The sequence below is a fragment of the Drosophila miranda genome, chromosome 2 (assembly GCF_003369915.1).
Source record: "Drosophila miranda strain MSH22 chromosome 2, D.miranda_PacBio2.1, whole genome shotgun sequence".
NCBI classification, from domain to species: Eukaryota; Metazoa; Arthropoda; class Insecta; order Diptera; family Drosophilidae; genus Drosophila; species Drosophila miranda.
The window spans coordinates 18,710,782-18,952,128 of record NC_046675.1 but is presented as its reverse complement, the minus strand read 5'-3'; the positions used below and the strand labels follow the sequence as shown (position 1 = coordinate 18,952,128).

The 241,347-nt window shown below is 39.1% G+C and overlaps 39 protein-coding genes and 4 long non-coding RNA genes across 69 annotated transcripts; 18 read left to right on the top strand and 25 right to left on the bottom strand.

The window, feature by feature from the left end:
• The first annotated feature begins 2,851 nt into the window (after positions 1-2,851).
• LOC108156667 (synaptic vesicle glycoprotein 2B-like) lies at positions 2,852-11,287 on the top strand. Its single transcript, XM_017288289.2, has 9 exons — positions 2,852-2,998; positions 3,076-3,237; positions 3,296-3,458; positions 6,452-6,573; positions 6,856-7,267; positions 7,398-7,521; positions 7,596-7,879; positions 7,973-8,100; positions 8,155-11,287. The coding sequence occupies exons 1-9, from the start codon at positions 2,926-2,928 to the stop codon at positions 8,199-8,201; spliced, it is 1,515 nt and encodes a 504-aa protein (XP_017143778.1). The 5' UTR covers positions 2,852-2,925; the 3' UTR covers positions 8,202-11,287.
• LOC108156666 (protein anoxia up-regulated) lies at positions 9,134-18,952 on the bottom strand. 4 transcript variants are annotated; one of them, XM_017288283.2, is made up of 7 exons: positions 18,749-18,952; positions 15,342-15,368; positions 13,397-13,858; positions 13,176-13,288; positions 12,634-12,764; positions 10,089-10,275; positions 9,134-10,029 (listed from the first exon to the last, which is right to left on the bottom strand). In XM_017288283.2, exons 1-7 carry the CDS (start codon positions 18,821-18,823, stop codon positions 9,204-9,206), a joined length of 1,821 nt encoding a protein of 606 aa, XP_017143772.2. In that variant the 5' UTR covers positions 18,824-18,952; the 3' UTR covers positions 9,134-9,203. The 4 variants fall into 4 exon arrangements, with proteins under 4 accessions (XP_017143772.2, XP_017143774.1, XP_017143777.1 ...); XM_017288285.2 differs by lacking the exons at positions 9,134-10,029; positions 10,089-10,275 and adding exons at positions 11,339-11,565; positions 12,358-12,525 and having other exon boundaries at positions 18,749-18,949; XM_017288288.2 differs by lacking the exons at positions 9,134-10,029; positions 10,089-10,275; positions 12,634-12,764; ... (1 more) ...; positions 13,397-13,858; positions 15,342-15,368 and adding an exon at positions 15,575-16,184 and having other exon boundaries at positions 18,749-18,932.
• A 1,086-nt stretch (positions 18,953-20,038) lies between these two features.
• On the bottom strand, positions 20,039-23,939 carry LOC108157430 (myb-like protein X). Of its 2 annotated transcripts, none has more exons than XM_017289480.2 (4): positions 23,828-23,939; positions 23,543-23,769; positions 21,931-23,479; positions 20,039-21,875 (listed from the first exon to the last, which is right to left on the bottom strand). In XM_017289480.2, exons 1-4 carry the CDS (start codon positions 23,866-23,868, stop codon positions 21,794-21,796), a joined length of 1,899 nt encoding a protein of 632 aa, XP_017144969.1. In that variant the 5' UTR covers positions 23,869-23,939; the 3' UTR covers positions 20,039-21,793. The 2 variants fall into 2 exon arrangements, with proteins under 2 accessions (XP_017144969.1, XP_017144970.1); XM_017289481.2 differs by having other exon boundaries at positions 23,543-23,721; positions 23,828-23,936.
• A 568-nt stretch (positions 23,940-24,507) lies between these two features.
• LOC108157431 lies at positions 24,508-26,795 on the top strand. The gene is made up of 5 exons (XM_017289482.2): positions 24,508-25,074; positions 25,170-25,305; positions 25,577-25,730; positions 25,793-25,979; positions 26,500-26,795. The coding sequence occupies exons 1-5, from the start codon at positions 24,980-24,982 to the stop codon at positions 26,711-26,713; spliced, it is 786 nt and encodes a 261-aa protein (XP_017144971.1). The 5' UTR covers positions 24,508-24,979; the 3' UTR covers positions 26,714-26,795.
• Positions 26,796-26,886: 91 nt separating this feature from the next.
• LOC108154313 lies at positions 26,887-29,274 on the bottom strand. The gene is made up of 4 exons (XM_017284571.2): positions 28,863-29,274; positions 28,623-28,778; positions 28,382-28,548; positions 26,887-28,311 (listed from the first exon to the last, which is right to left on the bottom strand). Exons 1-4 carry the CDS (start codon positions 28,988-28,990, stop codon positions 27,629-27,631), a joined length of 1,134 nt encoding a protein of 377 aa, XP_017140060.1. The 5' UTR covers positions 28,991-29,274; the 3' UTR covers positions 26,887-27,628.
• Positions 29,275-37,392: 8,118 nt separating this feature from the next.
• Positions 37,393-38,949, bottom strand: LOC108157131 (39S ribosomal protein L37, mitochondrial). Its single transcript, XM_017289031.2, has 4 exons — positions 38,661-38,949; positions 38,250-38,597; positions 37,913-38,193; positions 37,393-37,857 (listed from the first exon to the last, which is right to left on the bottom strand). Exons 1-4 carry the CDS (start codon positions 38,834-38,836, stop codon positions 37,436-37,438), a joined length of 1,227 nt encoding a protein of 408 aa, XP_017144520.1. The 5' UTR covers positions 38,837-38,949; the 3' UTR covers positions 37,393-37,435.
• A 7,382-nt stretch (positions 38,950-46,331) lies between these two features.
• On the bottom strand, positions 46,332-48,162 carry LOC108155884 (protein arginine N-methyltransferase 1-B). The gene is made up of 4 exons (XM_017287020.2): positions 48,051-48,162; positions 47,713-47,988; positions 47,416-47,645; positions 46,332-47,356 (listed from the first exon to the last, which is right to left on the bottom strand). Exons 1-4 carry the CDS (start codon positions 48,051-48,053, stop codon positions 46,735-46,737), a joined length of 1,131 nt encoding a protein of 376 aa, XP_017142509.1. The 5' UTR covers positions 48,054-48,162; the 3' UTR covers positions 46,332-46,734.
• Positions 48,163-49,037: 875 nt separating this feature from the next.
• On the top strand, positions 49,038-51,674 carry LOC108155883 (DNA replication licensing factor Mcm5). The gene is made up of 4 exons (XM_017287019.2): positions 49,038-49,320; positions 49,376-50,486; positions 50,551-51,372; positions 51,433-51,674. Exons 1-4 carry the CDS (start codon positions 49,166-49,168, stop codon positions 51,547-51,549), a joined length of 2,205 nt encoding a protein of 734 aa, XP_017142508.1. The 5' UTR covers positions 49,038-49,165; the 3' UTR covers positions 51,550-51,674.
• A 3,336-nt stretch (positions 51,675-55,010) lies between these two features.
• Positions 55,011-55,771, top strand: LOC108155885 (abnormal spindle-like microcephaly-associated protein homolog). Its single transcript, XM_017287021.2, has one exon. It carries the CDS (start codon positions 55,137-55,139, stop codon positions 55,572-55,574), a length of 438 nt encoding a protein of 145 aa, XP_017142510.1. The 5' UTR covers positions 55,011-55,136; the 3' UTR covers positions 55,575-55,771.
• Positions 55,772-57,612: 1,841 nt separating this feature from the next.
• Positions 57,613-59,933, bottom strand: LOC117187359. Of its 2 annotated transcripts, XM_033389876.1 has the most exons (4): positions 59,505-59,932; positions 58,825-59,427; positions 58,213-58,767; positions 57,614-57,831 (listed from the first exon to the last, which is right to left on the bottom strand). In XM_033389876.1, exons 2-4 carry the CDS (start codon positions 59,378-59,380, stop codon positions 57,668-57,670), a joined length of 1,275 nt encoding a protein of 424 aa, XP_033245767.1. In that variant the 5' UTR covers positions 59,381-59,427; positions 59,505-59,932; the 3' UTR covers positions 57,614-57,667. The 2 variants fall into 2 exon arrangements, with proteins under 2 accessions (XP_033245766.1, XP_033245767.1); XM_033389875.1 differs by having other exon boundaries at positions 57,613-57,831; positions 58,213-59,427; positions 59,505-59,933.
• A 320-nt stretch (positions 59,934-60,253) lies between these two features.
• Positions 60,254-68,254, bottom strand: LOC108153914. The gene is made up of 15 exons (XM_033388319.1): positions 68,152-68,254; positions 67,637-67,690; positions 67,445-67,570; positions 66,573-66,626; positions 66,391-66,510; positions 66,159-66,329; positions 65,181-65,234; positions 64,989-65,114; positions 64,757-64,927; positions 63,460-63,513; positions 63,274-63,393; positions 63,097-63,213; positions 62,900-62,935; positions 62,719-62,844; positions 60,254-61,222 (listed from the first exon to the last, which is right to left on the bottom strand). The coding sequence occupies exons 1-15, from the start codon at positions 68,252-68,254 to the stop codon at positions 61,179-61,181; spliced, it is 1,476 nt and encodes a 491-aa protein (XP_033244210.1). The 3' UTR covers positions 60,254-61,178.
• Positions 68,255-69,756: 1,502 nt separating this feature from the next.
• LOC117187360 lies at positions 69,757-71,116 on the bottom strand. The gene is made up of 4 exons (XR_004472063.1): positions 71,003-71,116; positions 70,771-70,941; positions 69,943-69,996; positions 69,757-69,876 (listed from the first exon to the last, which is right to left on the bottom strand). It is a non-coding gene; the product is annotated as an uncharacterized LOC117187360 (long non-coding RNA).
• Positions 71,117-72,267: 1,151 nt separating this feature from the next.
• Positions 72,268-73,244, bottom strand: LOC117187361. The gene is made up of 3 exons (XR_004472064.1): positions 73,125-73,244; positions 72,893-73,063; positions 72,268-72,306 (listed from the first exon to the last, which is right to left on the bottom strand). It is a non-coding gene; the product is annotated as an uncharacterized LOC117187361 (long non-coding RNA).
• Positions 73,245-73,275: 31 nt separating this feature from the next.
• On the bottom strand, positions 73,276-77,642 carry LOC117186936. Its single transcript, XM_033388318.1, has 2 exons — positions 76,383-77,642; positions 73,276-73,370 (listed from the first exon to the last, which is right to left on the bottom strand). The coding sequence occupies exons 1-2, from the start codon at positions 77,611-77,613 to the stop codon at positions 73,276-73,278; spliced, it is 1,326 nt and encodes a 441-aa protein (XP_033244209.1). The 5' UTR covers positions 77,614-77,642.
• Positions 77,643-80,006: 2,364 nt separating this feature from the next.
• Positions 80,007-81,935, bottom strand: LOC117186935. Its single transcript, XM_033388314.1, has 4 exons — positions 81,736-81,935; positions 81,533-81,673; positions 81,272-81,472; positions 80,007-80,798 (listed from the first exon to the last, which is right to left on the bottom strand). The coding sequence occupies exons 1-4, from the start codon at positions 81,805-81,807 to the stop codon at positions 80,406-80,408; spliced, it is 807 nt and encodes a 268-aa protein (XP_033244205.1). The 5' UTR covers positions 81,808-81,935; the 3' UTR covers positions 80,007-80,405.
• A 5,086-nt stretch (positions 81,936-87,021) lies between these two features.
• Positions 87,022-89,275, top strand: LOC108157660 (probable tubulin polyglutamylase ttll-15). Of its 2 annotated transcripts, none has more exons than XM_017289818.2 (4): positions 87,022-87,154; positions 87,216-88,432; positions 88,517-88,715; positions 88,775-89,275. In XM_017289818.2, the coding sequence occupies exons 1-4, from the start codon at positions 87,110-87,112 to the stop codon at positions 88,889-88,891; spliced, it is 1,578 nt and encodes a 525-aa protein (XP_017145307.1). In that variant the 5' UTR covers positions 87,022-87,109; the 3' UTR covers positions 88,892-89,275. The 2 variants fall into 2 exon arrangements, with proteins under 2 accessions (XP_017145307.1, XP_017145306.1); XM_017289817.2 differs by having other exon boundaries at positions 87,023-87,154; positions 88,502-88,715.
• A 5,023-nt stretch (positions 89,276-94,298) lies between these two features.
• Positions 94,299-102,642, bottom strand: LOC117187207. The gene is made up of 3 exons (XR_004471961.1): positions 102,519-102,642; positions 94,511-94,592; positions 94,299-94,454 (listed from the first exon to the last, which is right to left on the bottom strand). It is a non-coding gene; the product is annotated as an uncharacterized LOC117187207 (long non-coding RNA).
• LOC108157053 (cadherin-86C) lies at positions 96,002-114,338 on the top strand. Of its 4 annotated transcripts, none has more exons than XM_017288874.2 (12): positions 96,007-96,495; positions 103,507-104,171; positions 104,685-104,768; positions 104,827-104,952; positions 105,006-105,155; positions 105,246-105,360; positions 106,365-106,557; positions 106,642-107,971; positions 108,024-108,172; positions 110,090-110,180; positions 110,442-110,626; positions 110,693-114,338. In XM_017288874.2, exons 1-12 carry the CDS (start codon positions 96,447-96,449, stop codon positions 113,343-113,345), a joined length of 5,790 nt encoding a protein of 1,929 aa, XP_017144363.1. In that variant the 5' UTR covers positions 96,007-96,446; the 3' UTR covers positions 113,346-114,338. The 4 variants fall into 4 exon arrangements, with proteins under 4 accessions (XP_017144365.1, XP_017144366.1, XP_017144363.1 ...); XM_017288875.2 differs by having other exon boundaries at positions 96,008-96,495; positions 108,042-108,172; positions 110,693-114,337; XM_017288876.2 differs by lacking the exons at positions 110,090-110,180; positions 110,693-114,338 and having other exon boundaries at positions 96,002-96,495.
• Positions 114,339-116,158: 1,820 nt separating this feature from the next.
• LOC108156813 (protein midgut expression 1) lies at positions 116,159-121,769 on the top strand. Its single transcript, XM_017288507.2, has 3 exons — positions 116,159-116,268; positions 121,262-121,497; positions 121,564-121,769. Exons 1-2 carry the CDS (start codon positions 116,234-116,236, stop codon positions 121,455-121,457), a joined length of 231 nt encoding a protein of 76 aa, XP_017143996.1. The 5' UTR covers positions 116,159-116,233; the 3' UTR covers positions 121,458-121,497; positions 121,564-121,769.
• A 112-nt stretch (positions 121,770-121,881) lies between these two features.
• Positions 121,882-129,302, top strand: LOC117187156 (collagen alpha-5(IV) chain-like). The gene is made up of 3 exons (XM_033389221.1): positions 121,882-123,676; positions 123,749-124,327; positions 125,687-129,302. Exons 1-3 carry the CDS (start codon positions 123,646-123,648, stop codon positions 126,847-126,849), a joined length of 1,773 nt encoding a protein of 590 aa, XP_033245112.1. The 5' UTR covers positions 121,882-123,645; the 3' UTR covers positions 126,850-129,302.
• A 1,005-nt stretch (positions 129,303-130,307) lies between these two features.
• Positions 130,308-131,558, top strand: LOC108153915 (probable histone-lysine N-methyltransferase set-23). Of its 2 annotated transcripts, XM_017284010.2 has the most exons (3): positions 130,308-130,765; positions 130,862-131,158; positions 131,239-131,558. In XM_017284010.2, the coding sequence occupies exons 1-3, from the start codon at positions 130,441-130,443 to the stop codon at positions 131,394-131,396; spliced, it is 780 nt and encodes a 259-aa protein (XP_017139499.1). In that variant the 5' UTR covers positions 130,308-130,440; the 3' UTR covers positions 131,397-131,558. The 2 variants fall into 2 exon arrangements, with proteins under 2 accessions (XP_017139499.1, XP_033245114.1); XM_033389223.1 differs by having other exon boundaries at positions 130,308-131,158.
• On the bottom strand, positions 131,147-132,193 carry LOC108155253 (lysophospholipase-like protein 1). The gene is made up of 2 exons (XM_017285948.2): positions 131,437-132,193; positions 131,147-131,382 (listed from the first exon to the last, which is right to left on the bottom strand). Exon 1 carries the CDS (start codon positions 132,145-132,147, stop codon positions 131,440-131,442), a length of 708 nt encoding a protein of 235 aa, XP_017141437.1. The 5' UTR covers positions 132,148-132,193; the 3' UTR covers positions 131,147-131,382; positions 131,437-131,439.
• Positions 132,194-132,942: 749 nt separating this feature from the next.
• LOC108155250 (kelch-like ECH-associated protein 1B) lies at positions 132,943-138,317 on the top strand. Of its 3 annotated transcripts, none has more exons than XM_017285944.2 (6): positions 132,943-133,001; positions 135,325-135,641; positions 135,716-135,973; positions 136,062-136,744; positions 136,809-137,014; positions 137,076-138,317. In XM_017285944.2, exons 2-6 carry the CDS (start codon positions 135,327-135,329, stop codon positions 137,855-137,857), a joined length of 2,244 nt encoding a protein of 747 aa, XP_017141433.1. In that variant the 5' UTR covers positions 132,943-133,001; positions 135,325-135,326; the 3' UTR covers positions 137,858-138,317. The 3 variants fall into 3 exon arrangements, with proteins under 3 accessions (XP_017141433.1, XP_017141432.1, XP_017141431.1); XM_017285943.2 differs by having other exon boundaries at positions 132,956-133,045; XM_017285942.2 differs by lacking the exon at positions 132,943-133,001 and adding an exon at positions 134,176-134,544.
• On the bottom strand, positions 138,265-139,379 carry LOC108155254 (28S ribosomal protein S11, mitochondrial). The gene is made up of 5 exons (XM_017285949.2): positions 139,116-139,379; positions 138,926-139,056; positions 138,774-138,874; positions 138,581-138,646; positions 138,265-138,519 (listed from the first exon to the last, which is right to left on the bottom strand). The coding sequence occupies exons 1-5, from the start codon at positions 139,319-139,321 to the stop codon at positions 138,412-138,414; spliced, it is 612 nt and encodes a 203-aa protein (XP_017141438.1). The 5' UTR covers positions 139,322-139,379; the 3' UTR covers positions 138,265-138,411.
• Positions 139,380-139,438: 59 nt separating this feature from the next.
• Positions 139,439-141,597, top strand: LOC108155252 (guanine nucleotide-binding protein-like 3 homolog). The gene is made up of 5 exons (XM_017285947.2): positions 139,439-139,542; positions 139,601-140,486; positions 140,552-140,802; positions 140,854-141,264; positions 141,333-141,597. The coding sequence occupies exons 1-5, from the start codon at positions 139,521-139,523 to the stop codon at positions 141,512-141,514; spliced, it is 1,752 nt and encodes a 583-aa protein (XP_017141436.1). The 5' UTR covers positions 139,439-139,520; the 3' UTR covers positions 141,515-141,597.
• Positions 141,598-141,687: 90 nt separating this feature from the next.
• LOC108155251 (mothers against decapentaplegic homolog 6) lies at positions 141,688-157,583 on the bottom strand. Its single transcript, XM_033389222.1, has 7 exons — positions 156,450-157,583; positions 152,769-154,098; positions 145,478-145,531; positions 145,263-145,412; positions 143,828-144,046; positions 143,606-143,756; positions 141,688-143,544 (listed from the first exon to the last, which is right to left on the bottom strand). The coding sequence occupies exons 2-7, from the start codon at positions 153,784-153,786 to the stop codon at positions 143,379-143,381; spliced, it is 1,758 nt and encodes a 585-aa protein (XP_033245113.1). The 5' UTR covers positions 153,787-154,098; positions 156,450-157,583; the 3' UTR covers positions 141,688-143,378.
• Positions 157,584-165,043: 7,460 nt separating this feature from the next.
• LOC108156397 (protein PAT1 homolog 1) lies at positions 165,044-169,782 on the bottom strand. Of its 2 annotated transcripts, XM_017287833.2 has the most exons (5): positions 169,667-169,781; positions 168,624-169,380; positions 166,957-168,563; positions 166,643-166,888; positions 165,044-166,577 (listed from the first exon to the last, which is right to left on the bottom strand). In XM_017287833.2, the coding sequence occupies exons 1-5, from the start codon at positions 169,703-169,705 to the stop codon at positions 166,299-166,301; spliced, it is 2,928 nt and encodes a 975-aa protein (XP_017143322.1). In that variant the 5' UTR covers positions 169,706-169,781; the 3' UTR covers positions 165,044-166,298. The 2 variants fall into 2 exon arrangements, with proteins under 2 accessions (XP_017143322.1, XP_017143321.1); XM_017287832.2 differs by having other exon boundaries at positions 166,957-169,380; positions 169,667-169,782.
• An 858-nt stretch (positions 169,783-170,640) lies between these two features.
• LOC108156928 lies at positions 170,641-171,834 on the top strand. Its single transcript, XM_017288683.1, has 2 exons — positions 170,641-171,126; positions 171,181-171,834. The coding sequence occupies exons 1-2, from the start codon at positions 170,731-170,733 to the stop codon at positions 171,742-171,744; spliced, it is 960 nt and encodes a 319-aa protein (XP_017144172.1). The 5' UTR covers positions 170,641-170,730; the 3' UTR covers positions 171,745-171,834.
• Positions 171,835-172,013: 179 nt separating this feature from the next.
• On the bottom strand, positions 172,014-173,371 carry LOC108156929 (putative tRNA (cytidine(32)/guanosine(34)-2'-O)-methyltransferase 1). The gene is made up of 3 exons (XM_017288684.2): positions 172,974-173,371; positions 172,219-172,907; positions 172,014-172,164 (listed from the first exon to the last, which is right to left on the bottom strand). Exons 1-3 carry the CDS (start codon positions 173,092-173,094, stop codon positions 172,060-172,062), a joined length of 915 nt encoding a protein of 304 aa, XP_017144173.1. The 5' UTR covers positions 173,095-173,371; the 3' UTR covers positions 172,014-172,059.
• A 1,953-nt stretch (positions 173,372-175,324) lies between these two features.
• Positions 175,325-181,961, top strand: LOC108156966. Of its 7 annotated transcripts, none has more exons than XM_017288750.2 (13): positions 175,325-175,515; positions 176,801-176,936; positions 177,196-177,297; positions 177,939-178,098; positions 178,451-178,480; positions 179,035-179,200; positions 179,261-179,599; positions 179,663-180,499; positions 180,555-180,744; positions 180,803-180,935; positions 181,012-181,143; positions 181,410-181,551; positions 181,607-181,961. In XM_017288750.2, the coding sequence occupies exons 1-13, from the start codon at positions 175,421-175,423 to the stop codon at positions 181,836-181,838; spliced, it is 2,694 nt and encodes an 897-aa protein (XP_017144239.1). In that variant the 5' UTR covers positions 175,325-175,420; the 3' UTR covers positions 181,839-181,961. The 7 variants fall into 7 exon arrangements, with proteins under 7 accessions (XP_017144239.1, XP_017144241.1, XP_017144240.1 ...); XM_017288752.2 differs by having other exon boundaries at positions 177,187-177,297; positions 179,261-179,595; positions 179,704-180,499; XM_017288751.2 differs by having other exon boundaries at positions 177,187-177,297; positions 180,818-180,935.
• Positions 175,392-176,159, bottom strand: LOC108156968. Its single transcript, XR_004471827.1, has 2 exons — positions 175,989-176,159; positions 175,392-175,771 (listed from the first exon to the last, which is right to left on the bottom strand). It is a non-coding gene; the product is annotated as an uncharacterized LOC108156968 (long non-coding RNA).
• Positions 181,962-182,412: 451 nt separating the features above from the next.
• Positions 182,413-184,952, top strand: LOC108157553 (peroxidase). The gene is made up of 5 exons (XM_017289657.2): positions 182,413-183,731; positions 183,799-184,138; positions 184,198-184,393; positions 184,454-184,559; positions 184,630-184,952. Exons 1-5 carry the CDS (start codon positions 182,437-182,439, stop codon positions 184,694-184,696), a joined length of 2,004 nt encoding a protein of 667 aa, XP_017145146.1. The 5' UTR covers positions 182,413-182,436; the 3' UTR covers positions 184,697-184,952.
• LOC108153916 lies at positions 184,952-186,874 on the bottom strand. Its single transcript, XM_033388642.1, has 3 exons — positions 186,811-186,874; positions 185,993-186,738; positions 184,952-185,917 (listed from the first exon to the last, which is right to left on the bottom strand). The coding sequence occupies exons 1-3, from the start codon at positions 186,839-186,841 to the stop codon at positions 184,976-184,978; spliced, it is 1,719 nt and encodes a 572-aa protein (XP_033244533.1). The 5' UTR covers positions 186,842-186,874; the 3' UTR covers positions 184,952-184,975.
• Positions 186,875-189,873: 2,999 nt separating this feature from the next.
• On the bottom strand, positions 189,874-193,157 carry LOC117187020 (basic proline-rich protein). The gene is made up of 3 exons (XM_033388641.1): positions 193,078-193,157; positions 192,421-193,005; positions 189,874-191,063 (listed from the first exon to the last, which is right to left on the bottom strand). The coding sequence occupies exons 1-3, from the start codon at positions 193,106-193,108 to the stop codon at positions 189,919-189,921; spliced, it is 1,761 nt and encodes a 586-aa protein (XP_033244532.1). The 5' UTR covers positions 193,109-193,157; the 3' UTR covers positions 189,874-189,918.
• A 1,996-nt stretch (positions 193,158-195,153) lies between these two features.
• LOC108156344 (peroxidase) lies at positions 195,154-209,296 on the bottom strand. 2 transcript variants are annotated; one of them, XM_033388640.1, is made up of 10 exons: positions 209,163-209,296; positions 208,843-209,093; positions 197,708-197,862; positions 197,411-197,632; positions 197,148-197,359; positions 196,340-197,084; positions 196,057-196,213; positions 195,629-195,998; positions 195,457-195,562; positions 195,290-195,398 (listed from the first exon to the last, which is right to left on the bottom strand). In XM_033388640.1, the coding sequence occupies exons 2-10, from the start codon at positions 208,843-208,845 to the stop codon at positions 195,290-195,292; spliced, it is 2,079 nt and encodes a 692-aa protein (XP_033244531.1). In that variant the 5' UTR covers positions 208,846-209,093; positions 209,163-209,296. The 2 variants fall into 2 exon arrangements, with proteins under 2 accessions (XP_017143231.1, XP_033244531.1); XM_017287742.2 differs by having other exon boundaries at positions 195,154-195,398; positions 208,843-209,296.
• On the top strand, positions 202,082-203,832 carry LOC108156345 (adenylosuccinate lyase). Its single transcript, XM_033388643.1, has one exon. The coding sequence runs from the start codon at positions 202,316-202,318 to the stop codon at positions 203,759-203,761; it is 1,446 nt and encodes a 481-aa protein (XP_033244534.1). The 5' UTR covers positions 202,082-202,315; the 3' UTR covers positions 203,762-203,832.
• Positions 209,297-211,539: 2,243 nt separating the features above from the next.
• LOC108156341 (epidermal growth factor receptor kinase substrate 8) lies at positions 211,540-216,418 on the bottom strand. Its single transcript, XM_017287740.2, has 7 exons — positions 216,291-216,418; positions 215,165-215,558; positions 215,050-215,094; positions 213,304-214,185; positions 212,849-213,230; positions 212,426-212,766; positions 211,540-212,351 (listed from the first exon to the last, which is right to left on the bottom strand). Exons 2-7 carry the CDS (start codon positions 215,555-215,557, stop codon positions 212,244-212,246), a joined length of 2,151 nt encoding a protein of 716 aa, XP_017143229.1. The 5' UTR covers position 215,558; positions 216,291-216,418; the 3' UTR covers positions 211,540-212,243.
• Positions 216,419-216,881: 463 nt separating this feature from the next.
• On the bottom strand, positions 216,882-221,630 carry LOC108156342 (chorion peroxidase). Of its 2 annotated transcripts, XM_017287741.2 has the most exons (11): positions 221,293-221,628; positions 220,190-220,298; positions 219,606-219,936; positions 219,369-219,549; positions 219,056-219,240; positions 218,405-218,988; positions 218,206-218,353; positions 217,985-218,152; positions 217,801-217,918; positions 217,574-217,742; positions 216,882-217,398 (listed from the first exon to the last, which is right to left on the bottom strand). In XM_017287741.2, exons 1-11 carry the CDS (start codon positions 221,378-221,380, stop codon positions 217,365-217,367), a joined length of 2,115 nt encoding a protein of 704 aa, XP_017143230.1. In that variant the 5' UTR covers positions 221,381-221,628; the 3' UTR covers positions 216,882-217,364. The 2 variants fall into 2 exon arrangements, with proteins under 2 accessions (XP_017143230.1, XP_033245257.1); XM_033389366.1 differs by lacking the exons at positions 216,882-217,398; positions 217,574-217,742; positions 217,801-217,918 and adding an exon at positions 217,930-217,947 and having other exon boundaries at positions 221,293-221,630.
• A 1,235-nt stretch (positions 221,631-222,865) lies between these two features.
• On the top strand, positions 222,866-226,085 carry LOC108156433 (splicing factor 3A subunit 1). Of its 2 annotated transcripts, XM_017287888.2 has the most exons (7): positions 222,867-223,077; positions 223,197-223,361; positions 223,419-223,584; positions 223,644-225,118; positions 225,177-225,355; positions 225,623-225,793; positions 225,852-226,085. In XM_017287888.2, exons 1-7 carry the CDS (start codon positions 222,969-222,971, stop codon positions 225,951-225,953), a joined length of 2,367 nt encoding a protein of 788 aa, XP_017143377.1. In that variant the 5' UTR covers positions 222,867-222,968; the 3' UTR covers positions 225,954-226,085. The 2 variants fall into 2 exon arrangements, with proteins under 2 accessions (XP_033244206.1, XP_017143377.1); XM_033388315.1 differs by having other exon boundaries at positions 222,866-223,077; positions 223,197-223,584.
• On the bottom strand, positions 226,043-228,719 carry LOC108156434 (xylulose kinase). 2 transcript variants are annotated; one of them, XM_017287890.2, is made up of 6 exons: positions 228,490-228,719; positions 228,003-228,124; positions 227,109-227,936; positions 226,836-227,057; positions 226,488-226,677; positions 226,043-226,435 (listed from the first exon to the last, which is right to left on the bottom strand). In XM_017287890.2, the coding sequence occupies exons 1-6, from the start codon at positions 228,544-228,546 to the stop codon at positions 226,202-226,204; spliced, it is 1,653 nt and encodes a 550-aa protein (XP_017143379.1). In that variant the 5' UTR covers positions 228,547-228,719; the 3' UTR covers positions 226,043-226,201. The 2 variants fall into 2 exon arrangements, with proteins under 2 accessions (XP_017143379.1, XP_017143380.1); XM_017287891.2 differs by lacking the exon at positions 228,490-228,719 and having other exon boundaries at positions 227,109-227,923; positions 228,003-228,095.
• A 726-nt stretch (positions 228,720-229,445) lies between these two features.
• Positions 229,446-231,015, top strand: LOC108156496 (ER membrane protein complex subunit 2). The gene is made up of 4 exons (XM_017287989.2): positions 229,446-229,579; positions 229,770-230,178; positions 230,238-230,394; positions 230,454-231,015. The coding sequence occupies exons 1-4, from the start codon at positions 229,546-229,548 to the stop codon at positions 230,733-230,735; spliced, it is 882 nt and encodes a 293-aa protein (XP_017143478.1). The 5' UTR covers positions 229,446-229,545; the 3' UTR covers positions 230,736-231,015.
• A 620-nt stretch (positions 231,016-231,635) lies between these two features.
• On the bottom strand, positions 231,636-233,281 carry LOC108156495. 2 transcript variants are annotated; one of them, XM_017287987.2, is made up of 3 exons: positions 232,988-233,281; positions 232,495-232,923; positions 231,636-232,436 (listed from the first exon to the last, which is right to left on the bottom strand). In XM_017287987.2, exons 1-3 carry the CDS (start codon positions 233,029-233,031, stop codon positions 232,019-232,021), a joined length of 891 nt encoding a protein of 296 aa, XP_017143476.1. In that variant the 5' UTR covers positions 233,032-233,281; the 3' UTR covers positions 231,636-232,018. The 2 variants fall into 2 exon arrangements, with proteins under 2 accessions (XP_017143476.1, XP_017143477.1); XM_017287988.2 differs by having other exon boundaries at positions 232,495-232,920; positions 232,988-233,280.
• A 1,706-nt stretch (positions 233,282-234,987) lies between these two features.
• On the top strand, positions 234,988-240,600 carry LOC108156497. Of its 3 annotated transcripts, XM_017287992.2 has the most exons (4): positions 234,988-235,193; positions 238,722-238,922; positions 239,002-239,048; positions 239,994-240,600. In XM_017287992.2, the coding sequence occupies exons 3-4, from the start codon at positions 239,036-239,038 to the stop codon at positions 240,263-240,265; spliced, it is 285 nt and encodes a 94-aa protein (XP_017143481.1). In that variant the 5' UTR covers positions 234,988-235,193; positions 238,722-238,922; positions 239,002-239,035; the 3' UTR covers positions 240,266-240,600. The 3 variants fall into 3 exon arrangements, with proteins under 3 accessions (XP_017143481.1, XP_017143480.1, XP_017143482.1); XM_017287991.2 differs by lacking the exon at positions 238,722-238,922; XM_017287993.2 differs by lacking the exon at positions 238,722-238,922 and having other exon boundaries at positions 238,984-239,048.
• Positions 240,601-241,347: the final 747 nt, after the last annotated feature.

Below are 241,347 nucleotides of genomic sequence, written 5' to 3'. Positions count from 1 at the left end.
GGGAGGATGAGTCAAACTCAGCGAACTCACCCCCTTAAACTTCTTGCGAGAATGCTTCTCACCAGTGGGCATGTTTGGCTGATCGATTTGCGATAAGCGTAGTAGAGTCGCAAAGCAGGTGAGCGGAAATAGAGCAGTGAAAGTTCTAAACGACGAACCGTGGATATGTGGTCTTTGTGGAATTTATTGCGAGTATCAATATTATAGAAATCGTACACCGTGGACGGAATATATAAATATAAAATATATATCAAAAAATGTCCAAAGGCAGGGTAGCGCGAAAAATATTCTCCCACCAACACTAACGCAAGCCAGCGGTGGAGAAGCGAAAGCGAAAAGAAAAACGAAAAGAATGACGAAATTTAAACAACGGATAAAAACGGAGTATAGATGTACATATATGTATATCTATACATAGATATGCAAGAATATGCTACTTTAAAAACAAAATGCGTACGTAAATAAAGATGTTCCGTACGTATGGAATCGTGTTAGTATATATATTTACATATAAAACAAAAAAACTATGGATTAGTGGGCATGCACGGAATAAACAACAAGGTGACTGCAAGAATCTGTGCAGAATATGAATGTGTGTACGCAATGTTTGTATGCAAGTGCATATGTGTTTCGGCCACGACAGAGATGTTGGAATATTAGTTACAGACAGGTAAATGTAAGCACTGGATCGGAGGCGGAATGCAGGAGCTATGTAGCTCGGATCAAATTAAATATTTTCGAAAAATATGAGGCCACAAGCGTTGGCAGAACGAAGTAAGGTTTAATTTTGGAGGGAGAGCGGTAAATACATATGTACATGTACATATGACGATGTGTCTGTGTACATGGGGGCTGGCGTATGATTCGGCGGATAAAATTCGGCTCGCTGCGGGTGAATTATTTTAATTTCAATGCGGCACAACTGGTTGCACAGACAACGGAGCTATAAGCACTTTTATCCGGCATGTGGGTATTTAGGAGCACTTGAAGAAACGGAGAAAGTCCGGCATTGCCGATTATATGGCGCCGTCGATAGAAAGTTGAAAGGAAAGAAGCGGCACGTATATATGTACATATGTATATGTACATATGTCCAGCCGACTGGGACCAGGAGGAAAGGATCCACTGGAGATGGGCAGATGGGGAATCCGTACTTAACTTGGAAATTGGGAATTATCCGCCGGCGCTAGCTGGGGTTGACTTCTCCTTTTGTTCAGGCGAAGATCCGGCTTAAAGGACCTGTAGGGGGGCGCATCAACGGAGCTGCTGGGTCCAGCGACGAGTGAGCAAACGAATCCAAGGCGAAGACGTGTAGTTCCAATAGAGGTGTTTCAATGTATTTTTGTATATTTCTATGTATAGGGTGCGAATATGTAAACGACGCGGCAGCTTGTAGCGGGGGTGGAAATGTAACTAAGACTTAGCTTAAGCGTTTAGCTGCGGTGAGCGCCGTGTGGATCGTGGACTTTGGATCGTAGATCGTGGATCTTCCAAAAGCATTCTATGTGCACTGACTCCCTCTCCTCTATTACTGAAATTACCAATCCCAATAACCACTCCTCCTACGCCTCCTCAATCAGAAATCTTATTACCAAACACGTCCTCAATCCAAGTCACATAGGTATATAACAAAATGAAATCATACACCCCAAATCACAACACAAACGAAAATTCCCAGTTCCTAAAACAAATCCTCCAATCCAAACAAACCGACCTCCACACAAAAGCCCTCTACCTGGTACCAACAAATGAGCAAACTCTCTTTAACTAATCCTCCCCCAAAAACACTAGCCTAAATAAAATACACCAAGTCAACATAAATAGACTGAGACTTGGCCCCACCAAGCTCTCCAGTGCCCACTAGTGCAGAGTGAAGTTTAAAAAAAGCTTCAGCAGGGTAACTAACTGCAATAAAAGACAGTCTTAGAGTAATTCTTGGTTTTGCATAATTTTTGAACGTTTAACTGTATTTAATTCGTAAGTTCGATTTCTTTAATCTATTATACTGAGATAGGGGCTTGACTTTTTCATTATATTTTTTAGTTTTTTCGTACGAATGTCACGTCATGCCAAATTGGAGATGGCCATATACAAGATAGACATTTGTACAATATGTACATACATACATATGTACTAAGTATACTAGAGGTCTGCATGAATGGCACAAAACGGGATTTGAATTAACAATGCGCATAATGAATTGAGTGAATTCGAATGCTACGGCGCAAGAGTTTGAGTGAGTGTATGCTCTAATATATGCACATATGTATGTATGTATGTATAGATAGCTCAAACACACAACACAAACGAAGCTGTGCGAATTTATTGAATTGAGTGAATTCATTCGAATGCATTTTATTTTTCTCCTGTTGATTTAGGCAGCAATAGATTAAAGTATTGGTATAACATGATTTAAAACTTTTTGCAAAAATTCGGTTAATTTGAATGTCTTCGGCTATTCCGTGTAATTTATTTCGTTTTGCTTAACCTTTTCTTCTAAGTCATACATCTGTATAAACTTAATTCATTGTGTGCGTCACACTTCCGTAACTATATTCAATTTGAAGGCATTCTATTGAAATTTACAGATGTCTAAATCCTATTGCCTAAGCTCTTCATTATGGGATGGGAAACATCTACATATGTATATCTACACAAATTAAACGGATGATCCCAGAGCGAATGGTTGTTGTGGCTAACACCAAACTTCGTAATCTTAATTGAACAAATTTGAGAAAAACTTGATCTTGGTTTTTTTTGCTTTCTTCTGTATAACAATTGAATGTGTTTATATTAAAATATTTTACTTTGATCTCAAAACGGGTTTGCCCCACTCAAGTTGCTCTTGACTTCAGACTACAATGCATAAAAGATGGTGTTGCAATTGCGCAATGACCAGTCAACAAGATTGCTTGGTATGCCACGATGCAAAACTCGTTAGAGAATAATTCCCAGGCTGTAAATTTGTGGGACTATGACGTGATATTAGAGAAAATCGGTAAAGTATTCAGTTACGATTTGGCCCGACTTGTCACTTGGTTTGTAACTAGACTAAAATTTCGATTCCGTTCCCAGGTTATGGTAAAACTCAATGGATACTTTTAATCATTAGTGGGTTACTGACGATTACGTCTGTGGCTGCTCAACAATCCATGAGTATTATAGTAATCGCATCGCAATGTGAATTTAAATCAACTCAAGCTGAAAAAGGTCTGATAATGGCTGCGTGTGTTGCTGGTGAGTCGAAATAAAGTAGAATTTGCACACGTAAAGGAACATTTTTCTAAACATACAGGATTGTTTTTCTCGACCTATATATGGGGATACATCAGCGACGACGTTGGGCGTCGGAAAGTGTTACTATGTGGTGTGTTCGCCAGCAATATATTACAATTCGTTCTTATGTTCGTTACAAACATTTGGATGTTTAATTTAATTAACTTACTTGTTGGTATAAGGTAAGTGCGAATTTAAACAAGGAAAAAATTTAGTCGATACACCAACGAAAACATACCGATAAGCGTTATAAAGGAATGCTCTTAAACTCAGGGTCTCAGGGTAACAAATGTAAATTCTGTGTTAATCGTTACAGTTTCCGTTTTACCACTAACCATACAACTATATTCATACAACGAACATGTCGCACAGCGAACACAAAAAACTAAATCCTAGGGTCTTCGGCTCTGGCGTTCGGCTACCCCACAGTGTCATCATCATGAGCCAGACCGCAAATGATCTGCTTTCATGTTTTTTCAAAAAAAGATTGTATGCTCCTTTCTTTTTTTAATGTTCTGTTGTTTTCTGTTTTGCCTATTTGCGTATTTTAATGTGTGGGTGCACATGTAGTATGTAATGTGATATTGCGGCCGCTAGAACCAAAATTTGAGAAAGGTTTTTGTTTGAGTTTTGAGCTTATTGATGAACATACCTGACCTCCAAAAGTTGGGGTGTGGGACTCTTTGGGAAATAAAATAAAAGCTGTTATTTTTTTTTATTTTTACTAATTATAATTGCATATTTATATCCTTATTTTAGACAGGTTGATTTTAAATTATACACATATTATGTAAACACCATCGATTCTCGACTTCTGCTAAAATAATGATATATTTAGATATACGATCTAAGAAAAAAAATATACATACATATATGTATACTAAAATAAATATGTATACATACATATATATGGAATTAGTTTGACATATTTTTCAAGTCAATTGTCAATCGCGCGATTTCCGATTCCGCGCTTAAGCTCTGAATTAGAATAATTATAAGTATTTTCCATGAGAGTACTCAAGGTGCGACACGCATATAAATAATTTGTTTGCATATTCTCATCGATTAACAATTGATTTGAAATATATGTAAAAAGTCTATATATACATACATATATGTATGCATATTTATTTAATTGTATCTAATACATAAAATTGTTAATGCATCAATAAGTCATATATTTTTTTTCTTTTGCAATTAAGGTTCGTTTCGTTGTGTAAAATGAGAAAATGTTTTCGTTTTGAAAACGAATAAATCTTGCGGAATGTGAAAACGGGAGCCCGAATTTATGTGTATTCAAAAGTAAACTAAGAGTATACGTACGTATGAAAAACTATAAGTGGTATAGGTTAGGTTAGGTTAAGGCGGTAGCCGGAGAGGGGGGATAAAATCCCCGCCCCCAAGCTCACTTGGACCTATAAGAGGTCCATTTTGTTGCCGCAAGGGAGTGTGCCCCTTCTCGTTGCCTGAACAGTGAGAGCAGACTACTGCAGGTTAAGGGCAGTCCTATCCGGAGGATTGGATAAATTTGGACAATGTCCCTGGTTTGACCCTCGGCATATAACAGTGTCAACTTTGATTGGGGTAATTCCACTGAGAGTTTTATTTTCTCAGCCCGACTACCAGCATCCTGGCAGAGACATGACCGCACCAGGACCTGTTTCCAGCCGCCCTCACGGGGAGAGTATAGTCGCACTTCCACCGGTGTGTACAGTTACCACGGGTGACGTTTCGTTCGCAACCCTCTCTATCCTAGGGATATGGCACACAGACCGCCCCGGGTACAGGGGAAACCCTAAGCCGGAATGGCCGAGCCGCCAACTAGCCCCGTCTAACTGGTATAACTAGCTATATTTGGCAATGTAAGTGCTGCAAGTACTGAATCCTGTCTCAGCCTATTACATAAGGTTCTTATACCAAAGCCTCTGTGGCTGAGCACAGCGGCAGCGCGATAGTATGTAGTATGTATAAATGATTTAATTGCACAAAAACACACATATGATGTAATTAAGTATATTTATTAATTATTTTTAATTAAGAAATTCCTCAGAAGCGTTAACTAGCTAAGTGATATAGAAACGTTCGGGCTCGTTATCGAACTCGGTAACGGTGGCTGGCCGAATATTATGAATAAGAATTAGTGATCAACGGCGAGCGATACGCTGCGCTTTATTCAGATTCAAACTTAAGACTGATCATTTATAAAATTAAAAGCTATGATTACAGTCGTTGGTGGTTAACTTATATATGTATATGCAGTATATATATATCCAGTAAGTGCAGACACAGCAGTTCTCACGTGTCTTCTAATGGTCGGTCCACTTATAAGTGAGTTGCGACCATTATGTTCTTGCACTTAATTTATCTAACCTCTATTTGATTGATCTAGCTCTTATAATCTCTGAGGAATATGCGTCAAACAATATCGACAAACAGAAAGACGCACGGAAAGACAGACATATATTAACTCGGCTATTGATTGATCATAAGTTTATATACTTTATGGGGTCGGAAACGCTTTATTTTGGGTATTACCAATACTCTTTGAGTATCGGGTATAAAATATGATTTTTAATTTTAAATTATCTCTTTAAATTAGCACTTTAATTGGTGCTAACGTTGATTTTGGGCAATTTTTCATGTTTAAAGTATTTGGGCCGGTCAAAAACAGCACCCGGGAGGTAACGGAAAATTGCTCATTTAAAACCAAGCCTCTCAATGTATTTTTTACTTAGTTTTAACATGTTTTAGAAAAAAAGAGGTAAGGTAAGCTTAACCTGGAAGGCCCTCAGAGGTGCCACGCATAGGCCAGTATGAATCTCAGTTATCTAGCATTCCATCGGAGACAGGCACGTTCGCAATTGTTCCATTCGCCAGCCCGACGCCTTCCTTAGCCAAAATGTCCGTCCAAAACAATAATATTTTTTTTTTTTAAATTTAAAACAAAAATCTTGCTACTGTACGAAAACTATATTTATATTTATAAAAGAAATGTTAAATTCCCAAATCTATGAGAAAAAGTCGGTTCAGCTGGAAGCGTAAAAATGCTGTTAAATAATCCATCAAATTCTCATAGAGTCTGTCTCCATTTACATTATACAATTCACATTTATTGGTCACATTTAATTAACATGGTTTAAAGCTATTTTTTGTTTGTTTAATGTCTTGCATATAGCATTGGTGGTGTGTCAGCTGCACTGTATGCCTATTTAAGTGAATTCAATACACCCAAACATCGAGCAGTTGCTATTAATTATTCCACAATGTTCGTCAGTGTGACTGCAATATATGTTCCAGGTAAGAATTACGAGAAAAAATGGATAGCTGATACTTTTTCAGATATTGCTAATTAGTTTATCTAAAAATATCTGTTTATATGTATGCTCTATGCTATATTATGTTCTCTTAGCAATTTCGCTGTGAAATCTTCAGCTAAGAGATGGGTCTGGTCTGTGAAAAGCTTCAGACAGATAGCTTAAAAAACTGTCAACTAGACTAGTTTGAGTTTATATGATACTTTTACCTACAGCAACAATTTTTATATTTTATTATTTTGTCTAATTTGTCTTGGAACTTTAGTGACTGCTTGGATGGTACTGTCGTCTAACTGGTCGATCAGCATAGGCGATTTTGTTTTTCGGCCATGGCGTTTAATTATGTTGATAAGTCTCCTTCCCGGATTAATTGGCGGCTTGATACTATTACGCTTTCCAGAAAGCCCGAAGCTTTTATTATCACAAAATAAAATCAACGAGGCTATACAAGCTGTTGCTTGGATTTGTAAGTTTAATCGAGGCAAACCTATCCAGGACTTACTAAATTGTGACGAGTTTATGCTCAAGTCGGAAGTTAACTCTGAGGAGAATTCGATGGATAATATCCCCAGATGTATATTATCAAAAATTGCACGTGCAACCGTCCCTCTTTTTCATAAGCCACACGGATTCTACTTTATAATTAGCAATTTAGCAGTATTTGGGATGTTTTTCAGGTAAAGCGAAAATCGAAAATAACATTTGTAACATTTTCGTCAAGTAAAATATTAATAAGACATCTACTTGAATTATTAAAACATAAATAGTGCATGACCGTTCATTATTACGTACAATATTTCTTTGCAGCTCAAATGGTATGCAATTTTGGTTTCCAGAAATCGTAAACCGGTCATCTGAGGCCTTCAATGATTCATCTACCGTTTGCGAAATATTAAGCGAGTATGACACAAAAGCAGAAAATTCCACACTGGTACATATCCTTATTTTTCTCATTAAATTATGGGAATTACATTTTTTAAATTACATATTATCTTATTAATTTAGGCCTGCTCTGATCATATATCAAGCAAAACTTATATAGACAACATAATTGTTGGAGTCGCCTTTTTAATTGGATTTTCGATTCAAGGCACTCTGATTAACCCTTTGGGTCGTAAAAACGTACTACTAGCTGCGCTCATAATTGCAACGTTTTCTGGTATTTGTCTGCACTTTTTTGGAAATCGTACGGCAGTACTAGTTTTGTTTTGCCTCTATATACTTCTGCCGGGACTTTCGATTTCCATCATGCTCGGTGCAATAGTTGATCTGGTCCCAACGCATCTACGGTAAACACCTCATTCGAATATACATTTACCTTTAAAAATACAACAAATCCAAAAGAATTTATGCATATTTTTAATGTATTTTACAAATTGTAGGGGAAAAGCTGTTAGCTTTTGCATGTCCTTAGGACGACTTGGAATCATCGCAGCTACAAACTTAATGGGACTTACATTACAGCCATACTGTAATATAACTTTTGCTATTTGTACTTTTGTTCTCTTTGGTAATTTATTTAATAATGAATAGTATACAAATATTAACAATGTTTTTATTTCAGTGTGTGTCGTACTCGTTTATATCATACCAATACGGAGATCTACTTAGTAAGGGACAGTACCGGAAAATGTACAATCTACATATATCTACCACTAGTTCCATTTCACTTCTTTAAGTACTAATACTAACATACGTTTCCCTTTTCCTTAGCTTTTGTAGCTATAATTTTAATCGATCATTCCCTTACCTCAACATAACTTCAAATCAATTTTCCTCTATGAAGCAGTCGAGGTACATATTTAGAGTTACATATTGCCGATTCTTTTAAATTCGATTCGGCTTTAAGAAGAAGATGATGTTTTTCAGAGCTGAGTTTAAATTCTTAGTAATAGCTTGAGAGTGATATACCAACATTGAAAATTCCCGAATTCTTCTGAATCCTGACAATCCAATGAATGCAGCTATCAATCGGTACAAAGAAATATGTGGCTTAATCTTACTTTCTGGAAAATATGAAGCTTTCAAATGTATATTATCATTTGCTTCAGTTTTGCACGTTTAGCTTTGCAAGTTTAGCTTTACAAGTTTGTTTTGAGGCCTGGATTCATCGCAGTCTCCTCAACAGTAGAAGATGTTACCCGATGAGTTCCGCAATTTCATTTAGTTTTCGACCGAAAATGTAAAGAAGAAACGATAACCTTTCTGATTGGTAAAGATTTTCCAGGTTTTCCAGTTGACGCATTATTTGAGAATTTTACTGGAATTGGCACTGAACTTGCCAAGGTTTTCGATTTCACCCATTCGGATGACCATACCATAATAAACCAAGCAATGTATCTTATGTATTTGTCCTTAGCTAAAACGAATGCTTATTAAAATAAGAAGCCTGGTTCAGCAGTATCGATAGATCTTCACTAATCACTTTTCAGCAGTAAGCTAAAGTGTAAAGACTGTGGTGTAAAGAACATCCATTTAGTCCGGAACAATTACTTGCTGACAGAAAAGGGAGGAAAAAAGGAGAAATTTAAAACATCCACAAATTAAAATTTGTATCATATTTATTTTAATAGTTTTTGAAATTAAAATAACAGAAATTTTATTACTCAAAAACTATTCGTCTTCGTCATATTCGTCATCATAGCTATCCCCGCCTGCCGGACCAACAGTGTCATCAAACGTAGCGCTCAATTCTATGGTTGCGTCGTTTGGTGTGGTTGGTTCTTCAATAAGTGGTTCGTTGGTTTCCCCCTCAACTTTTTGAATGGCTTGAAGCTCCAGAGCTGCAATTTCAGCTTCTTGGCGACCTATCTCTGCCAGCTCCGCGGCCTGCCGTGCGAGATCACCCTCGCTCTCTTCTTCAGCTTGCTTTTCAATTTCCGCTAAGCGGTTAAGTTCATGCTCTCGTGAACGTTGTTCTTCTTCCAAAAGTGCTTCTTTAGCTAACCGCTCATCCTCTGCAATACGTGCTTCTTCTTCTTCGGCAGCCCTTTGGGCGGCTTCATCCGCAGCCTTTTGGGCTGCTTCTTCTTCAGCTTTTTGGGCTGCTTCTTCCGCAGCCTTTTGGGCTGCTTCTTCCGCAGCCTTTTGGGCTGCTTCTTCCGCAGCCCTTTGGGCTGCTTCTTCCTCAGCTTTTTGGGCTGCTTCTTCCGCAGCCTTTTGGGCTGCTTCTTCCTCAGCTTTTTGGGCTGCTTCTTCCGCAGCCTTTTGGGCTGCTTCTTCCGCAGCTTTTTGGGCTGCTTCTTCCGCAGCCTTTTGGGCGGCTGCTTCCGCAGCCTTTTGGGCTGCTTCTTCCGCAGCTTTTTGGGCTGCTTCTTCCGCAGCCTTTTGGGCTGCTTCTTCAGCTTCTCTGACTAAGCGAGCATCTGCCTCCATCTTGGCTTTGATATTTCGTTTCTCGGCTTCGGCAGCTAAACGTTTCTTTTCCTCCCTAAGAATTCTAAGGCGTAAAATATAATAAATTTATGGATGCAAATAATTCAGATTGTCACTTCTCACTTCTCTTCGCTTGCATTTTGAGCGCGCTTTTTCTCAACTTCCACTTCATCCAAGGCTTCTTCGTTTACTGTTAGGAGTCGTTCTTGGCGCAGACGCTGCTTCTCTTTCGACTCTAGATCGACAGGATCCTCCAAAGGCCTAGGAGCAGAAAATTTTCTAGATGGACGATTGGGATCTAAATCGGCATCTGCAAATAAACCTTGTCGTTAATATTTTGAAACAATTAAATGGATCATTTATATTTAAATGTATATAATAATTAAATATTAGTTTGCCCAAATTTTTGTTTTACTCAGTAATTTACATAATAATGTATCACTAATACTTACTAATCCAAATGAATTGTATTGTTGACCTTAGGCGAGGCACGGTAAAATTGCAGATAGAGTAGACGCCAATGATTTTTAGGGTAATTTTATGGCATTAATGAGAATACAAAAAAAAAATATAGGATGTGTACAATTTAGACAAAATGGTATTAATGTGTTAAGCAAAAATGTATATGGATGTATGTATATACATTTAAAAGTACAGATTATTATAGACTTCAAGGCGGGTTCTACATTTGCCATTTATTCAGGCCTTACACATGTACATATGTATGTATGCATTCAAATATAATATAAAGTTAAGGGTACCGAAAACAGCGGCAGGAAACACAAATTCGATCAATTGATATATTCAATCGAATCTATATAGTTTTTCAATTAATTGTTTTGCTGATCTAATTCGATTGTTTGGAGGAAAATGGTACTTCCTCCGCCCAGCAAATTGACACTCAGTCGTACACTTCAAATCCGAATATATTTTGTTTGGAAAAGCGTGGTAACGACCTTACCACTCATATGTTAACCAACACCAATCCAATTGTAAGCTACAATTACGTAATTGACAATAACACTGATAAATTTATTGCTTTTTATAATAATTCCAGGGCTTCAAGTTAAAGTCCTTTTATCTCAATTATTTGGCACCTGCAGCTATCATTCAACATTTTTATATAGTTTAAAGTTTAGCCTTTTGGAGAAATTAAGTTCTGAGAATAATTTTTTGTTGGAATTAAATTAAAATTTGCGTTAAAAAACATATGTATGTATTTAGATTTGTGTCTGTTTGTATGTTTGTAGGTATGTAAGTTTTTATCTTTATTTTGTTTTGACAAATCAAATGAAAAATAAAAATAGGTCAACTTTAAAATAGTACGCATGAAAAATGTTAGTATCACAAATGATGCTATGACGTTGTTTATAATGTTTGAATATTTATTAATCTTCTCTAATCTGGCTTGTATAAATTAGTATGAGTAGTGAAAGCGCCAGAGTTTGCCAAGATCATTTGTTCATCTTGTACGATATTGGCTGATTTTCTACCACGCAAAAGAAAGTCTTTTACATATTTTTATTTAAATAATAGAAGTGTTTGTCCATACAAAAAATCAGGCATGTTATCATTTAGGCCTCAACTTCAACAGCTTCAACTGGAAAGAATCAATCAATCATAAAACATATAAAGTTAGTGAAGTACAATGAACGTAACAAATCAAAATGCAGCAATCAAATGTGTGTGTTAGTTACAAGTGAACAAAAAAGGTCTCCTAGGAATTTGATATTGATATTGAACGTACAGAAAGAAGTACCTAGAACCCTATAAAGCACATTATGTATTAAAAAACAACTGAACAGCTGAGTCCATAGAGCAATGTCCCGCCTAACCGCACATATGTCTGTAGATATCATATACAGCCAAAGGAAGGAAAAAAAGTTTGGTAAGATAAACGACTTTGTTTCGGACGATAACCAACCGTTAAGAAATACAGTTTCATATTTAGATGAAGATAGCTAAGATACAAATGTAGATTGATCTTTGGCAAAATAAGAATCAAGAACATGTTATTAATGCTGATTAACATATGCTCTAGTAGCTCCAACCTTTTTTTCGGAATTTTTAATTTATCAAACCGAATATAATATAGTACACCCTTTGTACTTATTATACATATGTACATATATGGGAAAATTCAGTCCGACCTGACAAATTCTGACATTAGATGGGAATTAGATTCGGTCTAATGCTTACAAATACAAAACAGTGTACTAAATTATTACTTTTGCTAAATTGATTTTTGCGGAGCTAAATATCTTTTTAGGCGTATGTACTTAATTAAGTGAACAATGATAATTTGCAGTAACATAGTATACATATAAGCAAGGTTGCTATATATACAGGTGTCATATTCAAGCGGCATGTTATTGGATATAACACTACTTACCTTCTTTCTGAGAAGCAAGGGATTGCTTATCATTCTTCCAAGTCGGATGTCTAAGGTACCAGGACAAGAGGTTAATATCATTTCGAACTTTGTCTGAATCGTACATTGGCCTTCTAACATTATAGGCCTTGTCACCACAAATCCTTACTGATGCAAGATGACTTTTACCTTTTTTTTTAATTATTTAAATAATAAATAATAATACAATATCTAACCAACATTTTTAAAGTTTATAAAGTATAAAGTACATATGTATCATAGACAAAAAAAACTTACCAACGTATTTTACCGCTGGCCTTGGATAGTGCGATATATTGTGCACTTCTTTTGCAATATGGCGGACAGGGTTTGTTACACGGGCTACATACGCATCTAGGGCCATTTGGGAAGTCGGTTCATACGTGTAGCTACATAAAAAATAAATTATATATATATAAAACTTGTTTTTACAATGATAATCTAACCAAACATTCAGATATGTGTAACTACTTATTTTGTATACTATATGTATGTATAATCGTCAAAATGTTGTCGAAATTTCTCTTCTTCTCGCCGCTGTCCTTGCTCTTCTCATTAAGAATCGTTGTCTATCTCTTCTAACCTGTAGTACTCGAATTGGTGAAGCTACCACGACCGATACTACATGATGAAAACGACTTTACCCAACAAATCAACTGTTGTATTTAAATTGAATGGCAAGTTGACCATCGCCTGACGAAATGTCGGTTCCAAGTGGGTTAGTATGAGCCTCGAATACAATATCTTTTTATACTTTAAAAGTGCCGGGGAAACAATATTGGCTTTTTTGTAAGGCTTACCCAGTTACTGGAAATGGTGTACAACTACGTGCTCGGCGCACCACAGGAGTATGCAAGTCCCGAATCAGAGATTGTGCCCGATTACGAATCCGGCTTGTCTCCTCAGAAAATGTCTGGAAGTTGGATTGATTATTTTCAATTATTTAAACTAAAAAAGGACCAGCAAAGCACAGAACTAAACACAATCACTTCAATTGGGGATACACTGTGTAAAAACTTACGGTAAAGGGTTCAGTATTGAGGTAGTTAGTTAGGGCCCGTGCACCATATCCAGGAGGTAGCCTCTTCAAATACGAAGGTACTGGTCGAACGGAAGATGAAGTTATCCTCACCGGCGAAACCGACCGAGCGTACACACGAGTAATTGTTGTAGGATTGTAATGATAAGATGGTGTGTACGTTGTGTACGTTGTTGGGATATATTTCGAAGTGTAAGATGATAGAAGGGCTGGGCTGTAGTAGGTCGTTGGCGTAGTATATGAATACGTTGTTCTCTCCGGAGATGAAATTACACGAGTTGTTGTACGGACAACACGAACAGGCGATGGAGAGTGTATAATCCGTGACACCACCCTTGAAGGGGAGGTGACAACTCGGATTGGCGATGTAACAAGACGAGTTCCAGTAACGATACGCCTAGGTATTGAGTAACTCGAGTAAATGGGATAACTCGATTTGTAGACCTATTTTGTGACGGTTAAAAATTAAGGTAACATAAATCTGAATATATGTACTTAGTTTGAAGCTAAGATTAGATTAATGATAAAGAATGTGTAGCTAAATAGATTTAGAGGCGGATTGGTATATGATGAACTGTTGAAAATAAATTCTAACATTGAGAACAATCGTGGTATCGCAAAGCTTTTCGCCATCCTGAAGCTTGTGGAGTTCCTGGTCACCCGGTAACTGCAACATGTTATCTACAGTTTGATATCTCCGTCGCAGCACGGCTTTTCAAACATCGATCAACATCGAATAACCTTCCTGAGTGCTCTAATTTAATCAACCGCGGCTTTCAAAGTTTTTTGCAGACGGACGTAGTTTTTACGGATTTTAGCACGGAAAAAAATCTTCAAAATTGTATTTGATCCTTTATCTCTAACCGCATTCAATGTGTTTTGTTTTCTAATGTGTTGTCAAATATTATTAATGTTACATCAGGAGTGCAACAGGGAGTCATTTGGGTCCGCTTCATTTCTTTTGATTTGTGAATGACATTCCTGACGTTACTCTACCACACTAATGTATGCTGATGCTGTTAAAATCAGTCTGCCCCACTCTGATTGGTATTTGGTTCACACGCTTTCATCTAGACCTAAATTAACTAATATTGTGGTGTTCAAATAATCTTCTTTTTCTTAACTTTTCTAAATGCTAACTTATGACATTCTACCGCCGTGCTCCACATGTCCCGAAGCGAATTTCGAGTTCAAATGACCTCGGAGTCCTATTTGATAGCGTTCATCAAGCGTTGGTCCCAGGAGTGTGACGACCCGTAAGTCTGATATTGGAGTATAGTTCTTGTGTGTGGAGCCCACACATGGAACCATCCCTTAAGATTATATCACTTAATATTTATAATCATATGAACCTTGCAAACTTGTTAATTGTTTTCTTTCCTCCTTTCCTTTATTTATCGTATCTATGCCCATTATTATTAGATAATTTTTAATTAAATAGATAAATAAATACTTTTTACGCATGTATCACGACTGTATCATTCAATAATATAATCTAAAATTCCTTGCAACTTTACAGCGACATAGAGACAGTGAATGTTTTGGTTACTTCAGTATCAAATTTCGGGTCCCACTTTCATCAATTCAATACTCAATCTTATGTAATACAAGTTTAAAATTACGACCGATTGAAATCTGCTGGGTTTAATTCGATATTCAGCTCTCTTACTGCGTCATATGTGTACTAAATAAAAAGAATCGAGCTCTTCTGTTGGAGTTGTAAGTAGCAAGTTAAAACTAGTGAAGTATTCATATATACGCATATTTTAGTAACTAAGGTCTCAATTAACCGAGTCGGCGTCCAGTGACGATGAGGTTATAGAGGTGATTAAGCAGTGTGATAAATGTCAAATTAAAAGAAAAGTAATACTATAGACACATGAATAAGAAGAGGTATATGCAAACATTTTTTAAATCACGTACTTACACGAGTTACTTTCTGAACGGACGGATACTGCAAAAAATATACAACACCATTGAAGAAATTAAATGTCGTCTAGTTATTGAACTTAACTGTACAGTCTTGCAGGTAATACACCTAAAACTTTTGTCACTTTTGTTCTAACCTTACACATTGAGAAACATTTTTTTTTCACCACAACAAAAGCCTACAACTGTATGAATATCGTATCTAACTCTTTTTAAAGTAAAAAGATGCTGTTTTTTAACGAAGAGCATGTTTTTTTATTGTATCACAAATATTTTTTAGTTATAAGTGTTTGAGATGGGGAACATAAACAAATTGTTGAACATTAGTAATGATTAGTCCGAGTCAATAAGTGTACATCAAATTGAAAACAAGCACCAAAATATCATTAACAGAGGTACATACATACATACGTAGTTAGATGGTTATGCTGATTATTTAAAGATATACATTTTAAATAATGCTGTATTAGATTAATATGTTTGCAGCTTTGAAGAACTTTTCCATAATTTGAATGTCAACAGTTTAGACATGATAAGAGAAGTGGCGGTATTTGGTGCCACCTGGTAAGTTTCCAGAAGTGGTAGAAGAATAGCTGTAACCGCCAGGTCCAGCTCCAGTCGTACTAGTCCGCTCTGTGCTATAGTTGTATGAACCACCTGGCCCACTACGCGATGTTTTCTCCACGGTAGACGAATAAGTTGAGCGCTCCGGCCTAGAATATGGGTTGCTAGAGTCGTAACTGCTATTTTGGACAGTTGATTTCGCATTGTACGAGTAGTCCGATGAGGCGCGGCTGCGGTGCGAACCAGGTCTGTCCGTGCACAGGTCTAAGCGTGGAGTCTATAAATTCCGATTTGTATATTTTTAAGTAAAAAAATATTGTCAACACAAGCAATCATTATAAAAATGTTAAATTCAATTTTGTTTCACAAACAACTAATGTTAACTATATCCATATGTATGATATCAGATCAGAGATTATACTATAAATTTATAGCTGTTAACATGGGCAGAAGGCCTGAGTAAATGTTGCCCCACTATGCTTAGTTAGTTAAGTTGTGTTGTACCATTTAAGATACACTTTTAAGATATGTCCACTTAAACGAAATTGAAACATGTTCGAGCTAAATATTTTTAATAGAATTCTCTAGTTACAGTAGAGTATTTCTAACTCATCATTAAATAAGTGCTTGTGATGTACAATAGTAAAATTATAAAACGTTGGATACATGTAAATGTACATTTCGAAACAAAATAATCTTTTAAAAATTTTTAGTTGGTTAATACAAGGACAAGTTTACATTAGACTATTCTACACGTCCTATCGTTATTTGATGAAAATGGTTTATTTTAGTAGTAGTCTTCGATGTGGATCGGAACATTTAATCTGTTCTGTTCATTAGAAATAGTACTTTGTGCACATTGCGCCCGACTTCTCATTTCGATACGTTTCCCTTCGCACCGGAAGACTTTCCGAGGCAGCTCGGTGCAAACGTGGCAGTTGACTGTCCAGACTATCGCGGGACGTTCGGGCAGCCGTATTTCCACCGGCTTCAACGGTGTCGATATGTTGTCGTACCAAACTTAAAATCCGAGTACGATTCTTATCGCGGGCAGAAACATATGGCTCAATGGGCTCATAGGCAATTTTATAATTTGGCTTTATTGCCGCCTTATTGATTGGATCAAGTATGAATCTCTTTCGCTGCTCATGTTCTGCTCTTCGAGCTCCGAAAGCAGTCACTGGATCGGAGATGAGTGAAGGCCGAGGCACAAATGGAACTTTCTCCCAGTCAATTGGTGTTCTGTTTGTTCTCTGTAATGCCCAAAATTCCACAAATCGTTTATAATTTCTAAGACAGCCAAGTCAAGGTTAGAGTGTGCATAGTATATTTTACAGTATTCCGCAGGTAATTACAAAACATCTTATCAGTAAGGCTCATACATACATGCATACATAAATATATACATTTGTGCAAGTTACATGCCTGCTGTGGGTGATATTAATATACAAATAGTATGTATGAGTATTAAGTAAATTTGTATTCAAGATTACATTCACATACATATGTACAAGTTTTTCTTAATATTGTAAAGAATGGTAGTTAGTATTCGGCGCATCATTCAAATGGATAAGATAAAAAACATGTACATACATTTACGAGTATATTTGAACATAGGATATAAGTATGTACCTACAAATTGTTCCATTACGTCTATGTCTATATCTACTATGTGCATTTATTAATTTATGTGTGTATATCAATAATTTGTTAATTTTTTAATACGCATCGGCCTGTACTGTACAATAACACTAATGAGTAATGTAATTTAGCAACATTGTACGTAAATGTATACATACTTGAATGACTAATATGTAGTTTTATGCAGACATGTAAATTATGAAAAGTTTATTGCTACTGTTTGATCTCTAGCTCCTCCAACGATTTTGGCTTATATATTGTGGAAATCAGAAAGATATTTTTAGGTCTAACGAAACGCGAAATGCGCGCGCATCTAGTATTACACATGCATAGAGCAAAAAAATAAGCCGCAGCGTTCAAAAAAAAATCGAGAGAATTTTGTTTGTATATGTATATTTATCAAATATTTGAGTGTGTTTGGAATTTCACTCGTCTATTTTCTGCACATTTTCAGGCACAATAATAAAATATTGGCCTCCAAATTCTTAAAATGTGTTTGCTTGTTATATTTAAAACATGAGTAAACGACGGATCACGAACAAAATGCATAGCTACATACCTACAAAAGTAGGTTCATATTTTCACTTACATTGATTTTTGATTAATGATTAGTGTACACGAGTTTTCTTAATTCATTATAGAAATGTTTTAGAATTTACCTAGGAAAATATTTGATTACCCCTAGAAAACAGCTTTTAATTTCTATAAGTTTTCATATAGTATGTACATATTTACAAGTCACCTTGTCGTTATATAGTAGTAGTATATACATTATTTCAGAAACTAGGACAAGGTAAAAATATTAGTAGTACTGGAATAGAATTGTACCGTCAGTAAATTTGTAGATACGATATTCATAATTGTGCGACACTTTGAAGTGGCAACTGAGTTTAAATTCAAACGTGTTTCAATTTCTTAAGTAAAAAAGCTTCTAAACATGAAAACAGAGACTACAATAAGTGGGACACAAGCGTTTAAAAAATAGTTTTTTCAGATACATATTCGGGTGTGTTGTGTAGCTGAATATATTAAAACTTGTCAAACTTATCCGCAGCGTATTGTAAACACTTGTTAGCAAATCTAACAAATGAGATAATACAAGTAAAATTTAAGATCTTACGCACAGATTAATTTTACAGATTTTATTAAATAGAAACTTCACAACCGAATTTTATCTTTTTTCTACATTGAATGGCTTACCGAAACGGCGTAAGAAGTTGTCACCGGTCTGGAGGAGTAAGTTCTGCGAGTTGTAAATCCACTTTCGTAAACCATTTTGTTTTTTTTTTATGAAATTGTCTTGTTAGAAATTATTCGGTGATTTTAGTTCGAATGTATAGTCGTTTCGTTTTGTTCACTTGACGCCCGCTCGAGTTGTTCTGACCGAAAATTTCATGAATCAGTTGCTTATAATTTTTCGATTTCAAAAATTTGTGTAGCCTTCAATGTTTTCTCACTCTCTATCTCTTCTTCTATTTATCTCACGAAAATGTATTTTTGGCATTTAAAAAATCTCTGGCCAAAAAGAGCGCGCAGTCTAAACTGTATACTGTATTAGTGTTCAATAATGTACATGTACTCGAACACATACTCATACTTGAATGTGTTCTATGTATCTTCAAGCGATTACAATCCAGTGCGAAATAGTCTTAACAACATACTATTCATTAATTAAACAAACTTTTATGACTCTTTTATCAGTTATCTTAGCTTCTTATTCTAAAAGGGTATACCTCAAAAACTGTATATGTATTTGTTTCTAGCGGTAAACGGTTCCTACGAATAGAAAATATCACACATACATATGTACATATGTACGTACTTACAAGAGCTTACATATGTCCAGTATATTCAATGATTTGCTATCATTATACAGTATTACAATCTGGGCTGTTAAATACTACAGTATACTTCTACTTTTAACTAAACCACATTTATGGGTAGATTCTAAGTAAAATAAAATTGATCTAGTCTCAAACAAATATAGATAGCCCATTGTCAACAAAAATATATTTAAAAACTAAATTATTTTGGTATATCGCTAATCTTTTTCTGCTAGCTGAACTTTCCGCTATAGCTTCTAGCTTCTAGCTAAATATTAAAACTCTTTAAAACCTCCCACTAAATTAATCACTAAAAAATCTTGACATAATTTGAATGCAGCTTGCAATACTATATATACCAGATTAATAAATTAAATACGAAAAAAAATAAGGGAAATTCTTAAATTCATATTTAATAAAGAGAAAAGTTGTATCTGTTAGATTTTGGGATTAGAATTAGAATTATTATATTCGTTGTCTTACTTTTCGTAGTGTCATACAATTCATTAAATTACTGTTTTGAAAATTCTCAAATTTTTTTTAAAGTAACAAATATATCCTAAAATATGACCTTTAGTATACAGCTAATAGTAATCTTGATCTCCAATACCAACAGTATCATCAACAACAAGGACTGTATTCTTGTATTTCATGGACTGTATTTCACTAGCCACTATACGAGTACATTCTTGATAAGCATCGGTCGAATCTGTATAGGCCATTTTATTTTCTGTCTGTCTGCAGAAACACCTGGATCTCATAGCCAATACTCCTAAGTGCCAGAGCAATCAAATTGTGAACACGACGTAAAAAAATACACAGATGTTTTTGAATCTCTCTAAAACTATTATCCTCCCAATGGAAAGCCGCCATATCTTTTATAGCTTATACAGTCGAATGCATGTACTTATGTACATATGTATGTACATATGTTTACGATTTTTTACATTATTTTTTTTGATAGATGTACTAAGTACATATCCTCGAATAAGCTTGACCTCTTTGCGGTTATTCGTCAATGGTAGTATTATTTATATCTCTTATCCCAAATAAAAGGAGTGTTAAGACCATATAAACACCAAATATATTTTAATCGGAAGATTGTTTAAATGATACTCAATTAAATACTTTTTGGAAGCCGAGTTTATATTTACTATGGGCCTTGATCTTGTTTCGAACATTTCAAATTAATTCGCTTTAAAATAAGGGACTGGACTGGAAAAGGACTAATGGAAGACAGTCATTGCTATTTCCACTCGATTACAAATACTGATAAAGTACAAAATGGCATTTGGGGGGATGTTTCAAACTTCAGAATAATATCATGGTACTCCACCTCAGAGTACACATTGAAAATCTGCTACCAATATATGTATCTGGTAACTAATTATTCAAAAAATACTCATATGTATGTATGTATGTGCATATGTACATACATATGTACATGCCTGAAAATGGGATAAAAATAAATTTTGTTTTCCAACAAAATTGAGTAAAGATTTACTCACCCATACTAATAATAAAATTAAATGTATTTGTGAATATACAATATGAAAAGTCTTGTATACTCACAAAATTCAATGGCATGTGTGGGTGTTTCAGGCATATTTATACAAAAATCCACGGGAAAACTCAAAAACAGAAAATTTTGTGTGACATTAACCTTAAAAAGAGCCAATGAATGACTCGTAAAGCAAGGTTACAGAAAAATTGCTTATTTGGCCACTGAAAGCAAAATAGAAGATTTTATGAGACTCTCACACGGTGTGCTTATGGTAAATTCATATGTACATACATATATGATATTTTGGTAATATTTATTTGTAAACGATTTATAAAAACACATTAGTTCTAGCGGTTTTTTGAAACAATAAAAAAAACTTTAAAAACAATAAAACCTTCTGATGAAGTTTTGTTTTGAAGCGATAGTTTTTATGGACTTACATACATATATTTACATATTTATTGCGTAAAATAGTATGGAAACCACCTTTTTAATAGTTTCATTGAAATACAGAAAACCAAACGAAACTTACATACATATATATGTATGTTTGTACCAAAATAAAAGGTTAGTGCAATATAAGTGAATTAATTTTCCTCGAAACAGACAGTAGGACATATTTATAACGAATTTGATGCTGATCAAAAGTGTATGTACAAACGAGACATGATTCTCGACGTTGAAACATCTTCTAAAAATATGAATACCCTCTGCAAGGAAATAAAAGCTCATGGTCAAACATCCGAAAATGAGAAAGTACATATGTAGATGTAAACTAGTAAATTATGAACACGCCTAGTATACGTATATATACGTTTTAAATTCTTCTTTATGGTAATTAAATAATTTGTATCCTCATAATAATTTTAACTCATAGTTTTTAAAGTATGCATCAACGTATTACGTTCTCAAAAGTCATCAACAAGATGTGCCAGTCACACCATTGAGACAACATGGTGTGCACATCCTACAGTTATTGGTTCGTGGACAGCTATGAAAGCTAAAAAGAAAAGCGTATAAATTAAAATTGTTTTCACAATGAGCTGTATATATACCCTCTTGAAAGATCTCGTTGCTCCAAATGGGTACGCAGGATATCACACGGCCGAACTTCATCGCACCGACTAGGCCTGAGGAATCTCTGCCTGTATAACTCAGATCTACTTGTGGGCCTGTCAACCTTAATGTTTTTCGACCCTTTGATACCATACCGTACACCGGATTTACTTTCGACCTTTAATTTAGAGGCACTTTGACCGGAAGAGCGCAGTTTATTCTTTTTATTTATATTGCTGTCATTACTTACACCCTTCTTTTTATTAAATGACTTTCTTCCTGCGCCTGATTCATGTAGTCCATGTGATTTACTTTTATCTTCGACACTAATTGTATTTAATTTTCTTGCATTATCACCATATTTTTTTCTAGAACCGCCTATGTCAACTCTGCCATTAATTGCATTGTCATCGATAGACTTATCTCCGATTTCCCCAGTAGTGCCTTTTTTAGATTTCGAAAATCTACCACCTTGGTCTTTTTTGCTCTGAGATTGATTATTATCATCGTAGTCAATATGAGATTTTCGCTTTTTTGAATTTCCTGAACCTTTAATAGGATTTTTAGATTCGTTCCGATCGTTAGCACCTTTTTCCAGTTCCAGTTCTTTTCCACTTCGGTTTTTATCTTTCATAGACTTTCCCGATCCATCAACTTGGTCTTTCTTTGAATTGCTCTGAGATCGATTATTATCATCGTCGTCAATAAGAGATTTTCGCTTTTTTGACTTTCCTGAACCTTTAATAGGATTTTTAGATTCGTTCTGATCGTTTTCACCTTTTTCCCTTTCCAGTTCTTTTCCACTTCGGTTTTTATCTTTTATAGACTTTCCCGATTCAGTTTTATCTTTTTTACTGTTACCATTGTCATCGTTATCTTTATTCCCTCGCCTGTTGTCTTTATCGGATTTCCTAGATACATTTTTACCCGCTTCTTTGTTGCGGTCGCCATCTATTTCTTTTTCATTTTTTCCTTTCCGAGATTTTTTGGATTCTTCTCTATCTGTGTTACCACTTTCCTTATCGTCGTCTTTATCGCCTCGGCGCTTATTTTTTCGCGACTTTCTAGATGCAGTTACATCTGTATCTTTTTTATCAATGTCGCCGCTATCTTTTTCAACATGGCTCTTATTGCTTTGGGATTTAGTACTTTCAATTTTACGTTTATCTTTGCTGTCCTTATTGTGTTCCCCATTTTCCTTATCGTCTCCTTTTCCACCCCGGCCTTTCTCTTTTCGTGACTTTTTGGATATAACACTTGTATCTGCATCTTGGCTGGGCTTGGCACTATTTTTGTTTCGATCTTCACTTTTTCCTTCTGCGGATAGCTGATTTTTTCCGTTTGATCCTTTCTTTAATCTCTTCGAAGCCCTAATTTCCTCGTCATTACTACCCTTATCTTTAAGTGACTTCTTTAATGGGCCCAAATCGATTCTGGGGTTTAATTTACCTTCATCAGTTTCTTCCCGCCGACGATCATTGCTAATTTGTCCTCTTTTATTGTATTCCTCGCTACGTCTCTTTTGCCAGCCCAAATCCTTCAACGAACCTGAATTACATATTACAAAAATGAAATAGTAAATTATAATCAAAAAGCATGTTTGAAGCTAACCTCGCTGATCGATAGGCGTTCGTAGATTGGTACTATTACCTCCTTCGAAGACTGAATAATTTTCCCGACACTGTTGACGGCTATGGCTTTTTATTATCTTATGGCAGATCCTTTTCAGCAAAGAATAGGTATGATCATTCAAAAATGAACTCGTACAACAGCGATGACATCGGCAAGAGCTACAAATATTATTTGTATTGCAGAATATTTTGGTTGAACTTGATGAACTATGCCAGAAATAAAATTGTATCAGGTTTAACACAAAAAATATTCCTTCTTGCTTACCTAGATGCGGGATCACAGCAGTGATCTAAGTCCAGAACCATTTTATTACGAGCATGTGCATTTTACATAAATCTTAAATTTTGAATCTAAAAATATTGCTAACATTTTTAAATCAGACATTTAATTCAAAGGTTTTTGAATATCAAATCTTGAGTTTCTTTACTCTGAAGAGGCACAGGAGGTAAGGGGAGAGACGATCTATCGATTTTCGTCTGTCCAATGGATCAGACCATAATATTATACGAGTATAGCAGCCATATGAACGACACGTTAAAAGACATATTGTCGTAAAAAACACTTTTTAGCTTATTAATATAATCAAACCAACAAAAACAGCACGTAACGAATCGAACCATTTATTTGTATATACCTCTGAAAGATTTCGGATCCCTTCATCCTAAGTAGTATAGCTGCTTTAGAAACTATCGATCGAAAAGCAAGGCTATCACTGGGAATAACGGGTAAAGGCTGTATGACTATTTGGGAAAAGACGAGCAATCATGTCAGTGACTTAATACCAGAAATCATTTGGTCGGGTACCTCTAATAATGGTTACCGAGCATTTCAGGTGCAAACACTTCCATGTGTCTCTGACTCCAAACCCCGATTGCGACACAAAGCACAATTTTGTTTGAAATGCATGGGTGCCCAACTTATCCGCCCACATAGCATGGCTGTTAGTAAGTGTTTTTGTCGTGTCTGTGGCTGTGATAATTTTGTTAAATAATTGAGTATGCAATATAAAGTCGCATTAAACGTAAAGATATTTAATACATACTACATACAGTGATGTGCCTGCCGCAAGATATATGTACATATGTTTGGCCATACATATGTATGTGCCTCTTTACATATTTAACAATACCTATGAAAGTGACTATATGGGGACAGGTACGTGCTCAGTCGTTGTGCTAGAATGATTTTCTTTCCTCACTTTTCATAAATACGTAAATAATATGCACATCATAGTGCTTGCTTGACAAATTGTAAAATGAACAAATTGCATGATTTCTTGAGCAAAGTATATAAATAGTAGAGATGGTCTCTCTGAAAACACCAGTTTGGAGCGGGGCTTACAACAGATTGTAGCCACAGACACAACGACACAACAAATTGGAACCGCTAAAGGATACTATACCATTCAAGAGCATTATGAATGTAAATTGCGTCGTAATTCTGCAGATCCTTTGCATGACGGTTATACTAAGTAATACGAGCGCCATACCCAAATATGACGAAAGTCAAAAGTAAGTTAAGTTCTTTTTGCAAATTGATTTAGCATAATGGTAAATTTTACTTCTAATTTTGTTACACTTTGATAAACTATTTCATTCTCTTCTAGATTCCATTCTGAAAAAATGCAGCGTAATCGATCATACTACAACGATAATAAGACACAGCTGAATGAGCCGCAGACAGCCTCAACTAAAGATAGACTTGAACGGCTGGGATACACGACAGGCTACGGCTCTTTAAATGTACGTAGTCACATGTTCATGACACTTAATTAAATAATAGCTTCAAAGCATCTCCTAATGGATATTTTCAAAAAATATTAACCTTACTAAACCACAGTTGGCTATTATGGTTATTATTTAATAATAGTCAGATGGATATAACAAAATCAAATTTATCTTTTGGTGGTAGTGAGAGAAAGTAGTCAGAAAAGCTTGTGTTTAAAAGTAAAATACTACTACGATATAACACTTTAAATTGTGCATAAATAATTGTTATCATCATTATATAAAGGGATATCCTGGTGGTACAGGACTATCAGCGTATAATCCCATAAAACTGGATCTCGGTGGCGTAGTGTTGGGCACGCTGGTCGGCATTGGTGCCATTATACTAATACCCAAAATTCTGTCGGCTTTTCATGGTGGTTACGGAGGATATGGACGAAGTAAGTGGACAATTGTTTGTTTTTAAAGCCAGATACAGTGTTTAATTCTCGTTTTCGTACAGGTGAGGATAATGATCTTACGTCTCTCAGCACAATGATAAGCAAAATTGACGATGTACTGAGTCAGAATAATATTGATTCTACCAGCTGCATGCAGCGCACAGTTTGCGGGTATGTTCGATCAACTGAATATAACATGAAGGGTGGATCCTCGGACCAAATGGACGAATTTATTCATATGCTTTCAGAGTAAGTAACAGCTAAAATATTTAGTGTCGTATTTTAACTTTCCTTCCACTATAAATGGTTAATGTATTTTTGTTGCTAAATTATACTTTATGGCCTCAACCGTCTTACGGCGTGTTGGAATCAGGGAAAAGTCACAAAGAGCCAAATCATGTATACAGTTGCATGTAGATGCACATAGATGCCTTTTAAAGGCCAATTGGTATGCATTTTTGATGGTTTGACTATCGTGGTTTGAAACATCACGGTAACTGTAGAAATGAGAAAATGATTTTCGAAAAATGTTGGTTTTTTTGTCGGCTCATTTTTTTTTCATTCTAAGCTAATTGTTGCCAAACACTGTAATAATTTACACAAAGATAAAAGAAAGTGTTACAAACAACCGACAACAAAAATTGTATCGATTCGGTGGATTAAGTTTTATAAGTAATAAGATTAATTTAGATGTAATATTTTCCTTACGTGCATGTATATGATTAAAGGCATTTTTACGTATAACATATCGAAAATATGCTATTTTCAGAAATGTATTGGTGGACTACCTTTTGGATGGGACGGCTATAAAAGAGGCATTGGAAATTGGAAAGCGCGAAAACGATAAACCATGCGAAGAAGTGTACTCCAATTGCCCTTTGGACAGTAAATCCGCGTCAAATATTCTTCTAAAGCTTCTTCCTAAGAAAAACTCACACGGAAAGCGGACACCTGCTGTGATTTTCGGAGAAAAGAAAGCATAGCCAATATGATTGGATTTTTAATAAGTTTTTTATTTTTAGCATATTACAGGAACCATTACAAAAAATTATTCCATTAACAAAATAAACATTTAATTTTTGTTTTTAATTTAGTTTTTTTCATTAATTGCAATGCGTGTAAATAATTATCGTACACGCCCGATTAAAAAAAAAAACGACGGGGAACGTTGTGAGTTGCTGCGGAGACCGCAGCTCTACATTTATACCCGATACTTAGTCAGTATGGCTCTCTCCGGCAGACGCAACTAATATTGATATTAAACCGAACATTTTAAGATTGTCAGCATATATGAGGAACCCAGAATATTTAACACTGAAATATATTCTTGAACAGCACCAATAATCGGGTCGATACAACCATGCCTGTCGTCCGTCCATTTTATCACACCCTGCTATGTAAACTGTGCCGGAAAGACGTGCCTCTAAGAACGAATTTGAATGGTTAACAACGAAGTGCTACCTTAAAATAAAAAAGGACTAATTTTTAATACAAGTAAGAAATAAAAAACTTAATTATTTATGATGATGATGAAAATACAAGCAAAAATATAAAACAAAAACTCAACGCAGCTCGAGTTCTCTTTCAATTTTGCTCGCATTTGCTATGAGTGATTTGAAAACATAGAGAGAAAGAGAGGAACCACGATTACCTACACAGAAGTTCTGTAGCTACATATTTAGTTCGTTCTGAACGGATGAGGAGCATCTAAAATCAAGCTTACATATTAAACGCATGATTTGTATGCTTTGTCATATCTCTATTATGCATATACAATTTTCCCGATATTTTACTTACATCGGCGTGATCGAGCAAAGCGCGTGCATAGGGATCTTACCCCTAATATATATATATACTCCGACTGAGTTTTTATTTCGTAAACATTAAGAACATATTCTTTATTCGGGAGTAACATAACTGGATTCAGGCGTGCTTAAAATAGCTTTTAATTGCTTCTCTTGTTGTTCAATGATTGGCAACCAATGCTCAGATGGGGGCTTAATGTTGCTAGACTTGAATTTTGTAATTTGATCTACATTAGTCAAAAAAGTTTTTTGATGCAAACTATTACCCAGCATAATCTGTTCAAGCTTGTCTACTAAATGGTTTGACTCCTTTATTAATTCATCGATAGACTGCAGCAGTGCATACCAATCAATTTTCATAGTTCCAATAACTGAATTGCCCCTCAACTGAAAAGGAATAGGTGCGAAACTGCGCCACGGGCTGTACGAGTCTATGGTATAAGGTATAAAATGTCGATCAGATTCCATTTCAACTGGATCATCATCAAAATTCCACGAGGCTAGGGTAGGTGTTAAGTTTAGACCGACACGATTTGCGCCTACCGCATGTCTTTGTAATTGAGACTCCTCGTCAAAATACAACTTTCGTATTCTAGTAATTGCATCATCGAAACCCGTCTCCAAATTTGAATCAATACCATTTTCATCTTCGTTACATTGTATTAAGTAACTATTAATGACGTCCTTATTATAAGCTTTGGGCAGAAGCGTTTGTGTATAACGAGAAACTGTAGCAATGCTTTCGGTCATTTGTGACATGGAATAGGTCAAAATATCTGAAATGGTCATCCGATTAAATGATTCAAGTGATTCATTGATTCAATATTTCAAAGAAATTTTAATTACACTGCTGAAAGCCATCCTTCTTCCTACAATATTGTCCATCGGTAAGAATCCCAATATCTTTGTGCAAAATTAAATCATATTGTGCATCCACGCTTGCTTCTTTCATAAGCTTAGTCGGCACAAAGTCCGTTTGGAGACCTACATTTGCTTTTCCAGCTCTTAATCGTCTAAAGCGGCAAAAACAGTTTTGTCTATTATTATTATCAATTACTATATAAAGTATATGATTTATATTGATTACCTTGATGCATCAAGTAATTTAGCACGAAGCAATGCACTCTTGTCAGGTTTGGTAAGCGTTGACACGCTAACTGCGCGCCATGGTGGGCGTTTAGATTCATTTTCCTTTTCCTTTTCTGAAGCCAGTTCCTTCATACGTTTCCAGCTATTTTTGGCCCTATTTTATGAGAAGCTTTAAGTTTGTATTACGCACATATTGAAAATTATATTTAAACGAACAAACAACCAACGTGAACCTTACCTACTCAATGATAAACTACGATTGTTAGATAGTAAAACTGTTTGATGGTCTTCAACACTTTGAGTCTCACTAGTCTCCGAAGATGTTCCACTGTTATTGGAATTATTATTTGACTTCAGCTTGTTCATGATACCGAATTTTTCCCCTTTTTTCAATTTTAAATGTGTAGTGGTGTAAGAACTTGCCCAAGTGCTTTTATTAGCAGTCAATACATCGATGCATAAACAAATTAGTGCATCACTGTTGCTATGGTATCACATAAAGTAGTTAGAAATGCATGCATACATACATATGTGTGTACTTAATTACACTGAAAAAAAGTCGACATTATTTGTTGCTAGAAACATTCCATATTTTCCACCGGCTTCTGTTGGTTGTCCGAATTTTACTTTTTTGTATTAGCACCTGATAAACAGTTTGAATGTATGTTATCTTATGATTTATGTAACTTATATTATACATATATTCCTGCACTCCGTCTATTATAGCTGATTTCATACCTCAGGCACAGGAAATTTATATCTTCAAAATCTTAAAAATTGTCGCTGCCACAGATTTTCGGAATTTGCACAAATTTGATATAATTTGTTTCTGTCACAAAAAAGAGTGTCGAACGGTGAATTCGAATAAGGTGGAGGAGATGATGGCCGCCAAGAAGCAACGCACGACTGAGAGTGCCAGCGAGCAAGCGGCAACGCGGGCCCAAGAGTGCGGCCCCTCCACCGAAAGCGGCCAAAACGCCAATAACTAAGCTTATTGCACTGTTTGCGCAGATGGATGACGACCCCACCTTCGATGCTGCTGGGTGGCTCAATGGGGTAAAAATACTGAAGTGCAACGCCAACCCAATCATAAGGTAGGCTGACGTGCACGGTCTGCCAACTGGCAGGAGACCAAGCTGGAGGTCGTGGACAGCAGGCTAATCCAGATTTGGGAAGATGGCGTGGGGCATGTGCGGCGTTTACCTGCGCCCCAAAAAACGCCACCCCGAGGACAAGGAAGCGCACACCCTACAGGTAGGCGAGGTGGAAAAGGACCTAGGTCTTGAATCCATCGTGGAGACCGCCCAGGGTCTTGCGCTCGAAGACTTCGGGGAAGAAGAGGAGGACGGTGACCTGACACTGGTAGTCAACGCGTCAGGCGCAACTGAGCCAGCCAACAATGATGTTGATTGCGCTGCAGCTCAACTTGTGTAAAAGCAAGGTAGCGTCGGCGGAGCTCCTCAATGCCATGGAGCAAGGGCTCGCCGACATAGTTCTAGTCCAGGAACACTTGATTGCGTCAGGCCATTTAGTGGCCGGACTAAAGTCCTCAAATCACAATTTGTTTTATTAAACATCGGTATGCAGGAACAGAACTGCAGTACTCGGCGCTGGTGACAGAAGCCAGCAAAAGCCACCAGCTCATTATTGGTACGAACGCCAACGCCCACCACAACGTGTGGGGAAGCCCCCATATCAATGACAGAGGTGAGTCACTCTTAGACTTTATATTATCAACTAATTTAGACATACATAGCAAACGATGGGGTGGAACACAACTTCGTAGGTCCCACCTCATCCAACGTGCTAGACCTAACACTTGGTATCCGGCTGGAGGGTCCTTCTCAGATCATAAGTAAATTCAGTTTAAGTGTCAATTCAAACACTCTTCAAATATAGCACTCTGCATAGAAACCCCCGTAATACAAACTGGGAAAAGTTTAAAAAGACAGTTACTTCGTTACTTCGGGCTCAGTAAAATCCGCGGAGGATATAGAGAAGTCCGTAGGGACCCTATTCAAAGAATTATTTAATGAGGAATACAAACTCCTACTTAGGAGCTACAAGAAGGAAATACGCAAGGCACAACGGAACTCGTGGAGGACCTTCTGCTCCAACATCGAGAAAGTACCCGAAACGGTACGGTTCCGAAAGCTGCTCTCAAAGCAGCCCAGCATACAGAGACAATTAAAACTAGATAACGGACAGAGGGCAGTAAAGAAGCCCTAACAGCACTACTGAAGGCGCACTTCCCAGAATGCACAGAGGTCACCGACGCCAAAGAGGAACTGAGGAACAACACCCCCACCACTAGGCTATAGACTCCTTAGCGGGCATAAAAGCACCAGGACTGGACGCGATATTCCCAGCCATGATGCAGAGGACCAAAGAGGTTATCACTCCATGGCTCTCAGCAATATACTCAGCAGGTCTAAGTACCCGTACTTAGTATATATGTACTTGCTATATGTACTATATGTACCGTACTTACTATATCCCTATCCAATGGAGAACCTCGAGAGTTGTCTTCCTCCCAAAGGCAGGAAAGTGCAGCCACGTGAGTCCCAAGGATTACAGACCGATAAGCCTTACCTTCTTTCTACTAAAAACACTGGAAAAGCTGTTGGATTTACACATCAGGAATGAGGTAATGGACCTGTTGTCAACTAATTAATATGCCCACACCAAAGGGAAATCGGAGGAGACAGCACTACACTCGTTAGTAGCCACCATCGAGAACACCCTTCACAATAAAAAGTATGCACTGGACTAACAAACACCTAGCAATCAACCTTTTTATCAAGAAGCTCCCAAGTTGGAGACGGGTGCTATCGGAGTGGGGCACCGCTTGCATGGTAAAAAGGGCTGCTTCGACCTCCTCGACGAAGACCCAGGACCACCGCCAGTTTGCAAGGACATGGGGTGGTTCCAGGGCAACGTCAAGATAATTGCCTGCGAAGACGAGTGCTCCGTAAAGCTTTATAAAGCGGCGGTAGCGCAGGTCGGCGAGGTCTATGCTGGGGCGAAACTCGTCGCAGTCGACTGGAGCGAGGTGCCCAGCAGACCGAGGGCCAGAATTTGGGTGCCGGCTACCTTCAAGGAGCCAGAACGCATCCTCAAGATGTTGCAAAGATGCAACCCAGGACTACCGACCTCGGATTGGAAGGTAGCCAAGGTTGAGACGACACAAGGGCCGACTAACCAGGCAGTGCTCGTTCTCAATAAAGAGTCGCTGGCCCCGATAGCGGCAGCAAAAGGAGAGCTTAACTTCGGCTTCAGCTCGGTCACCATCAAGGTGTACAAAGCGGCCGCGGCGGCCGCGGCGCTTCCTGTCGTCAACCCAGACGTGCAGGATGTCGCTGCGGAGCTCGAAGAGCCTGACGACGAGCTGGAGCCAGTCCAGGAAGGCTTCTCTTCGGAGACGGAGCTGATGCTCGACTTTGAGTCAATGTGCCGAGAAAAAGTCTCAGACGACTCGGACGCAGACATTACGGTGGTGGAGAATCTTGAAGATGGTCCTAAGGATCCTTCAAATAAATCTTCACCACTGTAAAGCAGCATTAGCTGCTCTCATACTCCGCTTAGACGCAAGCGGAGCCGACGTAGTCCTGATCCAGGAGCCTTGGGTGGTAGGAAGCAAGGTCTGTAGATTGGGGACAATACAATACAAGATCATTGTATCCCAAAATGAAGGTAAAATCCGTACCTGCATACTTGCGAGAAAGCATTTAAATATCTTTCTGCTCCATAACACGGCGATAACACGGCGGCAAGCCTAGAGCTAAACGGGAATCATCTCAGGCTGGTGGCATCCTATATGGCCCACGAGGAGAATGATCCTCCCAACGACCTTGTTCGCAAAATAGCCAGCAACAGCGAAAGGACGGGCAAAGACCTACTTATAGGTTGTGATTCCAACGCCCACCACACCCAATGGGGGAGCAAGGACACGAATGTAAGGGGTGAGTCACTGTTCAGCTTCATCCTGAACTCAAATTTATTCATTTTCAATCGGGGCAACGACCCCACGTTTATAATTAAATATCGGCAGGAGGTCATTGACCTCACGCTAGTGTCAAACAAACTGCTAGACACAATCACAAGAGCTGGAAAGTCCTAGGAGACCACTCCTTCTCAGACCACAGGTATATCGAGACGATATTATCCTTCGAGATTAACCCACCGACTATATCAACCCCAGAAAAGCCAACTGGGAAAAATATAGCACAACCCTGGAGAAACTACTCCCTCCTAACGCCCCTAATTGCCCGAACACGTAAGACAACCTAAACCGTCTTGTGAACAGGTTTACGGATGCGTGCAACAAAGCCTACAAGGCAGCATTCCCTTCTACCAGACCAAGGGGGAAAAAGAAACCACCCTGGTGGTCTAAGCAACTAGACACCCTTCACCCTTGGACAGACTATAAAACCAGTCTAGCACTATACAAAAAGGAAACGAGGAAGGCTAAAAGCGCCTCCTGGCAAACATTTTGCTCCGAAATCGAGGAAACTTCGGAGGCCGCAAGACTCCGGAAAGTTCTCTCAAAAACTACCCCTTCGGTAGGTTACCTCAAAAAGAATGATGGTACGTGGACCAACTCCAGTGAGGAGTCCCTACACATTCTGCTCGACACGCATTTCCCCGGATGCACAACCACCGAGCCGACACACCTCCAAGGAGAGAGATCGGTAGAATCGATGGACCATATCCTTACAAAACGGAACATAAGTTGGGCAGTAAACAGCTTCAACCCGTGTAAATCGCCAGGCCCGGACCAGGTAATCCCGGCCCAACTTCAGAAGGCCGGGGATACGGCCATCAACTGGCTACATAGTATTTTCCGGAAGATACTGGCGGTATACACAATACCGCAAGCATGGCTTAAGGCTAGTTTATCGTCTTTCCTACTCAAAACCTTTGAGAGACTTATCGGGTTACAATTACGGACAACCATAAGCCCCCAGCTGTACTCAAGTGTGCAGCATGCCTACCGGAAAGAAAAATCCACGGAAACGGCATTTCATGAAGTGATCTCGATTGTAGAAAAATCTCTGAATCTCAAAGAATACTCACTAATAGCTTTTCTCGATATCGAGCGAGCCTTCAACAACGTCACACCGGGCGCCATTACAGAAGCCCTGACTGACCTGGGGGTGGACCGTCACTTGGTGATGCTCAGTAATCAATTGCTTATACGCAGCACGGTGACATCATCGATGGGATCGTCCACCCAGTCAAGGTATGTCAACAGAGGAACCCCGCAAGGGGGAGTTCTGTCTCCTCTTCTGTGGAACATGGCAGTCAATAAGATTCTATGCGACCTGGAAGAGGGGGGCTGTAAAGTAGTGGCATACGCGGACGACGCTGCAATTGTCTTCGCGGGGAAATACCCCCAAACACTATGCGACCCAATGAGCGCAAGCTTGCTCGATTGTCCGGATGGACAGAATCGCGCGGATTGGGACTAAATCCCTCGAAAACGGAACTCGTGTTATTCACAAAAAAATACAAGGTCCCGCCCCTCAACCCCCCAATACTAAATGGATACAGGCTCTCCTTCAGCGACAGTGCCAGTTACTTAGGGTTGGTAATTGACAAAAAGCTTAACTGGAACTTGAATGTCAAGGATAGGGTGAAGAAGGCAACGACAGCACTCTACACTTGCAAAAAAGCTATCGGCCTAAAGTGGGGCATGAACCCAAGCAGAGTCCTATGGATATATCTGGCAATAGTCAGACCTATAATACTCTACGGAGTTACTGTCTGGTGGCCTGCCCTAACAGAAAGGACGATCACCAATCAGCTGGGCAAGGTTCAGCCGCCCTCTGCATCAGTGGAGCTCTTCGAACTACACCAAAAGATGCGCTAAACGCCATGTTATGCCTTCAGAGCCTTGACCTTGCAGGAAAGGAGCGGGCAGAAATGGCAGCAATACGTCTTAGGGACTCTGAACAATGGGTACCTCAACACATAGGTCACTCATCTATACTAAATAAAAACAACATGGTCCCAGCAAGAACGGACTATCAAGTTCCAAGGGAGCACACGGAGACTCCATTCGGCACAATTATCCCTCATAGAGACGAATGGCTCGAGGGACTCCCCGGCCCAGAGGGGCCATAAGCATCTTCACGGATGGCTCAAAGCTGGACGGCAGGGTTGGAGGAGGAATCTACTCTGAACAGCTAAACATAAGGCAATCTTTCAGGCTCCCGGATCACTGTAGCGTCCTCCAAGCGGAAGTTACAGCAATCAGGGAGGCTCTGTACTGCCTTCACACGGTTACCACCACGGCAACCAATCTAAACATCTACAGCGATAGCCAAGCTGCGATGAGATCACTTAACGCGATCTCCTCGAACTCGGCTACTGTGGCGAAGTGCCGCAGATCTCTTCACGAGATGGCTCAGCAATTTGCTATCAGCCTTATATGGGTCCCGGGCCACCGGGACATCGAGGGCAACTGCATAGCGGACGAGCTGGCCAGATCTGGTACCACGACCCCCCTTCTCCAAGATAAGGAGGATATTTGTATGCCTATGGCCACCTGCAAGATCATCATAAAAGAGCAGTACATGCGACTAACAGACAACAAGTGGCAAATAGGGCCACGTTGTCGCACAGCTCGGCAAACATGGCCGACCATAGATAAGAAGCGCACCGCTGAGCTCTGCAAACTAGGCAGGGAAAGGTGCAGCGCGGTCATACGTTCCCTCACAGGACACTGGCTAGTAGGCACCCACGCAAGTAGGCTGGGTGCCCCATACAATGATTTCTGCCGCAGCTGCAGAGACGAGGACGAGGAGGAGACAGTGGAACACCTGTTCTGTTCCTGTCCAGCTCTCAGCAGAAGGAGGCTGCATCACTTGGGCTCCGCCTTTCTGAACGACATCTCGGAGATGTCCACGCTGTGTCCCAGAAAGATCGCAAACTTTATAAGAGCATCTGGATGGGACAACTTGATATGAAATCTCACTGCAGGGAGGGAATGATCCCAAGCGGTATCACAACGGGCCGAAACCGGCCTAGCCTGGCAGCCACCTCTACCTAACCTAACCTACACACCTTCCTAGTCATTAGTAAATGTAGTGGTATTTGTATTTTGAATGCATGCCCAGTTCTCTTGGTAAGTTTAGTGCTAATTTTCCTCGAATATTAGTCTAACAGCTATCTTTCCTGCATGCTCGCGTAACAGCCTTCTGCTGGTTCCAGACGGGCCACTTGACGGTGCAGTAATTGCATCGCCTCTTGCAAGATGCAGTCATGTCAACGTCAAAGATATATCTCAGGAGTCTTGCTGTAGCTCTTAAAGGCTCTGAAATATACCCGCTCATCAAAACGGATGGACAGACTTACGGACTGACAGACAGACTATATGACCTCGGCTATAGATCAAGAATAAACATAGTTATGAGGTCGGAACCGCTTTCTACTTGCTTTTCCATGCATCTATGTATTTTATATACCCATCACTTTGAGTACTCTTACTCTTTGAGTAACGGGTATAACCATCCAAATCGATCGAGCCGTTCTTGAACCTTTTCCAGACTAATGCACGGCATTGTACATAAAAATCTACAATACGTATATGTATATTGATGTTAAGCTATTAACCTAGTTAAGATTTTTACTAGCTGTCGCGAAATTATTGAATTAATAAGGCGATTTTTGTCTATTTAAATGTACATACATATGTATATAATTTGTTATATAAACATAGTTTAAGACTAATTATCGAATGCAACTGCCAAAAAAGCAAACCATGATTAGCAGCGAGAGCGAAATATGATTTTAGTGCAGTAGTCAGTACAATTAGCGAGCAATAATAGAGCATTAGTTTAGTATGCTATGATTTATAGAACTAGTTAATACTACGACCAAGGTAGTCACGAACTGACTCAGAGAACATATCCCAATCATTTTGATATTCTCTGTGTAGAAGGTTGAAATAAATTTACCAATTTATGAGGATGAGCATCCCATCCAGTTGCTTAGTGATGTGATCTAAAGCCGAACACGGAAAGTTTCGACGATGGTGCGACGAAGCAGTACCTTTATAATCCACAGCGGAAAAGGTTTGTTTTCCCGGTAACTGCAGAGTAATTGGTAAGGAACATTCATGCACAATCATTAAACAAATCAATGATAACTGCAGAGCGAAATTAAAAGTAATGCATCTCGAGTGACTTTTTTTTCGCTTAAAATAAAACAACAGGAATTTACGGCTTCTGTGTTAAAATGCTCGCCAATGTTGGTGCATATCCTTAAGGGACCACAAAGCTACGCCCTCCGTTAAAATGTTCTTTTTAAAAATACTTTAAAAAAATTTAAATATAACCAAGTAACTTTTATTAAATAACTTATAATGATTACGGTCCCTGCTTAAAAGTCATAACAGATCTACTAGAATAATAGAAACAGTCGTCGCTCATAGCTCCATACAAAAATTCTCAAATATTTGAAAACTAATTCTCAAATTTCTATTCCTAAATCCGGTAATGTGTCTGTAAAAACACATTCAATTAAAGGCTTTAAAATATATAAACAAAAGAAAGTTGAGTGGACTACTCGTAAATATCAAAACTAAAGCCAGTAGTAGACCGTATTCTATCAAAAATATATAATAATCTGCCTCATACAGAAAATTTCATTTTTTTAAAGCTTTACAATATAATCGGTTAGCTAACTCTGTCTTATATACCGCCTGTATAAAAAATACTGACAACATATAAGCGCATGGTCCTCTTGAAAGGGAAATGTAGGTGTTTGTGTTTTAATTTTGTTGTTTAAAACTTTATTTTGTATATTTTAGGAGCTACAATAAAAGGCATTAAGTATGCGAAAGATGTCGCTATTGTAATTATCTAAATACGGACTCCCTGTTTCGTAACCGCACTTGGAAAATAATTCGTAACTCTCCCTGTGGAACCAAAAGTTCTTTAAAGAGTTCTTAGAACTAATATCAAGGGTATTCAGCTGGAATACACCAAAGTGAAATGTCCTACCGTCGGTCTGAACACTTTGTACAACGATGGGTTTCGCAAGATCTCCTTCTCTGGAGGCGCCATGCAAATGCTTGGCCCGTGCTACAGCAACTACAAACCCTTTTAATAATGTTCGTGCTTGAAATTGAGAAGTTGTGACCTCGGATCCATGAGTGTTTACCAAATTTGTATCAAAGAAAGAAAAAACGGTGTGTGGATGAGAGCAGGTAGCATCTGTCCGAAACGCTGAAAAGACGATTTTTTTTACATTGAATAATTCGCTTTCATTCCTATTACTTACGATAGAAGTTGTCATTTTTATCAATAGGCTTTTTTGGTATTGAAATTGTACATTTCATTGGGTACAGATCAGGCAAATTGCCGTTAAACTTCAATTTCACACCTTCAATCGCACGATTAGAGCAAACTAATTTATTTGCATTGATCGCAAATCCAATCTTATCACTGTCTTTATTCAACGACGCTTTAAATGCAGCATTATCAAACAGCTTTCGGCGTACTGTGAGGGAACGACCAGCCAATTTTTCAATTTCATGTAATATTCTGTTTACTAGCAGTCGACTAAAAATAAATTCATATTATTGTATGCCATAAATTGAGAGGTAGGTGCCTGTTACTTGATTCTTTCGTGGGAAATTCCATAGTTGCGAGGCAAGTTAAAGGCAGGTCGCTCAATCAACTTAATCTTAGGCAATTTAACCTGCTCAGCATCAAGCACATGTGCAGACAAAATAGCGTTTCGAATATTTCTATCAATACCGTTTGGCAACTTCTGGTTAGCAACAGCTTCTTCGATTTTTGGAGGAAACGTTTTAACCTCTATAGTATTTGTCAATACTTGGGCTTGGGGTAATCCACCAATTAGCAGACTGTTATCATCATAGGAATGGCAAGCAGTAGAATCCGATTTTGGATGCGCATTGTTCTCGGAAATCGCTCTTGGACTTGTTCCAATGAAGTCTAACCTAATTTTGAATTAATCACGAAAATATATTTACATATATGTATTTATATACGTTCCTACTCACATAAGCCTCTCTCCTTTCGGAGCTAATAAGTCAATAGGTGTCCTGACTTGAGCTGAAAGTCTTAGTAACTCAGCGGCAGCGCCAGTTTCACGCGGCACACGCTTGCCCTGAATTAGCCAATGCTTCTTAAAATGCCACCCAATATGTTGAGCGCATAGCTGATTAGTAAGACGCATTAAAATAAGTTATAACTCTCCCTTTTTGTAAAGAAAATTTAAAAAGTTAAAATCTACTAGGTAGATTGGTTATGAAATATATATTGGTGATGCGTTGTTATGCAAAACTATCTAGTCAAGAGTTGTGTCCTATATCAATACTGTTCGATATTTTGTATAAAATTATATTCACCAAACTATCGTCTATTTGGAACAACGAAAAATGGAACATGAGATTAAATTTTTGTTGTTTTCCGCATAATAATAAGTTTAAGAAAATTGGTTATCAAACAGTGTCGTTTAAGCTTTCGTTAATCTGTTCAGACTTGGAATGTTTTTGTAGGTATATATTAGTTGTGCTCTGGAGGAGGACGGTGAAACGGTGAACAAATACTTTGAAATATAATAAAAAGTTGTTTCATTGCCATAGAAATTAATATATAACAATTCCTAAATAATCGTTCCTCATCTAGACGACTCTGCACAGTTAAAGTACAGCAAAAATTGTATAAATCCTTTCTGAGGAATATATATGCAATAAACGTGTTTTTCCCCTTTTATCCCTCTTCTCGAACCTTTAATAATTTCACAATGTTATCGTCGCAAAATTCTCCAAATCAATTGTTTGGTTTGTGTTTTCATGCTGTATATTATGCGTTGTAGTCAGAATACTCACACATACAACATTTATATATTCCGCTAGGTCCTAACAAGATATACAAAAAACAAGATTTTAAAAGTTGAGACCACAATAAGTCAAGGATACGCTTTTCTAATCCAGCCGATTCACGGACTGCCTCTATTTGCTCTTGTGTTTAAGAAGCATTAAGTAGTAACACACTAACGCGTCGCTCTTTTCGTGCAATATAGCATTTAGTATCTGGTCTGGCTGGTGAGGTGGCTCAAGGGCGCCTAGCTGAAGCCACCAGATGGGGTTATGGATAGCGAACGGCCTACCTCAATAGGTAGGACAGTGGCGAATAAGCTGGATTCCCTAGGGAGAATACCGAAAAAAGCTGTCCTGGACAGCCAGCGGGTTCACGAAGCAGCAACACTGACGATGCGCTTGTGGCGTCTAGTATAAGTTAACAAATGTTAAACAAATGGGCCGATGGCCGCTATAGTGCAAATCGGCAAAAGTATTGAGTGTGGAGACAACGCCCGCTCAAAAAGATATGGAAAATATTCGGTCAACAAATAAAACCTGTAAGAAATGAAGTTAGAACGAAAGACCTGAAAACTCAAGCAAATGAGTGCGGAGATAACGCACGCTCAAAGAAGTTGTTCGTAGTGGGGCGGATCGCTGCTCAATTCTCCAACGACGATGTTGATGATCCAGTGAAACTCATAGTAGCCGTCGCAAGAAATAAAAAGCCGCTGTGTTTCGTGATATAAATACGTATGCAGGTGTGTATTTGGTTCGGGTGTCCGTGGTAGATCGGCCGTTTGAATCAGGGGTGGAAACGTAACTAACCCAAGCCTTATGATCTATGCTCTGTGATGGCTTAAGCGCCGGATGGATCGTGGATCGTAAAATCTCCCGAGCGCCCCTCCGAGCGCGCGGGAGGCAGTTGGGACCACGCGCACGGAGTTGGCACAGTGCTTGGCAATTATTTGCTGATGGCTTGATGGACTCCTCGGCAGACCCGGCAACGGTACGAAATGATCCCTCGATCACGACGGCTCTCCGTGGCGCGGTTGGCGCGGGGACGTGGGGCCATATCTGGATGTGGAGAACTAAGATGAAATAAAGGAGCCGAAGACACATTAGTACCGATCTTGGAACGGGTGTGAGAAAGATTTCGAACATTGGAAATTGCCGCCCGGTTACATTGTCTGGTGAGGCTGTGTTGATCTAAGGAAGGATTCACATTCAACTTCAGGCTTGAATTCGGAACGGAGCGTTGAGCTTTCATACTCCGAGAACTTCTGCGGAGGAAGCTGAAATGAAATTGCTTTCGTAAAGAGACCCCGAGTCTTCTACCAGTTTGATAGGTCGTCTGGAAATTTGACTCAAAAACGATGAGATTTTATTCATCACCTGAGGCACTGGACCTGTAAGTGCCCAGCCGAAAATGGTTTCCTGCCCGAGGAGAGAGCCACAGATGTTGGGCAGTGAGCCACTTTACTGGTTGGGCGGAAGGATATCCGCTCCAATCAGGACATCTATTTGTGAACTCGCATAAAACGTCGGATCCGCCCATGAGAGGTTCGGCAGGTCTTTCAAGAACCTTTGCGAGATCGGATGCGATGGAATATTCGCGGCCAATTCCGGAATAACGCAGGCTGTGGCATTTAGTTGTAAGCCCGGCTTAGTCGGAGAGCGAATGGAAAAACTGCAGAGCTTCTTTGACTGAGCGGATACGGCATTGTTTAGGCCGGAGACCTGTGCCTGTGTACGTTGGAGTGGCAATTTGATCATAGCAACAAGACGTTCCGTAATGAACGTCGCCTCGGAGCCAGAGTCGATCAGAGCGCGGGCGTGGAAATTTTTCCCCAGGTGGCAAATATTAACGATGGCCGTGCCTAGAAGGACAGCACTCGTGCCGGAGGCGAAATACGACTGAACGTTTGGCTGAGCTTCGGAAGAACTTGTATTTTGTACGATGAGGAATTTGGTGCCGTTGTGGAAATCGCTTCGCTGGAGTTTGCTGGATTGCTACGGTGTAGAAGCGTGAGGTTCCGGTCTGCACAAGTGATACAATTGTGGGCGCTTTGGCATGCTCGTATCTGGTGGCCTCTTGCAAAGCAGTTCAAACAAAGCTGCTTTTGCTTAATGTAGTCGGAGCGAGCGTCAGCGGGCGTTTGAAGGAAATGAGGGCATAAACGGATTGGATGATACTCTTTGGAGCAGAGAGGACACGTGCTCCTCATTTGATTCACTGTTGTCACGAACGAGTGGACACTCCTAGGATAAGGACTTCCTTGAGACCGAAACGGATTGCTTCTGGAATTGTCTGAAGTGGGTATGCTCGCCCTGGAGTGGGCCTGAGTCTCCATGCCTGGATGGCCGTCCTCGGTCACTTCGAGAGACAGGTACCGCTCCGCCAGGAACTTGTCTATGGCGTGCCAGGTGGGGATTGCTCCCAAAGCTTTAAGGTCGTCTTTGGCAGCATAGCGGAAATGAGGTACACTAACACTTCTTCAGCGAAAACGCTGTTTGTGGAGATCTCGGAGTGGGTGAGTGTCGTGAGGCACTTGTGGACGGCCCTCTGGAGTTTTTTTTTAGCGCTGCTGCTGACTCGGTACGGATTTGGGGCAGACTGAAAAGGATCTTCAGCTGGGTTTTAAGTATCAGTGTCTTGTTTTGGAAACGGTCACGGAGGGCGTTCCATGCGGACGCGAAACCCTCGTTCGTAAGTGGAGCCTGTGCCACTATGTCGTGGGCCTCACGGCGTGTAGAAATATCCACACATATGTACATACAAGCAGCAGCACCGGTGATTTTTTCGTTTTCGCTTCTCCACTGCTGCTTGCGTTTTATTTTTTGGGAGAATTTTCGTTTTCGCTCTTGAGCTTAACGGTGCGCCAAGTGACGCACTACCCAAGTCATGGTGTTGTGCAAACTTGTTACACCTAAGTGCCTCGAAATGCAAAGTTATGACATTTCATCGTTCTAGCCCCTTGTTGGCTCTATATACCCTTTGTGGTGGTTCTCTTGAGAGAATTACACTGGTGGATGATCTGGGTGTTATGTTAGACCCCAAGTTAAAGTTTTCCGAACACATTTCTACCATGGTAAATAAGGCCATGGGCGTGCTTGGGTTTATAAAGAGGTGGTCAAAGTAATTTGACGACCCCTATATAACAAAGACTCTCTATACCCCGCTAGTTCGTTCGATTTTAGAATACGGCTCCTGCGTATGGTGCCCTCTGTACAAAGTACACCAGGGCCGTATGGAATCAGAACAGAAAAACTGTTTACTCTTTGCAATGCGGGGCCTTCACTAGGCTGCGAGTGTGAGACTCCCATCTTACTCTAGTAGACTGCTATTAGTAAACCTCCCATCCTTAGTTAACCGTAGGAAAATGCCTGGTGTAATTTTTGTGCACAACTTGATCAGGGGTGACATAGACAGCCCAGATCTGTTGGGCCGCATAAACTTCACGATTCCTATTAGACTCACTAGAAATTTTATACCGTTGTTCCTTCCACTTTGTAGACCGAATTATTCCTTGCATGAACCGTTTAGGGTCTTATGCTCGGAACATAATTCCCTCTACCATATTATATCCACCACTAATTATCTTCCTCTTATTAAATTACTAATCCTCACTCACCTTTCTAGTAATTAGTAATTGTAGTGGTATTCGTAAATGTATTTTGAACGCATTTTTAGTTTCTTAGTAGTGTAGTGCTAATTTTCCTCGAATATTAGTCTTATAACTATCTTTCCTGCATGTAAATTAAATAACTGCGGTAGCGGATTGTGTTTTTAAAAAGTTTTTATTTTACTTCTAACTTCACTGATATAGATTTAAGTAGAGGGTCACAAAGGATTCCGGACAAAGGGTTTGCGCGATCTTAACTTTTAGCTCGACTTTGCGGTGTCGCTTCTGGATCAAGACTGACTTGAACTTTCTGATCTTTGCATCGTTGATCCCTTTCGGGAATAGTTTTTCTATAAACATTTCAATTGATTTCGCCATCCCGAGTATTGGATTTCGTCATCCAAAGAGAGAACTGTAAAATACCTAAAGTGCAGGATCTGCAGAAAGCCGGGAGTGAGATTGTTTATGAGAAGCCGGGTGTGGGCAAACATTGGTTTTCCATTTAGGCGAGTGTCAAAGATTGGGATTGCGGCGGGAGCCCTTGAGATTGTACATCTTAGAAAGCAATTAGGCGGAGGCCCAAGATTGAAATTGTTTTCGTTTTGGAAAGCCAAAGATTGTTTACAACTCGTATAAGAGCTCAATAGAATTGGGTACGTTAACTTGTACGCGTTTGGTTCGGCTACGCACCGCGCGTCAAATGGCAGCGCCCCTCGGTCGGTTGGGCGGGAGGAGGGCTGCGATTTGCTTGGGATCCGCGCGTAACAGCCTTCTTCTGGTGTCACACGGGCCACTTGACGTTGCAGTAATTGCATCGCCTCTTGAAAGATGCAGTCATTGCATGTAAACGTCCATACACAAAGCACATAGGTTACTCATCCATATTAAATAGGGAGTAAACAGATACTCCTTTCAATACAAATATCCCTCACAGAGACGAATTTCTCGATGGATCTCCGGATAAGGCCATAAACCTCTTTATAGATGGACTTAAGCTGGATGACAAGGTCGGAGGCTCTCCTCCAGGGTCCTAGATCACTGTAGCGTCTTCCAAGAGGGAGTAATTGCAATCAGGGAAGCTCTGAGCTGCCTTCCATTAGTTACCGTCATGGCAACTCGGTTAAACATTTATACAGCTAAGCTGCTATCAAATCGCGGCTTGCTATTAATGCTATCCAGCAAATCTCTTCACGAGATGGTTCATCAAATTTGCTATCAGCCTTATATGGGTCCCGGGCCACCTGGATATTGAGGGCAATTGTATTGCAGACGAGTTGGCCAGATCTGGTACTACAATCCTCCCTCTCCAAGACAAGGAGGATATTCGTATGGCAATGGAAACCTGTAGGCTTATCATAAATGAGCAATACTAATAGACGATTTGTGGCAATTAGTGCCACGATGTCGCATAACTCGGCAAACATGGCAGATCATAGATGAAAAAAGCATCTGCTTCTGTCCAGCTCTCAGCAGAAGAAGGCTACAACACTTGGGCTCGACCTTCATAGCTGACATTTCAGAAATGTCAACATGTCTGGGACATATTCCCAGAAAGACAGCCATCTTTGTAAAGTAATCCAGATGGGTTAACTGTTGACCACAGCGGTACCACAACGAGCCGAAACCGTCCTATTTGTGACTTACTAACCTAGTTGGTTCGCAATGTTCCGTAACCTAATTGCATTACGGCTAGGTTGTGAAGGATTTGATCTTCTTGGTCAGGGTATCTATATCACAAATTTATTTAACATTTTCAACACAATTTTCTGACTTCTTGAAATAACTTTATGTTTGAAACTTTTTTTATATTTTTAATCCAAAAATTTTTTATAATCTATAAGCACTCTAACCCGACTGGTTTTATTTTTCTATGTGTGGGGTGGAATAGCCAAAACGCATCCCACTCCCGATACAGGAAACAGGGGATCTGGGCGAGGGTTATGTGCCGAGAGGAGAGTGGGAAAGGGACGGAACTATGGGATCCGATGTGAGAGGAAAGGAGAGAGAGGTATTTTGTATGTTAGTTTATTTGGATCATTTATGTATCTATCTGGTTAGTTTTTACCGCACTCCTTACCGCACACTTTCTTGGCCATCGGCCAACTCACCCTTGGGTCCGGCATCGTTGATTCATGATTCCTTTGTTCTCGTCTCTACTCTTACATAGCGGTTGTTGGTTACCTCGAGCTGTCTCCGTTCCGGACACGTGGCTGATCTTTTGATTCTTCTGTTCAAAACTTTGCTCCTCCCACTTCCGCCCCACAAAGAGCGAAAATCTGTGGCATCCACAATTTCAAAGATGCGAGAAAACAGAAAACGCCGAATCGTAGAGGATGACTATATCTTATAGTATGCAAAATCTGAACCAGATCGTATAATTATTATAGCCAGAATCTAGAAAACAATTTCATTCTCACTCGCTCTGTCTCTTTCTAACACACAGGTTTCATGGTCTGTTTTGCCTATTGGAAAATGTGAGTTCCTAGATCTCAGAGACTTTAAGAGCTAGAACAACCAAATTTGATATCCACACTCCTGTGATATCGGACCTTGACAAGATAGTTTTAAATTTCGTCCCACCCCGTTCCGCCCAAACAAAGAACGAAAATCTGTGGCATCCACAATATTGAAGATTCGAGAAAACTAAAAACGAACAATCATAGAGAATGACCATATCTATCAGATTCTTGACTCTGGATCAGATCGGATCATTTTTATATCCAAATGGAACAAATCAATTTGCAGTGGCTACGCAGCTTCCGACGACACGCTCAGACTGATTTTCTGTCTCTCTAGCATGCACTCTTGGTCGTGTCGTTTAATATTAGCGGCGTCTGCCGGAGGAGAGTCATACTGACTAAGTATCGGATATAAATTTAGAGTTGCGGTCTCTTTGGTTGAGCCAACACACGACCGTGTCTTACAATAAAAACTTAAAGACAGTGGCTCAAGCGCTCACAGAAAAAGTGTCCGTAGATGAGCAGAACCAAAAAAGTGTCTGCGTAAAGGCTCTTTATTTTTCTGCATATTTTTGTTTATACAATACATATTTTTATAGATTTAAATTTTTTTTTTAATATTTTTGCATATTTAATGCGAAAACCTAGTTTGATCTCATCTGAATCAAATTTTACTGAGAAATTTGTTAGGTTTTAACTGTTTGTATTTCCGGAAGACGAATACAAAAATAGCTAGTTTTAGAATTGCTTAGACTTCATTTGGAAGTAATTTAGGTGTGGTATTAATTAACTTGAAGCCAGGATTAACTGTGTACTGTAGATCCGGAATGTTACTCCAATCCTGGGCATGCCTATTCGTTACACCATTATCTGAGATAAGAGTATACCTTTAAAGTATAAAAAAATTTGTTTTTCCAGCCAATGGTGTGCTCGATGCACTATTTATTATGTTATGTGAGGATTGAGGTGCTACTGTACAACTTTTCTTAGAAGTATTTTTGAATAATAATTTAAAAGGCGCACAAGTAAAAATATTATGTAAACTAACAAAAGGTACTCTCTAAACTTAGAAGACAGCGCAACACAAGTTCGTTGCACATTTCGCACTGGAATACATCTTATGTCTAGTCAATGTTTCATATTTGAAAGAAGTTTAGCATATAGACTACGTTTTCATTATGATGGAAATTAACGCATACGGTACGTGTTAGATTCTTGAATTTCGGATAGCTCGCCCTTGAAATGTATATCAATAACAAAGTCCAAATCCCGATTGTTTCGATCGTTGGGTTTCATTTGGAACGTGCCTGTTATTTCTTCATTTTTTTTAGCTGTCATATGATCATCTAGATAAAACACAGTTTGCTTCCAATGAGTGTACGTAGAGTCTGGCGATGTGCTAAAGCCTAGACGCCTATGGCACTTGGTAAATTCGATATTAAAATATGTGACTAACGCTTGCACAAAGTCATTTCGTTTGATTGTTAGATTAAACTTGGACGAAAAGTTCAGATCTGCCTTTTGCACCGTATATAGGTCCACTTCTTTAACCAAGCAGGCTGTGGAGACCACTTGCTTAGGGTCAACCACATCCACGAGGGGCTCAGTGACAGCAACTTTGCGTATACAACTCATATCAAAGCCGTAAACATCGTCCCACCAGTTTATCTTCTCGTCCTTGTACTGGCGATCTTCGATAGCTGTAATATAAAGGGTGCCTCTGTCTGGGAACATCATCCCATTGGGTTTCAGCCACTTGTCTCGTGCATACAATACTGTGTCAAGCATAGACTCATAAAAAAGGCAGTATCTGAAAAAAAAATTGCGCACATCATTATCAGCCGATGAAAAGAGAAGTTTGGAGCATACCCCATCCATTCAGAGATTATAATGTCAACGCCTTGGATACCATTTGGCAGCTCGATCTCTTCGATTTTTCCCTTAACGACCTTTATAATGCCCTGCAAATTATTGTCTATGACAACTTGTCGTGCGAACTCGATGATATTCGAGCAGTCTACGGCTATAACCTGGGCCGCTCCGGCTTTTGCAGCAAACATAGAAAGTATGCCGGTGCCACATCCAACATCTAAAACAATCTGTAATAAATTCCATTTAAAACATGTGAAAAAAAGCATTTAACTCAATGTCTTCAACAAATCGTACTTTGCCTTGGAACAGATGCTTATTGTGATACATAGCGTTGCGGTATGTGACGGTGCGCACTTCGTCCTTAAGCATTTCTTCGTGAATACCAAAGTGGGCGTACGAATCAAAATAATAGTCTCTCGACGTCATTTCATCAGCATGGGCACTGGATTCATCGGGAGATGCTCCGGCCCCGGCTCCGCTCTGGGAAAACTTTTTAAGCACATTGTTTGACTTAGGTGTGAGGCCGGTCGCACTTTCGATAGCTGATTCCATGGGTATATCTGTAGTGGACTGGGGAATAGCGTTGATTGCCTTTATTTGTAATGGTCCCAATCTACACATATACAACATACCATTTTCGTTATATTTATTACTTCCTTGCTTTTTTTCGACGAAAAAATTAAAATTCTAAGCGAATGTAAGTACAAAGTGAACGTCGAAAACTATTCACTACACACGCTGCTTTATAAAATTCCTTTACAGCACTTTTCCTAGAGATGGGTTTTTTTTGGGGCAATTTTGAGCATAATTATTAGTGGTACTCCCAAAAGTGCCTATATATATATAACGCGCTAAAAAATGTTTACGCGGTATATTAACAGTGAGATTTGCCGTTATGTTTTACAATTTGTATATATATAAATGTATATATATGCATATATATGCACCTAATTCTGTTTTTACACGAAATGTATTAGTATATTGTGATATATCAATGCAATCAGACGTGTTTGGTAAAGACATTGTTTGCATGCAAATTTTTATCTTCAAAGTGTTCTAATTTTTCCCTTATTCTAATTTTTCGGCTTTAGTGATAGGGAAGCAAACACCTTTTTTGCATACGATCAACGTATTTTTTTACACGGTTTTTCAAGAACCAATCTACCGTGTAAAAACAGAAATATATACACATTGTAAAACATAACGGCAAATCTCACTGTTAATATATAGTTGGAACGATCTATTGCCATCCTACACAGCTATCAGGGGGAAGGTGTCTGTTAAGCCACCATACAACCATACATTATGGTTAGTGGTTAAGCTAAGAAACATATATAAAACTGATTTCTTGAAAAATGGAGAAACTAACTTAATGAACTAGTATTAGAGGCTGTTAAAACTAGGTTGAGTTTTTGGGTTGTTGTGATTAGGCGAAAACGTAATTTAAATGTCTAGTAATGCCAAAAGGTTGTGGTGTTTTGAGAAAATTTCACTCCTCTTCTTCGGAAATTAACAATCAGCCGCCTTTTAAAAAATACTAGAAAATATAAAAATATTTCATAAAAATACTAAGACAAAAAAAAAAGAGAATACAAATATCGCATACCCGATACTATCTAAGAATGTTGCATGTTGTGTGACGGAGTTAATTTTGGCGGCAAAAATTTATTTCATCGAGGCGTCTAGGTGAAGTTAAGATTTGTCAATAAAAAACCTAATTTTTAAGTTTCTAGAACAAACTAAGAAAATGGAGGGATTTGATGATGCTGGTGTATTTTTTTCTGATAATTTCGGAAACGATCAGCAGTCGGACTGTGCGCAAATAAATTTGCAAGCGGTCAAGAAAAGATACAAGGAGTTTATTCGGACATTCAACGAAGACAACTTTTTTTATAAATACCGGTAAGCTATAAAGAAATCCCACTTACAAATGGAAGGTTTAAGTACTCTTTTGTAGTGACACCTTGAAACGCAACTACCTCAATGGACGCTATTTTCTGGAAATCGAAATGGAAGATTTGGTGGGATTTGATGAGGCCCTTGCCGATAAAATGAACAAACAGCCAACTGAACATCTGCAAATTTTTGAAGAGGCTGCTCTGGAAGTGGCTGACGAAATTACAGCTCCACGTCCCGAGCATGAAGAGCACATGCACGATATCCAAATACTATTGAGCTCCAATGCCAACCCCACCAATATACGTGAACTAAAATCAGAGTGCGTGTCGCGCTTGGTTAAAATTGCAGGAATAATTGTGGCCGCATCCGGCATTAGTGCAAAGGCAACAAAAATGTCCATTATGTGCTTGTCGTGCAGCACTGTTATACCAAATCTCAGAGTAAATCCCGGACTAGAAGGCTACGCCCTGCCACGAAAATGCACAACGGAACAGGCGGGACGACCAAAGTGTCCCCTAGATCCTTTCTTCGTAATGCCGGACAAGTGCAAATGCGTGGATTTTCAAACGCTAAAATTGCAAGAGCTACCAGACTTTGTCCCTCAAGGAGAGATTCCTCGACATTTGCAGTTATTCTGTGACCGTTCCCTGTGCGAACGTGTTGTGCCAGGAAATCGTGTTCTCATACAAGGTATTTATTCAATTCGAAAAGTGGGTAAACCCTCTCGTCAGGATGGTCGAGAGAAGGCCGTTGTGGGTGTTCGCGCGCCCTATATGCGGGTGGTGGGCATAACAGTGGATGCAGAGGGGGCCGGTGCCATTTCTCGCTATAGCAATATAACCACTGATGAGGAGGACAACTTCCGACGTATGGCTGCCTCAGGAGATATATACGAACGCCTTTCTCAATCATTGGCTCCAAGTATATTCGGCTCTCGAGACATTAAAATGGCTATAACTTGTATGCTTTTTGGTGGGTCCCGCAAGCGGCTGCCAGATGGACTGTGTCGACGTGGGGACATCAACGTACTGCTGTTGGGGGATCCAGGTACGGCAAAGTCGCAGCTACTAAAGTTTGTCGAGAAGGTAGCCCCCATTGGCGTGTATACATCAGGAAAGGGATCTAGCGCGGCTGGTCTTACAGCGTCGGTTATGAAGGATCCCCAAACGGTAAGCAGGCTTGCAAACTAGTTTGAAAAACTTTTTCTTTTAGCTTATAATCTTATTCGCTCAGCGCAATTTCGTCATGGAAGGAGGTGCCATGGTATTGGCTGACGGTGGTGTCGTTTGCATCGACGAATTTGATAAAATGCGTGAAGATGACCGGGTGGCCATACACGAGGCAATGGAACAGCAAACCATCTCCATTGCAAAAGCCGGCATTACAACCACATTAAATTCTCGATGTTCGGTTTTAGCAGCTGCTAATTCTATATTTGGCCGGTGGGACGATACAAAGGGCGAGGAAAATATTGATTTCATGCCCACAATATTATCTCGTTTTGACATGATTTTTATTGTTAAGGACGTACACGATGAGGAACGTGATATTACTCTCGCAAAGCACATCATAAACGTCCATCTTAGTTCAAATAAATCTGCACCAACCGAGCCCGCCGAAGGTGAAATATCTTTGTCCACATTTAAAAAGTACATACACTACTGTCGCACCCATTGTGGGCCACGATTAAGTGAAGCTGCTGGCGAGAAGCTTAAGAGCCGCTATGTGCTGATGCGAAGTGGTGCCGGTCAGCAGGAAAAAAATTCAGACAAACGGCTGACTATTCCGATTACAGTGCGCCAGCTAGAGGCTGTTATTCGAATTTCAGAGTCCTTAGCAAAAATAAGCTTGCTTCCTTTTGTCGCCGATGATCATGTCAATGAGGCCCTTCGACTTTTCCAAGTATCGACTCTTGATGCAGCTATGACTGGAAGCCTGGCCGGGGCTGAGGGGTTCACCACAGAGGAAGACCAGGAAACACTTAACCGTATTGAAAAACAATTAAAGCGTCGCTTTGCTATCGGATCTCAAGTTTCTGAACAGAATATCTTACAGGTAACAATTCATTCGTATAGAAAAATGAATTTGATTAAAACTTTTCGTTACGTTCTGCAGGACTTTTTACATCAAAAGTACGAGGAGCGTACTGTAGTCAAAGTCATTCACACGATGATTCGACGTGGTGAACTTCAGCACAGAATGCAACGCAAGATGCTATACCGCATATGCTAGTTACCTTTACTAACACTTACTATTATTGTCATTATTTTAGCATCATAAATGAATAAGCTAACTTTTGTCACTGTACTTTTATTATATGAAAATAATTTAATAAAGAAAATGCTTTTATGCGTATGGGTATTACATACTCGGATGGTTATGGCTTTTTAAATCGCCATACTAAAGGGGATGTTTTCCATTTATAAATATAAATTGTGTGCTGTGTGCTTGTACTGCAAAGAATTTCTCGTATATTGTCCTAATATGACAACTTCGATAAAGTTGTAAGTAGTATGTTATGAAGCTTAGTTGTACGTTGTATGTATTAACATATGTACATATGTATGTATGTATTCTGGTGTTCATATCCATCACGAAAAAGGTAGCCTTTAGTATTTGGCAAAATACTCGTGGTACATTATTGGAATGATTTGATTCGATTTGAAAAAAATGCATAATTCAAACCTATTATAAGTATCAGTTTGAATGGTATATTCAAAATCGAAATTGCTGGTTACATAGTATTCCTTACGTCATTCGAGCAATCCACAAAACCAATATTTTCTATTGGCTGCGAGCCAATTTAAAAAATGTTTTTTCTTCTGTTTAAGAACGTTTATTACTTCCTCTTATACAAAACTCAATTAGTACATTTGCGTATGAACAGCTTCGTATGGATGTACATACACGTACATACATACATACATATATACATAAAATAAATATATAGTATGCATACAGGAACATGTATAAATGTATATACTCGCATATATATTTTCAAAAATAGTGTTATGTATGGGCGTGTATTTTCATTTTAAGGCATTCGTATAGAGATGGGCATGGGCATTGCCCAGGTTTTTCTTCGTTCCATAACGTATCGGCTACGAACACATTCCGTATAACTCTATTTAGTGAGTGCTGAGCAATCTCCACTGAGACTGAAAGAAGGGTGAACAAAATCTACTAAATGCATAGAATTCACATTGCCGCGTCAAAGTCTCTCTATCCTTGCAGCTCGACGGCCAGTAAAAGCCTGTTATATTTGTACATATTGTACATATGCATATGTATGATATAGTAGATCGATCGAGGTTGCATCTTACAATATAGCTTTAAAGTTGACGACCTAGTTTGTCTAGAAATAGGAAGATTTAGGACCATGGCTATCGATTCGGATCGTATTGAATATACCCTTAAAGCTAGAACAGGCAGTATTAACATTGTTGATCTTATTATCTTAAGCTCTCGTTGTCTTTATGATCTTTTTATACCCGATACTAAAGTATAGGAGTATATTAGATTTGTGCGGAAAATGGAAGTATTTATATTCTTGATCAACATCAATAGCCGAGTCGGTTGAGCCATGTCTTTCTGTCCGTCTAAGTTGACGCCTAGTTCTCAGAGATTATAAGATTATAAGATAAATTTATTATCCAGACTCCTGTGATATAAAACTGAATCAAGTTTGTTTCAAAATGTTGCCTCATCGCACAAAGGACGAAAATCTGTGACATCCACAATTTTGAATATACGAAAAACAAACAAACAAACATACAGAATCATAGAGAATGTCCATATCTTCCAGACGGTAGAATCTAAATCAGGTCGAATCATAATTATAGCCAGAAGGGAACAAATGAAATTTCGGGGCTACGCAGCGTGGTCACGCAGCTTACTCATATTCTGGCTCTTTGTCGTGCATTATGTGGGTCCTCTGGCTGAGTATAGGTTGTATAGGTTACCTAAAGTTCATCGGAAGGAATAAGATATCTGGAAGCTAGATCTTAAAAGCTATACATGTATGTCAGAAGACAGAGAGAGTGCGGTTTCTCTATATTGAGTGCTTATACAATCATATTAACATATGTGCATGTTTGTATGTTTGTGTATTAATGGCTTATTAATAAATTGATACTTTGCCCTTTGCATCGAATCCAGGGTCGAGTTGATTTAATTTAAATTCATATTTCAATATGCATGTTCATGTACGACTGTATAGATACATACGTATGTAGCAACAATCATTCATATTTTTGTACGTACTTTTCAATTACCGCTGACCTGACTGTTGATTGATGATAGGGATGATGCGCATGCTGTCGTCCACTTCTATTTTTACATAAACAAGTGCATACATACGACAAGCAAAACAAGCGGACTTGCAGGGAGTTATGTAGCTGTGTTTTCAATTGAACCATCCCCAACCACGAATTTTTCAAATATGAATGTAAGGAAACAAAAACATTAACCGTACATAAGGGAACGTTTTAGTCGTGTGACTCGACTATGATGTACCCCGTGTTCAGTTGGGGATATCAGGGGGAATTCGACTAATGAGTACCTTAAGGAATGCATTCCACAAATAAAAAAAACAAATTTTATTTATTAGATATTTAGTAGATATGGTCGAGTAACTCGACAATAAGATACTCGGTAGTGAGTTCCTTTGCCTTTGCGGATATTCTTGAGCTTCTAGAATTAGTTATACAAATCTCTGTTGGGAAGCGAATAAACAAAATTCTACTGTTTGACTGGGAAATTATTAATTTGTTTTTTGTATCATTATGTTGGGTTTTTGAAGAATAATAGGAATATTTATAGGCTTCCAGCCAGAATCGTAGATCTTTGGAATGTTGGCTTTGAAGAAAGGGGGAGGAAAAGAATTTTGATTCATTTAGTTCTTATATTCTCCGTGATCTGCATTGTTCATACATACGGACATGACTTGATCGACTATGCCGTTGATGCTGATCAAGAATTTATACTTATGTAAACTTTTTGAAATACTGCTCTGACAGTTAGAAAAAATGCAGGAATAGAATATTTCTTCTACTGGGTGTCATATATCTAAAAAAAACTCCTGTATATGCCAGCGCAGGGTTGTTAAAATCTATCTGCTTTTTATTAATAAAAATAAACGCTCTGACGGTAACCAAAAAATTACTCTAACCTTAACAATGAAATTAATCAGATCACAAATCAAGTACAAAAATGATCACTATATCAGATAAAAGGCCGAAAATTATAAACAGATAACTTAATAAAAACTACGAATATCTTCGATAGCAATGGTGGTTATAAACTTTCGTATATCGAGTTATCTGTGAATGCTGACCAGAAACCAGGACCATAATACATATATAAACTCTTCAGAGACTTTTCGTTCGCATTTCACACTTTTTATCGAAATTAGACTACTCTCTGCAAGGGTATAAAGTCGATCTATGAGCTGTAGATATGTACATATGACTACATACATATATGTATCTATAGATACCATTTTACAAATAAACAAAAACGGGTATGTGTGCATATTTATACATATATGTATATAGATTCATATGTATGCATAAATGAATATCGACCATATGGGAGAACGCAAGTAGGTGTGTGCAAAGGCAGAAGCGCTGAGTGGGGCCTTTGTTTTGTGAATGAAAATGAAAAATTTCATTGTACATTCGGTGAACCCGCGTCTTTTGCATGTCAGTACAATTTTAGATTTCGACCGAGCACGTTCGGGCCTCGAACCAATTTGTGTATTGGTGGCATTAAAACGCGTCTAAAATCACCCGCATACTGGCGCAGTGCTGCTGAAGATCATGTACATTTACCCAAGCTCCCCGGAAACATCATCGTCCTTGCAGTCTGAAGAAATTGCAGCCATAAAGATACAAGCAGGATTCCGTGGCTATCGTGTTCGCAAACAGGCTCACCAGTCAACAAAACCCGCTAATAGCAACAGATTCGGAAACCGGTTTTTAAATTTGCAAAGCAAACGGAACCAAAACCAGCGCCATCGTCCCAATAATAGCGCCCATATAGAACACCAAATGAATTCCACCCGTTATGATGACTCGATTTCAGCAAAAGAGGAAAACGCTGCGAAATCAGTTGAAGATCGTTGTGCTACGAAAATTCAAGCCGGATTTCGAGGATTTCTTGTTAGAAAGAAACAAAAAATGGCCACAGAAGCAGCTGTGAAAATTCAGGCTGGTTTTCGCGGTTTTAGGGCTCGCAAGGAATTAAAGCAGATATAAGGAAACACCACAACGAGTCAACTACGAGTAGACTTGTGTTATTTAATAGATTTCATGTACAGTAGTATGTATGTACTACTACAAAATTTGTAGTTTCGAGTTTTTTTTATGTAAATTCGTTTAAGTTATAGTTTATGCATTGTAAATAGTTATATATTAACATATACTTAGTATAAAATAAAAAAAAATCACTATTAGACGACTAGTCTTCAAGGCTATAAATGCACTTGTTTATTTTCGGCTAAAATACTACAATCATTCTATAAAGGTATATGTACCCAGGATATATGAATATATGTACATAAATAAATGTACGAGATGTACACAGTCACATTCCTACCCATACTACTGTAGCAAAATTGGTTGGAAGTCGATGAAATTATAAAAAAGAAAGGAATGCTAGTTTCGGGGTCCGATGTTTTTTGCCCGTTTCTATATGAGCTTTATGATTGATTATGCGGAGACCGTAACTCTTCATTTATACCCGATACTTAGTCAGTATGGCTCTCCTCCGGCAGACGCCGCTAATATTAAAAGACACGACAAAGAGTGCGTGCGAGAGAGACATTTCAGTCTGAGCGTGACGTCGGGCGCTGCGTAGCCACTGCAAATAGATTTGTTCCTTTTGGCCATAAAAATGATCCGATCTGATCCAGATTCAGCAATCTGATAGATATGGTCAGTATCTATGACTCTGCGTTTTTGGTTTTTTCCTATTTTTAAAATTGTGGATGCCACAGATTTTCGTTCTTTGTGGGCGCGGAACAGTGACAACAGTGCAACAGTGACATATCTCAGAAGTCTGGATCCAAAACATCGTTGCTCTAGCTCTTATAGTCTTTGAGCACTTGGCGCTAATAGGGACGGACAGACGGACGGACGGACGGACGGACTCAATCGACTCGGCTGATCAAGAATATATATACTTGATGGGGTCGGAAACGATTCCTTCTGGACGTTACACACATCTATTTTCACCACAAATCTAATATACCCCAAAACTCATTTTGAGTATCGGGTATAAAAAAATAAAACTGCAGTGTTTGATGGAATATATTAGCTCCCTAAGCGGAACTTTCCCGGCAATGACTTGCGCTGCTTCGTCCGAGATGATCCGGAACGAGCACGCGATCCTAATGGCGCACAATCTGTACGTTGCCTCCACTCCTCGCATTTAGCTCATCACTTTCGCGGCTTATGCCCACACTGGTGCGGCGTAGAGCATCTGCGACGCTCGTCAATACCTTCCTCGTTGCTTGTTTTGGTCCTCTGGTGTTGAGCAGCATCCTGGATAGTGCTCCTGCGGTCCCACCGGTCTTCGTGTGGACGTATTCCAGGTGCTCCTTGAAGGACAGGCTAGGGGTCGATGGGGACCCCTAGGTACTTGATGGACCTCTGCGAATTGATCGCGGCAGGGCAGATCCTGACGAAGTTATTATGGTATACAGATAGGGCTCAATACCTAAAATACGATAAAGCAGAGCTTGGCATCTAGTATGCACCCGATTCATTCGGTTAGTACCGATTTAACGTTATTTGTAACTATTTAAAAATATCCTTGTTGGGAGCAGCAGCTGGCAACGAGATCTTTGCGCTCTTCAATAGAATTCAGGTCGTTGCGCTTCTATCATAGCTCGCTCTTAGTTATCTAACGCTTGCTCGCTAATCAAAGATTATGCTTTTATGTCCAGCACCACATTTAGGCGTCAAATCCGTAAATTATAGCCAGTGGTCCAGCTTAACGTAAATAACCATTATTTTCCGCTATTTGCACTGCCCACTGTACACAATCATTGTTTTACTGCATATGCCTCACCTCTCTCTCTGCCCTCTTCGTTCCCATCTATCGTTCATTCTCGGCTTAGCTGCAAATTAAGCTGCTCTAGCGGTCTTCTTCTATAGCTCTTTTTCGATCTCTCACCAAGAACCTGCTAGATTTTTTATTTAAAACTCAACAGCTATTAAAAACACTTACAAGCTTAACAGAAGCCTATAAAAATACTTCCGAATAATACAATATACTAAAATCATATATACGTACATATATACTTGATCATTTATTTGAACAAAGTTTAGCATAAATATGGGTCGAGCTATTTGGATGCCATTTTCTTATATTCTGCGCTTTTTATACGTTTTTTTTTGTGCTTAGGAATAACTCTTAAAATATTGCAATCAATTTGTACTGGCATTGAGTTCTGCCTTAATGTCAACCATTTTAGTTCCATGCTAGATTTCAATTTTACACCATCACCTGCTAAAAATATGAAACAGAAATATAACATAGAAAAGGCAATAGTTATTCAAATTTCAAAAGAATTAAAGCAAGGTTTTTTGTATTAAACTTTAAGTCGTAAACTGCATATAGTATGTAGTATGTATGCAAATTTATGGAAAACGAGGGGGAATATTTTTTCCAACTATTTTTCTACTATTCAAGTACTGTATGTATGTACATATATGTATGTATGTATGTACATATGTATATAGTACTTATTGGGAAAGAAATTATCAGCTTCAAACAGATGGACTATCTTATATGTACAAAGAAAAAAACAGAAGTATACAGATCCCTAAAAAACTCTTTTAGATACCAATTTAATATGAAATATATTTCTTTAACATATGTGCACCTTACCCTTTTCTTTGTTTCGAAGTGACTTTGGGAGTTTTTGTGTATGTCCACCATTTTTAAGAGGAATGTTATCTTCATCAGGCGTCGAGTCATTTCGAAGCGCGTCCCCGCGCTGCAATTTTTGACGCCTGGCGGCTAAATTGCTTTCTAAGCTGATACCTTGCATTTTTCGATTATGTCCTTTAAGTTTTCTTGTGTGCATACGATATGCGGCTTGTATTTTTTTCGCAGCTTCTTCCTCAATGAGTCGCTCAAAAGATTCGCTAATTGCAGCGTTTCCAAAGGATGCCTTTGTCTCTTGCGTTGAGGATTTAGTACCGGCACTAGCGCGTCGCATTCGTCGCCTGGTAAGAAACCCACGAGCTCCCGCTTGTATTTTCGTGGCCGCCGATACAATTGTAGATTCAGTTTCAGTAGATGTGCCCAAAATATCTGCCATAGCCGTGTTTATTTCAAAGTTCTCTTGGTTAATATTTCTTGGGTCAATGCAATCTGAATCCGTTTCAGATAGCGAAAAGGCCAACATTTTCTTGCGAATGTTTTCCGAAATTTCGTCGTCTAAAAATAAACTGTTAGTGCTGTTGATGCTAGAAGCAGTCATAAGATCTTTGCTACCAATTTCTATATCATTTCTAGCATCTTCAAGGGTGACAGACCTAAACATGCTTCTGGGATCGTCTCCAGCGATTGTGTAATGACGTATCAGCGGTGCCCTTGCAGATTCTTCTTCGCTGTTACTATCTTTAATTTTGAATTTTTCTGACTCAACATCACCGAAAACCACAGAGTCACTTTGGGCAGAACTTTCTCTGGTTTCATTAAGTGGCATTTGGTTGTATACAATAATTTCACCTTCTTCAATGCTGGCTTGTTCTTTCAAAGAATCTATAGTCCTTATTAATGGTTCATCGTAAGAGTTCAAAAAAGCTAGATGATTTGAAATTTGTTTAACAGCTTCCTCGGATCCGGATGACTTAGGTGAGACATTTTCTTGTTTTATCTCAGAGAATGGCTCTGAAATTTCCTTATTATTGCAGTCATCTGATAATATTTGATTTTTCGTTTTGCATTCATAATTATAAACAACTGAAGAATTTTTTTGTATACAAAGTTCTTCTATTGCTTCTTTTTGCGTGTTAGAAACTAGTTCTTTCTCGGTAATAGATGTCATCTCTTTTAGAGGGAAGCTATTTAGTTGCTCTTGGGATGATACGACTTCTACAAGAACATATATTAAAATAAAAGAGAACATCTTTTTTGTCATCTACTTTACAGTACGAACAATATTTACTTACCATGATTTGAGGCGCCAGCATCTGATAATAAAAATATTCCTGGATCCCCAGCTGAGCCAACCACAGCACTAGATTCGTGTAGTATTAAACCTGACAAACCATTAGAGACTTCAGTATCAATATCAGATTCATTAATTCAAATCTCGTCAATGTAAGAATTTCAGAACTTAAACTGTATTTAAAGGGGCCATGCATTTTAGCTAAATTTTATGTGCAATTACAGATTGATTAGAATAATTGACTTGGTATTATCCGCATTGATCCTACAAATTTTGGATCTAAAATTTGACTTTTTTGCGTAGGTCCCCGAGAGATCCGTTTTTCCCAATAAAGCTTCTACACCCGTTTCTTAGCTTGAATTTGTATTTGTTAGTAATTTCTAGTAATTTGTAATATTTATTTTTTAAAGGTTTTACAAGCGGTTTTTCGTTTCTTCTGTGCTGTTTCTGTTTCTTTTAAAGACTATGTTTTTAAAATTGTGTTATAATGTTCTAGATTAGTCCGTGAATATTAAAGCCTAAGGAACAACGTGCATTTAAATTGTAGTAACGTGTCCTTTTTTTTAGTTAAGATTAAAACTATTTGCTTTCCGTAGACTTCTGGAGTGTGCAGGCCAATTAAATTTCTTTAGCTGCCTTTCTTACTTTTGAATATAGTAGCTACACAAGTTTTGTGACACGTTTTATCTAAAAAATATATTTAAATTTTTTAATCTATCTGTTGACCACAAACCCATTCTTGCAGTGTTTATGTACTGTCTGTGTGATCACATAGTGTGAGTTTGGAAATGTCAGTATTATATATGGAGAATGTTTCATATGAATTAGTCTTATTCTATTTAGATCGTGTTAATGACGCTTCTCGGACGACTTTGGTTCTACTACTTAAATCAAAGAGACGTCCCCCGGAAATATTTTCATCATTCATTAAGTCATATTCTTTTGTACCAACTTTATCTGTCTTACCCAATTCAAGTTCTGTAACTCTGTTATCAGTTATGATATCACTTTCATTAAGTTCAAGTATAGTTTGCAGCTTGGCTACTCCTGGTTGTTGTTGGTAATCCGGATCTGCCGTTTGATCTTCAATCTCTCTATATTCATTAATTATCAAATCCGGGCCCAACATATTAGAGCGTGAACTATCGTCCAAAGGAATTAGTTTGTCGATTTGACCGTGTATATTTGTTTTGAAAGGAGACTTGTTTGATACTTTGTACCTGCGATTTCCATTATCCGATTTATCGAATGAAATAAAATATGAAATTGCTCTCTTAACTTTAGTTACTTCGGTTTCTGTGCTCATATTAGATGCATTTTTTCCAAGGTCCTTGATGGGAACTTCTCTTGTGTTTTTTACTTCGCCTGTGTCTGCGTAAGCCAATGATTGATTCATCTCGAAATCTGTATAAATTTCGTACCAGGTCCCTTTGTCGGTGAGACTTTTGAATGACTTAAGCTGCAGTTCAGCAACAGGTCTAGGTATAAAACGACTGTTCTGAACGGAGCCAATTTCTTTGTGTTTGAGCTTAGGGATAGGCAACTTAGCTGTTTTTTTATTTTTAATCTCAATAGTGTCGTTGTTAAAATTGTGGGTGCCAAATAATTGATTAGATACAAGCACTGTAGAACCTTTCTGCTAATTTAAAAAAAAAATTATAACATATTTGCGCTATTAACTCTTACCAGTATTTACATCCGGTCTATACTGAACAGCACCTTTGTGTAAAAATATTAAAAAATACAAGAAATGACTGTATGGTTTTCCATTTTCCAACAGTTGATAAAAGCTAATTTCGGAATTCCGACATTTCCTTTTTAAGACAATAGACTATTAAAGATGCGTCGTAAATAATAACACAACCCCACAGAAAAATAAAGTGTCGTGCGCGGCTGACCAGAGTATCATATCCCTATGTATTTTGGGGACCTGAACACGAATCCAAGGTCAGATAAGCTTCATCATTTCTACCATGGTAAATAAGACCGTGGGCGTGCTTGGGTTTATAAAGAGGTGGTCAAAGGAATTTGACGACCCCTATATAACAAAGACTCTCTATACCTCGCTAGTTCGTCCGATTTTAGAATACGGCTCCTGCGTATGGTGCCCTCTGTACAAAGTACACCAGGGCCGTATGGAATTAGTACAGAAAAACTGTTTTACTCTTTGCAATGCGGGGCATTCACTGGGATGCGAGTGTGAGACTCCTATCTTACTCTAGTAAACTGCTATTAGTAAACCTCCCATCCTTAGTTAACCGTAGAAAAATGCTTGGTGTGATATTTATGCACAACTTGATCGGGGGTGACATAGACAGCCCTGATCTGTTGGGCCGCATAATCTTCACGGTTCCTATTAGACTCACTAGAAATTTTATACCGTTGTTCCTTCCACTTTGTAGATCGAATTATTCCTTGCATGAACCGTTTAGGGTCGTATGCTCGGATCATAATTCCCTCTACCATATTATATCCACCACTTATTATCTTCCTCTTATTAAATTACTAACCCTTTTTCACCTTTCTAGTAATTAGTAATTGTAGTGGTATTCGTAAATGTATTTTGAATGCATGTTTAGTTTCTTAGTAGTTTCTTTCCTCGAATATTAGTGTTATAACTATCTTTCCTGCATGTACATGTTTGGTTCGACTACGCACCGCGCGTCATACGGCAGAGCCCCTCGGTCGGTTGGGCGGGAGGAGGGCTGCGATTTGCCTGGGATCCGCGCGTAACAGCCTTCTGCTGGTGTCACACGGGCCACTTGACGGTGCAGAAATTGCATCGCCTCTTGTAAGATGCAGTCATTGCATGTCAACGTCCAAGCAATAGTCTTTGAGCACTAAGCGCTCATAGGGACGGACGGACAGACGGACAGACAGACATGGCTCAATCGACTCGGCTATTGATGCTGATCAAGAATATATATACTTTATAGGGTCGGAAACGCTTCCTTCCACATCCACTTTCACCACAAATCTAATACACCCCTATAATCATTTTGAGTATCGCGTATAAATAATAGAGGACCATAATAAACACCCTCTTCACATAGTGTGATGTGAATCTGCAGCGCAGAAATTTCGAATCCCATATGTTTTCTTTTAACGGCCAACACATCGGATTAGCCAGTGTCATCAGAGTCATTTTTACTTGATACTCAGAAAAACATAATATTTAGAGCTCACCCCAAAAAAATTGATTAAAAAAAACTTACTGGTATTATCGTCATCTTTAAAATTTATTTGTAATCCATTGGGTCGTTCAGAAATCGGATGCGTAACAATATCAAATTCTCCATTTTCTGATAATGCATTATCATCTATTCCAGTTACACTCCTTTCTGTGATTAGATGTTTATTTACATAGGTTTCATATAACTGTAAAATGTCACTTACTGGTCAAATTCGAGATTGTATTGCTAATAGGATCATCTGTAAGATAAATTAATTCAAAATCACAATTTTTATACAATTAATTTTATCTTCATGTTTCAGAAGGTGTGAGGTGAAGGTGAGACCGCAATTGCAGTAGAGAAGGAGATATTATCCTTGGGAAGGGGCAGAACTAACAAGAGTTGCAATTCCTTGCTCACCTGGAAAACGATGCTTAGATTCCGAAATTTCGGACCCAATTACTGTGGTTTCTTCAACTTCATCAGGTAAAAAATCGGGTTTTGTCCTGGCACCAATAACTATAGTTGATTTACCGGCTGGAAATGCTTATAAATATAAGGAATTCCCCTTCGAAATACTTCAAGGCAAAAACTTACTGCCATTATCGTTATCTTCCAAATTAAGTCCATTGTGTTGTTCAGAAACAGGATGCGTTACAATACTAGATTCTCCATTTTCGCATAATGAATTATCAACTATTTCAGATATACTCCTTTCTGTATTTAGATGTAGATATATTATTTATGTTTCATATATGATATGTAATTTTAAGGATAACTTACTGGTCAACTCCGATAGTTCTATGACGCCTGGAATTTCATTGATTATAAGATTGTCTGTAAAATAAATCCATTAAAAATAAAATAATATATATAGTGACATATCCATAATTCTCCACTTCACATACACATTATGTTTATGTCCAATTCACCCACCCCATCCACAAAAGTAACAGGACACCACTCAAGAATCAATAACTGATTCTTCCCACAGTCCAAGCTAGAGTCCCATAATATAAACAATGGACTCCATTGATTCATTAACGCCAGAATCACGCCACTCTCGAGAAACCGATTCTTTAGAATCACGCCACTCATGAGGACCAATCAGAGCTAGACATAAAACCAAGGAGTATCACATTCCTAGCTCCCTCATGTAATGCAACACCGATCGCCAGCAGCGGATGCCTTTCATCAAAGCCAACGCATCCCCAAATATCGATCCAGGCACGTACGCCACCGATACGAAGATGCAGCCGAGGAAAGCAACGCCCGAAGACAGAGTCGAGAGCTCCAAGAGCCAACAATAGAGAAATCAGTTCCGTTTGAGACAAGCAGACCCACAGTCAAGTCGGGGAATTCATTTAAATCTAGTGACATAAAGATATTAAGTTTGTAAAATAAAAATCTTTTTTAAAAACTTAAAATCGAGTTGCGGATATTTAACTATATATACATATCTCATCCCTCGGTGTTTGTGGTTCTGTTCTTTCCAAACGGCTAAACCGATTTTTATAAAACTTTGTTTGTCTATTACTTGGTTAATTTGTGTGTGGAACGGAGACAAGCGCGCCTGAATGTAATTAAAATTCACATAGAAAATGCCAGACAACGCAAACAAGTATAACCACTGACAATCGCCTCACTTTTTCGCCTCGTATTTGAGTTCGAGACAGATATTGAAAACTCCGCTCACCCGAAATTGCTGTTTGATGCTGTGGACAAAGAATGTCGACATTGTCATGCGTTCAAGTTCACACATGAGTTAGAAGACAATGCATCAGGAAAAATGCAGGCATCTATAGTTGAAAAACCAACAGAATCATTCGCTCATTCAATTCATGATTGCAAATGACATCTTTCGTAGCAACAGAAACAGTTCATAGTACTGCAGTAAATTGTTTTCCGGGTCAGCCAGTTCTTTTTATATAATTAATTACAACTTCATATTTGAGAAGGTGTGCTAATAAGTGATTGTTTATGAGCTTGTGAAAAGTATTGTGAATATCGTTATATTCATTGGCCCTCCCAAAATAACAGTCACACGTAATAACATTTGCAGCAGAGAAGGAAAAATTACCATCTAATTCCTTTGGAGGGGCAGAACTGACAGGATTTTCGACGTCCTGTTCACCTGGAAATCTATGTCCAGATTCAGAAATTTCGGACCCAATTACTATGGTTTGTTCATCTTTATCAGGTAAAACTTCGAACTCTTTCTTGGTACCATTATCTTTATTAGTTTTTCCGGCTGAAAAAAATAATAAATAATAGAAATTCCCACTTCGAAATACTTGATTGAAAAAACTTACTGGCATTGTCCTCATCTTCCAACTTTTTTTGTGGTTCATTGTATTGTTCAGCCACAGGATGCGTTACAATATCAAAATCTCCGTTTTCGGATAACGAATTATCAACTATTTCAGATATACTCCTTGCTGAATTAAGATGTACTTATACTATTTATGTTTCATATATGATATGTAATTTTAAGAATAACTTACTGGTCAAGTCCGATAGTTCTATGACGCCTGGAATTTCATTGATTATAAGATCATCTGTAAAATAAATCCATTACAAATAATATTTTCACTCATTCAAAATTTTTTAATTAGGATTTTAGTATTTTTGTATGAATAATATCCAAATATCCCATACAAAACGTACACATAATCAAGTATGATTTGATGTATGTGGCTTTATGATTTGTGGCTGTGAAAGGTTTGCATACCGATTTTCATCAGTAAGAACAGCCACTTTGTTAATTTGTGTGTGTTATAGTGAACAATGTCATTGTGCCTACCATAAAATGAAATAGACATGCGAAATAGTAGAGCAGAAAGAACAGGCAAACGAATCCAACAGCATAACGAAATAGTGCGTGTGAGCACATCGCAATTGTAGAGGCACAAGAGGGATGAAATCAACAACGACAATTGGAACGGAGACAAGCGCGCCTGAATGTAATTAAAATTCACATAGAAAATGCCAGACAACGCAAACAAGTATAACCACTGACAATCGCCTCACTTTTTCGCCTCGTATTTGAGTTCGAGACAGATATTGAAAATTCCGCTCACCCGAAATTGCTGTTTGATGCTGTGGACAAAGAATGTCGACATTGTCATGCGTCCAAGTTCACACATGAGTTAGAAGACAATGCATCAGGAAAAATGCAGGCATCTATAGTTGAAAAACCAACAGAATCATTCGCTCATTCAATTCATGATTGCAAATGACATCTTTCGTAACAACAGAAACAGTTCACAGTACTGCAGTAAATTGTTTACCGGGTCAGCCAGTTCTTCTTATATATAAAAATTACAACTTCATACATTAGAAGGTGTCCTAATAAGTGATTGTTTATGAGCTTGTGAAAAGTATTGTGAATATCGTTATATTCATTCCCCTCATTGCGGAATTGGCCCTCCCAAAATAAGAGTCACACGTAATAATATTTGCAGCAGAGAAGGAAAAATTACCATCTAATTCCTTTGGAGGGGCAGAACTGACAGGATTTTCGACGTCTTGTTCACCTGGAAATCTATGTCCAGATTCAGAAATTTCGGACCCAATTACTATGGGTTGTTCATCTTTATCAGGTAAAACATCAAACTCTTTCTCGGCACCATTATCCTTTTTTGATTTTCCGGCTGAAAAAAATAATAAATAGAAGAAATCCCCACTTCGAAATACTTGATTGAAAAAACTTACTGGCATTGTCCTCATCTTCCAAGGTAAGTCCATTTTTTTGTTCAGAAACAGGATGCGTTGTAATATCAGATTCTCCATTTTCGCATAACGAATTATCAACTATTTCAGATATACTAATTTCTGTATGTAGATGTATATTATTTATGTTTCATATATGATATGTAATTTTAAGAATAACTTACTGGTCAAATCCGATAGTTCTATTAGGCTTGGAATTTCATTGATTTTTAGATCGCCTGTAAAATAAATCCATTATAAATAAAAAAATATATATATCCATATCTCTTCTCCCGGTGTTTTTGATCTGTTCTTCCCAAACGGCTAATCAGATTTAAAAAAATTTTGTTTGTCTATTACTTAGGACTGCGATAAGGTTTTTAACTATTTTCACAATATCCAACATTGAGTTCGAGCCAGATATTGAAAATTCCGCTCACCCGAAATTGCTGTTTGATGCTGTGGACAAAGAATGTCGACATTGTCATGCGTTCAAGTTCACACATGAGTTAGAAGACAATGCATCAGGAAAAATGCAGGCATCTATAGGTGAAAAACCAACAGAATCATTGGCTCATTCAATTCATGATTGCAAATGACATCTTTCGTAGCAAGAGAAACAGTTCATAGTACTGCAGTAAATTGTTTACCGGGTCAGCCAGTTCTTCTTATATATAAAAATTACAACTTCATACTTCAGAAGGTGTCCTAATAAGTGATTGTTTATGAGCTTGTGAAAAGCATTGTGAACATCGTTATATTCATTGGCCCTCCCAAAATAACAGTCACACGTAATAACATTTGCAGCAGAGAAGGAAAAATTACCATCTAATTCCTTTGGAGGGGCAGAACTGACAGGATTTTCGACGTCTTGTTCACCTGAAAATCTATGTCCAGATTCAGAAATTTCGGACCCAATTACTATGGTTTGTTCATCTTTATCAGGTAAAACTTCGAACTCTTTCTTGGTACCATTATCTTTATTAGTTTTTCCGGCTGAAAAAAATAATTAATAATAGAAATTCCCACTTCGAAATACTTGATTGAAAAAACTTACTGGCATTGTCCTCATCTTCCAACTTTTTTTGTGGTTCATTGTATTGTTCAGCCACAGGATGCGTTACAATATCAAAATCTCCGTTTTCGGATAACGAATTATCAACTATTTCAGATATACTCCTTGCTGAATTAAGATGTACTTATACTATTTATGTTTCATATATGATATGTAATTTTAAGAATAACTTACTGGTCAAGTCCGATAGTTCTATGACGCCTGGAATTTCATTGATTATAAGATCGCCTGTAAAATAAATCCATTACAAATAATATTTTCACTCATTCAAAATTTTTTAATTAGGATTTTAGTATTTTTGTATGAATAATATCCAAATATCCCATACAAAACGTACACATAATCAAGTATGATTTGATGTATGTGGCTTTATGATTTGTGGCTGTGAAAGGTTTGCATACCGATTTTCATCAGTAAGAACAGCCACTTGGTTAATTTGTGTGTGTTATAGTGAACAATGTCATTGTGCCTACCATAAAATGAAATAGACATGCGAAATAGTAGAGCAGAAAGAACAGGCAAACGAATCCAACAGCATAACGAAATAGTGCGTGTGAGCACATCGCAATTGTAGAGGCACAAGAGGGATGAAATCAACAACGACAATTGGAACGGAGACAAGCGCGCCTGAATGTAATTAAAATTCACATAGAAAATGCCAGACAACGCAAACAAGTATAACCACTGACAATCGCCTCCCTTTTTCGCCTCGTATTTGAGTTCGAGACAGATATTGAAAATTCCGCTCACCCGAAATTGCTGTTTGATGCTGTGGACAAAGAATGTCGACATTGTCATGCGTTCAAGTTCACACATGAGTTAGAAGACAATGCATCAGGAAAAATGCAGGCATCTATAGTTGAAAAACCAACAGAATCATTCGCTCATTCAATTCATGATTGCAAATGACATCTTTCGTAGCAAGAGAAACAGTTCATAGTACTGCAGTAAATAGTTTACAGTCACACGTAATAATATTTGCAGCAGAGAAGGAAAAATTACCATATAATTCCTTTGGAGGGGCAGAACTGACAGGAATTTCGACTTCTTGTTCACCTGGAAATCTATGTCCAGATTCAGAAATTTCGGACCCAATTACTATGGGTTGTTCATCTTTATCAGGTAAAACATCAAACTCTTTCTCGGCACCATTATCCTTTTTTGATTTTCCGGCTGAAAAAAATAATAAATAGAAGAAATCCCCACTTCGAAATACTTTATTGAAAAAACTTACTGGCATTGTCCTCATCTTCCAAGGTAAGTCCATTTGTTTGTTCAGAAACAGTATGCGTTGTAATATCAGATTCTCCATTTTCGCATAATGAATTATCAACTATTTCAGATATACTAATTTCTGTATGTAGATGTATATTATTTATGTTTCATATATGATATGTAATTTTAAGAATAACTTACTGGTCAAATCCGATAGTTCTATTAGGCTTGGAATTTCATTGATTTTTAGATCGCCTGTAAAATAAATCCATTATAAATAAAAAAATATATATATCCATATCTCTTCTCCCGGTGTTTTTGATCTGTACTTCCCAAACGGCCAATCAGATTTAAAAAAATTTTGTTTGTCTATTACTTAGGACTGCGATAAGGTTTTTAACTATTTTCACAATATCCAACATTGAGTTCGAGCCAGATATTGAAAATTCCGCTCACCCGAAATTGCTGTTTGATGCTGTGGACAAAGAATGTCGACATTGTCATGCGTTCAAGTTCACACATGAGTTAGAAGACAATGCATCAGGAAAAATGCAGGCATCCATAGGTGAAAAACCAACAGAATCATTCGCTCATTCAATTCATGATTGCAAATGACATCTTTCGTAGCAAGAGAAACAGTTCATAGTACTGCAGTAAATTGTTTACCGGGTCAGCCAGTTCTTTTTATATATAAAAATTACAACTTCATACTTCAGAAGGCGTCCTAATAAGTGATTGTTTATGAGCTTGTGAAAAGCATTGTGAACATCGTTATATTCATTGGCCCTCCCAAAATAACAGTCACACGTAATAACATTTGCAGCAGAGAAGGAAAAATTACCATCTAATTCCTTTGGAGGGGCAGAACTGACAGGATTTTCGACGTCTTGTTCACCTGGAAATCTATGTCCAGATTCAGAAATTTCGGACCCAATTTCTATGGTTTGTTCATCTTTATCAGGTAAAACTTCGAAATCTTTCTTGGTACCATTATCTTTATCAGTTTTTCCGGCTGAAAACAATAATAAATAAAAGAAATTCCCACTTTGAAATACTTGATTGAAAAAACTTACTGGCATTGTCCTCATCTTCCAACTTTTTTTGTGGTTCATTGTATTGTTCAGCCACAGGATGCGTTACAATATCAAAATCTCCGTTTTCGGATAACGAATTATCAACTATTTCAGATATACTCCTTGCTGAATTAAGATGTACTTATACTATTTATGTTTCATATATGATATGTAATTTTAAGAATAACTTACTGGTCAAGTCTGATAGTTCTATGACGCCTGGAATTTCATTGATTATAAGATCGCCTGTAAAATAAATCCATTACAAATAATATTTTCACTCATTCAAAATTTTTTAATTAGGATTTTAGTATTTTTGTATGAATAATATCCAAATATCCCATACAAAACGTATACATAATCAAGTATGATTTGATGTATGTGGCTTTATGATTTGTGGCTGTGAAAGGTTTGCATACCGATTTTCATCAGTAAGAACAGCCACTTGGTTAATTTGTGTGTGTTATAGTGAACAATGTCATTGTGCCTACCATAAAATGAAATAGACATGCGAAATAGTAGAGCAGAAAGAACAGGCAAACGAATCCAACAGCATAACGAAATAGTGCGTGTGAGCACATCGCAATTGTAGAGGCACAAGAGGGATGAAATCAACAACGACAATTGGAACGGAGACAAGCGCGCCTGAATGTAATTAAAATTCACATAGAAAATGCCAGACAACGCAAACAAGTATAACCACTGACAATCGCCTCACTTTTTCGCCTCGTATTTGAGTTCGAGACAGATATTGAAAATTCCGCTCACCCGAAATTGCTGTTTGATGCTGTGGACAAAGAATGTCGACATTGTCATGCGTTCAAGTTCACACATGAGTTAGAAGACAATGCATCAGGAAAAATGCAGGCATCTATAGTTGAAAAACCAACAGAATCATTCGCTCATTCAATTCATGATTGCAAATGACATCTTTCGTAGCAAGAGAAACAGTTCATAGTACTGCAGTAAATAGTTTACAGTCACACGTAATAATATTTGCAGCAGAGAAGGAAAAATTACCATATAATTCCTTTGGAGGGGCAGAACTGACAGGAATTTCGACTTCTTGTTCACCTGGAAATCTATGTCCAGATTCAGAAATTTCGGACCCAATTACTATGGGTTGTTCATCTTTATCAGGTAAAACATCAAACTCTTTCTCGGCACCATTATCCTTTTTTGATTTTCCGGCTGAAAAAAATAATAAATAGAAGAAATTCCCACTTCGAAATACTTGATTGAAAAAACTTACTGGCATTGTCCTCATCTTCCAAGGTAAGTCCATTTGTTTGTTCAGAAACAGTATGCGTTGTAATATCAGATTCTCCATTTTCGCATAACGAATTATCAACTATTTCAGATATACTAATTTCTGTATGTAGATGTATATTATTTATGTTTCATATATGATATGTAATTTTAAGAATAACTTACTGGTCAAATCCGATAGTTCTATTAGGCCTGGAATTTCATTGATTTTTAGATCGCCTGTAAAATAAATCCATTATAAATAAAAAAATATATATATCCATATCTCTTCTCCCGGTGTTTTTGATCTGTACTTACCAAACGGCTAATCAGATTTAAAAAAATTTTGTTTGTCTATTACTTAGGACTGCGATAAGGTTTTTAACTATTTTCACACCATCCAACATTGAGTTCGAGCCAGATATTGAAAATTCCGCTCACCCGAAATTGCTGTTTGATGCTGTGGACAAAGAATGTCGACATTGTCATGCGTTCAAGTTCACACATGAGTTAGAAGACAATGCATCAGGAAAAATGCAGGCATCTATAGTTGAAAAACCAACAGAATGATTCGCTCATTCAATTCATGATTGCAAATGACATCTTTCGTAGCAAGAGAAACAGTTCATAGTACTGCAGTAAATTGTTTACCGGGTCAGCCAGTTCTTCTTATATATAAAAATTACAACTTCATACATTAGAAGGTGTCCTAATAAGTGGTTGCTTATGAGCTTGTGAAAAGTATTGTGAATATCGTTGTATTCATTCCCCTCATTGCGGAGTTGGCCCTCCCAAAATAACAGTCACACGTAATAATATTTGCAGCAGAGAAGGAAGAATTACCATCTAATTCCTTTGGATGGGCAGAACTGACAGGAATTTCGACGTCTTGTTCACCTGGAAATCTATGTCCAGATTCAGAAATTTCGGACCCAATTACTATGGGTTCATCTTTATCAGGTAAAACATCAAACTCTTTCTCGGCACCATTATCCTTTTCTGATTTTCCGGCTGAAAATAATAATAAATAGAAGAAATTCCCACTTCGAAATACTTGATTGAAAAAACTTACTGGCATTGTCCTCATCTTCCAAGGTAAGTCCATTTTTTTGTTCAGAAACAGGATGCGTTGTAATATCAGATTCTCCATTTTTGCATAACGAATTATCAACTATTTCAGATATACTAATTTCTGTATGTAGAAGTATATTATTTATGTTTCATATATGATATGTAATTTTAAGAATAACTTACTGGTCAAATCCGATAGTTCTAATAGGCCTGGAATTTCATTGATTTTTAGATCGCCTGTAAAATAAATCCATTATAAATAAAAAAATATATATATGCATATCTCTTCTCCCGGTGTTTTTGATATGTTCTTCCCAAGCGGCTAATCCGATTTAAACAAATTTTGTTTGTCTATTACTTAGGACTGCGATAAGGTTCATAACTATTTTCACACCATCCAACATTGAGTTCGAGCCAGATATTGAAAATTCCGCTCACCCGAAATTGCTGTTTGATGCTGTGGACAAAGAATGTCGACATTGTCATGCGTTCAAGTTCACACATGAGTTAGAAGACAATGCATCAGGAAAAATGCAGGCATCTATAGGTGAAAAACCAACAGAATCATTCGCTCATTCAATTCATGATTGCAAATGACATCTTTCGTAGCAAGAGAAACAGTTCATAGTACTGCAGTAAATTGTTTACCGGGTCAGCCAGTTCTTTTTATATATAAAAATTACAACTTCATACTTCAGAAGGCGTCCTAATAAGTGATTGTTTATGAGCTTGTGAAAAGCATTGTGAACATCGTTATATTCATTGGCCCTCCCAAAATAACAGTCACACGTAATAACATTTGCAGCAGAGAAGGAAAAATTACCATCTAATTCCTTTGGAGGGGCAGAACTGACAGGATTTTCGACGTCTTGTTCACCTGGAAATCTATGTCCAGATTCAGAAATTTCGGACCCAATTTCTATGGTTTGTTCATCTTTATCAGGTAAAACTTCGAAATCTTTCTTGGTACCATTATCTTTATCAGTTTTTCCGGCTGAAAAAAATAATAAATAAAAGAAATTCCCACTTTGAAATACTTGATTGAAAAAACTTACTGGCATTGTCCTCATCTTCCAACTTTTTTTGTGGTTCATTGTATTGTTCAGACACAGGATGCGTTACAATATCAAAATCTCCGTTTTCGGATAGCGAATTATCAACTATTTCAGATATACTCCTTGCTGAATTAAGATGTACATATACTATTTATGTTTCATATATGATATGTAATTTTAAGAATAACTTACTGGTCAAGTCCGATAGTTCTATGACGCCTGGAATTTCATTGATTATAAGATCATCTGTAAAATAAATCCATTACAAATAATATTTTCACTCATTTAAAAGTTTTTAATTAGGATTTTAGTATTTTTGTATGAACAATATCCAAATATCCCATACAAAACGTACAAATAATCACGTATGATTTGATGTAGGTGGCTTTGTGAATTGTGGCTGTGAAAGGTTTTCATACCAATTTTCATCAGTAAGAACAGCCAGTTGGTTAATTTGTGTGTCGGTGATAGTGAACAATGGCATTGGGCCCTCCAAAAATAAAGCAATAGACATGCGAAATAGTGGAGCAGAAAAAACATAACGAAATTGTTCGTGTGAGCACATCGCAATTGTAGAGGTACAAGAGGGATGAAATCAACAACGACAATTGGAACGGAGACAAGCGCGCCTTAATATAATTGAATTTCACCTAGAAAATGCCAGAAAACGCAAATAAGTGAGTGATCAATATCACATTCGCCTCACTTCTTCGTCTCGCATCTGAGTTCGAGCCAGATAATAAAAATTCCGCTCACCCGAAATTGCTGATTGATGCTGTGGACAAAGAATGTCCACATTGTCATGAGTCCAAGTTCACACATGAGTTAAAAGACAATGCATCAGGAAAATGACAGGCATCTATAGTTGAGAAACCAACAGAATCATTCGCTCCATCCGCTTATTCAATTCATGATTGCAAATGACATCTTTCTTAGCAACAGAAACAGTTCACAGTACTGCAGTAAATTGATTGCCGGGTCAGCAAGTTCTTTTTATATGATTAATTACAACTTCATATTTCAGAAGGTGTGCTAATAAGTGATTGTTTAGGAGCTTGTGAAAAGTATTGCGAATATTGTTATATTCATTTCCCTCAATGCGATATTGGCCATCGCGAAACAACAGTCACACGTAATAACATTTGCAGTAGAGCCCATGGCTTGCCTTCCGCCACGAGTTGCCATATAAATACAAAAAATACATGTTAGTTAATTCCTTCCACAAATATTTCCTATAAATAAATAAGCTTGTTTGATCCCCCCGTCACACACAATTCGAGGCGATCTATAGAGGCGATCAGCTGTTTCCGGTTTTTTTACTGTCGGGGCAAAGGTGCTGGTCCCTTACAACGTCGGTCACTAATCTCGGTGAAGTTACGTTAATAAACTTTACCCTATCCATTGTACTTCATGCTTCCCCCCATCCATGCCAGTCTGACGCAAGGAATTATAGAGCTATATCTAAGTTTTCCGATACTCTCAAAATGTTTGAGAAAATTTAAACACCGCACCTGCAACATCCCAACAAGTCACTTATATTTCCAGTTAAGCTTTAAGTTATATGGCGGTTGTTTAAACATGAACATATTATCGTCAAAACCACTCCACATTCGGCCCCCTTGCAGAATGTTCAAGCATAAACTTATTATTGTACTCATTCACTCATGTATCGAAAAAACTGATCTCTAAAGAAATGACATAAAGTAGACAAGTTATGACTGCTCAGGTGTAAACAGAGATCTTTACCCCATTAATAAATACTACAACAAAACACAAGTGAAGAACACACTTAACCAATGAAGTCCTAAAATAACACTAATGTAAGCATGCACTCAAATAGACACTCGGAGTAAAATATATCCTTTGCGTATGTCTAACGATAGTTATAGAATACAAAATTGTACCTCCTATTGTCTCATTGTCAAATCATATATAAGGATCTGATTTTAAGAAGAAAATTTAGTTTGAATTTACAACTCAACTCGCAAATGTCTAGACTTTTCTTTTAAGGTCTTAGCAGCGGTGATCAACTACCACTAATTGACTAGCTCTCTAGCTCTTATAGTCTCTGAGCACTAGGCGGTCATAAGGACGGACAGACCGACAGACATGGCTATATCGACTCAGATATTGATGCTGATCAAGAATATATATACTTTTTGGTGTCGAAAACGATTACTTCTGAGTGTTACACACATCCACTTTCACCACAAATATGTATGCATTCTTTCTTGGTCATATTGTGAACATATCTGTATGTCATTCCGGAAGGGTGTAACTAAATTTTGTATCCTTCGACTTCTGAGAGCTGGGCTGAAGGTCATATGCAGTAAGGTTGCGAGAACTTGAAACTAAGCAGAACGTCGATTCTCTTTTCATTATCGTGTTAGTTAATTATAGCCGATACTCAAAATGAGTATTCGGGTATATTAGATTTATATTAAAATACGCCCACTTCCGCCTCCACAAAGGGCGAAAATCTGTGGCATCCACAATTTCAAAGATACAAGAAAACTTAAAACGCAGAATCGTAGAAGATGACTATAAGTTCTAGAATGTAAAATCTGAACTAGATCGTATAATTATTATACCCAGAATCTGAATCTGGATCAGATCGGATCATTTTTATAGCCAATTTGCAGTGGCTACGCAGCGCCCGACGTCACGCTCAGACGGATTTTCTGTCTCTCTCGCACGCACTCTTTGTCGTGTCGCTTAATATTAGCGGCGTCTGCCGGAGGAGAGCCATACTGACTAAGTATCGGGTATAAATGTAGAGTTGCGGTTTCCGCAGCAACTCACAACGTTCCCCCTCGTTTTCTCTCCAATTTCGCGACAACAGGCCTGCTTTGTGACAAGTTTCACTGGCCAACCCAAACAGAGCTAAAAGGAATTTAATATTTAAGTAGCGGTCTCTATTGACTGTAATAAAACGACCGTTTTCTTCGAAAAAATAATGTCGAAAAAATCGACTGTGCGCTGCACCGGAAGGGTGCACTCTAACGCAGTGCAGGGACCCTGTTCCTCAATCGAATATTGGAGAAGCATTGCTTAGGGACTCGGAAAAAGATTTCAGAGATCGTTCTTCCTCACGGACCTTTTCTATGAATCAGAGCTCTCCTTTTTTACTGATTCATAAACATTTGCCTGCCACATTGGTCTGACAAACATTTTTTTGTAAATTTGTGATGAAAAAAAATAAAATGTAATGCATTCGTTAGCTTCTCACGCTAAACTGTTAAAATGTAAAGTTTTTACCGTTTTTCTGTACTTTCGTCAAGTTTTCGTCTTTTTTAATAGCAGCATACTCGTTTTCAAGAATTTGGCAAGGGTTATTGTTGTCTACTTCCTCCTGCATCTTTATTGTGTTTTGGACAAAGTCTTCAAAATTTGTATTAACAAAATCTTTGTGCTCAGAGGTCGAATCGGTTGATAGGGGTGCCGTCGATATAGAATTGTATGAACATGTCTCAGAATAAATATCGTTTAACTCTTCACGATTATCTACAACGTCAGGCACATTTCCCTTGACCCTCCGCGCATCAACCATCCTTCGAAATGCTCTTTGAATAATGATGGCTGCTGTCACTAAGCCAAAAGAACCATTTTTAAATCGATTTTTCTGACGAATTTTATTTAAATATCGACGATATTGTCGTTGGATAACAATGACTGCTTGTATATAATCTCTAGTACTATGGGTATCATTACGTCGTTTTTCCTTTTCTGAATCCTTTCGTTTTTCAAATCTCTTTTTGGCCAAGTAGCAGCGAAATAGCCTTTGAATCAAGAAAACTGCACGTAAATATTCTTTGTCGTATTTTTCCTTGTCAGAACTTATTTTCTTTTGAATTTTATACAGGCGAAAATTTCTTTGAATTATGATGACTGCTTTTAAACAGTTGTGATCGTATATTTTTTGATTTTCCTTCTTTGCTTCAGCTATTGAAGTACAATCATTTAAAGGAATCATGGTACTTGAAATGCTGTAATTATTCTGTACTTCTGCTGCATCAGCGGTTATTGTACGTCCACATTGACAAGTTACCTTTGCTACAGATTTAAATGGCTCTTTGTCCCTCAATGACCCTTCGTATTCCGTATATTTAGTGTATTCAGTATGTATCGATTTGTCCTCCGAGAGCTTTTGAAAGTATTCCTGTGCGAATATGTAAATATTGTCCGGGCTTTCTTTTAGAACTGCCTTAATGAATTGTTTTATTAGCTCTGTAAGGTTTTCCGGAATTATATGAAATACGAGTGAAAGTGGCACCTGCTGTTGAATACGGTTTTTTATCATGCTTTCATATGTTTGTATTGGCTCGTATTTACGCATCACTCGGTTCGATTTTTCGGTAACAATCAAATTAAAAAAATCGGCAGAGAATTTGTATAGGTTTTCAGGCTTTTGACGTAAAACTTCTTTAGCATACATCTTCATTAGGTCCCGTAGTCCCTCAGGAACTCTTGGTAAACTTTTTTCCGTCATATTAAGATGATAGTCTCCAATAACGAACTATTCACATAAAATGTTGAAGGAAAACTAACTAAGGAAATATCCTTGTTGGGGTTGTGCCTAGTGACCTGAAATGTCATGTGTTTCCATACCAACAGCTATTGCCCACACCATACACTGTATGTATAAGTATCTCAAGTAGCACAGTGGGACTATGCACGAAAAAGTTTGAAAAAATAAAACGAAAGACCGGTACGATTTATTGATATCTAATTCTTGGACGTTTACATGCAATGACTGCATCTTTCAAGAGGCGATGCAGCTACTGCACCGTCAAGTGGCCCGTGTGAAACCAGCAGAAGGCTGTTACGCGCGGATCTCAGGCAAAACGCAGCCCTCCTGCCGCCCAACCGAACGAGGGGCGCTGCCGCATGACGCACGGCGCGTAGCCGAACCGAACGCGAACATGCAAGAAAGATAGCTGTTAGACTAACATTCGAGGAAAATTAGCACTAAACTTACTAAGAAACTAAGCATGCAATCAAAATACAAATACCACTACAACTACTAATTACTAGAAAGGTGTGTAAGGATTAGTAATTTAATAAGAGGAAGAGAATTAGTGGTGGATATAATATGGTGGAGGGAATTATGATCCGAGCATAAGACCCTAAACGGCTCATGCAAGGAATAATTCGATCTACAAAGTGGAAGGAACAACGGTATAAAACTTCTAGTGAGTCTAATAGGAACCGTGAAGATTATGCGGCCCAACAGATCAGGGCTGTCTATGTTACCCCCGATCAAGTTGTGCATAAATATCACACCAAGCATTTTTCTACGGTTAACTAAGGATGGGAGGTTTACTAATAGTAGTCTACTAGAGTAAGATGGGAGTCTTACACCCGCATCCCAGTTAAGGCCCCGCGGAGCAAAGAGTAAAAAGTTTTTCTGTACTGATTCTTTACGGTCCTGGTGTACTTTGTACTGAGGGCACCATACGCAGGACCCGTATTCTAAAATCGGACGAAATAGCGAGGTATAGAGAGTCTTTGTTATATAGGGGTTGTCAAATTCCTTTGACCTTTTATAAACCTAAGCACGCCCATGGTCTTATTTACCATGGTAGAAATTTGTTCAGAGCTTTGCGTTTAATATAACACCAAGATCATCCACCAGTGTAATTCTCTCAAGAGAACCACCACAAAGGGTATATAGAGCCAACAAGGGGCTAGAACTATGAAATGGCATAACTTTGCATTTCGAGGCATTAAGGTGTAACAAGTTTGCACAACACTATGACTGAAAGTTATTAAGATCGGATTGCAAGCGAGAATGAAATGAAATGTTCTTATACTGGACACAGTATCACACATCATCCTCATACATAAGTACATAAGGGCAAGTCATTAATAATGAGTGTGAAGAGTAAAAGAGTAAGTAAGTAAGGTCCTAGATGTCTGCCATGTGGTACTCCCGAAGAAACCACCAGTCAGGTGAAGAGTATGAGTTTTTTAAGAGGACTCTTTGAGACTTGGAACAGCTAGAAATCCATCTCAGGAGGTTGGGCGAAAACCCTGAAAGGTCAAGCTTATGCCCTAGAAGGGAATGTATGGCGTCTTCAACGGGGCCCCTTAAGACTTTGGGCAGGACCAGAGTGAGAACAAGGGCAGTTCCAACTGAAGGCTGTCGTCGCGTAGCTCTTTCTTACATAGCTTCTGATGAAATATTTTATACTCGGTTATAAATGGACCTGTGAGTGTTTCCTGATAGTGCTTACCGCACTATCCTTGTAGTCCTTGACAACACTAAAAATCAAATTCGTCAGACGAGGGATCGCAAGCCACGCCTAATGACTGTCTGACGTCGCCCCTGCATCAAATGTGATATAGGACTTAAATATAGGGGACTTAAAGATCAAATCATCTGCTAATTATTAATCGAAAAATACCAATCTTCCGTGTCGAATGTTAAAGTTACCTGCCTATGCTATCCGTAATTATGCAGACAGGAATAGCAGGGGTAGTGGGCGCATAGCCCGAAGCTGTTCATTAAAAGCAAATGTTCACGCTGGATCCGTAGAGCTGATCTGACGAGTTCTCGTTAGGTTAGGTGGTGCTTTCTACCGCAAACTCGCGTTAAAATCTCGAGTTTAAAAGAAGCTTGTGCTTAGCTTCTTTATTTCCTGGTGATAAAAGGAGGATAATAGATGTTGAAAACATACTAGATAAGAAAATTCCATTGTCAGTTGAACCGCAGCTTTGGTTTGCCCAGCAATAAGATACTTTCTGCTATGGTTGAATTCATCCATGATGATTTAAACATAAATGACTTAAATATTTTTTAATAATGCCAGTATTTAATGTAAGGAAAACATGTATTGGTTTACATTTTTGTTGTATATGTAAATATTAAAGTTTCAGGTAATTTTCTCTAGGTTGTACATATGTAGGTTGGGGCTTCATTACAGTCCTGGAACTCTTCATAGAAGCGTTGGGATGTTTCAAAAACCTCCTTCATCTAAAGACACTAACAATGATGGACACCACAATGGGCGAATTTGCATACAACTGACCTTGACCTGGGTTGACCAACCCAACTAATGGTTTCTTACCTAATCTATGCCATATAACGTCGTGTTCCCTAAATGCTAAGTTGCCAAGCCTTGTTTAAATGTTCGATACCACGATATACATATGTATGTATGTATGTCGGCAAAAATTCTGAATGATTTTTGTAGATTTGGGAGGTGTTTTTAGATTTCTAACATATTGTACGAGGCGTTTTCGACCACATAAAGTATATATTAATGGTCGATCCGGCCTTTATTTAGTTAGTTGAATATTTGAGTCATCTTCATTTACTTCCACAATACGACATATAATTGGTATATCATCATAGCGAGATTTATCACTTACAAACGAACTAAAATCTTTTTGAATAATATTGTATTTAAATTGTTTCCATTCACGACATTTGAGAAAGTGGGAAAATATAGATTCCCTTGATGGGATAGTACAATCTAGATAAAACAATCGACGCTGCCAAATGTTTCCTGGGTTTTGGTTGTCTTCCAATAAGAAAGATCTAGGAAGCACTAAACACTGAACTCTGGTTCGCGCCATTATTACACGAAGCTTCATGTTCTCTCCCAATCCAATTATTGCTCCAAATGTAAGTTTTCCAACATCAATAAAATGGCTTTCATATTTTTTAAGCTGAAATTAAATATTTATACAATATAGCTATTTTATGTTTTGTATCATTGAAGATAATATCGTCTCAAGGAATATGGTTCTTTTAGGATCTAACGGACGACAGAGTAACAATACAATAAATACTACACAAAATACCAGGAACCTATTTAGATTCCTGTAGCTCGTTTTACGTATACTTAAAGAATTCAAAAATAAATCTTAAAACCCATTTGGATCGTTTGTGTATATGTTCGTACTATTAAATAAGAGAGATTCAGTAAGATTCCCTTATCAAAACCTTCCCTCCTGCATGCCGGGCACGGAGAAATGGATTAATCGGCTCGAATATTGACTCTAACATGTGTATTATATACTAAATTTACTTTATTACGTTAAAATCGCAGCCATCTTCTTCTTAAATATCATGTCACGAATACAAAATACTTTACAAGTACCGGATATACTATAAGCACTACTATGATTGATCGACTTACCACAGGCTTGAGTGATTTGTTAGTTTTTTGTTCCACTATACCAGAATTGTAACTATCAAACATGTCTCCTACATTTTTATTTAGAGAACATTTACTAGTCAGCTGACTGTTTGATGGTGTTTTCATAGTATTCATGAAAGAAATACCTCCCTCAGATTCATCTATTAGATGAAAAATCTTTTTTCCATTTTTTAAAGTGACCTAAAATGTGAAAAAATAAGAAATCGCTATGTTTGTTAAAAGCTAATTTTAGTTTGATACCGTCATATTTAGGCATTGAAGTAAAAGACATTCTCCACTAAGCACAAATTGGACGTTTGATATGGTGCCTTTATCCTCATAATATATTGTCTCCAATGGTTCATATTGCTTAATAGTCCCGATTCTGCAAGCAGTAACGATCTACACCAAACATAAGTACATATATACAAAGTTTGTCTGATAAAATAACACGTTTCACTTGCTTGATCATTGTCGAGAAATTTAAAGTAGTCCAGTGCCCTTAGGGCTCTTTTCTTCTCATCCCAAAGCTCCATTAGTGTGCTAATCGCTGTTAGTTCATCGTAGAATATTTCAGTAAGCCCGCAATGCGAAACAAAGTTGAACGTTCAGTACTCGCTGCTATTAGCGACTGGAGGCATGCATCTGTTTCCAAAGATTGGCAAGCGCTATATACCAGGCCAAAAAATACAAAGTAAGTCAAAACGCTGTACTCCAGAATCCGACTATTAGATACCTACCTTTTTGTAAACTATATATTAAAAAATTGAAGAACGAGTCTAAGGGAATTCAAATATTTTTTAAATCAATTTTGTTTGCAAGAGTAGAAATAATAACATTCAACATATATATACCAAGTGATTCAAAAGACTTCTCAAGGAAACGTGTGTTGAAAATAGATTTGTCAAAATATATTTTCATAAACATGGCATTAAACATGCCATTTTTCACACGGCTTTAGAATCCGAAGAAAAATATGCACTTTATGGGGTCAGAATGGTTTACTTAGGTCACAAACTTAGGTGGTACAAACACTTGAACGAAAACATTAAACTACTAGTACCTGGTATAAACATACAATAAAATAAAACCAAAGAAATGTTGTTTGGGGCAACCTATATTTGACGGAATAGGCTTGGAGTCACGCTGGCACGTGATGGTAGGCGACGGAGTATTCAATCGAATTAGGACCTAACGTTGTTTATTGCTGATTAAATTGATGGGTACATGGATTTCTAAATGAAGCAACAGAAACACAAAGTCGAAGAAGTATATTTATTTATTTATATCGCGTGCTTAGGTTATTCATTACCATTCATTATGACATGCTCCACAAATATCGCATTTACTTTATTCATTTTCTTATCATCTTTAATTTCCTTTTATTGGTCCAATTATATTTGCATTAAATTGTATCCTGGGTCCCCCATATTCATACTCATACTAAACTTAAGTAGGAAAGATTTCCTTTGGGCCTTAAACAAGCGATTTTGCAAACGACTTTAAGAACCTTAAAGAAATAAAATTAACAGCAGCTTGTTGAAGCTGGTATGAAGCTTCAGAGACAAAGAAATTGTTTTCCAAAAAAAATTTTCCCGGTCGTTATCTCGACCATTTTTCTTTGTTTGTCTTGCAAACACCTGGCCCAAATCGTGGTACTCGGCTAAAACCAAAAAAAGAAAATAAAGTGAGATGCAGTATTTGTGCAGCATGTCAAATGTGTGCAACACAAAATGTGTTTATTTATTTACTCCGTGAGCATAAAGTTAAACGAGCGGTAACGTTGTGAGTTGCTGCTACGGCCGCAACTCTACATTTATACCCGATACTTAGGCATTATGGCTCCGCGTACATTGATTGACAAACAGTGCCTGCGAGACAGACAGAAAACCAGTCAGAACCTTTCGTCGGGCGACGCGTAGAGACCGAACATTTATTATTACCATTGGCTATAATAATAGTCCGATCTGATCAAGGTTCGGCAATCTGGTAGATATAGTCATTCTCTATGATTGTGCGCTCTTAATTTTCTCGTACCTTCAAAATTGTGGGTGGCACAGATTTTCGACATTGGTCGGTCGGAAAGGGGTTGGCGAAATTTTGAAATATACTTGTAACAGTAAGATCTAACGGGAGGATACCAAATTTGCTCTAGCCTTAATAGCCTCTTAAGTCTGTGGATGCCACAGATTTTCGTCCTTTGCGGGGCCGGAAGGGGGTGGGACCAAATATTGAAGTACACTTGTGCAGGTTCGAAATCACAAGAGTGTGGATACCAAATTTGGTTCCTCTAGCTCTTAAGGTCTCTGAGATCTAGGCACTCATTTTTAGCAATAGGCAAAGCCGACCATGAAACGTGTATGTTAGAGAGAGACAAAGCGAGAAAGAACGAAATTGTTTTGTTCATTTTGCATATAATAATGATACGATCTGGTTCAGATTCTGCCGTCTAGAAGATCTAATCATTCTCTTCGATTCTGCGTTTTAAGTTTTCTCGTATCTTTAATATTGTGGATGACAAAGATTTTCGTCTTTTGTGGGGGCGGAAGGACAGAGAGACAGGGCTTAATCGAATCGGCTATTGATGCTGATCAAAAATATATGTACTTTATGGGGTCGGAAACGCTTCCTTTTTGTCGTTACACACATCCATTTTTACCACAAATCTAATACGAGTATACCCCTATAATCAATTTGAGTATCGGGTATAAAAACTCAAACTGAAGGCGAAAGAGTAGCACCCGTAGCTACCATTGCGTTTGCCTGCATTACAAAATATAAGCACGCGATATATAGGGATGTAAATCAATTTTTTTGTTTTGTCTCTTTTGCAAATACCTACATATTTCCGCCTTTTTAACTAGGTACAAACAACGTTAAATCGTTATTCGATTCAATAAAAATAAATACAGAAGTACACGTTGGGCTCTCAGTCTACTCGGTCGCTTTGGCACATCAGGTTGCAGCGCATATGTTAAAGTTGCTCCAGACCAAAGTTGCTTTAGTTTTACACTGTTGTCTATGCCACAATATCAACCAAAAGCTTCAGATTTATAACTTAATATAGGCCGGGGTCTTAAATCCTCTGAAAATCGATACTGCGGCAAGGATTCCTTTTCATTTGTGGCATTGGCGAATTTTTCAATCTAATTACTTCCTATGTACTAAAACTGAACAGCTCAACAAGAAGTTTAGACGGTAAACTGGAAACCAATGAGGTTCATGAGGTTACACACATACAGTTAAGTTTCTGTATAGAAGGAGAAAATTATCGATTATCTCATAATAAGGTTTGATCAGCTCCTTATAACGGTCAACAGTTTTTATACACGATACTCAAAATTATTATAGGGTATATTAGATTTGTGGTGAAAATGGATGTGTGTAACGTCCAGAAGGAATCGTTTCCGACCCCATAAAGTATATGTATTCTTGGTAAGCATCAATAGCCGAGTCGATTGATCCATGTCTGTCGGTCCGTCCGTCCGTCTGTCCCTCTGTCCGTCCCTATGAGCGCCTAGTGCTTAGAGACTATAAGATCTGGAGCAACGACATTTTGTATCCAGACTTCTGTGATATGTCACTGTTACAAGTGTATTTCAAAATTTCGCCCCTCCCCTTGCCGCACCCACCAATGTCGAAAATCTGTGGCATCCACAATTTTAAAGATACGAGAATATACGAGATCGAGGCCTGCTGCACCTGTGGAGCTACCTATGTAAAATCATTTTTCGCCAGCATCGGCTGCTGCTGACCTAATCCATGGCTTCCGCCACGAGTTGCCTGATAAATACAATAATATACATGTTAGTTAACTCCTTCCCCAAATATTTCCTAAAAATCCCCAAAATTGTCCATGATTGTGCGCTTTTAATTTTCTCGAATCTTTAAAATTGTGGATCCCAAAAATTTTCAACATTGGTGGGGGCGGAAAGGGGTGGAGCGAAATTTTAAAATACACTTGTAACTTGTAACGATTTTGAAAATCGCGATGGAATACACATGTCCAACCTTGTTTGAAAAAAGGTTTTTTTTAAGTTTTTTTTTAAGCTTGCAATTTTTCACTTAACTTGGAATTGCTACATTGTGAAAAACTTTCGTTGCACGAACCTTGGGACCCTTTCTTTTGAGTGATTTTGAAAAAATACATTTTTTGATCAAATCGTCACTTCAACCTCGTTAACGGGGTTACATGCATTTCTACATGAATTTTACTCGGCGTTAGCACACCAAGGTGCCATAAACAGCAGATATTTTCTTCACGTTATCGATACAAAGGGCCCATCTCCAAGAAGTTGCAAGGTGTGAAACCTAGAGAGGGATCGAAATCGAGCGAGCTATTAAAACAACTTAACTAATTTAACGAACTCACAGAATAAAAATAAGCAAACCAACTTGTTTAGTAAATTAAACAATTTTGTTTAAGGGCTCATCCTAAACGGCTCGTGCGATTTTTATAAAACCATAGTAGTTAAAAGAGAACAAAATTACAAGTCATAAACTAATGACTCGATGGATGGAATCGGTAAAGGAAATTCGAAATTGGTTTTGGCCGCTACTAACGAATTCGTTAGACGCAGCTATGGGAAATGCATGGAAATTCATCATCGTCGACATCACAGCTAGTGCGCTATGACCAGGTTGATCATATAATTGATAAATGCGATGGAAAACCGGAATATAGCTGTTTGAAATGCCGGATATGCCTGCATCCCAGTACCTGCTTCCGGGACTGTAACATTGGAGTTGAACCAGATTTGACAAAAAAGGCTAAGGCTGTTTAACAAACAAACCTTAAATATAATAAGTATATATGTATATATCGAGGGCTGCTAATTATATTACGGGAATAGTAAATAAGAACCAAAACTTTTAAGTGAAAATGTCTTTATTGTTTTTCAAAATATTCAAAACCATTTGGTTCAAAGTGCTTCGTGCTCGAACAACTTTTGTTGGATTTGGTTCATCTTGGGACACCCACACAAGTGTTCATGCAAAATGGAATGTATTGAAGTGGAACTAATGTGCGATGCCTCTATCTCACGATATGTAACGTATCGATCTTGCACTATCAGTTCACGCACACCATCGATGTTTTGTGACAACTGATTTTAGAAGACCTTTACGGAACTTGTCATCGACTGAACTACGACCACGATTAAATTCTGTAAACCAGCGATAAACTGTCATTTTTGATGGTGCTTTCCCCACGTCGAAAGTTGTGAAAAAGAATACAATGAAAACCCTTTCGAGAAATTTCCATTATTTTGCCAAATTGATTTTTTTACCTGATTGAAAACCAAACAAAAACCAATTTTACATAAAATCGTTTTACGTACAAATATGCTTAAAAATTACAAAGTTTATTATGGATTTGACTGATTTTACGTATGGACATTAGTATTGCAAATCACCGAAATATAAATAGCAGCCCTCGCATATGTATGTATATATAAATATTTTCTATATGTCCAAAATATAGTAACATAAAAGTTATAAAAATTAAATAACCCTTTCATTCATTATGTTTACGAATATATTAAAGTCAAAAGAAGTTTTTCCATATAGAACAAAAATGGTAGTTTAGGTTGCCCGCAGTTCAAATTTCGTAATTTTCACGGGTATTTTAATACCCATTGGTCCGTAATGGGTTAATATTTGAGATGGAATTTTTAAACTAGCGCCAAGTTCGACATTCACTGGAAATAGTTAGTCTTGGCTCAGAGTTGCTGGGAATGTGTGAATGGTATCGTTTTCCATTTGTTTTACAATTGCTTTAGAATGCATTTATTAGTTTTTCCCATTATTGCTGTATAAATCAAAGTAGTCCAATGTAGGATGGAGTCAAACTTGAAAAGAAATTCTTCTACGCCAGAATCTATAGTAAGTATTCATTAAAGAGAAAGAAAGCCACGAAGTAAACAAATAACTTTCTCTTTTTTAGATGGCTAAATATGCTGTGATGAAACGTGATGAAGGGTCTCCAGAGAAACCGGTCACCAAGTACACAGGCAGTAGTGCCTTGCGACCAATTATGCTATTCTTAGCAGCTACAGCAGTAACTACTTCCGTATTAGTCGCCCTTCCGCGTCCAGTCAAAAACTTTATCTTAAGTTTGCAGAATACATCAAATAGTACCTTGAAAGATCTGCAATCAGGTGCGCCCACTTATGCAATTTTCGGCAAAAGTCATACAGAAGAGCACTTGGTACATGTAGTGAATGTTCTTCAAAGATTCGGATACGAAAGGGTTCAATTAAACGAAAGTTGGAATCTCTTGTGGGCCCATGATTATCCATTCCTTTCCCTTCCTAACTTAAAGAACCTTGGCCAGCATCAGAAAGTTAATCATTTTCCGGGCTGTGGATACTTAACAAACAAGGTGGATTTGTGTACAACTTCACTGCCATTTCTTCCTCGTGCATTTAGACTTCCAACACAGAGAGTCGACTTCTTAGAATACGCCCATGCACACCCAGACCCAGATGCACTTTTTGTGGAGAAACACAATGAGCATAGACATATCAAAGTTCGCAAACCAAGTGATATCGATCTCTGGTCAAATGATTCTTTCGTTCAAGAGTTCATACCAAAACCATTCTTGGTGGACGGACATAAATTTGATATCGGCGTTTACGTGGTGATAACTGAGATTAACCCCCTTCGTGTGTACATCTACACTGGCGACGTTCTATTTCGTTACTGTCCTGTAAAATATTATCCATTCGACAGTGAAAACGTAGACAAATACATAGTGGGCGACGACTATTTACCTACTTGGGAAGTTCCTTCATTACGGAAGTATTACAATCTTTTCGGGGGTAGCATGCGTAATGTTTTTGAGGCATATGTACGTGATCAGTCCATGGACCCTTCCAAAATATGGCCTCAAGTAGAACATATCATCCGCACAACAGTTTTGACGAAGGAAAAAGACATTGTCAACATTCTTCACTCGTACAAACAGCATAATTTCTTTGACTTGATGAGATTTGATCTTTTTATCGACGAGAATCTAAAAGTTTATCTAATGGAGGCCAATATGTCGCCAAATCTTTCATCGGCTCATTTCAAGCCAAATTCGCTTTTGTATGAGCAAGTGCTATATAGTGTATTTAACTTAGTCGGAATACGTCAATTACGTGGAACAAGTGCCCCCATGTAAGTACAAACTGATCAAATATGTTTCAGTTTAAATATAATACATACATTGCTTTTTCTGATACATAGCTTTTCTGACAGCAGCGACTTTCTTGCATCTGATAAAAATTTGGCAACAGCCTTAAATACATGCGCTTCGAACGATTGTGACAAGAACTGCAACAAGGAAAAGTGTAGTCTCTGCTTGCCTTGCCTCAGTGGATCAGAATACAAGATGCTTCACCAAGCGTACGAGGAGCATTTGCATCGGGTTGATATGAAGCGTATTTTCCCAAAACCAATTGTAAGGAAAATAAACCTTTCACGCAAGATGATTCTTAATTAATATCAATATATTTACAGCTAAATTTGCAGAATTTCGATATAATTGACGAAACGCGAAATATGTCGAAGAAAAACGCGTGGATGACGCGATGGTTCTATAATAAATGTCAATATGAACGAACGTGGTGTGTCTAAATTTAAAATGAGCACTCTACTGATTTATTTGCATATTACCGTACGACTAGAACAAATAATATATATTTTTAAGAAATAATTTATTTAAAATTCAAATCAGTACACCCCTTGCAAAAAGTATTATGATTTTGTGTATGTATTTTAAAGATATCTCGTAAAACAAAAACATTTTCTCTTTGATGTCCGCAGTACTGGAACCAAGGTCGGATAAATATCGGGACCACGACGACCCAATACTTTTTTATATAATGGAGGGACGTACATTTTTCAGAACAGTTTATGTTACTTTAATAAGAAGTCCAGTTTTGTAAATTATATTTATCGGGATTTTAAAATTTCGGCGTTGTTATTAACATATTGACTCTCGTTATGTAATTTTACTATATAATGTATAATTAAATATATAAAAATACTTTACTTTTATAAATACTTTTCAATAAGTAAAATAGTTTTTATCAAAATGGAGTAATTTCTACTATGCAGGGAGACTATATATTCTGAGAATCTACGAGCTGTTATCAACAACTCTGAGCCAAGACCGAATATTTCTAATAAATGGCACGACAACGCAATAATCTGCCTACTTAATCTGCCCTACTGTTACACACTCGGCGCAACACAATTCAAACATCTTTGTATATTTCGAATTTTTGGGTGATAGCTACAGATCTAAAAAATTATATTTGGCCAAATATATGGGAATTCTCGCACTTTATGGCGGCACTGGCCGCGGCTAACAACATTCCCGCTCGTTATTAATGAATTTGTTGTATTTTTGTAATCTTTTTTGAGGTCTTGGGAGATCTATAAGCTTTCTTTATGGATGCAGGTGGACGAAGAGCACGGACATATCCACAAATTGTACATTTTGAATAGTATAACTGGGAATCTCCCTTATTGGGCTAAACTATCTGTCATCTTCAGCCACTCCAATTTTATTGAGAAGCTCACAATTCAAACCTATGGTTGATTACTGATTACTGTGGTTTCGACAGCCTTTCTGGGCATCTAGAAACGCAACAATCGACCGAAAAGCAACCTCAATAAACATGGATTTTTAATATGATAGATAGCGTTCAGAGTCAAATTTTCAATTGATCCAGGCCATTGACTAAAGAGAACGGTGATTAATTCTCAAATGCACCAGGCGTCAAATTAATTTTTTCTAAGCTGTTATCAGTTTAGCTGGAACTCAAGTGAATATCAACATAACGAGAAAAATATATCAACATGGGCAGTATTTAGTGACAGTAGAGAGAAACGCGACCTCATCGCTACCTAAAGCCAGAACCGGAGCTGTCCGAGAAATTCAGGTTTGATAATATATTGGCTTGCATACATTCTTACTCAGATGTATCCGCTGATGGCTGCAGCTAATAGAATAGATGGATACGGACAGATGAAACTAGTGATGAACGGATGGGGATTCCCGTCAATGTTTTTTTTAATGTCGATGAAGAGCAGACAAGGACGCTTTGTCGGCAATTACTTCTGGCGGTGTGAAGCGATGGATTTATTGCTTCAACAGCTAATAAACAAGTTGAATTTATTGTTATCTCGATTTCTATTCAGAGACTCAATACACAGTATGCAATAGCTGAGATTGTGAGCATTGGCCATGAAATGAACATCAGCTCAGGTTTGTCGGTCAGCATCATGGGAATAAAGTTCTGGTGAAGAATGGTTCAGGACAGAGTATTTAGTATTTATTTTCAGAAATGATTTAGACGAGTCAAAATTGCGAGTAATCCTATTGTTTTGCATAATTGGACTCACAAAATCTATTAAATAAATCGAATTCAAAATTTAAAAAAAATAATTTTAAAATTTGAAATAAATCAACTAAACATTGGAAATGATAACTTCATTTACAAATACATAGCTCAGCCATTATACAGGCGAGATTGAAACAATCGATCTTCAAGAATACACCAGCTTCTGCCCGAAGCTATTTTTCCTTTCATGTTTGTTTTTGAATTAACCGAAATAAATTTCGATAAGCGTAACTCATGTACACATATGTACATATGTACTCTTTTGTTTCAGTAGAAATAAAACTTCAGAAAATTTGTTTATCAAACATTAAAAAAATTGTGTTTTTTTTACTTACACCTCTCATAAATTCAATGAAAATTGTTTTACTGTTAGTAAGTAGACTACAAACAAAAGTTAATGTTAAATGTTAAACCACAGCATGTTCACTGTATATTCCAGCTGTCAAAGGAACTATTAAGCCTTTATACCCGGTACTCAAAGAGTACGCTTTATATCTATTACATTCGTATAGATGCGCATGTGTGTATGTAGCAGGCAGAAGGAAGCGTTTCCCTATATACCATATAAAATGAAAACAAGAGCAATCGAATTTTGTGTGCCGGCTCCTGTGAAATCACACTGAAACAAGGGCATCCTATAATTTTCGCCACGACCCTTACTGCATCTTTAAATGATGAAAATCTTTGGCATCCACAGTTTTGAAGATACGAAAACACACCAAAAACTGAGAATCATCATGAAATATATTATCTAGCAGATTGCTAACAGGAGTAAAGAAAACAATTGTGGCTTAATCCTATAACAGCCGGATGTTGCAGTATGTAAAGTGCTAGCATATTTGTCATTAGGTAAAAAGAGGATAGACGGAGTGTAGGTATATATATTGTAAGAGTTAATCAGTATGGTATGATGTATTCATCATGGTTCACGGTATCATGGTATCACGGTATGATGGTTCCATCAACATGATCATCGATCAATCGATAAGAACCGAGATGGCGACTTAATCAAAGTCTGAAAAAAGCCACACTGAAACAAAATAAACCCAACATTTCTTTCATGTTATTAATTAATTCAAGCCCACCTTTTAATTTTCGTCACTTGGGACTTTTAAAATGAATTTCTGAATCGTGAATGCACGCCATCTTTACAGTATTCGAGTAGTAGACTAGCTTATTGTTTGTTCAGTATTGATCGATAATCGTTTCGCGAGATCGATTAAATATTAAGCGAAAACGTTGAAGCAGAACCCCAATGCCGCTAGTTTGGCAATTTGTCCCTTCAAACAACCCACTTTGGCTTGAAAAGCTTGTGCCTATTGACAGAATATTGACAGAAGCTATTTCACTTTTCGGGGCGTGACAGACATTTCGGCGCCTACCGTTGCCGTCGGAGACTACACCGACGCCACGAGCACTAATACCAACCCCAACCCCAACCCAACCAACTTGTGGCGAGCTGTGAAAAGGGGCTGGGTTTCCGTCTGTGCCAAAAGTTTTGACTGCGATTCAATAAACAAACGGTATTATTAAATAATGCTCTCTAAGAGTCCTAGTCATGAAGGCAAGGGGCCGGTCTCCCGATTTGTCTAATGCTGAAATACGAATGTACATACATATGTGGATTAAGAAAAGTCCACCGGCGGCAAAGCACCTCACCTCCGAATTCGGCACAACTCTTGAAACTCTGCGACGATGACGCTCCAAGTTGAGCGAAGCTCGTAGGTGTTTTAATGAATGTTGCCAGGATACAGGTGCCAGGCGAAGCCATTTTGTTATTTTTATTTACTTTGACAGTCAGTACTTGAACACACAAAGGTGAACGCTGCGGAATCGCATAGAGTCCATCGGGATTTTAGAGTAATTTTAGCAAGTGTCTCGTATGTAAAGAACTACGATGAAAAGACAATATTACTGATCGGAAATCATTCCAAGCCCGATACGCAATGAGGAAGCCTTTTGTGAACTTCAACTTCAAATTTTCCCCAGGCTGTGAGTGCCCAGGGACCCTTACTTATGTGTATGTTTATCGGTATGGCGCCGCTTACCACACGCTCGTAGCCATCATCATTTGTTGTGTAAAACAAAACATACTTTCAGTGGCATTCCAAAGCTTAGGTAAGTTTACCAATCCTACATAGTATGTGCGATAATAATTCACTCAGAGCTCCGTATATAATATGATGTATTTATAAGAATACGAGTATAATATATTCAACCCTCCATAGATCGTTAATTAATAATGATCAGTATAATAGTTTACACAACTAAAAAATATTTACACTTACGCTCACGCTTACAACAACATAATTTGTACTAAGCATAATTATTTTTGGATTGGCAATTTGACCTATTTTATAAGCATGCCTCAATCTGAACTTTTTACAACCCAATAAAATCCAGCCGAAAGTGAATTACACTAAAGCGTATTTTGATTTGGTGGTCACTTGCATGGATTGCGTGAATATGTTAATAAAGGTATGAACGAAAGTTGGGAATAATTAAGTATTTCAATATTCCTTCCAATGGTGGTGGAGTTAAGCCGGACCTTGCATGCAAATAAAACCTCAACAAGTCAAACCGGAAACCCAAACATTTCGTTCAGTTTGCGTTTTACAAACATATGTATGTACTAGTATAACAAATGTTCAAACATATACATACATATGTATGTACATATTTATGTACATACGAGTATATATAAGTAGGCTGAGAAAAACTCTCAGTTCTGTCGTTTAAGACCCGGCCTGGCCACCACTTACTACCACCTTATACCACCACGAGTATAACACAATGAAGATTCATACCACAATTCATCCGGTGGTGTATGTTAAATTAATGGAAAGTCCAGCAGTGTGTTTTGACCAGGGTCCGTAACCATGGTATTATACTTAAAGGTGGAATATAGAGAGAGGTCATTTTATGAATATATATGCAAATAAGATTAGGGTGTCCAAAGAAGTTCTCTGAAAATACATTTTACCAGCAAACGAAATGGATTCACCGAAATAATTTGTATATATATGTATACATATGTATGTACATATTTGTATATATGTACATATTTAAGCTTATGACTAGGACTCTTAGGGTAAATCACTCTGACATTGTCGAGTAATGATTTTATACGTCTACCGACAACTTTCCAGAAATAGCGTCCCTCTTGTGAGGGCTACCCGCATGCAAATCAAATTGAAAGGCTTTAGACGTGGTCAAGCGTTCAAGCCTAACGGTAGCGCGCGCGTTCCCGAATTTTGCGTGGAATTAAATATGATGCATCACCTAGTTAACTTGTAATCCTAGGTCGGACTAAGTGATTTTGTCATTCTTAACCTTGTTATTGTCAAAGACTAAAATAAGTTCTGATGTAAAGCGTGAAAAAGAGAATGTGTGACAAGTGCTCTAAGCAAGTAAATGGAAAAAAACAACGCAAAAGATACATATTTTATCAATATTAGATGTACTCACCTACATTTGTATTTGTAATATATATCTTATTTTAATAAGAAAATTGTTTCAGTTTGTCTAAGTTTATCTTTCCAAGTCCGTCGTGTGATTTCAATATACTCAATATGTTCAATATATGTACTTGAAGTGGACCAATATGAATATGAAATTAGTATTTATGACCATTTTATTAAAAAATAAAAGGGAATCAAAAGATTACATTTTAATGCTGTTATAAGGATATCACAACATTATCGAGGTAATTTAATTTGAACTTGAATTTAACATACTCGTACTATAACAGAAGCGTTTCCTCTCGGCACAACGATTGCTTTCGAATCCTAATGTGTGCGTATATTAATGGATATTTGACGTGTTCGATTTAATAGTAAATTACCTCCTTTTCCGTTTCCTTGTCTTGTTTTGTTTTGACCGACATAGACCCAAGGTCAGACCGTCGTCATCATCGGAAATAATACCTGTAGGTCAAAAAGGTTTTATAAGGTATATTTTTGTAGTTTAAGGCTGTATCAAATATTCGTAGATAACTTAGATATGTATCCAATTTCACTTTGTCCGCATTATTATGTTGGTCTTATCCAGATGAATGGACATATATTTATGTGATATATTTATAAAGTTCTACCAAAGAGTCATGAAAACTGTGTCACCCACGTGGGCCTACTACCTAAATCGCCATTTTCTGTGCAGATTCCTTTTTACTGCAAACTTAAATGCCTCTATACACGTGAATTTTTATATATACAAGTATGAGAAATGAGTTCAACATCTGCTTCGTGCAATTGTCTGGGTTTTGGCTTTGGATTTTAAACTTGTTTAGGTTGCCGTTGCCGCCCGCATTGTGTTTTTTCTTCCTATGTACAAGTATGTACATACATATGTATAAATATCCTGCAAACAGCGGACAACGCCACTGCAAGTATTTTCACGTACTTACAAAAGCCTCAACTGCTACCAAATTCATTAGATGCAGGTCACAAGATAAATAGCACAGAATACGATTACATATATTGAACAAGCTGAAAACATGATTCAATTACTCCCATTTCATGTGCACAATTAACCCAGCCGACTCAAACGAATTTGACTGAAAACCATGAAACCAATTTTGTACCCGGGATGTAACTTTAAATTATTTAAAAATTGCACATTATTGCACGAAATAGTATATCCGATGGACAGTTTAAAATAATGCGGACGTCTTTATCCGAATATTATGTTATCTAATTCGACCATTTCAAACCAGTTAAAACGCTATTATCAACCATTCGATTTCACAAAACCCCTAATCAGTGTTTGCGTTAAAGGGACCTATTCAACGTTTCAAGAAAAAGATTAGTTTCGGGGGTCAATGGCCCTAGATTGATATTCTTTGGTGTCGTACGCCAATATACATATGTACTACTTAAATAAAAATATATAAAAAGGTTTCAACTTTTTTTTCAACGAACATAAGGGACATGAACATTTTAATTAATTACAGACTTTTCTACACCAAAAGTTCCCAGACTTGTTCTTTTCACGTACTAATATGTACTGTATACACATGTACATATGTATGCATATAAATGTAAGGATGTTCGATGCAGTTTTGGTTTTTGTAACCGACGGAAAATCAAGTTTGCTACAAAACAACACTGAGGAGAGGTGATTTCATAAAAGCAAAGAGAGAAGAGAGAGATTTGATGAGTGTTTTCCAATGGATTGGAGAGCGAAGAATTGTCGACAACAGAGTCGCAGCTCTCAAATGTCTGCAAAACCGGCTTTCCGCTCTCGATCCACGAGCGTACGTTCTCACGACAGGGCGGCTCGGCGGATCAGCTTGTGCCTCGCTCAGTCTTTACGGACGATTGGCGGCCAGGGCCAGTAACTTTTCAACGGTGGCGCGGCGCAATACAACTAATTCCGAAAACGTATGGCACGCGGAACAGTTTTAGCTGTAATTTAGCTTAGACAGAAAACTGTTGACGCTTACGTATTACCTACATATTTTCAATTGGAGGCAATATGATTAATTGACTATATATGTATGCTGTATAAATGCCTACATAATGTTTAAAAATGTGGGAGCTTGAGCAGTGAAGTACTAGTATACTATGCTAAAAAGAAAACGCTAATATGTACATATGTATGTACATACACTAAACACAAAAAAGTTGGTTTCCAGCTCACTTGGGTGTGATTGTTTTTGAAAAAATGACAATTACTTGATTATATAAACTATACATGTGTACAAGGGATTAAAAAATCAGTGGAGTGCTCGAGTTGCCTAATTATTGTTTGCTTAAAATTAACAATTCAAATGAATATAAATGTTTCGATGGATAACACATATTGCAGCTGTTCTTGAACATTCAACAGGTATGGTGTATGTACATATATAATGTACATATTTGAATAAAATTCGTAAATATGCTTACGTTGGTATACATATGTATTAGTACATGTAAAATAATATACTCGTATAACAACGAAGAGTCAATTCTTATCGCTCAATAGGGTATTTCTCTATTCTTTTTTTTGTGCACTTCTTTTGGGTGCCAGAACTTCTGATTTCTCTATGTCTATCGCCCTTTTAATACTTCGTTTTTCCTATTTAACATGAATAATGTCCATATCTAGTATGTAGTATTAATTATGACTTACGGAATTTCATTATATCTTATTACCCAAAACTGCTAAGGACACTGTTCCAGATTAAGCTTTTATTCCACTTTTTCGATCTTGATCCGAATTGAATAATGATCTTGAATTTAAATCTGGTGACTTTCCTCAGAATATTTTATTGCCATACATAAATACCCCTTACTTATTCAGAACTTTGAAAACACAAATCTTTTTTAGCAAAAAAAAAAATAAATATATAAAATGATTCTTTAGTACAAATTAAGCTTTCAACCCTCCTCACAAGTACGTATGGGAGAACCAACTGGTTCTGACATAGCATCTATCGATCTAGAAGGGTATTAGAAGCACCCATAACAAAAGGATGCCAAAGTTGTTATTTATAAGTGCAGATAGATCTTAAATGGTCAGTCGATCTAAGAAAATCTCGAAAAAGCAACTCTCTGCAACTAATTAATCAGAGTCGTCAGTGTGTGTGTGCATACATATACGCATATATATAGATATATGTATAATATGTACGTAGTAGCTACCGGCAAGCGTGATGCCAAAACAAGATTTACATGCCCGTTTAAATGCAACCAAATGTACATACAAATGTACATACAAATGTACATACATATGTATGTATGTATGTACTACATCCGCGCTTATGAGTTTGCAAATAAAGTATGTAAAAACGGCACGAAATCGACCTTGTCTGACCCACTTAACTTTGAGCTGCGGCAAAAATGACAGCTTTGCGGCATTTAAAAAGAATATTTACTTTCAGCATTTATTCAGGCGCCTCTTGCGTGTTTCCTGTTACGAAAATATTTGCGTTTTATTCCCGACTGTCTTCATTTGTAGTTTATTATGCTTTGGTGCCAAAACATGGAAGCTAAAAGGAAATAAAAGATTTTAAAATACAACAAATTCGCACAAATAGTTGCTAGAGGGTCAAAAAACCTATGTAACTAGACGATTAGGTTAAAGCTATTTTGCAAGAAGAAACGCACTCAGAAGAGGGCTGTCAAAGTCTTTTGATTTTTATGAAGCAGCACAGTCAACTGCGCCGGAACGCACATAATGAAAACTCGTTCTTAGCTGACTGTTGCTATTGCTCAACAATCTCTAGCCATTAATGTGTCATTCAACTGGATCTTAAAATACAACTCACAGACCAAAGCGATTTCAGCGACAGCGACCATCCCGTGCAGAATGAAGAACAAATCCTGTGCGAAGGCTCACGGTCGTAAAGACATTTATTTATGCTTGACGCCCACAATATCCCTGCCGCTGTAATGCGCTGCAAACTACTCTTAGGTTCAGGTCTCAGCATACCATTTTTTTTACCCTAAAGTACAAAAAGTGAATTTTTACGATATTAAACAACGAAATTATTGCATACAACCTGGGGGTACACACACCACATCAAAGCTGTTCTGTTTTAGGGCAAATCACACTCTGGTTTTATGGCCCTACACCATGCATTATCCAGTCACTTACTTGTTCTAACGCTTTAAGTTACTTCCTTTATCCGTTGACTGATGCTCTTTTGTACAAGCAAACATATTTTTTTAAGTTTTTTAAGTACATACAACGAGTTTAGAGTTACAATCTATTAACCTATCTTATTGTAGAATAGCACTGGTTACTATGACCTTCGGCTATAATAAGAAAAGTATTTGTCGTAATTCTATATAATACCACTATACAGTATATCTATTGTTAGAACAATCTTTCAAAAAATAAACCATCCCCGATAAAAGTTTCTGGCATTCCAAAACTTATTCAACTTTTATTCGCATACTGCATACTACATCTTTCAGGTCGAAAAATGTGAAAACTATGTAACGTATGATTCAATACTCAATAAACAAAAAACTGCTCCGCTGTATAGACAGTTCTAAAGAAAAACTTGTTTTCCAAACTATCTACCACATTGACTTGACTTTAAAAAAATATATATTATAAAATATAACTAAATATATTAATATTTTTTGTATGTGTTCTTTGAATACTCCTTTACCGAAGTTTAAAAGTGCACTCTGCGGTGTTGAGCCGTCAGGGTCTAGGTCGATAAAACTGTCGCACCCTTTCCCGAAAAGGAGGCAAAAAAGGGCTGTCAGAGGTATAAAATCCCATATAACATCATATTTTGATCGTTTTTCGTGCGAGGTTGCGTCATTTAAATGACCTATGTAGAAGCCCTGCACACTCGTTTTGCTCGCTCGATTTATATAATGGGGAGATGCTTAACTGTTGTCGGAGATCTGATTAAAATAAGAGCAGAATACTCATTTAATAGAATCCTATATGGTCGTACATCAGAGTCGATAAAATCGTCAAACACCAAACAAAACCCACGAAATGATATCTTACTGTTTTCCTAATATCTCTGCGAATATTAATCAAATTCAAATGACAATATTGTGTATTTAAAGAATAACATTGATGGCACCAGAGTCAGCAAGTGCGTGGTCTCAGACTGGAGATACATCTTAAAAAGATTCTGTTCTTCGTTTACATCTTTACTCTGCGTTTACTGTACTGTCCTTTGCCCTGTAGGTGCGGTGCGTTGGAAGCTATGGAAAAAAGAGACAACAAAGAGAAACGTTGATAGCTAATCGATTGGAGTTCTTGCAAAGAAACACATATTTTTTCCTCGGCTTCGATTATAATGAGAAAATGTGTGGGAAAATTCTTACATCTTACTTATTTAGATGCATTTGAATTTTTTGCAGTTGCAAAAATGCATCTGCAATATTTATCTCGAGTTTATTCTCATTGGTTTTTTATGCGGTCCTTTTAAATACACACCCATATGCGATCTTCTGGGGGATTCTTCTTCTTCTTGAGGATATGGGACTTGGCAACACTTCTACAACGACTTCGACACCTATCGAATTGTCAAATTCTATCCTGACCAGATCTAATCGAATGAAATGTTAGGTTTATTATATAATAGCTACCATCGATCTGCAAGCTCGACCTAGCGACCGACCCCTGAAGCAAGCCTCCCTCAAATATTTCTATTTATAATTCATATATAACCCAACCAAATAAGATCAAAATTCGATTACTTAGCTTATACCTACCTATAAAACTGGCTAATCCGCACAGACATACATACATATGTGCATACATATTTACTACGTACTTATAGTATGAAAAGAATTGTAATTGTACGATTTTCAGTTTATTTCCTTGTAGGTTTCAAGTTAATTCAATTAGATATGTGGTGTACATGCAAGGCATATTGCATGTTTATTTAACCTACCTAGGCGCACCCAAAAACACGCCCGCAGCTGCGACTACGTATGCAGATGTATATACATAAATATATGTACATATTTATGCTTGTAGGTACTGTGCAAAAATTGACTGCAGACACATACAGATAGACTGACGAACAAACTAAGCTAAGAGGCGCCCAGCAAAGGGGGTGAACGAGCAAGCAAGCCAAGTACCGGACCCAGACCCAGCCCCAGCCCCAGCCCCATTAAGACAAAAAACAGGAAAGGATAGACGGGCTTCCAGCATGGTGAAGGACGGTCGCATGGGTAACCGAACGAATCGCCAATAAAAAAAAAGTGATTACGAGTCTGCGATGCTGGCTGCCTATGAGGCTAGGCTTTTTGCTGTCTGGCAGCGAGGTCTATTGTCGTAAGCAGATTAGTTTGCCATCAGGTTCAACTTTATTTGCAACACAAATTTTCATTCTACTAGTATGTACTCGTACTTGTGTGCTGCCTGTTGCAGCCAGCCGAACCCGTATTCGAAAAAAGACAAAACATCCACAGCTCACGAATCTGCGTGCTAGGAGCAGCCATATCCCAACCAAAGCCAGCCCAAAAAAACTGAACAACGCCCAAAATCTTGTTTCGGTCTCGACTGGACTCACGAACTGCAGCGCGCCTGCAACGGAGTGCAGACTAGACTATGACTAAGCTCAATATTGTTTTGGGGTCGAAGTTTACATACCCTTTAGCAAGGGTAGTTTATCTAAGAAATTCAATTGATATCATTCAACATATGTATGCTTTTTGATTTTTTAAAGCAACTGTTTGATTTTATAAATCTATTAATTTTTGGTTCCTAATATATGTAGACCGTTTTTGTTGAGTATTACAACCCAATCCTTGAGTTGAATAAATAAGTTCATTTCTGAATGTGTGTGAACGATTCATCATAAAACACTGCAAGGCGGTGGCTTATTTGCCGAATGGCTGACTGGCCAGATTGTCCCAGTAGTTGGGACAAAAAACTGTCAGACTTCCGCGCCAAACGACCATGCCCATACGCGTATATGTGTGAAGAGAAATTCGGTCCAATGGCACAAATATTGTGTGCTGTGTTTTACAATTGTTGCGCAATATGAGAGCTGAACCAGTGAACGCGAATCGCGGCGCTCTACAGAGACGGGCCAGACGGAATTGGGAACTTGCTTTTGACTAGAAAATGAATGCATTACCGGGTATATGTATACTCATATACTTGTATGCTTGTACCCACTGTGCACATACAAATTCGATATATATCCGAAGCCTTTCTAAGCTAAATGCGGGCAAAGGCAAACCGAATATATTGCAACACACTACGAGCAAAAGCGAGGGTGTCGGGTAGCCAGAGCGCGCTTGCCTCGCCTCGGCTCTGTTAATCCGGTCTGTATGAGATTCGACTGACATAACTGGTCATTGGCTTGTAACTGCAGCTAAGGACTCGACGATGGCACTTAGATGCAGCTGCATAAACTGGAAATTGGCAAATACAGCTAGCACGAACAACAGACGATCGCTTGGACGGGACGATGCATAAAAAACCGGATTGGCAATAGCTCACCAGAGTGGCTTACAAAAAGTCTGAGTTTGCAGCTTAAGCAGCATCAGGCCAAGACAAAAAGGAGCTGCTGTCTCTTGGCTCTAATTACATCGAGAACTTTCCTGAGCGCTAAGGGCCTACAACTTCAGTTGATTTCTCATTAATAGTTGGCTTTAAGATTTAGTGTAGATTTAGTTGGCTCGGACCAACACTCATCAGAGTGTAAGATCTCATTGTCATGTCGATTACAACAATTTGACAAGATCAAGTTATCTGCAATTTGCAATTATCTTTAAGCTATCATAAAGTTAAGTTATCATAATTTCAATGGAAATGGGCGGTATGATAGAATAATATTCGAATTCTCAGGCACTTTAAGTTGATTCCAAATACCACAAAAGAACCAGGACAAATTTTGTACGTAATTGGTAATCCCACAACCCTAACCCAAGTTATAACACTAAAAGGGTTTGTATACCCTATTACTAGTACATTTTCGAGTACAAGTCTCGCTAGAAGAGATCTAGCGGGGTAGAGAGACTTCAGGAATTATCAAGCAAAACCAGCACACAAAATACGGATACTTTACTCTAGATTAGTGGTCGGCACGCATGCATTCATATGTTTTGCAGTGCGTTTGTGTGCGTGAACAGCTGGCAAAACGGAACAGTACACGACGGAAATATGTTATTGCTTTGCAGCTGCTGATCACTTTTCTATGGTCACGTCACAGGACCGTGCCCACCACTGCAGTCTCGGAGGCCTTGGCGTTACACGCGACGGACAGACAGACATGGTTATATCGACTCGACTTAGATCTACACGAATCTAATATACTCCTATACCTTCTGAGTACAGGGTATAAACAGTGATAGAAGACCTTTTCTTGATTTAAAGCTAGTCTGAAGCAAATTATTAATCAAACGATTCCGATTCAGTATAGTATAAAATATCACCTCGAGAATTTATTCATGAATCAGACAGCCGTGTATTTAAGAATGTGAGTACTTTAAAAGAATTACGAAAATTTGAAACTAAATTTGTTTTCGTATGCCTCAAACAAGAGGGCTAGCTGTGTTAGTATTGAAATGTTCATTCAAAATAATCAAGTGGATAGTAGCTCTGTTGAGGCTATTTATTAGTCTGCATATTTTAAATCGTGGATCCACTAGCCTTTATTGTTTTTTTTTGGGATCAGAAAAGAGCGTGGGAAAAGTTTTAAGCAAACTTAGTCTGATTGGAATTTTCAATAGTTGCTCTACCTCCTATAATATCGAATATCTAGGCAATATAAGTATCTCCGATCCCATAAATTTAATATGCGTATTTCCAACCTGCTGTGCCGATATTCGCGTAATTGCGTATCACCATATTCAGTGAGAAAATAAATGAAATGACGTTATAAGAAACAAAAGTGGGTTTTGAGCTTGACTTATAAAATATTAAAAATGTTGATGTCCCGATACTCGCCATCGTTCGTAAGAGCTTTGAAGGCACAAATAAATTATGGTGGAGTTTTTTGTGTAAATACCGGTATCACAATCCTGATCAGCAAGAATAGAGGAGTCGATCTAGCGATTCCTTAACTTAAGGATTCTCAGCGACATTTTCAATTTAGTATTCTTTTATGTATATGCGGATCATGGACCATTATATCAGATAGCTAACATAAAAAGGAACGAAACAGATATGGTTGGGTGTGTTTGTGATGGAAGGAAATGTATTGGTTAGTTTGCTTGAAAGATATTGATATTGTTTGTCTTCTAGCTTCTAGGGTATACATATAAGCTTCAGCGCGCTTAAGTTAGCTACCTTAATAATATTTTTAAAGATAACCAAAAGAACTTGAAATTGATCGACCGTGAGATAACTATATTTTTGCTTTTAAAAATAACACCTCAAAAAAAGGAAGACTGATTTTAAAGTTACCTGTTTTCATTACAGAAATGGCTTCCAATAGTAGCAGTCAATCTGTAAAGAACAAAACAGTCATACCGCTACGCCACATGGGAAAGGAACAGAACGGCTTAACTTCAAATGCGGGACCGATACTCCAAAAGGAATGCTACTACTACACCCCAACTACCTCCCAGCAACATCAACAGATTCAACAAGGCTGGCAATCTCTATGGGCTTTTTTTGGGCCCTGGCTGAGTGCAATGACCGCCTATCGATTGCTGACAATCAGCCTTCTAATTGGTATTCTGTGTCCACATCACATTCAAGGCGTGGATCCTAAATTCGATCCTTCGACGCGCATGCGACTGGTACTGGTACCGGCAGACGCACAAGTAAACTCAGTTATCTACAGATTGCGTGCAACTGACGAGGAGTTCGACTATCCATTGACCTTTGAATTTGTGGGTGATGCATTTTCGTCCACCGTTAAAGTGGATTCGCTTCCATGCACCAAGTACAATTCGGTTTGCCAAGCAAACATCGTGCTTCAGCGTCGCTTGGAGCCTGGGCGCTATTACGACTTCCAGGTTTCAGTGAAGGACTCAAAAGGTGGCATGGCCACTCAATTGTGCTCAATTACAGCAACCAATTTTACCACACCTCATGACCTCATATTTCCACACAAGCCCGGTATTATAATGATACCTGAGGTGAGAATATTTGTAATATGTTATTTCATAGCTCTACTCAAAACGGATCAAATTCCAATTATAAATAATATCCTTCGATATGTTTCTTAATAGTGGTACAATATTGCTTTAAGTGAAAATATAAGCATTGCTTAGAATTCTTAAAAGAGAGAGAGAGACAGGGGATAAACGTGTCCGTCCGTCAACATTTTAATTCCATTTCCTAGCTCTACAATATCCCCGAGCAAGACTTGTACTAAAATATCTGAATTATAAACCTCATTATATCCTACCGGGTAAACCAGAGTACAAGTAGAAGACAGCGCATACGAATTCATAGTGTTCATAAGTATAAGCATAAATACATTTTATTGTCCATCCGTTTGTCACTTAGCCAGAAACTAGCAAATATCTAATGAGACGATCCTAAAATGAAGAGCACCATTATTACAACCAGAAGAAATAAGGGGACCCGGACTTTGCTATTTTCATACACTCAAATTACAGACAATTGTTTTCTTGCTTTTTTCAAAGGATGCTAAACGCGGCACGGAATTAAATTACGTAATTGCGCGAAAGAATCCACTGTTTCAAAAACCAGTCTACCTCGAGTTATGGGTAAGTTTAATGTTAACAGATGCATTAGGCAGACATTGTGATCTTTTTTCCTCCCCAGGGTTCTCCGCTTTTTGCGATAAGACAAAAAATTGTATCGTCTGAAACAACAGAAGGTACAGTTTTTCTTTTGGGACCATTGGACTTCGAAAAGCAAGCCATGTACCATCTAACTATACTGGCCAATGTGAGTAAAAGCCAAATCGATTCGCTCCTTTGTTTAGCATTACCTTCGTATAGGATGCTTACGCTGAACCTGGCCAAGATAGTCGCAACATCGCTGGCATGGAAATTGTAGTCATCGTCCAGGATGTTCAAGACCAACCTCCTGTTTTCACTTCGGCGCCGCCAGTTACCAAATTGCCTACTGGCATTCTACCAGGCGATAAGGTACATTTTAGAGCTCTCCTATTAAGCTATATTTATATATATATATGTACATTTATGTATTAACAATCATTTGATTTGATTCAAACGAAGATATTGCAAGTACATGCGGAGGATGGCGACAAAGGAAACCCGCGGGAGATTCGATTTGGATTGGTCTCAGAAAACAACCCATTTACTTCGTTTTTTGACATCAATGACACAAGCGGTATATATCACCAGTACATATGGTTTTTCATATAATTATTATTTGAATTTGAGAACATTGGATAATAAATTTGTTTAGGATAAAATTATAAAAAACAAAACAAAAAAGATTTTAGTCTTGCATAGATAGACTAGCTCCTCCGAATATCTGTGTCTCAGAAACTAAAAACCTTTTTCTGCATATGTATGTGCGACATTCGAAGAACATAGGGCACAAGTAGGCAAGCAAAATAAATTGGACAAAAATCCAAAACCACAACAATGATTCTGTTCAAGCAAGAAAATAGCAGCAGCGCAACATCAGGTAACCGATATTAACATAACTACTGGGGAACACCAATAGGGGGAGCGAACGGCAACCCGCTTTGTAGTTAGACTCGTTAGATTACACAGACCATCTTCACCTCTTCTCTCTTTGTCTCACCAAAACCAACTTTTCCCGACCACAGTAGTAATACCCGTTCGGGGCGGCCAAGTTCTTTGCCGCAATTCTACCCGCCTCTTCATTTCCCGCACCCATAACCCATCAATGGATCCACTGCAGTGAGACTTCCTTGTTTCGTGCTAGTCCCGTACCTACTCGACTCGAATCGTCTGTGCTTCCCAGTAGCAGTTTGATGGCTTTTGCTCTGAAGCCGCATTCGGAATGCTGCGGCAGGCTCTTGAATATAATGACAAGCCGTCTACCTCATCACCTTCTCGTCATCGATGTGCATGTGTGTACATATGTACTCGTACTACCTTCATTGCAATGGGAAGCATATTTTTGTTGAACTGTCGTTTGTGGCGACCCTTCCATGAAGATCTTCAGTATACTTATTCATTGCAAGGTATATTTCAAATATAAGACCTGTGTTTATGTGGTAGTAAATATTAGGATTTCATCTCAACCCAGCAGCGGCATGGCCGAATAATTACATTAGGCATCAAAATTTAACTTTTTATTTACGCTTCGAACCAAACCGAACCGACTTTTTCTGTTCAATGAATTATGGTTTTTTTTAGGTGAAATATTTTTAATGCGACCTCTTGAAGATATTGCATTTATAACGCATGCGGGTGATCCAGTACTGCTTACGGTAATTGCGGAAGAAGTTAAAGTTGGTCGTGACGAACCGCCAGCATTGGCATCTACTGTGCAATTGGCGTTCTTTCTGCCAGATCGTACCAATTCACCTCCATACTTCGAAAACGATCAGTAAGTATTATTAGGCATCCACTGGAATTCCTCGAGGCTTTCCAACCTTTTCTATCTAACTCAATCGCTGTTTCTTTGCTGCAGCTACGTTTCGAGGGTAGACGAAAATGCACCGCAAGGCACAGCACTAATATTCGTTGACCCATATGTACCGCGGATCTATGACGACGACACTGGAAAAAATGGAGTTTTCTCGCTGACGTTGCTAAACAATAATGGAACATTTGAGATAACACCAAATGTAGCAGAGCGCAGTGCATCGTTTCTAGTGCGCGTACGAGATAATACACTGTTAGACTACGAAATGCGACACTCTGTACAGTTTCAGGTGCTGGCTCAGGAAGTGGGTCCGGCTACTAATCTCACAGCCGTTGTAAACGTCACCGTCTACATCAATGACGTTAATGATAATGCACCAGTCTTTGACCAGCCCTCCTACACAGTGGAGCTTCCCGAGAATATGACAGTGGGAACTAAGGTGGTTCAAGTGCATGCCACTGACTTAGACTCGGGATTGGGTGGCAAAGTGCGATATACTGCCATTCTGGGGTATCTAAATACATCTGTTAACCTCGATGCAGAGAATGGATTAATCACATTATCGACAAATAATCATGGCTATGATCGCGAGGTAATGCCGGAATATCACCTGTACGTAGAGGCTCGGGACATGGATGGTGAAGGTAATCGAGCACAAGTCCCTCTAATCATTAAGCTAATAGATGTTAACGATGAGACGCCAATATTTGACAAGGATCTGTATGAGTTTATTTTGACGCCGGATCTCTTGAGCTTCACCACCACGGCCGTAATTAATGCGGAAGACAAAGATGCAACGGCACCCAACAACGAAGTGCGGTACGAACTGATCAGTGGCAACTATGAAAACAAATTTAAGCTGGACAAGGTCACCGGGGAATTAACAATTCAGGATAAGATTCACTTGCGGTCCATGACGGACGCCAGTGAACGAAGACATCGGGATCCAAGTACGGGATCTTCCAGTTCTGACGATGACAACGAAGTGTTTATTATAACTGCGCGTGCTTACGACCTAGGAGTGCCTGTGCGATTTTCGACAACAACAATTCGCATCTACCCACCTGAAAGTCGGAAGCGCATGGTGACTTTTGTGGTACCTGGTCACAACCCAGATAAGGCTAAAACTGAAGAAACGCTGTCTGCCATAACCGGCGGAAAGGTGTTAATTCACTCAATACGACCGCTGCGACCTGATGAGCCAGGTGCCAAAGACATTCCTGTAAATAATCCAGGTATCAAGGACCGAAGTGTCGTCACCGCTACAGTGCTATATGGCAGCACGTCATTAGTTGACATATCGGATATACAGCAGCGTCTGTCCCAGCACAATAATTCCTATGCAATTATGCCGCAAGACTCATTACAGACGAACGTAAGTTTTTGAAATGGTTGAACCAATGATTAGCCATACACTACCTTAATAGAATCTAACACCACTGCAGACTCAATATAAGGCTGAAAATAAGGTGCTGTTCTGGCTGCTTATACTTCTGGCCACACTGGTCGCATTTACCGTCCTCATCCTACTTCTTTGCTGCATATGCTCGTGGTGCCCTCTGTACGGTGCAGCAACGTAAGTAGCAAACTTGGAGACTATACATACTCTAACTTATTGAATTATATCATTTTATATGACGTGTTAAAGGCTTAGTCTCATGAGTTGACTTAACTTTACGGTATATTGTATATTGTATATTGTATTAATGCGTTTTTACTGTTGACTGTCTCATTAGTTACACATTTGGCGCATCTAATGTCACAACTATTAAACAGTTTAAGTAGATAATAATGAGGCTAAGATAATAAGGCCTAAGTTTTATTAAAATATATATGTATATAAAGAATCATTGCGCATTGATTTTATCACGACTTAATTTTAAAGCGATCATTCATATTAATGCTATAACATACAAAGTACTGTCTAACAAATAATATAGCTATGTCTGTCTATCCGTCCCTCCGTCCGTCCATCGACCCTTTTTTTTGACGCCTAGTTCTCAGAGATTTGTATTCTGACTATTGTGATATCACATTGAATCCAGTTTGTCTTCCAATTTTACTACGCTTCCTTCTGCGTCCGTAAAAGCCGTAAATCTCTGGCATCCAAAATTTTAAAAAATAATAACATAGTATAACTATATCTACCAGATCGGATCATTATAATAGCCATGAATTCGCTACCCCTTCCACGCTACCCCTTACTCATTTTCCCTCACACATTCTTCCTCATGCAGTGTGCGCCCTCTGGCGTAGGGGAGCAAGAAAGCCTGTTGGTGGAGGGAGATAGAGAGATGTAGCGGAAAAATGCAAACAGATAACCTATTTTACAATTTTTATAAAATAGTTCAGTAGGTGGAAAGGAGACAAACGAAATGCAATAATTAACAATATAATTTTCATTTAGAAAATTACTGGTTGATGTGGTTGCACTCTTGTTTCCTCTGTTTTTAACTTCTCTCATGACAAGTTTGACCCAAATTTAGTTATATTGCGGTCTAAATTGGCGGTCCTACCACCACAGTTGTAATACTGGGCAAAATTAGAAATCTCTAAAAGAGATACAAATAAAAATATACTCTGTAGATTATTAAAACTAGGCGTATCGCTACCTTCAAAGCTTCGGTGCAAAGAGTGCTAAGTTTTGAAATTTTGAAGGTTTGACTATATAAAACATAAAAAGAAATCAACTAAAAACAAGTCTTTATGAATGAATGTTTTTATTTATGCCAAGATAATTTCTCTAGATAGAATTATTACTCGAGTCAACAAAAATTAAAATCGATTTAAAAACAGACGGTCAAAGAAAAAACAAAAAAAATTTTTAAGAGTATTTGACTAGAGTATTTGGAAAATGAAGTTTAGTAACTCACAATCAAAATCGAATGAAACTGATCGATCTGGCAGCTTCGGTACCCGAAGCCAGACTTCGTTTTCTTGTATATGGACATATGTATGTGCACGGTACTCAAAGAGTGTAAGGGTGTATTGCGGCAGTGAAAATGTAATATGTAACGGCCAGAAGGAAACGTTTCTGATTCCATATAGTATATATAAACATTATGCTATAAAGTTCCGATTCAATACAGCCATGTTCTTCTGTCCGTCATAATGACCCTCGATCTCTGAGGCCAAGAAGCTACCAAGGACAAAGTTATCCGTTTTTGTTCCAGTTCGACTTAGCTGGAAAAAAACTTTTAGTTTTAGCTAGTCCAACCAACTGGATTGACAATTTATAGAAACCATTCGATTTGTTCCTCAATAAAGTTGGTTATCACGAACGTTTCCTCGGCATTTGTGGTGATACCATAATTACATAATACATTTATTCGAATTAAAAAATCATATATTACTTCATTAGAGACTATGTGTTAAGTTCAACATCTTGTCTTAGATCAAATAGTGAAAAAGTATTTATACAATTCTGAGAGAAAGTTTTTAATAATCAACATCAAAACAATTCTATGTATTATCTTTTATTTTTCTCTTGTAGCAAAAGAATAGTTAATATCAGTAAAGCTGAAGACGATGTGCATCTAGTGCATAGGGAAATGGCAAATGGAAAACATACAAAATCTGTTCAGGTAGATTTTGATCTTTTTAGAATTCAACGGTAGTAGTTAACGTAAAGAAAACGCACTTACCAATGGCAAAATGTAAAAGCTCTCAATTGCAATTTCATGTTTTTTTTTTCGTTTTTTGATTTTAACTACGAGTATAAACAAAAATCGGTCCATAAAATCTGCACCTAATACGAGTGTAACTCATTCGAGTTAATAGAAAGCAGCAGTATTGAAATATATTATAGCACACTTATTAAAAAATGACTTTTGTATGATTTTCAGGTCGCAGAGTGGATGGGAAGACGCGATGCCTGGTCAGCGGAGAAACCCCCGAATACCAGAACGAAACCTACCCGATGGGAGTTCCATGACGGTCGTGAACATCCTAGCGAAAACGTAGGGAGATTTCAGGACACCCGAGAGAAACATCATGTACAATCAGCTGAGGAGCAACAGGGACGCATTAGGTATTGACTTTAATATTCCGCGAAATGCTATCTATCATACATTAATATTGTTTATTCTCGTTTCAGAAAACAACGTACAGCCAAAGACGATCTTCATCTTAGTTTTCATAACTCTAGAACTAATCTTATTAATGACCGCGACGTATACATGGAAGACTTAGTTGAAAATCGAGATATAGTGCATGACATTACCCGAAACCGAGAAATTAAACAATTGGACTATGCGCAAAGACAGCGTTGTGAAACCGAAACCCACCAAATTGACGACGACTCTATGCGTAGACACGAAATAGATCGCGGTAGCGACATGGACTTCCCCGCTGCCCAAAACAGTATGAAGAGCAAACGCGAACTGTTTATAAAAGAAGGAAACGTGGAAATTCTTCAACTGATGACCAGAGATAAAATTCACGATGGTGCTGCACTAGACGATGACAACATATATGTAAACGTCCCACTAAAGCCCTTAGGAAACCTGTCACATCCACAGCTTCTAATGGTGGACAATACGGGTAAAGAGATTCTTATGCGGAGATTTATTGAAGAGCAACCAGATGGGAAGCAGATAATTCGAGAGCACTATCAAATAGTACCAGGAGCAACCTACATTCAATCCATGCCGAATGAAGTACAACAAGCCTCAAATTTAAAAGTCGATACGTATCCATTAGTAAAATCAGGGCCCAACAGTATTGTTTATTCTCAAATGGAACCGGAAGTAAAGGTCATACATACACAGCCAGAGCATGCTGTTGGAGCTAGTTCAAATATGCGGCCTGCAATATCGAACCACTCTCTTACCCAGGAGCTGGAACACTCTCTTAAGCAACAGAATTCCCTGCTGCGACAGATACTGCTCGAAAAGGACAAATTGGAGTCCGGCTATACACAGGAAGTGGCATTAGAAACACAGAGTCTGCCTGGTCAGTCGATGGCTATAGGTACGCAGACTGACTGTGATGCCGGGACGCAAACTGATACAGTTGCAAGCCATATCGCGCACACATCCGTCAGTTCACAAGCACATATGAAAACCAAGTCGTCGCATCGTCGTGCTCGAAGCGAAAATGACGAGTCCATGTCTGAGGATGGCTATGAATATGTGCGGTTTATTCCACCAAATAGCCCTGAAGGTATGTTCTGGATCAAGCGTCGAAGGACGAAAAAGCGCCGAAAACAGCCACGTAAAAGGATCGTGATGGTGGAGGAGGTAAAACGTAAAATCCGCACACCCATTAAAGAGGAAGAAGAGCTGCACGAGCGGAAGAGTCGAGTCCCACCAAAGAAACCAATGCGGGAGACCAAGACAAGTATACTGCGGAAACAGCTAAGCGACGAAAGCCGCAAAACTGACGCCACTTCCAATGGAGAATCGAAGGCAAGCGCGCATCTGAAATCAGATGTACTTATAGAGGTAACGGACTCATTCGACGAAAATAAAAGTCCCAGAAACCACAGCACACGAAAGATTCTAGTTGATAAATATTACAAACATTCCGATGGGGAATTCGACGATGGCGAATTCGACGAAGGCGACGATACAGAGTATTCTTTTGACTCAGATGGAGATGAAATCGTAATCAGAACAAGCGCTGTAGTACCTTCACGAGGGCAAGAAAGCGATAAGTTTTTAATGGAACCAAAAGAGAAGCGAAACTTTTCATTTTCTCCAGAAAATATGGGAGGCATAAAGCAGCAAAAGTATCCCCGTACACAGACACCAGTGGAGACAGTCCAGGAGGCACAATTAAATTCAATTCCGAGATTATCAAGGAGAGACAGCAAGAAGCGGGACAATAATCCCAGAAGACAAACCTCATCGGAGCCCCCGCACAACCGACTATCCGTTTCTAAGATCGATTCGATAGCTATTGAAGAAGATAATACACACCCAGCAGCCACATCATTGATTGATCGAAGCTATCAAAGTGAAGCCGAGTTAGGAAATCTTGAGGGGGCAAGAGAACGCAATGTGCCCAAGTATATGGAGTGGTACTACAATAAAAAAAAATCGTCTCTAAGCGGCCGTACCTCGACGGAGTCATCGAAATCTCAACCCACGAACAAAAAAAAGGGTGGTTCATCAGAAAAACGCGTTACAAAGACGCGTATCGCCATCCAGAACCAAGATAGTGATTTCCATGATGATGGTGGAAAATATAAACCTGAGCCGGCTCCACGCAGATCCGTGCCGAAAGGCAGTCGTTTGCTTAAGGAGGACAGAGCTTTAAATAAGCAGCATAGACCAAAAAAAGAGACTTACACAAATCATCCACTACTGCAGCACTCTGAACATAGGTTTGAGCGTGAAAGTGCAATAGAAGTTCCAGCACAGCCTACCAAACTGCCCCACTACATGTACCCAGAAACTCCTCCGTATGCAGCAACAGCTTCAGACAAGGAGCTCTCAGCTCAAAGACAGCAGCCTAAGCCGTCCCCCATTAAAGAAAACGAAGTTAAAGTGACGAACTCGAAAATAAATCTTCTTAAACAAGGTCGTAGCCTCGCACATCAGACATCATCGCATGCACAAAAACAGTTAAATGCTTCGACGCTCGAGGATGACCATGATTCAGGCATAGCTATGAACTCCCTTTTAAACAGCATGGGTCGTCGCAATCCGATTGCCGAAAAGAAAAGCGTATTCTCCATTGCCTACGACGATGTTAGTCGGGTCAAAAAGATTCCCTCAGGTGGCGAGTCGCCACAATACTCGTAATGCGAGCTCTGCGAATCGTTTAATGTAGCAATCAAATGTGATAGCCTCAAAGGCTCCTTACCTACAAATCATCGAACTAATACTAAATGCAATACTTGTTCACTACACAACAAATGCATACATTTGTTACCACATTCGTAGTCTATAGAATGTTAAAAATTATAAACTCGTTTTAGTTCAACGGAAATACATCCAGATCCGTATTACTTAGTCGCTTTCAGTACAATCATAAGCAAATAATTTTAGTAAAATGTTTTATATAAAATAACTAACTATAGTAAAAGCTTGGAAAGTACCGTCCAAATTAATTCCATGTACATAGTTATAGGCATATATTTTAAGGCATATTACTAATTAACTTTGACCATTAACTCATTGTAATTATAATACTTCATTCGTCGTTTATACCCTTGCAGAGGGTATTAAACATATTATAGAAGACAACTAAAGCTGCCATATTAAAAATTTCTTTCTGAAAGAATTTTATTTTTACCAACAAAACGGTATAAACTGTAGTTTCCTGTGTAAATATAACTCTGCCAAATTTTATTATAGTCGGATCAGTATGATGCAAACCTATCACAGCAATGATCGGTCAATAATTTTGTAAATTTTGTGAGAACAAAATTTCAGTTATATTAGTTACACATATTATGTACATGTACATATATTGCTTATTACGATGGTCAATCGATAGCACATTTGGGCCAACATTTAAATAATTGACTTTTAGGGCTTCCATCGCACTGGTTACAACTATAATAAGGAGGAACGTTGTGAGTTGCTGCTACAGCCGCGACTTCCTTCCTTCCGTCTTGTTTGACGCCTAGTTCTCAGACACTATAAGAGCTAGAGTAATGAAATTTAGAATCCAGGCTCCTACAATATTACACTGAATCAGGTTTGTTTTAAAATTTTGCCACTACCTTTTCCGTTCCATAAAGGACAAAAATCGATGGCACTCATAATTTTGAAGATACAAGAAAACCAAAAACAGAGAATGACCATATATAGCAGACTGCAGAATCTGAATCAGATCTGATTATTATTATAGACAAAATAAAAATAATAATTTGAGTGGCTACGCAACGCCTTCCACGAGCTTACTCATTCTCTCTCTCCCTCAAACACTCTTCCTCTTGAAGTGTGTGCCTCTGGAGGAGGGAAACCATACTGACAGAGTATCAGATATAAATATAGAGCCGCGGCCCTAGCTGCGGATCACAACGTTCACCCTCCGGCTGGTTTTATTCATAGAATAGTAACATTTACAATTTTCTTTACGTCGCGGCACACACGCACCTAAATACATATGAATGTCATTTTATGAGTCAGAGAATTTATACATTCAGGAGGGCTCTGATTTTTAATTAGCAAAAACTTTCCGAATTATTTTTGAAAACGGAAAATTTCTGCTCCCGTTTTAAAACGGAATGTTTTTCCTCATCGAAATTAAAAGTAAAGGGCTTTTTATACAAAATAGAAAATATATGACTTGTTGATGCTTTGACATATATTTACACCATTCACAGGGCAATTTAGCTTCAGCCATTTTTATACCCGATACTCAAAATGAGTATTAAGGTATATTAGATTTGTGGTGAAAATGGATTTGTGTAACGTCCAGAAGGAAGCGTTTCCGACCCCATAAAGTATACATATGTATGTACATATGTATATATTCTTGATCAGCATCAATAGCCGAGTCGATTGAGCCCTGTCTGTCTGTCTGTCCGTCCGTCTGTCCGTCCCTATCAGCGCCTAGTGCTCAAGACTATAAGAGCTAGAGCAACGACATTTTATATCCGGACTTCTGCGATATGTCACTGTTACAAGTATATTTCAAAACTTTGCCCCGCCCACTTCCGCCCCCACAAAGGACGTAAATCTGGGGCATCCACATATCTCAGACACTATTAAGGCTAGAGTAACCAAATTTGGTATCCAGACTCCTGTTGGATCTTACTATAAAACGTATACCTCAAAATTTCGCCCCACCCCCTTCGGCCCCCAACAAGGACGAAAATCTGTGGCATCCACAATATGGAAGATACAAGAAAACAAAAAACGCACAATCATAGAGAATGAACGTATCTATGAGATTGCTGAATCTGTTTCAGATCGGATCATTTTTATAGCCAAAAGAAACAAATCAATTTGCCCGACGACATGTTCAGACACGTTTTCTGTCTCCCGCACTCCCGTACATTGTCGCTCAATGTAGCCATACTGACTATGTATCGGGTATAAATGTAGAGTTGCGGTCGCCGCAGCAAGTCACAAAGTTCCCCCTCGTTATAAATATTTTTCATTAACTCAACCTAAAATTTGTCTCTGAAATAATGGCTCAATGCAATAACAATTGCCGTTTTCGTGCTAACAGCTGTATCGATATATCGGAATAAAGGCTCTGTAGCACATTACAGAGGATTTTGAGTGCGTAATACACTAGAACCACTAACCATACAGTATACATACATACATACTGTATGGTTAGTGCTAGAACATACTATATTGTGCGATTAGCACGAGATCAGAAAATTAAACATATCGATGACAAAATTTTGCGAGAACGGTAGCACCAAAAAACGAAAACGGAACGTTTTGACTGACAACCCAAAGTTGCCTGAATATATTCGTGCCAGGGTTTCTTAATTTCCATTGGTACGCTACTGAGCGCAAAAATATCTACGAATCTGATTCGGCTGCTATAAAACATTCGATTGCTGGGCGTGCTATCGATATATTCCATACAATGTTGCAGCAACATTTTGGGTGTGTTTTAAGCAGCATGTTCCTAAGGGGAATCTTATCTTGTATCTTTCTAAATGCAGCTAACAAGTTCCTTGTCAATCTAATACAGACGCCTGTTTAAAACTCACCGAAAAATGTGCAAGTGCCTCGCCGGTAACGTAGCGTGTTGGTAAGTAACATACATAAATACTGTACATGTTTGTAAAAAAATTGCGTCTTTGTGAGTGAAATTAATATGTACCTACAAATGTATTTATCTACTGCTGCATATAGATATACAGAAAGATACAGATACACAAAAGAAAAGGTCTGTAGAAAGTGTTTTTAAAGAAAAAGATCAATTGTGTTTTCGAGTAACTTGGATATGCAAGTAAGAACCATTCTGACAAACATTCATACATGCATATGTACATATGTATGTATGTACATATATGTTTAATGTATAGAAGTACATAAACCTATGGAGATATAAACAACCAGTATCGAAATATCAGACTGTGTATTTTCAAATGCTTTGTTGAATTATCCGCAGAAACAAAAAAGTGTTACTCTGAGGGACTTGTGTTTTGGCCAATCGTATGATAAAATTATGTGATCTTGGTTGTTCAAACATCCATATTTACGCACATGTACAAACATATGTGTTTATATACATATGTACATCCAAATGTAAATGTGAATACGTATATGGACTGTGCAAAGCAAGATTGCTTCAAACTTGAGGGACAGAACTGATCATATCATGAATACCTATGTAGGTGTACACAAGTACATTCAAAGAAATATGTATACTGTATGGTTTTGGGGATGTTTCCGTTTTTTAATATTCTCGGTTTAATTCTTAAAAATTAAAAACAGCATAGTCAAATTTGCTGAAAGCTCTCAACAACGCTTACTATTAATAAATGTAACTTAAAATTTGTCACACTTGTCGTTACCCCAGAATGGCGCTCTGTTGTCTTTTCAGACAAAAATAAATGTTATTTTGAAGCGCCAAAAGACTAAACTCGATGCTCAAAGAGTATAGAAGTATATTAGTTTTGAATGTGTGTAACACCCAGAAAGAAGCGATTCCAGCCCCATAGAGTATATACATATACATGAATATATTTATTCTTAAACAGCCTCAATAGCCGAATTATTCTGCATACATATGTAACTATTGCTGTTTCAATTCGGATGGATTTGGAAACTTTGTTACAGACCGACAGGCAGACAGGGCTCAATCGACTCGGCTATTGATGCTGATCAAGAATATATACATATGTACATACATACATATGTATACTTTATGGGGTCGGAAACGCTTACTTCTTGACGTTACACAAATCCATTTTCACCACAAATCTAATATAACCCTATACTCTTTTTGAGTATCGGGTATAAAAACTATGGGGAATGATTGCTTTGAACTAGACGAACAAGCAAATTTAAGCTATTTTGCTTTTTTATGTTTTTATGTGTAATATTATACTTTAGATTCACAAATTTATGTACGATTGTTTTTATTATTAAACGAAAAAGAAGAAACTTTTATTATACTTTTTTCATATGGCTCCAAGCTGCCTGGCTCCAGACTGTCTCGGCTCCAGACTGTCTCGACTCCAGACTGTCTCGGCTCCAGACGTTCTTGTCCTTGGCTCCGCTTAGACGGAATGAAATCATTGTTTAGTTTTCTAGGCATATGATGCTCCCCAGAACATGACACTGTGTTGGCAATGGCCAGTTTCACATTTCCCAGTGCAGCAGAACTCGGGGGTGAAAATTTCATTTGATAAAATTTTGTACGCAATTACAAAAATGTATTACGTCATACATACATACATACATATGTAGGTAAATATTTATATTCTCAAAAAGAAAATCCTTATTTAATATGACAGACCGGGACTTTTTTTTACTTATTGCAATTTATCAGGACTATACTAGTATATTTTCACATACTCAAACTAGCAGTACTGTTAATAAGAATCACGATCTGACCCTGTACTCAGTTTCTATTTACATATCTACATATGTACATATGTATTTAACTTTATGAAATGAGTCCAAGCACGCTAATAAATAGTGGGGGTGCCGGAATGAAAGTGGAGTATTTTTTCGAGTACTAGTCCCAATGGAAGACAGCTAACGGTGGGGAAAGTATCCTTCTCTTAGATTAAATACATTAAATATATTGTATATGCCGGTCATAAAAACCTACCCCGTACTGGTAAGCCACACTGGGAGATAAAGAGGGCGCTTCCGAGTAAAATTGTAAATTGGTTTCTTCACTCTAACTATAAAATTGATCCAAATAATGAAACAATTTACAAAATTAAAAATGAAATGAATTACAAATCCTATTACTTTAGTTCTTATATTCTTTGAGATCCCGACCTCAATGATATTGAGACTGATCAAGAATACCTATATATGTACGTAGGCATATGGGGTCGAAAAACAAGCCAGTATTTTCTGTTACGTAAATTTACAAGAATTTGTTATATCACTGTGTTATATAAATATGCCTGAATTATAGTATATATATTTTTTTGTCTGCATCTTGTGTCTGCTCTAGGGGAGCACCCTCCCTATACATAAGCTTTTCCTTCTAGCACGCAGCCAGAGCCCCACCACCAACAAATGTGAAATACACAAACAGTTTTGCGTATTTCACTTTATCTGTATCTGCGCTATCCAGCAAGCACTTTCATATAAAAATACTTCTATGTATGGCACAAACTTTATACATACATATATAGATAGGTATACGTGTGTGTGCATAATAACGACACTATGAAACCCCACATTTCCACTTTGAACCGAACTGACGTTTTTGAAAATTGGGCCTTTAAAATGGTTAAATCATTTTTTTTAATTTTTAAAATCTGATATTTTTGTACGGTTTTTTCAGAGGTAGTGCTTTTTTCACATAGCATAAGTATCTAGCATCTGGTTGCATTGAACTTTGCAATTCGAGTGCAATAATAATAAATGCAGCTGTAAGTCGGACCCAAACACTCTGTAGCTTAAGCTTTCGGGCTAAAAAATATTAAGCTTTCAAATTCGAAATTGATGATATTTTGCGGCATACATGTTTAAGTCGAAAAGTCGAAATAAATTCATTTCTTGTGTTGTTCTATTTTTGTCAAAGTTCATTATACCCAGATGTACGATGGGAAGTTATGAGAAAGAAAGAAGTACTATCTCTAAGAACAAAAACATTAAAAAATATTTAAAAATAAAAAAATAAAACCCATAATGCATTCAAAAAAAGTAAAGCCTTTTGAATCTATCAAAAAGAGTCGGTTTGGTTTGAAGCCTAAAAAAACCCTTCTATTTTGTTTGTCTAGTGTTAGAGATGTTTTTAAACCATCCAAAGGCCACAATTAGAGTGACAGATTCGGCATGGTTACCCCGCTGCCGAGGTCGTCGAAGACGATTCCTCCGAGTATACGATGTCGCCTTCCCAGAAGGTAGGGACTTTGCAGAGGTCTTTTCAGCCATCTGGATACCACCGAGTTTGTGCCAATCTTGAATTATATCGAAGAAGGCCAACTTATGGCTAAGCGTCTTTTCAACATGCCCAACTACTTTGTGATCTAACTTTTACGTATGCATGTTGAGCTCCGATGAACACTCGTTCGTTGATCCAGGATCTTATGTGTCTGATGTGTCTGTAGTCGTTTGATGAAATGTGGTTTATCTTCCCAGAATTGGGAATGAGGAACACTCTCACCTCCCTCCATTCCTTGGATACGTTTCTAGTTAGAAGAAATCCTTTAAAGATTCTCTGCAGCCATGATAGTAGGTGTGAGCATGCCACCCGCAGCATGGGTGGTTTGATTTCATCCATTATCTACCATACGAAGTTGGCTTTAGAGAGGAGCCCCAGGGATTCTTGGCTAGGCCAAGTTTGGTGGCTACCTTTGACAGTACTCTTCAAAGCTTTGCGGCCTCTGGGGTGCTATCTATGGATTCTCTGAAGGACGGCCATGATTCACTTTTCGCCCTCCTACAGGTTTTCTTGTAGGCATGGAAGCTGTGATGATATGCATTTCCGCCTTCTTGTGTGTTCATCACTTTGGCTTTGTTGAAGAGTTTCCTAGATTCCGTCCTTATTTCGCTTAGCTCCCGTGTCCACCGCGAGCTGCTATTAGACTTTGGGGGTCGGCTGATCGGGCAGGATTTGAGAAATGCTTTCTGTAGAACCTTTGTGACATTCTGTGCCGCTTCCTCTAATTTTCCCATGTGATGGAGGGTGTCAGGTGGCATCTTCTTTACGGTTTTAGAAAAGCGAATACAATCTGCCCGGTTGGGATTACGGTAGGCCTTGACCATTTCTCTTTCCAATTTTATATTGTAAAGTATCCAGTATGGGTCCGAGAAGGAGCACTCACCGGATACATACCAATCTTCGATGGCGAGGGAGCCGCTGTTCGGGACCAATTTGTGCAACCCTCCTGGATTGTCGTTTCTCTCCTTCTTCTGTGTCTTCTGGGTCTTCTGGGTCTTCTTCGTCATGTGGCAAGAGTATCAACGCCCGCTTTGATCGGGGGAGGGATGCACAACTTCATAATCTTTCTCATTGGAACCTGATCCGTGGGGACAAGGCAGTATGCCGCTCCTGGCGAAAGTTCATCAAAGCCTTGAACTTTGGTTTTTAGAGAGTCACTGGATTCCACGTTACCACAGGCCACTGCTTCGGCTCCCTTGTACTACTTGATGCTCTTCATGGCGCTCAGGATTTCCGATTCAGGCATCCGCCAGTTGACGTTCGAGATCTATCCTTCACGACTTGTAGCCTGCCAGCCACGTTCGTTGGTTCTTCGCCTCGTCCGCCTTTATCTTCTCCACTGGGTCAGCATCTAGTAGACCTGAAGAGCACTGGATACCTCAAGGGGATGCTTAAGCGGATGGACGTTATGCTACCCGACTTTTAAAGAATCCCATACATCATAGCATCTTCTGTTGGCAATCATGCCGTATAGAGGATTTACAAAGTTTGATTTAGCTCGCTCCACTGGGTTAATCCACTTCTCACATAGAAAATTATAGGGATGAGCCCTAACACCATACAGCGCAGTGTGTATGTACAGTCAAATCGTGAGGTTTGCGGGCACGAAGTATTATTTATAAATAACTTGTATATATATAGTCGTATTTCTTTGTCGTTTCAGCTGCTTTAATTGCGCCCTTAGTGTACTAATATCAATCATCAGTACATTTTTAATCGTTTTCATTGTGGTCGGCTTGGTTGTGTACTTTGTTTACTACCACGAAAAGGAGGATGATGTCTCTAAACTCAAAAACGCGGTCACCGATAACTTCCAGTCAGGCATTGACAAAATAAAAGATGCCCTAAGCAAGAAATAAGCTTGCGTATAAAAATAAGTGGAGTAATTGAAAACAACCTGTAAATATTTTGATTTGTATTTAATCACTGGCTCACACAATTTACGAATATTCAATTTTTTTCTAGAATATGCCACCAACCACCTACTGAAGCGAAAAGCCGAAAACCAAAATGATGATAATCAAGCATTTCCAGTACCAGTACAAATAAACAGTTCACCATTTGATTGGTCCCGAATCTCTATATACAATCATGTTCCAATAGATATATATATATATATGTAAACACACAAATATTTATACCCTTTTAAATACAGAAAAATTAAATTCAAATCAAATGGAGTAAAATAAAACGAAGTCTTTGTGTCTATCCTTGAAGATCGACCATAACTCGAACTGTGAGATAAGTAAATGAAATGAGTAACTTATGAGTAGGCTATTTTAAAGCAGATTCAATCCTGCGTCATCAAACCACCACGTCAAGTAATTTTCAAAAACTAAGAACGAGTCCTAAAATAAGGAAAAAGGTATTTTATGCCTCTACGACAACTAAAATTTTTAGAGTATACATTTTTCAATTTTAAAGATCCATATGGTGCGGAAAACAGGGACGACTGTTAAAAAGTTCAATTTAAAAAAAAAATACAATAAACAGACCCTCGAATATCTATTCAGTCACCTTTAGTAACATTGCATGGAAGAACGACTTCCAGCTATGAAAATTAATAACACGAATGATATAACATAATAAATCCAAATCTAGAAACGCTTGTAAATAAGTAATTCTTAAAATATTTTTCAAAAAATATGAATAGCTCAGCTTATGCTAAATTCTTTTATTATTATTAGAAGGCCTTGTTGCATTTCGACCATACATTAATTTTGTTACCCTACAGCAGGATCATATTGAAGATCATTGTACGTTCAGGATTATAATAAGTTTAAGCACTTTGGTAAGCCCATTCCTCACCAAATGTTAAGATCTCTCTCTATAGAGAGCAGGGCATTCACATACAATAGGATGTATTCCGAGCGTTGCATGTTTGAGAGACCTTTGTCACACTATTGGAGCATTGTATTCAGTTCTACTCTTCTCGAAGTACGAATACGAATTTTATAAGAAGTTTCGGATTCATAGACTAAGCTACAAAAGTTTTTAGAATTAATGGACTCTGCATCAGAAAACTTTCTTATGCTCTGTGCATGGGACACTGTATTCCTGTCAGTACCTCTGTTCCATATAGATCTCACAAGTAATGACCAGTCCCCTGGTGCATCAAGCTAGAGCTCAAGACCTTGTTATAGCTAGATTTAACCGTAGGTCGCCCTGTATCGGGAGGCACGCCGTTAAAAGACACACTAACTTAGTTCCTTCATCCCATAACCAATTTATGTGGTAACACCCCGGATTAGGGGTTTTTCAGAGCATGTCTTAAGCTCGGCCATATTACGACTAGAGCAGGGGGCACCTCGAGCAGGATGTGGCTCTTTACTACATATGGCCGGTCATTCAATAGAAAACATACATAATGTATGTACGAATGCATATAACTTATTAATTGATTTATTGTTTAGGGTTGCATTTTGACACCAATTTTTTCAGCCCATTCACTTGAATGATACCAAGATAAAATAAGTCATTCAGCATGACACCCGAAGCGTTCTCTTACACAATATTCGTGGATAGCGAAGGCAGAAAACCTTTACACTTTCGTTGACTTTGGGTTTGCGGTTCTATTCGTGTTAATCATATGTAGGCGCGCGACTCCAAGTGTGAACAAGTTTATTGAAATACATAGCTAATTAAGAGACAAAGGGTTGGCTCTCTGCAAATTTGTCTCTTTTCAGGCCAGACTGTTGGAACGAGTCGTAAAGACGAACAATAGCCAACAATGAATATGTTCTTCAAAACAAACATAAATATAAACGGATAAACATACTGATGTATTAACTACTTCAGAGGCAGTCCACATTTTGAATCGACAAAAATTTACATAAGTTAAAAGAATATCAAAAGATGGCATTTGACCAAGTTTTCATATTTTTCTAGAGATTTGCGATGGAGATTTCTCAATGGACATGATATAACGGTTCTAGTGAATCTAGATTAATGAAAGTGATTTAAACAAGGTATTCATAAAACGTAACGACCCCATATGGTATAAAAGTGATAGATTATGCAGGGAAAGGTAGCAGATGCGTTTTAACCATGAAGCTGTTCACAACGGTTTTCTGCCTAAGTAAGTGATTCACCGATAGACACCCAGCTCATCCACCTCTAACAAAACTAAACAAAAATACTTAATTTCCAGGCTTGACCTTCAGCCTGGCCAGTGCAAAGAAAGTGGTTCAAGAGACCGGAAGACTAATCACGATCCAATCCCCAGCACCGGCACCGGCACCACCTCCACAGCAAAGTGTTATTTATAAGCTTCCTCCGCAGCATTATTACCCGCCGCCCCCACAGCACTGCAACTGTCCGCCTGGCCCCCCCGGACCCCCAGGGCCTCCAGGGGCGCAAGGGCCTGCTGGCCAACCAGGTGCAAAAGGTCATAAAGGTGAAAAAGGTGATCGAGGGGAAAAGGGGGAGAAAGGGCACTATGGAATGCCGGGACCTCCAGGACTACCAGGGCCAATAGGACCACCTGGCCCTAGCAAGTACCGTGGCGACCATGAACATCGCCATCACCACCACCCACCGCCAGGAACTCCTCCTCCCACTCCACCGCCGCCACCACCACATCACCATCACCACCCACATCCCCCAAAAATACCGTCACCGCCAATAATAATTCCCATTCCGCCACTGCCACTGCCACCGCCTCACAAAGGAGACCATCATCATCACCACAAGGGATATAAAGGACCCCCTGGACCCCCAGGGCCCCCAGGTGAGCTACTGAAATGCATACTGAAGTGCATACATAATTACTAAGAAGAGAAATCATGAGAATTAAGTAGCTGGAGATACCTTTACTCTCTGAAAAAATAACTGGGCGTATAAAATCCAATCAGGCTTTTATACCCGGTACTCATCGAGTACAAGAATATATTAGATTCGTGCAGGTTTATGTAACAGCCAGAGGGAAGCGTTTCCGAGTAAGAGTAAGAGTAGCTTCATAATGGTAAAGGTTTTGATTCTCTATGTGTGCCGGATAATCTTTTTGGTCTTAGTTTGCGGTGAAGTCTTTTCGCTGGTGCACTTAAGTGTGGGCGATTTTCATTGCTGATTATTTTTGCTTAAGTATTGACTAAAATTCAAAAGGGGGGTGTATCTTCAGGACTTTTAAAAGGTTCCTCGTGCAAGTGTAACGTACCACACCAGATATTTTTGTAATACATTTTTAGTACATAACGCCATGATGGAGGAAGTGTGGTCTAGTATATAACGACTTTATTTTAGAGAGAATGTTTGTTATCAGGGCTTAGAAGCCAATTAATTTTCCATGTTTTGGTTTTTAATGATTTGATAGTTTGAAGGAAGTGAGTTTGGAAGGGAAGTCTTTTGTGCAGTGTTACTCCTAGATATTTTTTTTATTTGTTTTTATTTACGCTTTGAAACAAACCGACTTTTTGTGATAGATCTGGGGAAAACCTCCGTTAAAAAAATAATAAAGGCCTTATGTCGAGGAAATTAAAAACTAAACTGAGCCAGAGGTAAAAACCATATGGTAAAAAATGGTAAAATGCTATTTTAGGAGGCTTGATGAAACCGTCTTTCTATAGATTTTTACAAACGATACCTTAAACAACGCCTATTAATGTTCCTATCAAGGAACAAAAAGAAATGGATTGTGAACGCTTCCCAGATCACTTTATCATCAATTGTGGGGAGGAGATTCTTTACCACCAACCTAGACGGGCCGTTTCTTCAGATAGCAATTCATCTTTGGTTGGTGCTTTTGGCCCAAGGCAGAGATGATGGAGGTGCTAGTTTTAGCAGCATTTCGGTTGCTGTTAAGATTTTTAAGCAAACCTTTCCATTCTTTGTAAGAAATGTTAAGAAAATATAAACCTATGACATTGCACAATGCGCAATGGTCTAAAAGCGATAAAACAGGAGCGACCCTATAAAGTATATATATATATAATAATATAATATTCCTGATCAGCATTATCGGCAGTAGCTTGTTTGTCGCCTAGTTCTCAAAGGCTATTATCTCATTATCAGTTAGAAATTGTATCGTCTATGCAATTATTTTCTTAATTTGTCCAAGTACTAATAATATTTAATCTCGTATTATCTACAGGAACGGGACCGCCTGGACCTCCAGGACATCCAGGAAATTCCCATCATCATCATCCACATCCTCACCCCCCCCAACCACCACCGCCACTACCGTATCCATACCCACCGACGGTACCATACCCTACACCACCGCAAATCCCATGGTACCCAGTTTCTGTACCAGTACCCTGGCCCTCAAAGGGGCACAAAGGTGATAAAGGGCATCATCACCATTATCCTCCATCGGAGGGTCACCACAAGGGTGGACATTATTATAACAACCACAACAAAGGTGATCATCATCATCATCATCATCCACCTTCCCATTGGCCACATTATCCCCACAAGGGAGGACATAAAGGTCAACACCCTCCCCCGCCGTATGGAGGTGGACACAAGGGTGATCCACACAATCCACAGCATGGAGGGCACAAAGGTGACCCACACGATCCACAGCATGGAGGGCACAAAGGTGGCCCACACGATCCACAGCATGGAGGGCACAAGGGTGATCATCACCACTCTTCTTACCCGCCTTACAATCACCACAACACCGGAAATGGGGGACACAATCATAACCATCCAAGTTCACCATCTTACCCGCAACCTGATCCACACAATCCTTATCACGGAGAAGAAAATAATTATGGTCATACCCATGAGCATCATCATCATAATAACCTTATAGGTCCCGATCATGACCACAACGGAGGTGAAGAACAATACCCGCGTGATGATCTCGATGTAGATGCTGAAGTAGAGGTAGAGGAAGAGGTAGAGGAAGAGGAAGAGGAAGAGAGCGTTGAGAACATTATTGACGAAAGTATTCAGGACTCTGCTGAGACCGAAGAATCTATGCACTTCGAACCGACTGAGTTTCAACAGTATTCCGAGAATACTAGCTATATCAGTTATGAAAACAACACACTGGACATGGATGGAGCTGCCTCAGTGGAAGAGATTGGTGAGGATGAAAACGGAAGTGCACCAAACAATGTTGAAACAGACGGAGACGATGAGGTGTTAGTAGAGAATCAAATAGAGATTGAAAACTTGAATGACGATAACCAGTCTACAGAGACTGATCCTGGGCAGGAGCGAGCCAACAAACGACCAATTATCTTAGCTATTGGAACCCCACGAAATCCATTTCACCTGTACGCATATGATCACTACAACTCATGAGCCACCCGACAAGACGAAGGTTACCGAAAATAAATATTATAACTGAAATTAACACATGAAAAATTTCCGTGCCTTGAATTTCTACCATATTTGAGGTGTATTTTGAAGTCAAAAATACTTAGATCAGCTAAACTTAACTTTTATTGATGAAGGAATATGAATCATTGCCAATGATAAAATCCAGTGCAACGAATTCAATCGTGGACGTCCTTCGTTGCAGGACGAATTCCGTTGGGGTCGTCTAAAATCATTTGCTCTGCCACAAAATATCGATGCTGTCCGCGAATGAGATAGAGAAAGAGACATCCTTGGGCATTAGCATAACTTCACACTGTCACTGTTACCTTAAGTCATACTGCAGCCGTGAAAGAGGGGCTTAATAGTCCCAACTTTCCCCGCAGAAATCACATACAGAATGTAACTCTGGAACGTGCATAGTTGATCCGTCGTCAGCAGGGACTCAGAATATCAACATTGTAGTATTGCGAGAGATGGTACAGTCATCTGCTGGGCTGTTTCGGAGTTCAGTAGAGCGACCTCCTGAGCCTGTGCTGCAGTTGTGACCTCAACTTCCTCAGTCTCTTGGTTGGCGCGTGTGTCGTCGTGACCTTCCTCGCCATGCTTTCCGCTGGCCTCAACATGGCCCTCATCCTCTTCAGTGCCTTTCCATCGACCTCATCCGTTTTCAGCCAGTGTGGTTTTTGGAATCTCTTTCCTCGGTTCAATAGGTGTCGCTGGGGACTTTTGGCCTCCTCCTTGGGAGTTTCCGTCTCTAGAAGAAACCGAAGTCATTTCCTAGCAGCCCCGCTAAGAGCGCGCTGAAGTGTACATATGTATGTATATACCCATAGGGGTAGACAAATAATAATAAATATTTAAAAAAACAGGGTGTTATGCTCCGAGCATTTCCTTCCCCCGCAACCACGCCCAACCATCTGTATTTCGTTTCTATGCCAGCTATACGTACAATAAAGCGGTGCGAGCAAAAAATCTGTTAATAAAAGATCAATAGAAACAGACCGACGGACAGACAGAGATCGCAATATTTTGTGCGTTACAAACTTCTGCCAAATGTTAATATACCTTCAAGAGTATACAAATATTCAGAGCTCCAAAACTATCAGAAAAAGAAGGTGCAATGAATTCATAAAAAAAATTAATTTAATATACATATTTCTTTACTATTTGAGTACCAGTCCTCGTAAAAAATGGTTGATATGTATTATAAAATGTAAAATGGAAATATTGATGGCATATTCTTTGCCTTGAGTTTACAAGTGAGAACAATTGTGAAGGCAATATTTAATAAAATCGATATATTAAAAACCATTTTGAAGCCATCGACTCGATGAAATTTTACCAGGCTCTCATAATATGATGGTATGCTTCCTGTACGAATCCATGTGCAGTGCCGCCGATTCCTGCCAATCGTTCAGCGACTTCGATTTGGACCCGATTGTATGTATGTATACTCGTATTGGGTCTGTCTGTGTTTTGAAGCGGACTTCTCTAGAACCTGCGCACTGACCATAATATGTATTTTGTAATCCGAACTCTCTCAGGTCTCAGTGTAACATAATAAGGAACAGAAAAAAAAAGTGAGAGAACAAGAGAGCTTTTTCTTCTTTCACCTGACACTTACATATAATAGCTGGTATGACAGGGATGGTTTTATTTAATTTCAAATTTAACCTATCCCAATACAGTAGACACTGTCCTTTTTGTGTTCTCAGCGCCTGGTAAGAGCTCAACTAAGTTTTCTTCATGACAAAGTCACACTATTTATCACGCAATATGGAACTTATATGGAACAATTATTATTATTGTATATTCGGATTATTGTATTATAATTAAAATGCATTTTTTTTAGAATTGTGTACAACTGCTTAAACCTGTCGTAAAATTTACATTTATATTATATTTTGTTAACCTTTCCGAAGGAATAGTATTTTAAGCAGAGTTTTGCAAAAAAGCTTCTCAACCCCCAGAGTTTTTTTAAAGAAAACTTTCAAAATTTTTTATGATTCCTTAATTGAAGAAAAAACATTGAATATAACATTTTCCCATTGCATGAAGAAATTAGATATGTGGAGTTAGCTTTAAAACTGCTTATATGCTTGCGCACAGCCCACAAGCCAAGGAATAACTAACTAACTTTTTCACCTGTCTCCCTTCTTCTATTCTATAACCAACATCAGTTTGGTTTAATTAGTTTAGTTTTCTCGTATCTTCGAAATTGTCGCAATTTCAAAATACACTTTTAACAGTGTGATATCACAGTCTGGTAACAAAATTGGGTTGCCCTAGCGCTTATAGACGGACAGACACTCACTTTTGCATTCGAAAGATTCATATTTCCCAGGTGGAAATGCTTAATCAACTTTTCCCACGTATTGTGAAGCTCTAAATATTGTACAACAATGCCGAAATAAACGTTTCTAACTTATAAAATTTTTCTTTAAAATATAATTAATTTCATGATAAATGACGAGAAGAGGAGGCGGCGCATATTAAGACATTAAAATGTCTTCTTCCCGATATTATCCACATTGGAAAGGATAGTTGGGCGCGAAGGTAGTCTACCCATGGATAGAACCACTAACCATATAGTATATAGATGTGCCAGTGCATACTTCGAAAGCGTCACAGAACTACATAGGTCGCAGGGACTCTTTTCGTTTTCTTTGTGATTTCTGATCTAATTTATGGACAATTGCCTCCAGCATATTTGAATGTATGGGTACACAAGCAATCTCACCAGAACCAAAATTTGAGTTGGTAAATTGTAAATATGAAATGAAGATTAATAACCTACTAGATGGATATCCCATTTCACTACCTACCAGATGGGTACCCATTTCACTAGCTACTAGACGCCTACCCATTTCACTAGTTCGGGGGTAAACGATGTGGTGTCGCTGGTCCCCATGTCGTAGGACATTGCGGGTAAAAATGGAAATGATGAAAAGCATTGCTAAGAGTTAGTAAAGAAAGTAACCCTGGTCTGATAGGGAGTAGTGATATCACGACCTCCGAACTAGTTCCCAGTACTGCTGGGAGAAAACAGAAATTAGCATCAGCATCAGATCTCTAAAAACGAAAAAAGCATACAACACACATGTTTTTTTGGAAACATATTGCGTGTGTACTAACACATGCAAAGAGGTTCTCTCTGCGCTCTCTCATGATGACGCGTCAGCACCCGAACGCCAGAGCCGAAGTGTCTGGGGTATTCGAACTGGTAACCCAGCGTGTGACACTTTCTGGTATGAACTGGCAAATCTATATACTGTATACTATATACAACGAACTAGAGCAAAATTCGAATTATTTACATGTCTTTCTCAAAAGATTCCGTGATGTTCGTATATCCATCATATGCATACATACATACATTCCATACAGTTGCGCGCCCTTTAAGAATATTTAACCCATTCTATCTGACAATTCTACGATAGTGCCATCGATGGTTTTGCAGCCCTAATAACCAGCTGCTCTAAATTCATCACAAGACATTTCTAAAAAAATTTAAACAAATTCGACAAGATTGCTAATATTGTAAAAAAAAGTATAGACAGAAGACTGAATTTAATGTTCCTTCTTATTGGGATCCGTACTATTTTAATGGCACAATCTCGAATGGTAGTGAATGACGACTATGAACACCCAGATTATATAGAATATATTCTAGAATCCGTTCTGATGCCCAGTGATGAAAGCTTAGATTTCAATCTGTTAAGGAACGATTACAACTCTGTGCTTTTACACAAATGTCAATGCGATAAGGGCGGTTGTGCAAATAATGAAAGATGCTCACACGGAGGTGCTTATGAGTACTGTCCAGATGGAAAAGAATTGATTCAAAGGCAGACTAACGAAAAAGGCAATATCCCTATTGTGGAGTGCAATTCCTTCTGTGAGTGTCGGATAGATTTTTGCACTAATCGACTTGTGCAGTACGGTCCAAGAGCAAATTTGGAAGTATTTAATTCTCCGACTTACAAATCAAAAGGTGTCCGCACGAAAGTAAGCATTCCTTGTGGTGCCTTCATCTGCGAATATGCAGGGGAAATTCTAACTATTTCTGAGGCCAAACGACGCATAGTTACCAACAAAAAACTGGGATCAATGAATTATGTGTTAATACTCAACGAATACACTAAGACCGATGACTGCTACGAAGATAAACGACAAGTCACTATTATAGATCCTTCTCGACGTGGAAATATTGGACGCTATATTAACCACAGCTGTGACCCCAATTGTGAGATAACGGCGGTACGAATAGACTGTCCCATACCAAAAATATGTGAGTTTTATTAAATTTGTACAAGTTACCGGAAAATTTTCGTTTTATATAGATATATGTACATATGTACATTTTTAAAGGTGTTTTCGCAGCACGCAGCATTCTTGCTCAAGAAGAACTGTGCTTTCATTACGGTGGAGAAGATCGATACGTAGAAGATCAAGCAAGTGATAGCAAGGCTTGCCTCTGCACTGCTGATAGTTGTACTGGTTTTATGCCAAATTCTAAAATAATATAGATTATTAAGGGATAATATTTAAAAAAATTTACCGACTTACCCCTCACAGTTTATTTTGTACATTGTTTTCAAGCGGAGGTAGCTTTTCAAGTATCCAAGACTCAAGATCAAGAAGCGACGATTTTTTCAGTTCATGAAGTGTATTTTTCATTGGTTGGAATGTACCATTGACTCCTAACATTTGAAGAGATTTAAAAGTCTCCAGGCCCCACTCAAGCGGTACTAAGGTATCGCCCTCACCATGAAACATTCGGAGCTCTGGAAGATGGTGATGTGAGCGCGACTGCAGGGATTCATAGACTATGGAGCTACGATTGAGAAAAGAAGAGTGGGCAAAGACACCCGCAAGTCCAGCATTCAAATGGTAGCTCGTATGCAAGGCTATCGCACCGCCCATTGAAAAACCGCCCACAATGATGCGGCTAGTTGGTATGCCTGCTGAAACCTCTTCTTCGATAAGTTGATGAACGATTTCGTAACACTGCGACATGCTCTTTTTACTTTCCTGTGCCGCAATGTTGACCGAGCGTCGATCAAACCAAACATTGGACTCCTGGCCGTTTAACGGCGTATACTTTTGCATTGGTGCTGTTGGATATACGATTTTTATGTGCGGGTATTCCAAATTCCGACCCAACAGAAAGCGCACCCATTCCAGTATCCCCGGACCAGTGTCACCGGAGCCATGGAAAAATATTACGGATGCGCTCTGTTTGCTCGTTGCATTTATCGTCGTCAAGGCGGGTCTCATCTTTACTTCGGGGCTATAGATCAAACAACAAATAATAATAATAATAAATTTGTGTGGCCCTCAGACATATACCGAAATATACATCACAAATTTCAAAATATACCGTAAATATACTGACGAATTATTTGTATGAGAGTTCCATTATATTCCTCGTTTTTGATATTCGGTTTAATATTATTAGCTAGCTAGAGCCCTCATCAATTAAAACATAATTTTATCCGATTGATAAATCAATTTCATACAAGACTGTTTATCTTTATGTCCTCAGCCTTATTGGATTGTTTATAAAATATGTTTTAAGCGTTATGCCGCGTCTTAAAATATACTGGAAAGTAATCAAATATACGGTCAGACCCTCAGATATATACCTTCTCTTTTCAAAATGTACCCTAAATATACCGAAGGAAACGAAACAGGATAAAAACCAAACGTATGCTAAGGTTGTGTGTTGCGTGGTTCATGAACGAACAAAAAATAACTATTATATGGAACGAACTGAATAAGTTAACTTTAACCCATTGCCGAATAGAAAATACACACAAAATTATATGGAATATTACACCTGGTATTTTTCTAAGCAGTTTATAAAAATTCTATGGGATTTCACTTATTGTCGTTTGTCCATCGTCCTCCTCCAGCATAAAAAAAGCAGTTATAAATGAAGACTTAAGCATAATTAATTTGTAAGAAAAACACAGCTGACCAACTAGTGTAACTGAAGTTGGTTTCCTGATTACACTCTGCCATTATTGAAATATTTCTGGATTAGTGTTGGGTACATTTGCTCATTTAGTGTAAGGTGATGTTTTCCAACACCTTTCAGCCTGTTTACACTTAATATTTTAATGGAAATTGTGAGTGGCAGGTGCGAATTTATGAATTTATATTCATAAACATTGTGAGTGGATTAAATGTGAACAAATAAAGTAGAAAACTTGGTTTAAAAGGTGCATTCCATACTGGAACAACCTAAAAGAGACCTGAAAAGTTTTTTGATGAAAGTACAGAAACAAAAGGCTGTGTGCCATTCATACTCATCAGCATGTGTGTACCAATCTAATGCAAAAGTTTACTTACCAGGACTTATATTTAACCGACAGCTGTTGAGTAGACGGCAATACAATTCATTTATATAAAACCAAAGTTCAACAGTACCCTTCCAAACACGCGCTGATTACGTTATTTGTATATCACCTACACCAATGCATAGCAATGCATGTATATTTATGTATATGTATGGTTCAGTTTGAACGAGTTTTGCCTCCTCACAATGATTCGGCAGTAATTCACACTGTTTTTCCCTTAATCATTGCCTAATAAACATACATACAATGCATACACATGTATGTACAATTAAATATAAAAGTATGATTATAGTGGAAGTTGTAACGATTAAAAGATAAACAACTAAAATAAATACATGCATACCTATTCCGCATCAAGGGGTTTCCCGTACTCCTGACATCCAAATTTACAGTCAGTCTTGGTTTTTCTTTTAATTTCAATATGAAAAGTATGTAGGCAGTATTATTAAATAGGAAAGATTGCTAATGACAAACATGTTTGTACAGTTATACATCGAGGATTCCACCAACAATGGTGTTATTTTATACTATTCCATGTACTGACATACATACATATATCAGAAGGATATTCAAATAGACTTCCGGTAAAATTAGTCAGTACAAAAATTCGTCAGTTGTAAAAGTATCGTATAAAATAAGAAATATCAGAATTGATATCGTTCCTTCTGGAATTCAGCCCTAACACAGTTCATTCATAGCAAGAATTCTTATCGCATTGTAGTGAAAATGAGTTTTTATGAGCACACATATGCATTTTTCGAAAAGAACAATACACCTGAAAGTCACCGAACAACTCATGTAAGCATGATAATGCTTTTAGTAAATCTGATAGATAACTTAGGTTTGTTTTCATAAAGAGAGCCCCTCGCTAGGTGAACGGACTTCCACAAATCAGTTGACTTACTCTCCCTCTGCGTGTCGTACGCATGATCGCGAATCAAATAATTTCGCTTGCGTGGGGCTCTCGTTTTCAAACAGCTAAACTGAACGATAATAGCCTCAGCGTCGTTTCACACATATGTACTCGGAGTTAGGTTTCTTCAGTTCTAAAATTTCTGACACCTAATCAGTGACCAATATGCATATTGTGTGGCATAATTAAGTCGATTTTATATACGTATCTGTGATCACTCGTATTAGAGGATCTACTGTCTTAGGCAATATATCGTGACAGTTCCTCAAGTGTTTGAAAAAGAGTCTCGTCATCCCTATCAGTGCCAAATGCAAATGCAGTATGAAAACTGTATACCCGACCGTTTTCCGGCCCAGATGACCTCCCCGATGCATAATATGTGCACCCGTCAACCAGAAGGTTCGTTTCTTAGGATTTCTATACTACAGTGCTGAGTAATTTTTCTCGCGCTGTTTTTGGTAAAATAAAAAAAAAAAACTGAGCATGACTCTTCAAATCACGAATCAAGCTCTCTTACCTACAGTCTAAAACCGTCGCAATGATTGGCAAAAATGTTCCAACAAATTCTTGATTGTGTACAGTGGAGACCCAAAAAGTAGAACTGCACCTGCTTTTATGATGAAATTTAGCTTTTGCAATTTGAATTATTACTTGTGTTTTTTCTGTGGATATTCATTGGCAATGATCTTCTAAAAGTCGACAGTAGGATGTTGCTTAGCAGATAACTGCAAAACTAGTTTGCGTTTAATATAAAAAAACGGCTAGTAATATTATGTGTGTGTTTTGTTTGGTCACGTAAGAAGAAACAAAAAACAATGCGGTTTTGCGGTATGTGATGGTTATCTGTTTGCGAAGGTTATCCGACCCGTATCATCAGGATAATGTAGCAATAACCCCTGACCAATCTAGGTAAAAAAGTATTCTTATTTAACAATGGGAAGATTTCTTAAAAGTAGCATCTTGTACTTTACGCCAATTTAAGCAAGATAAGATAACATGTACATACATACATACATATGTATGTAGCTTTAGCTTATTAGCTATATGTACGTGTGTACTATAGAGTCAACCAACTCATGGGGCACGACATAGAGCCTTGCCTGAATCCACATTAAATTAATATTATCATTGTGAATGAATTTGGTTTTACCGCTCTAATATTGGTCCTCTGGTTTTCAGAGATGGAGATGAACAACCATTCCGAACGTTGTTCCATCTCAACCGCATGCGGACGGTTCGAGTCGGTCTCCCCCATAGATGACCACGATGCAACGGACGATGACATGACATTTTGCATGTCAAACTACGCCAAGGAAGCTCTAAAGATGATGTTCATGATGCGCTCACACGGCATGCTCACAGATGTCGTGCTGGAGGTAAAAAAGGAGCTCTTTCCCGCCCACAAAGTAGTGTTGTCCGCAGCATCGCCTTATTTCAAAGCTATGTTTACTGGTGGTCTGAAGGAGTCAGAGATGTCGCGCGTGCAGCTTCAGGGGGTAAGCTAATATCAACGGTTAACCTCAATTTGTTGGTTTAATAGATGAACAGTTTGCCCCTTTCGTTTTTGTAGGTTTGTCCCACAGCAATGTCGCGAATTTTGTATTTTATGTACACCGGACAAATTCGAGTAACCGAAGTAACTGTTTGCCAACTGCTGCCTGCAGCGACCATGTTCCAAGTGCCAAATGTAATTGATGCATGCTGTGCCTTCTTAGAAAGACAATTGGACCCAACAAACGCTATCGGCATTGCAAACTTTGCGGAACAGCACGGGTGTGTGGAGCTTCAAAAGAAAGCCAACATATTTATTGAAAGGAACTTCACTCAGGTGAGTAATACCACTGACAATAGTGTTGGAGTAAAGAATAGTGAGTAGTGAACAACATTTCCCCGATAACATGGCTTGTTTGACCTAGGTCTGTCAAGAGGAGGAGTTTCTACAGCTTTCGGCATATCAACTCATTGCCCTCATTCGAAGAGATGAGTTAAACGTGCAGGAGGAACGCGAGGTTTACAATGCTGTTCTTAAGTGGGTAAAGTACGACGAAGACAATCGGCACTGCAAGATGGAACACATATTGGGAGCCGTCCGATGCCAGTTCCTAACGCCCAACTTCCTCAAGGAGCAAATGAAGAATTGCGATGTGCTACGCAAAGTTCCGGCGTGTCGCGAGTATCTTGCAAAGATCTTCAAAGACCTAACGCTGCACAAGTGCCCTGGAGTAAAGGAGCGTACACCGAACACGACGCGTATGATATTCGTCGCGGGCGGTTTCTTTCGACACTCTCTAGACATACTGGAGGCTTATAATGTGGACGACAAGACGTGGACTACATTGCCGAACTTGCGGATTCCACGATCCGGCCTTGGCGCAGCATTTCTTAAGGGAAAGTTCTATGCAGTCGGTGGCCGAAACAACAACATGTGCTCATCCTACGACTCCGACTGGGTAGATCGTTATAGTGCCATCAGCGAGACTTGGCGTCCGTGCTCGCCAATGTCCGTACCGCGTCATCGTGTGGGTGTAGCAGTTATGGACGAGCTGATGTATGCTGTGGGGGGCTCCGCAGGCATGGAGTATCATAACACAGTGGAATAGTGCGTATAAAATGATGATGTTCAATACCAGATTATGCTTAGCTAAAGTCTTAATTATTTGCAGCTATGACCCAGACCTCGATCGATGGACGCTTGTTCAGCCAATGCATTCGAAACGCTTGGGTGTGGGCGTAGTAGTAGTCAATCGCCTGCTTTATGCGATCGGCGGTTTCGATGGTAACGAGCGATTGACTAGTGTTGAATGTTACCATCCGGAAAACAACGAATGGAGTTTCTTGCCGTCTCTGCAAACCGGTCGCAGTGGAGCGGGTAAATTGAACGATTATATTTATAATCTGTATTTCTGTTATGATCGGTTCTGTGTTTTTAGGTGTGGCTGCTATTAATCAGTTCATTTACGTAGTTGGTGGCTTTGATGGTACTCGGCAATTGGCCACTGTAGAACGCTATGATACCGAAAATGAGACCTGGGATATGGTTGCACCCATACAAATTGCGCGCAGTGCACTATCCCTAACACCTCTCGATGGAAAACTGTACGCTATTGGTGGTTTCGATGGCAATAACTTTTTATCCATCGTTGAGGTATACGATCCTCGCACAAACACATGGGTAAAGGGTACGCCGCTGAAGTCGGGTCGGTCTGGTCACGCGTCGGCTGTTATTTATCAACCCGCATGTGCCAATTCATTTATGGACTACGAGGAAAGCGAGACGCCAAGGCGGGATGGCAGTAACGACGACACGGAAAGGGACTTATCACGAGATCCATGCGGAAGTCAAAGTCCGCACTTTGCAGAGAACACACCCATGCAATTCCATACGTCATTTGGAATGAGCGGTTGTCACAATTGTGAGTCGGAAATAGAAGTCGCAAAAGCCGTCGCTGCAGAAACGCAAGACTATCGAAATTCCGGTATTGACAAACAGGAGCAACGGAAACCAATATTCTGGGGACCAATAAAACAGTGTAAATCTCGGGGAAAGTCACCGGCGCCTTGGCCAGACCCTGGAGGTACACCAACAACATCCTCGCCCATTAGGGATGATAAAACGCGAACGAGATGTATACTCAGTCCAGTACGTACAGCAGCGAAAGCTTTACACAACACAATTGAATGGCGACTTCGTAAGCTCGCAGCAGCCACATGACAATGAGAATCCGCACCGCATAGCCAAAACCAAAATCAATATTCATTGTTCAAAGATTATTTTGTATCACTTAGAATTCCATTTTGAAAAGCATTCCATTGAAACATTGAGTATGTGCGGATTCAGGTATGGTATGTAGTTTTTTGCATATTAATGAGTGCACAAGACTATTCACACATATGTTCGCTAAGTGATATTTATGTTTTATGGCATCCATAACATTAACGGCGTATGGCAGCCCATTGTTTTAAGATTGATTAGGATTTGTAACTAAGCTATAATACCGTATTTTATACATTTGTATGCATAATGGCCTAGTTTAATTTTACATATACATATGTATGTACAAGTTACGAAAAAAAAAACATCCTCCCATTACAATTAATAGACAAGGTTAACACTGTACATTTAATAAAAAAGCACTCCACAATGAAATGGAGTTTGAAACCATGGTACCGCATGGCACAATGCATTTATTAATTATATCTTGTTGTGGATTTTTAGACATTTTAAGTTTATTTCGTGTGCATACATAAGCTTTTAGGGGCTTTAACTTAAAGGCTTCTTTGCTTTCGAGGTCGCGGTGGATTCCATGAAACTGGTGTGTTATCGGTAATAGACACTATATTTAATCCACCCATTTGCAGCCCTTTAATAGCCGACTGCAATTATAAAGCAATAATTTATTTGATTATGTATGATAGGTGGAATGTGCAAGCCTACCATTCGTCCAGGTCCGAGGCCACGAACCTTCACTCGAATCGTTTTCCAACCCAATTCAATTGCTTTCTGCAATTAAAAATGTAGTAAAATACATACATGTAAAATATATAATAGTAAAGCTATATACAGGTATGTTTGTAGAAATGTACATTTACTTATGTATAGCTAGCTAAGAATATGCCACACAACTCACTGCGCTTATGCTTACGGCCGTCGCTTGTGCCGCAATGTTCGTCCCCTTCCTGGTATTTTTAAATCCTTCTATACCGCAAGAACGTATTATCCTAGGTACACCTAAAATACGAATTATATCATTTATAGTTATATATATCTATTAAATCATGCCTTTGTAGTCCGTCACTGATATTATTGTGTTGTTTGGAGAAACGCGGATGTTGCAAACGGGCAGCTCGTTGAAGGGCATTCCATTAAATAGTTGAGTGGCTATGGCTGCATCGGGAAAGAACTTGGACTTTCTATAAAAACGACCAAATATTATTCAGTTGTTATTTATTTCAAAATGCGTGGCTCGTACCGGTTAATAAGTGTATCTATATCCACAGACTTTTCGCCAACAGTTCCCTCGTCCTTAGCGGGCAGCGACGCCAACATTTCCTTGCGGTCTTCTGCCTTTCTGGAGCACACGCTTGTGTGAATGCTTGAAGTACTTAATGGCATTTGTACGGGCAAATTAACTCGCTTAGCATAGCGAACGGCATTTAAAATCGCTTTAATATACATTTTTATAAAATCTCAACAAACATATGTTCTCAGTTACGTCATTTCCAGTGTGACCAGTTCAACACGGAATTATCGACACTATCGATAAAAGTACTCGAAAACTAGAAAGAAATATTTTGTTGTCGATGTATATTGTGAATGGCAAAATCATAACACGTGCTGGAAACCAATCTAAGTTGTAGTTAATTGTTAATTGGAAATGGCTCTAAAACGATTGAAGAGTAAGTAATTTGCTATTCGTAAAGATTAAAGATCATCTCATGATCTGTGGTATTGCAGCTAAAAAATCAAAGCGATTGACTGGTCGTCTTAAGCACAAAATCGAAAAAAAGGTACGCGAGCACAACAGGAAGGAGCGTCGCGTTGCAAAGAAAAATCCAAAAAAAGGCAGCAAAAAACAAAAGCTCATTCAGATCCCGAATATCTGCCCATTTAAGGATGACATACTAAAGGAAGTTGAGGAGGCCAAACAACGGCAAGAAGCCGAACGGCAAGCGCGCCGCGATGCTTTCAAATTAGAACGAGAGCAAAATAAATTCAAGTCCCTGGAATCTATGGTAGAAGATGCAGACATGCGGAGCACAGTCCATGGAGCTATGCACGAAGACGGTTCAGTCGATGACAATCAGAAAAAGTATAAGAATGCAGTCACAAAGGAGCAGTCTCTGAAGCAATATTTTAAAGAATTCCGTAAGGTCATTGAAAATGCCGACGTTGTCCTGGAAGTAGTGGATGCTCGTGATCCCCTCGGAACGCGCTGCACCGAAGTAGAACGCGCCGTTCGAGGAGCCCCTGGCAACAAACGCCTTGTACTTATACTTAACAAGGCGGATCTAGTGCCTAGGGAAAATCTAGATAACTGGATTAAGTACTTCCGGCGTGTAGGTCCAGTGACTGCGTTTAAAGCTTCTACACAAGATCAGGCGTCACGTTTAGGTCGCCGAAAACTTCACGACATGAAATCCGCTAAAGCCATGCAGGGATCGGTGTGCATTGGAGCTGAGCTACTAATGTCCATGCTGGGCAATTACTGCCGAAACAAAGGCATCAAGACATCGATACGAGTGGGAGTTGTTGGAATCCCAAATGTGGGAAAGAGCTCAATAATCAATTCGCTGACCCGAGGAAGATCGTGCATGGTGGGCAGTACCCCAGGTGTGACTAAGTAAGTCTCCTGTCTAATTATTATTTATATTCAATTTAATTTACATTGGTCTTCGAAAACTAAAGGGCTATGCAGGAAGTAGAACTTGATTCAAAGATCAAACTAATCGATTGTCCGGGGATTGTATTTACGAGCGGAGCTGAAAGTTCACATGCAGTGCTAAAGAACGCCCAGCGCGTGGGCGATGTAAAAGATCCATTCACAATTGCGGAAAGCGTTTTAAGACGAGCCAGCAAAGAGTATTTCTGCTCTATGTATGATATTACAAGCTACGACACCTTTGAAGAATTCTTTGCAAAGAAGGCTGCTAGAATGGGTGAGTGCTTTGAATTTGTAGCCTATTGCTAACTAACTGTCCCCTCCTTAGGAAAATTCTTAAAAAAAGGAGTGCCTGATGTTGTGGCAGCTGCGCGCAGCGTGCTCAATGACTGGAACACTGGCAAAATAAAATATTGCACACAACCTCCCGAAGTAGTCGAGCCGCAAAGTGTCCACATTAGTGCCTCGATAGTACACGCCGAGGCCCGCGAGTTTGATGTTGACAACTTTGAGTCCATGGAGACAGATATACTAGAGCAATGCACTGTAAAAACAGATGAAGCTATGGAGATCGCATGCACAGGTTCTCTGGAGATTAGGAAGCCTCGCGAAGAAGATGATACGGCGACTAATATTTCACCAAATCTAGTTATCAACGAGAAGGACAAGTCGTTGAGAACTCGTAAAAGAAAATTGGGTGATGAAAAAGAAAAACCAGACCCCGTACTGCTTTTAGAAGGTAATTATCTTACCACCACTTATAGTAACTTTAAAATATTAATTTTTTATATAAAATCTTGTTTTCAGAAAATCAATCGCTCAACAAATCTATAAAAGAAGTGCAAAAACGAAAGAAGAAGCAGAATATGCGTAATGAGAAGAAAATTTCAAAAATTACAGATGTTCTGGATAACTTCAGCCTGGGCTCGGGTTCATCGACTTCAAAAGCAGATAAATATGATTTCGATAAGGATTATGTAATTGAATAAATTATCTGCACTATCCGATATAATAAATCAGACTATGATCTGGGGACATTTTATTCCTCCAGTGCACTGACTTTAACTGAAAACGATTTCTTACACTCCATCGTTTTTAAAACAAATAAGGCAAGTTTTTCATTGAAAAACCGTCGAGTTTTGTAAATAAATTGAATTTGCAATATGTTAAAACTTAACAGTATAACTGCTGTGATTATATATTTGATCATATTTATATCTATAGTACATCTGTCTCATTCCAATTTGAAGGACAGTGGAAAAATCAGCTCAGTTATTTTACTTTTTCTATTATACAATTTGTTAGACTCGTTTCTTAAACTATTTACATTTAAATGAAGACCATTGTTTTGAAGTTACTGGATCTTTGAAACAATGAAATGTTTAAACCAAACTATGATAATAATTATCAGAAGTGGCAACCATTTCTAGAGTCTAATTGACTGCCATATGGTTCGGTTCGGTAGATGTACACGGATAAAATACTAAACCTAGCGCACGGATTTTGAATGCCACACCCAATGCTCATATTTGCATTTCTGAGATCTAGAAATGCAACTGAAACTGGCGACATTTAAACAAAAATAGACGAATACATAAAATCCCAAACTGAAATTTTTGTATGCGCAATTTGATATAAAATTGGTCGGATGATTGTGATAAACACTAGGATGCCTCTCCACCATATCCATCTTTATCTTTGCAAGCAAATCTCTCTAATCATTTATCGAAATTCGTCGGATCGGACCTCTATTTGTATATATGTAGCTGCCAAAGGAACAATTTATCAAAAAACAAGTCTTCTTTGTTTATATAGAATCGCATCAAGCGTTCACGTTTCCATTTTACGTAACAGCCTGATAGTCTGTTTGAAAGGTTCCGATTTACTTTCGTTGAAATTTAAGGGTATATAAACTTCGGCGTGACAAGGTGAGGTGTGTCTTTGTCGGGGAGGGAGGTTTACTGTTTCCGGTAAAAGCTATGAAAAATAAAAACCGTCAAAATATCAACATAAAAAAATAAAAATGTTTGAACTTGACGTTTGCTAGCTCCAAAGCAATTCTATCCGTATGCGCCAAAATTTAGGATACTAACTAATGTGTAACGTAATATGCATATGCACGTTTGTGTAAAAATTTCTACTGAACCTTTTTATATTTGAATAATGATTGATCTCATTTGATTTGGGTAGATTGGGGTTCAATGTGGGTATATACATTTGGTGCTCAGGATCGGATCCATATTCGTATTTAGTTAAATTTAATGGGCGCAAATATCGTACACGTGTATACATGCATGTCTATATAATTTAAATATTTATATATGTATGCCACATCTACTCGCATAGTCCTACCTATGCGTCTGTACATACTATGTGTGTATATTTAGAGTGAATCACAGTATTTAAATTTTAGCTATATATGTTTAACAATCATTACTAGATATTTACTTAAATTCAAGCTCCCGCACATCTCCTCCCTTAATGCGAATCTAATGATGAATAGCTTAATTTCAATGTGCCTATTTGTAGTTAATTGAAACATTAAGTAAGTAGCTATTTATGTAAACATTTTAAATGATTTCTTTGCAGTCCTTTGTGGTTCCAAATTATTGGTTGTTTGATGGCTTATCGGCAGCTCGGTATACGCAGTTCCAAGCTCTTTGTTCCCGTGGTTGGATCTGTAACCAACCAAACTTTACTACACAGAGTGGTCAACAACTTTTGCACTTTGCGCAGCAGTTGGCGCGAGCATTGGAAGTCTCTCTCTCTCCGCCAGAAACTCTGTTGGTCAGAGCAAAGAGGCGAGGGCGCTGCTGGTGAAATTACTGCCGTAAGGGCCAGCAGCAAGTATTGTCACCGCAGGTGGCTGAAATGCACCTCCAGCCAGCAGGGACAGCCCATAATATCCTGCCGTTTGTATGTATGACCCCAGCCCTTGACGAAACTTATTTTCATGCTAAACCGGTCGATGGGTCCCAATGGATGATTATGAGACCGTTTTGTGATTAACAGTTGAGCCCTATAATAAAAAAGATTTAGAACTTCGTTTTTCTAGATGATGGCATCCAATTTATTCTAACCTGTTAGTTTCGAAGGCCTTTAGACAATATCCAGGCATTACTTTGCAGACACGGTCCAGATGTTCGGCTAGTGTCGGAGAGTCTACAAAGATTGGCACGTTGCCTCGATTGTAAATCCAAACATCGCCGCTTTCAAGGCTCAATGTAACTCCTGAAATGCAAGTAGAAACATTTTCATTTGAAGAGTCGACGTACAAGTATTTCTAATTTCTAATTTTTTACCTAGCCCGACTTTTTGTCGTGTATTTTGGACAGCGTCAGAGTGAGGTCCCCTGCCCACGGCAGTTAGCTCGCGAAGGCACATGCTATCTCCACCACTGTCCACAACCCCATCTGTGTAGATATTGACAGTTGTCTTTCTAGCGTGAAAGAACTCTCCAACGCGATTGGAAAGCTCCCAATAGGCAATTTGGCACCAGCCCTTGGTGTTGACTGTGTCACCTGAAAAATAACAGAGACAGCAATTAAATTAAATTTATTTCACTATCGAACTGGTCGAGGGCAAATTTTACATTCTGAATTATGCACGATTTTGGTTTTTTAGGAGCCTGTGTAAAAGAGACTCTACATTTCGTTTAGACAAAAAAAAGGGCCTTTGCTAAGATTCAGCTTCAATTTGACACTGAATAGAAACAAATTGATTAGATTAGCGAGAATGGGGCTGCCTTACCCTAGTTACGCCCTTGTTCGGAACATACTATTCTTTATACAGATGCATAAGTTCAAAGGACCAATAACTGATCAAATAGGAAGCACCGATCTGCAAAGGTATCCATAGGGTCGGCGCACTGTACTGATATTCTCCGAGAAAGAGTACAATACCCTCGGCAACGGTATAATAATGGTTTACATTTTGTTTATTTCTATTTTTAACTAGCATGTCACCAAATCGTCGTAAAACCGCAACTTAACGGTCCATTTAAATGTAATAGTTTTCCGTCATTTTGTCGCCAGTACAAGTACAATACCAAACAAAATCAAATACACATTTAACATAACCATACACATGTACATATTTGTACACACAGACACTGCAATTCTGGCCAGTTTCACTGTTCCATCGTCCGAAGACGTCGTCGGGTGGGCACTGAATGCCATGAAATGAATGATATCATAGCCCCATTGACGTGGATATACAGGGGCGCCAAGTCATTCCCGTGCCCCGCACTTAGATCGTTGTAAGCAGGCGCAAAGATTGTTGTTGGGGGGTTCGGCGCCATCGGCACCGCCATTACCGCCAACTCACCTCTCTCCGCCGATCAGTCGCATTCGTTGGTGTTTGTTTTTCGCTCATTATTTATTTTCATTTCGCTTTTGCTGTTTTCGCTTAAAAGTTAATATCAATATAGAAAGTGACGACCTGACGCGGCAGCCTGGCGCCACGAACAACTTGTCCTCTGTCGCGACCGGCGTCCCAATCACACGCACGCGAGCGCAGATGTTTCGGGTAATCTCTGTAGGCATGTATTTATGTGTGTACATACATACATGCACGCATGCATGCATACATATACACATTCTCGTACATATACGAGCAAACTCACTCTCAAATTTAAATAATCGAAAACGCTCTCTCTTACGCTCTCAAAAAAGAAGAGCGCCCCACGATAAGAGCGCCCCGTGCTCTAGTGTCGTAATGGCCAAAAAAAAGTCTCACCTTTTCCTTCAGTAGTAAAAGACTCTATACTTGGGCCAAGAAACTGCGATTCCGATTGCTTGATGGTGCTCGAAAAGCTGTTGCTGTGTACGCTCCACGTGGCCGCTGCTGACTTTCCGTCGTTTTGGGAGTAGTCTCCTTCTTCTGAATCTTAAAGGGCGAAACTCTTAATTGTTGTCGGGATTCTCGACTAAGTCGCTGCTACTCGTACTCACCTGCATCTTTCAGTCGCAATATTTTGGAACGTTGGTATGGCGGAAGTGAGGACTCTGAAATTGTATTAAGACAAGACACAATGCATGTTACTATGGATGTTACTATCTTCATAGCTACATACATATGTACATACACCTAACGTAGATAGTGTATATAATGGTTGTATGTGTCTTAAGATTAAGATTATCTTCCCAGGGGAACAACAATTTGAACACTCGTAATATCAAATACACAGGTATTTAGGTTAAGATTATCTTCCCAGGGGAACAACAATTTGAACACTCGTAATATCAAATACACAGGTATTTAGGTTTTATTTACAGCTGTTAGGGGACGAGGAAGAATTCGTTACTAAGAGTACCTGCAATCTATATCAACATCTCTCTCTCTCTCGATACCATAAATAATAAATAGCCAAAGGATCTCCGATAAATATATATTTTACTTACATATGTATGTAATTAGGTCTTCCTACAGTCGGAAAAATGCATGTGGCTGAACAAGAATCGCTGAGTATTTCCGTGGAAATGTCAACCGAGGCCAAAAAATTAAAAGCCAATAAAAACACATTTCCATATATTTACTTTTGTCCCGATATTATTATTATTTCTAAACTGATTGAAGCTCAGTTAATTTAACCAATTGGCATACACTTTCATTACCTTTGATCGGAAAACCTATTAAAATGGCAAAAGTTTACTTTTTAGGTATTTTTATAGTCTTGTTTTCATTTACTATTTTCTCCTATAAAAAAAATTATTCCTGATAATAGTTGTTCCTCATAGCATCTCTTAAAAGCCACCTAAGTTATTTCTTAAGGGGATATGAAGTGGTTTATGGGAGAATGTGGGGTGATATAGTAAACTAATTTCTTGTGTAAACACTCGATAGAAAGCTACATTATTACTCTTTTGAAATAAATTAACTTCTTTAGAATATTTTATGCTGTTCCGTTTCGCAGATTATTCCATTTTACTAGATTAAGCCAAAGCCGACCTCTATTTTGCGTACACTCGCGACCACATGTTTATTGCTATCATTATAGAAGTTAAAAATTAGATGAGACCCATCTTTTTTACTAAACATAAAGCTAATAAAAAAGTCAATCGAACCGACTAAAAAAACCTGAGGAAAATGTTTGTTTTCGTTATTTTTAGTACAGCTTCGACTCAAGAAACTAGTTTTGGTTTCTTGTTTAAGATTATTTTCAATTAAATTCAATAAAATAATCGTACTAACAAATCGTGTAACTGCAGAAGTGCAAAACCAAAATCAAAAATCCTTTTATATAGATTTTTGAATAATTTGTAGCTACTCAAAGCTTTGGGTATACAACGTAGATGCGAGTCTTTGGGACGGGTCGTGTGATGAGATCATGATTCCCAAACCTAATACATACTAGTTTTCTTATATTCGTTCAGCAAACCAAGCAGAAAACAGCAACAGCAAAATTAACAAAAACAATACACAACCGAAACAAAACTCAAGCGTAGGCAAGCCAAACAACAGCCTCTCGAAATAAAAATAAATAATCTTTTCCTATCGGGCAGCAGCATGGGGGACATTTTATTGGCCCAGAAATCGTTTGATGTGCTGCGGTCATCGTCGGCGTTGAATTCAATCTGGCTTACATTCTAGCTTGTTTTTATTCTTTCTCCTTTTAAGAAGAATGGAATGGTCGAAAAAATGTTTGATTTAAATCGATCAGTATTATTATATCAATACTCGAAATGATCGATATTCCACTTATCAGTAAATATGATATGAGATGGGGCTAAAGAAACTACATAAATATAAAGGAGAATAATAATTATTCAGTAATTAAATATTTATAAAAGTCTCTGGAATAAATGGAAAACTCGTCGACATTGTTTCGAACAGAAATAATCATGGATATGGAAATAAGCATGCATTTTTTGCTTCCCTCTCTTCGACTCGTCTCCATTCGGCACTCACTGAACCCCAACCCTAACTTGTGGACGTCTTCATAAAAAAAAAATTATTCTTTAAAATAGAAAGTCAGGAATAGCGGAAATGGAAAATGACTACGAATAAGTATTCAATCACGTAGGCCATGCAGCCACGCTTTTTAAATTCCCAATTTACTTTAGCAAATATTATCCTCTCTAGTCCCCTATATTTTTATAGGTTATACAATATAGTATTTATAAAATTTTGTTTTGTTTCTCGAGAAAAAACTCATTAAAAAAAGTAAATTACATAAAAAGCTAACGAAAAATACCAAAAGTTTAAGCCCCAATGTCCTTGTTTTCAAACGAATCCTTAAATCTAAAAGTATACTCCTTGGTCTTCACTTTTATAATTGTACGGAAAAATGCATTACTCCGGAAATAAAACTGTTCTGTTATTACGTTTAGTTCTATTTATATTCAAGAGTGTATAAAGAATTATTTAAATATTTTTTTAACCTCCTCTGTGTTTTTAAACTATTTTTCTACGCAAAGGCTTGGTACCTACTAGATTGAAGATTGTTTCGATGTTTTCTCGATTCGTTTTTTTCATGTGGGGTCTCTACTTTCACATTAGCACGTTCATGATCGGATTAAGACCGGGTGCATTTCCCGGCGAGTCAAATATCCTAATTCCATTGCTATATATTATTTATGCCGAAAAAAACCGGCCAATAACAAAGTTGTCCAATCATGCAGAATCGTCCTAGAAGATTAGGTCGTCAGCATACAGAAAGTGCTCGCCATTAGACGGTAAGAGGTTTTCCCCTTAAATTTGTCATTAAGTACCGGATACCTAACTATGTATATAATAACAAAAAACATCCCCACACCATCATGCTGCCTCCTGCCACACCGTTCATTTTAGGCACTAACCTTTTTAGCGGTTTCCGACTTTTATAGCGTTCATTCGTCATACTCTCCCAACCAACCCCGTTTATCTCAGATCCATTAAAAACAGTTCGTTTCTTTAATCATTTACACCTCAAGTTTCGTTGAGTTTGGACCATTTCCGCTTTTTATACCCGATACTCAAAATGAGTATTGGGGTATATTCGATTTGTGGTGAAAATGGATGTGTGTAACGTTCAGAAGGAATCGTTTCCGACCCCATAAAGTACATATATTCTTGATCAGCATCAATAGCCGAGTCGATTGAGCCCTGTCTGTCTGTCCATCCGTCTGTCCGTCCCTATCAGCGCCTAGTGCTCAAAGACTACAAGAGCTAGAGCAACGACATTTTATATCCGGACTTCTAAGATATGTCACTGTTACAAATATATTTCAAAGCTTTGCCCCGCCCCCACAAAGGCCGAAAATCTGTGGCATCCACAATTTCAGAGAGAAAACAGAAAACGCCGAATTGTAGAGGATGACTATATCTTCTAGAATGCAAAATCTGAACCAGATCGTATAGTTATTATAGCCAGAATCAAGAAAACAATTTCATTCTTTCTCGCTCTGTCTCTCTCTAACACACAGGTTTTATGGTCGGTTTTGCCTATTGCAAAATGTGAGTTCAAGGATCTCAGAAACTGTAAGAGCTAGAGAAACCAAGTTTGGTATCCACACTCCTGTGATATCAGACCTTGACCGTTTTGTGTCAAAATTTCGCTAAACCCCCTTCCGCCCCCGCAAAAAGACGAAAATCTGAGGCATCCACAAATCTCAGAGACTATTAAGGCTAGAATAACCAAATTTTGTATCCACACTCCTGTTAGATGTCGCTATAAAACGTATATCTCAAAATTTCGCCCCACCCCCTTCCGCCCCCCACAAAGGACGAAAATCTGTGACATCCACAATATTGAAGATACGAGAAAACTAACGCACGATCATAGAGTAGAGATCAGATCGGATAATTTGTATAGCCAAAAGGAACAAATTCATTTTCAGTGGCTACGCAGCGCCCGACGACATGTTCAGACTCGTTTTCTGTCTCTCCCGCACGCACACATTGTCGCTCAATGTAGCCATACTGACTATGTATCGGGTATAAATGTAGAGTTGCGGTCTCCGCAGCTACTCACAGCGTTCCCCCTCGTTCTGGAATATTTTGAGTGCCAACAATTATAATTTTGCTGGCCGCCGACCGTAAGAAGACGCCACCGTAAAGCTTTGGTGCTAATATCGGTACGTACCGAGTAAATAAACTGTCTTGTAATATCTTATTCCATTTTATACCTATTTTGATGGTCCTTTGGGGTGGTCTTCCTCTTACTTCCTGGGGCGGATGGTCTTTTTACCGAACCGTGTTTTTTGAAATGTTGTATGCAATTGTTTAAAGAAGACAAATGTTTTCTGACCCCAATGACAATATAGCTACCATATTGACTTCAGTAATTTTTTGGCATTTTATACATTTTTATTATTTTTTTTATCTGTTCCTCTCCACTCTCCTATATAGACCTGTAGGTTTGTAGAAACATTAACTTTAATACACTAAGGGGCAAGACCACCGAGTCATACATATGTATGTACATGTGTACATATTTACATCAAAAAAAAATATATATATATATATAAATTTTTGTGAATCTTCCAGTTTTTTCCGGAAAGCGCACGTAATTGTTAAGAACGACACAAACACAAATATGATATGTCGCTTTCATGCACTTTTGGCCGATATGAATATAATTGCCCGATTAGATAAACATTCGAATTCATTCGGCCGTACTATTTTAGGGCCGGTTGAGAAATACATATGTATGCTTGCTTGTACATATGTACATACGTTCCAAATTAAACGAACATTTTTGGAGCAATCGAATGTGAATGAACGTGCGAAGACATCGTAGCATCTTTTTAAGATTAAACTACGTATTTTTCTATAAGATGATAGGGCATTCCCCGTAAAAATTCCCCCGGGACCAAAAAATTAAAATTCAATCGCGAAACATTTCCATATACTTTTGTCCCAATACTATTTTCTAAAAATATTGGTATTTGTATAGTTATGTTTTTGCTTTAATATTTTGTCCTATAAGAAAGATGATTCTTGACAAAATTGTTTCCTCAACGTCTATCTACATATTGAACTATCTAAAAAAATATACCATATATTTGTTAACCTTAATTAAGCCAAGAAATTTCTGTCCCGTGCCATATGTCCCGTTCGACAGACTTTAAATTAAATTTAAAAGAAAAGAATAAGAATTAAAAATTGATCGCCGCAAAAAACCATCTTTTTTGCAACAATTTCGAAAACGAATAGTTGCCTAAAATCGATCTAAGCACCAATTATAGTTCTAATCAAGAGCTACTTTATATTAGAAAAATAATTTTGAAAATCCGTCTTATTTTTACCTTTCTACCACTGCAATGTGTACGATTGCCCACGTGCTGACGATCGTAGCAGCCAATATCAAATCGATCTGGTCAAACTCATACTACACAATAAGGGTAATACGATTAAATACATATGTATGTACGATTTGCATAGGTACGTACATGTATGTATATACATATGTACATATTTATGTACGTAGACGATGACATTTTAAACTTTATGTAGTAGCAAATGCTTCCTTCCGCCAGTTATAAACATAAAAAATCGTCCTTCATTAAAGAAACCCATCTCTAGTTTAATGTTTGATCAATGTATGTATGTACATATGTATGGATATGTACATAGAATTTGTACATGAACATGCAAATATGTACGCATATACGCGAATACATACAGTTGCATGCGTGCATGTGCATATGTACATATGTATTTGTGTTTTGTATAAAAGCGTTAGTGCATGCGCGTGCTAAAAATAAAAACAAACAAATCAGAAAATACATTTGTATGAATGCATATGTATACATAGTGCGAGCGGGATTTCTAAGCAATGCCCAAACTACATATGTACATATGTATGCATGTACACACATATGTACATATGTATGTGTGTACATAGTTCGAGTAAAAGTACGCGTAAGAGTGTCGTATCGGGCAACGTTTACGCTAGCGGCGACGACTGATTATTTCCTGGCGCCAGTTTCTAAATTTACACAAATTATTTTCAAAAGAATTTTGTCGTGGCGCTTTCACGCATCCACTTCGCCTTCGCGTTCGTACTCTCCTCGCCAACACATTCACACATGTACACTGTGCCACAGAGAGCACATGATAAACCGCAAAAAAACCTACACAAACGCCAAAGAGAGGTTGGTTGGATTGGATCGCGAGAGTGTGTATGTCATGTCTGGGAAAAGAGTCAAGGCGCGCCAAGAGCGCAGGAACTTGAAATTCAATTTTCTTTGAGAGCACTTCAATACAACGCCGGACCGGTTACACTACATGCATAAGCTCATATGTATACGTACACATGCATGTATGTTTGGCGCCACCAAATACACAGAATACAGTCGAACGTCCATTTAACAAATCTCAAGGGACAAACAAAAGTTCGTTATACGGAAATATCGAAGCTCGTAATTCGTAAAAAGAAATTGTTTTTAAGTTTATTTTACTTTAAAATAAGTCGTCATTTTTGTTTGCGTTTGATTTTTCCACTTTTCCATCTTAACGAAAACTTCAACGCTGTTAAGGGAAGCAAATACATTTTTTTTATTCATCCAACTATCCTACACTTGCCGCAAACTCTCAGCCACAATGCTACTGCGAATTCATTTGCCTTTTCTCTCATAAGCTTCGACATTTTTCTGGCTATCACCTCTACCTCTACAGCAGCAACAAACTGAGAACTGATGTAAACAGAACTAGTGGGGACATAATTTTTAACGATTTTTAACGTCACATTCATAGCACGGAATTTCCCCAAACACATGTTTCATTATAAGGAGACCGAGACGATCGAATTACGGGCATAGGAAAAAATCGTAGTAAAGAAATATTCGCTATAAGGAAATTTCTTATAAGGAGATCAAAACGTACTGAAAATTTAACGAAATTGCAGTGCTCCTGAAATAAATTCGCTACATACAAAATTTCGCTGTACGGAATTACGTAATAAAGAAGTTCGACCGTAGTAGACAATAGATTGGGTCAAAACATTGTTTTAAATTGTTCAAATTGATCGCGAATCGCTTTTGTGGTAAATTTATGTTTGTTTAATTTAAAAAGAATGTCCGTTCTAGTTACTTGGTATTTTTTGGTGCCATGCTCTAGTAGAACAGGGGTATATGCCGAATAAATTTCTCAGAAACAATGCATGTATGCAGTTTAGCCGGTTAAATTAATCTCACACGTAAATATTCGTGTAACCTGACCTAACGCCTAGTGAGCGACCCCTCTTAGTTAGATTGTGGGGAATCGAACAATCGAAATCTTAGGCTCTTTAATCCTCCAACAGCTGTTGGTCAATCCTACCTGTGTCGTTGAAGTGGATTATGCGATACCAGTGCAGTGGATTGCAACAGGTGTAAACGCAGTCTCGTGCGCTGGGACAGGCGGGCAGGCGTTTTAGCTCCATGCCGTTCCTGAGGCTGGACCAAAAGAAGAGTCGACACGCGTTCAAGTGCTGCTCCTTGTCGGCTGACGAGGTGCTGCACTTGATCAGAATGCACTGCAAGACGGTCGGCGGGGTGGCAATTACGGCGTCCATATTTGACTTTTTCGAGGGATGATCCACGCGACTTTTGACGGCACGCAAAAGCTCCGACTGTTGCTTTGGCTTCAGCAGCTTCATCAAGGCATCGAAGTCTTTTCGAATGCGATGCTGGGGATGAGGGTGCGCTGGTTTTGTGAATGGAATTGTGTTCTCGCGGCTCCAGCAAGTCGAGCCACTGCTGGCCTCTGCTGCATGGCCACCGCTGCCACAGCAGTTGCGAAACATATTCGCCGCAGTCGTTCGAAAGGTCGTCGCACTCACTGATGCCACGGAACGAGGCGACGTTGAGGTCTGATGGTGCATTTGATCGTTTTCGTCGATCAACATATCGTCGCCAGAGCTTGCGCAGCTGCATCCAGGTTTGGTATAGCTGAAGTCCGACTCTTCTGTGGCACTGAGCGCGGTTGGTGGTGATCCCACCGTATCCGCACGTGGTACTAACTGTTGTGTGAAGTTTAGTGGTGGGCGGGGGAGGCGACAGTTGTTGGCGTTGGGGCTGCCGCTGTTGTTGTGGCAGTAAGGGCCGCAGCAGTCTGTGGCGTAGGGAATCGAATTGTATGGTGGCGGGGGCGTTTGTCGCATCGGTAAGGAGGCTTCCTCGCAAAAGAAGCTGCTGCTGCCAAACGAGGAACCCCGCAGCATCTGAGGGCGGTGTCGATGTGGAGGGGGCGGCGGCTGTGGTGGCTGTGTGGGTCCTGGCACCCCATCGCACGCACCCGGATTGTTTTTTGACGCATAACGCCATAGTTCTTTCTTCTTTTCGTTTGGGAATATCATGGAGGGACATACAGTTTTTTGGTAGCATCGATCTTATCGTATGCGCATTATTTGAATTGACTAACTTGTTTCGCGGACTCGATATAGCCGGCTAGTCACGGTAGTTTGCGAAGTGCAATGGGAAATGGGTGGGGCTCCTACGTGAATCGCGCACTTGGCGGGGCTCAGCTGGACTTTGACTTGAACGTTTACGTTTCGATTCTAGATTTCCTGAATATATAGTATGTATGTACTGTTCTGGTACTCTTTGTGTCAATCGGTGGCGATGATGATATGTCCTCAGTGGTTTTGATATGTAGTAAAGTGTGCACTCTGTAAGAGAAAGAGAATTCTGATTAGTCACTATTATCCAATTGTCCACCTGTAAAATTAGTCTAAGAATTGTATTTATGTACTCATACATCTACAGATATGATCGAATATTGACTAGAATCTACATACATATATACATGTATGTATGTATGTAAATTTGTACAATGTGGTTCCAAACTCTTCGGGCGAATCGGATTCGTATGAGTAATGCACAGACAATAGGGTCAGGCGACGCGACGCTGATGCATGTGCAGAGCAGATCTGTGCGAGGAGCAACAAATTGACATCCGAAATGTTCGCGCTGTGTGTGTGGCCCCCGTACGACCATTTCCATTTTGTTGTTGGCATTTCTTGGGCTCCTTACACTATGCAACAGAACTAAACTTTTTTTCTGCTGAGAAAAAAAACCAAATTTTTTAAAAGAAATTGGGCTTTAAAATTGTTTAATAATTTTATTTATTTTTTAGGTTGGGTTTTTGTTTTAGTTTTTAAGCTTTGTTAAGCTTTTAAATTCAAACGCGATCAGTTTTTTGTGTATTTTAATTCGATAATTTTTACTTTAAAAACTCGGGAAAAGTTAAAACAAATTAATTTCTTGTGTTTTCATACTTTTCTTGTAGGCATCGTTTAAGGTGTCGTTTTTAAAAATCGATGGATAAACTGTTAAGGTGCAGCCGTTTAACAAAAACTTTAACTAAAACCAGAAACAAAAATGATTTAACAATTTTAAAGTCCCAAATCTATAAAAAAAAGTTGGTTTGGTTCATAGCGCAAATTTGGTGTTGCATAGTGTTATCGACGACAGAAGTGGCGCCGCCGGCATTACGGCACTCGCGTTCATACACACACACGCAAACAAAAAAACACACACACACACAGTTGCTTACAGAATGAATTTACTTGCTTGCGTGCAGCAGTCGAATGTAGAGGCACGGAAAGCAAGACGAGAGAGACGAGAAAAGAGAAGCAGCCAGGCGGCAGAGGCAGAGCTGGCGCCAGGGCGCCACTGACGTAATAAAAGAAATAATAGACATCGTCGGAGTGGCGCCCACCAATATAAGCTTATATCAGGCATACACAGACACAAACACAGATACAGCCAGAGCCAACGACGGTTGGTTTGTCAGCCGGTTTGACAAGTTGAAGAATCAACAATATTTAAGGTTGAGGCTCTCGAACGTGGTCAGAAAATCATCCAGAGAGCGGAACGTACAGGCATGAGCGACGGCGAGAGCATACATGTGTATACATACACATACATATGTATGTATTTTTTTCCTTGATTGTGTTTGAGTGCGGAACCAATACAGACTCGAATTCTTCTGAAAATTCATCGGGTAAAAGAATTTAGGAATTAAAAAAAAAAGAAAAAAAACCGCTTTCCGGCGACAGGGTCTGTGTGCATTGGGCTCAGTGGGAGAGGGTATCTTTTCTGCAGAAAATATCTACATACACACATATGTACATATGTGTATGCATGTGCTAATCTTCATTTGCCAAAGATCACGATTAAAGTACATTTGCACACATCCATAAGTGTATTGTCACTGTACATTCACTTCAATCTACTTGTTTCAGGGATCGGACTAAAAATACACATATGTATGTACATACATACATATTTATTTGAATACATACATACATGAACATTATGCTCAGTATTCACATTCACAAAAAAGATACCAAAACAAACAAATTGTATACATACATACATATGTATAACAAATCTTTTAAGACTTCCAACCGAATTCAACAACAGACAAAGAGGTAGAATAATCAATACTTGACGAAATATTGCTTAGAAGTTGAGTTGTCCAGCACATTGGATAATAAACAATATCTTTTCCTTTTGTTTGAAACTTTGCACAGACATCCTCTTTTTTTGCTGCAGACAGCAAAAATTATAGCTGACATGGGAAGATTTGGTCAAAAAGAAGGCTTTATTTAAGAACCGTAGAACATCGATCGTGCTAAAGTCTACATACATATGTACATATATATACATATGTATATGTTTGACGGCCGGTACGTTTTAATACCCTTGCAGACCGATTGTTTCTGTGGCAGCTTTATGATATAGAGGTCCGATCTGGGGTCTTTCGACTAAGGTTCGAAGGGTTATTTCCATTTCAGCCATATATGTATGTACATATGTACATAGCGTTATATACATATATATCCTGATCAAGAATATATGCTACTTAGCACCGACGGGGGTATATTAGTTTTGTTTTAATTATTGAAATAACACAAGTACATTCATACGTACATGCTTACATTTATTTATACTTGATAGGATCAACATATTGATTGGAAAAAAGAAGAAAACGGACGTGTAAATGGGTACTTACAGTTTAAATAATTTGTATCCACTTTATCGTATCCTTGGATTTGTAGATTTCTTGGATTTGTATAAGATATGTGTATTATATGCATAGATATGTTGAATAATATACACATATATTTTTGATATGTTTGATATGTGGACGAAAACTTTATTTCGGAATTTACATGACTAAAGAAGAAAGGATTTATTTAGTTTAGTCGATATTGTTCACGCTTTGGTCTTTTATATTATTAATAGTCACATATTCAAATGATATTGACAAAATCTCTAAGACCCACCCCTTTTTATTTTCGCGAACGAAGGTTGCTTGCTGTAATGTGTTATGTAAGTAGTCTCCGCGGTGTCAGCGTTTAAAACAGAAGCTACTCAAATACAATATACCCTTATAGTTCATGGGTACTGGGTGTATAAATCGAACTCATAGAAGAAATAAAAAATGGTCCACTGTAAAACACTCTCTTGACATTAGCACAATTTTTGTTAAGCAAAGTCGTGTACAGCAGTGCTTGGTTATAGTTTTATTGATTTATTGATTTTTAATTGGCGAAATCAATGAACTGCTGTATGTATGATATGTGTAAATTAAACAACCGTGGATCGATCTTGTGGGCAGGCACTAGGTACCCGATTCGATTCCAATCAACCGACACGGGGCGTATGGAGTATTTTCTACATTTCACAGTTAACACAAGCAAAATATTTAGTTGGTGGTTGGCTTTGAATCATTTTCACTTTAATTAATTACATTTACAATGGGGCCAACTCGAAGCGGCCTTTTACATGGTTGCTCCACCTTTCACTTCATTTTCATTTTTCATTTGAGGCAGCTGACAAACCGTTCTGGCCAAAAAAATTCGAAAATGAAATTGGAAAATAAACGCGTTTGCAACAAAACCGAACCACGTTAGTCAATACTTGTCCGCGGCCGAAAAATTTGTGAGATGTTTCGCCGTTTCCATTAAGAACTACCGTAGAATGGGTACAATCTCACGACTTGATTCGCGCACACGTCCGACTTTGTTTGAGTCCAGTGAAGATATTTTTGTAGGAAATATCAACGGAAATTTCTGAATTCAGAAAAAAGTTCGTTTGTTGTGTTGTGTTGTTGGCTGCGGCGAAACAATTTGTGAGACGAGACTTGGTAGTGGGTGGGTCATGAACAATCCTATTGAAGAGAGACGATTTTCCCCAATTGATAGCAAACAGTGTTAAACATTTCAAACTCCTATTGGAGGGATATTTCATTTACCCAGTTTATTTGAAAGGGTATTGGATTTTTCACAACGTATCGCAATTGGTATTGAAATTTTTCAAAATCCTATTGGGTTTTATAAAAAGAGCGGATGGCTCATTTTTGCGCAGGGTTTGGAGCTTGGTATCGATATATCGATATCGGCGTGATATTTTTGTCGACGATTGTATCAAAAATGTATATGTTTAGAAAGTATCGTTGCTTAAAACTGATCGCAATCTTTTCATTGTATAGTTGTGAAGACAAGTGTAAACTCATCAACCTTTCGCGCATATATTGAGACTGGACATATAAATGACGAAAGCGAATCGAATGGGAACGTTCCAGAAATGTCTAGCCAATTTTTACTAAAATCTAGACCCTCTATTTAAGAAAGCACATTGCCCTTTCCGTTGCCGAAGCTGTCGATAAGATCATACAGGAAGCACGCGTGAACTACATTTTATAAATATAACTTAGAACTACAAGTCAAATAATCCACCAATGTCATAGGTCTTGAATACTGAAATGTTGGACTGTGCATAGCAAAATTATCGGAACCACAAATATTGGAGACAGAAATATAAGTCAAGAAGGAGCTGAGAGCTGGATTGTAACTGCTTAACAAAAGAGGCAGACCAAACGCCTATTGGGTATCTAAGAAGGATGAGGATGTTTTCATAGCTGGCACTCAAATATTTAACACCCCAGCCAGTTCTACAGCTTAAGAACTCGTACTGATGTTTTAATATTGATAAATTAGATATTGCGATATTTAAATTTTATCAAATTTAATACATTTGATAAATACGATATTTTTTAAGAAGCTAACAATACTACTTGGTATTGTAAACGTTCACTCCAGTGAACGAACTGAGTTCTCCTTAACCCACTTAATCCACCATTCAAAAATTCTATTGAAAACGCTCAACAATTTGAGTAAAGCCGCGGAAAAAATACTGGTTTTTCTTTCTCAGCACATGATTGGAAATCATATTCCTCGACTTAGATACGAACGAACTGAGTTCACCTTAACCCACTTAATCCACCATTAAAAACATGTATTGAAAACGCTCAACAATTTGAGTAAAGCAGCGGAAAAAATACTGGTTTTTCTTTCTCTGCCTCTCTCTCGATTTAACTCCTAATTTGTTTGATGAATCAATTTTCTACATGGCTGTTTTATTTTAAGGACTCCACTACACTCTAAAATAGGGATTAAGCTAAAAAGAGTCAAAGCATAAAACATGCACAAATTTTCCTTTTTACATCATTGTTGCTAGTCAGCCGGCATAGGACCATAGTATTCTCCGGAGTCTTACCTGGGATGCGGGTGTGAGACTGTCATCTTACTCTAGTAGACTGCTTTTAGTAAACCTCCCATCCTTAATTAACCGTAGAAAAATGCTTGGTGTGATTTTTATGTACAACTTGATCAAGGGAGATCCCTGATCTGTTGAGCCGCACAAATTATCACGATTCGTATTAAATTCACTAGAAACTATGTATATACCGTTGTATTTTCCACTTTGTAGACCATATTATATCCACCACTAATTCCCTTCCTCTTATTAAATTACTAATACTCACATACCTTTCTCGTAATTAGTAATTGTAGTTGTATTTGTATTTTGAATGCATGCTTAGTTTTCCAAGTAGTTTAGTCCCAGTAATTTTTTTTATTTGTTAAGGAAAACTTGTTCCCTTCACTATTTTCTGTATTTTTTCATTCATGGAAGAGCAGAAGGGGTAGTGGTAGTTGACAAAAATTGTTCATACCCCTCGACCCCTCGGCACGTGGCGCCGAATGTGAGATGAGTATCATTTAAATATTAATGTTTTTTTGAGATAAATATCAATCGAAACGTTGTGAGCCGCGGCTATACTTTTATACCCGGTATAAAAAATATATTCTCTAAATTACATAAATAAAAAATCAATAAATAATTTGTTCATTCTGCCTGTAATAATAATCCGATCTGATGCAGATTCAGCAATATTGCAGATACGGTCATTCTTTATGATTCTGCGTATCTTCAAAATTGTGGATGCCATAGATTTTCGTCTTCTGTGGCGGCGGTGAGACAGTAAAAGAAATACTTGTAACAGTGTAATGATTTTGGTGTGAGAAGAGAGAATCCGCCTCTCGGCAGTAGCCTATGCCTAGGGAAACCCCCTTCTAATGCGTGAAGTATCATAAACATACGTTTACACGCATTTACTGACTGAGCACAGGGTATAAAAGAATATTACAACAGTACAGTACAAGTAGTTTTAATGGTAAATGGCCGAAATCCAAGAACAAAACTTTGAGAAACTTTATATTTATTTAATCTCAATAGTTAATGGTTTCAAACAGTTTAATTTAGTTTGTGTGGAAATAATTTAAGACGTTTCGTTTTTTCTTTCTGTATATGAAAGACTAGTAGTAAAATTTCACCAGCCTCAATCCTGTACATCTTCATTAATAAACTTATCTATGCCAGATATAACTTCAGTGTGTATAAATCTAAGATCGTGGTCTAGAAAATTACTCATTTGCGTTTGAGTAGAGGCAGATATGCCACGACACTAAGATATTCTGCCGAGCACAAGACGGTAGCGGTCCTCATCAGTAGTAGGGAACAGGTGGAGACGGCGAGGATAACCGTAGGAGGAGCCTAAATTACTTCAAAACGAGCGATAAGGTACCTGGGAGCACCTGCAGCAGACACACCAGAAGGCACACGGTGTAGTCATGGCGGTTTCACGAATGATGCTGAAATGCAGAACACTGCTGTTTAACGTGGCAAAGTCATCGATACTATACGCAGCGCCAATATGGGCTCATGCTACGAGGACCAAGAGTTAGACTAAGGGCATTGAGTCGGACTTCAGACTTGGTGCTCTGCGGGTCAGCTCGTCGTTCCGTACAGTCTCCACAGCGGCCATAATGGTCATAGGCGGCATGCCACCTGTCGAGCTTGCAGCGAAGGAAGCCAGCGCAATCCACAAGGGAAGAAAGGCCGCCAACACACAGGCAGACGCTAGAACGGCTAAGGCCAGGGCGAGGGCTGAATGTCTCGAGAGCTGGCAACTCAGATGGGATAATGCTGTAACTGGCCGTTGGACCCACCGACTAATCCCCAACATTGCAGCATGGAGAACTTACGTTCGAACTGACACAAGTTCTCAGCGGTCACGGGTGCTTCACCGCTTTGGCCACGAGGAAGATGGGCTGTGCAGATGCTGCGGAACAACAAAAAACGCTGAGCATGTCCTCACCACATGCGCCAGATTCTCAGAGGCCCGCCCATAACGATGGAAGGTTTGGTACCAAGGATGCTGGAAAACCAAACAAAGTGGACGGCGATATGCAATCTTGCAACAGAGATCGCTTCGGAATTAAGGCTGGCTAGCCAGCCAGTCCCACAAGTCTGGTGCATATTTGTATATGTTATATATTTTTATTCTAACTTTTATATTACTATATTTTATATATATGTATATGTATCCTATGAAAAAAAAAAAAACTAAGATATTCGGCACTTATCCGTTTCTATGTATATATTATGTACATATGTATGTAGTTTTTTTATGATATTTAATTTGACACTTTCCGTTCTCACTGTTGTAAGGGATAGCGTAGTAATTCTAACCTTATTCTAAATTCTCAGGATATTATAAATATAAGAAGGGCATGTTAGGACTTCCCCTAATAGATAGGGATATACTTATTCATTTGTTAATTTATTTATCTCTATGAAAAGACCTAAAAGTCGCTAATCCATGGTGTGACGGCAAGAAGGAATCTAAGAACCAATAAAAAACCTTTTACCTTTACCCCTTTACTAGGGGAAATTATTTTCTTTATTTTGGCTCATATTGATCCGATCGCCCGATTTTTGATAGTTTAAGGAAAAAGGTTTAATGTTTATGATGGACGGACGAACAGACTCTGAGTATCGGTACAGCAAACAGGCTGTTTGAAAAACTGAAAACATTCATTCTGGCTTCAAAATTATGCGATCTACTTTCGAGTTGGTTGGAGTAAAGGAAGAATTGCCAAAGTACTATTAGTCATACCGAGTATTTAAGAAAAATGCTTAACACTTCTGGTCCAATCGTAGGCTTATCGTTTCAATACACGATGTAAATATGTACATACATATATATGTATTTATATCTGAATATGATAGATTTTTTCATTGGATAAGCTTCAACTTACCACCTGGATTACTCGACATTTTGTTTGTATTATCTTTTTATTATACAAAAAAGTTATGGCTCGTCGTAGTCGCCCGGAATTTTATTTTGGCGGGTGTTGGCGCACGAATGAAGCAAGTGTGCAGGGGGCTTGACCCCTAGTTTGCTTATATTATTTACCAACAGATTTTTATAAATGCAATAGCGTGTTTGCCTTTTTTGAAACAAGGTTGATTTGCGCGTGTATTTTGCTGCAACGCGTGCTGTATTACACGAACGTGTCCGGTGGCATGTTTCTAAATGAACTAGCCGCCAGCCGTGTACGAAGACATCCTTTTATACTAACGGGTACGGATATTGTAGTGCGCACTTGGGAACGACTGCGCAGGGACTTACGCACAGACGGCGCGCCGCGGCGGCACAGAAGAACCATTGGACACACATTTACACTTGTTGTTGGCGACACTAGGCGTCTAGCCGCTGAAATCTATCTGCGAGCCATTTTGTCTGGCACAGAGAGGTGGCGACAGCGAGCGACCGGGAACCCTACAGACGGGCGACTGGCGTCTAAAGTTAGCTCACCACATACGACTCTACTCCCGGGGAAAGTTTTCGATGTCTCCGTATCCCCCTTTGTCCGCATATTTAAATGACTGTTCTGTAAATATGATCGCATGATTGATTTTGGTTGATTTAAAATTGTGTGGAATTTAATGACCATCCTTGTACACGTATTCCTATGTAAATATACATATGTACATACATACAAACGGTCTTGTTTAGATTAATTTTTATATCATTGACCAACTCTCTGAGGCTTGTTTGTGGCTTATTTTCCACGGTTTTCAATATTTTCGAGCAATCCCGCCGAGAGAGCTTTTTTGGTCTGCCGGTAGAGGTCTGCAATTCCAGCCTATTTTCTTTTTCCGCACGTTTAATAATATTATAGACTGTTCTCAACTTAATATTGAACATCTTGGCCAACTCTTTAGCTGTCTTTCCTTTGCCATAATTAAAATAAACCAATTGTATCAGATTATCTTCGGTTCGTTTACCGGGCATTGCTAAAACTTCAAATAACACAAGAAACTGAACTGAATGCAAGAAAATTTGTAAACGAATGACTGCAAAGAAGACTTAAGAAAAGCACGCGTCTGATCGTTTTTGATTTTGATGTCCCGTTTGTTTTTCCTTCGTCTTCTTTCAATCAGTGTTTACATATTGCAAAGAATTAATAGACAGAGTCATACATGCCGCTTTTTTGTTTTTTTTTAATTTCTTTACCGTTTGTCTTGGAATTTTGCCCTTTTTTTCGTCATACCTACAGCTTAAACACATTTTGATAACAGTTAATAAAATAAATAATAAAATAATTCCCCCAACTTATGCCTTTACTCATATTTTCCATGTTGAAGTCAAACTTACATACATACATATGTGCCTTTTTACATTTTGCAAACAATTAATAGACATACTGTATGTATCGGCCCAGCAATCAGAATCATACATTCAATAGCTTAGTAACCCTCCGTCGAGCTCCTGGCGTCCTCCCCCGTCCCTTTGACTGGTGGTGTCATCAATAAAGGCGATAGACAAGCCATAACTCGTCATCATAGACGCGACGACTATTTTCGCATCTAATTGTAAAAGCAACGGCATTTGTCGCGACAACGGTGGCAATAAGGGGCCCGGCGCCCAATGTCGCTCACTTGGCCTGTTTGCAAATCAAAGTTCAGGGTATCCGCATCCGTTGTCCTGTACAAACTTCGGCACTGTCTGTTCTCGTCCTGTCGCATGCTGTCGAAGACCAGGCGGCGGACGACCGGTCGCCACAATCGTCTGCTAAATCTAGTCTAGCCTCCTCGGGATACTGGAATCTGACTGTGTGCGTGGGCCAACCCTCCGCCAAGTTGTCGTCTTGGTGACCGTCGCCGTCGTTTTGGCGTCGCCGACTCAGAAAATTTCGAGCGCGCCGCCGCCACTTGTTACGCACTTTGGCGCCTCCTCAAAGCAAAATGTGCCGGGAACGGGAACGTTGGCGCTTGATTCTGCGCCAAAGCCCGAAGCCCAGACAGACACTAAACACACGTATACCGCTATACATACATACATACATACATATGTATGTATGTCAGCTTGTATATACATTACTATTTTCTCAACAGTGCGATTCTAATGTTTCATTAGAGGGTACGATTTTATATACATATGTATATGTACCATATATGGTAGGTACATACTAGTAAGTTCATGACTAGCAATGCAAGTGTATTTTGTATTCGTGTATGTAGATGTAACATGCAGAAGCAAACGATTTCAAGATGAAAACTTCAACACCAACAACCGAGTTCGTTTTTCTGTCGATAGCTTTAGATACACTTGCCGACCGATCCTTTATATGCTACTTTAATCCGATTCTTCTTGAATTTTGTACCTGAGTAAAGAGTACTATGTGCAAATTGGGTTAAACATTATAATATTTATTTGTACCGGCAGCGATTCTCCGCTCTTATGCCCGGCAATATAGATGTTCACAAGTTACGATGATTCATTCGCCAATGAATGGCCCGAACAATATCCCTAACATTACAAAATGTGAAAAGCAGATAACTGTATTGCTGTGGTGGTAAACTTTCTGAACTGGATTAATTATTTTACAGACTTTTAAAGTTTAATGTTTTTAAGCTTGAACGTTAAATTCCAGAGGGAATAATCTCCGACCCTATTCCGGATCAGGATGACAAGAAGAGTCGAATAGCCATGTCTGTTCCTAGTCCCTCAGTTCTGAAGCTACGAGTATCTTTACATATATGCCTACAAATACGTACATGAGTCGGAGCCGCCAAGCCGGATAACTCTAAAATATATACATACATACATATGTAGTTGCTAAAACGGTGAAAGTGTATGTTTTATTGGTTAATTATATCATGATATAACGATGAGAGGAGGGTCAACCACGACGGGGAAACTTATTGTTTCATTTGGGCTTTACAAATTATATCAACAAGATACGGCAGCCTGGTAAATAAGATCTCTATTTATGATTCTGTCCTTTCAGTTTTTTCGTACATAAATACTATGTAGCGATGAAAATGAGAAAGTCATAGTGATTTATGAAATGGTATGATCTGTTTAATATATTATCTTCGGAAAGATATACATACATAAATAGTTTGTGGTTTTTCAATCAGTGAACATATTTAATTTATGAATTTTGAGGGTTTGGATTGCATTTGATAAATACAATTTACTCTACAAGGTTTATTGTATACGCCTAGTAGTCATTTGACCCTGATTTATTTTCTTTAAACAGACATTTATGCTCTGGTATGTAATTCTACTCCGATAAAAAAGTAGATCAAAGCTAGAATTTAAATTAAAGGCGAAATTTAAATAAAATACACACAATTGATTAAAAAACAATAATTTGATTATATTTAAACCAAATAAAATAGTCCCAATAACTAGGGATTCGCACAACAAATATTTATCCGCGGCATTTAGATACCCGTACAGAAGGATAATATAATTGAAGTGTTTGCGATTTAAATTTGTTCGATTAATTTCTTCTGCCTATTTTGTTTATTCTTTTACATTTTAAAGTCAAAATGTATCACAATTTTGATCATTCTGCGCAGCAGCCACATTATCGGACGCATAATTCACATTGCTAATGATGTAATACACTTTTGTGCTGCATGTTTTCTTTAAAGAGGGTGGGTTCACACAAATTTGATTCAATGAAACCCAAAATATTGTTTGAACAAACTTTATAAGACCGATATTTACAAATACCAGAAACTAAGTATGTAATTATTTATGATTACTTGTTTACATTTTACGAGTATATGAGTATGCATGAGCGCCGGTGCTTAAAAATGTATAAACGTAGTTAGCTAAATTAATTTTCACTTCCTGTCGAGGGTTATGAACAATTGTTGTCAACTACCACTACCCCTTCTGCTCTTCCATGAATGAAAAAAGGAAACGTTTCGAATGTTCATTCGCACATCATATGTTGGATTGGATTAATTATCATAAATGCCTGCAGAAAATGGTGAAGGGACAAGTTTGCCTTAAGAAATACAAATGATATACAAGTATGTACAATGAGAAAGACCTTCATACTGTATTATTATATAAAAAACACAAAAACATTTTTCTCTCTTTTACAGTTACACACATTTTGAATAAAGAGCTTTTAGAAACCAAGAGACTCTTATCAAATCAAAGTTTATTGAAGGTTGAGTACGTTCCCAATTTTCTTTGCGAGATTTGAAATACCCTGTAGCACTATTCTTGTATTTTTCGCTTTGTATAGTACCATAAAAGTAAACGCGATTGTAAATATGTAAGTAATTGGATACATAATGTTTGCAAATATATGCATAATTAAGAAATAAGCATAAACTTCTTTAAAAAAAAATAGACAAATTAATCGATTTGATGCCTGGCCTCAGTTATCAATGCTAGAAGGGCATCGAGTTTAAGGTCTTTAAAATTTTCAAAATGGTCCATTAGCGGTTGAATCGCATCTGACTCAATGGCTGCGGAGATAGTCTGATTCTGTATGGTTCGGGTGAGGCAAGACGCTACCTGCGCAAGAAACTTGCGCCATTCCTGCCTATTTGCGTCGCTAAGCGTTGGGTCAATTTTGGACACGTATATTTCTTGGGCACGAAGTATCAAGGCAACAAGCGATAAGATCCCAAACTGAAAATTAAATTTTGTACATTTTTTACTCGTGTGTCGCGGGGTTGTCAATATTGTAAACTTACGCGACTGCAGAAAATTCCCGTTAGCTTATTGTCGTTCCGCGTGATTGCCGCTGAAATGGTGACGACTGTTTCAAAGCTGGCTTTGCTGATGTGCTTTTTGAATTCTGGGTACAAAGCATAGAGAACGCCCTCAAAATCGTCTTTGTCCTTCTTTACAACAGTCTGTAGCGAGCAGAAGACTCCACTCCACACTGTCCAGCATACACTATGCTCAGTAAGAAACGGCATAATGCGACGTAAAAGTATCTGCATCATATAAATGACGATAACTAAAATATTGGATACATCGTATTACGTATTGAGATATAACTTACCTTGCCTTTGCGCACATTCATCATAGCTACGACCTTGTCAAAAGCCAAACCTGACTTTAGTTTATTTACCAGGGCATCAGTCGTCTCTATTTCGTAGTTGAATTTATTATTCAGCTGTGGATTGATACTTTGTGGATTAGATGCTTCGGCGGCTCGCTCCTCAGGTGTTTTGTTTGCCATCTCAAGCTGCTCTAGAGCTGCAATTCGTTCGGCCTCCTTCTTTTTCTTCAGAACAATCGTGGCCATAACGTTTGTATTTTCCAGGTCCTCTAGTTTCAGTAGATAGCGATACAGCGTTTCTATCAGCAATAAAATGTCACGCGATTTGCGCATACTACTGGGTGTGATATCACAACAAGCACTTGGTAGAAGTGGTGTCCCGGCGTTAGACTTTGCATTTACCCCGCTCATTGTGCTCATTGATGAAGTGGCCGAGCTTCCTGCTATATCCCCGAGGCTAGCCTCACCGCCCATGATATCAGCGTCAATTATTTTACGTGGAGCTGTCACACTGCCATATTGCAATTTACCAAGCGAATTCTCGAACTTCAGAGGCGAGAAAATGTATCCCGGTAAAGTGTTGTTGGTCCCTCCACTTCCACTTACTGCATTATTTGTGCTGACACCCGTGCTGCAAGTGTTCGTGTTTTCCGAGTTCCGCCGCTCGCGGTTCTGTCCATGTCCGTTGCGTGTGCCGTTTTTGTTGCCCAACTGAACGAGTACAAGTTGTGCATGGCCTCTGGGTTGCGTTAAAGGATGGTTCAACTGGTTGTCTTTGTGGGCCTGACTGTGTCGCACCTGACCATTCTGCAGGGCCTTGCGCTCTCTATAGACCGTGTAGTAGTAGTCATCAATGTAGGGGGTGTCTGTATTCAGCTGTGATAACTGTATACCGATCAACCAGTGCTTGTCCCGTGTGCTCATTAGATTTGCATATTCGTCGTATTCATCCTGCGGAAGGTTCCCAGATGCGTCTGGACGTCTATTTAGCTGTTGCTGCTGTAGTTGTTGCTTTTGACGCTGATCGATAGGGACAGATCCGCCTCGACTTTGCTGGAGCTGGCGCGCAACGACCGCATTTTGCTGAAGAAGCGGATGGTTTTGTTGGATCTCCTGCACGAGGCGCATGTTGAACATATTGAACATAGAGTTTTGCTGCTGGTTGAGCAGATTGTTGGCTGCCTGCAAAGGATGTGGGGGCATTCGTGACTGTGGGTGTTGGAGTGGATGCGCAGGCTGCATAAAGGCCGCCGGATGCAAGCCAGCAGCTCGCATTGCATTGAAACTTGGATGCATTGCAAAGTTGTTTAGGGCTGTGGGCAGATGTGGGGTTGGCAGTGGACGCTGATTGCCGGCTAGAGGAAAGTTTGGGGGCAAGGCACAGGCACCGTGTTGTTGGAGCAGTGGATACTGTTGCAATTGGGGCATACTTCCTGGCAAACCTGGTGGGTAGATGAACCCAGGCGGCACCCGATTTCCTGCCAAACCATTCAGTTGTTGTTGCGATTGGGGATTTGGCAACATCTCGGGTAACGGATGGGGGCCATGGAATCCCAGATTTGTCCTTGGTGGCGAGATTTGCGGCGCTGTCAAGAATCCAGGGGGCACTGCAATTAATTTCGTTATAGCATGTGCTGGTGTGTGCAAATTATTTTGTATATGCTCACCTTTGTTTTGTGGTTTAGGTTGCTGCTGCTGTTGCTGTTGCAGCGGTATTGTTGATGGTAGCACATGCTGCCGGTTAGCCAGGCTAAATTCATCAAACGCTTTCCGATCTTTTGGTTGCTGTTGCTGTTGCAGCTTCGGTATTGCTTGCTGAATGATTAAATTGCGTTCAATATCCTCAAGGGTCGAGATTTTAGGACCAGCTTGAGGATGCATATGATGTAATGCTAAATTTGCATTGGCCTCTTGCTGGAGTTTCATCTGCGTTTGCGGCCTAAACGCACTGCGAAAGCCTTCCTGAAATAACGGTTGGTTATTCGGAAACGGCGGCGACGCCCATACTGCAGAATCCAAGTTAATGCGATTGCTAAGGTTGCCCACTTCGCTATCGAGAAAAGAGGAAATGTCGACATCATCTAACTTCATGGAAGACAGATTCAGCTCCAAGTCTGCGTCTTCCATATTTCGTGTGCCAGGAAAAGGTGCGTTGAATGGCGCAGGTGTTGAGCCACTCGACGAGGGAGCTGATGAAAGCACATTCGTGTGACTGGGCACGCCGTTGCCACCGGCTGAAAATCCCCCGAATGCACTTCTATCAGCGAAACCACCTCTCTTGCGAACTTTGTCGCCATTTCCGCCAAGGCGCACCAGCGTTTCATGAGCTTCTTCCCAATCTCCATTTATTGCAGACCCAAAGGTTTCATCGTTGAGCGCATCATATTCTTCTTCTCCAACGCGCCCATCGCCACCTTCGTCCTCCTGTGTGTACAATTAAATAAATACATGCATTTATTGTGGGCAGGCATAGACAAAATCATCAAATCAATCCATCGGCCTGCATGGCATGGCATTTATGCTGTTGTTGTACAATATAAACACGTCCATTTTATACATTTGGCCGATAGCCTCTCTACGTTAAAATATGTGTAAGGGCGATGTATATTCACACGACGATGCCCTTTAGGACATTTGAGCAAAATAATAATAGCTCCTTTCTTTTTCTATTGAAACATAATAAATATTAACAGTTAAGGCCAACGCTCACCGGTATAGTTGTGTCGAATCCGAAAAACGAGTTATCCATTGCGAAAAAAAACTACTATTTTGTAAAAAATTATCATGACTTGTCAGTGAAGCAGTGTGATAGCGGACTCATCAATACAGTATACGGTCTGACCCTCAGAAATATACCGTAAATATACTGACAAATTATTTGTATTCAAGTTTCATTTGATTTTCGGCCTGGGACATGGCATTTCTACACGATTCCACTTTGGTGCATTGGAAAAGAGGGTGAGTCCGAAACTCGTCTTAAAAGATACTGGAAAATTCTTTAAAAATACTAGAAAATACTATGAAAAGTATACAATTTTGAAAGGTGTGTGTGCTAGACATGGGTCTGAGCTGGCAGAGTGACCGAAGGCGCGCCACAAGACTGTGTAAAAAAATACTTTTCTTGAAATTTGGCATTATGTGATGCTTAAAATAATGATGATAAAAAATTAGTTGACAAGACTAGTAATTAAATAATTATATTATTGAGAGGAGTGCTTAAAAAACTTAATTTATTTCGCCCAGAACTCTGATAGACTCAGAAAAATACCAACAAAATATAAAAAATATCAGGAATCAGTTGCTGAAATTAAGGCGCGAGAAAAAGTTAAAGTCAGGACAGAATAAAAAACTTTTTTATTTATCAATAAGTCGGTATCTGGTTTTTGCTTCATTTAATTGGAAGCCAGGAGAATTATTTTGCAAAAATAAAAACACGGAAGTGCTATCAACATTAGTTTTTTAATAATTTCAAATTTCCATGCAGTATATACATATGTCCTACTGTTCGCCTGGCTTGGTGACGCGAAAAAATATGATCGACTTTTTTCTACCACCCTAATTAATACATTTTTCTAGTCGGCAGCTTTTTCCGGTATTATTATACTAAATAATTAATAGTTAAATAAATGCAATTGGAAATTATTTTGTGGAGTACCATTAAGAAATGAAGCAGTTCCGACTCATTGAACCAGCTGCTGGAACAAACGCATACAAACTGGTTCTTTTTTTGCTTCAGAGAGACGCAACGCCAAGAATTATTTGATTAATTTAACAATGAAACGGAAAACAAGCGAGATTTGGTGCTTTTTCCGAGCGATGGACGACACATTTGCCCTTTGCAACATCTGCAAAGCCAAGCTCTCTTACAAAACAACCACCACCAATTTAAGCAAACATATGAATAGAATGCATCCGACATCATCGCTGTCCCAAAGTGACAAATATAAATATAAATATCAATCACAGTCAAGTGTTATTGATCGGAATAAGGGGAAGCCACGAAACCCCGCTCAGGAAGTAGTCTTGCTAGACTTTGTGAAGAAGCATCCTCGATTGCTACAACTCCCTTCTTGGGAAACACGTAGTACCGCAGAATCTTTATGGGAACAACTGGCATTAGAGTTGAACAGAAATGGCCCACCACGAAAAGATGTGGCTACATGGAAGAAGGTAAGCGTATAATTGTTTGAATGCCAAGTTATGAATAGCTTTTTTATATTCTAGGCGTTGAAAGACTGGAAAAGGTTCATACTTAAGAAAGTAGAGAAAAACGAATTGCTTAATCTACCTTTTGAAACGAGCCTCAGTTCTTCTGAGGAAACTATAGCAACCCTATGTCGTATACACGATGATGTTAGTCAATTGATTTTGAAAGTACCAGACGATGATGACATGCATGATAACTCAAATACCGAATATGATGTGGAAGATGTGGTGCCAGAGGATGATCCCAGCGCCTTGCTAAGTACTTCCGAATACATCTATGAGCCAGAGGATTGCAAGATCGATATAGACCCGCTTTACCTGCAAGCAGGCAAGAAAGCAACAGTGACAGGAAGAACAACCGAAGAGGACAGCTTGCTGGAAAAATTAAGCAGCAACATTGGTTTGGTCAACGACGCCACCAACAGTGTCCATCTGGCGCTCAGTGAGTTTTGCGTTATGTTAAAGGAAAAATTGTTAGAAGATAAACGTCACCACTTAGCCATGGAACAGTTGACGGCGGAAAAAATTGAGTTAAAAAAAAAGCTTCTAGAAATTGAGCAGAAGAAACTTTCACTAAAATGACTGGACTTGTAATAAATTGATAGTATACTAAAGAAATAGATTGTATAAAACTGTTAAGTGATTTTGAATTAAGACCCCATTTAAATGAAATTTAATGTTGTTTCTCATAGCGTATAGCAGAACATTTTTTTAAGAGATCACAACTGGTGTCTGAAGCACTTATTAGAAGCTGAGCATGGCTATTCATCCATATTCAGATTATATGGTTATCATGGTTGGTCAATACAATTAATGGATGATATAATGATACCCAATACATAGAACATATATAATTTTGAGTCTTGGAGTAACAAGATCAATTCCGAGACCTTGTATTTATTGAAGAGACGTATGATTGATTTTTAGTTCTTCATATGATCCCTTAAATTCCTGTGGGTAAATTTCGTCGCTCATAATACCGTCATAGTCATATTTAATATCCTGTTGGAGTACAATATTAAAACCAAATATAAAAATTCAACGATTATTCCTTACGTCCTGAAGTTCGCCCGAAGCATCCGACTCGTCCTCAGAGTGGTTATTATGACCATCTAAGTCACCACAAGCGATAAATGGCACAAGGTGCCGGTTCACATCGGACCCTGTTTTTTGTGCAAGCACGCGTATATCATCTCGTGCCGTGTTAATGACTTGTGGAATATAGCCAGAAGGCAAACAGAAATCAGAACAAACCACAAACGATTCAATGCTCGATGAACGCGAACTTGGAGGCTTGTAGATATCAAACTTATTAAAAAATATTTTCATCTGTGTGCTAAGCAGACCGGTGGCATTGCCTTGAAATATTTTAGCCACGAATGACCCCCCGGATTCAAGTAGCACAGTGGCGATACTTAGTGCAGATACCAGAAGTTGGTGTTGCATGTACTCGTCCATTTCATGCACACCTGTTACGTCCGGAGCGCCGTCACAAACGACGAGCTGCGCCTTTTCTTCGCCATCAGCACTAAAATGACTTATTATAGCTTCGGCTGTGCTCTCTTTTGTAATGTCCCCTTGCAATTGGAGAACTCCTCGTATAGGTGCCATGGCCTGTAAATCCACTGCAATGATTTTGGTTGCCGACTTTTCTGCATCGTTTTGGCACGTATCGTACAGCTTGCGAGATAGTACCTGTGACCAGCTTCCAGGAGCTGCACACAAATCGACAGCGCGACGCACACCTGAATAAATATAGGGCTATCAGTGAATCTGCTTTTATGAAGATAGCTTAAACAGTAATGAAATACCATTTAGTATTCCATAGGCGTCATGAATGTGCAACAGTTTAAAAGCACTTCGTGCACGCCAGCCCTCTTCCTTTGCTTGACGGTAATAAATATCCCGTTTATCTTTTGATGTTTTACCCATGTTAATTTACCGAGTGACAGCGTAATTAATTAATTGTTTACTTTAATCAATATCTATTGATTGATATCAATCAATATTTTATATGAATAGATTTTTTTTTTTTGGCCGTCCGCCTTTTGAAGGTGGAAATTGCCAAGTCAAAGAATAGAAAATGTTCGAGTACTGTTTATAGTTTTACATCAATTTCGTCGAAGAAGTCAATGTTTGGTACGCGCTGATGTTTTCTTTTTCAAAGAATTTGTAATTATCATTATACTTTCTTAGAGATGGAATGAAAATTATACACGAGGCGTTATCGATACTATCGCATGTATCACATGTTACTAGGAACTACATGCATTTTGGCGAGTGTATGCCTATCAAATGCGTTACCGCTAAGCAGTCTGTTGATTCTTTTAGCGTCAATGGCTTTAAGCTTAGTTTTATTTAGGAATCACGGGTTTTTTCAGCAGCTCCAACGTTTTTAAATTTGTCACCGTTTTTGTTCATATAAGCCCAATGCCAGCGCCAGTGTAAAAAAACCTCCGTTATCCATATGATATATCCATATATGATCTCTTTGTGAAAAATTGTAAATGCCGGGCTCCAACCGCAGCAGCTCGAACAAGTTACACAACACAATCAACGTCAGCGAGATGAGATAACCAATAAGCTGAAGTGGGAAGAGAAGATGTCGCTAAGAAGGATAAACTTCGCTGGAGGCTGCAACAAGAAACGAACCATCACCATCGAAGAAAACAAATACCTCTGAAAGCAAGCAAGTCGATTATGGAGGAAGATGAGGGCTTGATTCCAGTCATTCAACATAATTTAGTTCCATAGTTTTAAAGATCCCTTTAAAAAAATAGCCAAATGAAGAACAAAATTTAATTGCAATCTTCGTCCGACGAAATTTAATTGTTGTTCTCACCACCAACGATAAGCCATCGGCATTAAAAGTAAGGCAATTAAGCCACTTAGCTTTGAATCTGTTGCTGCTTGCGTGCTATGACGCCAGCCCCGACCTCTTCTAGTCTGCCCCATGATGGAACAGAGCATCGCTCTATCTCTATTTATTTCTTTAAATTTCTAACGAAAAAGTTTCGCTAAATTGGACAACTGTTCTTCTACCAGTCGTCTCTACTTCTACTTTTAGCCAACGATAAAATCGTGTTCAAAAGTTCAATTCTAAGATCTGTTTTAATCTTGACCATTATATGCGCCTCTTCACCCGTAGCCGTTCGCAGACATCAACATTCAGAGTGTGTCTTCTCGGATAGCTCGGTTCCATCCATGACGCCTCTTATAGTAAGGTTCTTCGAGTTTCGCTTCAACTGGTCAACGAGAATTGGGCAGTTCGTAGTATGAGTCAGTCCTTGCCCCTCTGGGCCGACTCGTTTTAGTTTAACAAATTTGTCTCGGGTATTTCTAGTCCCAACTCTTTGATATGCCCTTGTTCCTATGATGATTTCCGCTCCATGGACATGGATGAGATGGATATTTTTGACCCGTTCGGCTGCAGATGCAAAAGCATCTTCCGTTGAATTGTCCTTGCTCTTGGGTTCTTGTCATTCGATAACCACTATTCACCTAAGCTTGTACAGTATGCACTTTTGTTGTTAGATGGCATATCAATAGCGATGTTTCACAGGTCAATGCTTGACGCTTCCTCGTACGTTTTTCTCTGCATCAGAACCGTTGGGCGGCGATTACCTTAGTCCCTAATACCGTATGATACCTATAAAACCTTTAACGTTTGTTTATTAACCACCCAGCATTGTTTACCGAGTGAATTTTACAGTTGTAGGACAGCAGATTTCAAGCCATATTTATTTATGCAAGTCGTTACGTAAAAACATGTTGTAGCAGCAACATGTTTTGAAATACATTTTTTCATAACTCCATTGCTGCTACCGATTCAATACCCGACTCAAAAATAGAGCGAATCGGAGTATTGGTCGGATAACAAACAGCAGCTAAAAATTTTTTTTCGCCGCATACGAATATTATTTATGATTTGACCGGTGAAAATTGTCGTCGATCTGAGTTCTAGGCTTAATTATTGAATTTCAAATTTGGTTGCGTTTCTCATCATCAAACACATAAATCATCTATTTCAATATAATTCTCAATAACCTGAGTCTGCCAGTGTAAGCGCATATTCTGCGTCAATGTGCTATTCCGATATCATTATGCAAACGCGCCAGTGTAAAAAGGCATAGGTATTATCCGATTATATATTATCCGATATTCGATTGTTCGTTTGTTCATGAACAGCCCAGCATTGTTTGCCGCGTGAATTTTAAAGTTGTAGGACAGCAGATTTAAAGCCATATTTATTTAAGCAATGCATAAATTTAATTTATACCAAGTAACAGAGACTTGTTTTGAAGACTCTGAATATGTTACAATGTCGAAAGTGATGTGTCCTCGGAACCGGATGTAAGAACATAGTTATAATTACATACATATATTAATTGCTATTTACTGAGATGTATGTTAATATAAATGGGAAAGCAACGGCCATCCTGTGCTGAATTTGTGCAGATTTAGAAGTGTGTTGATCTACTGGAAGTACCGAATTTTCAATTTGGCGTCGTTAAGAACAATGGCTTTAGTGTGGTGTGTGTGACTGCTATTACACCTAATTTCGTACAGATACAGTATGTATGTACATATGTATGTACATATGTTTCAACTGAGCAGATCCATATGTATTCCATGTTTATGTATGTAGATATGTATGAATTATGAAAATACATAAATGCATATTAAAATATATTAATTTATATAGGTACACATCGTGATAATATAACGGAAAGTTGAATTAAGGAACTTCAAATGCAGACTTTATAATTAGATAGTAAGATAATAAATAGCAAAATATATAAACATAATATTAAAATGTTGTATACCACTGATGATGATCAATAATATGTGTACATATACATACATATGTATACTTGATGGTGTCGGAAACACTCCTATTGGCTTTTAACGGGTGTTAAAACCATAGCTCGCAAACGACGGTCAACACTTTTTCCCATTGCTGTCACGTCACTGACAAAACCGAAAAAGACCACGAAGACACGGTCTCTCACTGAGCAGAACACTTTTTGTCTCTTCGCTTGTGTTATGTGTTTCGGGTTTTCGGGTGAGCCCGACACACGATCGTGTCTCACAATAACAACTTAGAGAGACACTTTGGTCAAGCGCTCACAGCAAAAGTGTCTTTAGATGAGCAGAACCAAAAAAGTGTCTGAGTAAAGTGTTTTTAGTTTTTTTCGTGTATATGTTTATTTATTCATGTTTTCCGCATTGTTTGGGCTATTGTATTGTAATATGTATATTTATTTGCAAAATTGGCAAACGAACATTTTCGTTTTGCTTTTCATTTTAATTCATTTTAAGCTCCAATAGTCAAACCGTATAGAACCGCATCACACGTACAAGCACGCATACATACGCAAAAGACACTTTGTTCGTTCACTCGCGACAAGATGCTCAGTGAAAAACAGGAACAAAAGAGAAATGAAGAAATCGGTCTTTGCTTTGCTTGACCGAAGAGCGAGTTGAGCAAAAACAGATTTGATCGGGTCTTTTCAGTCCATTTTCTCAATGTGTCCGTCAATGAGTGGTTTTTATCAGACACGCCGAAAGTGTCAACAGTTATTTTCGAGCTATGGTTAAAACACATTTCCAACATATGTACATATGTATCTTTCAGAGAATCCGAAATTTTCATAAAACTTTTGAAAATAGAGACAGATGAGTACTTTTCGAAGTTATCCGAGACGTCTTCAAATTTGTTAAGCAGCGCCGTCTGTTGTATGAAATCGAAAATTACTGAAATATCCAAAAAGGTAATCACGAGATTGAGTCTAGCAATGGTATACCCAGGGGTGGAAAAAGGGGGGGATTTTTCATATGCATATTTTTATAAAAAATTTGTTTGCGAATTTTATTTGATATAATTTATATAATCTATCCTAAATATATATAACATCATATTACGCTTAAAAATAAGGCAAGGTAATAAATTCGCCCCCCTTCGCGAAATCCTTGGAGTCGAGATTTCATATATTTAAACAAATTTAACAAATTTCGATTTAGGGTTTCCAGCGCCTTAACAAAATTATACTCCGCGCGCCTTGCTACAGCATTGCTTTTTTAGATGCTATTTTGGAACGTAGTTTGTATTCTATTCGAAACCAACACTATTCTGTAAGTATCTTGGTATCTCACTTGATAACTATCCGTATCTGTAAGTCAAGCCATCATATTTAACACAATAGTCGTATGCTTGCAGAGGTTACTTAACTTTTTAGCAGATAAAAGCAAAACAAGTATTTTTGATCTCATAACGCAACAATAAAACAATAAAATCAACAGTTTTAGCCCGATTTGACATCGTTTAGAGGTGCCGACTTGAGGTCAAAGTTGAAAATACGATATTTGGCAAATGGTTCCTATGGCAGCTATACTATATATCGCTCTGATCGGATTGCATTTTTTAAACTCATCTTCTTTTTTGATCAGTATTTCGTTATAGTCTTGAATAAGTGTAACAGCACGTTCGGCTGTATCATTAAACACTCTTAAATGTTAGCTAACAATAAATATTAAATATTAAACCGATAAAAAAAATGTATCAGAACTAGTTGTCACAAAATCAGATAGTATATTTGTAATCTCTTTGTAAACGTTGGCAAATCTTTTTCTTTCAAAATTAGGAGTTTCGCAGAAGTTTCGACATTTTGCACATTAGTCTAAAAAACTGAATGTTAACTATTGGCTTAAATATTAACAAATCGAGCTGAACTTTTAATGATCATAATTTCTGTTTTCTGTTTTTCTTTTCTTAGTTTGCTTGCAAAGACCTTTTATATTATGAGTCCCTGGATTCTAGACTGAAGACTACTAAAGGAACTGTCCTTTCTCAATCGCTTTTGTGCTTGGCTTTGTTCATGACACGGGATAACAAAGCGGCAAAGCAGAAATTAAAGAATTTAAAGGATATGATTGGTATAAACAAAAATATATATAATTTGTTTCGATGTATGAAGCGTGTAGACCACGTGTTTGTAAGCAGTCCATCAACAATAAACATCACTTCTCAGCGAGACTCGAGTAGAGCAGCGATCGCACACTGCGTCCACACACGGCTTGTATTTTGTTATTGGATTCTCGCGCTCGAGTCTCGTTCGCGTCCATCCTTTTTTTCAGTTGTCTGCTTGTGCCAAAAAATGACCACCAAATGTTAAATTCTTGCTCGATTTCATATTTCCCTATCTGATTGCCAAACTTATAGACCTATCATAGACTATGGTGTTCTTAATTTTCTAAATATATATATATAATTTTGTTTTTTATTCAGATCGCTTGCCCTCTACAGATAAAACCAGTGGTAAGTGGAATACCAGAGTAAATGTTTCAGATCACCGATTAAAAGCTTACATTTTTAAATTTGTTTATGTTTTTCGTTGATACTGTTGGCGAAGGCAGTTGGAGAGGTAGAACGGTAAAAATTAGAAAACTCTGAGAGCTAAGTCACGAGAGTGCACGAGATGCACGAAACCAAAAAGGTCTAGTTACTAGTAATCTAAGCAACACTCAAACCTCTTAGATATAATATTGTATATTTCTTCTAAACTTATAAACAAAAAAATAAAATAAATAACGATAGTGGGATTGCTACAATAACTTCAATTTTCCAAAAGCCGGGCGGATAGTCTGGGAGCGGGACGCCCTATTGAATGAGCACAATGAATTATTGAAAGTCGGTTTTAATGTTTTAAAGACCATGAGTTATTAGATGAGTTAACTTACGGCCAATAGCTTTTTGACATTAATATTGATAATTTGAATGGAAATCTGCAAGAGTATATTCCACCACAGCTACCGAAAATCATAATTTGTTATATTTGTTTTTCTAAATATTTGAATATATCTTTGTTTTAGAAATATCATCTTTTTGGTCGCTTTTACAAAAATACGAGAAAGAAATAAACCAAGAAACTCGAAATGTCCAATATACCAGGAAACCAATGATCAAGTCATTTGTGCCTTTAAATGGACTTGGTGGTAGCAAGAAAATACCATTTGCTAGCAGCGCATGTGAATATAAGTAAGTGAAAGCATGGTTTGAACAGATTTAATAACAATTACCAATCCCATATTTGTATAGAAGAACGATGAACGGCCCTGCTGGGGTATTCGCGAGGGTCGACATCCCCAAAGGAAAAATTATTCTGGTGGATACCCCTGTCTACTTTCAGTTCAGTGCACCTTTCCTTAACTGTGAAATGTGTGGTGTGCACCAAGAACTGGTTTTTCACACGTGTAGCAGATGTCGCTACAAAACTTATTGCACACAGACATGTATGGAATTAGACTGGGAGATACATCAAACTGAATGTTATGGATATAAAATAGGCCTGATACCAATGCTGGAAACAACACAGCTGTTTCGATGTTTTCTTCAAGCTGCAAAGTATTTGAATCAGGCTATATTGAAACATGGTAGGTGCGTATATTACGGAATAGTTTGTATTGCGATTTAAATGATATTTTATAATCCTGCCAACAGAATATTAAACGATCCCCTTTTCGCTTGGAACTTTATATTAGAGTACGCAATCGAAGACGATAAAGGGGATTCGATTATTTCCGAACTTTTGGCGACCCAACCAGACTACAAGCAGTTAACCTCGGAAAAGTATCACGAAGTGATATCGACAGCATTCCGTCTGTCGGTTTTTATCTTTAATGACACGAACATTATAGGCACATACTTTAGTCTGCTGCTTATTAAAAAAATCAGTGTGATACATCTAATGGCTGCGATTCTCATGCGGTTAGGTGCACACATTTTATTAAAATCGCAAGTGGCCGAGCTGCACTATCCAAAAACTGAAAACATAAGTTCACAAAACGATGATAATCTCGTAAACGATACAGTATTTCCATCAATAAGCGACCGTACATCTGCAAATGCGTTCAGCTATTACGGAATCGATGGTCCGTCAGATTTCGCAGACTGTTACAATGACGTACGCAAACGTTCGTTTTCAAATGAGAATCTTACTGAAGCAAGAAACCAGTTTCCACCAAAGGATAATCCAATGTCTCAGTTCACGAATAGGCTGCTTAATTTATCTTTATCGCATGATAAAATTGAGTCCGCTGAAAATCTCTTCAATGCGGGAATTCGAAATTCAAAGGAAACAACGGAGATTCTTGATAACTTGAACAGTTCGAAGCGTTGCCGATTGGTCACAAAAATAGCTAAATATTTTCATCAGTTCATTGGAGATTATTTTGGACAAGCGGATAATTATTGCAGCCACTACCAACAGAAATCCACTCTTTGTTCGACTTTAAAGGCCTTAAAACAGAGCAATACGACGGGGAACATTAAGGTTATGTAAGTATATTAAATATGTAAATAAATAAATGTAAATATATTATACATTGCTCAGATCTCTGTCAAGGGGCCAGCTTATAGGGGTAACATCTACGAATATAGTGGCTGGCGAGGAGTTAATTTTAGGGCCATACATTTTAAGGCCTCTGGCTAAGAGTCTCGTATTGAATCAGTCCTATTCCCATGCCTTCAACATTTCAAGTGAAGGTGCGTCAGATGCGAAGACAGCGTTCCAATGGGAAATTGTGAGTGATTTATTACCCCCTAATCTTAAACTATTTATATTTATTTTGAGCCTTTTAGTCTGAATTATTTCAGACAGCCCGAACCAAAGGCGCACAGTTTTATGCCGAAAACAATGAGCTTTTCCAAAAACATATGTCATTTATTTCTGAAATCGAAACTCAAATGTTTGCTGTGGAGTCTTCTCAGCTGGGTATGTATTCCATTATTTTAACATGTAAACAAAAGTTCAAAAATGTGATATACATATTTTTTTTTCTATATTTCAGATATTAAAGTACAAAAGAGTCTAGCTATTTTGCACGGTACATACAATGCATTTTCTGCTTTGCATTTTACATCAGGAAGTGGTCTACGTTTACGTGGAGGGCTAAAACTTGCCAATTTTCTAGCATCGAACGGTTTGTACTTTTTATTATGAGTGTATCTGGATTCTGAAAATTCCGTCCCCTTATCTTAAAATTTTTAAAATGATCCGCAACAAGAACTGAATCTAGTCATGTCCGTCTGACTATAAGATTTGTGTCTTTGTGTCAGTGGACTCTTTAGACTAGAAACTGTTTTACTGTATGCTAGTCATATTATCTTATTCATCATATTTTAGTCCAAGTGTCTTTTCAACGTATATCCCTTTGTTATAATTACTTTTCTCATACTATCAACACAGGGTTTTTAGAGCATGCCAGTGATGTTATAATGCTCATATTTGATTCTATTGGGGGGGAAGATGTCTATTTGGATGAAGCAGGTATTTATCGAAGGATCTTCGCTATAATCCGAAAGATTATTGAACAGTACATTGAAAATATGTAAGTGTCAAATAAATAAATGATGTAAAAGTCTCTTAAATGTGTCTGTTCACAGCAGGGATGCTTGTGTGGATGTGGATCGAGACTATCCAAACATGTTATTGGCCATCTGCTTTAGAATTGTAGAAAGACAACAAGTAAAGTACGATTCATTACTGGAGGATGAAGAGGCTTTTGCTTTGTACTTGGAATACAGTGCACACTATTACAAATGGAAGACAATAATAAGTTCGTATATTTTAATGCCACCTCGCTTAAGAAAATATTTGTTAGATTCTAATGTTTAAGTTACCCTTCACCAAAGTTATTTTTGACTTAGAAATACGTGTGTTTGAATCAAATATTGCCGAAATATTATGGCTTTAATTAAAATTCAGTCAATAACTACAGTTTGTGGTTAATAACATCAACCTATGTATTATTAAAAATTAATTGAATTACATTTAATTAAATATTTTAAACTAATGATTTTATGTTTATTAAATACAGCCTAAACGCTAAACAATACTTGGTCAACTAGAAACTAATATTTATCATTTGCTTCATGCTACATAAGATAGATGAAAAATGCATTGTTCTTTTTTTACCAACGTTATTAAGAAGAAAAAATAATCGGAAAACTCATTGGTCATTGGACACGTTTCATTTCGGTTTATTACGTTTACGAATTCGTTCTGCCCCCCACCCACCGTTAAAAACCTTCGAATATGATCATGATTCATATCTCTGTGCGTTCTTTAATCTTAACCATCTTTTGAAGAATTTTCAACTGCACGTACTGAAGTAATGAAGATCGTGCGCGAAATCAAAACAAAGATATCATCGGCGTTCTATATATAGAGCTGTAGCCCAAGGGGCTGCATTGCGTTTTCTGCAGTTGTAGCAATGAGAGGCTCAAAGCTAATTTTAAAAGTTCTTGCCGTGTTCGGTGTTCTGGCAATTGCCGACAAAAGTACAGCTACCACGAGCTGTCCGTACGCGAATAGTGATAAACTCGAACTGTATCCAGCTTCAAAATTGAAGAGAAGCTCAGAAAGTTTTCATTTCGAAGTTCGGCCTGCGGTCAGTGGCTCTAACTTGGACTTGTTGCTGAAGGAGTATTTACCGAAATACAATACAAATTCGGCCTCTAGTCCCAGCAGTTGGCTGGACTTGTCGGGTTCTTCGCAGCCCGTAAGGTGTGGCATACCGCCTTTGAATTGCCTTAATGATACGATCAACTTGCACTACCGAAGCATTGATGGATCATGCAACAGCCTACTTTACCCGGAATTCGGAATTGCTGTCTCAAGATACAGGCGCCTACTGCCACCCAAATATGGGAAGCCAGTTCAGGCCTTACCGAATGCGCGGCTTATCTCTCTTTCATTGTATGGAGAACATACGAGAAACGACAATTTCAGGACCATGGCGGCCATGCAGTGGGGCCAGTACGTTGCTCACGATATCAGTCAGCTGACGACCAAGGGTGCACCGAAAGACTGCTGTGCTGAGCCTCACCACCATCGCTGCCAGCCGATCGCTCTACCGCGCGGTGGACCCATCGCGTACAACACAGGAAAAACTTGCCTCCACTTTGCTAACAGCGTGTCGGACGCTGATGCCATTTGCCCGAAGGACCGTGCGCCATATCCCGAGAAGCTTACACTTTCTACAGCCTATCTCGATCTATCATCTGTGTATGGAAATTCTCTACATCAGAGCCGTAGGGTGCGTTTATTCAAGGGAGGTCGGCTTCGCACCAGCTACATAAATGGTCAGCACTGGTTACCCGTGAGTCAGAACCTGGAAGGTGAATGCGGCTCCAGGAATGAGTGCTACAGCATGCCAGATAGACGGAACCGATTCTCACCCACCATTGCACTTCTGCAGACGCTTTTGGTGCGGGAACATAATCGACTGGCCGAAAACCTGGCGCTTCTTAATCCGCACTATAGCGATGAGCGTCTTTACCAGGAAGCTCGTAAGATCAGTATTGCGCAGTTCCAGAAGATTACATTTAACGATTGGCTGCCCTTATATCTGGGACGTACGTACACTTATCTCAACGGTCTCATCTATCCGGTAGACCCTACTGAGTATGTCAATGATTACGACGAAACCGTCAATGCTGGTGCTTATGCCGAGTTCGCTGCGGCCGCTTTCCGCTACGCGCATACCCAGATTCCCGGCTGGTTTTCGTAAGTTCTGTTCTAGCAGTTTGCATATTGAGTTTATATATCAACAGAGGTTTTTTGGCACTTTCAGACTTGTTGCCCCCAATCGCAGTTCCAACCAGACTCTGCGCTTAAGTGATTATTTTGAGCGATCTGAGACCATTCGATTGTTGGACTCCAGTGATAACTTTGATGCATTGTTAAGAGGTTTGGCTACGCAACTTCATAAACGTTCGGATGGGAATATCGATCCTGAGATCAAGCACTTCTTTAATCGAAAGGACTTCGAGGAGTACGGTTCTGATCTGAAGTCATTGGATATTCAACGTGCCCGAGACTTTGGGCTAGCCTCCTACAACGATGTCCGCGAGTTCTGCGGACTGCGTCGAGCCGTCGATTGGCCGGATTTCATTGCCGAGATACCGAGAGAGGTTTGTAATATATTTCTTCACGTATGGCTTACATAACGAAATGTTCCATTGCTATGTAGAAAATCTCGTTGTTGAAAAAGCTGTACGCAACACCCGATGATGTGGAGTTGAGTGTCGGTGGCTCCTTGGAGTTCCACGTCCCGGAAGCTCTTTTCGGGCCGACTCTGTTGTGTATTATTGGCAAGCAATTCCTAAACACGCGTCGTGGCGATCGATTCTTTTTTGAACGAGATCACAGTGGTGGTTTTTCACGCAGTAAGTGAGAGCTGATGTTCATAAAAAACCATTTTTTTAAATCAGCAATTTTTCACGCAGCGCAACTGGCGGAGATTCGTAAGGCAAGCTTGGCAAGTTTGTTCTGCAACAATGCGAATTATTTGCGCGACATTCAGCCGAATGTATTCGTATTCCCAAACGTATAGTAAGTGGTCAGCGGGCCTATAACAAGTTGTGCTTTAATAACCATCATACCTGTTTATTCCTCTTTTTAGTAACATGCTCGTCAATTGCAATGAGATCCCTCAAGTTGATCTTAGCAAATGGCAAGATACCCAATAGCAAGAAACCGAACCAAAGTTCTACTATATTCTACATTCTATAAAAACGATTTAGCTTTTATGTACGTTTGTTATATTTGTTATATTTTGAACAAAGTAGGACTGCCGCACATAAATATAATTACTGGAATAGAAACAATAAACTTTACGACTGCAAACGATCATCGAATATCGAATTGCGTGTGAAGAAAAGCCACTTCTAAATATAAGTATCTAATCGAATTGTTTTTGGGGAAATAAATCAGCTTAATTATTTGTACTACCTTTTTAATACGTACTATCAATTTGGCGTTGAGTTGTCGTACACGATTCGAACATCTAGTCTAGTTTCCAGATCTTTCGGCATTTCCGTCTCGACGGACACTGACACTTCTGACCCCGATTCTTGAGTTTTCGAGTCAGTTCTATTTGCTGTTGCGAAGGGTACTATGGTCTCCTTGAACATACCATCTGTCGTTAATTCTGCACTATCAGGGACTGATGTAGTTTTGGGAATATCATCTCCATTTGAAGGGCTGTCTGTTGCGATTGCTGCTTCTGACATTTCTGTCTGAGTGGAAGTGTTCTCCACGTCGTCTTTTGTCTCTGTTGTCAACCGCACTATGTCATCTAAGCCATCATCCGAATTGTTGGAAAGTTCAGGAACGGAAGTAGCCCCGGTTACATCTGCTGTCTGCGTTGTTAGACTATCGATTTCGATTGGTGTCACTTCAGTATTGGCAATCGGCACTTCGCTTTCTTCGTTTTCTGTAGGAATATTGGAAGGCAGAACTATTTCTTCTAGTGGAATCTGTGTGGTAGCCATAGTAGTCTCTAAATTCTTTTCGATGTCAGCAGCCATTGTGGTGCTTTTAGTGTGGCTATCGCTATCCGCAACATTATTCATTAGGAATGACTGTTGTTGTGGTTTTAGGCTTATTTCTCCCGTCTTATATTGCTCGATGGGCACCTTTTTACTTGGCAGATTTATAGACAAGACAGTTTGTCTGTCGCTTAAATCTTTAATTGTATTGTCTATGTTGTGCGTCGACTTCTGGCTGGTAGATTGCACTTGTCTGATACTCGTGTTGAGACTATTAATTACAGTTGCCAGACTGGAATTCATGATACTAGAAGACTTAATGGACGTGGTTTCTGATTGGCCATTTGTTTGATTTGTGGCACTTGCGCTTCCTGAGTTTTCTATGATCTCCGGGCTACTGCTTCCAGAGTTAGAAGGCACCTGAATGATCAACACATTTGTTTTAGATTTTTTGTGACTTGACTGGGATGTTAAAAGGTTAACTTGTTTACTTACCGTGCTCTTGTGGTTGATTATTTTCCGCTTTGAATTTAAGGCACCAGTGGGGCTTTTAAAAGTCGTCTGTTTGCGGTTGTGTTTTTTGTCTTTTTTGATCCACTGCACTGAAGGTGGTTGGTTCTCGCCACTGAAACTATTACTCGGAGTTTTCATTGCATCTAAAGGTGATATCATTGGTCGCGGTGTCTTATGTCGGTTTGTTTTGCGAATGTTCTTATGACTGGGAATAACATTGTCATGTTTCTGAGACCAATGTGTACGTGTCGGCAGACTAAAACTCAAACTTGGTGATTCAATTTTAGCTGGATGTGCCCGAACCGGAGACGATGGTTCTTGCAGTTTGGCCGATGGTACAAAAACTAGTGTTGGGGGATTCTTTCTTAGATGCGTTGAATATTTTCTAGTAAGTCCTTGCGGACCAGTTGGTCCAGCTGGTCCTGCTTTTCCTCGATTTCCTTTCCTGCCACGTAGCCCACTGTCTCCGCGTTTACCCTTTTCACCAGAAACGCCTTCTACACCAGGTGGTCCGGCAGGACCGGGGGGCCCAGGAGGTCCTGACCTTCCTGGTGGGCATTGGCAATAGCCGCCATAGTAAATAGAGGACGACGTTGGTGGAGGGGGTACTGGTCTATAATAATATAGGTCGTAGCTGTCATGCTGTCGTTTCGCCTTCGGGGTATTACGTGTCCTAGTGGCCCAATTCGAGTTTATAGACCACGATCCCCCACAGTAAGGGGACACCGCTAAAATATATTTACATATGTAAGAGAACAAAAATATTTCCTTTGTTTATCACAGATTTTTGTTTGACTTACCTGATATTAGCAGAACTGCGAGCAGCCTCATGCTAAAGCCCAATGGTGACGAGTGTAGACCGGTTAGAACAAGAACTCATCTTATATAGCTTACGGCTGTGGACGCATTTAAACAGTTGGCTTGATAGTGGGTTAATTAAAAAGACGTAAAATTTAAATCGCTGTCGGCCAAACCATCTCATATCGATTTCTAAAGCTTATAATTTTGATCAACTAGGCTATTCAGTATATTACTGTTCATTACCCAATGGATCGCAAGATTATGGGTTAATGGTCATCTATGTAAACATGAAGAATTTAAAGTAGTCAGTTCGAACTTCTTTTAATTAAATGACTAACTGATATACGGACATTGATATGAATAAATATGTTTATATTTCCAATTTATTGTTTTTCATCATGCATTTATTTATATTCAAAACTAGGTCCATTCGCTTATAGTTTCCACTTGGTCTTTGTTCTCTTCTACCTATTGTTTTCTTTTCTCTGTTCGAAAGAAGCTCGACCGTAGAGGGAACAATATATCTGCGTTTAAATTTGAATACTTATATGTATTTTAGTATGTAAAAAAAACATTCATTGGAATTGACTTTAATTAGAGAAATTCACTAGGTTCCACCCAAAATTCTTTGAGGTAAATAAGTTTTAGATTAATCATATTCAGAGTATCGTATATCTGGCGCTTACTGTCTGGAGGAGCTTCAAATTACTTTTGTACCTTTGTAAAAAGTTATAAAACATTGTCCAGAAGTTGCAGTTCGAAGAAAGAAGCGTTTTCGACTCCAGAAAGTACTATATATTTTATATTCTTTACCAGCATTAACAGCTAGGTCAATTTACGTATGTTCATCTTTCTGCACACTTCTCTGGTTTTGTGGAATTTAACGGTAAAATACGGCATTCAGATGTTTGGTGAAACGGCTGCACCTCAACCCTTTAAAGGATGCCCAGTTAATGTACCTATACAAAAATAAAACTCAAGAAATTTATTTATTTCGACTTTTCCGAGTTTTCAAAGTCAAAACTTTCAACAGAAATATAGAGCAAGAAATTATCAAATTTGAGTTTGGACTTTTAATATTTTCTATACGGCAGGCTGAAGCTACAACGCGTTAAAGTCCGATGTTCATTTTGCTGCGTTATCAGCTTTTTAGAATTTCAAAGTTCAATACAACCAGATGTAAGATACTTAAGTTATGTGAAAAAAACACTACCTCTGAAAAAAACAGTACAAAAATAACTGATTTAAAAAATAAAGGAAAACTTCAAGCAGAAAAAAAAAAAAATTGTAAGGCCCTAAATCTATCATAAAAAGTCGGTTTGGTTCACAGCGGAAATGCGGTGTTACATAAAATATAATTTAAAATACGAAGCAATAAATTATTATAGAGGCCGTCTGTTTGTCAGGCCGTCTTGCTTGAAGCCTTGTTCTCAGAGAATATTAAAGCCATTGAAACCAAATTTTGTATACAGACTCCTGTGATATCACACTGTTACAACAGTATTTAAAATTTTCCCCCACCCCCTTTCGCTCCCACAAAGGACACAAATGTTTGGCATACAAAATTACCATATTAGGCAGACTGCCGAATCTGGATTAGATCGGAACATTATTATAGCCAAAAGGAACAAATGCAATTTTATTTGACTACGCAACGCCTTGCATGCTCTAACTCTGCGCTTAATCTTCCTCTTTCTAACACGCTCTTCCTCGTTCAGTGTGCATGATCTGGCGAAAGGGAGCGAGATAAAACGGCTAGTTTTGGAGTGAGAATAAAAACAAGATGCAGATGTAAAAAAAAATGAAAAGAAAAATGGTAACAGATAAAATTAACTATATACAAATCTCCTAAACGTCAAGAAAAGATGTATATACATGGAAAAAGGTGAGCATTTAATTATTTGTATCACAAGTTACGAATCGCGTTGAAAGACTGGAAAAGGTTCATACTTAGGAAAGTGGAGAAAAATGTAATGCTTAATATGCCATTGGAGACGAGCCTCATATCATTTTGGGACTTATATTTATTGGAGACACCTATGATTGATTCTTGATTAGGCTTTTCCTGTAACTATTGCTGGTTACGATCAAACCAGCATTGCGTGATGTGATACAATAGAAATTAAGGTATAGAACGGCTTAAAATATTTTTAATGCGCTGTTGTTTTGGCATTAAAAACCACTGGTCCTCGTATCACATTCATCCTTTGCTGAATTTTTGCGGATTTGCAAGTCTGTCGAATCTTCTACCCATTTTGATACATAACGTAATTTCGCTCTCTAATTATCTCTAAAACCGGGCTCCTGTGGCATTTGGTTCTCTTTAAAATAATCATGCAGTCTATTGTTTTTTTTCGGGCTTATCTTTATATATCCATTCGTCACCTGTGTAGATGTTATATACAGTTTTTAAGTCCCCACGATCGTATTTTTAGATCTTTTTCTTACACCAATCGACACGAATCGCTTATTGGCCGATTTCTAAATTGTGTGGGATCCATCGAAAACATAGCTCCTTTTTTTTACCACGAGTTGATCAGGGAAAATCTTATTGATGCACGTCATACTAATACCCAAGGATGCCTCAATCTCATGGTCGATCTTGCTCTATCATTTCGCTCACAGCATCGATATTTTTTGGGATAGTAATTTATTTTGGATGACGTTCACCCAAATTCGTTCTGTAACGAAGGACGTCCACGATTGAATTCGTTGTACCGGTTTTTTACTTTGGATTGCAATAAAAGTTAAACTATGCTGATCCTAGCATTCTTGGCTTCAAACTCCACATTAAATATGGCAGAAAATTATGGTTATCACAAAAAAGTTCAAGCTGTTATAATGCAAATGACCCCTTATCTATTCTCAAACAAACCGAGTCAATATAGCTTGTAAAAGTTTGCATTAATTTAAATAATTTGTAAGAAATTGGTCCTGGGACATAATAGCGCTTTTCAGAGTGAAATAAAGCCCGCGGGCGTTATTACATCCGAAAACCACCAACATCTGTTGAGCCCAACCAAAGAGAGTCAGTCGAAAATGCAAAATGAAATGCACCCAGTATGCAAAAATATTTATTTTCGGTAACCTTCGTCTTGTCGGGTGGCTCATGAGTTGTAGTGATCATACGCGTACAGGTGAAATGGATTTCGTGGGGCTCCAATAGCTAAGATAATTGGTCGTTTGTTGGCTCGCTCCTGCCCAAGATCAGTCTCTGTAGACTGGTTATCGTCATTCAAGTTTTCAATCTCTATTTGATTCTCTACTAACACCTCATCGTCTCCGTCTGTTTCAACATTGTTTGGTGCACTTCCGTTTTCATCCTCACCAATCTCTTCCACTGAGGCAGCTCCATCCATGTCCAGTGTGTTGTTTTCATAACTGATATAGCTAGTATTCTCGGAATACTGTTGAAACTCAGTCGGTTCGAAGTGCATAGATTCTTCGGTCTCAGCAGAGTCCTGAATACTTTCGTCAATAATGTTCTCAACGCTCTCTTCCTCTTCCTCTACCTCTACTTCAGCATCTACATCGAGATCATCACGCGGGTATTGTTCTTCACCTCCGTTGTGGTCATGATCGGGACCTATAAGGTTATTATGATGATGATGCTCATGGGTATGACCATAATTATTTTCTTCTCCGTGATAAGGATTGTGTGGATCAGGTTGCGGGTAAGATGGTGAATTTGGATGGCTATGATTGTGTCCCCCATTTCCGGGGTTGTGGTGATTGTAAGGCGGGTAAGAAGAGTGGTGATGATCACCCTTGTGCCCTCCATGCTGTGGATCGTGTGGGCCACCTTTGTGCCCTCCATGCTGTGGATCGTGTGGGTCACCTTTGTGCCCTCCATGCTGTGGATTGTGTGGATCACCCTTGTGTCCACCTCCATACGGCGGGGGAGGGTGTTGACCTTTATGTCCTCCCTTGTGGGGATAATGTGGCCAATGGGAAGGTGGATGATGATGATGATGATGATCACCTTTGTTGTGGTTGTTATAATGATGTCCACCCTTGTGGTGACCATCCGATGGAGGATAATGGTGATGATGCCCTTTATCACCTTTGTGCCCCTTTGAGGGCCAGGGTACTGGTACAGGAACTGGGAACCATGGGATTTGCGGTGGTGTAGGGTATGGTACCGTCGGTGGGTATGGATACGGTGGCGGTGGTGGTGGTTGGGGGGGGTGAGGATGTGGATGATGATGATGGGAATTTCCTGGAGGTCCTGGAGGTCCAGGCGGTCCCGTTCCTGTAGATAATACGAGATTAAATATTATTAGTACTTGGACAAATTAAGAAAATAATTGCATAGACGATACGATTTCTAACTGATAATGAGATTATAGCCTTTGAGAACTAGGCGACAAACAAGCTAGTGTGGTGAGTGCAACTGTCTGGCGGATCTTAAATTTATATTCCGATAAATGTGTTCTGACCCCGTCTTGTTGGAAAGCAAACTTCCCAGCATACCTACGGTATGTCATAGGTTTATATTTTCTTAACATTTCTTACAAAGAATGGAAAGGTTTGCTTAAAAATCTTAACAACAACCGAAATGCTGCTAAAACTAGCACCTCCATCATCTCTGCCTTGGGCCAAAAGCACCAACTAAAGATGAATTGCTATCTGAAGAAACGGCCCGTCTAGGTTGGTGGTAAAGAATCTCCTCCCCACAATTGATGATAAAGTGATCTGGGAAGCGTTCACAATCCATTTCTTTTTGTTCCTTGATAGGAACATTAATAGGCGTTGTTTAAGGTATCGTTTGTAAAAATCTATAGAAAGACGGTTTCATCAAGCCTCCTACAATCGCATTTTAACATTTTTTACCATTCGGTACCTCTGGCTCAGTTTAGTTTTTAATTTCCTCGACATAAGGCCTTTATTATTTTTTTTAACAGAGGTTTTCCCAGATCTATCACAAAAAGTCGGTTTGGTTCAAAGCGTAAATAAAAACAAATAAATAAAATATCTAGGAGTAACACTGCACAAAAGACTTCCCTTCCAAACTCACTTCCTTCAAACTATCAAATCATTAAAAACCAAAACATGGAAAATTAATTGGCTTCTAAGCCCTGATAACAAACATTCTCTCTAAAATAAAGTCGTTATATACTAGACCACACTTCCTCCATCATGGCGTTATGTACTAAAAATGTATTACAAAAATATCTGGTGTGGTACGTTACACTTGCACGAGGAACCTTTTAAAAGTCCTGAAGATACACCCCCCTTTTGAATTTTAGTCAATACTTAATCAAAAATAATCAGCAATGAAAATCGCCCACACTTAAGTGCACCAGCGAAAAGACTTCACCGCAAACTAAGACCAAAAAGATTATCCGGCACACATAGAGAATCAAAACCTTTACCATTATAAAGCTACTCTTACTCTTACTCGGAAACGCTTCCCTCTGGCTGTTACATAAACCTGCACAAATCTAATATATTCTTGTACTCGATGAGTACCGGGTATAAAAGCCTGATTGGATTTTATACGCCCAGTTATCTTTTCAGAGAGTAAAGGTATCTCCAGCTACTTAATTCTCATGTTTTCTCTTCTGAGTAATTATGTATGCACTTCAGTATGCATTTCAGTAGCTCACCTGGGGGCCCTGGGGGTCCAGGGGGTCCTTTATATCCCTTGTGGTGATGATGATGGTCTCCTTTGTGAGGCGGTTGCACTGGCAGTGGCGGAATGGGAATTATTATTGGCGGTGACGGTATTATTGGGGGATGTGGGTGGTGATGGTGATGTGGTGGTGGCGGCGGTGGAGGGGGAGGAGGAGGTCCTGGCGCTGGGTGGTGGTGATGGTGATGTTCATGGTCGCCACGGTACTTGCTAGGGCCAGGTGGTCCTATTGGCCCTGGTAGTCCTGGAGGTCCCGGCATTCCATAGTGCCCTTTCTCCCCCTTTTCCCCTCGATCACCTTTTTCACCTTTATGACCTTTTGCACCTGGTTGGCCAGCAGGCCCTTGCGCCCCTGGCGGCCCTGGGGGTCCGGGGGGGCCAGGCGGACAGTTGCAGTGCTGTGGGGGCGGCGGGTAATAATGCTGCGGAGGAAGCTTATAAATAACACTCTGCTGTGGAGGTGGTGCCGGTGCCGGTGCCGGTGCTGGGGATTGGATCGTGATTAGTCTTCCGGTCTCTTGAACCACTTTCTTTGCACTGGCCAGGCTGAAGGCCAAGCCTGGAAATTAAGTATTTTTGTTTAGTTTTGTTAGAGGTGGATGAGCTGGGTGTCTATCGGTGAATCACTTACTTAGGCAGAAAACCGTTGTGAACAGCTTCATGGTTAAAACGCATCTGCTACCTTTCCCTGCCTTATCTATCACTTTTATACCATATGGGGTCATTACCTTTTATGAATACTTTGTTTAAATCACTTTCATTAATCTAGATTCACTAGAACCGTTATATCATGTCCATTGAGAAATCTCCATCGCAAATCTCTAGAAAAATATGCAAACTTGGTCAAATGCCATCTTTTGATATTCTTTTAACTTATGTAAATTTTTGTCGATTCAAAATGTGGACTGCCTCTGAAGTATTTAATACATCAGTATGTTTATCCGTTTATATTTATGTATGTTTTGAAGAACATTGGCTATTGTTTCCAACAGTCTGGCCTGAAAAGAGAAAAATTTGCAGAGAACAAACTCTTTGTCTCTTAATTAGCTATGTATTTCAATAAACTTGTTCACACTTGGAGTTGCGCGAGTCACTTGACCCAAAGTCAACGAAAGTGTAAAGGTTTTCTGCCTTCGCTATCTACGAATATTGCGTAAGAGAACGCTTCGGGTGTCATGTGAATGAGTTGGCCGCGTGTTTTATCTTGGTATCATTCAAGTGATCTCCGTTTTAATCTAGCCTTAACGTGGTATGGGGCTCTAGCTTGGTGGACCAACCTCATCCATCTTCCTATGCATGTGCATGGGAAAGGTTTCTAGTACTGTGCTGCATTGCCATGGTTGCCCCTAATCAATGTTCCATTTTGCCTGCTGTCTACCCACACAAAAGCACTAAATACATGTGAAAATATGCGGGCCGATTCCTAATATAAAACTAAAACTACCGGAAACGACTTCGGTATCTGCTGGCCAAGGGAACTCCATACGATGAGGCAAAAATGCGAGCAGCGATGCCTGTGGAGCTGAGGAAGGAGATCCCGAAAACATCTACAAAGCCGATGAAAGTTTTTAAGCTTTTGAAATATTAATTAGAAGAAACTTACTCTGCGTGCTTTGGCCCGAGCGAATTTTACGATAATTCAAAATGAGTAGCAATCTCGTGTTCGATAGATTTAACAGCCAAGGAATTGGCAACAGTTACTGCCAAAATGAACAAAATTCTGAGGATACCCAATAGGATATATTGATGTACTTTCAATGGACGTTAAATATATTGTTTCAACTCTTTATAACGCTCGAATCCATTTATGTCCGAGTCCCTTTCAGTTGTGAGAGCGTGGGTCAAATCTCAATTAAATCTGAGAATTCTTAAAATTGTGAGTAAGGGTAATTTTTCAAAATCTCAAATCCTTACTTGACATTATCGAGAGCTTGTTTAACAAGAACAATTATAAAATCATTTATGAATTGATGTTCTGGAGTGAAGATTGTATATTGTATTGTGTTAATGGTTAAAATAAAGAATAACTTAGTATTTTACCCAAACCAATGTACGTTTAGTACAAGTAGTACAGATATCGCACACTATCGAGCTAACATTAGACACAAGGAGATTTCACAGAAAACAAAAAATAAAGAGTTTACCCGAAAATTGGAAATTTTGGTAACAAATAACCCGAGTCGGAAATTTGACTCCCGCCCAAAACTTTGCGCCCAGGTCGCTCGCCTTTTCCTAAAGACAGTTCCTGAAAAGGCAGTTGAATTGTTAAAGCAAGCAATCGGTTCTGTAAAACTTATAGTTCGTTACACACCAAAGGTTCTTGAAGAGATGGAAATGCCTTTCGATAAGCAGCGTAATACCCGCCGTCGTCAATAGTCCAAATTAAAAAATTAACAAAGTATTTAAATTTATGTGTTTAAATAAAACCTTAATTTTATGAACTTAAAACTCTATTGATTGTTGCTCGAATAAAGCGACATGAATAGCTATAAAATAAAAAAAATAAAAATAAAATAAAAAATCAACTGACCGCTATATTCTGTCTTACGTATTCAATTGAAAAGACACTGGGCTCTAAACAGATAGAAATGGCTACATTTATTGACGTACCAGGAGCTTTTGACAATAGGTCATACGAGGCGATTCATAACGCTCAGAAATAACCCGGAGCCTGCGGTATGCAATGGAGCTTTAAAAAAAACTTCAATTAAATGGTAAATGTTTTATTTCTGTACATCAATTGGGGGATATAATACAGGGTGATCAGTTTAATGATCATTATACTGATTAGGCTAAAGGTGTTTTTTACATTGAACTAGTAACAAAAAGATCCAAGAAACAGATCATTTTCTTCCATACTGAACTGATGGGTCTGCTGTGGCATATGGCTTTTGATCAATCCACTTGGTGAGGTCGACTTGTTGAATATTTGTGCACGGCATAATAGGATTCCTGATCAAATATTTACATTAATGAGTGACCTAAGTTCATTTTCTGAAGTTCTACTTACGATCCGGAAACCGTCCTGAATGCTTCAGGCTGCATTGAGGCAATATGATTTCCATTATCGCACAGCAAGCGAGCCATACTTGCCTTACGAATCTCGACCAGTTGATCTAAAAAGAATAATCAGTTGTAATTTAATGCATGGATGAGGTCTATGTGAGAGACTGATTAAATACCATGAGTGAAGCCGGTGATCTTATCACCGTTCTCGAAGAAAAATCGATCACCAACGCGAGTTCGGTAAAATTGTTCGGTGAGGATGCACAAGAATGTGGGACCTGCCAAAGCTCCAGCAACATGGGCCTCCAGTGAGCCTCCCACCGTCAGGTCAACGTCCTCGTGGCTTTCGTATAGTGACTTAAGTTTTTCAATAATGGGGAGGCTGATCAAATCGGAGTAGTCCTGCCAAGAATGAGCGCGCCTCAACCCACAGAATTCTCGCATATCGTTGTATGAGGCAAGACCATGATCACGATTGCGTTGTATGTCCAATGATCGCAGGTCGGAACCAAAAGGCATGTTTCGGCGGAACAGGAAATGCTTGATCTATATTAAGAAATTCAGCTACATCAGGGCCTTGCTTCGTTGGTGAATGCGTACTTACCTGTCTATCGAAGTTAATATCTGTCAATTCTTCGGGCTGTGTGGCATGGCCTCTGGTAAGAGAGTCAAAATTGTCACCCACTTCAATGATGCCGGGACGATTGAACCAATCGCTCAGGGTCAGTGAGCCGAGAACTGTTCTCATCTCTGACAAAAGGCTGGAAGCAACATTATCCAATCATTTAGTTACGCGAGTAAGGTAATGTAAAAATCCCTTTATATAATACTTAAGCTTCAAGAGCACACATATGTATCTACAAAGAAATGAATAAAGCTGTACTTACTCTAATCTGCCTTCAATCTGCGAATGGAAATATCTAAAGGCAGCTGTTGCGTGCTCATTGAGAACTGAGGGATCAATATTTAAATCAAAATCATTGACATAGCTGCCACTCGGGGCCTTGTAGATCAGGCGATTCTTTAACATATTCTCGCCTCCCAGGAAAATCGGCAACCACTCATAGTAGCTTATTTGCTGATATTGGGCTATATTGATTTTGCGGGCCTCCTGGAAAAGGGTGCGGTCATCATAGTGGGGATTAAGTGCTGCCAAAGCATCTGCTATTCGATTGTGCTCGCGCAGAAGAACTGTTTGCAGGATCGCCAGGCCGGGATTCTGATTGACACGTACATCGCCGGACCTGTAGCAGACCTCGCTGGCATCAACTGCATCGCAATCCCCGGTGACGTTGCGGGAGAGTGGTAGCCACTTGCCTCCATTTCGCTCCTCTACAATCATGCGACCCCCTTGGAACTCTCGAATATCGCTGTTCTGCTGTATTGAGTTGCCATAGACAAGCGAGAGATCAAGATATGATGTGACCACGGTCAGTTGCTCTGCAGGTCCACCGGCGTACTGGCAGCTTGAGTCGCGATCTGTGAGAGTTCGGACAAAGTTGAGGCACTCAGTGCCCACCTGGGAGTATGCCGGATCATGTGGTGGTACGATGATGGCGAAGCAAGTCTTATGCGCCGTGTCTAGACCAATAAGGCGGCCATCATCTGTGCAGCAACGCGTCGGATGCTTCTCTGCAGGGGAGGAGAGTCAATTTGGAATTTGGAATTGCCTGCAATCGTGAGCTACCCACTTACTGGATTGAGTGCCACCCGCTTGCATGCTCATGTCATGTGTTATGATTTGGCCCCATTGCATATTGTGGAGCGTGAATTCCGGATCAGGTACGTCCTGCTCTCCGAATGCCACCAACGAGACTAGGCGAGCGCTGGGCAGTTCGTCTCCAGTAACCGATCGAGTAGGTGCTGATATGCCGTCAGCGTATTTAGGTGTCAACAGACGACCATACCTAGGGAAAAAATGTGACAGTCTGACGAAAGTCGGCGCGGCGATGTATTACCTAGTGTTTGCGACTCCTAGTCCGGGTTGCTCCAAATGGTTGCAGGATCCGTCCAGAGTACGGTATGCTGTTTTCTCACAAACTGCAGGGGATTGAGCGCATGACACTTGCCCCGGAGTTGGAAAACTGTAGCCATAGGCAGTAACGGGGGGGTTAGCTGCCGGTCCAAATGGGGTTTGTGGAGCTGGTGAAGTAGTTCCTGTTGCACTTGGTAGTCCATTTCTGCATATAAATCACATACATACTCGTAAGTCCGAAAATAGGAAAGCCGGTCCTAGTTACGGCACGGGAACTTACCCAATTATGTACGGAGCTGAACCTTGAAGATAGCTGAATCCGTGGAAATTGGGATAGGAAGGTTGGTTGTGCACAATATGGTAGCCCGTAGAAACTTTGAGACCCAGCGTGTTGCAGGAGAATCCCAAAAGGGTCAAAATCAGAGCAGCGTCCATCTTGAATGAGAATAGCGATATTTCAGAATATGAATCAGGGTGGCGGGTAATTTGTCTTTCTTCGGTCTTCGCTTCTCTGTGGTTTATGGATGGTTGTCATCTGACAATGTGTCTCAAAATAGCAATACTTTATACTTTTTCCTCTGTTGCTCTGGAAACCTAAATAAAGCTTCGATTTGGCTTCGACACTTCGAGTGACTAGAAGATCATGCATACATACATTTGTTTATGTCTCATAGCAATCCCCTGCTAGTCTTGGTGTGCACCTGTGGCCGACGAGGTGATTGGAGTCTAGCAGCGACATCGTGGACACATTCATGTTCTCCGACCACTCGGAGCAAGTGAACTATAAGTGGAACACTTTGCATTTTTTTGCCGCGCATTGCCAACCAGTTGTGGGGAACCTTTGCATTGAGTCCGCGATCGATCTGGACTCCTACTCCTGTAGCCAGGTACGGTCGCAACAGGTTTCGTCACCATTTCGGTGCGCATTCATTATTATTTATTGCGACATTTTAGTACTAGTACGAGCACAAACATGTTCATTTCATTGCGGAGACTGAGACTGAAAGTCTGAGCTGGTACTCATACTCGTACTCGTATCAAGTCCCAAGCACAATGGAATCAATTCAGATTCGTGCTCAGACTACAAGCGTGAAAAGTCTCATAATTGTTTTTATGGTAACTGCATATTTGACCAATTTGCAAGCTACTTATGTAAACAGACTGAATTGACAGTAATAGTTGGCTTTACATAATGAATTTGTCTGCGCACAGCCTCCGAATTCGTTCTGCGGACTCAGCGAGTCCCCGCAACCTCCCAGCCCTACGGCCGCATGCACCACGATTCGCAACCTTTTGTAGAAAAGGCCAGCTGCATGCAAATGCGCAGATATTCGATGCCGTGGCAGAAACAAAGGCAAACCCTGTAAATGTTTTAATTGCATGTTGCACAGAACAATGGACCAGCCAGCACCAGTGTGATCGGAACAACTTTAATTCAAATTCGTGCCAGTTCGCAATGAGTCTTGTACCCTCTCGGTCTGGTTTAATGTCGCAGTTCCAGGAAACTAACAAGAGCTGCGGCAGTTGTGGATTTGTTATTTTGAACTGGGTCACTGCATGATTGAAAGTGCCGATTGACCGGCCTGACTTGAGTTTCTAACTCCACTCTAATGTTACCCGCTTGTAGACAAACCACAGCAAGTACTTGAATTTAAATTGCAACTCGAGGCGGACCCGCGAAGGCTCACTGCAGCCGTTGGTCAGGGCCGGCCGTACAAATGTATGGGGCTTTATAAATATTTATGTACATGTGTACAAAAGTCAATCACGAATTATTTGCAAATATAAATATCTGATCGTGGTATCGAGCTACATACAGCCGAAAGAAAGAGCTATTCTGAAAGAATTAAATTCCATTTATTCAGTCGTGGTATCATTCTGTATTCTTTCCAAATGACATGTAATTTTTAGCATATAATTTATACACGCAAGTTTATGCTACTTACCTCTTTGCCCCAAAAAACTTTCTATCATTGAAATCTCAGGCCTAGCCCAATACACGGTTGATTTTGGTCACAGCAACAAAAGTATTGGGACAATTCGAGCAAATTTTTTACAACCTTAACGGCTTCTAATTAAAAACGAATTCATATCCAGATCCTTTTGGTGATCATTAAAGTGTAAAATAGTCATTGAGACGCGACGAGAAATGGACGACGAAATGATTGATTTATTGGCAGACTACTGTTTGAGTTTACCGGCTGCCATATGAAGGCACCAACGGTGGGGTACAACATTATTGCAGTCTGATTACAGGCATACAAAACTACGTGGTGCGCACACAAATCAAAAACATTCCGATTGGTCTGGCCGATAGAGTAACAAGCACTAATTGAAATGGCCATTTAAAATGAAAGTGTCCCAAGCGTCAAGCACCTTAAAGTCGTGCACATCCGAAGCAGTTGCTCTGGTATTTCATGTTGCCTCAAAGTGTGGTAACCACCGCGCAACTTCTGAAACCTGCGCGTTAATTACAAAATATTTCAACTTTTTGAGCTTGAAATCAAATTTATGCAAGGCAATGGCAGCATTTTCCCAAAACGATGTCAATATGCAATTTCATAGCCAAAAGTCTCATGTCGATTGCGTTATATATTGAAGCCGGTACTCAGTACTCCGCGCTCTATACTCTAGAGTCACATGATCAAAGCTCTCGGGCCCATGCACACAACTTCGATGCATACGCTTCTGATAAGTAGGCGTAGGGGGCAGAGCCAGATCATATGCCACGTCCCCGCTTAGACGGAGCCAAGCTTTTTTTCATTGCAAATTTGGAAGCTATTTGGATATTTTCACACATGCCAAATAAGCCCCTCAACCGCCTTAGCGGTCTTATGTTTAGATGCGCCGCACTAATTGATTCTTAACTGTCTTGTGCCGAATTCATTGAACCAGTTTGAATCCAACAAACTGCCATTTTTGTCCGCTATTATTTTGGTGTTGTGGACTAATACTGCCATTCAGCGCAAGCCATTTTATCGTTTAAGAACGTTCAATCGTTCATATTCAAGAATATTTGATATTTTTTGCACACATAATGAAATTAATATAATAATAACTATTCATTAACATTTGAACCCGATAACATTTGGCGCGGGTTCTGTAAATTGGATTGAAATACGCACTGTCGGTGGCACTATGCAGCACTTTTTCCGGAAACGCGTTAGGGTTTCTAAGTAACAAGTAACATAGAAACATCCATACGCAGGTCTTTTTTAATGTTTGCTATCTCAAATCGTGCTTCCGTGCATCATTTATTCCAATGGATTGCATTTAAAGCCTTACCGGCTCTCTTTGAACCAGTAGGCAACAATGAGTTCCATTCCATTCTTTTAAATTATGTACCTTAATTACTGTACTTGGATTGGCATATGGTGATGATGGAAATGCATTTCCCCACCATTGATAAGGTGAACGTGATGTTTATATTCTGGAGCTGAAGCAGATTCAGATTCAGGCTGAGCCACTTTAATAGCCGAATTATGGGGGAACATGCTTTCCGAGGCCGTTTCTGCCTTCATGATCTTCAATAGGGAACTTGCCATGTCAGTTTAACAGAACCTAAGGACTAGTATTAAAATTGGTATTGATAAGTTACTTTTAATATGTATTTGATATACACCACAAATAATATATCCATACAAACTTATTTTTTCATAGGCGGTTTGAGTTGTTTACCGTTTTCCACAGGTTCAAATAAATCGTACGTTAATGGAAACGGTTTGGTTACTGAAACGGTTTTGAAACAGAAAGGGCCTATAAAAATCTTCAAAATTGTTCTTCAAAACATAAATATCCATTGCAAAACTGTTGCTGGAGCAACATGTTCCGTTGCCAAAGTCTCTCTTTGACGACTTCTTAAGCTCCATTTCGCCCAAGCCAAAGTCACCAGAACAAAAACTTAAATCCGCCCTATTCGATGAATATGATTTACGTAGATATAGGTGATATATTTGTCAAGCCATCGATGCAGCCAAACAAACTCTCAAAGAGATTAGTTGGAAAAAACTCTCTGTTTGATGATGACCATTAGTATGATGTCACTGATTTGTTTGGCTCAAAGAAAATCTTTATATAAAATTAACGAAATAAGGTATACAAATGGCCATGCTCGGTTGATAAGCAACATGTCTTCAAATACCAGCAACATTGACGTGATAGCACTGCGACTGTTTTTTTTGTTGAACATTTTGGCTTTGTTTTAGTCAAATTACGATAAATGGGAGTAATCAAAAGTACTCAAATCTTGTAGAAAATTTATTCATCAATGGGATAAAACTATGTGGCCGGGCTGAGAGTCTTAGTGAGCCAGAATTATTCAACGGAATATCACAATTGAGCAATAGGAACGACTATTCTCTTTCGACTATTACCCAACGGGGGTATTTTAATATTCCACCGAAAATAATGAAAATTGAATAATTTTAGCGCAGTTTAGTTGAAAGATGTCATGGATCTACAAGAAGAATTTACGATCGTTAATATTTGCCGCCATTTACCTCAAATAGTTTAAACTATTTGAATAGAGGGGGCTTAAGTGGGATAAGTTTGTTTTTGCATCGGTATATTTACGGTATATTTTTAAAAAGAGACGGTATATTATGGTATATTCCTAAGTATCGGACGGTATATTTTATCAATAAATCCGACAAATTATATTATTAATGGAAAATTTACATTTGTTAATGTAAATTCAAGAAATTCGGAACTTAATATAAATGCAATTTCATCTCTATTTCAGCGCAAAGTTTATTCAAGTGGCAAAGCGAGCACTCCGCACGTGTGCGTATTGCGTATTTCCAACCACCTGTGACTTCGACGACACGTAAATAGAGTTAGCAATTAAACTGCTTTGATAATTTGCATTAAAAAGAAAAAATCTAAGAAAATGGGAAGCCAATACGAAGGATACAAGTCGCCCCTGAGTACACGGTATGCCAGCCGGGAAATGCAGTTTCTGTTCAGCGACCAATACAAGTTCTCGACATGGCGCAAGCTGTGGGTATTTCTGGCAAAAGCTGAGGGCTCGCTGGGTCTGGAGATAAGTGAGGCGCAGATAAGCGAAATGGAGAAGGAAATATATAACATCGATTTCGATGCAGCGGCTGAGGAGGAGCGTCTCACAAGGCATGACGTTATGGCGCACGTCCATATCTTCGCCAAGCAGTGTCCTACAGCCGCTCCCGTCATTCATTTGGGGGCTACCTCGTGCTTTGTGGGCGACAACACGGACCTCATTGTTCTTCGGGACGCGCTTCAGTTGCTGCTGCCTCGTATCGCTTCTGTGGTGTCTCAGTTGAAGCAATTTGCAGAAACATACAAGGACCAACCCACGCTTGGATTTACACATCTGCAGCCAGCGCAGTTGACCACTGTGGGCAAGCGCGCTTGCCTTTGGATTCAGGACTTGCTAATGGATGAACGAGCGCTGTCTCGTTGTCAGCAGGACCTGCGATTCCGTGGAGTGAAGGGTACCACCGGCACCCAGGCCTCATTTCTTCAATTATTTAACGGCGACGGTAAGAAGGTGAAACAGCTGGATCAATTGGTTACCGAGCTGGCCGGATTTCAAAAGGCATATGCAGTCACAGGTCAAACCTATACTAGGAAAGTAGACGTGGAAGTTGTGGCTGCCCTCTCCAGTCTTGGCACTAGCATTCACAAAATGTGTTCTGATCTGCGCATCCTGGCTTCGCGAAAGGAGCTTGAGGAGCCATTTGAAAGCACGCAAATTGGGTCTTCTGCTATGCCGTACAAGCGGAACCCCATGCGCTCGGAACGCTGCTGCGCATTGGCCCGTCACCTCATAACCCTGTTCAGCAACGCTGCCAACACACACGCAACGCAATGGCTGGAGCGCACTCTGGACGATTCTGCCAACAGGAGAATTACCTTGTCCGAGGCATTTTTGTCCGCGGATGCCGCCCTTCTCACGTTGCTTAATATTTCTCAGGGTCTAGTGGTTTATCCCAAGGTTATTGAACGACACATTTCCCAAGAGTTGCCCTTCATGTCAACGGAAAACATAATAATGGCCATGGTTAAGGCTGGCGGCGATCGCCAGATTTGCCATGAGAAGATTCGAGTCCTCTCGCAAGAAGCCGGAGCACAAGTCAAGCAACATGGAAAAGATAACGATTTGGTGGACCGTGTACGCAAGGATCCCTACTTTGCGCCTATACTTAATCAGCTCGACAATATACTGGATGCGCGGACATTTACTGGACGGGCTAGCGATCAGGTAGAAGAGTTCGTTGCGGAAGAAGTGGAGCCTGTGCTGGCTCGCTACGCTGACGCCTTGAAGACTGTTAAAGACGTTAAACTGAATATCTAACCCACTGTTTGTTACCCTATTATCAATCTCGTAGTTTGAACTACAAAAATAAATGAATGCCTTTAATCAAACTAGTGAGTATTGCCTAACAACGCCAGCATCCAATGTAATGTCGGCGCGTCTAAGCTTATCGCTGCATTCTATGGGTCGAGATCTCTGGCAGTTAGACCCCCAGCGTGATTTATATTTCTTCTTGCCTCTGCGCCTGCTGGTAGCTTATTTACAATTAAAAACCGCAAAACTAAAACTCGGCACCCGTATACGAGGTGACGTTCTTGATCCAATGCAGTAAAGATTGTAATTTTTGCCTTAGCCTTTCGCTACTCAGCCTGACATATCACGACTGCAGTGCTCCACGGACGAGAATCGGTTTCCTTTACTTTTCATTATGTACCTACATATATTTACAATTCATTCATACATACATATGTATATTCGTCTAGGGGTTATGCAGCTGGAAACGAGTAGGGCGTGAAACTTAAACATTTACTAAACGTCTATAAAGTCATGCGAACTGTTCACATAACACAGTGTCCAATTATTAGATGCAATATTAGGTGAAATGACAACATCAACGTAGTATGGTAAAGACGCTCTGTGACATGAAAATACTAGCCGCTATATTGTATCTTGATTAAAGGCATTGGCAAATTAGTTATTTTTTGCATTACGCGTGTAAATTCTGTAGCGGTTTCAATAGATCCATCCCCGATATATGTATGTATGTATAAAGCATGTGTGCATAAAATATAATAAATACTACATATGTACGCTTTTGATGTGCCAAAAAGATAGAAAACAAAAAATTTCCCAGGCTTTTTTGTTTTTGATTCGATTGCATTTTTTATTAGCTCAACGTTTAGTACAAAATAGGGCGTTCTTCTAATTATTCCCGATACTCAAAATGAGTATAGGGGTATATTAGATTTGTGGTGAAAATGGATGTGTGTAACGTCCAGAAGGAAGCGTTTCCGACCCCATAAAGTATATACATATATTCTTGATCAGCATCAATCCATGTCTGTCTCTCCGTCCGTCCCTATGAGCGCCTAGTGTTCGGAGAGCTAGAGCAACGACATTTTGTATCCATATTTCAGTGATATGTCACTGTTACAAGTGTATTTCAAAACTTCGCCCCGCCCCTTTCCCCCAACACAAAAGACAAAAATCTGTGGCATCCACAGATAAGAGAAAATTAAAAAAGCACAATCATAGAGAATGACCATATCTACCAGACTGCCGAATCTGGATCAAATCGGACCATTATTAAAACCAAAAGAAACGAATCGATTTTCAGTGGCTATGCAGCGCCTGACGACAAGTTCTGCCTGATTTTCTGTCTCTCTCGCACGCCCTCTTTGTCGTTTAATTATAGCGGAGTCTGCCGGAGGAGAGCCATACTGACTAAGTATAGGGTATAAATGTAGAGTTGCGGTCGCGCAGCACAACGTTTTGCAATAAACATATGGTCGCGAAATAGATGTCGACATTGGCTTAATCTAGTAAAATAGAAAAAACTTGCGGAAAGGAACCCAATAATCTAAAGCAGTTAATTGATTAAAAAAGTATCGAGTTTACAACTAAATTATCTCTATCTTTATCTTTTAAATTTGAATTAAGTACCAGTACGATTTTTACATTTGTTTTTTTTTCTTCATCACCTCACATTTTCCTATAAATCACTTCATAATTCCTTAAAAAACAATTTAGCTGGCTTTTAAGAGAGACTTTGAGAAAAAACTGTTATTAAGAATCATCTTTATTATAGGAGAAGATAGTAAGGGACAAAAATTTATAAAATAATAATTAATACAGTTTAAAAGTACATACATTGAAAGCCTTGAAGAATGGTAAATGTACATTAATACATTAACTTGAAGGGTATGCAAAGATATTAGCTTCCTTACTGATTTCCATTTGTGTATGCATACTATATTCGTGATCTTATGTTACGATCCCCTTGTCTTACAGTTTTCCTTTGCTTTGAATAATAACTATCAAAAGTGAATTGTAAAAATTGCCTATACAGGCAGCTCCATCCACTTGCGGTGAGACCAACCCACACTTCTTACTTCACTTCAATTGTTTCGTACAATTACATTTGAGGTAATTATGATGGTCTGTTTTCGCGCAACTGCGGCGTCCGGTGACAATGCCAACCAGAGCAGAGCCAACACGCAGGAGGGGGAATGTACAGATGTATAACGGAAGCAAGCGAAGAAAACAGATGTGCACGCGAGACAAGAAGTCACGTCTATGCGGAAGGATATTGCCATTTCGGGTCAGTTTTCTGAAATTTCTTGTGGCCATGTCTTGTTGGGAATTCCCTTTGTAATGGCAGCTCCCTCCCAGTCAATAGCCTGGGTTATCCATCGTCTGAACCCTTTTTGTAAGTCTGTAGAGGAAGCCATCCCGAAAAAAAGCTAGCCATGAAATGTGTGATTGGATCAAGTTGCATTAAAATGTCTTTAACAGCTCGTGTGGCGCTACGAACGTCTCATGAATCAGCCGCCACGAACGGTTTTCGACTAAGTGAAGTTGTAATCGAGACCAATTATGGACGGATCGGATAATGTTGTTGCCGCTAGTCGCAACCGACAGTAGCCGTTGACCGTTTTGTAGACTTTGCTGTGGCCAAAAGCACGTGGGGCATAACGAAGACCTTGACTTTGGCACTGAATCCATACGTTAAACAGCACTGAAAGTGAAACTCCTAAACAGGTTGGACTCGAGTCGTCATTCGCTTTCTTCAGCTTACATTTAGTTCGGTTCGTGCTTAGAGTTCGACAACTGCAGCTTGGTGTGAATAAAGAGTGAATGGTATTACCAATATTGAATATATTTGTATGTATTTGTCAAATAAAAGTGTTTTGCATGGGAAAAAATAATATTAAACAGAAGGAGGATTTGCTAAATGAAGTATCCCAACCCACAAAAAATGGGACTAATTATTTGTTGTAGTAATATTTGATTTGAAATTCAATTAAGCCAAGTCAATTTCAATTGAATTTTATTTTTATATTATTAATTGTAAAAAAAGAAATAAATCCGCAAATACCGCAGTAGCTTTTAGGATAACTAGCCAATCAATCCTGAAAAGATTCCTTAATCAGAATAGATGCTGAATGTGTTAAAAGCCAGTAGCTGGAAAATACATTCCACACACTTTTCAGTTAATTAATTATGCAATTATTTGATTAGTTTAAGCTATTCATTAATTGGTTGCGCCCGTGGCGTGGTTCTTGAACACAAAGCACCCACCACCTGGCATGTGCAAAGCTCACGCGCCGGCCTGTCTGGCCTGCATGGCTTAAGCAGTGCAATGCAATTTGTTGCAACGGCTTTGATTTGCAACCAATCCTATACCATGAGCTTTCGGTGCTACGGTTACGATTATCCAGTTCATCTCTGCGCCCACTTCTCTTGATGTGAAATTGCTAGTTAACACCCGGGCTAATGTGGCATGCCACTTCTCAAATTATTTTCAAGCATTTAAGCGTATTTAAGAGAGTATTTAGTCATTTTCGAAGCCGCCACATTTGCGCTTTCGCATTTTTCGACAATACCGCAACAAAACCTCTCCTAACATTCTCTCTACTTTCCCAATTAGTTGTGGAAAGGCAATAAGACACCAGAAGTACGTTACGCTGCATCCAATTTCATAATTGGACAGGTGTGTTCGGCGCTCATTATTGGGGTCCCGCCATGCATCTTAACCTGGATCATACTTCAGATTTGCAAATTCATTTTATTTTATTTATATTATGTATGTTGTGTGTGTGTGATTGCAAGGGATCAACTATGAATGACGGATATGTCAGAAACTTGCTTTAGTGCCTGAGCATTATACATATATACTGACATAATTTACATACTTGTAGTCCAAAGACCTATCGTGGCTCCTCTGGGGTTTTCAATTAAAAGGCAACACCAGAAATTAATGTTAAAACCAAGTGAATGGCAAGTCGTCAAAGTTGTGGGTAAGCGCATATACACACACTCGTATACACATTCGAATTGATGTATAAACTTTTACATTAATATTGGCTCGGGTTTACATAACAGGCTTAAGATTCCGAATGAGAGAGAAAGTAAAGCTCATGGGAAACTAGGCGTACAGACAAAATTTTACGTTCATGGCATAAGCAGACGAAACCTGATTGATAGAATTAAACGAGGTCTGTCCGATTTGAATGTCGAATAAATCACTCGAATATTTCAGTGTGTCTGTGCACTTATTCAAACAATGCTCTAAATCTGAAGTCACCTCCACAGACTCTGAATGATGGGCGTGGCGTAACCAAGCCGTCGGCATTATTTGTGATCACTTCAAAGCGCACTTTTTGGGAGGGAAGGGGCTGGACTGAGGCGAACGATGTGGCTTTATTGGATTGAAAGCCTTTGCCGATAAACCAGCCACGGAAACCTGAAGGTCACTCGCTTGGAATACCAAAATAGTTAGGTTTAATAAAAAGATTTGTAACTTTCAACGCAATTGTTTGGCTCCGGTGGCAGAAGTTGCTTGCTGGTAGCGTTGAGTGGATTTTCAAGCAACATTTGACCGTAATTTATATTTAAATAAGCAACTGCTAGCGAAGAAACCGGTATCTGCAATGCGAGCACATTGTGGGACTGTACAGCTTGATAATTAGCTGATTTAAGGACAACCATTAACGAATAAACTTAGCAAAATACCGCTAAAGCTAATTCGTTTTAAAGTGTTCGCTTTCATGTGTCTGAAAGATACGATTACCTGTACTTAATGCGAACGTATGTACATATGTATAGGAGTGTGTACATAGTAGTACAACCGTGTGACATATTGACAGATGCGATGCAGGCAATCGAAAACAAATAACCCAAAAATGGTGGTTTCAAATTTACAGACATCGAACGGCTTAGCAAGCAACTGGTCTAAATCAGTAAGTTTTTTTTTAAACCGAGTTTAATCGTTTTTGTTTCAGTTTTCGGTCACTTTATTGCTTTTGATTGAGAATTGCATACATATGTATGTGCACCTTAACATTTTTTAATTTTTGGTTTCGGCACTCGTTTCCATATTTCGTTCTAATCGCACTCACCATGGGTTTTCCTTTTATCCTTTCTCCAATCAGCTACTAACCGGCTTGTTTTAGAAGATTATGTTTCGATTTCTTTCACTTGTGTAGTTTGCCACATTAACGATCGAGCTCAAGCATATTCCTTCAGAGGTATTTGAACACTGTTTTTACAATTCACAAGTCGGTTGTTTCGAGTGCGCAACCGCGAATTCCACGGTAAGCTGAGCAGAGCAGGCTTTTGCAGATTATGTTGGTTTTGTTTTCCTCAATTACTATTGGCTCGGATACAATTCACACATTAATTATCAACTACCTCTCGTCACAGTTATACTTATGCACACCTGCCCATCAGCAGGGGAGGGAGCCTAGCGCTAATCCGTTGACTGGACGTTGACGATGGCTTGTGGCGTTGAACCAGATCGGTTGGTTGGTTGGTTGGTTAACTGTGGCAAGGCCCAGGGCGAACTAACTGCGCTGCCGATGGTTTTGGGCCTTTTATAACGAATCTGAATCCACACCAGCAGCAGCAGCAGCAGCTGCAGCAGCAGCAGCAGCAGAAGCAGAAGCAGCGTCGGCGCCACCAGCTTCAGTGGCGCTGGCGGCGGACTGTGCTTGTGTGACCGTACATATGCTTGGGCCTGGACTAGTCGAGAGCAGGCACTGCGGCGGAGTACGCGAACCAGTGTGTAAATCAAAAAGTCTGCTTACTTTTTGCTCTGCTCCAGTTTGAACATACAATGTAGTGAGCCCCAGACCGCGATATTGAAAAGACTGACTTATGCTTTATGTAATTTATGTTTTTGGCTAGGATTCGCATAGCGATCTCTTTCAGAGTGTGCTTAGCGCCATTGGCTGTAAGTATTACCAAGCGACACACGATCCCACAAACACAGGAGCACTCATGCGAGCCTCTGACCTTTTTAAGTGCCTACTTTTGTAATGCGACTCATCGTATGGGACGCCAGCTGTGACCTAGGCAGATTTTCTTTCGAAAACATTACAAAACCTCTTGTTGCTGCTGGCTCTGCGTGACCGTCGTTTGGCTAATTATTTTCATTAATTAAACATTTGGACTGTCCTCGGGCCTAATGTACAACACTTTTCAATTCAATTAAAATGACAATAACCGGGACACAGCATTTCGTGGGATTGCAAAGGCCGCAGGTCCTCAACACAACATACATTATATGTACGTATTCTTCAGCCCAGTAATTGAACAGATCGGTGTTTTCGATGAGTTTATAACGCTGAATAGCAGATGGAAAGTCACTTAAATTACTAGATACGAGTATACGAGTATTTGAATAAATGATTTGTCATATCAGACCGTTGTTTCTTTTGTTCCATACCTACTATGTATTCGGTGTAAAAATTCTTCGCAAGTCTGGCCGTGAAAGTTTATCATCCCAGAAGTAAACCAAATTTGGTTCTTGCAGATCTTAAAAACGCCGAGATCCAAGAACTGTTACGACTGTACATCACGGCTGCAGTATGGCTGTATGCTGCTGGGATGCCAGATGGGATGCAAAGTACTGTTTGCTTACCTTGTTATTTTTTTTAAGTCACAAGCAAACAATTACTAAAGACATATTTGGCGTCGCAACGTTAGGTAAGAAATCTGGTATAGCACTCGGAACTTGTTTCAGTCGGTAAAAATAAATTTGATAGTAATTGAATCAATTTGATCATTTATTAAACCCTGAATAACCTGTGGACCGGATTGCACGCTGAAAATGAATTTTGGCAAAAAGCGCGTAATTGCAAATTAATTCGTTATAATTGGCAAGCCTACCACAGATCCCACAAAACAATTGAACAGCAGCGCGGCTGCAACTGGACAAACTCGAATAACTCTCTCTTTCTTGACATGCCAAATGCCGATTTTATAATTTAGATACCTACATGTGTTCTGGCAACCGGTTGAGCCTTGAAACATGCGACTTAGCCAATTCCCAAGTGAATCAGCGACCAGAGAGCGTATCTTTTTGCTTAGACAGATGAGTGGCAAACAACACTTCCTTCTAAATCAAATTTAATAAAGTAAGGCTGACAATTTTTTGATGAAAGTTTGAACAGCTTTTCTTCAAACCCATTAACTTTCCAAATGTAATTTTTGTAAATTACACACAGTCAGCCTCTCCTTCCAAAATAAAAGTGTGGCTTGTTTAAATATGAGCTCTTCAAGTCTCTGAGAACTCTGGGATTAAAATGGATAGGGGACGGAGGGGCACTTTACACTAACATCAGTTTATATGTCACAAAAGTATGCACAGACAAAATATGTAAGTTGCTCTATGTACTTCAGTATCCCAGATATAACCATATACATATATCACATGTACATGTATCATCAAACATACAAATACATGTACATATGGTACTGCACGATTGCTTCTGCCTGTTACGATTAATAGATACAAAATGCAAAAATACAATGCAAATAAAAAACCAGGATAGTCCGGTAAGTCTTCTATGTATGTACATATGTATATTTATTCGCGGCAGTGAACAGAACAGTCGGCAGTCAACAAAATGCGAAACGAGTGACTAATTACTTTAGAAACCGGTTTTCATTATATTCCTGTAATGATAAAAGTTCCGAGCATAAGCCGAACATGAACGGAATATGAATACCAGTGCATACAAACATACATGCATATGTATAAAAAGTTCCGGCTTGTTTAAATATTTTTCATTATTTAAATAAAGCTTTGAAAAAACTATGAAAAAAAATAATGTTTTCTTATATTTAGACTGTATTTATACAGACAAGAAAATTATGAAAAATAATTTACATGTACACTTCCCGTATTTTTAAACTAATATATAATTAAAGTATTAAATACACATACGTATATTATTTATTTTGTTTATTAATTAGTTGCTGCATGTCAATCATCCGGTTTGTAAACTGTTGGAGGATTGTTGGAAAACTGTGCAGCTCAAAGCGAATTGCGAGTTTGAATTGCGAGCATCTTCACAGCAATTCCATTCTGGCGGTTGAGACTTCCGTACATACATAGATACATACATATGTCCATATGTACAATGTTTCACGAAGACTGCTTAAAAGCGCAGGCTAACTACATAGATGCTTCTCCAAGGATGATGATGGTGTAAAAATACAGGTAGATACTGGTAGGTGTGTAAATGTGTGCCTACATACGTACATATATATGTATGGAGGTGAGGTTTTTATAAACTCACTCAACTTTGAATGGACAAAGTTATCTTTAATGCATTTTTGTTCTAAAATATTTTAATGGTTTTTAATAAACATTGATTTTTAAAAGTAGATGGAAGTTTGCTATGCATAAATAAATAAATGGCACGTCTAGAGCGTTTCTGAGCACCGGATCAGGTTACTTTCGCTGTGCACCAAGGCTATTCCAATCAAAACAACTATGTATGGTATGGCAATATTAGAAGACTTCGTTGGGGTTGTCGTTGCCATTGCCGTTGGATTGGTCAGCCTTTTGACGAGCACGAGCCAGCTTGGCAGATAGCTCTGACGAGCGAATGGTTTTGTACTGCAATGGAATGGACAGAGAAGAATACTGAATAAGATGGGTTCAGAAAGGGCGGGAGTGGCGGACATGCTCACCTCGCAGAAATTCTTTTGCAGCACGATCTGTGATATCAGACGGCGACTCTCTCGCAGCCCGAAGTAGCTTTCGATGGTGTGAGGTGAGAGAGCGAAGATCTCCTCGCCGCTGAGGGAGTGCAGACGCTTGATTATATTATCGGAGAAGCCCTTGCCTCGCAGCCATTCCTCCACCTCTCTGGGCTTCGAGTGCTGGGTAATGAAGATTTCCGGAGTCTTCAGGATTTCGAGGTCCTTACGACGCTGCCTCTGCTGCAGCATGAGGCGCAGTTCATCGTTCACATCGTCCTGCATCATGTAGGCCTCATCAGCGGCATCGCAGTCGTTGCGAGCACGCATCGCTGGAAGGCGAGACAGAGACAGAGACAGAGCACTGAATTTAAGTAAATGCTACGAGCACGGAATGTGTATATTAGGGCTTACCTGCCAGTGCTCCTGCCGCGGCCATGTTGCGCTTTAGGGTGCCACTTGGAGTGGTTGGCTGGCTTTCTCCCGCCGGCGGCATTGGTGGGGGAATGGGAACATTGGGCATGGAATACGATCGCGGCATTACCTTGACGCTGCCCGCTTGCTGCTCCAGGTCTGTTGGTGCCGCATATAAGGCCATGGTATTGCGGTACACGGGAGGGTTGGCTTCACTAGACTCGTTCTCCTGCAGCGACAAAGAGGCCAATGACTCTGAGTCGCGGCCGTTCGAATTAACGCCGTGCTCAAAGTTATACGGCGTAAGCACGGTGTTAGGCACGAATCCAATATTTCCGTAGGAGTTGCGAGCCTTCCACCAATTGCGGGAGTCATCAATTATCTGTGAACGGCGTTGCAGGAGTTTGTTGACTCACATAGACTGAGGTAAAACTAAGGGGTATTCAATTGCATACCTCCAAGTATTCGCCTTTTGTTACTTTCAGCTCCTTGTCGTTGGTAGCCGACTTGTTGTACGCGACCTCCGCGATCTTAACATTGCGGCTTTCTAAACGATTCAGCCAGGTGCGATTACCACCCGGACTCGGAGGCAGGGGTATCGGTGAGGGCGTTGATGTTTTCTTTAGTGCGGGCGCAAGGTACTGCACCTCCTCGTCCACAACCCAGTCCGGCGACCAGTCGTCGTAGAAAATAGGGTGGTACGAGCTCTTGTGGTCCTTAAACTGATCTTTCGGCACCGTCCAGTTGGGTCCCAGACTGTGCCACAACTGCTTCTCGTTGGAGTCCAACGTCCCGCTGAGGAACGTAATAGTTTCGCGACGCAGCAGCGGATTAATGACGCCTTCTGGCAAATTGGCGTCTACATAGATGTCGTTGCAGACAGTCACAATGGTTTGAAGAGAAATGAAAACATTGTGGATGGGATCCGAGCTCTTTGTGAAGTGGTTTTGCAGCTTGACAGAGTAAATAAGAGCTAGCTTCACTTTGGCCAGGATGTCGTGGAACTCGCTTTCAATGGGTGGACGCGACCGCAGTACGAGCAGACCTTCTCCGTGGGGATTGTGCTGCTCCTTGCGCAACTTGAGCTCGGTTAGAGCCTCGGCCGCGTAGTGGAGCCTCGCCATGAACCGCTCAATGTCCTCAAAGCAATGATTAATCACCTGGACGTCCCGTTCGGTTTGCTCGCGATCCAGCGCATTCTTCTCGGCAGCAATCCCGGCCACGGCCGCCGCAATTCCGTACTGGTCCTTGGGTTGCTGGTTAACGGGTCGGTCAGGCTTGGGCAAGCGAATGGGTGTTTTGTTACGGTCGATCGAGACGGGCGTACCCTTGCTCAGCTACAATTTATTTATTTATTTAATTAAAAATTATCTGCTAGTAATGGTTTAAGATACTAAAAGAACTAACGATTAATACAGAGGAGGAGGAAAGAAAAGATTTTACAAATTTGCTAAGTTCTTTCAGGGGATTGTAAATATTTAATGCTATAATCTAAAGGGTTGTTCAAGGGATAAGGTATGGAAAAGGGAATTATAATTATGGCAGGTTATGCTGGGCGCAGTTGGACCTACATATGAGTGAGCGGATAGGCCGAAAAGTACGGGTAGGTCTAAATGGAACCGCAAAGTCACTCTGATCCAAAGAAGTCTAGGAGTCCACATTTCCGAGATGGAGCGTGTGGAGCGAACATTACCCCATTACATATTCTGCGATGGTGCAATAAAGTGACCTGCCTAGATGTAGCCTAGATCGGTTGGTTAGGGGCGGGGGATGATGAACGCTAATACACCCTTAGCTTTATTAACTGTTGCGGATATTTATCTGTTAAAACACAATTTGTGATCAAATAGGAATGATACAGATACAGTTATTTGTGGAACAAATGTATTAAGGGCGGAATAAATAGTATTATAAAACTAGTCAAGAAGTCTGCATTGTAATTGCATTGTAATTGCATTAATTTGGACAGGGGAGATATCCTTAAGCCCCATTAAGTAGCAACAGGTTAGCGTCATTAGATGGCAGCCAAGAAAGAAATGGTAAAGTTATGGTGGAAGTCGCTCATGACAATAATCTGATCAGCGCACCATAAAGAAGATACAACAGTATAAATGTAATTCCATGGATATGAATGGGAACATCTCAGATGAGAAATCCGTTTGGCAATAGGAAAATGGCCTGTCAGAGCGTACTATGCTTACCGTTCGCAGATCTTCCACCAAGTTTACAGAGCTGACATCGGCCACCTTAAGCAGATGAGGAGTATAAAAGATTATTAAGAGATTCGATGGACGTTCCAGGACGATCAGTGCTCACCTGAAAAATGTGCATCTCCGTATTGCCTAGCGAGATACCAGGAACCGAAAATATCAAGATGTTGTTGTATGCCTCCTGCGGATCCTCGCTAATAAACGCTGTGGGTTCCGTGATCAGGCTGCCAGGGAAGTTCTCAATCTCCTTCATTTCGTTGTCTAGCATCACTAGCCACTGGCCGTTGAAGCTCATAAACATCTTGTGAGGCCAAATGCCCCCCGTCTTGTCCAGTTCAATAAGCAGTTTCATCTTCTCCTTTGGCTGCTTCGTTTCCGCCTCATTTTTGAGCTTAAAAGTGGCTAAGTGCTCCAATGCATAGGTAGGCTTTATCTCATCATAGTCCCCATTCGCAAGAGCCTTGGATGGCACTCCATTTTCATAGCCGTTACGTGGCATCCTGTAGAATATACAATAGAATGTAGATTCCAATGAAATGCACAGGCTGAGTAAGCCACTTATATATTCTCAATTATATTATAACTGCATGCCTATCTTTTTGGATATTTACCCATTCATAAGTGATATGGGTCGGAAATATTTCAAGGTTCTGTAGCCTGCTTTGACCATTTTGCCGAAGTGCGATAATGCAATGCGAAATCAGAGCTTAAGAGAAGCTATTGTAAATGAAAGATCGCTCTTTGCAAGCTTATTTATATATACATGAATGTATACATATGTACATCTGCACATATTGAAGGGTATATTCATATGGTTCACTTGTGGCATTTGGCTGTATAGTAGCTGTGTGCTCCGATTAGATAAGAGAAACTCAGCACCACCTTCTCGAATGGCTTTGTACCTTGCTGAATTGCTATACATTTTCCGCTATCACACTCGCCAGGAAATTCCTGGCGCATGAAGCAATCTTTAATGAAAGCAAATTACATAAAGACCCGAAAAGAAGTAGTAAATCGTCATAATTTTTTTTTTTTTGTGATTATGTTCCAATTAGTAAAAGCTGCAGATTTATTGCTTCTACTGGTATGACATCAGATCCTCAAGATACTAAGCAAACAATGGTATCGCAAAAAGGGGTTTGCTGGGGCAAAGCGGTCTTCGGCCAATATTCTGGATCTTGATTTACGAGTCTAGATACGAGTACTGGAACGCGAGACGAGCAATTGGTTACCTTGTGCTTCACACGATTTTCTACGATGCTCCTGGCCAAACTTCCACTTTCGACCCGCTGCGAATCAAATTCGAACTCAAACTAACTGGTAACGGCAGGGCCCACACCAACGCTTCGCCGTAATATCAGCTGGCTCCCATGCACACCGTCCCGTATATTAATTGATTGCCTGAAATTGCTTCAGTTGTGTGTATGTTCGAGATTCGAGACCAGCTAGGGCAAAAGCAAAAGTTCGTTTTATCTCTGCGTTCGCTTGTGCCGCGATTGTGTTGTGTATCGCTTGATACACATTGGCACTATTGGCAATCTTATCAGCTCCGACCGTCCCTGCTGAAAAATAACAGAAATAGCTGTGTATTTGCCTACAACCACGGAGAGCTCGCCGTTTGATATTTCTGTTGGATGTGGGTCCCAGTATCGGCCGCACAAGGTGATCGCATCAAACGGTCAGCAGTCGTCCCCGAAACCCAAAGCACCCAATCAACGAGTCAGTGTTAGATAAGCAGGTGTTGGTGTTAGAAATCGCTTCTACGAATTCCTTTCAAACATTTGTAGCATATCTTCAAACAGACAGAAAGGTCTGCACCCGCGTCTGTATAAAACATGGTATATTTTCAATACATATAGATCAACGTATTTTAATTGATTAGTAAAAGCCATATCTTCCATTAGTGTTCAAAACCACACAAATATCTCTGAAGAATTCAATATGCGAATTTTCAGTATTAATCATTCATATAACAGCTTTCCATCTCGACATTTTCTAGCATATGAACATTTTCTTATGACAACTTTTCAGGCATGTTTGTTGAGATCTTGCAAATTATTCTGTAAATTCGAACATTTTTACTACTCGTATTGTTTTAAAAAAAACCCACAACATATTAAAAAAATGTGCCTGAAAAGCGAACAATTGAAATATGGAAATATGACTTTAGATTTTAGATATTGGTCCTGTTTCATACGTATAGGTCCATTAAAAGTATCAAAATACATAGTTCATAATTATACGAGCTTAGTAACAACATCTTAAATCATCCGGGTGTTCGGGGGCAACTCTTTTTGTGCCATCCGCTAGACCACATTGTCGCAATCGATCAGTAGATTGCTGTGAAGAAAAAAAAGAAAGAAAGTCTATTATTAGGCGTAGGTAATTACTGCAGGCCAGCTTATCAAAAGGGTACTCAAGTAGATATCAAATGAAATCAAAGTACGCATTATGCTATGACTCAGCTCATAAAACAGGTGACAAAGGCGCTGCTGTAGTGTCACCATACACTGACCTTGCGGAAGGCAACTGGAAGATATTCTGCGGCGTGGCCCTCAATTCAGAGTTCAGGCACAAGAGCTTGCTCCCGTTCATGTAACGATACTCCTCCAACAACGAAGCGGCCCAGGGCGGGAGATCTGGATCTTGCAGATGTCGCTGGTGCACCTTCGCAAATTGCTCGGCTTAAATAAGAACTCATGGATTAAAGTAAAAAAAACAAGAGATTATATGATTGCTTACAAAGTATGCAGCTGAAGGTGGCACCGACAGTTCCGTTCAAAGGCCGCTCTGCAATACCGCCCACAATTAGGTCCACGTCAGTCCAACTAGCATATATGTTTTTTAGCTTATTCAACACCTTTCAATGAACAGTAGATTGACATTTTACTATAAAATGTAAGACATTTTAGACAAAAAGTCGTACATTTTTGGGTATAAATTGTTCGAAATCACTCCAGCCTGTCACTTGTTTAATGTGGCTGCACAGTTCCAAGTATTTATAATAGGGTTGCAGACCGTGGTCCCTGCCTCGCTGAACATCGAAGGCTAGAATATCAGCATGTGTTGGTTTCGTGCTCTCGTGCCAAACGACCTGCAAGGCGACAATGCTTAGAGCGTTGCATCGATTGAGATATTATACCTTACATCACCCGCATATGAGGAATCCATTTTCATGGCACGTTGATTGAGTACACTATGAAGGATTTCGTCTAGCTTTTTTGCCGTGTACTGAAGTCGGGGTCTGAAAATTTCATCCTTCAGCACGAAAAGGTTAGTTGGAGGCAGCACTTTGCTGAAAATGAAAGATTTGTAACGCAGTCAGTCATATAGTGAAGCAACTTACTTTCGAACATAGTCATCGTCGCCATTTTTGACCAGGTTATGGAGCTCGTTGGGTAGCATCGAGAAGTAGAAGCGGCTAGCAGCCACTCCGAACTCGTTAGATATCTCAGGAGCGTTTTGGCGACTTATTGGTGGAGACGTAGCCAGTACCTCTGAGGCCAGTCGCGATCCGAGCACTTCCGGCAGCCACTCCCTCATGATCACGCGTCGGTAGATATCCACATTCACGGTCTTGGCCGACTGAAAAAGCTGCTCATCGCTCCAGTCTGGATTTCGCTCCAGCAGCTCGGCGGCAAGACGGTTATGGTTGCGCATGAAGATTGTGTAAACCAATATGGAGTAAGGATTGCTGTTAACCCGAGAGTCGCCTGCCGCAAAACATGTTGCATTTGCACTTGCCCCCCATGCACAGAACGAGTGTCCCTTGTCGTCCGTATCGGCGGTCATTGGCAGAAGGTCATTTAGGTGTGCACCATTTGATGTTGACTTCAGTGTTCCGCGAACGAATGTTCTCATCTTCCTCTCGGCTATAGGCGTGAAGCCATATAGTTGCGACAAATCCAAGTATGCTGTGGCCTGGTTTAGCTATTGGCGGATATAAATTAAAACATCAAACATCAAACATGCGAGACAAGGATCCAAGTGTACCCACCTGTTCAGCGCCGCCAAAATTGCAAGTCGGTCCGACCGCAAGGGCGCTCCTTACATAATTTAGACAGTTTGGCCTGCCGTACTTCCCGCTGACCTGGGATATAATTGGCGCACAGGCCGGATGATTGTGTCTTGGTTGAAGTTTATTTTGATCACGGTTACAACACTCTATCGGAGATCCATTGCCTGCGAAAATATAAGTCCTCAAATGAAATACTCTTTAGATGATGTTGAAACTTGTAAAGTCTTCCGTCTAGAATTAGACTAAGAAGTTGACTATAAAATATGGCAAACTGCCCTTGGTATTAACTTACTCATAGATTGTGAAACGGGCTTGCTAAGATCGTGTTCCACAAACTGCGCCCATTGCGCTATTCCCAAATTAAGGTCTCCATTTGCTTGGTCGCGCGCCTGTTTCACCTTCTGAATGTTGTCGGGCTCATAAAGTCCCATACTAATAGACCATGCAGCCGGCAATCGATCCTCGGTAAAAATCTGGGAGCATCAAAGTCTATAAGTGAACCCATTGCTATCCAACTTTCAACACGTACCTCATAGAATCCGTTCTTGTAGTGGTGGACAAGCAGCCTCCTGTATGAATGATGACCGTACCTTTTGCTTTTCAGCAGCTTAAGACATTCGGATCGAAGAACGCTTCCTTCAGGCAGTGGCTTGTTTTCCAGATATGTTCGACACTCGTCACCTTCAATCTCATGGGGCAGACACTGGGTGTTATAGACGAAGAGACTAGCCTTGAGGATCTTTAGGGCAATTTCGCTGTCTTCCTTTGATGCGTTGTTGGGCAATGTGTCCAGAAGCTGCACATGTGAGAGACTTCCGTTTCGGACAGTAATATCTGATCTCAGAAGATTTTCCTCCAGTCTGAAATGACAAGTCGAGAATTGACGTATTTATTATTACACCCTTGAGTGATATCAATGGATTTAAGATGCCCTTTCTGTGCGTTCCAAGTTTCTGTTTAACATATAAATTGTTGGAAATGTTGTATTATCTTTGGGAACTATCACAGTTATTTGACACAGTTTCTGGTGACAGGGCCAGCCAGTCGTCTCGATCAGGGTATGTAGAAAAAATCGTATTTATTTGATTAAATATCGTATGCATTTTTACGAACCTTTTTTGTCTGTTGATCGAGTCCAAGCCTGAACTTACGAGCTCCTGCCATTTTTCCGATGAAAGCCCGTCTAAGTGCGCTTGTACATCCGGCCTTAAAGCTTGTCGTGCTAAAAAATTAAGACTCGAACATATTATAACATAGGTTTCGGCTTGTAAATTGTAATTGTAAATCAACCTTTAAATTATAATAGCCATGCACCTATTTTCCTAAGTGAACTAAGTGCAAGAGAAAAATTAAAAAAACGCGGTTAAGCGGATTCAGAATGTTAGAATTATGTTCTAGTGCAGAGTTTTCCTTCCTTAAATTAAATGATAAATGATCTCCTTTTAAGAATAAAAGCTTGGGATTTTTACATTGCATTAGAATACGTCTAATACGTGAATTTGAGTACAGTTTTGTATTTCAGATATAGACCAGTGAGAAATAGTCAATATTATAAAGATATAACAACTCGTTTTGTTGTGGGAGTTTGTGGGATGAAAATTGTACGGATTTCATACAGAAAATTCCATCTTGTACATATTTCAACTCATCGCACATTTTCAGTCACGACCTCATGTCAAATTTAACATGTCAGGAGAGCCGACTTCATTCCCATGTGTGAATCTGTTTTAAGTTGAACTGAGATACTTACATAGATCTTTGTTTACAGAATTGACACGAACGAAGAATACTTGACCATTAGCAATCAGCTCAATTGATAAACTGAGGAAGTACTTTTTCGGCTTAACCTTTTAATGGAATATTTTCCTTCGTTTGTTCGAAACTTGTACTTCGCATCAAAGTCAGCATCGGCTAGTAGAACTTTACAAAAATGTAGTTTGTAAATTTTCTTAATGTGCGTCACAGAAATCATCAAAGTAAGACCTAAGTTCGAATGTAGTACACCTATAGGGTCGAAGTCCCTTATTTTGCTTTTTGTATTATATTATAGTATTAATTTATTAATCGAATACAAAGTAAATATAATACATTTTACATATATTTTAAAGACTAGAGAAGTTTAAGTTCTAGAATACTAAACATACACTTTAAAAAATTAAAGATTTTTGGGTTTCAGAAATCGTTTTTGATAATGTTTCTCAAGTTCTTGGACTTACGATGTGTGAGCTCCAACCGATTAGTCAAAGAAGATGCTGACGTGCCTATTACAACAGTCAGCATGCAAAGGTAGATGGTTAGGCACATTTCACTGCTGTTCTTTGTTTGAGAATATGGATTCCTTAAAAACAAAAATGGGATTTTATGTGATTCACAGATGCGCCTACATAAACGCGGATCAACACATATATAAATGTAATTTAAGTCACGTAGCAAGTGACTGATAAGGAAGTAGCGCGAACTGCGTTTCAGAAGAAGCTACTCAGAGCTATTCTGATAACTTGATTGGGACGTCAACGGTTGAGAGCAGCTCATAGACGACTACTGAATACATGAAAATTTCTACAAGCTCGAACCGCTGAACTGATCATTTATCAGGCACAATGAGCGTCATAATCAGACTGGGAGCGAATTCTCTCTCGGCAATAACAAGTCGACTTGCGAGTGTAAGACACCAGCTTGGGCACTTAGTAGAAAATTGTTTAAATTCAATAAAGCTCTGCAAAGTAAACACCCCTATAGCTGCTAGCAACACCATACTTGTGGCACTAAAGTATCTGATCTTATCGATCAGAACATTTTTTTTTCAAATATTTTTCTTTTACTCGGTACACTTTTCCCAGAAACAGCTCCTATTTGTAGTAAGAATCGTCGAACTTCCCAATTATAAACTTGTAAGATAATAAATTAAACTCAAAAATCTGTTTTATTGCTGTGAAATAGCCACAAACTCTTTTTTGAAAATCGTCACGATGCTGTTTTCGTTCCATAGTGTTTAATCGCGGCACAGCATGCATCTTGCGGACATTATTGATAGTGAAGCCTAGCCACTCAAACTAAATAGTTTATTCAAGTTTGTCGCCTTTCTCGCGCTTTTTTTCTATGGTTGGAAAAACTGGCTGCTCAATCTCAATCGCAATTACTATGATGACCGCGCCTGGTTAGGATTTATATCGTTCCACCCAAAGTTGTACTGTTGTATACGATGGAAGTTGGGCTGAATCCGTTTGAAAGCAGGTCATATGTCACATTTGTTTAAATTATGACAATTTAAAAGCCCTCAAACTAAAAAAAAATAAAGCCAACCAGTATGTCAATCTAAATAAGATACCGATGAATAACAGAAAAATCGGAAAATAAATTTTGTTGGGAAAAATAGGCATTGAATAAAATTCGGTTGCAGCCGGTTGAACAAAGACAAAACCTTATAACCGATTAATTTCACAAAAAATCATCGGATATATTCCGATTAGAAAGTTTCATGGCAGTCAAATAAAGGCCGATAATATAGAATTTTTATAATTTCTTAATTTTATTAATTTTTATCGAGATCATCAACATGTCCGGCAAGTATAGATTTATCCAATATTGTTGGAACTAGAACGACGCCAGTAATAAATAGTCACCAAACTACAATTCATAAAAATTGTACATTAAAACTTTTCATTAAACATTTTGAACAAAAAACAGCTTAATGCGCTGCAGTGCCTGCACATCTGGTCACACTGTGCCGCTAGCGAAATATATGACAAGCGACCACCATCGATAGTGGAACCGATGTTTAAAAAACAGATTGCTATCGAGTTTCTGCCACCTCTAATCTTCTCACGAAGAAGCATATTTTCATCCATAAATTTTATCATTTTATCAATAAAATAAGGAGTTTTCAAGTGCAATGCCAACTCTAGATGTAGACGCTACCGACGAGCAGTTCGGAAATGATCAATCGAAGCCAATGTCCGGACCAATTATTGGCATAATATACCCGCCGCCAGAAGTTAGAAGCATCCTTTACAAAACAATATAGTTTTCCTATTTATACTTGTTTTAGTGTACATTTGTAGACGTTATTGCCAATATAGTTTGTTTTCCACATACTCAGTAAGAAAAGTTTAAAAATTAGATATCGTTGACAAGACCGCAAGCTTTGTAGCACGCAATGGACCTGAGTTTGAGGCACGCATCCGGCAAAATGAGCTGGGGAACCCAAAGTTCAACTTTCTGAACGGTGGAGATCCCTATCATGCCTACTACAGGCACAAGGTGAACGAGTTTCGAGAGGGAAATGGTACGCGAAAGACAGCAATAAATTGCGATTTTTTATTCTATGTCAATAATATTTCAGATGCCGGCATAACAGCCATCAAACAACTAACCGCGGTCACGAGTGCTGCCCAGCAGCGGCAGCAGGAACTTTTGAAGCAAGTTGTGGAGCAGCAATTTGTACCCAAGGAGCCTCCACAAGAGTTTGAGTTTATTGCTGATCCTCCTTCGATTTCGGCATTGGACTTGTGAGTGACTTTGGACATAGAATCAGTGGCCCACTACTTAGTAATTGAATCTCTTTCAGAGACATTGTGAAGCTAACTGCTCAGTTTGTGGCCCGCAATGGGCGACAGTTTCTTACCAATCTGATGAGTCGGGAGCAGCGAAACTTTCAATTTGATTTTTTGAGACCGCAGCACTCGCTCTTTCAGTACTTCACCAAGTTATTGGAGCAGTATACGAAAGTGCTCATACCACCCAAGGATTTACTCGGAAAACTTCGCACAGAGAGCGCCCCAGGGCGAAGCAGCATGAACCAGGTACTGGAGCAGGTGAAATACCGCGCCAACTGGCAACGCCACCAGGAGGCGCAACGCCGTCGTGAAGAGGAAAAAATTGAGAGAGAACGTGTAGCATACGCCCAGATTGACTGGCATGATTTTGTGGTTGTAGAGACCGTGGACTATCAACCATTCGAGTCAGGCAACTTTCCCCCGCCTACCAATCCAGATGAGGTCGGTGCCAGAGTCCTCATGGAAGAGCGCCTCATGGAAGAGGAGGGGGATATAGAAATGCAAATCGAATCCGACGAAGAAGACGACTCTCAGGTGGCTAGCCATTTGGAGAGTGGCCTCAAGCTGTCGCAAATGGAGAACAGAGTGGGCATCCAAATGAAGAACGTTTCATCATATAACCAGCCAGTTGGCGCCAAACGGGACAATACTCAGGTGCAGGACATGGACGAAGCGTCGAGTGACGAGGACACGCCGGTGGCCAAACTGCAGCCCACGGTGGCCCCCATGTTGCCGCCTACACACGACAAGGTTGTGGTCAAGAAGTATGACCCCAAGGCCACCCAACCCAAGGCAGCCCCCTTGCCCACGGATGAGTACCTTATTTCCCCAATTACTGGCGAAAAGATCCCGGCTTCCAAGGTGTCGGAGCACATGCGCATTGGTCTACTGGATCCGCGATGGGTGGAGCAGCGGGACAAGCACACTGTCGAGAAAATCAACCAGGACAATGTCTTCGCTGCAGGTACTGCCATCGAGGCAAGCCTGAAGCAGTTGGCAGAGAGGCGTACCGATATTTTTGGTGTTGGCGACGAGGAAACAGTTATTGGAAAAAAACTTGGCGAAGAAGAGACCAAAAAGGATGATCGCGTTACCTGGGACGGCCACACTTCCAGTGTTGAGGCAGCTACTAGAGCGGCGCGTGCCAACATCACTCTGGAGGACCAAATCCATCAAATACACAAGGTTAAGGGACTGCTCCCAGATGAGGAAAAGGAAAAGATTGGCCCAAAGCCTGTCGGAAATAAAGCAACGCTATCGGCTCCGCCACAGCCGTCTTCTAAGCCCCAACACAACCATGGCCAGAGTCAGCATCATCAAGGCGGTGGCCACCACGCTCACCACAATCTGCACCACCATCATCCGCCACAGCAGCACCAATCTACACCGCAGCACCAGACACACCAGCATCCATCCCATCACCACCAGCAGTCCCAGGCGCAGGCTAATCCGGTCATGATGATGCAATTGCGACCTCTCATGATGCGTATGCAGTAAAATATATCCAACTAGAATTCCTCAATTTTAACGTGTTTCTCTTGCAGAAACTCCATTTGGCCCTGGCACTGGAGGCTATATGAACATGCAGTCCACTGGAGGACCCTCGCAAATCTCACCGGCACCGCCAGTCGATCTAATGTCCGTGGAGGAAGAGCCGCCCACAAAGAAATTGCGCTCCGAGGACAATCTAATCCCGGAAGCGGAGTTCATTTCCACGCACAAGGTCAGCTACCGACTGTTTTATTTAATATTTTTACTTGGCCACATGCAAACCATTTGCTTTTTTGGTCAGCATCAACTGTCGAATCCTAAAAAATGATGCACTGCTTTATCTGTGCAAACACTCAATTTCTTGCTGCAAATAGTATACTTATATGCCATAGTTTGTGTTAAGAACTTCGGTCCCCAAAGCTAGCCTTCCTTTTATGTTTTCACTGAACAGTCCAATCGATAATAACTCCTTTTGTGTTCCTTTTCCTCGCACTTGCAGAGCCCCGTCACCATCCAGGTTCTTGTGCCGAACTCGGATAAGTCCGAGTGGAAGCTAAACGGACAGATGATCGCTGTAACACTACCACTCACTGACCCTATCGCAAACCTCAAGGCGAAGCTCCAAGATGAAACAGGCATGCCTCCGGCCAAGCAAAAAATCTTCTACGAGGTAAGCGTTGAGTTTTTGTATATTGGCTAGACGTAATTATACAAGAATCGATTTTCAGGGAATGTTCTTCAAAGACAGCAATTCGATGGCGTTCTACAATCTGCTAAACGGGATGACAGTGCATTTGCAGGTGAAGGAACGCGGCGGCCGCAAGAAGTAAGCCGAGTTGGAGACAAAATGGGACGAATAGGTCCCAGCCCAGCATGGCCGTGTGCAGAGTGCTGTGCTCCATATGTAGAAATTTATCAGTTATGGTTTCGCATACATTTTTAATAAATTCTCGATCACAGAATTTTGTTAATTGCACTTTAGTTCTACTTATTAGTGTCAGGTGGAATATAAAAGTAAAAAGTAAGTCGGAAATGCTTTGGAGTATAAAATGTGGCCTTGGGTTCCTTGTTCCGTCGCTCACAGGATTCCGCTTTGCAGGATGTGGGCCATGGCCTTGTATCGCTCGAGCATTGGTGCGTAAATTGATTCGCTATCCTTGTGTGGTTCGCAAACAAGCTGCAGATTGTTGGACGTTAGGCTGAGGACATGGTCGCGATAACTGAGGGCAGGAACAGTTTGATCAAGCTCATGCAGATACAGAGCATAGGAAGCTCTGTAGGCGGCCCCCATTAGGGCAGCCTCACTCTCGTTCTGAAAAATGGTAATTTCGATTACACGAATGCAAAGTGTAGTGCGAACTTACCTGAATATGGACGGGCGCGTTGAACACGTCAGCGATTACTTGGAGAATAGACTTGTTTATTGACGCTCCGCCAGTAGCAAGGACTTTTGTGTTTGTCCCAAACTGGAATCCCATGTCTTCGGCCACAGCTCGATGATGAAGCATTTGGCCCTCGATTAAGGCACGAATTTCGATTTGAGGTGAGCTAAATCTGTTCAATCAGAAAGAATTGGTAAGACACATGCTTAGAATACAGTATATGTAAGCCTGGTACCCAGAGTTAGTTATTGCAATGTCAAAACATAACGAACCACGGATAGCTATCAAGATGACAGAGGCTTCCAGCTACTAAAATATTCAATGACTTACTTTATTACACCCTTGGAAGCATCCGGGGAGTTGGGCAAACAATCCTTATTCCATCGCAATGTGCCCTTTGCCTTGGGAATAATTTCCATGTCGTTGAAATGCACGGCCATATTGCCGAAGTTTCCGCGCGGTGTCGATTCAAGAAGCTCGTTGAACTTCACCCAATTTCCTCCAGCCTCCACATTGTTCATAGCCTCACGGACCAAGGAGCCATTTCTAAAACTGGATGAGCAAATGTAAGTGTGTCGTTATCCTTCCACAATGCCGGCCTACCATAACAGTCCCATGAACTCGTCCGTCTGCGTTGGATGACACAACACATGGCCCTCCTCCCAGATGGGGGGCTTCTCAAAACTCATCATTAAAGTGTCGCTAGTGCCAAGGGATACGCTTAACCAGTCATTGTCCACTAGCATTCCTGCCAAGGCCGAAGGATTATCTCCGGTGCAAGCGACGACTTGGCATGACGCCGGAAAGCAGAAGCGCTTCACAAAATATTCTGAAACGCCGCCAAGGACAGTATTGGCACTGACCGCCTGACCGAGACGCTCATCCAGGTCAGGTGCACACGAATTTAAGCAGGCCTTGGACCAGGCTTTTTCGCGGATGTCCAGCAGGTTCATGCCGGAGCCATCGCTGAAGTCGATCGGTGCCACACTTCCCAAAAAGAGTGAGGCCAAAAAGCTGCTGACCAGTGAGATTCGTTGGGCATCCTCGTAGGCATGAGTGCGCTGCTGGTAGATCTTACGTATCTGCGGTCCAGTAAAACGTTCGTAGCACTTGGAGCCCGTCAGCTGAACCATCTGGGTGTGCCCCCCAATGGCAGTCTCCATCTCCAGGCATTGCTTAGTGGTTGACGCATCCATCCAAATGGGCGTGCGGTTGACCACAAATGCCGAGTCATCGATTTGTGCGTGGAGAAACTTTTCGGGATCAAGGCTTTGCAAAGCTGAAATTCCGTGCTTTGACCAGTACAAGGAACCATGCTGCTGTCCCGCAGCAGAAATGGCTGCAACAGTGCTTAAATCAGCCTCCTGCATCACCAAACGGTCCAAGACAATGTCCACGGCCTTCACCCACATCACTGGCTGCACAAAGAATCTGATGAATAAGGTCGTGTATAGGAGTTTAGGACACTCAGGTTTAGGTGCTTAGGCCTGGACGTACTCATGTTTGTTGGGTCCGGGGCTGACTCCACCACTGGTTCGAAACTCCGGCAAGTCGCTGTCGAACTTCACCTCGGCCGAGGCAACCACTGTCAGGTTGGAGTTTAGCAGAATAGCTTTCAGCTGAAAATAGTTGTAGGGCACACCTTAAAAGTAACGATCAAGCACAGCTACTTGGATTGTAAGGTCAAGTAAGTGTCAAAGATTGCGTCATTTTATATGACTTTCCAGTGATTTGGGTGGTTAACCGGTGGCATCTGGGTCTGGCATAAAAATACATACGCTTATAGCTAAATTATTGCGGCTAATAGATAAGCAAGGCTGGGGATCATTGATAAGAAGTGCCTCAACGAGATTCGTGTGCCGTGTTTGTTGTATGACCTCTCTCAATAACACGCGCTTGGTTGAAGCTGCATGCGTAAGCACACGGAATAGAAGCAACGCCTCTGCAACGAAAAATACAACGTAGGCAGTGGCTGATGTTTTACCTTCTGTGTACTCAAGTCGAAGCCCAAAAAAGTGCGCTGTAATTGTGGAGGCCCCATTGTATTATCTTCCCTTTCGGCTTGGTTACGTCTATTGCCTTGTAATGGACGGCTCGTTCACATCCAACATGCAGCGGAAGTCGCCCGCTTTGTGGCCAAAAGAATTTTTAATAAACCTGAAATTTTGAATGTGCTGCTTTATAAACAACTGGGGATGATTGCTACGCGATAGACATGCATACGATACTTCAATTATATCGATGATCGTGTTTTACACCACAGTGTGACCAAAGACGTGTCAATACGAATATCACCGCTGAAGCTGCTTTTATTTTTATTGCTGACTGCTCACATACTATTTTTCCAAGAGTTGAAATAATTACGTGATGCATAAATATTTGTTAAACAAGACAATAAATGACAGCACTGAAAAAACAAAAAGTACACTCACTTTTTTGAAAAATCGCATTTCGAAAATATTACAAATCACTTTTTTTTATCGAAAATATTTATATACGTATATATGTACATATGTACATATTTATGTCGTTATCAGCTCGAAAACTGCATACTATACTGTCAACAAACACGGCTCACAATACTCAGATCCATAGCGTCTGCTTGGTTTACGTGGGTGCCTATAATCAGAGCGTGCCTGGCGCACTTCCAATAATAGATATTATTAGTACTAAACCAATGATAAAATGCGAGATATATCATTTTGATTAACCCACTTAAGAACAGTAGGTATTTAAATTAACCCACTAAAATGGTGAAACTTAAAGAATTTTCGCGCAGTTCTGGTGAAAGATATCGTTGTCATTGTTTTGTAAGTGAATGATCTGCAAGGAACATTTACAAACAGTATTATTTTCTGCGGTTTAGATTAAGTTGTTCATTCGTTTAAATGGAGGTGTCTTAAAGGTGGCTTAGGTGTGTTAAACTGCGATTTACAACACTCGTTTTTTTGTTTTACAACACTTGCTTTTCTGAACTCATAAATTTTAACATAATTGACATAAATTAAAGTAAAAGAAAGATAAAGCCGTGACAGTAAAAATGTCCCTGAACTATGAGGAAATGAGCTGGTCAGGTAAAGTTTTTGCTGTTCCATTTAGCTTACGGGCGTATTTGACTAAAATTAAATTAAGCATGTGTCCCTTTCTATCTGCATGTGTACGTATGTACAAAAGAAAATACATATGTATGTATGTATATGCATATGCGAATATTTAAATTAAATAAGCTGGAAAAGCATATTAAAAACTTATCCATTTTTTCAGATGTGCGAGACCAGTTTAGAAAGTGGCGCGAGGAAACCGGACGTCATAGCGAGGAGGTTGTCCAGCTTTGGGTCGCGGTACTCGAAGACAAAGTCCATAAAACTGGCAATGAGCGTCATCTGATTCTGGAGCAGGTAATAATAGCGGCACTGGACACGGCGCGATTCGACATTGCCACTAAGTGCACCAAGCAGCTGAGCCTGGAGTTTCCTGGTAGTTTGCGCGTTATGAAGTTCAAAGCGATGCGGTATGAAGCACTTGAACAATATGACGAGGCCGATGACGTTCTGGATGCCATAATAGCCAAAGATGAGACAAATGCTGCGCCCCGGAAAAGGAAGATTGCTATACTGAAGGCGCGTGGTCGTCGAGTTGAAGCCATCAAAGAACTAAACGACTATCTGAAAAAGTAAAAGTTTCTGTATAATCCCTTGGAGAGGAATTCCCGCTAATTTCTCCTTTTGGCAGGTTCATGTCGGATCAAGAAGCATGGCACGAGCTATGCAGCATGTACCTGGCCGAGGGCGAGTACGGAAAGGCAGCATTTTGCATGGAGGAAGTTTTGTTGCACAATCCTCATAGCCATTTAATACATCAAAGACTCGCAGAGATACGCTACACTATGGTGAGTTAGTTCTATAATTCTAATGAAAACAGAGGGACAATTCGTTTTTATCCTTGCAGGGTGGCGTTGAAAATGTTGAAGCAGCTCGTACGTACTATTCGCAGGCTCTAAAGTTGAATCCACACAATTTGCGTGCCCTATATGGCCTTTATTTGAGTTGCAACTTTTTGGCCAATTCTAAAACAGTAAGTTCCAAGCGCAAAGAGTCGCACAAGCTGGCACAGTGGGCCCTGGAACAAGTTTCGTCCCATACCGCCAAGCAGTCTTCAATCAAAAACAATGAGAAATTAATTCTCTCGTTGGAGGCAGCATTAGGAAACATGGACATAAAGTCAAATTGACCCAAAGATGCACTTATTGGTAACTTCATTTGTGCAACATCTGTCTAAAAATTCCAAATATTCTCAAAAATAACTTTTCAATTTCTGATTCTGAACAATTAGCATATACAAATATTTAAAAAAAGCCGGGTGTAAATTAGAACATAATCAAGTACTGCATCCGAGTAAGGATTTTTTCATGCTCAGTTATTCAGTAGTTCTGCGCATCGCATCAATCTTTAAATTGACTGCGTGAAGATAGTTCGGAAATAAACTGTGCAGAAAGATGAGAAAAATTGTATTTCAACTTCTTTGTTCCTCTTTTATTCATATAGGAAACAACATATGGCTTGCTTGTACACAATAGTATTTCTATCTTTTTGGGCTGAAGATTTGAATACCTTTGCATGTTAATCGCTTCGGTTTCAGCTTTATTACAGAATATACAATTATGTATTCCACATTCCACTCCGTCCTGTAATCACATGTCTGATGAGAGGAAGAGGAACAGGTGCCCTTGCGAGTCTTACTGTAAGTGAGTGAGCTGTGGGGGGAGAGCGGATTGGGGCGCGAGCACTTCGAGATGTTACCGCACAAGACTGGGATTTAGGATCTGGAATTTTTATTTCAATTTGAAACAAACTTGATCTGGAGTGATACCACTAGCTATCAAGAATGTTTACTTATTTACAGTACTTTATAGTCGGAATGTTTCGACGGTTACTCTTCTGTCTATTGCAGACATTGGCACGAATTTAATATATATATGTACCTCTGTGCTCTTTGTTCATGTGACAGTTACATACTTTATTTTTTGTATAATGACTGTGGTTTCGGAATAAATATATATTTCGTGTGAATATTAAGGATATATGTACATATATGTTTCTGTAAGGCGAAAAGAAAATCAATCATAACAGGTGCTGATTTGACGTCGTCTTTATTATAATATTTGTACAATGAATAAAAATAAGACAAATGATTGTGAATGTAGAGTTCATGAATGTCATTCATGAAGAACACTTACTTTACTGATGTTCAGTCGCTGCATTGTAAAAATTTATTTTATGACGCTAGGCTTCTTTTTTAGCATATAGTAATTATTTGCATTAGCATAAGTGTACATATTTAGTTAATGACAATTATCATATACCTGTACACATTTGCATCCATTGTTAGGAAGGTGCAATCCAGGGCTGCAGCATTCTGGGGAAGAAGAGCATCGCTAATAATTCCATGGATGTCCAAATATCATAGGCTAACATATGCATATGACCTTTGCCGAACCATTTGTTGATGTTATGTTAGTTTGTGGACGAGCCGTTTCCATACATATGTTCGCTTCGAGCTCCATCAGGACCATGCGGCTTTGTGGATGGTTTGAGCCGGAAGAGATTCTTGAATGCGAGTGTCGGTGTGGAAATTTTCCCACTGCCTGTGTGGCTCGTTGAGTCTTGGCATTGCCCTTGGGAAGGGGAAAAGAGAACAGCAGGGCTACCGTTGCCGTTGTTCTGGGTGACGGAAACCGGCACCGGCACACCGTCAAGATATTTAAGATTGGGTAATACTTGAAGAATATAGTCGCGTCCGACATCTATTTCGGTACCCTGACTGGCAACGGCGGTGCGGATGTTGCCCATGCACGACAGTTGTTCCAGAGCCGGGCAGTTGCGTTCGATCCGGTGTATCCAGTCGGTATTGGAGATATCGCAGTTGTTGATCCTAAAAGATAGTGACAACAGTGTCAGTGTGATCATTATAATCGATGCAGATGACTTACCACAATATATTTAGGCTTGGTAGATAAGGAAGAGTGTTCAAGTCCAAATTCATATTTCTGTCCAAAATCAGTGTGTCCAGGTTTTCGAAGAAGGAGAGAAATTTCAAATCGCGGAAGTCATTATGACTGAGATCTAGACACTTCGTCTGTGCTGCGAACTTGTCTGCAAGTCGCCTTGGAATGCTTCTCAGATTTTCGTAGGCCAACGAAATGCGGCCATTGTCTTCGAGTAAACAGTCTGTAAAGGAAACGTCGTCGTCGCTGGCGCAGCTGCTATTTGACACGTTCCCGCTAAAAGAATACGGGTTTGGCGAAATCATCTTCCGCTCGTTGTAGTAGTCGTAGCTGTGGGGCAGGCTCAAGCTTTCTAGCGATTGAATATCGGCACAGTTCCTGAGCACCTCGGTCAAGCAAGTATGTGCGTTGCTACTTCAGGGTGCGAGACCAAGATACAGAAATCATTTGCTTCGCTAGACGCGCAGGGACTACCTACCTGTCTTCAGAGTTGGACCGTTCAGATGTCGCTGCTCGAGACATAACTATATTTGATACTTACAACAGGGAACTGTACAATACGTTTATATACATACATATGTATGTATGTATATGCTTGTGTGTTCTGATTACGATGTTATTCTTTGCTTGGGATTCGGGACCCGGACCTCATTATGCGTCTTCCGAGAGCTCCCTGGTGGTTTTCGTTTTGGTCCAATGATGGGGGCAGTCGAAGGGAAAATGATAATTCATTCGCGCTCCGCGCAGATAATCTTAGTCTCCCCGCTCAGAGTTTAATATTTAAATACATACTTGTACGTACTTGAACATACATGTGTATGTAAGAAAGTACATATGTATGTATGCAAAGAGAGCTGTCATCACAGCGCAGTGGAAGTACAATCAGATCAGACAGTACGGCAAGTATCACTCAATACACAGGCACATGGAGAACTTCATATGTATTTATGTAGAGATTAACAAAATAAAGCACAGAGAACAGCACCTATTGTTTTCTCTTTGTGGATGCTGTTACCCTGCACAAGCTATTTCGGCTGGGCTGGGTATAATATTAGGGTAGGCGTATGCTCAATTGAGCTCAATTACTCTTTGACAGTGACAACAACCTGCTCTAAATTTGACAGTAGTAATGTGTAAATTTAACCCAACAACGGATGGTAGCTTCTTGGCGGAAGGTTTTGATACCCACACAGATCGATCGTTCTACATACATATGTCAGTTATTAATATTTTTCACATTACTTTAATTTGGCAATTAATTTGTTAAAAGGCAAAAAGCAACAAGAAAAACAAAACGAATGAAACGATTCTAGGTACTCAAAGTGGACAGGAGTATATTAAATTCGTTAAAGTGTACTGATGTACATATATGTAACAGAGGAACCTATTTTCCATTCCGAACGCCTTAAGTAATAAGTTATTAATATTTTTATTGTCTTATAATTATTGAAAGTACCAGAGTGCTGAGTGTGGCTGCGATCGGAACCTTATTATGATAAGAATGGAGAACAAATTTTCCGTGGCTGACTGCCACGTATATGACTGCATACGTACAGAGTACCTTGTAGAATTGTGTCGCGGCACGTGTGCTACGGATCACAACGTAACGTCCGGTCTTTTTAAAACGATATTACATGGAAAAGTGTCGAACAAATAACACTATGCAACACCACTTTTATAACCAATTGTAAGATTCTTAAGTTATGTGAAAAATTAGGCATTACCTCTTAAAGAACATACAAAAAATGTAAAGCCCCAAAATCTTTAAAAAAGTCGGTTTGGTTGGTGGAATATAAAAGTTCGATTTTGTTGCTTAGTGTAATTCATACTGCTTAGATTGTGGATTGGATCAGTTTTAAAATGCTTTCGACTCGTTTCGAAATTTCAAAAATATAGCATTTTGACTGCAATGTTTGTAAGTAAGAGCCTTGATAACGCATTCTTGGAGGATCGGAAAGTCTTCCATGAATTTAAGTAGGTATTATACATATATAGGTGTTTACAAAATTCCACATTTTTCACAACTGGTTTCTATGGCTGCTAAATGAGTAAGACGTCCACTGGTTTGGACCTACATGTGTAAATCCACTCGGCTCTTCATGCTGATCAATTTCTATATACATACCATATGGAGCCAGAGATTCTAGTATATATTCTTTATTAGGTAATGATAATAATTTGTACTACCTCTTGCACGATTTCAGCTATTACTTATGTATAATATTTGGAATATTTATACAGCCGTAAAGTCCGATGAAAGACTAATTCAAATAAAAATATTCGCATCTAAAAGCATATTCCATTCAAAGATGAGAGAAACGAATTGGGTAGTTGTAGTTGCCACCGCTTTGGTTATTGCGAGCAGCAGCAAAAAGCACAGCACAATAGTGTGAGGCGAGGGCGAGCCCCCCTCTCGGGCCGGTGGAGCTCGCTCCGGCGGCTCCCGCTGCTACTGTTGGCGCTGCGGCGGAATGTAGACGGAGCGGTATCGGCAGTCTGCTTTCATACATGGACTTCAATAGTTCGACGCGGGCAAACTCGGCAAGAGCTTGCAAGATCGACAGCTACGTCCGCTGTACGCCGGTGGCAGAGAGTGTGTTTTGTCTGTTTTGTGTGACTAATTCGCAATCCGCAATCGGTGCTGTGCTTGGCCTCGCTGATGAGCTTTAAAATCAATCAAGGCGGTAATAACAAAAACACGTCGAGCTTTACATCTTTACATGCAGCTGAGCATCATTGACTTTTTAAAATTAATAGTGGCAGAAAGAATAGTGTATTGTATTGGTTGTAATTGATTAGCATAACATTGACACACTCGTATTCGTCGGTTGCTAGTGGCGCCACTTTCCTACAGTTGAACAATCGATTAGCATGAGGCATTCATACTCATTGACACTGAATGTATTGATTAATTGACAACATACGATGTACGATCTATGTGCATACATACAGACATACATACATATGTATGTATGTACAAGTTTGCGCGTATGTACATACATACATCAATTAACCGAATGAGGTCTTTCCACTCTTATCTTTAGGCGGCGCGTGTGGCGTGTACCTCCAGTGAATTTGTCGTGTCTAGTGTAATGTGTAGTATTTGTACTTGTGGCTAGGCTACCCAACACCCAATACCCAACCATTCGACCTTTGTCCTTTGTTTCAGTGTTGTGAGCACAGTGTATATTGGCTTGCACTGCACTCTGATTCTGATGTGACTAATAATTGAACTGGTGAAAGGTGGCTCAGAGTCCGCGGGCAGATGGTAACTACAGTATATATTTTTCATCTATATCCAAGTGTCACAGTGCACCCGAGATATGACATCTGTAATTGTGTATTGCAAAGCTCTTCTGTTCGCTGGAACATAATACTGTACCAGCGCGTAGTAGAACTGGCGTCGGCCAAAAGCTCGCAATCAGCTGAGTGGTCTATGAGTTCATTGATTAAAGTGTTGAGCTGACGCTGTCGTTTCTTTCTTTGCGAATCTTATCAGCGAGCAGTAGCAGCTAAAATGAAAAAAGCCCATTATAGGCACCGAGAGGCACTCATTTGTGTGAGTTTCTTATACGGCATTATCTTTATATTATTGGAAAACGATCGAAAGTATTTGTAAGCATTTCCTTTTTGAAAGGAATTAATTACAGGGCATTGCATTGTACAACAGCTCGATGGCTGGAACAAAGTCCAGAATATGTGTTTTGTGTTGTCGAGTAAAAATAAATAAAATTGCTTATCTGTTTGGTTCGAACATCAGCTGTTAATGATCGATCTTTAAAGATTTGATGGCGAGCAAGTTAACATTTTGGGAATGAAATAAGAATACGTTTTTGTATGCTTTCGTTATGTTGGCATTCAAGATCCAAGGCAAAGCACATCGTTAAATGCTAATTTTGCACTATGACCTTCGTATGTTATTTTGAAGTTCGAGAACTTGGTGAAAAATGCAAAAATGGCATTAAAAAACGAAGGTAACATTCCACTATTTTGTATATACCCATCGTTTTTTTAGTAGAAAGGGTATATTGTGTACTGACAGCTTTGGCCTTCGAAAGAATCAGGCTTTTAATATTTAAACATAGGTTTGCGGCAGTTATAATTATGTATAAAAGATATTATATAGGTTACATTAATCATAAGCTCACAAACATACTGACTGAGTATTGGGTATAAAGTAGAGCCGCGGCCCTTGAAGCCCTTAAAATCAAGTTATTTACTAAGTAATAGTAATATTAATGGTAATAGTAATACGCAGAAACCGCCAAATAGCAAGAAAACAGAAATCTGATCAGCAGATGAAAACAAAATCTGTATATTGTTCCGATTTTGACTTTGCATCCAAATAGAATTTGTTTTTTATGAAAGTATTGAAAGTGGATGACGTTAAACTGTGTGTCCAGTATAAGGACATTTCATTTCCTTCTCACTTGCAATCCGATCTCAATTACTTTCAGTCATGGTGTTGTGCTAACTTGTTACACCTTAATGCCTCGAAATGCAAAGTTATGACATTTCACCTTTGTTGGCTCCCTATACTCTATTTGGTGGTTCTCTTGAGAGAATCACCCTGGTGGATGATCTTGGTGTTAAAGTTAAAGATAAAGTTTTCTGAACACATTTCTACCATGGTAAATAAGGCCAAGGGCGTGCTTGGGTTTATAAACAGGTGGTCAAAGGAATCTGACGACCCCTATATAACAAAGACTCTCTATACCTTTCTTGTTCGCTCTAGAAGATATAATCATCATCTACAATTCTGCGTTTTCTATTTTTTCGTATCTTTGAAATTGTGGATGCCACAGATTTTCGGCTTTTGTGGTGAAATATACTTGTAATAGTGACATATCACAGCAAGTCCGAATATAATATGTCGTTGCTCTAGCTTTTATAGTCTTTGAGCACTAGGCGATTATATGGACGAACAGACGGATAAACGGACAGACAAACAGAGCTCAATCGACTAGGCTATTGATGCTGATCAAGAATATATATACTTTATGGGGTCGGAAACGATTCCTTCTGGACGTTACACACATCCATTTTCACCACAAATATAATATACCCCAATACTCATTTTGAGTATCGGGTATAAAACGGTTTTACTTCCCTTAGGTTGTTTTATATTTATATATATTTTTATGAATACAATATACCGTTGTATAGTGTATAGGGTGTACACAAAGTCAGGTAGTGTCTTCCTACCTACGTGTGTGAGTAAACTGCAAAAGCATTTTAACCTTCCAATGTTGCTCATTCATGTACTGGCTTCGGTACAGACAATGCTCCCATCGGCAGTAACTTGTTCATTGGAGACAATTGGACGGTGAAGGACAGGGTTACATTTAAGTTCAATACAGTTTCGCATAGTCGGTGCTTGTTGGGTAAAGCTTTCAGTAATTGATAGTGTGCGGGAATTTCTAATGAGATGGACGAACTTCAGCTGGAACGTGTGAGTTGTCGCTTGTCATGGCTATCAACTCACTGCGACTGAGACTGACTGAGGTTATCGGGCAGTACATTTCTCGAAATATTTTTCATGATATTGTTGTGAGATATACATATGTACATTTAAGGGCTTACCCAGGATTTCTCGAAGGGAGAAAGGTTGGGCACATTTTTTTCCGTTAATTATCGTTTATCTTAAGCTGGCTTGTCACCAATTAGATACAAAAAAAAACCATTGTAGAGCGTTACATACATACATACATACCTCTCACTACTACTCCATGATTTTCCAAAATGTATCATATATTATATGTACGTACATATATCAAATCCATACAAGTTATTTCTATGTACATGGTATCTCATGTTCAATTCCGAGCAGAAATTGAAGCGTTCGCATCGATAAAAATTACATTTTCAATATCAGTTGGATTATTTTGTTCTTCAAATCGTTGCTCTCTTGTAATATTTTGGCACGATGTAAAAGGAGTGTTTAATCTGTTTGATTGTTTTTATATAATTAATAATTATTTCAAATAATAAGTAATAATTAAATAACTAAGAAAAGTTTTCGCAACTACAATTTCAAATCAACTGGTCGCCTGCTTTTTTAAAAGCTGGTCAACAATAACTGGTCATGCTGCAACTTTTTCGGTAGAGAAATGTACGGAAGATCAATTCTTTGTGTTGATTAACCATTTTTTTTGGGTTATCCAGGCTTTGCAGACATTTCCTCACATCTAATGGGATCTTTTTGTTTACAGCTAACAAACCGCCAACCAGCTTACAACAACCAAAGTTCGTTTTTTCATAGCTATGCGAAAAACTTAAAGCTCATCAAAATCTAGTTCAACGTACCTGTGAGAATCAAGATCCATTGCAAATGCATTCATTGTTCATTAATAGCTATAGGTTTTGCATGTGAAGCATGCAAGTTTAAAAAGAAAACCAACTCTTCAATAATTGTACGTACATTGTACCTAACTACACCACTCTATATTAATGCAGCGCAACTCTTTTCATAAGTATTTTGTATAATTTCAGACTCTAATCAATATCACCAGGTCAACGAGGCATAATGACTGGATCAGGTAAATATTTAATTTTTAACATAAATGTATTAATATACACAAACTGGACAAAAAGATTTTTATTTTTGATAATCAAAGGCTAGCAACAACATTTTCCGCCCCCACAAGGAGGAAAATTTGTGGGATCCACAGGGAAATTTAAAAACACAGAATTATAGAGAATAACTTTATCTTCAAGACTGCAAAATCGGAACCAGATCGTATTATTTTTATAGCCAGAATGAAGAAAAAAATTTGATTCTCTCTCCCTCTGTCTCTCTCTAACACTCACGTTTCCTGGTCGGCTTTGCATATCGCTCCAGATGAACGCCTAGATCTCAGATCTTATAAGAATCACGTTCTGACTGATTTTCTGTCTCTCTCGCACGCACTCTTTGTCGTTCAATATAAGCGCCGTCTGGCGGAGGAGAGCCATACTGACTATGTATCAAGTATATGTAAATGAAGAGTTGCGGTCGCAGCAGCAACTCACAACGTTCCTCCTCGTTAATACTCATTCCATGTTATATCTTTGATATAATCCGATTTAAAATTATTGTATTATTAGTATTAAGCTCTATACATATGTATGTACATATATGGAAAAGGATTTGATAAAGTCATTCGTACTACGAGATTCTAAATAATTTATAATGCGAGAACAGACATAAATGCTCTATGAAAAGTTACTAAAGTTACAAAATTACTTCGAAGCTGAGAGACTAGCATGCATTGACACAAACAGATAGACAGCTAGCGTATGTCGATTCATCTCGTCATCCTGATAAGGAATAAATATATACATATGTTTGTATATTCGTACTTTATAATAATACCCTCTTTCTAATATATAACCATTAAGCTAGCATAGAAAATTAGGATCTGCTAGAATATTAAAAGCTTTGGTCACCGAAATAGCCTACCTTTCTGGTTAATCATTAGCACCATTTTTTTTTTTATTTGCAGTCCACGACCCGAAATGGAGCCTGGAGCGACGCGAGTCGTCGGGACATTTGGTTTGGCGCAAGGAGTCGCCAGAATCGAAAGTGCGCTTTCGGTTTGATGTCGAGGTCCTGGAGTTTGAAAAGCATCCACACGAAGAGTTTGAGGAAAAAGAAGATCACTTCTCAATCTCAAATCTTTCAACGACAATTGCTTTGTGCGCCACATGTGTCGCCGTTGTAGCCGCAACTGTGTTTCTACCCTGGTATCTTATGGAGAGAGTTGGTTCAATATGAAAGCTTTCGGTAAAGGGCTTAAATACATTTATGTACTATATGTACATATGTACATCCGATCCGTGACGGTATTAAATAGACTTTTGTGTATATGCAACGTAGATTTTAAATTAGCTTAAAGTGTAAATAGTGCAGTGTAAATATGACTATACGAAGAAAGAGCGTTTTTGAAAATGATGTGACTTATGTATATCAGTTTTGAAATGAGGATTATACGATCTGATCTACAAATTCTCATAAGTTTATTTGAGGTGTAGCTAATTTCAGATCAAATGCTGTTGCAGGAGATCACAAAGACAATGTAATAAATAAACAAAATACATACTTGCCTTTAACTGTAGCCTTTTGATATTGTGTCTTAGCATGCACAGAAAATGTTTCGTAAGCACAATGCTGCGGATCCCTTTATTCCGAGGTGGAACTAGTTGAAGTTGGCAGCAGCAACCAATTAGACCGTAGGAATCGTTCATCCCTCGGGTACGGGAACAATCACAATCATCCCCCGCATCGACAGCATCCCTTTCACAACGCTCCTGGGGAGGGTAGGGTTGATGGCGTAATGCTATCTCGGCGGCTTAATTAATTTTCTTATGGTTTATGGCAACGCTAAAAGAGCACATGTATATCCAATAAAATGTTACGCTATTAATTCATTGGGTGTCGTTTGTAAAAATGGCGGAACGGCACGAAAGAAATGAACGAAAGATGTTAACAACCACCCGCGTCTCCCAATAAACAAACAGCTGCTTCTTTTTAGAGTTAATTGGAATCTAGACATTTATCGAACGACTGTAATGCTGAAACAATAAGTTTTTTCTGCTTAGAGAGTATAGGAGTATTCAATTCGTGTAATTGTATGTTTTAGACCCATAAAGCGCATATAGTTACAGTTCATACAGTTCATTCTCCGGGTTGAGAATATGAAAACAGAGAGTATTTTAACTATATAGAGAGACTTTTTTTCTAAAGAATTTATGTGTTGCTCCAAACAACTTCGTGTCAAGACTGACTATTTCTAATATAATCCGGCATGATACAATTAATAGTCAGACTACTTAATCTAGATTCGTCTCAATATGCGT

What these genes read in the sequence shown, in the direction of transcription:
- LOC108156966 (XM_017288748.2), top strand. Translation starts at nt 175,421, where the DNA reads ATGCATAAATTTAATTTATACCAAGTAACAGAGACTTGTTTTGAAGAC. An exon ending in TTACTGAAATATCCAAAAAG is followed by an intron (nt 176,937 to 177,186) that starts GTAATCACGAGA and finishes ATTTCGATTTAG; the next exon opens with GGTTTCCAGCGCCTTAACAA. An exon ending in CAGCGTTCCAATGGGAAATT is followed by an intron (nt 180,745 to 180,802) that starts GTGAGTGATTTA and finishes TGAGCCTTTTAG; the next exon opens with TCTGAATTATTTCAGACAGC.
- LOC108155883 (XM_017287019.2), top strand. Translation starts at nt 49,166, where the DNA reads ATGGAGGGATTTGATGATGCTGGTGTATTTTTTTCTGATAATTTCGGA. An exon ending in AACTTTTTTTATAAATACCG is followed by an intron (nt 49,321 to 49,375) that starts GTAAGCTATAAA and finishes ACTCTTTTGTAG; the next exon opens with TGACACCTTGAAACGCAACT. An exon ending in CTGAACAGAATATCTTACAG is followed by an intron (nt 51,373 to 51,432) that starts GTAACAATTCAT and finishes TACGTTCTGCAG; the next exon opens with GACTTTTTACATCAAAAGTA.
- LOC108156495 (XM_017287987.2), bottom strand. Translation starts at nt 233,031, where the DNA reads ATGTCTCGAGCAGCGACATCTGAACGGTCCAACTCTGAAGACAG. An exon ending in CGGTCCAACTCTGAAGACAG is followed by an intron (nt 232,924 to 232,987) that starts GTAGGTAGTCCC and finishes CGCACCCTGAAG; the next exon opens with TAGCAACGCACATACTTGCT. An exon ending in CCAAGCCTAAATATATTGTG is followed by an intron (nt 232,437 to 232,494) that starts GTAAGTCATCTG and finishes ACTATCTTTTAG; the next exon opens with GATCAACAACTGCGATATCT.
- LOC117187020 (XM_033388641.1), bottom strand. Translation starts at nt 193,108, where the DNA reads ATGAAGCTGTTCACAACGGTTTTCTGCCTAA. An exon ending in CACAACGGTTTTCTGCCTAA is followed by an intron (nt 193,006 to 193,077) that starts GTAAGTGATTCA and finishes CTTAATTTCCAG; the next exon opens with GCTTGGCCTTCAGCCTGGCC. An exon ending in TGGACCCCCAGGGCCCCCAG is followed by an intron (nt 191,064 to 192,420) that starts GTGAGCTACTGA and finishes TATTATCTACAG; the next exon opens with GAACGGGACCGCCTGGACCT.
- LOC108156341 (XM_017287740.2), bottom strand. Translation starts at nt 215,557, where the DNA reads ATGCCACGTAACGGCTATGAAAATGGAGTGCCATCCAAGGCTCTTGCG. An exon ending in CGGAGATGCACATTTTTCAG is followed by an intron (nt 215,095 to 215,164) that starts GTGAGCACTGAT and finishes CATCTGCTTAAG; the next exon opens with GTGGCCGATGTCAGCTCTGT. An exon ending in CAAAAGGCGAATACTTGGAG is followed by an intron (nt 213,231 to 213,303) that starts GTATGCAATTGA and finishes CGCCGTTCACAG; the next exon opens with ATAATTGATGACTCCCGCAA.
- LOC108155885 (XM_017287021.2), top strand. Translation starts at nt 55,137, where the DNA reads ATGTACATTTACCCAAGCTCCCCGGAAACATCATCGTCCTTGCAGTCT.
- LOC108155253 (XM_017285948.2), bottom strand. Translation starts at nt 132,147, where the DNA reads ATGAGACCCGCCTTGACGACGATAAATGCAACGAGCAAACAGAGCGCA.
- LOC117187156 (XM_033389221.1), top strand. Translation starts at nt 123,646, where the DNA reads ATGAAGCTGTTCACAACGGTTTTCTGCCTAA. An exon ending in CACAACGGTTTTCTGCCTAA is followed by an intron (nt 123,677 to 123,748) that starts GTAAGTGATTCA and finishes CTTAATTTCCAG; the next exon opens with GCTTGACCTTCAGCCTGGCC. An exon ending in TGGACCCCCAGGGCCCCCAG is followed by an intron (nt 124,328 to 125,686) that starts GTGAGCTACTGA and finishes TATTATCTACAG; the next exon opens with GAACGGGACCGCCTGGACCT.
- LOC108157053 (XM_017288874.2), top strand. Translation starts at nt 96,447, where the DNA reads ATGTTTCGATGGATAACACATATTGCAGCTGTTCTTGAACATTCAACA. An exon ending in ATCTAACTATACTGGCCAAT is followed by an intron (nt 104,953 to 105,005) that starts GTGAGTAAAAGC and finishes ACCTTCGTATAG; the next exon opens with GATGCTTACGCTGAACCTGG. An exon ending in CCATACTTCGAAAACGATCA is followed by an intron (nt 106,558 to 106,641) that starts GTAAGTATTATT and finishes TCTTTGCTGCAG; the next exon opens with CTACGTTTCGAGGGTAGACG.
- LOC108156666 (XM_017288283.2), bottom strand. Translation starts at nt 18,823, where the DNA reads ATGGTTTACGAAAGTGGATTTACAACTCGCAGAACTTACTCCTCCAGA. An exon ending in CAACTTCTTACGCCGTTTCG is followed by an intron (nt 15,369 to 18,748) that starts GTAAGCCATTCA and finishes TATTTTTTGCAG; the next exon opens with TATCCGTCCGTTCAGAAAGT. An exon ending in ACACCATTTCCAGTAACTGG is followed by an intron (nt 12,765 to 13,175) that starts GTAAGCCTTACA and finishes TTTTTTATGTAG; the next exon opens with CTACACGTATGAACCGACTT.
- LOC108153916 (XM_033388642.1), bottom strand. Translation starts at nt 186,841, where the DNA reads ATGAGGCTGCTCGCAGTTCTGCTAATATCAG. An exon ending in CGCAGTTCTGCTAATATCAG is followed by an intron (nt 186,739 to 186,810) that starts GTAAGTCAAACA and finishes AATATATTTTAG; the next exon opens with CGGTGTCCCCTTACTGTGGG. An exon ending in TAATCAACCACAAGAGCACG is followed by an intron (nt 185,918 to 185,992) that starts GTAAGTAAACAA and finishes TTGATCATTCAG; the next exon opens with GTGCCTTCTAACTCTGGAAG.
- LOC108155252 (XM_017285947.2), top strand. Translation starts at nt 139,521, where the DNA reads ATGGCTCTAAAACGATTGAAGA. An exon ending in GGCTCTAAAACGATTGAAGA is followed by an intron (nt 139,543 to 139,600) that starts GTAAGTAATTTG and finishes GTGGTATTGCAG; the next exon opens with CTAAAAAATCAAAGCGATTG. An exon ending in AGTACCCCAGGTGTGACTAA is followed by an intron (nt 140,487 to 140,551) that starts GTAAGTCTCCTG and finishes CGAAAACTAAAG; the next exon opens with GGCTATGCAGGAAGTAGAAC.
- LOC117186936 (XM_033388318.1), bottom strand. Translation starts at nt 77,613, where the DNA reads ATGACGGAAAAAAGTTTACCAAGAGTTCCTGAGGGACTACGGGACCTA. An exon ending in GACGAAAGTACAGAAAAACG is followed by an intron (nt 73,371 to 76,382) that starts GTAAAAACTTTA and finishes TTTATTTTACAG; the next exon opens with ATGATCTTATAATCAATGAA.
- LOC108156342 (XM_017287741.2), bottom strand. Translation starts at nt 221,380, where the DNA reads ATGTGCCTAACCATCTACCTTTGCATGCTGACTGTTGTAATAGGCACG. An exon ending in ACAAGAACGGATTCTATGAG is followed by an intron (nt 219,550 to 219,605) that starts GTACGTGTTGAA and finishes TGATGCTCCCAG; the next exon opens with ATTTTTACCGAGGATCGATT. An exon ending in GCCCGTTTCACAATCTATGA is followed by an intron (nt 219,241 to 219,368) that starts GTAAGTTAATAC and finishes ATATTTTCGCAG; the next exon opens with GCAATGGATCTCCGATAGAG.
- LOC108157660 (XM_017289817.2), top strand. Translation starts at nt 87,110, where the DNA reads ATGGAGTCAAACTTGAAAAGAAATTCTTCTACGCCAGAATCTATA. An exon ending in CGTGGAACAAGTGCCCCCAT is followed by an intron (nt 88,433 to 88,501) that starts GTAAGTACAAAC and finishes TCTGATACATAG; the next exon opens with CTTTTCTGACAGCAGCGACT. An exon ending in GTATTTTCCCAAAACCAATT is followed by an intron (nt 88,716 to 88,774) that starts GTAAGGAAAATA and finishes ATATATTTACAG; the next exon opens with CTAAATTTGCAGAATTTCGA.
- LOC108156433 (XM_033388315.1), top strand. Translation starts at nt 222,969, where the DNA reads ATGCCAACTCTAGATGTAGACGCTACCGACGAGCAGTTCGGAAATGAT. An exon ending in CCCGCCGCCAGAAGTTAGAA is followed by an intron (nt 223,078 to 223,196) that starts GCATCCTTTACA and finishes TTTAAAAATTAG; the next exon opens with ATATCGTTGACAAGACCGCA. An exon ending in AGCAAAAAATCTTCTACGAG is followed by an intron (nt 225,794 to 225,851) that starts GTAAGCGTTGAG and finishes ATCGATTTTCAG; the next exon opens with GGAATGTTCTTCAAAGACAG.
- LOC108155251 (XM_033389222.1), bottom strand. Translation starts at nt 153,786, where the DNA reads ATGATATTCCCAAACGAAAAGAAGAAAGAACTATGGCGTTATGCGTCA. An exon ending in ATTGCGACTGAAAGATGCAG is followed by an intron (nt 145,413 to 145,477) that starts GTGAGTACGAGT and finishes TCGCCCTTTAAG; the next exon opens with ATTCAGAAGAAGGAGACTAC. An exon ending in ACGACAAAAAGTCGGGCTAG is followed by an intron (nt 143,757 to 143,827) that starts GTAAAAAATTAG and finishes CTTGCATTTCAG; the next exon opens with GAGTTACATTGAGCCTTGAA.
- LOC108156929 (XM_017288684.2), bottom strand. Translation starts at nt 173,094, where the DNA reads ATGGGTAAAACATCAAAAGATAAACGGGATATTTATTACCGTCAAGCA. An exon ending in CGCCTATGGAATACTAAATG is followed by an intron (nt 172,908 to 172,973) that starts GTATTTCATTAC and finishes ATATTTATTCAG; the next exon opens with GTGTGCGTCGCGCTGTCGAT. An exon ending in CTTCGGGCGAACTTCAGGAC is followed by an intron (nt 172,165 to 172,218) that starts GTAAGGAATAAT and finishes GTACTCCAACAG; the next exon opens with GATATTAAATATGACTATGA.
- LOC108156813 (XM_017288507.2), top strand. Translation starts at nt 116,234, where the DNA reads ATGTGCAAGTGCCTCGCCGGTAACGTAGCGTGTTG. An exon ending in GCCGGTAACGTAGCGTGTTG is followed by an intron (nt 116,269 to 121,261) that starts GTAAGTAACATA and finishes TTGTCGTTTCAG; the next exon opens with CTGCTTTAATTGCGCCCTTA.
- LOC117186935 (XM_033388314.1), bottom strand. Translation starts at nt 81,807, where the DNA reads ATGGAGCTTTGGGATGAGAAGAAAAGAGCCCTAAGGGCACTGGACTAC. An exon ending in AATTTCTCGACAATGATCAA is followed by an intron (nt 81,674 to 81,735) that starts GCAAGTGAAACG and finishes TGTTTGGTGTAG; the next exon opens with ATCGTTACTGCTTGCAGAAT. An exon ending in TTCAATGCCTAAATATGACG is followed by an intron (nt 81,473 to 81,532) that starts GTATCAAACTAA and finishes TTCACATTTTAG; the next exon opens with GTCACTTTAAAAAATGGAAA.
- LOC108156928 (XM_017288683.1), top strand. Translation starts at nt 170,731, where the DNA reads ATGAAACGGAAAACAAGCGAGATTTGGTGCTTTTTCCGAGCGATGGAC. An exon ending in ATGTGGCTACATGGAAGAAG is followed by an intron (nt 171,127 to 171,180) that starts GTAAGCGTATAA and finishes TTTATATTCTAG; the next exon opens with GCGTTGAAAGACTGGAAAAG.
- LOC108156344 (XM_017287742.2), bottom strand. An exon ending in CTAGGAGTCGCAAACACTAG is followed by an intron (nt 197,360 to 197,410) that starts GTAATACATCGC and finishes TTTTTTCCCTAG; the next exon opens with GTATGGTCGTCTGTTGACAC. An exon ending in ATATTAACTTCGATAGACAG is followed by an intron (nt 195,999 to 196,056) that starts GTAAGTACGCAT and finishes TTCTTAATATAG; the next exon opens with ATCAAGCATTTCCTGTTCCG.
- LOC108156667 (XM_017288289.2), top strand. Translation starts at nt 2,926, where the DNA reads ATGCAAAACTCGTTAGAGAATAATTCCCAGGCTGTAAATTTGTGGGAC. An exon ending in GACTGCAATATATGTTCCAG is followed by an intron (nt 6,574 to 6,855) that starts GTAAGAATTACG and finishes TTGGAACTTTAG; the next exon opens with TGACTGCTTGGATGGTACTG. An exon ending in AAGCAGAAAATTCCACACTG is followed by an intron (nt 7,522 to 7,595) that starts GTACATATCCTT and finishes TTATTAATTTAG; the next exon opens with GCCTGCTCTGATCATATATC.
- LOC108153915 (XM_033389223.1), top strand. Translation starts at nt 130,441, where the DNA reads ATGTTCCTTCTTATTGGGATCCGTACTATTTTAATGGCACAATCTCGA. An exon ending in CTGTCCCATACCAAAAATAT is followed by an intron (nt 131,159 to 131,238) that starts GTGAGTTTTATT and finishes ACATTTTTAAAG; the next exon opens with GTGTTTTCGCAGCACGCAGC.
- LOC108157431 (XM_017289482.2), top strand. Translation starts at nt 24,980, where the DNA reads ATGAATGTAAATTGCGTCGTAATTCTGCAGATCCTTTGCATGACGGTT. An exon ending in AAATATGACGAAAGTCAAAA is followed by an intron (nt 25,075 to 25,169) that starts GTAAGTTAAGTT and finishes ATTCTCTTCTAG; the next exon opens with ATTCCATTCTGAAAAAATGC. An exon ending in TTTATTCATATGCTTTCAGA is followed by an intron (nt 25,980 to 26,499) that starts GTAAGTAACAGC and finishes TGCTATTTTCAG; the next exon opens with AAATGTATTGGTGGACTACC.
- LOC108155884 (XM_017287020.2), bottom strand. An exon ending in AGCATCTGTTCCAAGGCAAA is followed by an intron (nt 47,646 to 47,712) that starts GTACGATTTGTT and finishes AATTTATTACAG; the next exon opens with ATTGTTTTAGATGTTGGATG. An exon ending in ATAATCTCTGAATGGATGGG is followed by an intron (nt 47,357 to 47,415) that starts GTATGCTCCAAA and finishes TTTTTTTTTCAG; the next exon opens with ATACTGCCTTTTTTATGAGT.
- LOC108155254 (XM_017285949.2), bottom strand. Translation starts at nt 139,321, where the DNA reads ATGTATATTAAAGCGATTTTAAATGCCGTTCGCTATGCTAAGCGAGTT. An exon ending in ATCAGTGACGGACTACAAAG is followed by an intron (nt 138,875 to 138,925) that starts GCATGATTTAAT and finishes TTCGTATTTTAG; the next exon opens with GTGTACCTAGGATAATACGT. An exon ending in GCCTCGGACCTGGACGAATG is followed by an intron (nt 138,520 to 138,580) that starts GTAGGCTTGCAC and finishes TTATAATTGCAG; the next exon opens with TCGGCTATTAAAGGGCTGCA.
- LOC108156434 (XM_017287890.2), bottom strand. Translation starts at nt 228,546, where the DNA reads ATGGGGCCTCCACAATTACAGCGCACTTTTTTGGGCTTCGACTTGAGT. An exon ending in GAGTTCATGGGACTGTTATG is followed by an intron (nt 227,058 to 227,108) that starts GTAGGCCGGCAT and finishes TTGCTCATCCAG; the next exon opens with TTTTAGAAATGGCTCCTTGG. An exon ending in GCTTCCAAGGGTGTAATAAA is followed by an intron (nt 226,678 to 226,835) that starts GTAAGTCATTGA and finishes CTGATTGAACAG; the next exon opens with ATTTAGCTCACCTCAAATCG.
- LOC108156496 (XM_017287989.2), top strand. Translation starts at nt 229,546, where the DNA reads ATGTCCCTGAACTATGAGGAAATGAGCTGGTCAG. An exon ending in CTAAACGACTATCTGAAAAA is followed by an intron (nt 230,179 to 230,237) that starts GTAAAAGTTTCT and finishes TCCTTTTGGCAG; the next exon opens with GTTCATGTCGGATCAAGAAG. An exon ending in CAGAGATACGCTACACTATG is followed by an intron (nt 230,395 to 230,453) that starts GTGAGTTAGTTC and finishes TTATCCTTGCAG; the next exon opens with GGTGGCGTTGAAAATGTTGA.
- LOC108157430 (XM_017289480.2), bottom strand. Translation starts at nt 23,868, where the DNA reads ATGGTTCTGGACTTAGATCACTGCTGTGATCCCGCATCTAG. An exon ending in AACGCCTATCGATCAGCGAG is followed by an intron (nt 23,480 to 23,542) that starts GTTAGCTTCAAA and finishes TATGTAATTCAG; the next exon opens with GTTCGTTGAAGGATTTGGGC. An exon ending in CAACGAGATCTTTCAAGAGG is followed by an intron (nt 21,876 to 21,930) that starts GTATATATACAG and finishes TTTTCTTTTTAG; the next exon opens with CTTTCATAGCTGTCCACGAA.
- LOC108155250 (XM_017285942.2), top strand. Translation starts at nt 134,454, where the DNA reads ATGCAAATGCAGTATGAAAACTGTATACCCGACCGTTTTCCGGCCCAG. An exon ending in TTGAAAGGAACTTCACTCAG is followed by an intron (nt 135,974 to 136,061) that starts GTGAGTAATACC and finishes TGTTTGACCTAG; the next exon opens with GTCTGTCAAGAGGAGGAGTT. An exon ending in TATCATAACACAGTGGAATA is followed by an intron (nt 136,745 to 136,808) that starts GTGCGTATAAAA and finishes AATTATTTGCAG; the next exon opens with CTATGACCCAGACCTCGATC.
- LOC117187359 (XM_033389875.1), bottom strand. Translation starts at nt 59,380, where the DNA reads ATGACATCTATTACCGAGAAAGAACTAGTTTCTAACACGCAAAAAGAA. An exon ending in ACTTCGAAACAAAGAAAAGG is followed by an intron (nt 57,832 to 58,212) that starts GTAAGGTGCACA and finishes TCATATTTTTAG; the next exon opens with CAGGTGATGGTGTAAAATTG.
- LOC108157553 (XM_017289657.2), top strand. Translation starts at nt 182,437, where the DNA reads ATGAGAGGCTCAAAGCTAATTTTAAAAGTTCTTGCCGTGTTCGGTGTT. An exon ending in TTGCCGAGATACCGAGAGAG is followed by an intron (nt 184,139 to 184,197) that starts GTTTGTAATATA and finishes ATTGCTATGTAG; the next exon opens with AAAATCTCGTTGTTGAAAAA. An exon ending in CAGTGGTGGTTTTTCACGCA is followed by an intron (nt 184,394 to 184,453) that starts GTAAGTGAGAGC and finishes TTTTTCACGCAG; the next exon opens with CGCAACTGGCGGAGATTCGT.
- LOC108156397 (XM_017287832.2), bottom strand. Translation starts at nt 169,705, where the DNA reads ATGGATAACTCGTTTTTCGGATTCGACACAACTATACCG. An exon ending in TGAATGTGCGCAAAGGCAAG is followed by an intron (nt 166,889 to 166,956) that starts GTAAGTTATATC and finishes TATATGATGCAG; the next exon opens with ATACTTTTACGTCGCATTAT. An exon ending in CGGGAATTTTCTGCAGTCGC is followed by an intron (nt 166,578 to 166,642) that starts GTAAGTTTACAA and finishes TTTAATTTTCAG; the next exon opens with TTTGGGATCTTATCGCTTGT.
- LOC108154313 (XM_017284571.2), bottom strand. Translation starts at nt 28,990, where the DNA reads ATGAACAAGCTGAAGTCAAATAATAATTCCAATAACAGTGGAACATCT. An exon ending in CGTAGTTTATCATTGAGTAG is followed by an intron (nt 28,779 to 28,862) that starts GTAAGGTTCACG and finishes CTCATAAAATAG; the next exon opens with GGCCAAAAATAGCTGGAAAC. An exon ending in GAAGGATGGCTTTCAGCAGT is followed by an intron (nt 28,312 to 28,381) that starts GTAATTAAAATT and finishes TGACCATTTCAG; the next exon opens with ATATTTTGACCTATTCCATG.
- LOC108156345 (XM_033388643.1), top strand. Translation starts at nt 202,316, where the DNA reads ATGGGAAGCCAATACGAAGGATACAAGTCGCCCCTGAGTACACGGTAT.
- LOC108153914 (XM_033388319.1), bottom strand. Translation starts at nt 68,254, where the DNA reads ATGTCGACATTCTTTGTCCACAGCATCAAACAGCAATTTCGGGTGAGC. An exon ending in GGAAGATAACGATAATGGCA is followed by an intron (nt 63,214 to 63,273) that starts GTAAGTTTTTGC and finishes AAGCATTTCCAG; the next exon opens with CCGGTAAATCAACTATAGTT. An exon ending in TAAAGATGACGATAATACCA is followed by an intron (nt 61,223 to 62,718) that starts GTAAGTTTTTTT and finishes TTTTACACAAAG; the next exon opens with GTGCTGTTCAGTATAGACCG.
- LOC108157131 (XM_017289031.2), bottom strand. Translation starts at nt 38,836, where the DNA reads ATGCGTCTTACTAATCAGCTATGCGCTCAACATATTGGGTGGCATTTT. An exon ending in ATTTCCCACGAAAGAATCAA is followed by an intron (nt 38,194 to 38,249) that starts GTAACAGGCACC and finishes ATTTATTTTTAG; the next exon opens with TCGACTGCTAGTAAACAGAA. An exon ending in TAAAAATGACAACTTCTATC is followed by an intron (nt 37,858 to 37,912) that starts GTAAGTAATAGG and finishes TCGTCTTTTCAG; the next exon opens with CGTTTCGGACAGATGCTACC.